General features: G+C 47.5%; 1 protein-coding gene, 1 non-coding gene and 1 pseudogene across 5 annotated transcripts; all 3 read right to left on the minus strand.

Moving 5' to 3' along the window:
- Positions 1-52,856: 52,856 nt before the first annotated feature.
- On the minus strand, positions 52,857-214,900 carry CREB1 (cAMP responsive element binding protein 1). Of its 4 annotated transcripts, XM_063932677.1 has the most exons (9): positions 214,654-214,900; positions 140,912-141,011; positions 140,402-140,523; positions 140,026-140,172; positions 138,964-139,064; positions 95,802-95,944; positions 94,573-94,755; positions 79,177-79,327; positions 52,857-54,269 (listed from the first exon to the last, which is right to left on the minus strand). In XM_063932677.1, the coding sequence occupies exons 3-9, from the start codon at positions 140,513-140,515 to the stop codon at positions 54,125-54,127; spliced, it is 984 nt and encodes a 327-aa protein (XP_063788747.1). In that variant the 5' UTR covers positions 140,516-140,523; positions 140,912-141,011; positions 214,654-214,900; the 3' UTR covers positions 52,857-54,124. The 4 variants fall into 4 exon arrangements, with proteins under 4 accessions (XP_063788747.1, XP_063788748.1, XP_063788750.1 ...); XM_063932678.1 differs by lacking the exon at positions 140,912-141,011; XM_063932680.1 differs by lacking the exon at positions 140,402-140,523.
- Positions 60,157-60,263, minus strand: LOC134946944 (U6 spliceosomal RNA). Its single transcript, XR_010182490.1, has one exon. It is a non-coding gene; the product is annotated as a U6 spliceosomal RNA (small nuclear RNA).
- LOC134946911 (U5 spliceosomal RNA) lies at positions 60,869-60,975 on the minus strand (annotated as a pseudogene).
- Positions 214,901-267,500: the final 52,600 nt, after the last annotated feature.

Raw genomic sequence — 267,500 nt, forward strand, 5'->3', positions numbered from 1 at the left:
GTTCCAGGATGAGGGATCCGCAGGCTGCAGCGGTGAATGCTCTGACTGCACCGTGGATTTGCCAGTTCGAATATCTGTTCCCTTTGATTCCTCTCATTCCCAGAGTTCTAACAAGACACAAAAGGTGGAAAACGTTAAGGCAATTTAATGGCTGGTTTTGTCTCACCGAGCCTAATATGCGGACCTCCTGACCAAGTCTCTCGAAGAGCCCCTGGCCTCTACTCTTCTCAAGGATCTTCTTAAGCAAGGGCCGTTCATCTTTCCAGACTTTGACAGCTTGGAAGTTGAGAGGGAGATTCTACCCAGAAAGGGTCTTCCCTCCAGGGTTATTTCAACTATCGTACAGGCCCGTAAGGTGGTCACGTCTAAGCATTACCATCGTATCTGGAAGAAATATATTTCTTGGTGTAAAGATATAGGTTATTCTGCTGTGGAATTTTGACTGGGCCGGTTTCTGCTTTTCTGCAAGCAGGTGTGGATTTGGGCCTACGGTTAGGCTCCATCAAGGTTCAGATATCTGCTCTCTCCATCTTCTTCCAGAAACAGCTGTCTGTACTTCCTAATCTACAGGCATTCTTGAAGGGCGTTCCTCCCCCGGTCTGTGGTATCTCATTGTGGTGCTGACCTTTCTCCAGTTGGACTGGTTTGAACCTCTTCACAGGGTGGACTTGAAATATCTAACTTGGAAGACTGCCATGGTGCTGGCATTGGCCTCTGCGAGGCGTGTGTCTGAATTGGGGCCTTAATCTGTAAGAGCCCTTACCTGATATTTCATGAGGATAGGGCAGAACTCAGGACTCGCCCACTGTTTTTGCCAAAGGTGATTTTGGCTTTTCCACATTACTCAACCGATAGTGGTCCCTGTGAAGTCGGACACACCAGTTGCTCCAAAGTCCTTGGATGTGGTTCGGGCTGTGAAGATCTACGTCAACAGGGCGGCTCGTCATAGGGAGTCTGAATCTCTTTGTCTTTTATGACGCTGCCAAGATTGGGTGTCCTGCTTTTAAGCAGGCCATTGCTCATTGGCTCAGGTTGACTATTCAACAGGCCTATTCTTCAGCAGCATTGCCGCTGCCGAGTTCTAGTCAGGCCCACGCCACTACGTCAGTGGGTTCTTCTTGGGCGGCTGCCCGTGGCGTCTCAGCCCTGCAGTTGTACCGAGCTGTTACTTGGGCGGGTTCGAACACTTGTCAAATTCTACAAGTTTGATACCTTAGCTACTGAGGACCTTCAGTTGGTCGCTCTGTTTTACAGTGGTCTCAGCACTCTCCCACCCGTTCTGGGAGCTTTGGGACTTCCCCATGGTCACTTACGTTTCGCAGTATCTCCTAGGACGTTAGAGAAAATAGAAATTTAATACCTACCAGTAATTCCTTTTCTCGTAGGCCATAGGGGATATTGGGTGCCCGCCTCAGTGCTTCATTTCCTGCTTACCTGATTGTAATTTTCTTGGTTGGGGTCTGCTGTTGCTAGCCTTAGTTTTGGGTAGTACTACTACCTTTTGTTGATGTTGTGTGTTGGCTCGTTACCTCACCGCTCTATGGGCCTAATTCTGAGTTGATCGCAGCAGCAATTTTGTTAGCAGTTGGGCAAAACCATGTGCACTGCAGGAGGGGCAGATATAACATGTGCAGAAAGAGTTAGATTTGGGTGGGGTGTATTCAAACTGAAATCTAAATTGCAGTGTAAAAATAAAGCAGCCAGTATTTACCCTGCACAGAAACAATATAACCCATCCAAATCCAACTCTCTGCAAATGTTATATCTGCCTCAGCCCCCCTCCCCATGCAGTGCACATGGTTTTGCCCAATTGCTAACAAACTTGCTGCTGCGATCAACTCAGAATTACCCCATGTTATATCCTTCTCTCAGAGTATGTCCGTCTCCTCGGGCAATTTTCCTAGACTAAGTCTGCTGGAGAGACATAGAGGTGAGGAACCAGCACACACTAATGATTTCTTAAAGTCCTAGGCACCAATGGACCCAATCTATACCCCATGATAACTGTGTTTCCAGTATCCCCTACAGACTACGAGAAAAGGAATTACCGGCAGATATTAAATTCCTATTTTAACCACTTGGTCACCTTGGGACCTCCCGGCCTCACTGTGCCTTCTGATCCTCCCCCAGTGTGTGCAGTCTGGCAGCACCAGGCCCCAACCATAACCCCGCTACTTACCTTCTGGATGTCGGCCGTTGTGTTCTGGCTATTTCTGCAGCAGGATACATTGGTTTCCACAGGAAAACACCAGCGTGTAGAGTGGATCTTGACCCAGAGGCACCAACAAGCTAATGCTTTAGGCTGTCCCAGGATGCATTGGGGCCTCCCCTATAAGCCCTGCCTCCAGGCACTGAGAGCTCAGTTTTGAGTTGGTGCCTACAGCTAAATATGGTATGGGAGCAGGGGAGGATCCAGAAAAAAATTACAGGGGGGGCACCACAAGTGGTTGTGCTATCAAGGAGGGGTGAGTGGGTGTGACCAAGTTTCAGTGTGACCAATTGTGTGAGGGTGTGTGGTCGAGTGCTCAATGTGCTCACAGCAGCACCATTCTCCCTCCACAAGTCACCCCCACTCCCCGCCCCCCCCCAGCAAAAGACCACTCACAGCAGCACCATTCTCTCTCCCCAGGTCACACCCACTCCCCCCCAGCAAAAGACCACTCACAGCAGGCAGCAGCACCACTCCTCCCCCCCCCCCCCCCCCCCGCAAAAGACCACTCACAGCAGCTCCATTCTCTCTCCCCAGGTCACACCCACTCCCCCCCAGCAAAAGACCGCCCACAGCAGGCAGCAGCACCACTCCCCCCCCCCCCCCCCCCCCGCGAAAGACCACTCACAGCAGCTCCATTCTCTCTCCCCAGGTCACCCCCACTCCCCCCCCAGCAAAAGACCACTCACAGCAGGCAGCATCTTTCTTCTCTCCCCAGGTCACCCCCCCCAAAAAAAAAAGACAGCAGGCAGCAGCATCATACTCTCCCTCCCCAGGTAAAACCCCCCCCCCCCCCCCCAGCAAAAGACCACTCACAGCAGGCAGCAGCACTATTCTACCTCCCCCAGGTCACCCCCCACGCCTCCCCAGCAAAAGAACGCTCACATACATACATACATACATACATAGTATCTAAGGTTTAAAAAAGACAATTGTCCATCGGGTTCAACCTATTTGTGGTCTCCTATGCACGATTATTTTGTAGAAAATTTGAGTGAAGTTGATGACTGCCGTTACGTTTTACCCCTCTTTTTTATAATAACCATAGTGCGTGACTATGCCCCGTAACCCTGGATATCCTTATCCATTAGGAATTTATCTAACCCATTCTTAAAGGTGTTGACTGAGTCTGCCATTACAACTCCCTCACAGCAAGCAGCAGCACCATTCTCTCCCTCCCCAGGTCACAATCCCCCCCCCCCCCCCCCCCCCCCCCCAACAAAAGACCGCTCACCAGGAGAAAGCAGGGCCAGTCAGGCAGGCGTCGTCTTCTTCTTCTTGCTCGGTGGGCGGCGCTGGCGGCTGCTGTCCCGGACCCTTGCGCTGCTGTGCACTGTTCCTGGTGCTGACCCTCAGCAGCGGCGGTGCGCTGTCCCTCATCGGTGGCGGGCGGCGGTGGTGCGCTGTCCGGGCTGGATCTAGGAAGTTCCTCCTCCTGCTCGGATCCTCTGCACTGACTGCAGGTCACATTTCTCCAGGGAGCCAATCAGGAGGAGGAACACACGTGTGGAGCAGAGCAGCAGCAGCTGACAGGGGAGGGGGACATGTCGGGTGCGTGCAGCGGCGCAGTTCAAAAACCAATACAAAAAATCAATTAAAAATTGATTTTTTGTATTGGTTTTTGAACCCCCCCCCGCCCCGCCCCCTAAATCCGCCACTGTATGGGAGTGATATTGTATTGTGTTTCATTCTCATTGCAAAGCTGATAAAGAGAAACATAGGTTAGTAAATTCATGTTTACGCTCTTTTCAGAGTGATTTATTTTATAAAAGGGTCCAGTCCTGCTGGTGTTGAAGTCCGCGGGTTTGTCCACAGTTTCCTTTACTGTGCGGGCGGGAGGTGGTGTCCCTATCCGACTGTCCCCTATCCTACCTTCCTTCCTTCCTTCCTTCCTGCGGCGCTGGTCACTCGTGTCTTCCTTCCCGGCCGGCTTCTCTCGTGTAACCGGAAGTCCTTGCTGCGTAACTCTACTGTCTGATGTAATTCCAGTCCCAGCATTCTAAAAAGTTGAAAGAAAAAAAAATAAATAGTAAAAATGTATAAAAAAATAATTTACTCACCGGTAATTCTATTTCTCGTAGTCCGTAGTGGATGCTGGGCACTCCGTAAGGACCATGGGGAATAGCGGGCTCCGAAGGAGGCTGGGCACTCTAGAAAGATTTATGACTACCTGGTGTGCACTGGCTCCTCCCACTATGACCCTCCTCCAAGCCTCCGTTAGGACACTGTGCCCGGACGAGCTGACATAATAAGGAAGGATTTAGAATCCCGGGTAAGACTCTTACCAGCCACACCAATCACACCGTACAACTCGTGATACTATATCCAGTTTGACAGTATGAAAACAACTGAGCCTCTCAACAGATGGCTCAACAATAACCCTTTAGTTAACAATAACTATTTAAAAGTATTGCAGACAATCCGCACTTGGGATGGGTGCCCAGCATCCACTACGGACTACGAGAAATAGAATTACCGGTGAGTAAATTCTTATTTTCTCTGACGTCCTAGTGGATGCTGGGAACTCCGTAAGGACCATGGGGATTATACCAAAGCTCCCAAACGGGCGGGAGAGTGCGGATGACTCTGCAGCACCGAATGAGAGAACTCCAGGTCCTCCTCAGCCAGGGTATCAAATTTGTAGAATTTTGCAAACGTGTTTGCCCCTGACCAAGTAGCTGCTCGGCAAAGTTGTAAAGCCGAGACCCCTCGGGCAGCCGCCCAAGATGAGCCCACCTTCCTTGTGGAATGGGCATTCACAGATTTTGGCTGTGGCAGGCCTGCCACAGAATGTGCAAGCTGAATTGTACTACAAATCCAGCGAGCAATAGACTGCTTAGAAGCAGGAGCACCCCAGCTTGTTGGGTGCATACAGGATAAACAGCGAGTCAGATTTTCTGACTCCAGCCGTCCTGGAAACATATATTTTCAGGGCCCTGACAACGTCTAGCAACTTGGAGTCCTCCAAATCCTTAGTAGCCGCAGGCACCACAATAGGCTGGTTCAGGTGAAACGCTGACACCACCTTAGGGAGAAATTGGGGACGAGTCCTCAATTCTGCCCTATTCATATGGAAAATCAGATAAGGGCTTTTACATGATAAAGCCGCCAATTCTGACACTCGCCTGGCTGAAGCCAAGGCCAATAACATGACCACTTTCCATGTGAGATATTTCAGATCCACGGTTTTTAGTGGCTCAAACCAATGTGATTTTAAGAAACTCAACATCACGTTGAGATCCCAAGGTGCCACAGGAGGCACAAATGGGGGCTGAATATGCAGCACTCCTTTTACAATGTCTGAACTTCAGGTACTGAAGCTAGTTCTTTTTGAAAGAAAATCGACAGAGCCGAGATCTGTACTTTAATGGAGCCTAGTTTTAGGCCCATATTCACTCCTGCTTGCAGGAAATGCAGAAATCGACCTAGTTGAAATTCCTCTGTTGGGGCCTTTTTGGCCTCGCACCATGCAACATATTTCCGCCATATGCGGTGATAATGCTTTGCCGTAACATCTTTCCTGGCTTTAATAAGCGTAGGAATGACTTCTTCCGGAATACCCTTTTCCTTTAGGATCCGGTGTTCAACCGCCATGCCGTCAAACGCAGCCGCGGTAAGTCTTGGAACAGACAGGGCCCCTGCTGTAGCAGGTCCTGTCTGAGCGGTAGAGGCCACGGGTCCTCTGAGAGCATCTCTTGAAGTTCCGGGTACCACGCTCGTCTTGGCCAATCCGGAACCACGAGAATTGTGTTTACTCCTCGCTTTCTTATTATTCTCAATACCTTTGGTATGAGAGGCAGAGGAGGGAACACATAAACCGACTGGTACACCCACGGTGTCACTAGAGCGTCCACAGCTACCGCCTGAGGGTCCCTTGACCTGGCGCAATATCTTTTTAACTTTTTGTTGAGGCGGGACGCCATCATGTCCACCTGTGGTTTTTCCCAACGGTTTACCAGCATCTGGAAGACTTCTGGATGAAGTCCCCACTCTCCCGGGTGGAGGTCGTGTCTGCTGAGGAAGTCTGCTTCCCAGTTGTCCACTCCCGGAATGAACACTGCTGACAGTGCTAGTACATGATTCTCCGCCCATCGGAGGATTCTTGTGGCTTCTGCCATCGCCATCCTGCTTCTTGTGCCGCCCTGTCGATTTACATGGGCGACTGCCGTGATGTTGTCTGACTGGATCAGCACCGGCTGTTGTAGGAGCAGGGATTTTGCTTGACTTAGGGCATTGTAGATGGCCCTTAGTTCCAGAATATTTATGTGAAGGGAAGTCTCCTGACTCGACCATAGTCCTTGGAAGTTTCTTCCCTGTGTGACTGCCCCCCAGCCTCGAAGGCTGGCATCTGTGGTCACCAGGACCCAGTCCTGTATGCCGAACCTGCGGCCCTCTAGAAGATGGGCACTCTGCAGCCACCACAGTAGAGACACCCTGGTTCTTGGAGACAGGGTTATCAAGCGATGCATCTGAAGATGCGATCCGGACCACTGGTCCAACAGGTCCCACTGAAAGATTCTGGCATGGAACCTGCCGAAGGGAATTGCTTCGTAAGAAGCCACCATCTTTCCCAGGACCCGCGTGCAGCGATGCACTGATACCTGTTTTGGTTTCAGGAGGTCTCTGACTAGAGATGACAACTCCCTGGCTTTCTCCTCCGGGAGAAACACTTTTTTCTGGACTGTATCCAGAATCATACCCAGGAACAGTAGCCGTGTCGTCGGAACCAGCTGTGACTTCGGGATATTCAGAATCCAGCCGTGCTGGTGCAGCACCTCCTGAGATAGTGCTACTCCCACCAACAACTGTTCCTTGGACCTCGCTTTTATTAGGAGATCGTCCAAGTACGGGATAATTAAAACTCCCTTTTTTCGAAGGAGTATCATCATTTCCGCCATCACCTTGGTAAATACCCTCGGTGCCGTGGAGAGTCCAAACGGCAGCGTCTGGAATTGGTAATGGCAATCCTGTACCACAAATCTGAGGTACTCCTGGTGAGGATGGTAAATGGGGACATGCAAGTAAGCATCCTTGATGTCCAGGGATACCATGTAATCCCCCTCGTCCAGGCTCGCAATAACCGCCCTGAGCGATTCCATCTTGAACTTGAATTTTTTTATGTATGTGTTCAAGGATTTCAAATTTAAAATGGGTCTCACCGAACCGTCCGGTTTCGGTACCACAAATAGTGTGGAATAGTAACCCCTTCCTTGTTGAAGTAGGGGTACCTTGATTATCACCTGCTGGGAATACAGCTTGTGAATTGCTGCTAGCACAGCCTCCCTGCCTGAGGGAGCAATCGGCAAGGCAGATTTTAGGAACCGGTGGGGTGGAGACGCCTCGAATTCCAGTTTGTACCCCTGAGATACTATTTGAAGGATCCAGGGATCCACCTGTGAGCGAGCCCACTGATCGCTGAAATTCTTGAGGCGGCCCCCAACCGTACCAGGCTCCGCCTGTGGACCCCCACAGTCATGCGGCGGACTTGGCAGAAGACAGTGGCGTGCGGTGAGGTCAGTAGCTGGTGAGGCACTGCAGTCATAATGTTCGCCGAGTCCCGCCATTGACCCATAGCGCTGCTATGCTGATGCCCGCTACCACCCCCAAGCAGTTACCAGTTTCTGTTGCTGTCCCTGATGCGGCAGCTTGTGCAGGTGAGAGATCTTTTCAGATCCCTCCCCGCTATTTCCCCGCAAGGTCCCTGTCAGTTGGGCAGACTCAGCAGGGGTCACTGTGCCTGCAGACCTGCCTATCTCACGCTGCCAAGCAGACCTAGCAGCAGCGTACTGCATTTACAGCAATTCCACTCTGCCCGCGGGACTCCCAGTGACTGTACTGATCCCCGCTGCCAGAAAGTCCTTTCATGGATCCTTGATCCTCCCCTCCATGGCACTCCCTGCTCACCTGGACCCCTGACCAGCTCTCACCTGGACACACGGCGATGATGCAGTGTAACGAGAGGATCTGAGTAGAGTGCGGGGACACTGGGGACCTATAGACAAGTAGCAAACAACTCTGTAACCCACTGTTGACAGTGCCGGCAGACACCATGTGACCTGACCCATCTGGCTGTGGGGACATTAGGAGACACACACAGAGGAAGTGGGAACACGGGGCAGTGCTGTAACTAGACCTTTTAGCACTGTGTGCAAGAAATGGCAGTGGCGCCCCCCACCTTACGTAAAAGGGGGACAGAGCGCGCCGTAGGCGCGCGCAAAAAATATAGGGGTGTGGCTTCATGGGGAAGGAATATGGCTACAAAATAATTCCAATTCATATAACGGTGCACAGTAGTCTCCATTATTCAAATTACGCTGCACAGTAGCGCCACTACACCAGGTAAAGCCCCTTTTACACATTACGGCAGACAGCGTCCCCCTTTTACACATTACGGTGGACAGCGTCCCCTTTTTACACATTACGACAGCCAGTCCCCCTTTTTACACATTATGGCAGACAGCGTCCCCTTTGTACACATTACGGTAGACCACGTCCCCTTTTTACACAGTACGGCAGCCAGCGTCCCCTTTTTACACATTACGGCAGACAGCGTCCCATTTTTTACACATTACAGCAGACTGCGTCCCCCTTTTTACACAGTACGGCAGACAGCGTCCCCTTTTTACACATTACGGCAGACAGCGTCCCATTTTTTACACATTACAGCAGACTGCGTCCCCCTTTTTACACAGTACGGCAGACAGCGTCCCCTTTTTACACATTACGGCAGACAGCGTCCCCCTTTTTACACAGTACGGCACACAGCGTCCCCCTTTTATATATATATATATATATATATATATATATATATATATATATATATATATTATACAGATGAGGTCCCTGCACTTGCCCTTTGAAATCCACGTGATAATGCTCAGGTGCCATCCGAGGAATTAATCCGATATAACAAACGAAATGGCGGCACTCCGAGACTGCTTAGTGTGAAGAAATGCTGCTTTATTAATAGAGTAGCATTTCTTTACACTCAGCAGTCTCGGAGTGCAGCCATTTCGTTTGTAATATAGCTCTGGTAAAATCCACATTGACAATATACAGTGCCAGGACACATGAGCAATTGCTTTGTATAATAATAACATGGGTTTCATAGAGTTAACTCACCAAGCCCTGACCACACTTCAGCCTGTATAGGGGGAGGGAGAAACTGAGTACAGGGAGAGCGTTTTACTTTCTGTTTCTGCTATCACTGATAGCAGAAGTCCGTGCATGCAGGGAGAGGAACTTTTCTGCCTGATGGTAATGAGAGCACAGGACTCCCCTGCATGCTGTGGCTGACAGAGACCCACTATGTGAGTATATGGCAAGGACATCACTGCTGTGGGGAGACACAGTCACTACAAAGCAAACTGCCGCCCGGCTCCCTCTCCCTTCTGCCTGCTCACTGCTCAGTTCTGACCAGCAGCAGCATGACAGCTCGCTAGGAGGGAGGGAGGGAGGAGAGAGAGAGATCTCGATCTCTACTTACCAGACCTGGCTGCTGCTGCTCCTTCTTCCCCCGTCCAGCACTGACAGTGACAGCCGGATGCAGTCACTGTCAGTGCTCTATCTCATGCCCAATCACAGGGACAGGGGCGCTGCGGCACTTACACTGGTGCCGCTTCCAGGACATTTTTCAATGGTCTTTTCGGCCACTTTTCTTGGCCCCGCCCCCTGCCCGGCCCCTGCTACCGCCGGATTACAGTGCACAGTGGGAGGCACCGTTCTCGGTGCCGCAAAAGGACATTTAAATACCCATTTAATATCTAAAAACATTAACATAATATAAAGAAGATTCTTATGACACAGATTATGTGTCACAAGTATCTTCTTTGTATTATTTTAATCAGGAATGACAGGGGAGGCACTGCCTCCCCTGACTGCACGTCCCTGGCAGAAGAAGCGGGGGAGGACTTTTGCTCCTGGGAACCTGCTGTTTGTTGCAGCCTTTTTCCCCTACCTCTGGATAGAAAAGACCCGCCTTTTCCACGCCTGTTTTTCTGGGTCCGAAAGGACTGTACCTGATAAAACGGCGCCTTCTTAGGCTGTGAGGGGACATGGGGTAAAAATGCTGACTTCCCAGACGTTGCTGTGGAAACTAGGTCCGAGAGACCATCCCCAAATAATTCCTCACCTTTATATGGCAACACTTCCATGTGCCTTTTAGAATCTGCATCTCCTGTCCACTGGCGAGTCCATAAGCCTCTCCTAGCAGAAATGGACAATGCACTAACTTTAGATGCCAGTCGGCAGATTTCCCTCTGTGCATCTCTCATATATAAGACTGAGTCTTTTATATGGTCTATGGTTAACAGGATCGTGTCTCTGTCTAATGTGTCAATATTTTCTGACAGTTTATCTGACCACGCAGCGGCAGCACTGCACATCCAAGCTGACGCAATAGCTGGCCTAAGTATAATGCCTGAGTGTGTATATACAGACTTCAGGATCGCCTCCTGCTTTCTATCAGCAGGTTCCTTGAGGGCGGCCGTATCCGGAGACGGTAGTGCCACCTTTTTAGACAAACGTGTGAGCGCTTTATCCACCCTAGGGGGTGTTTCCCAACGTAACCTATCCTCTGGCGGGAAAGGGAGCGCCATTAGTATCTTCTTAGGAATTACCAATTTTTTATCAGGGAAAGCCCACGCTTCTTCACACACTTCATTTAATTCATCTGATGGGGGAAAAACTACGGGTAGTTTTTTCTCCCCAAACATAATACCCTTTTTAGTGGTACCTGTATTTATATCAGAAATGTGTAACACCTCTTTCATTGCCTCAATCATGCAGTGAATGGCCTTAGTGGGCATCAGATTAGACTCATCGTCGTCGACACTGGTGTCAGTATCAGTGTCAACATCTGGGTCTGCGGTCTGAGGTAGCGGGCGTTTTAGAGCCCCTGATGACCTGTGCGACGCCTGGACAGGCACGAGCTGAGAAGTCGGCTGTCCCACATTTGGCATGTCGTCAAATTTCTTATGTAAGGAGTCTATACGTGCACTCATTTCTTTCCATAAGCTCAACCACTCAGGTGTCTGCCCCGCAGGGGGTGACATCCCTTCTAAAGGCATCTGCTCCGTCTCCACATCATTATCCTCATCAAACATGTCGACACAGCCGTACCGACACACCGCACACACACAAGGAATGCTCCAACAGAGGACAGGACCCACAAAAGCCCTTTGGGGGGACAGAGTGAGAGTATGCCAGCACACACCAGAGCGCTATATAATGCAGGGACTAACTGAGTTATGTCCCCTATAGCTGCTTTTTCTATATAATTTATAAAGCGCCTAAATTTAGTGCCCCCCCTCTCTTTTTTTACCCTTTTCTGTAGTGTAGACTGCAGGGGAGAGCCAGGGAGCTTCCTTCCAGCGGATCTGTGAAGGAGAAATGGCGCCAGTGTGCTGCAGGAGATAGCTCCGCCCCTTTTCCGCGGCCTATTCTCCCGCTTTTTTCTGGATTCTGGCAGGGGTATTTTCCACATATATAGCCTCTAGGGCTATATATTGTGGTATTTTTGCCAGCCAAGGTGTTATAATTGCTTCTCAGGGCGCCCCCCCCCCCCCAGCGCCCTGCACCCTCAGTGACCGGAGTGTGAAGTGTGTGTGAGGAGCAATGGTGCACAGCTGCAGTGCTGTGCGCTACCTTGGAGAAGACTGATGTCTTCTGCCGCCTATTTTCCGGACCTCTTCTTGCTTCTGGCTCTGTAAGGGGGACGGCGGCGCGGCTCCGGGACCGAACACCAAGGACTGGGCCTGCGGTCGATCCCTCTGGAGCTAATGGTGTCCAGTAGCCTAAGAAGCCCAATCCGGCTGCAAGCAGGCGAGTTCGCTTCTTCTCCCCTTAGTCCCTCGCTGCAGTGAGCCTGTTGCCAGCAGGTCTCACTGAAAATAAAAAACCTAAATCTATACTTTCTTTCTAAGGGCTCAGGAGAGCCCCTAGTGTGCATCCAACCTCGGCCGGGCACAAAATCTAACTGAGGCTTGGAGGCGGGTCATAGTGGGAGGAGCCAGTGCACACCAGGTAGTCATAAATCTTTCTAGAGTGCCCAGCCTCCTTCGGAGCCCGCTATTCCCCATGGTCCTTACGGAGTGCCCAGCATCCACTAGGACGTCAGAGAAACACCTTTAGCTCGATGTCTAGCTTGGTTCAAGGACCAGGGATCCTCAAGCAACGTTCGTGGACACACTGGCGGTTCCATGGAACTTTCGGCTGCCTTACGTGTTCCCTCCAGTGTCATTCCGGCCCAGGTTACTACGGAAGTTCAAACAAGAAAGATGAAGACTACTTCTAGTCGCTCCAGCGTGGCCTTGTAGACCATGATTCTCAGACCTGCAGGGTCTATTGACAGAGTGTCCTCTTCTGCTTCCTCACGGTCCGCACCTCCTCGTACAGGGCCCTGATCTCTACCTAGACCTGGCCAGACTGGCTTTGAAGGTGTGGCTCTTGAAGCATCACTCCTGAGGGCCAAAGGTTTCTCTGAGGCGGTTGTCCACACTACGTTGAAAGCCCGCAAACCGGCATCTGCTCGGATTTATTACAGGGTCTGAGGCGGTTGTCCACACTACGTTGAAAGCCCGCAAACCGGCATCTGCTCGGATTTATTACAGGGTCTGGAATTCTTTCTTCACCTGGCGTGCTGATAAGAATTACGTCTCCACGTTCAGAACTTCTAGAATTCTGTCTTTTCTGCAATGAGGCCTGGACTTAGGTCTCCATCTGGCCTCCTTCAAGGTTCATATCTCTACCTTGTCGGTGTGGTTTAAGAGAAAAATATACGTTATGGTAAGAACTTACCATGATAACGTGATCTCTCTTATGTCCACAGGTATCCACAGGATAACATTGGGATATTGTAGAGCGACAGCGAAAATGGCACCAACACGGTCATAAGCTTTCTGGCCTCCCAGGATGCATTGGGGCCCTCACCATATAGTCCCGCCCACTAACTCAGTCAGATCAGTTCTTTCCACAGCGATTTTAGGCAAGAACATCAGGCAGAGACCTGTTTAGGCGATAAGAACACACATGCACACCCTTCCATACAAGGAAGAGGTTTTTACTGATTGTCTAGATCACAGGTTCTCAAACTCGGTCCTCAGGACCCCACACGGTGCATGTTTTGCAGGTCTCCTCATAGAATCGCAAGTGAAATAGTTAGCTCCACCTGTGGACCTTTTAAAATGTGTCAGTGAGTAATTAATACACCTGTGCACCTGCTGGGTTACCTGCAAAACATGCACTGTGTGGGGTCCTGAGGACCGAGTTTGAGAACCACTGGTCTAGATCCTCAAATCAGATGCGTCAGGGTGGGATCCCTGTGAACATAACGTGATTTCTCTCATCAACGGTAAAGTTCTTACCATAACATCTATTTCTCTGGCTGGGTCCACAGGATTATCCACAGGATAACATTGGGATTCCCAAAGCCATTTTAGTGGTGGGGACGCTCCTGATTGCACAGGAGGACCTTTCGCCCGAAGTCTGCATCATGAGCGGCAAAAGTATCCAAGGCATAATGTCTGATGAATGTGTTTATGGAAGACCATGTGGCTGCCCTACATATCTGTTCTGCTGAAGCACCCTGTTGTGCTGCCCAAGAAGGACCTACCTTAAGTGTAGAGTGTGCAGAGACATTAGCCGGAATAGGGAGATCTGCATGAGAATAAGCTTCTGATACTACCATTCGGAGCCATCTCGCCAGCGTCTGTTAACTAGCAGGCCATCCTCTTCTATGGAATCCGTAGAGGATGAAGAAAGAATCTGTTTTCCTGATGGCACTAGTACTATCTATGTAGATTCTTAAAGCCCGGACCACTTCCAGCGACGCTTCTCCCGCAGATAGTCCCGGTACCTGAAAAGCTGGGACTACAATCTCTTCATTCAGGTGAAACTTTGATACCACCTTTGGAAGATAGCTAGATCTCGTTCTGAGAACTACTCTGTCTGGAAGAAAACTTAGGAAAGGGGACTTACACGATAATGCTCCCAAATCTGACACTCTTCTGGCTGACGCCATTGCCAGTAAAAAAATAACTAACCGTTAACCACTTAAGATCTGCTCTCACAAGTGCTCCTTTTGCCTGTTTTATCTTTCTCACTACTCTGGGTAACAGATATTGGAGGGAACAGATGCCAGCTGAAACCTCCATTCTACTGACAGTGCGTCTACCAGGACCGCTCCTGGGTCCCTTGTTCTCGATCCGTACCTCGGAACTTTGTTGTTAAGACGAGACGCCATAAGGTCCATCTCCGGTAGACCCCATCTGTTCACCAGTGTCTGAAACACTTCTGGGTGTAGTGCCCATTCGGTTTCCTGAATGATGTGCCGACTGAGAAAATCCGCTTCCCAATTTAGTACACCCGGGACAAATACTGCTGACAATGCCGGGAGATGGAGTTCTGCCCATTTTAGAATGGGAGTTACTTCCTCCATCAGACTCTTGCTGTGAGTTCCTCCTTGATGATTGAGGTATGCTACTGCCGTCGCATTGTCTGAGCGAATCTGGACTGGTCTTCCTTGTAGATTACTTGGCTCTAGTTCAGGCCAAGGACAAACGGCCCTTATCTCCAACAGATTTATCGGCAGGCGACTTTCCCTTGCGGTCAATTTTCCCTCCGAGTACTGCCCCCCAGCCTTGCAGGCTGGCATCTGTTGTCAGGACTTGCCACTCCTTTATCCAAAAGGGTCTCCCCTTGTTTAAATGGTCTGTCTGTAGCCACCACGCTAGAGACCTTTTTACATTTACTGGAATCTTTATCATCTGTTTCTTTATCGTCTGATGATTTCCGTTCCATTTTGGTCAGAATAAGTTGCTGCAACGGTCTGGAGTGGAATTGCGCATATTCCACCATGTCGAAGGTTGATACCATCAGACCCAACAGTCGCATTGCTGCATGGACTGACATTGTCTGGGCTTGCAACGCTTCCTGAGCCATGACCTGCACCTTGACTATCTTTTTCTCTGGTAAGAGAACTTTCTGTAGGTCTGAATCCAATATGGCCGCCAAATGAACCATCCGCTGTGACGGATTCAGAGACCACTTTTCCCAATTTATGAGCCACCTGTGTCTCTGTAAACAAACTATCGTGTGTTGAAGATGGCTCAACAGTAAATCTTGCGACTGTGCTAAGATTAACAGGTCGTCGAGGTATGGGAATATTCTTATCCCTTGTTTACGCAGACAAGCTGCCATAACCACCATGATCTTGGTAAACACCCTGGGTGCTGTAGCTAGCCCGAAAGGCAGAGCTTGGAACTGGAAATGTTCCTGGAGGATGGCAAACCTGAAGTAACACTGATGTGATAGTGCTATAGGCACATGTAGGTAAGCATCCCATACATCCAGAGATACCATGTAATCTCCCGGTTCCATAGCCAACATTATTTCTCCATGTGAAACTTCGGGATCCATATGTATTTGTTCAACATTTTCAGATTGAGGATTGGTCGATATGACCCATTTGGTTTCTGGATTAGAAATAGATTGGAGTAAAACCCCTGTCCCCTTTGTGATGGAGGTACTGGGACAATCACACCTGACTGCAGTAATTTTTGGACTGCTTCTTACAGGGCATTGGCCTTCGACTCTATACGAGACGGGCTGGTGCAAAAAAATCTTTGAAGAGGCTGCCTCCTGAATGGGAACCCATAACCCTGAGATACTACCTTCTGCACCCAAGCATCTGTTGTTGACTGTTGCCATATGTGTGCAAAATGAAGGAGTCGGCCCCCAACCCTGGAATCCTCCAGGCGGAGGCCCGTCTCTTCAGGCTGAAGGTTTCTGTTCAGGTTTGGAAGCTGGCTTCTTGCTAGCCCACTGCTTCCTACCACTGTATTTAAACTGGGGTTGTTTAGGCTCCTCTTTTGCTTTGCCAACAAAAAGAGCGAAATTTTAAACCCTTGGACTTAGGGTTATAGGTAGCCGGAAATCTGACCTTTTTCGATTCAGCCTCTGATTCTAGGATATCCGATAAAGGTTTTCCAAATAATATATTACCGACAAAAGGTAATGCTTCCAATTCTTTCTTGGATTCCGCATCTGCCTTCCAGGTACGTAGCCAAACTGCTCTGCGAGCAACTGCTGTCAAGGCTGAAGCTTTAGAAGCAACTGTACCTACATCAATTGCTGCTTCTTCCAAATACTGGGCAGATTGTCTTAAACGGCAAAAACGATTCTCTTGCTCCATAGTAGGAGAAGGGATGCTATTCTCTAGTTCCTCTATCCATTCGCCCATTGCCTTTGCTACCCAGGCCGAAGCCATAGTAGGTCTTACCACTGCTCATACTAGAGAAAAAATATTTTTCAAAAGGCTATCTACCCTTCTGTCTGTGACATCATTTAGTGAGGTAGATGACAGTGGTAAAGCAGATTTATACACGAGTCGCAGAACATGTGCATCTACTTTTGGAGGAACTTCCCTTTTCGAACAATCCGCAGCTGGAAATGGATAATAAGAATCCCATCTTTTAGGAATCTTAAACTTCTTACTGGGTGCCGCCCAAGACTAATCCATCATTTCCGTCAGCTCATCTGACGCTGGGAATTCAGCTTTCACTGACTTTGTTCGTTTAAATACAGGTGCTTTAGCTTTTAACACTGTCTTGGCTGGCTCTTCCAACGAGAGAACTGCCTTCACAGCATTAATAAGTTCAGCTACATCATCTGAACTAAAACTCTGCGACTGATCATCATACGGAGTCGAATCTATTGTATCATCATCCGATGTATCATCCTGTGTAGTCTGCCATATAGACGTATCTGTCTTAGTCTTACCTGTCTCTTGGTTGCTTGTAGAGGCTACTGGAACCAAGCCATAGGAAGGGAGCTGAATGTATGGGTTTATAGTGTAACCTAACCCTTGAGGTGGTGCTACTGGAGTTAACTTGTCCGCTATAGAAGATACAGTCTTTGCGAACATATTCCATGGTGGTTCTGTTGGTGGCTGAACCAACTCCTGTTTTTTAATTCGCTGAAAAGCGAAACAGTTTGCACACAAACCCTCATAAGTAACTAATTGATTCATATCATTTACCCCGGACTTACAAGATAAGCATGTTAGGGCTGTAGGAGTGCTTGAAAAATTCTCCTCATCACTTTTGCCACTCACAGACATGGTAATAATCTGTTATTGACTACACAATTTGTGACTGAAAAACACCCTATATGTCAGTATACAGAGGTGAGATCAATCTTACCACAGTGCACCTGATTTGAGGGTCAGAACAGGACTGACATTACACAGAAAAGTCAGCACACATACTAGCAGTCAGTCACATGTTAAAGCATTAGACATTGCCATATGAGAATACAACCTCCATAACAACTTATACATAAGTAGGAAAATTGTACTTCTGATTTAACTGGTTCTTTTTTTCAACATAACATGCAGAAAACACAGTAATATACAGGTCTCATATGCAATAGGTACTAAAAAATAAGATTTTACTCACCGGTAAATCTATTTCTCGTAGTCCGTAGTGGATGCTGGGACTCCGTAAGGACCATGGGGAATAGCGGCTCCGCAGGAGACTGGGCACAACTAAAGAAAGCTTTAGGACTACCTGGTGTGCACTGGCTCCTCCCACTATGACCCTCCTCCAGACCTCAGTTAGGATACTGTGCCCGGAAGAGCTGACACAATAAGGAAGGATTTTGAATCCCGGGTAAGACTCATACCAGCCACACCAATCACACCGTATAACTCGTGATACTATACCCAGTTAACAGTATGAAATATAACTGAGCCTCTCAACAGATGGCTCAACCATAACCCTTTAGTTAGGCAATAACTATAAACAAGTATTGCAGACAATCCGCACTTGGGATGGGCGCCCAGCATCCACTACGGACTACGAGAAATAGATTTACCGGTGAGTAAAATCTTATTTTCTCTGACGTCCTAAGTGGATGCTGGGACTCCGTAAGGACCATAGGGATTATACCAAAGCTCCCAAACGGGCGGGAGAGTGCGGATGACTCTGCAGCACCGAATGAGCAAACTCTAGGTCCTCCTCAGCCAGGGTATCAAACTTGTAGACTCTTGCAAAAATGTTTGAACCCGACCAAGTAACAGCTCGGCCAATTTGTAAAGCCGAGACCCCTCGGGCAGCCGCCCAAGAAGAGCCCACGTTCCCCATGGAATGGGCTTTTACAGATTTAGGGTGCGGCAGTCCAGCCGCAGAATGTGCAAGTTGAATCGTGCTACAGATCCATCGAGCAATAGTCTGCTTAGAAGCAGGAGCACCCAGCTTGTTGGGTGCATACAGGATAAATAGTGAGACAGTTTTCCTGACTCCAGCCGTCCTGGAAACATACTTTCCAGGGCCCTGACTACGTCCCGTAACTTGGAATCCTCCAAGTCCCAAGTAGCCGCAGGCACCACAATAGGTTGGTTCACATGAAAAACTGATACCACCTTAGGAAGGAATTGGGAACGAGTCCTCAATTCCGCCTTATCCATATAAAAAAATCAGATAAGGGCTTTTGCATGACCAAGCCGCAAATTCTGATACACGCCTGGCCGACGCTAAGGCCAACAGCATGACCACTTTCCACGTGAGGTATTGTAGCTCCACGGATTTATTTAAGTGGCTCAACCCAATGCGACTTCAGGAAATCCAACACCACGTTGAGATCCCACGGTGCCACTGGAGGCACAAACGGGGGCTGACTATGCAGCACTCCCTTAACAAAGTCTGAACTTCACGCAGTGAAGCCAGTTCTATTTTGGAAGAAAATCGATAGAGCCGAAATCTGGACCTTAATGGAGCTCAATTTTAGGCCCATAGTCACCCCTGACTGTAGGAAGTGCAGAAATCGACCTAGCTGAAATTCCTCCTTTGGGGGCCTTCCTGGCCTCACAGCACGCAACATATTTCCGCCATATGCGGTGATAGTGGCTTGCGTTCACTTCTTTCCTAGCTTTAAGTAGCGTAGGGATAACTTCCTCCGGAATGCCTTTTTCCTTCAGGATCCGGCGTTCAACCGCCATGCCGTCAAACACAGCCGCGGTAAGTCTTCGAACAGACAGGCCCCCTGCTGCAGCAGGTCCTGTCTGAGCGGCAGAGGCCATGGGTCCTCTGAGATCATTTCTTGGAGTTCTGGGTACCAAGCTCTTCTTGGCCAATCCGGAACAATGAGTATAGTTCTTACTCCTCTCCTTCTTATTATTCTCATTACCCTGGGTAAGAGAGGCAGAGATGGGAACACATACACCGACTGGTACACCCATGGTGTTACCAGAGCGTCCACAGCTATCGCCTGAGGGTCCCTTGACCTGGCGCAATATCTTTGTAGCTTTTTGTTGAGGCGGGACGCCATCATGTCCACCTGTGGCCTTTCCCAATGGTGTACATTCATTTGGAAGACTTCTGGGTGAAGTCCCCACTCTCCCGGGTGGAGGTCGTGTCTGCTGAGAAAGTCTGCTTCCCAGTTGTCCACTCCGGGAATGAACACTGCTGACAGTGCTAACACATGATTTTCCGCCCATCGGAGAATCCTTGTGGCTTCTGCCATCGCCATCCTGCTTCTTGTGCCGCCCTGTCGGTTTACATGAGCGACCGCCGTGATGTTGTCTGACTGGATCAGCACCGGCCGGTGTTGAAGCAGGGGTCAAGCCTGACTTAGGGCCTTGTAAATGGCCCTTAGTTCCAGAATATTTATGTGTAGGGAAGTCTCCTGACTTTTCCATAGTCCTTGGAAGTTTCTTCCCTGTGTGACTGCCCCCCAGCCTCAAAGGCTGGCATCCGTGGTCACCAGGACCCAGTCCTGTATGCCGAATCTGCGGCCCCCTAGAAGATGAGCACTCTGCAGCCACCACAACAGCGACACCCTGGCCCTTGGAGACAGGGTTATCCGCCGATGCATCTGAAGATGCGACCCGGACCACTTGTCCAACAGAACCCACTGGAAGATCCTTGCATGGGACCTGACGAATTGAATTTCTTCGTAAGAAGCTACCATCTTTCCCAGCGCTCGCGTGCATGATGCACCGACACCTGTATTTGTATTAGGAGGTCTCTGTCTAGAGACGACAACTCCTTGGATTTCTCCTCCGGGAGAAACCCTTTTTATCCTGTTCTGTGTCCAGAACCATACCCAGGAACAGTAGACGCGTCGTAGGAACCAGCTGCGACTTTGGAATATTCAGAATCCAGCCGTGCTGTTGTAGCACTTCCCGAGATAGTGCTACTCCGACGAACAACTGCTCCCTGGACCTCGCCTTTATAAGGAGATCGTCCAAGTACGGGATAATTATTTCGGCCATTACCTTGGTAAATACCCTCGGTGCCGGGGACAGACCAACGGCAACGTCTGAATTGGTAATGACAATCCTGTACCACCATTTTGAGGTACTCCTGGTGAAGAGGGTAAATAGGGACATGCAGGTAAGCATCCTTGATGTCCAGTGATACCATGAAATTCTCCAGGCTTGCAATAATCGCCCTGAGCGATTCCATTTTGAACTTGAACCTTCGTATATAAGTGTTCAAGGATTTCAAGTTTAGAATGGGTCTCACTGAACCGTCTGGTTTCGGTACCACAACATTTTGGAATAGTAACCCCGGCCTTGTTGAAGGAGGGGTACCTTGATTTCACCTGCTGGAAGTACAGCTTGTGAATTGCCGCCAGTACTACCTCCCTTTCACCGAGGGCAGCAGGCAAGGCTGATGTGAGGTAACGGCGAGGGGGAGTCGCCTCGAACTCCAGCCTGTATCCCTGTGATACTGCTTGCAGAACCTAGGGATCCACCTGTGGGCAAGCCCACTGGTCCCTAAAGTTCCCGAGACGCGCCCCCCACCGCACTTGTCTCCACCTGTGGAGCCCCAGCGTCATGCGGTGGACTCAGAGGAAGCGGGGGTAGATTTTTGATCCTGGGAACTGGCTGTCTGGTGCAGCTTTTTCCTTCTTCCCTTGTCTCTGTGCAGAAAGGAAGCGCCTTTGACCCGCTTGCTTTTCTGAAGCCGAAAGGACTGTACCTGAAAATACGGTGCTTTTTTAAGCTGTGCTGTGGATACGAGGTCCCAGAGACCCTCCCCAAACAATTCCTCACCCTTATAAGGCAGAATCTCCATGTGCCTTTTAAAGGCAGCATCACCTGTCTACTGCCGGGTCTCTAATACCCTCCTGGCAGAATGGACATTGCATTAATTCTGGATGCCAGCCGGCAAATATCCCTCTGTGCATTCTTCATATATAAGACGACGTCTTTAAAATGCTCTATGTTAGCAAAATATTTTCCTGTCTAGGGTATTAATATTATCTGACAGCAGGGACGTGCGGTGAGCTAAATATCTCAGGAGGCGCTAACTAGCACCAGAGCCCGATATACATGCAATATATGAGCCAAAGCGTACATCTGGGCATTATACACAGGTACAGCAGTATAAACTCCTGGAAATTTGGTGAGTTTTGATTAGAGATGTGCTGAAAACTTAGCCAGGTGAGGCACTGCCTCACCTGCCATAGACTTTTCACTCCAGAGTTTTGGCTATAAAAATTATTAGAATAATGCAAAGAAGATATTTCAAACATATTTTTAGTATTTATCATATACTTTATGCAGTGAAAACTCTGGCACAAACGTTCGTATGAAAGGAAAGGCTCTGCCTCACCTGCCTCACCCCACCGCACGTCACTGTCTGACAGGGTATCAGACCATGCTGCAGCAGCACTATTTATGCTGAGGCAAATGCAGGTCTCAGTATAGTACCTGAGTGTGTATATACAGACTTCAGGATAGTCTCCTGCTTTTTATCAGCAGGCTCCTTCAAAGTGGCCGTATCCCAAGACGGCAGTGCCACCTTTTTTGACAAACGTGTGAGCGCCTTATCCACCCTAGGGGATATCTCCCAACGTGACCTATCCTCTGGCGGGAAAGGGTACGCCAGCAGTAACTTTTTAGAAATTAGCATTTTCTTATCGGGGGAACCCACGCTCTTTACACACTTCATTCACTCATCTGATGGGGGAACAAAACACTGGCTGCTTTTTCTCCCCAAAAATAAAAACCCTTTTATGTGGTACTTGGGTTCATGTCAGAATGTGTAACACATTTTTTATTGCCGAGATCATGCAACGGATGTTCCTAGTGGATTGTGTATATGTCTCAACCTCGTCGACACTGGAGTCAGACTCTGTGCCGACATCTGTGTCTGCCATCTGAGGTAACGGGCGTTTTTTGCGCCCCTGATGGCCTTTGAGACGCCTGGGCAGGCACGGGCTGAGAAGCCGGCTGTCCCACAGCTGTTACGTCATCCAGCCTTTTATGTAAGGAGTTGACATTGTCGGTTAATACCTTCCACCTATCCATCCACACTGGTGTCGGCCCCACAGGGGGCGACATCCCATTTATCGTCCTCTGCTCCGCCTCCACGTAACCTTCCTCATCCAACATGTCGACACAGCCGTACCGACACACCGCACACACACAGGGAATGCTCTGACTGAGGACAGGACCCCACAAAGTCCTTTGGGGAGACAGAGAGAGAGTATGCCAGCACACACCATAGCGCTATATAATGCAGGGATTAACACTATAACTGAGTGATTTTTCCCCCAATAGCTGCTTGTATACACATATTTCGCCTAAATTTAGTGCCCCCCTCTCTTTTTAACCCTTTGAGCCTGAAAACTACAGGGGAGAGCCTGGGGAGCTGTCTTCCAGCTGCACTGTGAAGAAAAAATGGCGCCAGTGTGCTGAGGGAGATAGCCCCGCCCCTTTTTCGGCTGACTTCTCTCCCGCTTTTTTCATGGATTCTGGCAGGGGTAATTTATCACATATATAGCCCTGGGACTATATATTGTGATGATTTGCCAGCCAAGGTGTATTTTATTGCCCTCAGGGCGCCCCCCCCCAGCGCCCTGCACCCATCAGTGACCGGAGTGTGAGGTGTGCATGAGGAGCAATGGCGCACAGCTGCAGTGCTGTGCGCTACCTTGTTGAAGACAGAAGTCTTCTGCCGCCGATTTTCCGGAACACTTCTTGCTTCTGGCTCTGTAAGGGGGCCGGCGGCGCGGCTCCGGGAACGAACACCAAGGTCGGGTCCTGCGGTCGATCCCCCTGGAGCTAATGGTGTCCAGTAGCTTAAGAAGCCCAAACTACCACCAGTTAGGTAGGTTCGCTTCTTCTCCCCTTAGTCCCTCGCTGCAGTGAGTCTGTTGCCAGCAGATCTCACTGTAAAATAAAAAACCTATACTTTCTTTCTAGGAGCTCAGGAGAGCCCCTAGTGTGCATCCAGCTCAGCCGGGCACAAGATTCTAACTGAGGTCTGGAGGAGGGTCATAGTGGGAGGAGCCAGTGCACACCAGGTAGTCCTAAAGCTTTCTTTAGTTGTGCCCAGTCTCCTGCGGAGCCGCTATTCCCCATGGTCCTTACGGAGTCCCAGCATCCACTTAGGACGTCAGAGAAATTAACAATGCATAGTAGTAGAGAGAATTTTTAGTACTGTATACCCTGCCTCCGGAGAGCGGGATACAGGGAGACTCACCACACTTCCATATCCAAGCAAATACGCTCGTAAGACGCTGAGTGGATTCAGATGCTACTAGTGTACACTACCGCTCCTGATAACTGATAACGGACACGGACGCTCACCGACTTCCACGTGTATGCAGATGCTAAGGCTTGCGACTCGGTCTGGCGGGTTTTATCTCCAGTGTACACAACCGCACCGTCTAAGCTGCGACCGAGTACCCTCGTGGTAGCGTCTGAGCCGGAAGTGAGGTCATTCAGTTCATGAAACGGGAGACACGCGGGAACTGGCCATGAACTCGGAGGAGGGACGGCCAGGAGAGCGTCTGAATCCCCCCGTTGACTTAAACTCCCAGGATCGCGGCCTCTACCTAGTCCTGGCGCCTATGATCCCCGGAGCGTAGCGATGTCACACTCGAGATGTTCGGCGCATCAACACACTGTTTGTAGTCTCCACCAAATCAGTGTAGCTGTGTCCTGACCCCTCTAGTAAGAGGAGTCCATAGACTCACCGTCTCCCCATGCTCCGGCCACAGCCTGGTTACGTCTGCTGGACCTGCTAGAACATCCGACAGACGCCCGTCGAGACAGCACTGATACCCGAAGGTAAGCGTTGTTGCGACCCGGTGGGGAGTTGTTAGAGCGACTCTTTCTAGTATGCGTTTAAGACGCTGTTAAGAGAAGTCGCTAAAAAAAACAATATAGTAAGTCTATAAAAATAAAATAATAAAAGCTTGAGGCTGCTCTCACAGCAGCCCTGTGACCATGCGGCTTCCTGCCGCACCAAGCAAAAAACTGATCTGACTGAGTCAGTGGGCGGGACTATATGGTGAGGGCCCCAATGCATCCTGGGAAGCCATAAAGCTTGTGACCGTGTTGATGCCATTTTCGCTGTTGCTCGACAATATCCCAATGTTATCCTGTGGACCCAGCCAGCGTACTTAGGATTCAGCCTCCCTATGTCCCTCTTGTGGCTCCATGGGATTTGACTGTTGTAATAAAAGTTCTACAAGAGTCTCCATTTGAACCTCTTGAGTCGTCGGAACTTAAATGGCTCACGGCCAAGATCCTGTTCTTGCTGGCTCTTGCCTCTGCAAGACAGGTGTCATCCACCCTATTTGACTTTTTTACCATGACCGCGCAGTTCTACAATTTTTTTTGTAATAAACAAAATCCTTTTTGAAAAGTTAAACAGATGTTCTTGGCTTAATTCAGTCATAACGAACCCTGACAATATCGGAGTGTTGTTTTGGAAAAAAAATTAAATATCTTGAAGAAAGAAACTGCAAAGCGCTATTCAAATAGCTGTATTGCGCTCGCACTTAAGTCTGTAGATACAGGTTACTGCGCCAAAAGAATGTCAATTAGTTGTGGTAAACTGCATTCTCCGCCTTCAGCGCCGCGTGCAATGCTGTTACCGTGGGAAGCCCGAATCTCACATCACAGCACTAATTTTGGCAGGTTTGTGCGCTCACCTTAGGAGGGTGTGAGCAGAAATCCGTGGCTAATTGAATAGCTCCAGGCACTTATTCCCAGTGCTATTCAATAGCGTGTTGAATTGTTTTGCCCCGTCTTTACTGAAATTTCTATGCACTTTTTCTGTGGATTATATTTAACCAACTCCCTTCATTTATATATTGCATCCCACATATCACGGCTGCCATGGAACGGAGATGAAATCAAAATTACCACCAGATTATTTTTCCGAAAATACTCCATTGTGACCTGATATTTCCACCCGTGGGCGCCATTTGTTTGGTAGGATAAGTTAGTAAGAAACTCTAAAGGGAAGTAATATTCTGTCTAGGTGCGGGTGCTTTTCCCGTCTCTTCTCCCGTGAGGTGTTATCCCGTACGCCATGGCTGCCAGGGATCAGCAATAGGTCCATGTCTAATTACCAATCTGTGTCTGCTAATGCATACTGTATACCCAGTGGACTGTGAGGATGCATCTTATATACAGACACAACACAGCATCAAGGCCTCTACTTACACTCAGACTCCTGGACATTCACCAGTAGCCAGGTGTTAAGATGTGTACACACTGTGTGAGTATGATCTGGTGGCGCAACGTGTCCTTACATCATGTAACTGCATGCAGTCACTCATTGCATCACCCCCCACCCCACCCCACCCCCGACATGCAGCACCGCAGATGGGACGAGGCGATGAACAAGCACCGTGCAAATTCTATCAGGTGTACACAACAAACGGTGTATGATGTATTGTTCCAACTCGCGTCACAACTATGTATTGTACACTGTATCTTCTAGTGTGTACCCAGCTGAAGGGGCGTACACACTGGCCGATATATCGGCCGTTCTCTTGCACGGCCGATATATCGCGGATCCGTCGGCCAGTGTGTACGAGCGATATGTCTGTGAACTCAGTCGTTCACAGATCTATCGTGTCACCCATGGCACGTTCGTTGAGGTGTGCGTGTGTACGGACGGTCAACTGACCACCCGTTCACAAGCTGCAGCAGGCGGCGGTTACCGACAGCTGAACTAGGTGGGAGTGTGTAAATGTCCTACCAGTTCATGATGTCAGTCCCCGGCTATAGCTATATCTGCAGATATATCTTTAGGTGTGTACCCAATAGTCAGGGGCGGAACTGTGGGAGGCAGTGGAGTCGGCTGCCGCCGGGCTCCTGGCCACAAGGGGGCGCATCTCCTCCACTGTCTCCCGCAGCCTGAGAACTGCGCTGCTATTGCAGATGGAGGAGCTGTGTCAGTGACACGGAAGCTGCCTCCTGTAGAGAGAGATGGCACTGGCTGCAGCTAGGGGGAGCTCCAGAGCACAGCTCCTCCCGGGCCCTTAGTAAGCCAGCCGAGGGAAGCTCAGAACTCTCTGCTCCTCCATGCTCTGGATGATAGCCAAAGGTAGGCACTGTGTGGGGGGTGGGGGAGAGGTGTATTTGGGGGGAAGTACTGTGTTTTGTGTGTGCTTGTTTTTAAGTGAGGTGTGTGTGTTTTTAAGGAAAGTTGTACATTCAAGTAAAAGAGGCATGTGTGTGTGTGATGTGTGTGAGAGTGGCATGTGTGTGAGAGGCATGTATGTGTATGTAAGTGGGAGGCATGTGTATGTAAGTGAGAGGCATGTGTGTGTGTGTGTGTGTGTGTGTGAGAGAGGCATGTGTATGTAAGTGGGAGGCATGTGTATGTAAGTGAGAGGCATGTGTGTGTGTGTGAGAGGCATGTGTATGTAAGGGGCCCTACACACTCGGCGATGCGCCGCCGAGGTGCCCGACGGCCGACGAGCGACCCAGCGGCGGGGGGGCAGTGACGGGGGGAGTGAAGTTTCTTCACTCCCCCCGTCACCCGGCTCCGTAGACTTGCAGGCAAATATGGACGATCTCGTCCATATTGGCCGGCATGCACAGCCGACATGGCCCCAGCGATGAACGAGCGCGGGGTCGCGCATCGTTCATCGCTGGGGACTCCACACTGCACGATATGAACGTTATCTCGTTCATTAATGAACAAGATCGTTCATATCGTGCAGTGAAATCGCTATGTGTGTAGGGCCTATAAGTGAGAGGCATGTGTATGTAAGTGAGAGGCATGTGTATATGAGAGGCACGTGTATGTGAGAGGCATGTGTATGTGAGAGGTGTGTGTAAGTGAGAGGCACGTGTGTGAGAGGTGTGTGTAAGTGAGAGGTGTATGTAAGTGAGAGGCGTGTGTGTTTAAGTGAGACGTGTGTTTAAGTGAATGAGGCGTTTGTCTTTTTTTTAATATATATCTAGTGTTCACGCTAGGTGTCTGCCCCTTTTTTAGACAGCTGAATCCCGCCCTGCCCGTTTTTGTGCGCCCTGCCGCCCCGCCGTTTGCTGCCTGCCGGACCCCGCCACGTCGCCGGATCCAGCCGTGCGCCGCCGGACCCGGTACGTACATGAGAGTCCCCCTGGGCTAAATTAACCTTGTAAGTATTTTGCAGCTGTAAATATTAATCTCAGTGCTTTCTACCTGGTGCAGTGTGCCTCAGTGCTCTCTACCTGGTGCAGTGTGCCTCAGTGCTCTACCTGGTGCAGTGTGCCTCAGTGCTCCCTACCTGGTGCAGTGTGCCATTAGTGCTCCCTACCTGGTGCAGTGTGCCTGAGTGCTCCCTACCTGGTGCAGTGTGCCTGAGTGCTCCCTACCTGGTGCAGTGTGCCTGAGTGCTCCCTACCTGGTGCAGTGTGCCTCAGTGCTCCCTACCTGGTGCAGTGTGCCTCAGTGCTCCCTACCTGGTGCAGTGTGCCTCAGTGCTCCCTACCTGGTGCAGTGTGCCTGAGTGCTCCCTACCTGGTGCAGTGTGCCTGAGTGCTCCCTACCTGGTGCAGTGTGCCTGAGTGCTCCCTACCTGGTGCAGTGTGCCTCAGTGCTCTCTACCTGGTGCAGTGTGCCTCAGTGCTCTCTACCTGGTGCAGTGTGCCTCAGTGCTCTCTACCTGGTGCAGTGTGCCTCAGTGCTCTCTACCTGGTGCAGTGTGCCTCAGTGCTCTCTACCTGGTGCAGTGTGCCTCAGTGCTCTCTACCTGGTGCAGTGTGCCTCAGTGCTCTCTACCTGGTGCAGTGTGCCTCAGTGCTCTCTACCTGGTGCAGTGTGCCTCAGTGCTCTCTACCTGGTGCAATGTGCTTCAGTGCTCCCTACCTGACGCAATGTGTATAATGTGCTCTATCTGGCGCAATATGTATAATGTGCTCTATCTGGCGCAATGTGTATAATGTGCTCTATCTGGCGCAATGTGTATAATGTGCTCTATCTGGCGCAATATGTATAACGTGCTCTAGCCTCTACCTGGCGCAGTGTGTATAGGAGGTTCTAACTGGTGCAATGTGTATTAGGGGCACTACCGTGTGGTGTAATGTGAATTTACACTATTATGTGGCCACGCCCCTTCCCCACGAAACAACGCCCCTAGATTTTTGCTGCGCACCTTCGGTGCGCACTGTCCATGTTTTGCCCATAGGAATGGGAGCACCAAGCATTATAGTATGTACCTAAGTTTGCCCATTTAACTTAAAAATTTACCCTCACGAATGAAAAATGTGCCCTCCCCGTGATCAGCACCCTGCCCTAAAAAAAAAATACTACAGTGAACACTAATTATATTGGCACACCGATGCGCCAAAGCATCTCCATGGAGACCTGGTGGGTGAGGGAGCACTGTAGGTGTACTATAATGGTATGCTGGTGTCTGTTTTATTGTAATGACTGACTTGGAGTGCGTCCACTTTCTATGTGTATCTATATTACTATTGGGAAAGGTACCTGAGCACCCTTCTACTGTTCACCCTGGGTGCGGGACAGCTACATATGGTATGTGTGTGTATGTGTAGGGGGGCACCAAAATGTATCATGCCTCCGGGCGACTGGGACGAACTTACGCCACTGCCAATAGTAATTATGTAACATGACGCAGAGAGCTGGAAGTGCATACTACAAGTTACATAGTGAGATTTATGTTCCGGTTTACCCATCGGCAGCGATTTTGGGCACTGGGGCAGGATTTATGATACTGCAGCCCCTCCTATCTCTTTAGGAACAGAATTGGTTGAGAATTGATAGGCTGTAGTTAGACCGCCAGTCACAATACCTCCCCCTGCATCCCAAACACGGACAATCTCTACAGTCGGCACGCCGACTAAAAGGGACTATTGATATGTCACCAAGTGGGAACAGTACCTGCAAGGGGCTTCATTGTACTTCCCCATGGCGGTCCAGGGGCCATTACATGTAGCCCTTTTTCCCTTGGCTACGAACATCTTCGAATGATGGCAGAGGAGTGGGGTGGAGTGAGATCCGGGACACCGGCTAGGGAACAAATTCCTAATATATTTTCTTAGGTGGTAGTGTGGCGTTAGGTTGTGTCCAGGATCACAATCGTGTTGTACTTCAATCTTCACTGTACAGGAGGTGCTCAGCCATCCTGCCTCAAATAGATAATTCTGCATCTCCCATGTGGAGCATTTCCATCCATGCATTGTATAAGGAAATGAACAATTTGCAGGCTGACGCTTCATTATAATCTAATTACTCCAATGAAAATGCTGTGTGGTCATCTAGAAGATCTTTAGCCATAAGTATAATCATCTGATTTCGCCATAAACGGGAGCCCTCATTGGAGCTGCAGTTTATTTTCATTACTACGCCCATTCTGTGCATAGAAGCATTAGTGCAAAGGTTTCTGTAGAAACACACGGCACCACAAAGAGGTGTGCAGCTATAATTCCCATGTAAGAAAATACAAATCTGCAAACAAAATCTGCTATGGCTGGGGGAATTTCAGATGGTTCCAGTAATCGATTATAGATCTTTATCACCATAACAACCTAACGTGTAAACCCATATAAGGCTTTGTACACACGGCCCAATTCGCCATACAGCCCAACATTAACTATTGGATGTGGCCAGAGGACGGTCCCACTGATATATAGTCAATGTTGGGCTGCCTGCACCGTCTATTTTCTCTGACGTCCTAAGTGGATGCTGGGGACTCCGTCAGGACCATGGGGAATAGCGGCTCCGCAGGAGACAGGGCACAAAAGTAAAAGCTTTAGGATCAGGTGGTGTGCACTGGCTCCTCCCCCTATGACCCTCCTCCAAGCCTCAGTTAGGTTTTTGTGCCCGGCCGAGAAGGGTGCAATCTAGGTGGCTCTCCTAAAGAGCTGCTTAGAGTAAAAGTTTTATTAGGTTTTTTATTTTCAGTGAGTCCTGCTGGCAACAGGCTCACTGCAACGAGGGACTTAGGGGAGAAGAAGTGAACTCACCTGCGTGCAGGATGGATTGGCTTCTTAGGCTACTGGACACTAGCTCCAGAGGGACGATCACAGGTACAGCCTGGATGGGTCACCGGAGCCGCGCCGCCGACCCCCTTGCAGATGCTGAAGAGAGAAGAGGTCCAGAAATCGGCGGCTGAAGACTTCTCAGTCTTCATGAGGTAGCGCACAGCACTGCAGCTGTGCGCCATTGCTCTCAGCACACTTCACACCAACGGTCACTGAGGGTGCAGGGCGCTGGGGGGGGCGCCCTGGGCAGCAATGAAAGTACCTATACTGGCTAAAAATACATCACATATAGCCTCTGGGGCTATATGGATGTATTTAACCCCTGCCAGGTTGTCAGAAAAACGGGAAAAGAAGCCCGCCGAAAAGGGGGCGGGGCCTATTCTCCTCAGCACACAGCGCCATTTTCCCTCACAGAACTGCTGGTGGGAAGGCTCCCAGGCTCTCCCCTGCACTGCACTACAGAAACAGGGTTAAAAGAGAGGGGGGGCACTTATTTGGCGATATGATTATATATTAAGATGCTATAAGGGAAAACACTTATATAAAGGTTGTCCCTGTATAATTATAGCGTTTTGGTGTGTGCTGGCAAACTCTCCCTCTGTCTCCCCAAAGGGCTAGTGGGGTCCTGTCCTCTATCAGAGCATTCCCTGTGTGTGTGCTGTGTGTCGGTACGTGTGTGTCGACATGTATGAGGACGATGTTGGTGAGGAGGCGGAGCAATTGCCTGTAATGGTGATGTCACTCTCTAGGGAGTCGACACCGGAATGGATGGCTTATTTAGGGAATTACGTGATAATGTCAACACGCTGCAAGGTCGGTTGACGACATGAGACGGCCGGCAAACAAATTAGTACCTGTCCAGGCGTCTCAAACACCGTCAGGGGCTTTAAAACGCCCATTTACCTCAGTCGGTCGACACAGACACTGACTCCAGTGTCGACGGTGAAGAAACAAACGTATTTTCCTTTAGGGCCACACGTTACATGTTAAGGGCAATGAAGGAGGTGTTACATATTTCTGATACTACAAGTACCACAAAAAAGGGTATTATGTGGGGTGTGAAAAAACTACCTGTAGTTTTTCCTGAATCAGATAAATTAAATGAAGTGTGTGATGATGCGTGGGTTTCCCCCGATAGAAAATTATTGGCGGTATACCTTTTCCCGCCAGAAGTTAGGGCGCGTTGGGAAACACCCCTTAGGGTGGATAAGGCGCTCACACGCTTATCACAAGTGGCGTTACCGTCTCCAGATACGGCCGCCCTCAAGGAGCCAGCTGATAGGAGGCTGGAAAATATCCTAAAAAGTATATACACACATACTGGTGTTATACTGCGACCAGCGATCGCCTCAGCCTAGATGTGCAGCGCTGGGGTGGCTTGGTCGGATTCCCTGACTGAAAATATTGATACCCTTGACAGGGACAGTATTTTATTGACTATAGAGCATTTAAAGGATGCATTTCTATATATGCGAGATGCACAGAGGGATATTTGCACTCTGGCATCAAGAGTAAGTGCGATGTCCATATCTGCCAGAAGATGTTTATGGACACGACAGTGGTCAGGTGATGCAGATTCCAAACGGCACATGGAAGTATTGCCGTATAAAGGGGAGGAGTTATTTGGGGTCGGTCCATCGGACCTGGTGGCCACGGCAACAGCTGGAAAATCCACCTTTTTTACCCCAAGTCACATCTCAGCAGAAAAAGACACCGTCTTTTCAGCCTCAGTCCTTTCGTCCCCATAAGGGCAAGCGGGCAAAAGGCCAGTCATATCTGCCCATGGATAGAGGAAAGGGAAGAAGACTGCAGCAGGCAGCCCATTCCCAGGAACAGAAGCCCTCCACCGCTTCTACCAAGTCCTCAGCATGACGCTGGGGCCGTACAAGCGGACTCAGGTGCGGTGGGGGGTCGTCTCAAGAGTTTCAGCACGCAGTGGGCTCACTCGCAAGTGGACCCCTGGAGCCTACAAGTAGTATCCCAGGGGTACAGATTGGAAATTCGAGACGTCTCCCCCTCGCAGGTTCCTGAAGTCTGCTTTACCAACGTCTCCCTCCGACAGGGAGGCAGTATTGGAAACAATTCACAAGCTGTATTCCCAGCAGGTGATAATCAAAGTACCCCTCCTACAACAAGGAAAGGGGTATTATTCCACACTATATTGTGGTACTGAAGCCAGACGGCTCGGTGAGACCTATTCTAAATCTGAAATATTTGAACACTTACATACAAAGGTTCAAATCAAGATGGAGTCACTCAGAGCAGTGATAGCGAACCAGGAAGAAGGGGACTATATGGTGTCCCTGGACATCAGGGATGCTTACCTCCATGTCCCAATTTGCCCTTCTCACCAAGGGTACCTCAGGTTCGTGGTACAGAACTGTCACTATCAGTTTCAGACGCTGCCGTTTGGATTGTCCACGGCACCCCGGGTCTTTACCAAGGTAATGGCCGAAATGATGATTCTTCTTCAAAGAAAATGGACGATCTCCTGATAAGGGCAAGGTCCAGAGAACAGTTGGAGGTCGGAGTAGCACTATCTCAAGTAGTTCTACGACAGCACGGGTGGATTCTAAATATTCCAAAATCGCAGCTGTTTCCGACGACACGTCTGCTGTTCCTAGGGATGATTCTGGACACAGTCCAGAAAAGGGTGTTTCTCCCGGAGAAGAAAGCCAGGGAGTTATCCGAGCTAGTCAGGAACCTCCTAAAACCAGGAAAAGTGTCAGTGCATCATTGCACAAGGGTCCTGGGGAAAATGGTGGCTTCTTACGAAGCGATTCCATTCGGCAGATTTCACGCAAGAACTTTTCAGTGGGATCTGCTGGAAAAATGGTCCGGATCGCATCTTCAGATGCATCAGCGGATAACCCTGTCTCCAAGGACAAGGGTGTTTCTTCTGCGGTGGCTGCAGAGTGCTCATCTATTAAAGGGCCGCAGATTCGGCATTCAGGACTGGGTCCTGGTGACCACGGATGCCAGCCTGAGAGGCTGGGGAGCAGTCACACAGGGAAAAAATTTCCAGGGAGTGTGATATAGTCTGGAGACTTCTCTCCACATAAATATACTGGAGCTAAGGGCAATTTACAATGCTCTAAGCTTAGCAAGACCTCTGCTTCAAGGTCAGCCGGTATTGATCCAGTGGGACAACATCACGGCAGTCGCCCACGTAAACAGACAGGGCGGCACAAGAAGCAGGAGGGCAATGGCAGAAACTGCAAGGATTCTTCGCTGGGCGGAAAATCATGTGATAACACTGTCAGCAGTGTTCATTCCGGGAGTGGACAACTGGGAAGCAGACTTCCTCAGCAGGCACGACCTCCACCCGGGAGAGTGGGGACTTCATCGGGAAGTCTTCCACATGATTGTGAACCGTTGGGAAAGACCAAAGGTGGACATGATGGCGTCCCACCTGAACAAAAAACTGGACAGGTATTGCGCCAGGTCAAGAGACCCTCAGGCAATAGCTGTGGACGTTCTGGTAACACCGTGGGTGTACCAGTCGGTGTATGTGTTCCCTCCTCTGCTTCTCATACCCAAGGTACTGAGAATTATAAGACGTAGAGGAGTAAGAACTATACTCGTGGCTCCGGATTGGCCAAGAAGGACTTGGTACCCGGAACTTCAAGAAATGCTCACAGAGGACTCATGGCCTCTGCCGCTAAGAAGGGACTTGCTTCAGCAAGTACCATGTCTGTTCCAAGACTTACCGCGGCTGCGTTTGACGGCATGGCGGTGGAACGCCGGATCCTAAGGGAAAATAAGATTTTACTTACCGATAAATCTATTTCTCGTAGTCCGTAGTGGATGCTGGGACTCCGTCAGGACCATGGGGATTAGCGGCTCCGCAGGAGACAGGGCACAAAAATAAAAGCTTTAGGACTAGGTGGTGTGCACTGGCTCCTCCCCCTATGACCCTCCTCCAAGCCTCAGTTAGGATACTGTGCCCGGACGAGCGTACACAATAAGGAAGGATTTTGAATCCCGGGTAAGACTCATACCAGCCACACCAATCACACCGTACAACTTGTGATCTGAACCCAGTTAACAGTATGACAAACGTAGGAGCCTCTGAACAGACGGCTCACAACAATAACCCGATTTTTTTGTAACAATAACTATGTACAAGTATTGCAGACAATCCGCACTTGGGATGGGCGCCCAGCATCCACTACGGACTACGAGAAATAGATTTATCGGTAAGTAAAATCTTATTTTCTCTGACGTCCTAGTGGATGCTGGGACTCCGTCAGGACCATGGGGATTATACCAAAGCTCCCAAACGGGCGGGAGAGTGCGGATGACTCTGCAGCACCGAATGAGAGAACTCCAGGTCCTCTTTAGCCAGGGTATCAAATTTGTAGAATTTTACAAACGTGTTCTCCCCCGACCACGTAGCTGCTCGGCAGAGTTGTAATGCCGAGACCCCTCGGGCAGCCGCCCAAGATGAGCCCACCTTCCTTGTGGAATGGGCCTTGATAGATTTAGGCTGTGGCAGGCCTGCCACAGAATGTGCAAGTTGAATTGTGCTACAAATCCAACGAGCAATCGTCTGCTTAGAAGCAGGAGCACCCAGCTTGTTGGGTGCATACAGTATAAACAGCGAGTCAGATTTTCTGACTCCAGCCGTCCTTGAAATATATATTTTCAATGCCCTGACAACGTCCAGCAACTTGGAATCCTCCAAATCGCTAGTAGCCGCAGGCACCACAATAGGCTGGTTCAGGTGAAACGCTGAAACCACCTTAGGCAGAAAGTGAGGACGCGTCCGCAGTTCTGCCCTGTCCGAATGGAAAATCAGATATGGGCTTTTATACGATAAAGCCGCCAATTCTGATACTCTCCTGGCTGAAGCCAGGGCCAGTAGCATGGTTACTTTCCATGTAAGATATTTCAAATCCACCGATTTGAGTGGCTCAAACCAATGGGATTTGAGAAAATCCAAAACTACATTAAGATCCCACGGAGCCACTGGGGGCACAACCGGGGGCTGTATATGTAGTACTCCTTTTACAAAAGTCTGGACTTCAGGAACTGAAGCCAATTCTTTCTGGAAGAAAATCGACAGGGCCGAAATTTGAACCTTAATGGACCCTAATTTGAGGCCCATAGACAATCCTGTTTGCAGGAAATGTAGGAATCGACCCAGTTGAAATTCCTCCGTCGGGGCCTTCCTGGCCTCACACCACGCAACATATTTTCTCCAAATGCGGTGATAATGTTGTGCAGTCACCTCCTTCCTGGCTTTTACCAGGGTAGGGATGACCTCTTCCGGAATGCCTTTTTCCCTTAGAATTCGGCGTTCAACCGCCATGCCGTCAAACGCAGCCGCGGTAAGTCTTGGAATAGACACGGTCCCTGCTGAAGCAGGTCCCGTCTTAGAGGTAGAGGCCACGGATCTTCCGTGAGCATCTCCTGAAGTTCCGGGTACCAAGTTCTTCTTGGCCAATCCGGAGCCACGAGTATCGTTCTTACTCCCCTTTGCCGTATAATTCTCAGTACTTTTGGTATGAGAGGCAGAGGAGGAAACACATACACTGACTGGAACACCCACGGTGTTACCAGAGCGTCCACAGCTATTGCCTGAGGGTCTCTTGACCTGGCGCAATACCTGTCCAGTTTTTTGTTGAGGCGGGACGCCATCATATCCACCTTTGGTTTTTCCCAACGGTTCACAATCATGTGGAAGACTTCTGGATGAAGTCCCCACTCTCCCGGGTGTAGATCGTGTCTGCTGAGGAAGTCCGCTTCCCAGTTGTCCACTCCCGGAATGAACACTGCTGACAGTGCTATCACATGATCTTCCGCCCAGCGAAGAATCCTTGCAGCTTCTGCCATTGCCCTCCTGCTTCTTGTGCCGCCCTGTCTGTTTACGTGGGCGACTGCCGTGATGTTGTCCGACTGGATCAACACCGGCTGACCCTGAAGCAGGGGTTTTGCTAGGCTTAGAGCATTGTAAATCGCTCTTAGCTCCAGTATATTTATGTGAAGAGACATCTCCAGGCTTGACCACACTCCCTGGAAGTTTCTTCCCTGTGTGACCGCTCCCCAGCCTCTCAGACTGGCATCCGTGGTCACCAGGACCCAGTCCTGTATGCCGAATCTGCGGCCCTCTAACAGATGAGCACTCTGCAACCACCACAGAAGAGACACCCTTGTCCGTGGAGACAAAGTTATCCGCTGATGCATCTGCAGATGCGATCCGGACCATTTGTCCAGCAGATCCCACTGAAAAGTTCGTGCGTGGAATCTGCCGAATGGAATCGCTTCGTAAGAAGCCACCATTTTTCCCAGGACTCTTGTGCATTGATGCACAGACACTTTTCCTGGTTTTAGGAGGTTCCTGACAAGTTCGGATAACTCCCTGGCTTTCTCCTCCGGAAGAAACACCTTTTTCTGAACCGTGTCCAGAATCATTCTCGTCGGGGTCAATTGAGATTTTGGAAAATTCAGAATCCACCCGTGCTGTTGCAGCACTACTTGGGTTAGTGCTACTACGTCCCCCAGCTGTTCTCTGGACCTTGCCCTTATCAGGAGATCGTCCAAGTAAGGGATAATTAATACGCCTTTTCTTCGCAGAAGAAACATCATTTCGGCCATTACCTTGGTAAAGACCCGAGGTGCCGTGGACAATCCAAACGGCAGCGTCTGAAACTGATAATGACAGTTTTGCACCACGAACCTGAGGTACCCTTGATGTGAAGGGCAAATTGGGACATGCAGGTAAGCATCCTTGATGTCCAGGGACACCATAAAGTCCCCTTCTTCCAGATTCGCTATCACTGCTCCGAGTGACTCCATCTTGAACTTGAATTTTTGTATGTACAGGTTCAAAGATTTCAGATTTAGAATAGGTCTTACCGAGCCGTCCGGCTTCGGTACCACAATAGTGTGGAATAATACCCCTTTCCCTGTTGTAGGAGGGGTACCTTGACTATCACCTGCTGAGAATACAGCTTGTGAATGGCTTCCAATACCGTCGCCCTGTCTGAGGGAGACGTTGGCAGAGCAGACTTTAGGAACCGGCGAGGGGGAGACTTCTCGAAATCCAACCTGTAACCCTGAGATACTACCTGCAGGATCCAGGGGTCCACCTGTGAGTGAGCCCACTGTGCGCTGAAATTCTTGAGTCGACCCCCCACCGCCCCTGAGTCCGCTTGTAAAGCCCCAACGTCATGCTGAGGGCTTTGCAGAAGCCGGGGAGGGCTTCTGCTCCTGGGAGGGAGCTGCTTGGTGCACTCTCTTACCCTTTCCTTTGCCTCGGGGCAGATATGACTGTCCTTTTGCCCGCTTGTTCTTATAGGAACGAAAGGACTGCGGCTGAAAAGACGGTGTCTTTTTCTGTTGGGAGGGGACCTGAGGTAAAAAGGTGGATTTCCCGGCTGTTGCCGTGGCCACCAAATCCGATAGACCGACCCCAAATAATTCCTCCCCTTTATATGGCAATACTTCCATATGCCGTTTGGAATCCGCATCACCTGACCACTGTCGCGTCCATAAACTTCTTCTGGCAGATATGGACATCGCACTTACTCTCGATGCCAGAGTGCAAATATCCCTCTGAGCATCTCGCATATAAAGAAAAGCATCCTTTAATTGCTCTATAGTCAATAAAATACTGTCCCTATCCAGGGTATCAATATTTTCAGTCAGGGAATCCGACCAAACCACCCCAGCACTGCACATCCATGCAGAGGCGATGGCTGGTCGCAGTATAACACCAGTATGAGTGTATATACTTTTCAGGGTAGTTTCCAGCCTCCTATCAGCTGGATCCTTGAGGGCGGCCGTTTCAGGAGACGGTAACGCCACTTGTTTTGTTAAGCGTGTGAGTGCCTTATCCACCCTAGGGGGTGTTTCCCAGCGCGCCCTAACCTCTGGCGGGAAAGGATATAATGCCAATAACTTCTTTGAAATTAGCAGTTTTCTATCGGGGTTAACCCACGCTTCATCACACACTTCATTCAATTCCTCTGATTCAGGAAAAACTACAGGTAGTTTTTTCAGACCCCACATAATACCCCTTTTTGTGGTACTTGCAGTATCAGAGATATGCAAAGCCTCCTTCATTGCCGTGATCATATAACGTGTGGCCCTACTGGAAAATACGTTTGTTTCTTCACCGTCGACACTAGATTCGGTGTCCGTGTCTGGGTCGACCGACTGAGGTAAAGGGCGTTTTACAGCCCCTGACGGTGTCTGAGACGCCTGGACAGGTACTAACTGGTTTGCCGGCCGTCTCATGTCGTCAACTGATTTTTGTAACGTGCTGACATTATCACGTAATTCCATAAACAAAGCCATCCATTCCGGTGTCGACTCCCTAGGGGGTGACATCACCATTACCGGCAATTGCTCCGCCTCCACACCAACATCGTCCTCATACATGTCGACACACACGTACCGACACACAGCAGACACACAGGGAATGCTCTTATCGAAGACAGGACCCCACTAGCCCTTTGGGGAGACAGAGGGAGAGTTTGCCAGCACACACCCAAGCGCTATAAATATATAGGAACAACCCTACAGAAGTGTTGTTTCCTTTATAGCAGCTTAATATATCAATATCGCCAAAAAAGTGCCCCCCCTCTCTGTTTTTTTACCCTGTTTCTGTAGTGCAGTGCAGGGGAGAGTCCTGGAAGCCTTCCTCGCAGCGGAGCTGTGCAGGAAAATGGCGCTGTGTGCTGAGGAGATAGGCCCCGCCCCCTATTTCGGCGGGCTCTTCTCCCGGTGTTTGTGAGACCTGGCATGGGTTAAATACATCCATATAGCCCCAGGGGCTATATGTGATGTATTTTTAGCCAGAACAAGGTATTATCATTGCTGCCCAGGGCGCCCCCCCCCCCAGCGCCCTGCACCCTCAGTGACCGCTGGTGTGAAGTGTGCTGACAACAATGGCGCACAGCTGCAGTGCTGTGCGCTACCTCATGAAGACTGAAAAGTCTTCTGCCGCCGGTTTCTGGACCTCTTCACTTTTCGGCATCTGCAAGGGGGGTCGGCGGCGCGGCTCCGGGACCGAACTCCATGGCTGGGCCTGTGTTCGATCCCTCTGGAGCTAATGGTGTCCAGTAGCCTAAGAAGCCAATCCATCCTGCACGCAGGTGAGTTCACTTCTTCTCCCCTAAGTCCCTCGTTGCAGTGAGCCTGTTGCCAGCAGGACTCACTGAAAATAAAAAACCTAATAAATTTTTCTAAGCAGCTCTTTAGGAGAGCCACCTAGATTGCACCCTGCTCGGACGGGCACAAAAACCTAACTGAGGCTTGGAGGAGGGTCATAGGGGGAGGAGCCAGTGCACACCACCTAGTCCTAAAGCTTTTATTTTTGTGCCCTGTCTCCTGCGGAGCCGCTAATCCCCATGGTCCTGACGGAGTCCCAGCATCCACTAGGACGTCAGAGAAAAAGGCATTCCGGAAGAGGTCATTCCTACCCTGGTCAAAGCCAGGAAGGAGGTGACTGCACAACGTTTCACCACATGTGGCGAAAATATGTTGCGTGGTGTGAGGCCAGGAAGGCCCCACGAAGAAATTTCAACTCGGTCGATTCCTGCATTTCCTGCAAACAGGAGTGTCTATGGGCCTCAAATTGGGGTCCATTAAGGTTCAAATTTCGGCCCTGTCAATTTTCTTCCAGAAAAAATTGGCTTCAGTTCCTGAAGTCCAGAAGTTTGTCAAGGGAGTACTGCATATACAACCCCCTTTTGTGCCTCCAGTGGCACTGTGGGATCTCAACGTAGTTCTGGGATTCCTCAAATCACATTGGTTTAAACCGCTCAAATCTGTGGATTTGAAATATCTCACATGGAAAGTGACCATGCTGTTGGCCCTGGCCTCGGCCAGGCGAGTGTCAGAATTGGCGGCTTTGTCTCACAAAGCCCATATCTGATTGTCCATTCGGACAGGGCAGAGCTGCGGACTCGTCCCCAGTTTCTCCCTAAGGTGGTGTCAGCGTTTCACCTGCACCAGCTTATTGTGGTACCTGCGGCTACTAGGGACTTGGAGGACTCCAAGTTGCTAGATGTTGTCAGGGCCCTGAAAATATAGGTTCCAGAACGGCTGGAGTCAGGAAAACTGACTTGCTGTTATCCTGTAGGCACCCAAAAAACTGGGTGCTCTTGCTTCTAAGCAGACGATTGCTAGTTGGATGTGTAGTACAATTCAGCTTGCACATTCTGTGGCAGGCCTGCCACAGCCAAAATATGTAAATGCCCATTCCACAAGGAAGGTGGGCTCATCTTGGGCGGCTGCCCGAGGGGTCTCGGCTTTACAACTTTGCCGAGCTGCTACTTGGTCAGGGGCACACCCTGGCTGAGGAGGACCTGGAGTTCTCTCATTCGGTGCTGCAGAGTCATCCGCACTCTCCCGCCCGTTTGGGAGCTTTGGTATAATCCCCATGGTCCTGACGGAGTCCCCAGCATCCACTTAGGACGTCAGAGAAAATAAGAATTTACTTACCGATAATTCTATTTCTCGTAGTCCGTAGTGGATGCTGGGCGCCCATCCCAAGTGCGGATTGTCTGCAATACTTGTACATAGTTATTGTTACAAAAATCGGGTTATTATTGTTGTGAGCCATCTTTTCAGAGGCTCCGCTGTTATCATGCTGTTAACTGGGTTCAGATCACAGGTTGTACAGTGTGATTGGTGTGGCTGGTATGAGTCTTACCCGGGATTCAAAATCCTTCCTTATTGTGTACGCTCGTCCGGGCACAGTATCCTAACTGAGGCTTGGAGGAGGGTCATAGGGGGAGGAGCCAGTGCACACCACCTGATCCTAAAGCTTTTACTTTTGTGCCCTGTCTCCTGCGGAGCCGCTATTCCCCATGGTCCTGATGGAGTCCCCAGCATCCACTACGGACTACGAGAAATAGAATTATCGGTAAGTAAATTCTTATTTTTTCTTGCGATGCCGATCTCGCATCGGCATCGCAAGGACTATACACACGGTGCGATATGCACTAGATTTTCTTATGCTTTTGACTATACAGTGGGGCAAAAAAGTATTTGGACAGCCACTGATTGTGCAAGTTGACCCACTTATAAAGATGAGAGAGGTGTGTAATTTCCATCATAGACTTCACCTGTGGGAGACAGAATCTGGAAATCACATTGTATGATTGTTACACTATTTATTTGTTTATTCTTGTGGAAAATAAATATTTGGACAATCAAAAAGTAGAACTCAATACTTTGTAATATAACCTCGGTTGGCAATTACAGAGGTCAAACGTTTCCTGTAGTTCTTGACCAGGTTTGCACACACTGTAGCAGGTATTTTGGCCTACTCTTCCATGCAGATCTTCTCTAGATCTGTCATGTTTTGGGGCTGTCGCCGGACAACACAGACTTTCAACTCCCTTCACAGATGAGATCTGGAGACTGGCTAGGCCACTCCAGGACCTTGAAATGTTTCTTACGGAGCCACTCCTTAGTTGCCCGGGCGGTGTGTTTGGGGTCATTGTCATGCTGGAAGACCCAGCCACGTTCCATCTTCAATGCTCTTACTGAGGGAAGGAGGTTTTTGCCCAAAATCTCACGATACATGGTCCCATTCATCCTCTCCTTAATACAGATCAGTCGTCCTGTCCCCTTTGTAGAAAAGCAGCCCCAAAGCATGATGTTTCCACCCCCATGCATCACAGTAGGTATGGTGTTCTTGGGATGCCATTCATCATTCTTCTCCCTCCAAACACGGCAAATGGAGTTTATACCAAAAAGTTCGATTTTGCTCTTATCTGACCACATTACATTCTCCCAATCCTCCTCTGGATCATCCAGATGGTCACTGGCAAACTTTAGACGGGCCTGGACATGTGCTGGCTTAAACAGGGGGACCTTTCGGGCGCTGCCGGATTTCAATACATTACGACGTAGTGCGTTACTAATGGTAACCTTTGTGACTGTAGTCCCAGCTCTCGAGGTCATTGACCAGGTCTCCCCGGGTAGTTCTGGGCTGATTTCTCACCGTTCTCAAGATCATTGATACCCCACGAGGTGAGATCTTGCATGGAGCCTCAGGTCGAGGGAGATTGTCAGTGATCTTGTATTTCTTCCATTTTTTTATAATTGCGCCAACAGTTGATCTCTTCTCACCAAGCTGCTTGTCTATTGTCGAGTAGCTCATCCCAGCCTTGTGCAGCTTTACAATTTTGTCCCTGGTGTCCTTAGACAGCTCTCTGGTCTTGGCCATGGTGGAGAGGTAGCAGTCTGACTGTATGAGTGTGTGGACAGGTGTCTTTTATACAGATAACCAGTTCAAACAGGTGCCATTAATACAGGTAACGAGTGGAGGATAGAAGAGCTTCTTAAAGAAGAAGTAACAGGTCTGTGAGAGACAGAAATCTTGCTGCTTGGTAGGTGTCCAAATATTTATATTCCACAAGAACATACAAGTAAATGGTTTAAAAATCATACAATGTGATTTCCTGTTTTTTTTTTCAGATTCTGTCTCTCACAGTTGAAGTGTATCTATGATGGAAATTACAGACATCTCTTATCTTTTTAAGTGGGTCAACTTGCACAATCGGTGGCTGTCCAAATACTTTTTTGCCCCACTGTAGTCAAAATCGAAAGAAATATTGCACAGTGTGTACACACCTTTAGTTTGAGAGTCCATACTTTAGTGTTTGATGACAATTAATAAAACCTCACGTAGATTTCTGGATCATTCTTCTCAGCTTGCTGCCCAGACAACGGAACACTTAGGAAACGGTTGGTTTGGTGGTTGTGGCTGGTCTCATCATCCTCTCCCAATGCGTTCACCCCTTTGCTGCTCAGGCACCAGCCTTCATCTGAAGTGGCGCATGATAAGATCTGGTTCCCGGCGGCTCATTTACACAAGTGGTTAACGAGTCTAACGCTACAGCAAACACTTTTTCCGCCCTTTCTTCCCCACCCCCAGGAGAAAAATCTTTATACTGAATGTATGGAAAACATTATTGAAACAACAGAGTATTTATATAAAAAAAAGCACTGTACAATGATTATGCAACTATGAACAAAATTAAAGATTTTGTTTCATCCAAAAAGAGAATTTGGGGAGTAAGCAAATAAGACCCTGTCACACACGCTGATGGTTTAAGTTTATACAAAAAGTGGAAAATAAGTGTACCGTCGGCTGGTACTACATATATATATATTTACAGCTTTATACAACACAGTAAGCGCAGTTACACGTATCTAAACAATCACCCAATTTACACAAAGTGTCGCCTCTTCCAGTTTAAAAAACAGCAAATTGAAATGCAAAAGAAAACAGTTTATATACAGTAGAAACCTCAGTCTGAATAGCTTATATACAAAACTCATGGCACATCTATAAAATACTATTATTTTGTATATAATACTTTTTTTCTTCTTCTAAATATTCGTCATAAAAAGGTCATTATGTTCTGTCCATGCTACACCGGTATCTACACCCATTTATGAGAACACTGTGTCCCCTTTATCATACTGAAAACCACTAATATGGTCAATAATAAGCAATTTACACATGATACATATCCCTGGTGTGCCGAGTTACATATTACATATCCGTGTCAGAAGTGCAGCGGTGTAATGTGTCAAGAGCAACTCTGTATCCGCTGAAGGGAGAGAGAAAGATTTAGAGAGAACGATCGGGCATACAGGAGTTTGGGACAACATTCTCATTAAAGCCGCATCAATTCCATACGGTATAATTCACCACATGTATAGGCCTAAGCTATATATATGTAATGAATAGGTGACTGATGCATTGCAGTGCATAATAACGGCTGGTTCACCTCATGGTGTCCATGTTTATAACCCCTGGCGCAGCCTCTATTACTAGAGATTAGAAATGGCAGTATTCACTTAATTACCAGTTGCTGTAATGCAGGTTGGGCGTTTGCAGTCACACAATTACTTCATACAAGAACATTCTCTTAGGGTTTGTCCGGTTCATATCACACATCCATATTGTGACCCTATACTGACACACTGTGTGCTGTAAATACACAATGTAGCGCTTGTGGTACACAAACACAGGGCATTCAGACTGCACACTGGCAGCACATAACAGCCCCATCAGGACCTCCGTATATTGGTGAAACACCATTTAATACAATTACTGTAATTAGTCGTCTACTAGATAAATCCACACAGACTACGTACAAAATTTCCTGCCAAAATGCAGTTTCCAAAATCAAAACATACAATGAATGTAATACTCCGTAATGCTTTAGATGCAGGATATGAGCAATGTTATAACATAGATTTCAGCTGTCAGAACAGATTTTCCCTATCAGGTATCAGTGTCATTAGCTGCCTTGTTGCATTTATGTTACATAATAATGTATAACACAAGCGCCATGGGGAGGGGTTAGTTATTTTCTTCTAGAATACATGAAAACAATGAACTATGTTGGTAAATAAGCCCCACGCGGACTCTATACCCCGGCGGAGAGGTTGGCAGGAGGACAGTATGGTATACAGCAATACGCTACCTTCCATCTCTCTCACGCCAGGCATGACCTACAGGAGGCTGCTGTAGAAGACACTGCTTTACTACACAAACTGTACGGTACTCCGCCAAGCGTTTCTCTCCATTCATCAAGCCTTCGTATTGGGCTTATGGGTAAGGGGCAACGCCGCCTTTGTATTATGCCATGCATATTGAACAATCCAGTTCCCCATCCAGGCAAACATTGGAGGGAACCATTTTTTTATATTAATTGAGAAATAAAAATACATTATTCTTTTTTTTTTTCTCTAACTATATTCACCTTTTTAATGAATAAAGCCCCTTAATCCTCCCAGCACCAGGTAAGGGTTCGCTGAACTTTGCACATCTGCGATCAGAGGAATTAGAAAACCTGCACCCAGGAAGGCTACGTGCACGGTGTTACATTTGCCTATCCTGTTTTTGCCAGGGATGTAAAGGCAAAGTGTTCCTTCTAGTCACCAACTGATAGGTTCCATAAAGCTGTGTCCAGTCCAGTGAGAGGATTCACAACCGCAGCTAAAAGCGCAGAAGCAGCGCAGCAAACTCAGCTGCTGCAAGTGTGACGGGAACACTACTCTGCAGCCGCACCAGCAGGAGAGGACACAATGATCACAATAAAGAGAATGTTCATTAAACACATTAATCTGTTTCAGATAATCCGTCCCCTCGCATCGGCCAATCCAAAGTGTAGCAAGAATGGCTAAAGAGAGGACATCCCATCGCCTCTAGCCTGCAAGCTGCCATGGCGTCACATAAGAAAGCGTCTACCAAACGCTACAGTATTAATAACAACTTCTGGGGCCTGAGTTGCACAGTGCAGAAGTCAGGAACAGCGCAGGGTGGTGTGTGTTTTTGGACAGTAACGTCAATGATTTTCTATTACATCTAGAACAGGCATGTCCAAACTGCGGCCCTCCAGCGGTTGAGAAACTACACATCCCAGCATGCCCTGACACAGCTTTAGCATTCTCTAACAGCAAAACTGTCAGGGCATGCCGGGATGTGTAGTTTCACAACAGCTGGAGGGCCGCAGTTTGGACATGCCTGATCTAGAAATTATTAAAATCATCTGCCAGAAGTGTGTGCACTTTCACAGCAGTGTCGTAAATGTCACAATGACAACGTCACGGACTGTGCTGCCGTATAGCTGATAACGAATGTGGGGTAGTTAGCTGCTATTGGGATATTGAGGGATCCTTCCTTCCCTCTGTACAACAGTCTAAGGGGCAGATGTACTAAAGCGTTGGAGAATGATAAAGTGGAGATAAACTATCAACCAATCAGCTCCCGACATTTTTTTCAAACATACCCTGTAATATGGCAGTTAGGAGCTGATTGGCTGGAATGATGAGGCCTATTTGTAAACAAGTGATAAAAAAAGTTACGTATGATAAGTGGTGCTCCAGCCAATCAGCTCCCAACTTTCATTTTTGAAACTCATGTCAGGAGCTGATTGGCTGGAGCACCATTTACCATACGCAATGAGTGATCACTTTCTCTCTCTCCACTATCACTCGCTAAGTGATAGTGGATCTCCCCCTAAATAAAACAAAACACTAGTATTGGATTTATATTGATATATTTATATTTTATCAATTTTATTGGTTGCGCGTGAGGGATTGTTTTTCTGGTTTTAGTTGTACATTTTTGGGAAAATGCCAGGTGGGATCTTACAATAATACTATTACAATGCTATGTACTGTAAATACAAAATATTGTGTGCGCTGCCCTAAAACGGTTCCGAAAACTTGTGACGCGGCCCCTCAACGGATCATAGAGCCCACCACCGATATAGGGCTTACAACCACGGCACACCGTGATCACCAGATGGAAACGGGCTACAAGAGGGGAAATTAGGATCTCTTGCACCTTGTTCATGGGGGGCACCGGCCATACAGCACAAATACAATCGCTGACCCAAATTTCCTTTCCAGTCTCCTAGAATTGTCATATACAATGAATCTCAATATAATTATTACCAGGTCTATGAAAACCACAGCAGATCATCTAACCGCTGCATACTCGTTACTAAATGCAACTTGTTCAAATTAATTCCTCGATTTGATTTTTATACAATTAACCGACAACAATGGAACGAGTTTTTCTGTAACATCTACATACAACAGCGAGGAAATAACACCACAATTGTATGCGCCTCTTCCAGTACAATCACAACCGTAAAACCAGTTCTAAACTAAGACCCCCATTCTGAGTTGTTCGCTCGCTAGCTGCTTTTAGCAGCATTGCACACGCTAGGCCGCCGCCCTCTGGGAGTGTATCTTAGCATAGCAGAATTGCTAATAAATAATTCTTTGCAGTTTCTGAGTAGCTCCAGACCTACTCCTAGACTGTGATCAGCTCAGTCCGTTTAGTTCCTGGTTTGACGTCACAAACACGCCCTGCGTTCGGCCAGCCACTCCCCCGTTTCTCCAGACACTCCTGCGTTTTTCCCTGACGCCTGCATTTTTTTGCAAACGCCGGGAAAACGCTCAGTTACCACCCAGAAACGCCCCTTTCCTGTCAATCACTTACCGAACAGCAGTGCGACTGAAATGCGCCGCAGGATTCACAGCAAATCTACTAAGTTTTTAGTTAAATAACTAAGCGCATGCGCCCTGCGTGCCTTGCGCATGCGTAGTTTGCAACAAATTGCAGCATAGCAAAAATAGTCAACGAGCGAACAACTCGGAATGACCCCCTATGTTCTATTAAATATGGAGTAAATGAAGCCTTTTGTGTACATGACTAAGGAATAGGAGGCAGGTTAGACTAGATTATTCCGTAGAAGTCATCAGAGGGATATACAGGAGAATTCTGAGTCAGCTGTGTAACATAAGGAGAAGGCTCTGATAGACATTCGTCAGATAGCATCTGATTGACCCTGTTACACCAATTTGGTGTATGACTATTTAATAAACAAGGGCCGGAGCATCCTGGGAGCTGTAAAAGCTTTAACCGTTTGGTGCCCAGTCTTATCCAACCACCTACAACCCCAAGGTATTCCCTGTGGAGCCCTATGGACCCTGACGAACAAAATTAATTTATAACGAGAACTCATTAAGAGAATAAAAATGCAATCATATTGCTGACAGAGGGATAGGACAATATGGCAGAGTGGGGCCTCTTGTGGTTCATTGCCAGCCGTCCAGCGTTCCGCTGCTTCACACGGTGATATAGTGATAGATCTCTCTCTCTCTATATCAGGCACTCCACAAATTGCACAACACAGTGCTTTTCTTGGTGCCCTCCTAGGTCAATGAAGGCCAAATATACTGTATGCAAAGCCACAGGCGGCACTCACTGGTCTTCTGATAAGAAATCACAGCACACACACAGCTTGCTCAATGTTTCAGTCAAACTTTTTTTTTACTAATATATATATATATATACACACATATACATATACACACACACACACACCATTGAACATAAGGAGAAAAGGAGTTAAGAAAGTTCCAATGACTTGATAACTATATAAAATAGGCTTACTCGCACTCAATCTCTACTAACACTTTTTGAGTGTGCCCTGAAAACAGCATTACAGACAGGCCGGTTTATGGCCTTGTTCCCGCAATTACGCGCTAATACTTGAATGTAACATGTACACTTTCAAAATGCAACACAATACAAGTACAATAATTTGTATTGGCAAACGTGGAATGCATCTAAAGTACACGCAAGTTTCATGCCTTTTACACGCGCGAGCGGACAATAAGGCTGCAAAGCACAGATCACAATCGCTGGCGACGATGGTGCTAGCACAATGTGCAGCATACTAAAGGAATATGACCAAGACAGTATATCCAGAGGGTGTATGACCTCTTGGGAGCCGGCACACTAGATGAGGTTCTGTGATAAGTACAAAGATATCATAAGAAGAATCTCTCAGTGACTCACATATAGGTTATTGTGACAATACACAGAGATAAATATGTCAACTAGCCTTCAACCTAGAGGAAAAATTGGTCTGGTGTGACCAGGAAGACCCGCCTCGCATATATATATATATACATACATACACACACACACACACACATATATACATGACACACATACACATATACATATATATGCATGTATGTATGTATGTATCTATCTATCTATCTATCTATCTATCTCTTACAGAGATATTCTTATTACGATAGCTTTGTCTCATTACTTCTCAAAGAACCTTCTCTAATGTGGCAGCACCAAAGAGGTCATATCATACATTTACTGTTTCTAGTGCAGTAATTCCTCCGTTATATACATCTGTGCGCCCGAGTGTCGCCGCTGTAATTGTTATGACTAAAGCAATGCTCAGAGGAGCATAACACAACAAGGCATCGGTTTAGGGTGTGATCGGGTATTCCCGAACATGCAGCTCAGCCCTACATTAAAGGGTTGAGCTGCATGTCCGCTCAAGATTGGTAAACACTGAACGACGTGAGGAAGCGCGCATCATTCATCAATATCACCCCCATACGCACTGGACGATTTCAGGCTAAAAACAAATAACTTCATAAAATGTCGTTATGGTTTATTTTTTAGGCAGAAATCACCTAGTGGGTAACCACCTAAAGTCCAGGATAACAGGACATGATCAGGTAGATGTACAGCCCAATATTATAAAAGGGTTTACTCTCTTCTGGATCAAACTCAACCACTGTTTGCTTAAAGACGGCATGTCCATGGGATTTACAATTCAAATCAGCTATATACAACAGCTAGGTGGGGTGTAGTACGGCTGACCGCCGGTCAGCTTACAGACGCCGGGATCCTGGCGGGGAGGGGCGGAGTGCAGCAAGCCCCTTGCAGGCTCGCCACGCTGCGGGCTCGGTGGCGACCTGCGGTCGCCACAGGTTCTATTCCCACTCTATGGGTGTCGTGGACACCCACGAGTGGAAATAGTCCCTGTTGGTCGGCATGCCGACCATCGGGACAGTGACCCGTCAGGCTGGTGGAGGAGGTCATGTGACTGTCGGTCAGCTGACCGGCGGTCACATGAATACCACCCGCCAGGTGTACATATACAGGTTGAGTATCCCATATCCAAATATTCCGAAATACGGAATATTCCGAAATACAGACTTTTTTGAGTGAGAGGGAGATAGTGAAACCTTTGTTTTCTGATGGCTCAATGTACACAAACTTTGTTTAATGCACAAAGTTATAAAAAATATTGGCTAAAATGACCTTCAGGCTGTGTGTATAAGGTGTATATGTAACATAAATGCATTCTGTGCTTAGATTTAGGTCCCATCACCATGATATCTCATTATGGTATCTAATTATTCCAAAATACGGAAAAATCCCATATCCAAAATACCTCTGGTCCCAAGCATTTTGGATAAGGGAGACTCAACCTGTATATTATTACATGTCACCTAGAAGATAAAACTACCATGGTGCACAAATTAAAAGGAACGTGAAGAGGGCACAAACAATATATCCTATGACTACTGAAGTGACGACAGGATTAGAATAAAATCACATTGCTAGTTTCACATTATAGCAACAGAATTTTCAGGTCATCACAATAGAAAACGGTTTCTTCAATAGCACAGTTTTATGGACACGTGAAATTAATATTGAAGAATATAGGTGGTCATTCAGAGTTGATCGCTAGCTGCTTTCGTTCGCTGTGCAGCGATGAGGCAAAAAATCGGCACTTCTGCGCATGCGGCGCAATGTGCACGCGCAAAGTAATTTTACAACTATGTAATTTCACACAAGGTCTAGCACCACTTTTCAGTCGCACTGCTGGCCGCAGAGTGATTGACATGAAGTGGGCATTTCTGGGTGTCAACTGACCGTTTTCAGGGAGTGTGCGGAAAAACGCAGCCGTGCCAGGGCGAGCGCAGGGCGTGTTTGTTACGTCAAAACAGGAACTGAATAGTCTGAAGTGATCGCAAGCGCTGAGTAGGTTTTGAGCTACTCTAAAAATACACAAAAAAAATTATGCCGCCGCTCTGCAAGCCTTTCGTTCGCACTTCTGCTAAGCTAAAATACACTCCCAGTGGGAGGCGGTATAGCGTTTGCACGGCTACTAAAAAATGCTAGCGAGCGAACAACTCGGAATGACCACCATGGTTCATTGGACAGGACAAGCAGGTACATTACTAGCACTTAGAAACCAGATTTAGCCAAGTCAGACTGGAGCTACATTACATACACACTACAAGGCTGCAACACAATGATGCAAATATGACAATGGCACAACCTATACTAACGCTAAGGATTGTAATTGCCATAAACCTTTTGCTCTCATTTCTGAATGTGACCCCAAGTAAATAATTTGCATTGACAGCGCGAGTTGCCCATTGCTTTTGTCTTTGATACTTGCTGTGGCAATTTCAGATTGCAACGCTAAAGGTGTCTTCTTGCAAATGCATGCTACTATTCTCCAACACTGATAGGCTAATAACCTATCGCAGGGAATGAACACGCTTTCACTTCCCACTGACAGAGGACGTTACAAATACAAAGATAAATAAAGGCTTCTTCAATGTAACATTCCAGGCCTACCCGTTCACAAGTCAATCACACTCCATTATAAGGCAGATGTATTACCAACTTACGGTTTAAAGAACAACCACACGCAAACGCAATAGAAGTCACCGTCAGCATGTAATATATATATTCAAGTCAAAGCATTATTCAGCAGAATATTTTATTTTAAATGAATGGTGTGTTTATACCCAACGTTCACTCCTGACACAGGATGCCACGTTAGGCGTTCTGCAGAGGAGTCAGACAGACACTGAGGTTGTATAACCAGACCTGACTGCAGCCCCAGTCTCCAGTCCTGTGCATTAGGACACTGTTCTATAGACTATGGGAGAAGCAGGTCTGCAACAGCGGCAGTACTTTTCCATTAGAGCATCAGTGAAATGTCAGGATAACACTGATTTATTTGATCTTCATGGTGGTGGTTTATTGATCTATTAAATTTAATTAGTAAAAAAAAAACAACCCACAACACACCTTAACCTGAATAACAAAACCTCTGTACCCCGTCCTACATCAGCCCATGGCATTATTCTCCGGGAATCAACACCCTAACGCCCCCCGACTTGATGCAGTAAAAGTGTACAGACAGTGCCAACTGTGGTTTCTCCCCAGAGAACGGTCTGGCATCACCAATATCCACACAGGGTCCCAGACACTGCAAATCAGCAGTTGTAGTAATTAAATGAGGGAGCAGTTTTCAGAATATTTAAAGTGTTTTTAACATGACAATTCAACAGGGCTATTTCTGAATAGAAAAGCACGGGTATGTGTGACAACATTAATTACTGCTGATCTTTCTGGCTATAAAAGGCAATGGCCACATTTTTGATGTACATGTTACCAGGAGAAATGAAACACAAAAACTGGATGAAATGTAAAGGGCCCCTTAGGGGATAGATTCATTCATGTCTTTCTATGATTTGTTAGTCTGGAAAACCAAGTTGCATTCATTACATCACACTTCTTACAACATTCTATTCCAGTCCAGCTGCACAGCATTCTCAGAGGCCATAACGTAACAGAACTAATAGCGACGGATGACCTTTGTACCCCGAACCGTTGCTAAATTTTCCAGGATACCCCGACAGCTGCTGGTCTATTTCATCGCAGCTCCCAGCGCGGTAGGTTGCCGATACCAGTCTTCTAATCAGTTTGTCAATGACAGAAATTGGCAGAGGAAATTGCGTCGTTTTCTCGTTCCATGCAATAGGGGACAGTCTCTAGGATCTGCCTGAGAATGTAACAAAACAAATCTCCAATATACTCTGATTACAAATGTAGGATTTTACAGAAATTAAATTCAGTTATATATACTTATATATATGAAAAAGTTAAAATAAAATAAAAATAAAAAGTTATATACAATCGCTAATAGCACATGAGCACAAAGACCTACACACACACACAAAGTAAAAAAATGTTCTGATGCAAATAATACATCATAGTTTTAAAATACAAAATGTATTTCAAATAGTACATGATAACTCTACTCAACATAAAATATTTTACAAGACCAACAAATCCCAAACACAAAGTAAGCTTCTGTTAAAGGTCGCTGTGAGCAGAGGATATAGAAAACCAATGGCCACACAAAATAAACATTGCAACAAGGCCGTTACAACCATTGTAAAATGGGGAAAATTTGCGGTGCAATTTTTACTTTTGTTTTTCTCTCCATCCTTTCCAAATTGGGGCCAGGCAGTGAAGACAGAAAATAAACTTTTTTTTTCTTCCATAAATATACACGTGGAGTCAAACATTCCACAATAGGTTGCTGGTGATAGGGATTTGAGTTTAAAGAGATACAGTACAAATAGAATTGAACTCAGTTTTTTTAAAATTGCCCAGAGTTTCATTGTTCCATGGGTGCTCAGACAATGGGTTTCTCTCTAGATACCTGGGTATGTATGTTACAAATTAATATTTTGCAAGATTTGATGCTGCAATGAGGAGTGCTTCATTTACTTTCTTCCGTCCTTTAAAACTTTATCAACTGTACCTTGGTGTGCTTAGAAAGGTCCACCCTTCCATTAATGCACAACGGCTCCACGTAGTAACTTGTCAGTTGACCGCGAGTGGCAGCTGGCTTTGCACAACAGTCCGAAAAGAATAAAAAAAACAATATTGACAACGTCTGACTGCTCCAAAAGGGAATAACCATGGTGTTCCTCCAAATGCCGGTACTTCTAACACACTGGAATCAACAACTTATCAAGCTTCCTATTTTCCATATCATTTGAATGAATTATGCGTGGGGCGGACGTCGAAGGGTACAGGTGTTAGGTGGAGCAGGGCAGAGACCCCAAAACTACAGTATAAATTGTACTAAGAGCCACATCAGTGAAAGAGAAGCCTGAACGCATTGTATATACACAAGCTCTCCCTTCACCAATAGTGCGAAGCGAACATAGGAAGGACAAAGCAGAAGAGCCAAGTAACAAAACGTACGATTAAAAAAAGAACATAAAATAAGTTTGTCGTCTTCTTGATCTTGAAAGATGTAATTTACTCACTTGGGAACGGAGGAAGGAGCTGGGAGCATTCACAGCTTAATGCAGAAGCACGGATGAATGAAATCCTTTAGTCGCTGTCAGGCAGTTTTGCATAAAGGGGTAATATAGAAACAAAATGAAAATAAAAAAGTTCATCTGGTTATGGGCCAACCAGTCTCTCCTCTATAGGCGTTCATAACCCTAAATGTATCAGCCCCTCAGTCAGATTTGTGGCAATAAAGGTCTTTAAGTGCTTTCAGTTCTTCAATCAGTGTCTTGTTTTGATTTTCCAGGACCGCTACTCTGTTCTCTAGACACTTTACATACTCTTTCTTTTTCCGGCGGCATTCCCGAGCGGCTTCCCTGTAGGGACAGAGGCAGATTCAGATTATGCGGCAAGTTGGTGAATACATCTCACTACAAACAAGTGCTGGACATAGTGCTAGCCAAACAGAGCGGCTTGCCAGATGTAAAGTTCTAACGCTAACTTGGATCCACTAAATTCTTCATGTGACCGGTTTATGCCCATCTATATCATTAAGGGGTCTTGTCTACAATAATTTTGTTGTACTTTTTTTCCTCAGCAGAGATTATAATTGGAAATAAGAGTCATAAAAACAATGAAACCACTTATTTAAAAATGAAGTGTAAGATCCATGATTATCTCTTATACAGCAACATGTACTATGAATATATAAAACCTAAATATACAATAATATTATATATGGTTATCAGAGTCGTGCAGGAACCGGATGTCAGCAATGATCGTTTTGCCCATTTATACTCCTCCTAGGAGTCTCACAGCCAATCAGAGCATGTTTTGGGGACCCTAGGAACATTTTTGCACAGATAAAATAACACTTTTAGATTTTATATATGATAGAAAGAAACCCAATGTATCAGAATCCATCTAATAGTTTCAGCTTTTAAAAACTAAGTGTTATGAAAGTTCCAAGACTTGAAGACAACTCCCCAACTTACAACCAGGGTAAGAGGTACAGTCCGTATCTGGTGTATCATTTAGCTTAGCCAGCACTATAACCGTGGCGCCCTACAGACCACCATCACAGTAAGTCTGAAATACCCAGCAATACATATAACAGACACAGACATCTCTCTCTACTGCTGGATTGCAGAGTCCCTACCAGCGAACCATGACTGGCCAATAGGAAAGGCCTTCATCTGAGGTCAGAAGGAAGTGGATAATAAACCAAGCTAACAGAGGCTCTGGGAAGCGACACGTGACCTAAAGCGCGCTAGGTCTACAGTAGTAGCACAATTTTTTAGTTCGCCCAAAAAAGTGGAAAATAAGATTTTACTCACCGGTAAATCTATTTCTCGTAGTCCGTAGTGGATGCTGGGAACTCCGAAAGGACCATGGGGAATAGCGGGCTCCGAAGGAGGCTGGGCACTCTAGAAAGATTTATGACTACCTGGTGTGCACTGGCCCCTCCCACTATGACCCTCCTCCAAGCCTCAGTTAGGACACTGTGCCCGGACGAGCTGACATAATAAGGAAGGATTTTGAATCCCGGGTAAGACTCATACCAGCCACACCAATCACACCGTACAACTCGTGATACTATATCCAGTTTGACAGTATGAAAACAACTGAGCCTCTCAACAGATGGCTCAACCATAACCCTTTAGTTAGCAATAACTATTTACAAGTATTGCAGACAATCCGCACTTGGGATGGGCGCCCAGCATCCACTACGGACTACGAGAAATAGATTTACCGGTGAGTAAAATCTTATTTTCTCTGACGTCCTAGTGGATGCTGGGAACTCCGAAAGGACCATGGGGATTATACCAAAGCTCCCAAACGGGCGGGAGAGTGCGGATGACTCTGCAGCACCGAATGAGAGAACTCAAGGTCCTCCTCAGCCAGGGTATCAAATTTGTAGAATTTTGCAAACGTGTTTGCCCCTGACCAAGTAACAGCTCGGCAAAGTTGTAAAGCCGAGACCCCTCGGGCAGCCGCCCAAGATGAGCCCACCTTCCCTGTGGAATGGGCTTTCACTGATTTAGGATGCGGCAGTCCAGCCGCAGAATGCGCCTGCTGAATCGTGTCACAGATCCAGCGAGCGATAGTCTGCTTAGAAGCAGGAGCACCCAGTCTGTTGGGTGCATACAGGATAAATAGCGAGTCAATTTTCCTGACTCTAGCCGTCCTGGAAACATAATTTTTCAATGCCCTGACTACGTCCAGTAACTTGGAATCCTCCAAGTCCCTAGTAGCCGCAGGCACCACAATAGGTTGGTTCAAGTGAAAAGCGGATACCACCTTAGGGAGAAACTGGGGACGAGTCCTCAATTCTGCCCTATCCATATGGAAAATTAGATAATATGACAAAGCCGCCAATTCTGATACACGCCTGGCCGAAACCAAGGCCAATAACATGACCACTTTCAACGTGAGATATTTTAGAGCCACGGTTTTTAGTGGTTCAAACCAATGTGATTTTAAGAAACTCAACACCACGTTGAGATCCCAAGGTGCCACTGGAGGCACAACCGGGGGCTGAATATGCAGCACTCCTTTTACAATGTCTGAACTTCAGGTACTGAAGCTAATTCTTTCTGGAAGAAAATCGACAGAGCCGAGATCTGTATCTTAATGGAGCCTAATTTTAGGCCCATAGACACTCCTGCTTGTAGGAAATGTAGAAATCAACCTAGTTGAAATTCCTCTGTTGGGGCCTTTTTTGGCCTCACACCAAGCAACATATTTCCGCCATATGCGGTGATAATGTTTTGCAGTTACATCTTTCCTGGCTTGAATCAGCGTAGGAATGACTTCCTCCGGAATGCCCTTTTCCTTTAGGATCCGGCGTTCAACCGCCATGCCATCAAAACGTAGCCGCGGTAAGTCTTGGAACAGACAGGGCCCCTGCTGCAGCAGGTCCTGTCCGAGCGGCAGAGGCCATGGGTCCTCTGATATAATTTCTTGAAGTTCTGGGTACCAGGCTCTTCTTGGCCAATCCGGAACCACGAGTATCGTTCTTACTCCTCGCCTTCTTATTATTCTCAGTACCTTTGGTATGAGAGGCAGAGGGGGGAACACATAACCGACTGGTACACCCACGGTGTTACCAGAGCGTCCACAGCTATCGCCTGAAGGTCCCTTGACCTGGCGCAATATCTTTTATAGCTTTTTGTTGAGGCGGGACGCCTTCATGTCCACCTGTGGCCTTTCCCAATGGTGTACAATCGTTTGGAAGACTTCTGGATGAAGTCCCCACTCTCTCGGGTGGAAGTCGTGTCTGCTGAGAAGATCTGCTTCCCAGTTGTCCACTCCGGGAATGAACACTGCTGACAGTGCTAACACATGAATTTCCGCCCATCGGAGAATCCTTGTGGCTTCTGCCATCGCCATCCTGCTTCTTGTGCCGCCCTGTTGGTTTACATGGGCGACTGCCGTGATGTTGTCTGATTGGATCAGGACCGGCTGGTTTTAAAGCAGAGGCCTTGCCTGACTCAGGGCATTGTAAATGGCCCTCAGTTCCAGAATATTTATGTAGGGAAGTCACCTGACTTGACCAAAGTCCCTGGAAGTTTCTTCCCTGTGTGACTGCCCCCCAGCCCCAAAGGCTGGCATCCATGGTCACTAGGACCTAGTCCTGTATGTCGAACCTGCGGCCCTCTTGAAGATGGGCACTCTGCAGCCACTACAGTAGAGATACCCTGGTCCTTGGAGACAGGGTTATCAGCCGATGCATCTGAAGATGCGACCCGGACCACTTGTCTAACAGGTCCCCCTGAAAAGTTCTTGCATGGAACCTGCCGAATGGGATTGCTTCGTAGGAAGCTATCATTTTTCCCAGGACTCGCGTGCAATGATGCACCGATAACTGTTTTGGCTTCAGGAGGTCTCTGACTAGAGATGACAGCTCCTTGGCTTTCTCCTCCGGGAGAAACACTTATTTCTGGTCTGTGTCCAGAATTCGAAGGAGTATCATCATTCCGGCCATTACCTTGGTAACACCCTCGGTGCCATGTACAGTCCAAACGGCAGAGTCTGGACTTGGTAATGGTAATCCTGTACCACAAATCTGAGGTACTCCTGGCGAGGATAGTAAATGGGGACATGCAGCACAGCCTCCCTGCCTGAGGGAGTTGTCGGCAAGGCATATTTGAGGAAACGGCGGGGGGAAGACATCTCGAATTCTAGCTTGTACCCCTGAAATACTACTTGAATGAAACAGGGATCCACCTGTGAGCGAGCCCACTGATCGCTGAAATTTTTGAGACGGCCCCCCACCGTACCTGGCTATACCTGTGGAGCCCCCGCGTCATGCTGTGGACTCAGAGGAAGCGAGAGAAGAATTATGATTCTGGGAACAGGCTGACTGGTGCAGCTTTTTCCCTCTTCCCTTGTCTCTGTACAGAAAGGAAGCGGCTTTGACCCGCTTGCTTTTCTGAAGCCGAAAGGACTGTACCTGATAATACAGTGCTTTCTTAGTCTGTGAGGAAAACTGAGGTAAAAATATTTCTTCCCAGCTGTTGCTGCGGATACGAGGTCCCAGAGACCATCCCCAAGTAATTCCTCACCCTTATAAGGCAGAATCTCTATGCGCCTTTTAAAGTCAGCATCACCTGTCCAGTGACAGGTCTCTAATACCATCCTGACAGAATGGACATTACATTCATTTTGGATGCCAGCCGGCAAAATAATAGGATTTTGGTACTTACCAGGTAAATCCTTTTCTTTGAATCCATAGGGGGCACTGGAGTACTCTTGGGATATGGACGGGCGTAGCCGATCAAAGGCACTGAATATTCAAATTTAGGACTCTCCCCCCCCTCCATATCCCCAAGTACCTCAGTGTACTTTGCCAGTGTTTTTTACTGAGCGAACAGGATATAGAGAGGTTGACAATGGAGAATTCCTATAACATAACGGACAACCACAAAGTTGATCCGTAACCTTATTGTCAACTAAACAGTTGACACCTTAACCGATAGAACTTTATAATTTGAGCCAATTGGTGAAAATGTGTTACCATAAGCTCCTTTGAGCTTAATACCATCCAAGCTAAATTTGTTCACTAAGCTCCCTTGAGCTTAAAACAACCCAGGTAAAACTGCTCTGGGCGGGCGTCCAGTGCCCCCTATGGATTCAAAGAAAAGGATTTACCTGGTAAGTACCAAAATCCTATTTTCTTTATCATCCACTAGGGGTCACTGGAGTACTCTTGGGACGTACCAAAGCTTCCCTCGTGGGCGGGAGAGCTGTTTGATACTTGTAACAGTAGGCAGGCCAAAGCTAAATGCTGATGGCGCCACCATTAATAACGTATAACCGTGCACAAACGTGGTGCACTGAAGGCTATGTAGCCGCGTCGTAGCCGCTGCACGACCCGTTGGGTCTGACATTCCCACAGAACCTGTGGGATGAACTATTACTGACGTAGGCGATTGTAACTTAGCCTTAAAGTAAGTCTGATTTGTAGTCATTATTATCCAACTGGATAATGTCTGCTGAGAAACTGGCTAACCCCAGTTTGCAGTATCATATAGAACAAACAACGTATTCATATCACGTACTGTAGACGTTCGGTACATATATAAACGCGTAACGCGTGTACCACATTCAGAATTCAAGAATGTGCTGTCCACACAGGAAGCACTATTGGTATATTGATGTGAAGAATACGAAAGCGGATTTCGTCCGAAGATCTGCTTTGTCATGAGAAACTCAAATACGGTGGCTTGGAATACAAGGCACCCAAATATGAAAACAAAACCCTTGTCGAAGCACCATTGCCGAAGGCAAGGCTAGAAGAAAAATGTTTTCCAAAGTGAGAAACTTAATTCTCATTTGTTGTAAAGGTTCAAAAAATATGAAACTTAATTCCCCTTTGTTGAAAGGGTTCCAAAATATGAAAACTGTAATAAATCTGAACCCAACCTCAAATTGCCTGGCGCTGTAGGTAGGATAAATAGAGTCTGAACTTTGGTGACACCTTGTAGAAAGATGTTTACAGACGCAAATAGAGGCAAACGTCTTTGAAAATACGTTTACCACCCAGATACCTGCACTGTTAGTGCAGATGAACGCAGTTTTCCATCCCATCCCGTTTAACAGAATACGGGTACTTGAAGTATGATGTTGGAAACTTCCGAGGTTTACAACCTATGTAAGCACACGAAATGTTTTAATAATGAGCTGCCTTAAGCGGCTTACTATTTCGTTACATGGTTGGTATAACCGATACTGTAATGCTCTATTTTTTTTTAAGAGGGCGGTCTTATGGAACGTTTCACGAATTTGCGTGTCATCCTAGCGCAGGGGCCATGCTAATCTTCTCTGTATCGTTCCAATTTTAGTATATGTGCTGCCGAAGCTAGCACTGAACCCTCACCCCGTCAACCGCAGCTGCGGTACATAGATAATAGGTACATAGGTAACTATGGGTAAAAGAACGTTCCCTGATGTAACAGGTTGGACGTATTATGAGCGGGCCAAGATCGTGTGCAAGTATTCATTGAAAATTCGAGAAGCAAACTTCTCTGAAACCCATGAGATACCACCAGTATGACTGTGACGAACTGTCTTCTGATCCGTTTTGGCAACGAAGAAAGAAGCGGAAATTGGTGAAGCCAGATACACGATGCTGAATGACCCCATGAATGTGATGTACACATACTGAGCTTTTGTAATTGTGGCGAGATGCCCTCATGTATACTTGAGGGTAACCCCCTTCTGTGGACTTACATCTTAAACACCTGTGTATTTAATGTCCAGTTTTTAAGATCCAAACCCTGACGGGTGAGATCGTCTGTCTAACAGATGTCCACTCACGGATTGATGTTGACATTTCCCCATAATGGCGTTCTGAGCCATTGAAGATTTGAGTTACCTACCGCCTTGCCTTGCGGCTTATCGGTTCTCACTGGTTGTTCAGTATGCAACTGCCGTTGCTTTGTTTGACTGCTTAAGGGCAGCGTGAGCCAGGCATTAAAAACAAAATTAAATTACCTGAAACTCACGGTTGTTACTCTCCACGGAAATCTTTAGTAAAAAGTGAAAGATTTATTCGTGCTGAAGAGAAAACCAGAGTCTATCGTTGGTCAGACTGAAAGCGAATTATTTATTGCATTGTAAAATGTTCTAGGACATTTATCTATTGCATTGTAAAATGACCAGAGTTCTAGTACATTTATCGACAGCAATCTGTCGTGTTTAGAACCTTTGCGTTGATTTTAACTACAAATCCTGACTCTCTGTGACTGTCGTCTAGAGTATACGCACCCTTGTTCCTCTGTGGGACACGCGAGTGAAAGGTGGCGAACTAAATAGAAAACACATTTTTTTCTTAATAAGTAAATACACCAATGTACCGCTAGTGTGCGTGTACTTTTGTTCTTGCTGGTGTAGTAGGTAAAAGTCGTTGATTTACCGTATTTATAATCTTACCTAGGAATTTACATCGTTTAGACAGACTTAGATGTGATTGTTTTCAAACTTAATCTGCTACTGTAGTATACCTTAGTAGCGCAAGTTAGAGAAACTTTGTTAATACATAGTGAGATGAGCTATCATTCCAACATCACTGTAGCAAATACCGGAAGCGATAAGCAACGGTAGAAAAGAAATGCTAATGGTTGCTTGCAACCGCTAGAACCTGTGATGAAGAAACCGGACTGGGTAACTACGCATTGTGAAGATCAAATGCAATCATACAATTTTGTGGCTTCAATAAGCAAAAACTAACTGCAGAAAATCCATTTTCTAACTGTAATAAATGACTTGCTGCTTGATATTGAAACGGAGGTGTTTGATTTTGCTCAAACAGAGGGGAATAAGCGTACTATTGACTGGTTTATAAACCAGCAAAGACTAAATGACAACCTGCCAAACCGTTCCACAGAGGCAGTTTTGTCTTTAAGCTGTAAACAGCTGAGACCTATATAAGTTAAAGTCATGAAACCTCGCAAATGTAACATGTAAAAACGCGCTTCCACAATTGTAAAAGAGGTCATCAAACCACTGGCTTGCTGACTGTAACGTCCTGTCGTTACAAGGCGTGACTGTTTTTGTATAAAGGGATAAAACGCCGTAACAAATATACTGTATGCGGTAATGGCTGAATATCATAAAGGAATAAAAATTGCCGTTACAAGTATATCAAATTTAGGAGCAAACAAGCTCTGGCCTTGTTGCGCTTAACTAGCGACAATGAAAATAACCGGCGTTATCAGAAGCTTTCCAGCTATACTCTGCTGCTTCTTTTAACAGTGATCGTCATGGTTTCATACATAGATTCTAGCGACCCAAATGTATCCTGGGTTTTTATAATGTTTGACAGAAACTCATCAACCCATGACGGATCGCGTCCTTTTGGCAACCAATATGTATGGTTATCCAAACCCCCGCACTATCTGAGTGCTGGACTACTGTACCGTTCTCACTCGTATTTATCGGTGTGAGATTGACATAGAATCGTGCATTAAATTATAAGACCAGTGAAATAAACACTTTGGTACCCAAAAGAAAATTAGCCCTTTGGAAAGACTGTCTTTTGTTAGAGCTGGCGGAGTAATTCCGAGACTCCGATTACTGCTCTTTTAATTTGAATTGCCAATTTTATAAAAGTATTTTTAGTCTGCACTATAGCCTTACTTGCTATGTAGACAGACACCATAATAGGCAACAGACAGACACTTGCACGACTTAATGAAATTATTATATGGCATATATATATATATATATATATATATATATATATATATATATGTTATTGCTGAACTGCATATTTATATGTATGGTTATTTCTCTGTACGGAAATCCCTAGGAAACTAAAGTATTCTTTATGTGAAAAACAGTTCATATTGCATATGAAACCCGAACCAAATTTCTACTAACACCCCTGCGCCTTCTGGTGGCTTAGAGATGTAGGGCAGGAATGTTCTGGAATTATCTTGAACTAAAAATTCCCACCAACACCCCTGCGCCTCCTTGTGGAGTAAAGGTGTATTGCCGGAATGTTCAGGAATTATAAACTGGAAAAACAGCAATAATTAAAATGGCCGTTTTGCTTTCACTGAAATTCACAGTACAGGCAATTTATAGCCTTAATAGCCTTTTATACAGTTAATATATATAGCGTATATGTTCTTACAGATCTATTATACAGTAAACACATACACTTAGTTAACCTCCAGTTACTATAAATCCAGGCTGCAGTGAATGTATTATATTGCAGCCTTAACAGAAACTCTTAGGTTATGATACTCTTAGGTTATGATACTCTTAGGTTATGATACCCTTAGGTTATGATACTCTTAGGTTATGATACTCTTAGGTTATGATACTCTTAGGTTATGATACTCTTAGGTTATGATACTCTTAGGTTATGATACTCTTAGGTTATGATACTCTTAGGTTATGATACTCTTAGGTTATGATACCCTTAGGTTATGATACTCTTAGGTTATGATACTCTTAGGTTATGATACTCTTAGGTTATGATACTCTTAGGTTATGATACTCTTAGGTTATGATACTCTTAGGTTATGATACTCTTAGGTTATGATACTCTTAGGTTATGATACTCTTAGGTTATGATACTCTTAGGTTATGATACTCTTAGGTTATGATACTCTTAGGTTATGATACTCTTAGGTTATGATACTCTTAGGTTATGATACTCTTAGGTTATGATACTCTTAGGTTATGATACTCTTAGGTTATGATACTCTTAGGTTATGATACTCTTAGGTTATGATACTCTTAGGTTATGATACTCTTAGGTTATGATACTCTTAGGTTATGATACTCTTAGGTTATGATACTCTTAGGTTATGATACTCTTAGGTTATGATACTCTTAGGTTATGATACTCTTAGGTTATGATACTCTTAGGTTATGATACCCTTAGGTTATGATACTCTTAGGTTATGATACTCTTAGGTTATGATACCCTTAGGTTATGATACTCTTAGGTTATGATACCCTTAGGTTATGATACTCTTAGGTTATGATACTCTTAGGTTATGATACTCTTAGGTTATGATACCCTTAGGTTATGATACTCTTAGGTTATGATACTCTTAGGTTATGATACTCTTAGGTTATGATACTCTTAGGTTATGATACTCTTAGGTTATGATACTCTTAGGTTATGATACTCTTAGGTTATGATACTCTTAGGTTATGATACTCTTAGGTTATGATACTCTTAGGTTATGATACTCTTAGGTTATGATACTCTTAGGTTATGATACTCTTAGGTTATGATACTCTTAGGTTATGATACTCTTAGGTTATGATAGGCCATTAACTGCTTAACAAACTTTTGTTAACCCCTGCAGCCTTTTATATCTGCTGCTATGGCCATACACTCCCCCCTCACCCCCCCTTGCAGCTGTGCTGCTTGTAAGGTAACTTCCCATGTTACCTGCAGCGGTGCCGGGAGAGCAGGAGAACGCAGAGTATAGCTGCGGCGACTACAGACATCAGTGACCGGATATGGCGTCGTTGGCTGTCTGCCGAGTAGCTGGCTCGGGCGGCGCTGTGTACAGCGGTGGCCGGGTACCAGCGTTGTGAGAACGGCCGGCGTCTGATTGACGTGCGGCCGCTCTGAGCTGTGCTCCGGAGTAGCTGGCTCGGCCGGCGCTGTGTACAGCGGTGGCCGGGTACCAGAGTTGGGAGAGCGGCCGGCGTCTGTGTTTGACGTGCGGCCGCTCTGAGCTGTGGTTCCGTCTTAGCGATGGGAGAGCGGCCGCCGTGTGTCTCGGAGCTTACTTACTGTATAAGTGCTGGGAGAGCGGCCGGCGTCTGATTGACGTGCGGCCGCTTTGAGCAGTGCTCCGTAGTTCTGCCAAGTAGCTGGCTCGGGCGGCGCTGTGTACAGCGATGGCCGGGTTGGGAGAGCGGCCGGCGTCTGATTGACGTGCGGCCGCTCTGAGCAGTGCTCCGGAGTTCTCTCGGGCGGCCTGATCTGTATTAGTGCTGGGAGAGCGGCCGGCGTCTGTGATTGACGTGCGGCCGCTCTGCTGCTAGGTAGTGCGGCGGCTGGAGCGGGTGCAGGGAGATATTCAGCGGTATGCTGTAATAGCTGTGGTCAACATAAAATAAACACTTTCCCCACACTGCAGGGCGGCAGCGTGAGCTGACCGCCCTGACCCACCATTGTGCTGCAAGCTCCGTCCAGCTTGTGACCACTTCTCATGCTGGCTGTGACGGGCTTCTCAGTCATCTTGGCTGTGACGGAGCTTCTTTTTGTAAGCTCCGTCCAGTTGTTTTCCGTGCAGCTTGCAGTAACCAGCTGCCTGTGGCTGTGAGGGTGCTCTTTGTGAGGACCGACACGCCATGCGCTGCCTTATAGCGCCTGTGGCTGTGAGGGTGCTCTTTGTGAGGACCGACACGCCATACGCTGCCTTGCAGCGGCACCATCCCGGCCCCAAGTTTTTCCAGAAACTGGGACGGAAAGTGTAAAAATTAAAAATAAAAATCTTCTGAAAAGTGGCCATTGCCACAAGCCGATGATCATGCTGTGAGCACCGAAAAAACACTGGCAAAGTACACTGAGGTACTTGGGGATATGGAGGGGGGGGAGAGTCCTAAATTTGAATATTCAGTGCCTTTGATCGGCTACGCCCGTCCATATCCCAAGAGTACTCCAGTGACCCCTAGTGGATGATAAAGAAATCCCTCTGTGCATCCCTCATACATAAGACGACGTCTTTAATATGTTGTCATGTTAGCAAACTAGTATGTTTGACAGGGTCACCGACCACGCTGCAGCAGCACGCTCTGCAGGTTTCAGTCTAGTACCTGAGTGTGTAAATACAGACTTCAGGATAGCCTCCTGCTTTTTATCAACAGGTACCTTCAAAGTGGCCGTTCCTAAAACGGCAGTGCCACCTATTTTGACAACCGTGTGAGCGCCTTGTCCACCCTAGGGGAGATCTCCCAGCGTAACTTATCCTCTGGCGGGAAAAGGTACGCCATCAGTAACTTTTTACAAATTACCAGTTTCTTATCAGGGGGAACCCACGCTTTTCACACACTTCATTCATTCAACTGATGGGGGAACAAAACACTGCCTGCTTTTTCTCCCCAAACATAAAAACCCATTTTTAGAGGTTAATGTCAGAAATGTGTAACACATTTTTTATTGCCGGGATCAAGTCACGGATGTTCCTAGTGGATTGTGTATATGTCTCAACCTTGTCGACACTGGAGGCAGACTCCGTGTCGACATCTGTGTCTGCCATCTGAATGAGCGGGCGTTTTTGAGCCCCTGATGGCCTTTGAGACGCCTGGGCAGGCGCGGGCTGAGAAGCCGGCTGTCCCACAGCTGTTACGTCATCCACCCTTTTATGTAAGGAGTTGACACTGTCGGTTAATACCTTTCACCTAACCATCCACTCTGGTGTCGGCCCCACAGGGGGCGACATCACATTTATCGGCATCCGCTCCGTCACTATATAAGCCTCCTCCTCAAACATGTCGACACAGCCGTACCGACACACCGCACACACACAGGGAATGCTCTGACTGAGGACAGGACCCCATAAAGCCCTTTGGGGAGACAGAGAGAGAGTATGCCAGCACACACCAGAGCGCTATATAATGTGGGGATTAACACTATAACTGAGTGAATTTTCCCCCATAGCTGCTTGCATATACAATATTGCGCCTAAATTTAGTGCCCCCCCTCTCTTTTTAACCCTTTAAGCCTGAAAACTACAGGGGAGAGCCTGGGGAGCTTTCTTCCAGCTGCACTGTGAAGAGAAAATGGCGCCAGTGTGTCTGAGGGAGATAGCTCCGCCCCTTTTCCGCGGCCTATTCTCCCGCTTTTTTCTGGATTCTGGCAGGGGTATTTACCACATATATAGCCTCTGGGGCTATATATTGTGGTATTTTTGCCAGCCAAGGTGTTTTTATTGCTGCTCAGGGCGCCCCCCCCAAGCGCCCTGCACCCTCAGTGACCAGAGTGTGAAGTGTGTATGAGGAGCAATGGCGCACAGCTGCAGTGCTGTGCGCTACCTTGGTGAAGACTGATGTCTTCTGCCGCCGCTTTTCCGGACCTCTTCTTGCTTCTGGCTCTGTAAGGGGGACGGCGGCGCGGCTCCGGGACCGAACACCAAGGACTGGGCCTGCGGTCGATCCCTCTGGAGCTAATGGTGTCCAGTAGCCTAAGAAGCCCAATCCGGCTGCAAGCAGGCGAGTTCGCTTCTTCTCCCCTTAGTCCCTCGCTGCAGTGAGCCTGTTGCCAGCAGGTCTCACTGTAAAATAAAAAACCTAAATCTATACTTTCTTTCTAAGGGCTCAGGAGAGCCCCTAGTGTGCATCCAACCTCGGCCGGGCACAAGATCTAACTGAGGCTTGGAGGAGGGTCATAGTGGGAGGGGCCAGTGCACACCAGGTAGTCATAAATCTTTCTAGAGTGCCCAGCCTCCTTCGGAGCCCGCTATTCCCCATGGTCCTTTCGGAGTTCCCAGCATCCACTAGGACGTCAGAGAAATAGGAATTTTATACCTACCGGTAACTCCTTTTCTTCTAGTCCGTAGTGGATACTGGGGAATACTAGATTACCATGGGGTATAAATTGTGTCCACTGGAGCTTGGCACTTTAAGAAATCATTAGTGTGTGCTGGCTCCTCCCCTCTATGTCCCTCCTAGCAGACTCAGGGGCAGATGTATTAAGCCTGGAGAAGTGATAAAGCAGTGATAAGTGCACGGTGATAACAGCAGCCAATCAGCTCCTAACTGACAATTTACATAGTGGACCCGATTGGCTGGTGTGTTATCACCTTGCACTTATTACTGCTTAATCACTTCTCCAGGCTTAATACATCTGTCCCTCAGTCTAAGAATCTGGGCCTGAGGAGACGGACATACTTGGAGAGAGATATAAACACAAAGCTGTGAGGTAACGAACCAACACACAATAACAATAAGTATAGCAGAGCTACCCATAAAAGAGGAAAGCAACGCCAACTATAGAAGGATAGCAACGCTAACCAAACATGTAACAGGGAAAGCAACAGCAAACCCATCCAATAACACTTACAACGAGATAAGCAGGAAACGAAGCACTGAGGCGGGCGCCCAGCATCCACTACGGACTACGAGAAAAGGAATTACCGTTAAGTATTAAATTCCAATTTTCTCTAACGTCCTAGTGGATACTGGGAAATAGTAGATTACCATGGGGACGTCCGAAAGCGACCAGAACGGGTGGGAGTGCGCGGAGACCCCTGCAAAACCGCCTGACCAAACTGAAGAAGGTCATCCTTGGCCAAGGTGTCAAGCCTGTAGAATTTAACAAAGGTGTTCACACCAGACCAAGTAGCAGCTCGGCACAACTGTAAGGCCGAGACCCCCAGGGCAGCCGCTTAGGAAGAACCCACCGACCTCGTGGAGTGGGCCTGAACAGAACTTTGCAGTGGCAGAGCCGCCGAAGTATAGGCTTGTTGGATAGTCAATCTGAGCCAACGAGCAATGGACTGCTTGGAGGCAGGACGACCAATTTTACTAGCATCATAAAAGATGAAAAGCAAGTCAGACTTCCTGTGTCAGTCCTTTTGATGTAAATCCTCAAAGCCTTCACAACGTCGAGAGACTTTGGAGAAACAGAAGTGTCTGATAACGCAGGAACCACAATAGGTTGATTTACATGAAAGGCAGACACCACTTTTGGCAAAAACTGTGGACGAGCTCCGAGCTCCGCTCTATCCTCATGAAACACCAAGTATGGGCTCTTACAGGACAAGGCCCCCAATTCTGACACTCGCCAAGCCGAAGCCAAGGCCAGTAACATAACAATCTTCCACGTTAGGTACCGTATATACTCGAGTATAAGTCGACCCGTATATAAGCCGAGGCACCTAATTTTACCCCAAAAACCTGGGAAAACACTCGAGTATAAGCCTAGGGTGGGAAATGCAGCTCTAGCCGTACACAGCCCTCAGTGCCAGATATGCCCTCATACTGCCAGATATGCCCCCACAGTGCCAGATATGCCACCACAGTGCCAGATATGCCCCCACAGTGCCAGATATGCCCCCACAGTGCCAGATGTGCCAGATATGCCCCACAGTGCCTGATATGCCCCACAGTGCCAGATGTGCCTGATATGCCCCACAGTGCCAGATATGCCCCACAGTGCCAGATGTGCCTGATATGCCCCACAGTGCCTGATGTGCCCCACAGTGCCAGATGTGCCAGATATGCCCCACAGTGCCTGATATGCCCCACAGTGCCAGATGTGCCTGATATGCCCCACAGTGCCAGATGTGCCTGATATGCCCCACAGTGCCAGATATGCCAGATATGCCCCACAGTGCCTGATATGCCCCACAGTGCCTGATGTGCCCCACAGTGCCAGATGTGCCAGATATGCCCCACAGTGCCTGATATGCCCCACAGTGCCAGATGTGCCTGATATGCCCCACAGTGCCAGATGTGCCTGATATGCCCCACAGTGCCAGATATGCCAGATATGCCCCACAGTGCCTGATATGCCCCACAGTGCCTGATATGCCCCACAGTGCCAGATGTGCCCCACAGTGCCCGATATGCCCCACAGTGCCAGATGTGCCTGATATGCCCCACAGTGCCTGATATGCCCCACAGTGCCAGATGTGCCTGATATGCCCCACAGTGCCTGATATGCCCCACAGTGCCAGATGTGCCCCACAGTGCCAGATATGCCCCACAGTGCCAGATGTGCCTGATATGCCCCACAGTGCCAGATGTGCCCCACAGTGCCTGATATGCCCCACAGTGCCTGATGTGCCCCACAGTGCCAGATGTGCCCCACAGTGCCAGATGTGCCTGATATGCCCCACAGTGCCCGATATGCCCCACAGTGCCAGATGTGCCTGATATGCCCCACAGTGCCAGATGTGCCCCACAGTGCCAGATGTGCCTGATATGCCCCACAGTGCCCGATATGCCCCACAGTGCCAGATGTGCCTGATATGCCCCACAGTGCCTGATATGCCCCACAGTGCCTGATATGCCCCACAGTGCCTGATGTGCCTGATATGCCCCACAGTGCCTGATATCCCCACAGTGCCAGATGTGCCCCACAGTGCCAGATATGCCCCACAGTGCCAGATGTGCCTGATATGCCCCACAGTGCCTGATATGCCCCACAGTGCCTGATGTGCCTGATATGCCCCACAGTGCCTGATATGCCCCACAGTGCCTGATATGCCCCACAGTGCCAGATGTGCCAGATGTGCCCCACAGTGCCTGATATGCCCCACAGTACCTGATATAACCCACAGTGCCAGATACTTACCCTCCGTCGCTCCCACGCTGTCTTCTGAATGAGGGACACGGAGAGCGCAGCGCGCGGCTCTCCTGTGTCCCTCCTGCATCTCGGGCGGCAGCGGCGTGTGTTAAAGGAAGTGCCGGTTCGTGCACTTCCTTTAACACTCAGACGCCGCTGCTGCTGGAGATGCAGGAGGGACACAGGAGAGCCGCGCGCTGCGCTCTCTGTGTCCCTCAACGCGGACTCGATTATAAGCCGAGGTGGCTTTTTCAGCACAAAAAAACGTGCTGAAAAAGTCGACTTATAATCGAGTATATACGGTATTTTAAGTCAACCCTATGTAAGGGTTCAAACCAATCCGACTACAGAAAGGTCAATACCACATTGGAGGTCCCACGTAGCAGTGGGAGGAACAAAGGGTGATTGAATGTGCAACAACCCCTTTAGAAAGGTCTGTACTTCAGGAAGTACCGCCAGTTGTTTCTGGAAGAAAATAGAGAGCCGAAATCTGAACCTTGATGGAGCCTAACTGTAGGCCCTTATCCACTCCTGCTTGCAGGAAAAGAAGAAATCGGCCCAGACGAAATTCCACAGGAGAACACTTGGCACTCACACCAAGAAGCATATTTCTTCCAAATACGGTGGTAATGTTTGAAGATATCCACCTTACAGGCCTGAACCATAGTGGAAACCACCTTGGATGGAAGACTCTTCCTGTTTAAAATCTCCCTCTCAACTTGCAGGCCGTCAAACGTAGCTGCAGCAAGTCTGGATAGACAAACGGTCCTTGTTGAAGAAGGTCCTTGAGAAGCAGCAGAGGCCAGGGTTACTCCAACGACAGGAGGTCGGCATACCAGGCCCGTTGAGGCCAATCTGGGGCAATGAGAATTGCTTGAACTCTTTCCTTTTTGAGAACTCTTGGGATTAGAGGAATTGGAGGAAACAGGTAAACAAACTTGTAAGCCCATGGCGTCGTCAGAGCGTCTACTGCAACCACCAGCGGGTCCCTCGTTCTGGAGCAGCAACGACGGAGCTTCTGGTTGAGACGAGAAGCCACCAGGTCTATCTGTGGACAACCCCACCGGTGAACAAGTTGTTGAAACACCTGAGGGTGGAGGCCCCATTCCCCCAGATGGAGGTCGTGCCTGGTTATGAAGTCCGCTTCCCAGCTGTCCACTCTCGGAATGTAAATGGCTGAGATGGCCCTTGCGTTGGCTTCCACCCAGAGTAGTATTCTTGACACCTCTCACATTGCGGCCCTGCTTCTTGTTCCTCAGTCAGTGGCGTTGTCCGACTGCACCTGGATGGCCTGGTTCCGAAGGAGAAATCAGGCCTGTATTAGAGCATTGTAAATTGCCATGAGTTCCAGGATGTTGATTGGAAGAGCCGATTCCTGAAACGATCATGTCCCCTGGAACTGCGCTCCTTGAGCTACAGCCCCCCAACCCCGGAGGCTGGCATCTGGTGTCAACAGCGACAATGACTGGGTGTTGAAACTCCGACCCTCCACCAGATGGGGGACTTGTAGCCACCATAGCAGGGATATCCAAGCTTTCGGTGACAGGGTTATATGCTGATGCATGTGCAGGTGAGATCCCAACCATTTTTCCAACAAATGCAGTTGAAACGGTCGCGAATGGAACCTGCCGTACTGTATCGCCTCGTAGGAGGCCATCTTGCCCAGCAAGCGAATGCAAAGATGAATCGAGACCACGTGAGGTTTAAGCGACGACCGGACCATAGACTGAATAGTCAAAGCCTTGTCCATGGGAAGGTAAACCTTCTGAGACACCGTATCCAGGATCATCCCCAGGAACTGAATTCTCTGAGATGGTTCCAAGTGAAATTTTTGGAAATTGAGTATCCATCCGTGATCCGTAAGCAAACGAGTAGTCAAGTCGAAACTGTGCAGTAGCTGTTCCAAGGACACCGCCTTTATCAGGAGATCGTCAAGGTACGGAATTATTTGGAAACTCCTCATGCGCAGTTGTAGCATCATTTCCACCATGACCTTTGTGAATACCCTTGGGGCTGTGGAGAGACCAAAGGGTAAGGCCTGAAACTGGAAATGTTGGTCCAGAATTGCAAACCTGAGGAACGCTTGGTGAGGGGGCCAAAATAAGATTTTAAACCTACCGGTAAATCTTTTTCTCCTAGTCCGTAGAGGATGCTGTAAGGACCATGGGGATTATACCAAAGCTCCAGACCGGGTGGGAGAGCGCGGATGACTCTGCAGCACCGACTGAGCAAATATGAGGTCCTCCTCAGCCAAGGTATCAAACTTGTAGAATTTAGCAAAAGTGTTTGAACCCGACCAAGTAGCCGCTCGCCAAAGTTGCAATGCCGAGACACCTCGGGCAGCCGCCAAAGAAGAGCCCACCTTCCTAGTGGAATAAGCCTTTACCAAATTTGGTACCGGCAATCCAGCCGTAGAATGAGCCTGCTGAATCGTCTTACAGATCCAGCGGGCAATAGTCTGCTTAGAAGCAGGAGCGCCAACCTTGTTGGCTGCATACAGGACAAACAGTGCCTCTGTTTTCCTAACCCGAGCCGTCCTGGCTACATAAACTTTTAAGGCCCAGACTACATCAAGAGACTTGGAAACCTCCAAGACACCGTAGCCACAGGCACCACAATAGGTTGGTTCATATGAAACGATGAAACCACCTTAGGCAGAAATTTAGGAGGAGTCCTCAACTCTGCTCTATCCACATGGAAAATCAGATAGGGGTTTTTGTGAGACAAAGCCGCCAATTCGGACACCCGCCTCGCAGATGCCAAGGCTAACAACATGACCACTTTCCAAGAGAGAAATTTTAACTCAACTGTTTGAAGAGGTTCAAACCAGTGTGACTTAAGGAACTGTAACACCACTGTGACCGGAGAGACTAACCAGCCACACGTGTAATGGCAGCCGCGGCACTGAAGGGGTTAACCCCTAGTGCCCAGCGCCATTAGGAGGACAATGGGCTCTTGGCGCCACTTTTAAACTGTGCACTGGCGCTAGTCGCCATCTTTAAATGTATTGTGGGTGCTAGGCACCGGGTATTTAAAATATGTTTAATAAGGTGTCATATGTTCTATCGCTGCGCAGTGCGCAGTTGGAGAATGATGAACTGATGTACAGGGCACTTATGAGGAAAGTACAAGGTATTTTGTTTCTAAAAGACCTTGACAATTGTTGTTCAGCAACTTGTACATAGCCAGTCATATGTTAATTGTCCTAGCTAAAGCAGGGTGTCGATTAGCAGGCCTTTTGGTCGGCAAATGTTTTCTTTCAGGTACAAATGAAGGTTTGGAAAGAAGACTGTGCCTTCAGCATCTCCTGTGGTGTGATGACTCAAAACTGGTTTTGCATGGAGACACAAGGGGCTGCTAAATCAGATTGTGTTATATGAATGCAAACTAGTGGCTTTCGTTTACCAACAGTTTGATGTAAGATTTCTTAGGCTGCATTATGTGTGATGCAGATTATGTTTAATTTACAGTATAAGAACGTTGTCTATGTGTGAGAGGGTGAATGCAATTGAAATGCAAGTTACATTTACATTTGTGAAAGAGACAGGAACATGATAATCAGATTGTGTTTGGGAAAGCCACTGGTTTGGTTATATATGAAGAGGAGCAGGAATGTGCTTTATCTAATTCTTAACTTTTGAAATGTAACTTGTATTTATTTATATTTTCTGCGATAACCTGATTGGTTGGAGAAGACAGGGAGGGTTACCCCCCTGTGGTACTGTGTGTAGAACTGAGATAAAAAGAGGATGACTGTGAGCCTCCAAGTATTGTATTGTACCATCTTTATTCTGCCGAAACATCTGATTGTATGCTGTTGCCCCTAGCAATAGGGAGGAGCCTTTTTAAAGGTTATTATTGAGCAAATAAACACCATTGCCTCAAGAAGATTGCTTCATCTTGTGACCTACAGGGTTATGCCAAACCTAGCCCCGTCCTCCGGCTGTCCAGGGAAGCACCTAATGTCTCCAAGTTCCGCCTTCCGCCAGCTACCGGTAGAGGCCTAGCAAGTGGCTAGTGGGGATTCGTCAACACCACACAGGTGTGGTAAGGCAGTGCGTCGGCACATACAGAGCAGAACCGTGGTTCCAAACGCCACGGCAGGTTAGGAGTTTGGTGGTGGTAGCATAAACCCGCTCACAGCGCAGTGGGTGGAGTCAGTAACAGGCGGTTACTGACGGTAAGCGGGAATCCCCTATGTGGTCAGGCCTCGTGTGACTTGACCTTCCATTCTGTGCGCAGCCGATGGGACGCGAAAGTGGCGAGTGCTTTCGTACGGGACCGTCCTGTCACAACCACGTTAAGGTCCCATGGTGCCACTGGGGGCACAAAAGGAGGCTGGATGTGCAGCACTCCCTTGACAAAAGTCTGGACTTCTGGGAGAGAAGCCAATTCCTTCTGAAAGAATATTGACAGGGCCGAAATCTGCATCTTAATGGAGCCTAACTTTAGGCCCATATCCACTCCTGTCTGCAGAAAGTGGAGAAAACGGCCCAGGTGGAAATCTTCCGTAGGAGCATTCTTGGATTCACACCAAGATACATATTTCCTCCAGATACGGTGATAATGCTTCGCCGTCACCTCCTTCCTAGCTTTTATCAGAGTAGGGATGACTTGCCCCGGAATACCTTTCCTAGCTAGGATTTGGCGTTCAACTGCCATGCCGTCAAACGTAACCGCGGTAAGTCTTGGAACACGCAGGGCCCCTGCTGCAACAGGTCCTAACTAGGAGGAAGAGGCCACGAATCTTCTGTGAGCATTTCCTGAAGATCTGAATACCAGGCCCTCCGAGACCAATCCGGAACAATGAGTATTATCTGGACTCTTTTTCGTCTTATGATTCTCAGTATTTTTGAGATGAGTGGAAGAGGAGGGAATACATAGACCGACGGAAACACCCGGGGTGTCACCAGGGCGTCTACCGCTACAGCCTGAAGGTCCCTTGACCTGGAACAATACCTCCGAAGTTTCTTGTTGAGGCGCAACGCCATCATGTCTATTTGAGGAAGCCCCCAACGACTTGTTATCTCTGCAAAAACTTATTGATGAAGAACCCACTCTCCTGGATGGAGATCGTGTCTGCTGAGGAAGTCTGCTTCCCAGTTGTCCACTCCAGGAATGAAGACTGCTGACAGCGCGATTACGTGATTTTCCGCCCAGCAAAGAATCCTGGTGGCTTCCACCATTGCCACTCTGCTCCTTGTCCCGCCTTGGCGGTTTACATGAGCCACTGCTGTAACGTTGTCCGATTGAATCAGAACAGGTAGGCCGCGAAGAAGAGTCTCCGCTTGTCGTAGGCCGTTGTATATGGCCCTTAATTCCAGCACGTTGATGTGTAGACAAGCCTCCTGGCTTGACCACAGTCCCTGAAAATGTCTTTCTTGTGTGACTGCTCCCCATCCTCAGAGGCTCGCGTCCGTGGTTACCAGAACCCAGTCTTGAATGCCGAACCTGCGACCCTCTAGAAGGTGAGCACTCTGCAGCCACCACAGGAGAGACACCCTGGCCCTGGGGTACAGGCTTATTTTCTGATGTATTTGTAGATGGGACCCCGACCACTTGTCCAGAAGGTCCCACTGAAATGTCCTCGCATGGAACCTGCCGAAGGGGATGGCCTCGTAGGCCGCCACCATCTTTCCCAGTACTCGAGTGCATTGATGAACTGACACTCTTTTTGGTTTTAACAGGTCTCTGACCATGCTCTGGAGTTCCTGGGCCTTTTCCGTTGGGAGAAAAACCCTCTTCTTTTCCGTGTCCAGAATCATGCCTAAAAATTATAGCCGAGTCGTTGGAATCAACTGCGACTTTGGCAGATTTAGGATCCAGCCGTGTTGCTGCAGCACTCTCAGGGAGAGTGACACGCTTTTCAGCAACTGATCACTCGATCTCGCTTTTATCAGGAGATCGTCCAAGTATGGGATAATTGTGACTCCTTGTCTGCATAGGAGCACCATAATTTCCGCCATTACCTTGGTGAAAATCCTCGGGGCCGTGGACAGCCCAAACGGCAACGTGTGAAACTGGTAATGACAGTCCTGTACAGCGAATCTCAGGTACGCCTGATGAGGAGGATAAATGGGGACATGAAGGTATGCATCCTTTATGTCTAGTGATACCATAAAATCCCCCCCTTCCAGGCTGGAGATCACTGCCCGGAGAGATTCCTTCTTGAATTCGAACCTTTTTAGATACAGGTTTAGGGATTTTAGATTCAGAATGGGTCTAACCGAGCCATCCGGTTTCGGGACCAAAAATAGAATACTACCCTTTCCCCTGTTGTATTAGGGGAACCTTGATAATCACCTGCTGTCGACGCAGCTTTTGTATTGCAGCTAAAACTATTTCCCTCTCTGGGGGAGAAGCTGGCAAAGCCGACTTGGAAAATCGGCGAGGAGGCACTTCTTCGAATTCCAGTTTGTAGCCTTGGGATACAATTTCTATCGCCCAAGGATCCAAATCTGACAGAACCCAGACCTGGCTGAAGAGTCGAAGACGCGCTCCCACCGGCACGGACTCCCGCAGTGGAGCCCCAGCGTCATGCGGTGGATTTTGTAGAAGCCGGGGAGGACTTCTGTTCCTGGGAACCAGCCGTAGTAGGCATTCTTTTCCCTCTACCCTTACCTCTGGCGAGTAAGGAAGAGCCCCAACCTCTTCTGGACTTATGCGACCGAAAGGACTGCATCTGATATTGAGGTGTTTTCTTTTGCTGTGGGGGAACATAAGGCAAAAAAGAAGACTTACCCGCGGTAGCTGTGGAAACCAGGTCCGCGAGGCCCTCCCCAAATAAAACCTCACCCTTGTAAGGCAAAGTTTCCATATGTCTCTTTGAATCGGCATCACCCGTCCATTGGCGGGTCCACAAGGCTCGCCTAGCAGAAATTGCCATGGCATTGGCTCTTGAACCCAACAGACCAACGTCTCTCGCAGCGTCTCTCATATATAACGCTGCGTCTTTAATATGACCCAAGGTCAATAAAATGCTATCCTTATCTAGGGTGTCAATGTCAGATGACAAGTTATCTGCACATGCTGCTATTGCGTTACATACCCATGCCGACGCTATTGCCGGTCTGAGCAAGGCACCCGTATGTGTATAAATTTATTTTAAGGTAGTCTCCTGTCTGCGATCAGCAGGATCCTTGAGGGCTGCCGTGTCTGGAGACGGTAGCGCCACCTTTTTGGACAAGCGCGTCATAGCCTTGTACACCCTGGGCGAGGATTCCCACCGTAACCTGTCCTGTGCGGGGAAAGGATACGCCATAAGAATTCTCTTGGGAATCTGCAGTTTCTTGTCCGTAGTTTCCCAAGCCTTTTCAAATAAAGCGCTCAGCTCATGAGATGGGGGAAAGGTTACCTCAGGTTTCTTCTCCTTAAACATGCATACCCTCGAGTCAGGGACAGAGGGGTCATCTGTGATATGCAAAACATCTTTTATTGCAATAATCATATAATGAATACTTTTGGCCACCCTTGGGTGTAACCTCGCATCATCGTAGTCGACGCTGAAGTAAGAATCCGTGTCGGTATCAGTGTCTGCTACCTGGGACAGGGGACGTTTATGAGAGCCCGAAGGGCCTTGTGACACAGTCAAAGCCATGGATTGACTCCCTGCTTTTTCTCTGGACTCTGCTTTGTCCAATCTTTTATGTAATAAAGACACATTTGCATTTAAAACATTCCACATATCCAACCAATCAGGTGTCAGCGTCGCCGACGGAGACACCACAATCATCTTCTCCACCTCCTCCTTAGACGAGCCTTCCGCTTCAGACATGTCGACACACACGTACTGACATCCCCACACACACTGGGATATACAATTATGGGGACAGCCCCCCAATAAGGCCCTTTGGAGAGACAGAGAGAGAGTATGCTAGCACACACCCAGCGCCACTAGACACTGGAATAAAATCCCAGACTGTACAGCGCTCTTTTATAGAATAAATAATACACTCACTGCGCCAATTAAATGCGCCCCCCCCCCCCCCCTCTTTTTTGCCCTCTGTACTTGCTCAGCAGGGGAGAGTCCGGGGAGCAGCTTCTCTGCAGCTTGCTGTGGAGAAAAATGGCGCTGGTCAGTGCTGGAGGATCAAGCTCCGCCCCCTCAACGGCGGGCTTTGGTCCCGCTCAAATTCTTTATACTGGCGGGGGGTTTTCAATATACTGCCTCCGCAGTATCTAATATATTAGCCAGTGTCCCTTGAGGTTAATATTGCTGCCCAGGGCGCCCCCCCTGCGCCCTGCACCCGTACAGTGCCTTCTGTGTGTGTATGTGTGGGAGCAATGACGCGCAGCGTTACCGCTGCGCGGTACCTCAGTGAAGATCTGAAGTCTTCTGCCGCCTGTGAAGTCTTCTTTCTTCTTATACTCACCCGGCTTCTATCTTCCGGCTCTGTGAGGAGGACGGCGGCGCGGCTTCGGGACGAACAGCGAGGACGACACCTGTGTTCCGACCCTCTGGAGCTAATGGTGTCCAGTAGCCTAAGAAGTAGAGCCTATCAGTTAAGTAGGTCTGCTTCTCTCCCCTCAGTCCCACGATGCAGGGAGCCTGTTGCCAGCAGTGCTCCCTGAAAATAAAAAAACCTAACAAAAGTCTTTTCAGAGAAACTCAGTAGAGCTCCCCTGCAGTGCACCCAGTCTCCTCTGGGCACAGGATCTAACTAAGGTCTGGAGGAGGGGCATAGAGGGAGGAGCCAGTGCACACCCATCTAAAGTCTTTAAAGTGCCCATGTCTCCTGCACAGCCCGTCTATACCCCATGGTCCTTACGGAGTCACCAGCATCCTCTAGGACGTAAGAGAAATGACAAATATAATGAATTCTGTAATTGAAAGAAATCTGATTTGGAACAAAAGCCTAAAAAGCCCAATCTTACATTCTGCAAGAACGAACATTCGTTACACTCTACAAATTTAACAGGCTTTTAAATTAGGAAAACCAGAGTTACAATGTATACATAACCACGGCTGCAGGCACTTTCCATAAGGAAATGACAGTAAAGAGACATCATACCTGTTCTTCATGAGTCTGACTTCTCTCTTCCGTGCGGCCTCCTCAGCTGGCTGGGCAGGTAATGCCGGAGACGAGGCCATGACCACTCCTGGTGCAATCGTGCTGGTTGGCGCTGTACGGATCTGATACGTTTGTACGTCTCCTGAGGCAGCTGACAAGGATCCAGAAAGTGTCATTTATTAACAATGCTGTTTCATGTGCATGAGAACTGCAAGGGACAATGCAGAACACTAAACTGGAGAACTGTCCAGTAAACAAATAGAAACCTTTATGGAATCAAATAGGAAAATGAAGCATCTGCGCGCGCATTACTTTGGTCGGGTTTAGCTGCTTTACACGGCTAAACCCAACCTCACTGGGCGCGATAAAAACAAACAATTGAATATCATCCCCTGAACTCCCGTCACTTTAGTCGGGAGATCGGGTGCAATATAACAACTGAATTTCGCCCCATGTCAAAGTTCTGTCTGATGTGCACCAATGGGAGGTACGACCAGGACCTCAACTCTTTAGTTTGTCTTCTTGGACCCTATGTTATCACTCTGAAGTTTTCATTTAAATCCATCCAGTGGAAGGCCCAGAACAGGTCACTAGGTCAAAGTTGTGCCTGGTGAACACTAAGCGAGATCCAACGAGGACCCCTAACCCTCTAAACCTGGCTAGGATCCAACTGGACCACCTCGCATTGGTTTCATCCTAATCGGTGCAGAGATGTCCGAATGCACAACCAGACCAATGAGTTTTATACAGAAGATATACAGAAATGTTGTTCTGGAAAATCAGATTCAAGAACTTCATGGCTTCAGGTTGTAAGTGGCAACATATGGCACTGCGCAGCGCGAGGCACGGCCCTGGGACTGGCATTGCGCGGCACGGCCCTGGGACTGGCATTGCGCGGCACGGCCCTGGGACTGGCATTGCGCGGCGCGCGGCACGGCCCTGGGACTGGCATTGCGCAGCGCGAGGCACGGCCCTGGGACTGGCATTGCGCAGCGCGAGGCACGGCCCTGGGACTGGCATTGCGCAGCGCGAGGCACGGCCCTGGGACTGGCATTGCGCAGCGCGAGTTGTTGGCTGACGCGCACACGCATTGCGGTGCATACTCAGTTTATTGCTGATCGCCCGCTCAGCGATCAGGTCTGAATCACCCCCCACTGTCCATCTATCTTAGTCCCTTCTTCATGCACCTCTGCCAGGTCACGATTTGCAGGAAAGTTGCCCTCACCATTAGTTGCACGAATTGGAATTTTCAAATGAACCTTGCATTTCTCTGGTGAGTTCATTGCCACCATGTGTGCAAAATTTGATTTTACAAACATAAATATAATTGAAATGTCCCCAGAGAGTTCACTTTTAATTGCGTGTGCTGCAAGGTACCAAAACTGTTCCCAAAATCCTCTCTGAGGACCCCACAGAAGACCCCAGACACTACTTTGTGCCAGCTATTGCAGAGCAAAGTCGGGAGGGCACTGGCCCAAATGTCTTGGAGGCTACCTACAACTACGTACATATGTAAATGCTTTTTGGCTCTTTGAAGTAAGAACTATGGGGGTCATTCCGAGTTGTTCGCTAGCTGCTTTCGTTCACTGTGCAGCGATGAGGCTAAAAAAACGGCACTGCGGCGCAATGCGCATGCGCGACATACTATTACAACGACCAATGTAGTTTCACACAAGGTCTAGTGATGCTTTTCAGTCGCACTGCTGGCCGCAGAGTGATTGACATGAAGTGGGCGTTTCTGGGTGTCAACTGACTGTTTTCAGGGAGTGTTCAAAAAAACGCAGGCGTGCCAGGAAAAACGCAGGCGTGGCTGGGCGAACGCAGGGCGGGTGTGAGACGTCAAAACAGGAACTGAACAGTCTGACGTGATCGCAAGCGCTGGGTAAGTATTGAGCTACTCTAAAACTGCACGGCAATCAGTAGGGGAGAGTGCAGGGAGGCAGAACGATTCAGTCCCTCTGACAGCAGCAGCGGAGGGAAGTTTCCCCTCCCTGCCGCTGCCGACACGGTTTATCTGACTGGTCGCATCCTGTGCTCCCAGGTCAGATAAAGCACTTGCTGGTGTGGTCGCATCTGATGCCACATTGCCAGGCAAACGGTTAACTATGTTACTATGGATGGAAATGTGCCACTCTCACTCCTGCAATGCAGACTGTGCACAGACCAGGGTCCTAAAAATAAGATTTTACTTACCGGTAAATCTATTTCTCGTAGTCCGTAGTGGATGCTGGGGACTCTGTAAGGACCATGGGAATAGACGGGCTCCGCAGGAGACATGGGCACTTTAAGAAAGAATTTAGATTCTGGTGTGCTCTGGCTCCTCCCTCTATGCCCCTCCTCCAGACCTCAGTTAGAGAAACTGTGCCCGGAAGAGCTGACAGTACCAGGAAAGGATTTTGGTAATCCAGGGCAAGATTCATACCAGCCACACCAATCACACCGTATAACTTTTGATAAACTTACCCAGTTAACAGTATGAACAACAACAGAGCATCAGTTCAACCCTGATGCAACAATAACATAACCCTTATTGCAGCAATAACTATATACAAGTATTGCAGAAGAAGTCCGCACTTGGGACGGGCGCCCAGCATCCACTACGGACTACGAGAAATAGATTTACCGGTAAGTAAAATCTTATTTTCTCTAACGTCCTAGTGGATGCTGGGGACTCCGTAAGGACCATGGGGATTATACCAAAGCTCCCAAACGGGCGGGAGAGTGCGGATGACTCTGCAGCACCGATTGAGCAAACTCAAGGTCCTCCTCAGCCAGGGTATCAAACTTGTAGAACTTTGCAAAAGTGTTTGAACCTGACAAAGCAGCCGCCCGGCACAGCTGTAATGCCGAGACCCATCGGGTAGCCGCCCAAGAAGAGCCCACCTTCCTAGTGGAATGGGCCTTAACCGATTTTGGCAGCGGCAATCCAGCCGCAGAATGAGCCTGCTTAATCGTGTTACAGATCCAGCGAGCAATAGTTTGCTTTGAAGCAGGAGCACCCAGCTTGTTGGCAGCATACAGGATAAACAAAGAGTCTGTTTTCCTGACTCTAGCCGTTCTGGCTACATAAACCTTCAAAGCCCTGACCACATCAAGCAACTCGGAATCCTCCAAGTCAGTAGTAGCCACAGGCACCACAATAGGTTGGTTTATATGAAAAGATGAAACCACTTTTGGCAGGAATTGTGGACGGGTACGCAACTCTGCTCTATCCGCATGGAAAACCAGATAGGGGCTTTTATGTGACAAAGCCGCCAACTCTGACTCACGCCTAGCCGAAGCCAAGGCTAGTAGCATGACCACCTTCCACGTGAGATATTTCAATTCCACCGTTTTGAGTGGTTCAAACCAGTGGGATTTCAGGAAACTCAACACCACGTTAAGATCCCAAGGTGCCACTGGGGGCACAAATGGGGGCTGAATATGCAGCACTCCCTTCACAAACGTCTGAACTTCAGGTAGAGAAGCCAGCTCTTTTTGAAAGAAAATGGATAGGCCGAAATCTGGACCTTAATGGAACCCAATTTTAGGCCCAAAGTCACTCCTGACTGTAAGAAGTGAAGAAAACGGCCCAGCTGGAATTCCTCCGTAGGGGCATTCCTGGCCTCACACCAAGCAACATATTTTCGCCATATACGATGATAATGTTGAGCTGTCACGTCCTTCCTAGCCTTTATCAGCGTAGGAATGACTTCATCCGGAATGCCTTTTTCCGCTAGGATCCGGCGTTCAACCGCCATGTCGTCAAACGCAGCCGCGGTAAGTCTTGGAACAGACAGGGCCCTTGTTGCAACAAGTCCCGTCTTAGAGGAAGAGGCCACGGGTCCTCTGAGCATTTCTTGCAGATCTGGATACCAAGTCCTTCTTGGCCAATCCGGAACAATGAGTATTGTTCTCACTCCTCTTTTTCTTATGATTCTCAACACCTTGGGTATGAGAGGAAGAGGAGGAAATACATAGACCGACTGGAACACCAACGGTGTCACCAAGGCGTCTACAGCTATCACCTGAGGGTCTCTTGACCTGGCGCAATACCTCTGTAGTTTCTTGTTGAGGCGGGATGCCATCATGTCCACCTGTGGCAGTTCCCACCGACTTGCAATCAGTGCGAAGACTTCTAGATGAAGTCCCCACTCCCCCGGGTGGAGGTCGTGCCTGCTGAGGAAGTCTGCTTCCCAGTTGTCTACCCCCGGGATGAACACTGCTGACAGTGCGCTTACATGATTCTCCGCCCAGCGAAGAATTCTGGTGGCTTCCGCCATCGCCACCCTGCTCCTTGTGCCGCCCTGTCGGTTTACATGAGCCACAGCGGTGATGTTGTCTGACTGAATCAGAACCTGTTGACCGCGAAGCAGGGTCTCTGCTTGACGTAGGGGGTTGTAAATGGCCCTTAGTTCTAGGATGTTGATGTGAAGGCAAGTCTCCTGACTTGACCACAGACCTTGGAAATTTCTTCCCTGTGTGACTGCTCCCCACCCCCGGAGGCTTGCATCCGTGGTCACCAGCACCCAGTCCTGAATGCCCAATCTGCGGCCCTCGAGAAGGTGAGCACTCTGCAGCCACCACAGGAGAGACACCCTGGCCCTGGGGGATAGGGTGATTAACCGATGCATCTGAAGATGTGATCCGGACTATTTGTCCAGTAAGTCCCATTGAAAGGTCCTCGCATGGAACCTGCCGAAGGGAATGGCCTCGTATGATGCCACCATCCTTTCCCAGGTCTCTAGTGCAGTGATGCACTGACCCCTGTTTTGGTTTTAATAGGTCCCTGACCAGTGTCATGAGTTCCTGAACTTTCTCTATCGGGAGATAAACCCTTTTCTGGTCGGTGTCCAGAATCATGCCCAGGAAAGGCAGACGAGTCGTAGGAACCAACTGCGACTTTGGAATATTTAGAATCCAGCAGTGTTGCAGTAACACTTCCAGAGAACGTGCTACACTGATCAGCAACTGCTCTCGACCTCGCTTTTATGAGGAGATCGTCCAAGTATGGGATAATTGTGAACCCTTGCTTCCGCAGGAGTACCATCATTTCCGCCATTACCTTGGTAAATATTCTCGGAGCCGTGGAGAGACCAAACGGCAACGTCTGAAATTGGTAATGACAATCCTGTACCACAAATCTGAGGTACGCCTGATGAGGTGGATAAACGGGGACATGAAGGTATGCATCCTTTATGTCCAGAGACACCATAAAATCTCCCCCTTCCAGGCTTGCAATGACCGCTCTCAGCGATTCCATCTTGAACCAGAACCTTTTTAGGTACATGTTCAGGGATTTTAAATTCAATATGGGTCTGACCGAACCGTCCGGTTTCGGTACTACAAACATGGTCGAATAACCACCCTTTCCTTGTTGAAGGAGGGGAACCTTGACCACCACCTGTTGAAGATACAATTTGTGAATTGCAGTTAACACTATTTCCCTCTCTAAGGGGGAAGCTGGCAGGGCCGATTTGAGGTATCGGTGAGGGGGCATCTCCTCGAATTCCAGCTTGTATCCCTGAGACACAATATCTATTGCACAGGGATCCAACTGGGAGTGAACCCACTTGTGGCTGAAATTTCGGAGACGCGCCCCCACCGGGCCTAGCTCCGCCTGTGGAGCCCCAGCGCCATGCGGTGGATTTATTGGAAGCCGGGAAGGACTTCTGTTCCTGGGAACTAGCTGTGTTTGCAGCTTCTTTCCTCTGCCCCTGGCAAGAAAGGACGCACCTCGGACTTTCTTGTTTTTCTGTGATCGAAAGGACTGCATTTGGTAATACGGTGCTTTCTTAGGCTGTGAGGAAACATATGGCAAAAAATTCGACTTTCCAGCCGTAGCTGTGGAGACCAGGTCCCAGAGACCCTCCCCAAACAATTCCTCACCCTTGTAAGGTAAAACCTCCATGTGCCTTTTTGAGTCGGCAACACCTGTCCATTGCCGAGTCCACAGGACCCTTCTGGCAGAAATCGACATAGCATTTATTCTAGAACCTAGGAGGCTAATGTCTCTTTGAGCATCTCTCACATAAAGGACAGCGTCTTTAATATGCCCCAGGGTCATCATCAATATAGTATCCTTGTCTAAGGTATCAAGTTCCTCAGATAAGGTATCCGTCCATGCTGCTACAGCACTACACACCCAGGCCGACGCGATTGCCGGCCTCAGTAAGGTACCTGAATGTGTATAAATGGACTTCAGGGTACCCTCCTGTTTTCTATCCGCAGCATCTTTGAGGGTAGCCGTATCCTGTGACGGCAGGGCTACCTTCTTGGATAAGCGTGTCAAAGCTTTGTCCACCCTAGGGGAGGATTCCCAGTGTAACCTGTCAGTTGGCGGGAAAGGATACGCCATAAGAATCCTTTTGGAAATCTGCAGTTTTTTATCTGGAGATTCCCAAGCCTTTTCACATAACTCATTGAGCTCGTGTGAGGGGGGAAAAGTCACCTGCGGCTTCTTTTCCCCATACATATGAACCCTCCTGTCAGGGACTGGGGTTTCCTCTGTGATGTGCAACACATCCTTAATAGCTATAATCATATAACGGATGGATTTAGCCAATCTTGGCTGTAACTTTGCATCATCGTAATTGACACTGGAGTCAGAATCCATGTCGGTATCCATGTCAATAATTTGGGATAGTGGGCGCTTCTGAGACCCTGTCGGCCTCTGCGACATAGGATCAGGCATGGGTTGGGACCCTGACTGTCCTGAGGCTTCAGCTTTTTCTAACCTTTTATGTAAGGAATTAACATTATCATTTAAAACTTTCCACATATCCATCCAATCAGGTGTCGGTGCCGTCGGCAGAGACACACCATTCATTTGCTCCCGCTCTGCTTCCACATAGCCTTCCTCATCAGACATGTCGACACAAGCGTACAGACACACCACACACACAGGGAATGCCCTTTTTGAAGACAGTTCCCCCACAAGGCCCTTTGGTGAGACAGAGAGAGAGTATTCCAGCACAGACCCCAGCGCTATATAACCCAGGAATAACACAGTAACTTAATGTTAACCCAGTAAGCTGCTGTATATTGTGTTTTTAGCGCCTAATTATGTGTACCCCCCCCCCCCCCCCCTCTCCTTTTACCCTTTTCTACCGTGAACTGCAGGGGAGAGCCTGGGGAGCTTCTTCTCGGCGGAGCTGTGGAGAAAAAAATGGCGCTGGTGAGTGCTGAGGGAGAAGCCCCGCCCCCTCGACGGCGGGCTTCTGTCCCGCTAAAATACATATCTTTTTGGCGGGGGCTCATACATATATACAGTGCCCAACTGTATATATGAGTACTTTTGCCAACAGAGGTACATATGCTGCCCAGGGCGCCCCCCCCTGTGCCCTGCACCCTTACAGAGACCGGAGTATGTGAGGTGTGTTTGGAGCAATGGCGCACAGCTGCAGTGCTGTGCGTTACCTCATGTGAAGAACGGAGTCTTCTGCCGCCGATTTCGAAGTCTTCTTGCTTCTCATACTCACCCGGCTTCTGTCTTCCGGCTCTGCGAGGGGGGCGGCGGCGCGGCTCTGGGATCGGATGACGAGGGTGAGATCCTGTGTACAATCCCTCTGGAGCTAATGGTGTCCAGTAGCCTCAGAAGCAGGACCTAGCTTCAAAGAGTAGGGCTGCTTCTCTCACCTCTGTCCCACGATGCAGGGAGTCTGTTGCCAGCAGAGCTCCCTGAAAATAAAAAACCTAACAAAATACTTTCTTACAGCAAGCTCAGGAGAGTTCACTGAACAGCACCAAGCTCGTCCGGGCACAGATTCAAACTGAGGTCTGGAGGAGGGACATAGAGGGAGGAGCCAGAGCACACCAGAATCTAAATTCTTTCTTAAAGTGCCCATGTCTCCTGCGGAGTCCGTCTATTCCCATGGTCCTTACGGAGTCCCCAGCATCCACAAGGACGTTAGAGAAAAACAACTTTGCTGCCGCTCTGCGATCCTTTCGTTTGCACTTCTGCCAAGCTAAAATACACTCCCAGTGAGTGGGCGGCGGCATAGCGTTTGCACGGCTGCTAAAAACTGCTAGCGAGTGATCAACTCGGAATGACCATCTATATCACTGTATTTAAGTCAAGCAACCAAAATTAAAGGGTAAAAACACACTAAAGGCTGATCCAACTTTGATGTAATGTCCTTAAAACAAGTCAAAATGAGGCTCAGTAGTGTGTGTGGCCTCCACGTGCCTGTATGACCTCCCTACAACCCACACAAGTAGCTCAGGTAGTGCAGCTCATCCAGGATGGCACATCAATGCGAGCTGTGGCAAGAAGGTTTGCTGTATCTGTCAGCGTAATGTCCAGAACATGGAGGCGCTACCAGGAGACAGGCCAGTACATCAGGAGACGTTGAGGAGGCCGTAGGAGGGCAACAACCCAGCAGCAGGACCGCTACCTCTGCCTTTGTGCAAGGAGGAGCACTGCCAGAGCCCTGCAAAATGACCCCTAGTAAGCCACAAATGTGCACGTGTCTACTCAAACGATCAGAAACAGACTCCATGAGGGTGTATGAGGGCCCGACGTCCACAGGTGGGGGTTGTGCTTATAGCCCAACACCGTGCAGGACGTTTGGCATTTGCCAGAGAACACCAAGATTGGCAAATTCGCCACTGGCGCCATGTTCTCCTCACAGATGAAAGCAGGTTCTCACTGAGCACGTGACAGACGTGACAGAGTCTGGAGATGCCAAGGAGAATGTTCTGCTGCCTGCAACATCCTCCAGCATGACCGGTTTGGCAGTGGGTCAGTAATGGTGTGGGGTGGCATTTCTTTGGGGGGCCGCACAGCCCTCCATGTGCTTGCCAGAGGTAGCCTGACTGCCATTAGGTACCGAGATGAGATCCTCAGACCCCTTGTGAGACCATATGCTGGTGCGGTTGGCCCTGGGTTCCTCCTAATGCAAGACAATGCTAGACCTCATGTGGCTGGAGTGTGTCAGAAGTTCCTGCAAGACGAAGGCATTGATGCTATGGACTGGCCCGCCCGTTCCCCAGACCTGAATCCAATTGAGCACATCTGGGACATCGTGTCTCGCTCCATCCACCACTGCCACGTTGCACCACAGACTGTCCAGGAGTTGGCGGATGCTTTAGTCCAGGTCTGGGAGGAGATCCCTCAGGAGACCATCAACCACCTCATCAGGAGCATGCCCAGGCGTTGTAGGGAGGTCATACAGGCACGTGGAGGCCACACACACTACTGAGCCTCATTTTCACTTGTTTTAAGGACATTACATCAAAGTTGGATCAGCCTGTAGTGTGTTTTTCCACTTTAATTTTGAGTGTGACTCCAAATCCAGACCTCCATGGGTTAATAAATTTGATTTCCATTGATCATTTTTGTGTGATTTTGTTGTCAGCACATTCAACTATGTAAAGAACAAAGTATTTAATAAGAATATTTCATTCATTCAGATCTAGGATGTGTTATTTTAGTGTTCCCTTTATTTTTTTGAGCAGTGTATTTTGTTGGCCATTATAAGCAACGTTTGTAATAACCCCTCAGTGCACAGACAACAATCGCCAGACCTGCTACAGAAAGACAGTTTAATAATGGAAAATAAATCGCTTTTCCTCTTCTTGGGGTGAGGGATGAGGAAAATAAGATTTTACTTACCGATAAATCTATTTCTCGGAGTCCGTAGTGGATGCTGGGGTTCCTGAAAGGACCATGGGGAATAGCGGCTCCGCAGGAGACAGGGCACAAAAAGTAAAGCTTTTTCCGATCAGGTGGTGTGCACTGGCTCCTCCCCCTATGACCCTCCTCCAGACTCCAGTTAGGTACTGTGCCCGGACGAGCGTACACAATAAGGGAGGATTTTGAATCCCGGGTAAGACTCATACCAGCCACACCAATCACACCGTACAACTTGTGATCTAAACCCAGTTAACAGTATGATAACAGCGGAGCCTCTGAAAGATGGCTTCCTACAACAATAACCCGAATAAGTTAACAATAACTATGTACAATTTATGCAGATAATCCGCACTTGGGATGGGCGCCCAGCATCCACTACGGACTCCGAGAAATAGATTTATCGGTAAGTAAAATCTTATTTTCTCTATCGTCCTAGTGGATGCTGGGGTTCCTGAAAGGACCATGGGGATTATACCAAAGCTCCCAAACGGGCGGGAGAGTGCGGATGACTCTGCAGCACCGAATGAGAGAACTCCAGGTCCTCCTTAGCCAGAGTATCAAATTTGTAAAATTTTACAAACGTGTTCTCCCCTGACCACGTAGCTGCTCGGCAAAGTTGTAATGCCGAGACCCCTCGGGCAGCCGCCCAAGATGAGCCCACCTTCCTTGTGGAGTGGGCCTTTACAGATTTAGGCTGTGGCAGGCCTGCCACAGAATGTGCCAGTTGGATTGTGCTACAGATCCAACGAGCAATCGTCTGCTTAGACGCAGGAGCACCCATCTTGTTGGGTGCATACAATATAAACAACGAGTCAGATTTTCTGACTCCAGCTGTTCTTGCAATATATATTTTTAATGCTCTGACAACGTCCAGTAACTTGGAGTCCTCCAAGTCACTTGTAGCCGCAGGCACTACAATAGGCTGGTTCAGATGAAATGCTGACACCACCTTAGGGAGAAAATGCGGACGAGTCCGCAGTTCTGCCCTGTCCGAATGGAAAATCAGATATGGGCTTTTGTAAGATAAAGCTGCCAATTCTGACACTCTCCTGGCAGAAGCCAGGGCTAGAAGCATGGTCACTTTCCAAGTGAGATATTTCAAATCCACCTTATTTAGTGGTTCAAACCAATGAGATTTTAGAAAATCCAAAACTACATTGAGATCCCACGGTGCCACTGGAGGCACCACAGGAGGCACCACAGGAGGCTGTATATGCAGCACTCCCTTCACAAAGGTCTGGACTTCAGGGACTGAAGCCAATTCTTTTTGAAAGAAAATCGACAGGGCCGAAATTTGAACCTTAATAGATCCCAATTTGAGACCCATAGACAATCCTGATTGCAGGAAATGTAGGAATCGACCCAGTTGAAATTCCTCCGTCGGAGCACTCCGATCTTCGCACCACGCAACATATTTTCGCCAAATTCGGTGATAATGTTGCACGGTTACTTCTTTCCTTGCTTTAATCAAAGTAGGAATGACTTCTTCCGGCATGCCTTTTTCCATTAGGATCCGGCGTTCAACCGCCATGCCGTCAAACGCAGCCGCGGTAAGTCTTGAAACAGACAGGGACCCTGCTGAAGCAAGTCCCTCCTTAGAGGTAGAGGCCACGGATCTTCCGTGATCATCTCTTGAAGTTCCGGGTACCAAGTCCTTCTTGGCCAATCCGGAACCACTAGTATCGTTCTTACGCCTCTTTGCCGTATAATTCTCAATACTTTTGGTATGAGAGGCAGAGGAGGAAACACATACACCGACTGGTACACCCAAGGCGTTACCAGCGCGTCCACAGCTATTGCCTGCGGATCTCTTGACCTGGCGCAATACCTGTCCAGTTTTTTGTTGAGGCGAGACGCCATCATGTCCACCATTGGTCTTTCCCAACGGGTTACCAGCATGTGGAAGACTTCTGGATGAAGTCCCCACTCTCCCGGGTGAAGATCGTGTCTGCTGAGGAAGTCTGCTTCCCAGTTGTCCACTCCCGGGATGAACACTGCTGATAGCGCTATCACATGATTCTCTGCCCAGCGAAGAATCCTTGCAGCTTCTGCCATTGCACTCCTGCTTCTTGTGCCGCCCTGTCTGTTCACATGGGCGACTGCCGTGATGTTGTCCGACTGGATCAACACCGGTTTTCCCTGAAGCAGAGGTTCTGCCTGGCTTAGAGCATTGTATATTGCTCTTAGTTCCAGAATGTTTATGTGAAGAGACGTTTCCAGGCTCGTCCATACTCCCTGGAAGTTTCTTCCTTGTGTGACTGCTCCCCAGCCTCTCAGGCTGGCGTCCGTGGTCACCAGGATCCAATCCTGTATGCCGAATCTGCGGCCCTCCAATAGATGAGGACTCTGCAACCACCACAGAAGAGACACCCTTGTCCTTGGAGACAGGGTTATCCGTAGGTGCATCTGAAGATGCGACCCTGACCATTTGTCCAACAGATCCCTTTGGAAAATTCTTGCGTGGAATCTGCCGAATGGAATTGCTTCGTAAGAAGCTACCATTTTTCCCAGGACTCTTGTGCATTGATGTACAGACACCTTTCCTGGTTTTAGGAGGTTCCTGACAAGCTCGGATAACTCCTTGGCTTTTTCCTCCGGGAGAAAAACCTTTTTCTGAACAGTGTCCAGAATCATCCCTAGGAACAGCAGACGAGTTGTCGGCATTAACTGGGATTTTGGAATATTCAGAATCCACCCGTGCTGTTTTAGCACTTCTTGAGACAGTGCTAATCCCATCTCTAGCTGTTCTCTGGACCTCGCCCTTATTAGGAGATCGTCCAAGTATGGGATAATTAATACGCCTTTTCTTCGAAGAAGAATCATCATCTCGGCCATTACCTTTGTAAAGATCCGAGGTGCCGTGGACAATCCGAACGGCAGCGTCTGAAACTGATAGTGACAGTTTTGTACAACGAACCTGAGGTACCCCTGGTGTGAGGGGTAAATTGGAACGTGGAGATACGCATCCTTGATGTCCAAGGATACCATAAAGTCCCCCTCTTCCAGGTTCGCTATCACTGCTCTGAGTGACTCCATTTTGAACTTGAACTTCTTTATGTACAGGTTCAAGGACTTCAGATTTAGAATAGGCCTTACCGAGCCATCCGGCTTCGGTACCACAAAAAGAGTGGAATAATACCCCTTCCCTTGTTGTAGAAGAGGTACCTTGACTATCACCTGCTGAGAGTACAGCTTGTGAATGGCTTCCAAAACCGTCTCCCTTTCGGAGGGGGACGTTGGTAAAGCAGACTTCAGGAAACGGCGAGGTGGATCCGTCTCTAATTCCAACCTGTACCCTTGAGATATTATCTGCAGGATCCAGGGATCTACCTGCGAGTGAGCCCACTGCGCGCTGTAATTTTTGAGACGACCGCCCACCATCCCCGAGTCCGCTTGAGGAGCCCCAGCGTCATGCTGAGGCTTTTGTAGAAGCCGGGGAGGGCTTCTGTTCCTGGGAAGGAGCTGCGTGTTGCTGTCTCTTCCCTCGACCTTTGCCTCGTGGCAGATATGAATAGCCCTTTGCTCTCTTATTTTTAAAGGAACGAAAGGGCTGCGGTTGAAAAGTCGGTGCCTTTTTCTGTGGGGGAGTGACTTGAGGTAGAAAGGTGGATTTCCCGGCTGTAGCCGTGGCCACCAAATCTGATAGACCGACTCCAAATAACTCCTCCCCTTTATACGGCAAAACTTCCATATGCCGTTTTGAATCCGCATCACCTGACCACTGTCGCGTCCATAAAGCTCTTCTGGCCGAAATGGACATAGCACTTACCCGTGATGCCAGTGTGCAGATATCCCTCTGTGCATCACGCATATAAAGAAATGCATCCTTTATTTGTTCTAACGACAGTAAAATATTGTCCCTGTCCAGGGTATCAATATTTTCAATCAGGGACTCTGACCAAACTACCCCAGCACTGCCCATCCAGGCAGTCGCTACAGCTGGTCGTAGTATAACACCTGCATGTGTGTATATACTTTTTTGGATATTTTCCATCCTCCTATCTGATGGATCTTTAAGTGCGGCCGTCTCAGGAGAGGGTAACGCCACTTGTTTAGATAAGCGTGTTAGCGCCTTGTCCACCCTAGGAGGTGTTTCCCAGCGCTCCCTAACCTCTGGCGGGAAAGGGTATAATGCCAATAATTTCTTTGAAATTATCAGTTTTTTATCAGGGGCAACCCACGCTTCATTACACACGTCATTTAATTCTTCTGATTCAGGAAAAACTATAGGTAGTTTTTTCATACCCCACATAATACCCTGTTTAGTGGTACCTGTAGTATCAGCTAAATGTAACGCCTCCTTCATTGCCAAAATCATATAACGTGTGGCCCTACTGGAAAATACGGTTGATTCGTCACCGTCACCACTGGAGTCATCGCCTGTGTCTGGGTCTGTGTCGACCGACTGAGGCAAAGGGCGTTTCACAGCCCCTGACGGTGTTTGAGTCGCCTGGACAGGCACTAATTGATTGTCCGGCCGCCTCATGTCGTCAAACGACTGCTTTAGCGTGTTGACACTATCCCGTAGTTCCATAAATAAAGGCATCCATTCCGGTGTCGACTCCCTAGGGGGTGACATCCTCATATTTGGCAATTGCTCCGCCTCCACACCAATATCGTCCTCATACATGTCGACACACACGTACCGACACACAGCAGACACACAGGGAATGCTCCTAACGAAGACAGGACCCACTAGCCCTTTGGGGAGACAGAGGGAGAGTTTGCCAGCACACACCAAAAGCGCTATATATATATCAGGGATAGCCTTATAATAAGTGCTCCCTTATAGCTGCTTTGTTATATCAAATTATCGCCATAAATGTGCCCCCCCCTCTCTGTTTTACCCTGTTTCTGTAGTGCAGTGCAGGGGAGAGACTTGGGAGCCGTCCTGACCAGCGGAACTGTGAGAGGAAATGGCGCCGTGTGCTGAGGAGATAGGCCCCGCCCCTTTTCTGGCGGGCTCGTCTCCCGCTATTTAGAGAAATTAGGCAGGGGTTAAATATCTCCATATAGCCTCTAGGGCTATATGTGAGGTATTTTTAGCCTTTATAGGTAATCATTTTGCCTCCCAGGGCGCCCCCCTCCCAGCGCCCTGCACCCTCAGTGACTGCCGTGTGAAGTGTGCTGAGAGGAAAATGGCGCACAGCTGCAGTGCTGTGCGCTACCTTTTGAAGACTGCAGGAGTCTTCAGCCGCCGATTCTGGACCTCTTCTGTCTTCAGCATCTGCAAGGGGGCCGGCGGCGTGGCTCCGGTGACCATCCAGGCTGTACCCGTGATCGTCCCTCTGGAGCTTGATGTCCAGTAGCCAAGAAGCCAATCCATCCTGCACGCAGGTGAGTTGACTCCTTCTCCCCTCAGTCCCTCGCTGCAGTGATCCTGTTGCCAGCAGGAATCACTGTAAAATAAAAAACCTAGCTAAACTTTTTCTAAGCAGCTCTTTAGGAGAGCCACCTAGATTGCACCCTTCTCGGCCGGGCACAAAAATCTAACTGGAGTCTGGAGGAGGGTCATAGGGGGAGGAGCCAGTGCACACCACCTGATCGGAAAAAGCTTTACTTTTTGTGCCCTGTCTCCTGCGGAGCCGCTATTCCCCATGGTCCTTTCAGGAACCCCAGCATCCACTAGGACGATAGAGAAATGAGGCCTAGTTACAGCTATGAAGCCTGTCCATGCACTTACTGAACTTCATTTTAACAATATGGTATCTATAGCAGATGTACATGCCTCAAACACCGTCATAATATAATATAGTGCTGTTATTTATTAGTAATCTCACCTTGTACAACCACCTGGTTGCTTGGAACAAGTATCTGCTGCCCGTCCGTCGTTTGTGCATACTGTAAGATTGTTGTTCCAGGCTGAGACGTGGCTGTGTTGGCCATGGTTAATGTCTGTAGCCCTTGGACCCCGTCTGTACCATTATTAGCAAGCTGTATCGCTCCTCCCTGAGTAATGGCAACTAAAATAAGAAACATAACAGGTTACACGGTGTACAATATACGGGGGTTCACTACGATATGCCGGCGGTCGGGCTCCCGGCAACCAGCATACCGGCGCCGGGAGCCCGACCACCGGCTTACCGACAGTGTGGCAAGCGCAAATGAGCCCCTTGCGGGCTCGCTGCGCTCGCCACGCTACAGGCACGGTGGCGCGCTACGCTATTTTATTCTCCCTCCAGGGGGGTCGTGGACCCCCACGATGGAGAATAAGTGTCGGTATGCCGGCTGTCGGGATCCCGGCGCCGGTATACTGTGCGCCGGGATCCCGTCAGTCGGCATACTGAAGACCACCCCTATACGGACCACAAATAACCCTCAAATCACTACAGGTGCAAAGGCTCAAAGTGACATCAGACAGTAAAGTCAGTGGTCTCCATTCACTTCAAAGCTTTATGTATCAAATGCAATTTCAATGCCAAGGCCCATCCACCCACAGGTGGTAATGCCGATCTGGCAGGACCCTGCCAGGCACAGATCTTTAACGGAAAAACCTTTGGCTTGGAGTGAACAAAATCGTCCCTCCGTTTCCCTTGTTAATGGCTCCGGTGTATGAATAAGTGTTTGCATTCCTGCTACAGATGTGTCCAAATATATCTAGCCTCAATATGCCATGCCCCATGAGATGCCCTGCGTGAGTGAGCTGGCAGTTCATATGCCACTCTGCTAATGTTGGGTGTCTTTTTTTGCATCGCTACGTACTGTATCTGCATGCGACATGCTACGTTACAGGCTTTTCCAGGTCTCTCTCTTGCTCCCCTCTTTCCCCGACACTCATTCTTGGTTCCCTTATTGGAATGAGGGATGATCTGGCTGCCCTAGCTACAACACTGGCGGTCAGTGGAGAAACCTGAGACAATATAAGTGACACAGTAGTGGCAGCGGCAGGGCGTGGCATACATTTTATTGGTGGGGGCAGACAAAACTTGGTTGCCCCTGGCACCCACTCACTTTAGTCTGCCCTGAATAAAGGTAACAAATACATGTAAAATGTAGGATGACTACATACTGTACTGGCCACTGCTGGTTTGGTAGATGGGCGTGGGTACGGTCACGGTGGTGATGGCGGGGGCAGAGGTCTCCTCTTCAGACTTTTCTTCCTCAATTCTCGGTACTCCCGGGGCATCCGAAGATAGGTCATTTAAGATTTTTCTGTAAAACACAAATTCAATTACAATAAAAAGTCTGCTTTCCCAAAAACTGGCAGCTCCCAGCGGTACAGAACAGAACTCCGCACACGGCAATAATCCTTTAATACACATCTGACCCGCCATTTCTGCAGTAAGTAAATATCGTCAATGTATCTTGTGTCGTTTTCTCAAATTAGAAGCATTTAATAAAAACACATTACTTTAAGATAATGTAATCGCAAAACTAACCCGTGTAACTGCGTGTAGTGAAGATGGTCAGACCGCTTTCTGTGTCACCTGTCTGGCTACAGTCTGGTAGGGACGCACATCGGCAGCCTGCCAATAAGTGCTGGCCGGGCTTCCAACATCTAACGCAACGTCAGTGATATAATAACCCTGGGCAGCCCAGAGCTTCTGGCATGCACACATGAGCTGCCCCGCAGGTACCACTTCCAGGGGTTCATAGCTGAATACGAGCAGCCAGACATTTTTATTAACTGGAGACTCTAGATGTCACCTGCTGTGAGCTGGACACACACGCTTCTTGTCACAACTGAGGGCCTGAGCTGACGGGAGGCAGCCTCAGTTGTAGGGGCTGAGATGTACCGGAACCTGGGAGGTTGTATCAGACCCCTGGACATGTAAGTAACATGAATAATAACTGCCCGAAGGCGTGACCACGACAACTTGGATAAAAGTCAATGATGTTTATTATGACAACTCCGCAACACAGCAGCAGTAAAAGAAAACGTAAAAGTCAGCAAATAATAAATACAGTTCCTGGGTACTACAGGATGGCAGGAGCCACAGGGCACTGGTAGTGTGAAATAGTTCTTATGATCTTCTAGATGGAAAGTCCTTACCAGGCCCGACTGTAGCAATGGAGATAACCCAGGATTGTGCCAGCTGGTGTTCCAGGAAAAGCTGGGTTGCTGAAGATAAAACAGCTGCTGTGGATACTGGCTGGAACCAGACTGTTGTTAGTACGGAGTGGATACTGGCTGGAACCAGTTAAATAATAAATGAACTTGGGAGCGATGAAATATGAACTGAAATGTAGAACTTGAGAGCGGAGAAATAATAATACCGGTGGAGAGTGGTAAAGTGTAGAAAGGACACCGGCCCTTTAAGGGAAGCTGTACTCTGCTGGAAGCTGAGCTGGAAGCAGGTAATGCTGTAGCTGGAAACAGATGAATCCACAATGGGTTGGAGAGTCAGGCTACACCGCAGGTGGAATGCTGGTGCGGGTCTCTATGGTGGAAGTCTTGAGACAGGAGCTGGAACCTGGAAGACAATCACAGGAGAGAGACAAACAGGAACTAGGTTTGACAACCAAAGCACTGACGCCTTCCTTGCTCAGGCACAGTGTATTTATACCTGCAGCAAGGAAGGGATTGGCTAGGCAATTATGCAGATTATCAATACTGAGAACAGATTGGTGGAAATGATCAGCTGACAGAATCCAAGATGGCTGCGCCCATGCAGACACTTGGAGGGAAGTTTGGTTTGTAATCCATGTGGTAATTAAAACAGTAATGGCGGCGCCGGCCACAGGAGGCGCCAGGCTGACAGATGCACATCCAACCACGCGGACACAGCGGAGGCCGCGGCTGACGTAATCGCCACTCAGACACTCTGCATGCAGAAGTTCAGGGACGGCGGCGGAGGCCGCGGGAGACGCCATGCCAGGTGTAATATGGCGTTTACTGTGACAGCGTCCCAGAGTGACAGGAGAGGATACAGGAATGTACACATCAGGATAACAGATGGGATCCGGTCCTGGAGCGCTGAGCCAGCCTTAGGAGGCATCTGATGGGTAAGAAATGGCGTCCAGATACCCGGATCGTGACAGCACCCCCCCCTTTAGGAGTGGCCCCAGGACACTTCTTTGGCTTTTGAGGAAACTTGGAATGGAATCTCCGGACCAAGGCAGGAGCATGGACATCAGAAGTATTGGTCCATGAACGTTCCTCAGGACCATAATCCTTCCAGTCAATAAGATATTGTAGTTGACCGTAACGGTGACGTGAGTCCAGGATCTTGGCCACTTCATACTCAACGCCTCGTTGAGTTTGGACTTTCGGAGTTGGAGGAAGTGAGGAATGAAACCGATTCAATATCAGCGGTTTCAACAGGGAAACATGGAATGTCCTGGGTATTTTTAAGAAGGGAGGCAACTGGAGTCTGTAAGCAACAGGATTGATGACTTGTTCAATCTTGAAAGGACCGATATAGCGAGGTGCAAACTTCATACTGGGAACTCTTAACCTCAAATTCTTCGTGGATAACCATACCCGATCACCCACCTTAAGGGCAGGAACTGCTCGACGCTTCTTATCCGCAAACTTCTTGTACCTGAACGATGCCTTGAGCAGAGCTGATCGTACGCTCTTCCAGATATTGGCAAACTGATGCAAGGTGATATCCACTGCGGGAACAGAAGTTGCTGGAAGCGGTTGGAACTCAGGGACTTTAGGGTGGAATCCAAAGTTAGTGAAGAATGGTGTTGAAGCAGATGAAGAATGATACTGGTTGTTATGACAGAACTCGGCCCAGGGAAGTAATTGAACCCAGTCATCTTGAGAGGAGGACACATAGATGCGGAGGAAGGCCTCCAAGTCCTGATTCACCCTCTCGGTTTGACCATTGGTCTGAGGATGGTAAGCCGTGGAAAACTTTAGCTTGACTTGGAGGACTTGACATAAACTTCGCCAGAATTTGGCTGTGAATTGAACTCCTCGATCTGAGATAATTTCTTCAGGAAGACCGTGGAGTCGGAAGATCTCTTGTATGAATACTTGAGCCAACTTGGAAGCTGACGGAAGACCGGTGAGAGGAATGAAGTGTGCCATCTTGGTGAACCGGTCAACTACCACCCAGATGGTATTGAACTTGTTGCACATGGGTAAGTCTGTAATGAAATCCATCGACAAGTGGGTCCATGGTCGACGGGGAACGGATAGTGGAACCAGTTGCCCCGCAGGCGACTGGCGGGATACTTTATGTTGGGCACACTTTGGGCAAGATGCAATAAACTCCAAGACGTCCTTTTTCAGAGTTGGCCACCAATAGGACCTAGAGATAAACTCCAGGGTTTTTTGGATACCTGTATGTCCGGCAAAACGGGAAGCATGGGCCCAATGCATGAGCTTCTTCCTTAGCATCGGCTTCACAAAACTTTTCCCTGATGGGGGCGTAGAGTCCATCCCTACCGTGGAGAATGCCAACGGATTTATAATAGGATGCTTGTCTGAAGACTCTGACTCATTTTCTTGCTCCCATGAGCGGGAAAGGGCATCGGCCTTGCGATTCTGAGAGCCCGGACAGAACTGGAGTTTAAAGTCGAACCTGGAAAAGAAAAGTGCCCATCTGGCCTGACGAGGGTTGAGACATTGTGCGCCCTTCAGGTATAAAAGGTTCTTGTGGTCTGTAAGTATGGTGATTGAATGAGAAGCTCCCTCCAACAGATACCTCCACTCTTCTAGAGCGAGCTTGATGGCTAGCAACTCCTGGTCGCCAATGGCATAGTTGCGCTCAGCTGGGGAGAACTTCCGGGAGAAGAAACTGCAAGGGTGTAAATGGCCATCTTTAGCCCTCTGAGATAACACCGCTCCTACTCCAACGGAGGAGGCATCCACCTCTAAGATGAAAGGAGAGTCGATGTCAGGCTGTTTCAGAACAGGCGCAGAGATGAACCTTTGTTTTAAAAGATGAAATGCTTGCATGGCTTCTTCAGACCACTTGGACGGGTTAGCACCCTTCTTAGTGAAAGCAGTAATAGGCGCCACAATGGTGGAAAAGTCTCGTATAAACTTTCGGTAATAGTTGGCGAACCCTAAGAACCTCTGGACCCCTTTGAGGGTTAAGGGTACCGGCCAATTTTGGATTGCTTGTAGTTTCTCAGGATCCATCTCTAGTCCGGAACCGGACACAATGTACCCTAGAAACGGAATGGACTTGACTTCAAAGACGCATTTTTCTAATTTGCAATAGAGATGATTGACACGGAGACGGGACAGAACATCTTTAACCCAAAAACGATGTTCCTCTAAATCGTTGGCAAAAATAAGGATATCGTCTAGATAGACCACGACATGACGGTATAGAATGTCTCTGAAGATCTCATTGACAAAATGCTGGAAGACAGCTGGAGCATTGCTCAATCCGAAGGGCATGACGAGGTACTCATAATGTCCGTCACGGGTGTTAAAGGCGGTCTTCCACTCGTCACCCTCACGGATCCGGATGAGATTGTATGCACCTCGCAAGTCCAGCTTTGTAAAGATGGTAGCTCCGCTAACTCTGTCAAAGAGCTCAGTAATCAGGGGTAAAGGATAACGGTTCTTGATGGTAATGTCGTTCAAACCTCTATAGTCGATGCACGGCCGCAGACCACCATCTTTCTTTTTTACAAAAAAGAAGCCTGCGCCGGCTGGAGAAGAAGAAGGTCGAATGAACCCCTTTGCTAGGTTCTCTTTAATATATTCCTCCATAGAATGCGTCTCAGGCAGAGACAACGGATAAGTTCGGCCTCGAGGTGGAACCTTCCCTGGAACGAGATCAATCGGACAGTCCCATTCTCTATGAGGAGGAAGGATATCAGCAGAAGCTTTACTGAACACATCCGTGAAATCTTGATATGGAGGAGGTGGAACATCAGACGACCTGGGGGAGGAAGAACAGACAGGCAATACTTTAAACAAACATGTCTCAGCACAGGAGGAACCCCATGCCAGGATTTGCGTAGTCGTCCAATCAATTGTAGGATTGTGAAGACGGAGCCATGGAAGGCCCAGGACCACAGGATGTGTGGCTCTTGGAATCACTAAAAAAGAAATAAGTTCGGAATGAAGAACTCCCACTCTCAGACGAACTGGTAGAGTCCTTAAAGAAATAACTGCATCAAAAATTTTGCTGCCATCCACGGCAGTTAAAGAAATGGACGAAGGAAGTCTCTCGGTGGGTAGGGACCACCGTTTAACATAGGCTTCGGTAATAAAGTTCCCAGCTGCTCCGGAATCAAGGAGGGCAATGACGTTCCGATAACGTTGAGCAACTTGAAGCGAGACTGGGAGATTACAATCTTGAGGAGATGGAGAGGAGATCATTACTCCTAGCCGGCCCTCTCCTTGGCGAGCTAGGATTTGGAGTTTCCCGGACGTTTGGGACAGGCATTAATGGTGTGAGACGGAGCTGCACAATAGAGACAGAGAAACTCGGAGAGACGTCTTCGGCGCTCAGCAGGAGTTAAACGGGAACGGCCAAGTTGCATGGGCTCATTTTTAGATGGTGACAGTTGACGAGGAGGAGGAGCAGAAGATTTTGGAGCAGATGATCTTCCACGCTCAGTTGCTCTCTCTCTGAAACGTAAATCAATTTTCGTGCAGAGTGAGATTAGCTCATCTAACTTAGAAGGTAAGTCTCTGGTAGCTAACTCATCTTTAATACGCTCAGATAAGCCATGCCAGAATGCAGCATACAGGGCCTCGTCGTTCCATGCCAGTTCGGATGCCAGGATCTGGAACTGTATCAGATATTGTCCTACAGTACGTGACCCCTGGCGTAAACGGAGAATCTCGGATGAAGCTGAGGTTACCCGGCCTGGCTCGTCGAAGATGCGCCTGAATGTTGACACGAAGGCAGTGTAGGAAGATAGCAGGGTGTCGGACCTCTCCCATAACGGTGATGCCCAATCAAGGGCTGAGCCACTGAGAAGAGAAATAATGTAGGCAATTTTTGTACGGTCACTGGGAAAATTGCCAGGTTGTAGCTCAAACTGAATCTCACACTGGTTGAGAAATCCCCTGCAGAATCTTGGAGATCCGTCAAATTTTGCTGGCGTTGGAAGATGAAGACGTGGAGCAGAAATGGGTAAGGTGGGTGGGGTTATAGCTGGAGTCACTGTGGTTGACGCACCAGATGCGCCTGATCCACGGAGAGTTGTCTGAATCCCATCCAGCCGAGTAGAGAGATCCTGGAGACAGCGGATGATGTGGCCCTGTGCAGCCTCCTGATGTTCTAGTCGGGCTGCCAGTTCTTGCATCGGCCTGGCCGCTTGATCCTGGTCTCCGGCTGGATTCATTAGGTCAGTGCTTACTGTCACAACTGAGGGCCTGAGCTGACGGGAGGCAGCCTCAGTTGTAGGGGCTGAGATGTACCGGAACCTGGGAGGTTGTATCAGACCCCTGGACATGTAAGTAACATGAATAATAACTGCCCGACAACTTGGATAAAAGTCAATGATGTTTATTATGACAACTCCGCAACACAGCAGCAGTAAAAGAAAACGTAAAAGTCAGCAAAGAATAAATACAGTTCCTGGGTACTACAGGATGGCAGGAGCCACAGGGCACTGGTAGTGTGAAATAGTTCTTATGATCTTCTAGATGGAAAGTCCTTACCAGGCCCGACTGTAGCAATGGAGATAACCCAGGATTGTGCCAGCTGGTGTTCCAGGAAAAGCTGGGTTGCTGAAGATAAAACAGCTGCTGTGGATACTGGCTGGAACCAGACTGTTGTTAGTACGGAGTGGATACTGGCTGGAACCAGTTAAATAATAAATGAACTTGGGAGCGATGAAATATGAACTGAAATGTAGAACTTGAGAGCGGAGAAATAATAATACCGGTGGAGAGTGGTAAAGTGTAGAAAGGACACCGGCCCTTTAAGGGAAGCTGTACTCTGCTGGAAGCTGAGCTGGAAGCAGGTAATGCTGTAGCTGGAAACAGATGAATCCACAATGGGTTGGAGAGTCAGGCTACACCGCAGGTGGAATGCTGGTGCGGGTCTCTATGGTGGAAGTCTTGAGACAGGAGCTGGAACCTGGAAGACAATCACAGGAGAGAGACAAACAGGAACTAGGTTTGACAACCAAAGCACTGACGCCTTCCTTGCTCAGGCACAGTGTATTTATACCTGCAGCAAGGAAGGGATTGGCTAGGCAATTATGCAGATTATCAATACTGAGAACAGATTGGTGGAAATGATCAGCTGACAGAATCCAAGATGGCTGCGCCCATGCAGACACTTGGAGGGAAGTTTGGTTTGTAATCCATGTGGTAATGAAAACAGTAATGGCGGCGCCGGCCACAGGAGGCGCCAGGCTGACAGATGCACATCCAACCACGCGGACACAGCGGAGGCCGCGGCTGACGTAATCGCCACTCTGCATGCAGAAGTTCAGGGACGGCGGCGGAGGCCGCGGGAGACGCCATGCCAGGTGTAATATGGCGTTTACTGTGACAGCGTCCCAGAGTGACAGGAGAGGATACAGGAATGTACACATCAGGATAACAGATGGAATCCGGTCCTGGAGCGCTGAGCCAGCCTTAGGAGGCATCTGATGGGTAAGAAATGGCGTCCAGATACCCGGATCGTGACACTTCTGAAGAAGCTGAGAGAGATTCCTCAAGGAAACGAGCTAAGCAACTTTATCTGGAACAATCAGCACCTGCCCATACCAGGATGACAGGACTAGACGGCTATCTGATCGGGTGGAGACACCTACAGCTACTGGAATGGCGAGGACGCCTTGCTAAGGACTGTATGGACCTCTCACTAGAGGCTGGTAATACGCAATCTCTAATGAGGATGAATAATAATGCACCACGTACAGGTTGAGTCTCCCTTATCCAAAATGCTTGGGACCAGAAGTATTTTGGATATGGGATTTTTCCGTATTTTGGAATAATTGCATACCATAATCGGATATCATGGTGATGGGACCTAAATCTAAGCACAGAATTCATTTATGTTTCATATACACCTTATACACACAGCCTAAAGGTCATTTAATACAATATTTTTAATAATTGTGTATTAAACAAAGTTTGTGTACATTGAGCCATCAAAAAACAAAGGTTTCACTATCTCACTCTCACTCAAAAAAGTCCGTATTTCGGAATATTCCGTATTTCGGAATATTTGGATATGGGATACTCAACCTGTACATACAGGATTATATTGTGGGGGACAGTAACTTTTTCTATTTGGGGACTATCCATATTTTCCACTAGATGGCGGCGTAAGCAGATATTCTTATTAAATTGAAACCTATGTCACTATTCTGTGTTTCACTGTTTTTAATATGCCTCTTATGAATGGAATTGTTTTTAATATCAAGCCACACATCTCAAATCTATTTTTATAGAATTATTATATTATTCACCTGTAGCGCTGTTTTTGCTCTATTTCTATATACACTTTGCGCTATTTCACCCTCCCAATACACAATGCACAGGTGTAAACAGGCAGCACCACGGGACATCACACCTGCTGTAGATTTGAGGCAGATAGATGAACATGAGCGAGGTAGAGCACTCAGGGGCGATTCAATTGTTTTGCATTTGACTCGCCTAAAAGCACCGGGATTATCTCCATAAAGTGGATAAACCGGTCTAAAGAAACGGTTTACAGGCGTCTAAGTGGAGCAACAATTGATTTGCTCCTCCTAGTGGTTGCCGCAGGGGAAACCAATTGAATCGCCCTCTCAATGTAATGTGAACGGAGATTGCCAACTGTGGCTGTATGCCTTTGACAAGAAAAACCACATAACACAACATGAAGTGCACAATTACTGTAAGATCAGGTTGCCACTGCACACACTCTGATTGGCCCGTTCAAGGGAAAACGCAGGTTTTGGAAGGGAGAGTTTCCATATATGTGTATGGGGACAGGGCAGAGGCAGAACAATTAAAGGAATTGCGTCATATTTTCTTTCAATGGTATACTGAAAGAAAACAAGGGTAATACTGATGTTTTTAACATTAGTTATAAAAATAAGAATTTACTTACCGATAATTCTATTTCTCGTAGTCCGTAGTGGATGCTGGGAACTCCGTAAGGACCATGGGGATTAGCGGCTCCGCAGGAGACTGGGCACAAAAGTAAAAGCTTTAGGACTACCTGGTGTGCGCTGGCTCCTCCCCCTATGACCCTCCTCCAAGCCTCAGTTAGGATACTGTGCCCGGACGAGCGTACACAATAAGGAAGGATTTTGAATCCCGGGTAAGACTCATACCAGCCACACCAATCACACCGTACAACCTGTGATCTGAACCCAGTTAACAGCATGATAACAGAGGAGCCTCTGAAAAGATGGCTCACAACAATAATAACCCGATTTTTGTAACAAAAACTATGTACAAGTATTGCAGACAATCCGCACTTGGGATGGGCGCCCAGCATCCACTACGGACTACGAGAAATAGAATTATCGGTAAGTAAATTCTTATTTTCTCTGACGTCCTAGTGGATGCTGGGAACTCCGTAAGGACCATGGGGATTATACCAAAGCTCCCAAACGGGCGGGAGAGTGCGGATGACTCTGCAGCACCGAATGAGAGAACTCCAGGTCCTCCTCAGCCAGGGTATCAAATTTGTAGAATTTAGCAAACGTGTTTGCCCCTGACCAAGTAGCTGCTCGGCAAAGTTGTAACGCCGAGACCCCTCGGGCAGCCGCCCAAGATGAGCCCACCTTCCTTGTGGAATGGGCTTTTACAGATTTTGGCTGTGGTAGGCCTGCCACAGAATGTGCAAGCTGAATTGTACTACAAATCCAACGAGCAATAGTCTGCTTGGAAGCAGGAGCACCCAGCTTGTTGGGTGCATACAGGATAAACAGCGAGTCAGATTTCCTGACTCCAGCCGTCCTGGAAACATATATTTGCAAGGCCCTGACTACGTCCAACAACTTGGAGTCCTCCAAGTCACTAGTAGCCGCAGGTACCACAATAGGTTGGTTCAGATGAAACACTGAAACCACCTTAGGGAGAAAATGAGGACGAGTCCTCAATTCCGCCCTATCTGAATGGAAGATCAGATAAGGGCTTTTACAGGATAAAGCCCGCCAATTCTGACACGTGCCTGGCCGAGGCCAGGGCCAACAGCATGACCACTTTCCATGTGAGATATTTTAACTCCACAGATTCAAGTGGTTCAAACCAATGTGACTTTAGGAACCCCAAAACTACATTGAGATCCCAAGGTGCCACTGGAGGCACAAAAGGAGGCTGTATATGCAGTACCCCTTTTACAGACGTCTGAACTTCAGGGACTGAAGCTAGTTCTTTCTGGAAGAAAATTGACAGGGCCGAAATTTGAACCTTAATGGACCCCAATTTTAGGCCCATAGACACCCCTGTTTGCAGGAAATTCAGGAATCGACCTAGTTGAAATTCCTCCATCGGGGCCTTACTGGCCTCGCACCACGCAACATATTTTCGCCAAATGCGGTGATAATGCTTTGCGGTTACATCCTTCCTGGCTTGACCAGGGTAGGGATGACTTCATCCGGAATGCCTTTTTCCTTCAGGATCCGGCGTTCAACCGCCCTGCCGTCAAGCGCAGCCGCGGTAAGTCTTGGAATAGACAGGGTCCTTGCTGGAGCAGGTCCCTTCTTAGAGGTAGAGGCCACGGGTCCTCCGTGAGCATCTCTTGAAGTTCCGGGTACCAAGTCCTTCTTGGCCAATCCGGAGCCACGAGTATAGTTCTTACTCCCCTCCGTCTTATAATTCTCAGTACTTTTGGTATGAGAGGAAGAGGAGGGAACACATACACTGACTGGTACACCCACGGTGTTACCAGAGCATCCACAGCTATTGCCTGAGGGTCCCTTGACCTGGCGCAATACCTGTCCAATTTTTTGTTTAGGCGGGACGCCATCATGTCCACCTTTGGTTTTTCCCAATGGTTTACAATCATGTGGAAGGCTTCTGGGTGAAGTCCCCACTCTCCCGGGTGGAGGTCGTGCCTGCTGAGGAAGTCTGCTTCCCAGTTGTCCACTCCCGGAATGAACACTGCTGACAGTGTTATCACATGATTTTCCGCCCAGCGAAAAATCCTTGCAGCTTCTGCCATTGCCTTCCTGCTTCTTGTGCCGCCCTGTCTGTTTACGTGGGCGACTGCCGTGATGTTGTCCGACTGGATCAGCACCGGCTGACCTTGAAGCAGAGGTCTTGCTTGGCTTAGGGCATTGTAAATGGCCCTTAACTCCAAGATATTTATGTGAAGTGATGTCTCCAGGCTTGACCACAAGCCCTGGAAATTTCTTCCCTGTGTGACTGCTCCCCAGCCTCGCAGGCTGGCATCCGTGGTCACCAGGACCCAGTCCTGAATGCCGAATCTGCGGCCCTCGAGAAGATGAGCACTCTGCAACCACCACAGGAGGGACACCCTTGTCTTTGGTGACAGGGTTATCCGCTGATGCATCTGAAGATGCGATCCGGACCATTTGTCCAGCAGGTCCCACTGGAAAGTTCTTGCGTGGAATCTGCCGAATGGAATTGCTTCGTAGGAAGCCACCATTTTTCCCAGGACCCTTGTGCACTGATGCACTGACACTTGGCCTGGTTTTAGGAGGTTTCTGACTAGTTCGGATAACTCCCTGGCTTTCTCCTCCGGGAGAAAACACCTTTTTCTGGACTGTGTCCAGGATCATCCCTAGGAATAGAAGGCGTGTCGACGTGATCAGCTGCGATTTTGGAATATTGAGAATCCAACCATGCTGCCGCAGCACTATCTGAGATAGTGCTATCCCGACTTCCAACTGTTCCCTGGATCTTGCCCTTATCAGGAGATCGTCCAAGTAAGGGATAACTAAAACTCCCTTCTTTCGAAGGAGTATCATCATTTCGGCCATTACCTTGGTAAAGGCCCGGGGTGCCGTGGACAATCCAAACGGCAGCGTCTGAAACTGAGAGTGACAGTTCTGTACCACAAACCTGAGGTACCCTTGGAGAAGGGTAAATTGGGACATGTAGGTAAGCATCTTTGATGTCCAGAGAGACCATCTAGTCCCCTTCTTCCAGGTTTGCAATCACTGCTCTGAGTGACTCCATCTTGAATTTGAATCTTTGTATGTAAGTGTTCAAGGATTTTAGATTTAAAATTGGTCTCACCGAGCTGTCCGGCTTCGGTACCACAAATAGTGTGGAATAGTACCCCTTTCCCTGTTGCAGGAGGGGTACCTTGATTATCACCTGCTGGGAATACAGCCTGTGAATGGCTTGCAATACTGTCTCCCTGTCTGAGGGAGACGTCGGTAAAGCAGACTTTATGAAACGGCGAGGGGGAGACGTCTCGAATTTCTTGAGACGGGCGCCCACCGTGCCTGAGACCGCTTGTAAAGCCCCAGCGTCATGCTAAGGACTTTGCGGAGGCGGGAGAGGGCTTCTGTTCCTGGGAACTGGCTGTTTGCTGCAGCCTTTTTCCTCTCCCTCTGCCACGGGGCAGAAATGAGGAGCCTTTTGCCCGCTTGCCCTTATGGGGCCGAAAGGACTGCGCCTGATAATACAGCGTCTTCTTAGGTTGAGAAGCTACCTGGGGTAAAAATGAGGATTTTCCAGCCGTTGCCGTGGCCACCAGGTCTGTCAGACCTACCCCAAATAACTCCTCCCTTTTATAAGGCGATACTTCCATATGCCTTTTGGAATCAGCATCACCTGACCACTGTCTTGTCCATAACCCTCTTCAGGCAGAAATGGACAGCGCACTTACTCTTGATGCCAGTCGGCAAATATCCCTCTGTGCATCACGCATATATAGAAATGCATCTTTTAAATGCTCTATAGTTAGTAATATACTGTCCCTATCTAGGGTATCAATATTGTCAGTCAGGGAATCCGACCAAGCCACCCCAGCACTGCACATCCAGGCTGAGGCGATTGCTGGTCGCAGTATCACACCCGTGTGAGTGCATATACATTTTTGGATATTTTACTGCTTTCTGTCAGCAGGTTCCTTAAGGGCGGCCGTATCCGGGGACGGTAGTGCCACCTGTTTAGACAAGCGTGTGAGCGCTTTATTCACCCTAAGGGGTGTTTCCCAACGTGCCCTATCCTCTGGCGGGAAGGGGTATGATGCTAATAACTTTTCAGGAATTAACAGTTTTTATCGGGGGAAACCCACGCATCATCACACACTTCATTTAATTCCTCAGATGCAGGAAAAACTACAGGCAGTTTTTTCTCACCCAACATAATACCCTTTTTAGTGGTACTGGAATTATCAGAAATGTGTAAAAACATTTTCCATAACCTCAATCATGTAACGTGTGGCCCTACTGGAAGTCACATTCGTCTCTTAATTGTCGACACTGGAGTCAGTATCCGTGTCGGCGTCTGTATCTGCCATCTGCGGTAACGGGCATTTTAGAGCCCCAGATGGCTTTTGAGACACCTGGACAGGCACAGGCTGAGTCGCCGGCTGTCTCATGTCATCAATCTTTTGTAAAGAGCTGACACTGTCACATAATTCCTTCCATAAGCTCATCCACTCAGGTGTCGACTCCCTAGGGGGTGACATCTCTGTTACAGGCAATTGCTCCGCCTCCACCTCATTTTTCTCCTCATACATGTCGACACAACGTACCGACACACAGCACACACACAGGGAATGCTCTGATAGAGGACAGGACCCCTCTAGCCCTTTGGGGAGACAGAGGGAGAGTATGCCAGCACACACCAGAGCGCTATATATATATATATATATAGGGATAACCTTATATAAGTGTTTTTCCCCTTATAGCTGCTGTATTGTTATACTGCGCCTAATTAGTGCCCCCCTCTCTTTTTTAACCCCTTTCTGTAGTGTAGTAACTGCAGGGGAGAGCCAGGGAGCTTCCCTCCAACGGAGCTGTGAGAGAAAATGGCGCCAGTGTGCTGAGGAGATAGGCTCCGCCCCTTCTCGGCTGCCTTTTCTCCCGTTTTTCAGTGGAATCTGGCAGGGGTTAAAATACACCCATATAGCCCTGGGGGTTATATGTGGTGTATTTATGCCAGCCAAGGTGTTTTACATTGCTGCTCAGGGCGCCCCCCCCCCCTAGCTCCCTGCACCCTCAGTGACCGGAGTGTGAAGTGTGCCTGAGTAACAATGGCGCACAGCTGCAGTGCTGTGCGCTACCTTGTTGAAGACTGAGGTCTTCTGCCGCCGATTTTTCCGGACCTTTTCTTGCTTCTGGCTCTGTAAGGGGGCCGGCGGCGCGGCTCCGGGACCGAGCTCCGAGGCTGGGCCTGTGTTCGGTCCCTCTGGAGCTAATGGTGTCCAGTAGCCTAAGAAGCCCAATCCACTCTGCACGCAGGTGAGTTCGCTTCTTCTCCCCTTAGTCCCTCGATGCAGTGAGCCTGTTGCCAGCAGGTCTCACTGAAAATAAAAAACCTAAAACTAAACTTTTCACTAAGAAGCTCATGAGAGCCCCTAGTGTGCACCCTTCTCGGCCGGGCACAAAAATCTAACTGAGGCTTGGAGGAGGGTCATAGGGGGAGGAGCCAGTGCACACCAGGTAGTCCTAAAGCTTTTACTTTTGTGCCCAGTCTCCTGCGGAGCCGCTAATCCCCATGGTCCTTACGGAGTTCCCAGCATCCACTAGGACGTCAGAGAAATACTGTGTAGTCCTAACCACTGGTTCAGGAACACTCACTGTTTCTAATCTAATGTGAAATATTTTGAGCTGTTTGGAGTAAATCAGCTGTGTCACACTCCAAAAAAGGGATTTGAACACCAAACCTCCTATACCATATTCATACACTTAATTTGTGAGCTATCAGTAAGTCTGATTTGTGTGCACCTTGTCAATAACTTTTAGCTAATGTCCCAATGTATTTAAAATGAACATTGCTCAGTATGCCATATAAAGGAACTTGAACTCACAATCTCAGAGATAACATTCAGACACTTTGCAAGAGATTTGCGCCAGTGCAGCAAGCCGAGTAAATGTAATAATAGGAAGCTTGTTGTAATGGTCTGTTTACACCATTGCAGCTAAAACAATCTATGTATTGTACAGCCACATCTACACCACGTAGATCTGCTTAAACTATTTAAACTATTAAACTTAAATCTATTTAAACTAACAATTACAAGTAACTTCGTAATACTTTGAATTACTGGGCTTCCTATGCAGGATCAAATAGCTCCAGGTGTCAGACTGCTGTGTATGAGGGTGTAAGTTCAAGTCCCCTGCAGGTAAAAAGAAATCAAGTGATTTGCTAGAAGTGCAAGTTGCACACATCGGTAACCAAGCTGTTACATTCTATAAAATACTTAATATAACACATCAAACACAGATCATAAACTGAACATATGCAAGAATAAAACATCTACAGAAAATAGCTTTCTAACATAACAGTCAGGACCAGTTACTCCACACATGTATGGGAAATTCAGACAAGAGAAATAGAAAGTAACATTCTCTGCAGTTGGCAAGATTTAATTCCAGAATACATGTACTAAGCGTTCCTGTGTCATCTTCTGGCTTAAAGGTTAAATAGTAAGCAGCGGTCTGAGCAAAGGAACTGCGTGCTGCAATGCGGTGACAGGGTTTGTGTGTTTTCATGTATATGTATTAAGCTCCAGCATACATCAGGTCTCTGCTATGCAGGGCAATGTCTGGAAAGCACAGTGACAATACTAAACTGTGCAGGGCAATTCATTCAGACAAGGATGTTGAGAACGACTTACTTAAATTAGGCATTTGGGCAAACAAATGGAGAATACAGGAAAATGTCAAGTTATGCACTTTGGTACTAAAAATAAACATGCAGCCTATAAATTAATTGGGGAAATGTAGGGGAAACAGTAATAGAAAAGGTTTTGGGGGTGCTCATTGATAGTAGAATTAGCAGAAGTACACAATGACAAAGTGTAGCAACGAAGGCAAATAAGGTGTTAGCACGCATAAAACGGGGAACTGAGACAAGCGATGAGCGTGTAATCCTGCCACTGTACAAATCCTCGGTACGGCCGTATCTTGAATATTGTGTACAGTTCTGGGCGCCACACTATAAAAAACAGATATCTTGAAAAGGGTTCAGAGGCGAGCCACAAAATTGATTATGGGGTTAGAGGCACTGGATTATGAGGAAAGGCTTACTAGGTTTGATATGTTTACACTAGAAAAGAGGTGTCTAAAGGTGCATACACACGGTGCGATGCTGACTTATGTGCGATTTTGACTTTGCGATATTGTCTATGGCCGATTTTGGCTATACTTTGTACTAGATAGTAAAAATGTACTTGCCTGCACAGTCTATTTTTTCTTGCAATACCGACCCCGCGGGACTGTGCTTCGGTATTGCAAGCTGTGTATACACGGCGCGATTTGCACTAACTTTCCTTGCGATTCTAACTATATAGTCAAAGACGCAAGGATATATCACACCGTGTGTACACACCTTAAGGAGACATTATTAATATTTATAAATATATAAACGGACAACACATGTAGCTATCAGGCGAATTGTTTATTGGAAAATCTCTGCACAGGAGACACGGGCATCCTCTGAGGTAAGAGAGAAAATCTCATTCCCAATGTAGGAAAGGGTTCTTTACAGTAATGGCAGTAAGGGATATGGAATTCTCTGCCTGAGAAGGTAGTAATGGTGGATTCAGTCAATATGTTTAAAATAAGAATTTACTTACCGATAATTCTATTTCTCGTAGTCCGTAGTGGATGCTGGGGACTCCGTCAGGACCATGGGGATTAGCGGCTCCGCAGGAGACAGGGCACAAAAGTAAAAGCTTTTAGGATCAGGTGGTGTGCACTGGCTCCTCCCCCTATGACCCTCCTCCAAGCCTCAGTTAGGATACTGTGCCCGGACGAGCGTACACAATAAGGAAGGATTTTGAATCCCGGGTAAGACTCATACCAGCCACACCAATCACACTGTACAACCTGTGATCTGAACCCAGTTAACAGCATGATAACAGCGGAGCCTCTGAAAAGATGGCTCACAACAATAATAACCCGATTTTTGTAACAATAACTATGTACAAGTATTGCAGACAATCCGCACTTGGGATGGGCGCCCAGCATCCACTACGGACTACGAGAAATAGAATTATCGGTAAGTAAATTCTTATTTTCTCTGACGTCCTAAGTGGATGCTGGGGACTCCGTCAGGACCATGGGGATTATACCAAAGCTCCCAAACGGGCGGGAGAGTGCGGATGACTCTGCAGCACCGAACGAGAGAACTCCAGGTCCTCCTCAGCCAGGGTATCAAATTTGTAGAATTTTGCAAACGTGTTTGCCCCTGACCAAGTAGCAGCTCGGCAAAGTTGTAAAGCCGAGACCCCTCGGGCAGCCGCCCAAGATGAGCCCACCTTCCTTGTGGATTGGGCATTTACAGATTTTGGCTGTGGCAGGCCTGCCACAGAATGTGCGAGCTGAATTGTACAACAAATTCAACGAGCAATCGTCTGCTTAGAAGCAGGAGCACCCAGCTTGTTGGGTGCATAAAGTATAAACAGCGAGTCAGACTTTCTGACTCCAGCCGTCCTGGAACATAGATTTTCAGGGCCCTGACAACGTCTAGCAACTTGGAGTCCTCCAAGTCCCTAGTATCCGCAGGTACCACAATAGGTTGGTTCAGGTGAAACGCTGACACCACCTTAGGAAGAAACTGGGGACGAGTCCGCAGTTCTGCCCTGTCTGAATGGAAAATCAGATATGGGCTTTTGTAAGACAAAGCCACCAATTCTGACACTCGCCTGGCCGAGGCCAGGGCCAACCGCATGGTCACTTTCCATGTGAGATATTTAAAATCCACAGATTTGAGCGGTTCAAACCAATGTGATTTGAGGAATCCCAACACTACGTTGAGATCCCACGGTGCCACTGGAGGCACAAAAGGGGCTGTATATGCAATACTCCCTTAACAAACGTCTGGACTTCAGGAACTGAAGCCAATTCTTTCTGGAAGAAAATCGACAGGGCCGAAATCTGAACCTTAATGGACCCCAATTTGAGGCCCATAGACACTCCTGTCTTCAGGAAATGCAGGAATCGACCGAGTTAAAATTCCTCCGTGGGGGCCCTCCTGGCCTCACACCACGCAACAATTTTTCGCCAAATACGGTGATAATGTTGTGCGGTCCCCTCCTTCCTGGCTTTGATCAGGATAGGAATGACTTCCTCCGGAATGCCTTTTTCCTTCAGGATCCGGCGTTCAACCGCCATGCCGTCAAACGCAGCCGCGGTAAGTCTTGGAACAGACAGGGTCCCTGCTGAAGCAGGTCCCTTCTTAGCGGCAGAGACCATGAGTCCTCTGTGAGCATCTCTTGAAGTTCCGGGTACCAAGTCCTTCTTGGCCAATCCAGAGCCACGAGTATAGTTCTTACTCCTCTCCGTCTTATAATTCTCAGTACCTTGTGTATGAGAGGCAGAGGAGGGAACACATACACTGACTGGTACACCCACGGTGTTACCAGAGCGTCCACAGCTATTGCCTGAGGGTCTCTTGACCTGGCGCAATACCTGTCCAGTTTTTTTTGTTCAGGCGGGACGCCATCATGTCCACCTTTGGTCTTTCCCAATGGTTCACAATCATGTGGAAGACTTCCCGATGAAGTCCCCACTCTCCCGGGCGTCGGAATGAACACTGCCGACAGTGCTATCACCTGATTTTCCGCCCAGCGAAGAATCCTTGCAGTTTCTGCTATTGCCCTTCTGCTTCTTGTGCCGCCCTGTCTGTTTACGTGGGCGACTGCCGTGATGTTGTCCCACTGGATCAATACCGGCTGACCTTGAAGCAGAGGTCTTGCTAAGCTTAGAGCATTGTAACTTGCCCTTAGCTCCAGTATATTTATGTGGAGATAATTCTCCAGACTTGATCACACTCCCTGGAAATTTTTTCCCTGTGTGACTGCTCCCCAGCCTCTCAGGCTGGCATCCCTGGTCACCAGGACCCTTCCTGAATGCCGAATCTGCGGCCCATTAGTAGATGAGTACTTTGCAGCCACCGCAGAAGAAACACCCTTGTCCTTGGAGACAGGGTTATCCGCTGATGCATCTGAAGATGCGATCCGGACCATTTTTCCAGCAGATCCCACTGAAAAGTTCTTGCGTGAAAACTGCCGAATGGAATCGCTTCGTAAGAAGCCACCATTTTACCCAGGACCCTTGTGCAATGATGCACTGACACTTTTCCTGGTTTTAGGAGGTTCCTGACTAGCTCGGATAACTCCCTGGCTTTCTTCTCCGGGAGAAACACCCTTTTCTGGACTGTGTCCAGAATTATCCCTAGGAACAGCCGATGTGTCGTCGGAAACAACTGCGGTTTTGGAATATTTAGAATCCACCCGTGCTGTCGTAGAACTACTTGAGATAGTGCTACTCCGACCTCCAACTGTTCTCTGGACCTTGCTCTTATCAGGAGGTCGTCCATTTTCTTTGAAGAAGAATCATCATTTCGGCCATTACCTTGGTAAAGACCCGGGGTGCCGTGGACAATCCAAACGGCAGCGTCTGAAACTGATAGTGACAGTTCTGTACCACGAACCTGAGGTAACCTTGGTGAGAAGGGCAAATTGGGACATGGAGGTAAGTATCCCTGATGTCCCGGGACACCCTATAGTCCCCTTCTTCCTGGTTCGCTATCACTGCTCTGAGTGACTCCATCTTGATTTGAACCTTTGTAAGTGTTCAAATATTTCAGATTTAGAATAGGTCTCACCGAGCCTTCTGGCTTCAGTACCACAACATAGTGTGGAATAATATCCCTTTCCTTGTTGTAGGAGGGGTACTTTGATTATCACCTGCTGGGAATACAGCTTGTGAATTGTTTCCAATACTGCCTCCCTGTCGGAGGGAGACGTTGGTAAAGCAGACTTCAGGAACCTGCGAGGGGAAAACGTCTCGACTTTCCAATCTGTACCCCTGGGATACTACTTGTAAGATCCAGGGGTCCTGTACGGCCCCAGCGTCATGCTGAGAAACTTGGCAGAAGCGGTGGAGGGCTTCTGTTCCTGGGAATGGGCTGCCTGCTGCAGTCTTCTTCCCTTTCCTCTATCCCTGGGCAGATATGACTCTTATGGGGACGAAAGGACTGAGGCTGAAAAGACGGTGTCTTTTTCTGCAGAGATGTGACTTAGGGTAAAAAACGGTGGATTTTCCAGCAGTTGCCGTGGCCACCAGGTCCGATGGACCGACCCCAAATAACTCCTCCCCTTTATACGGCAATACTTCTTTGTGCCGTTTGGAATCTGCATCACCTGACCACTGTCGTGTCCATAAACATCTTCTGGCAGATATGGACATCGCACTTACTCTTGATGCCAGAGTGCAAATATCCCTCTGTGCATCTCGCATATATAGAAATGCATCCTTTAAATGCTCTATAGTCAATAAAATACTGTCCCTGTCAAGGGTATCAATATTTTTAGTCAGGGAATCCGACCAAGCCACCCCAGCTCTGCACATCCAGGCTGAGGCGATCGCTGGTCGCAGTATAACACCAGTATGTGTGTATATACTTCTTAGGATATTTTCCTTGAGGACGGCCCTATCTGGAGACGGTACCGCCACTTGTTTTGATAAGCGTGTGAGCGCCTTATCCACCCTAAGGGGTGTTTCCCAACGCGCCCTAACTTCTGGCGGGAAAGGGTATACCGCCAATAATTTTCTATCGGGGGAAACCCACGCATCATCACACACTTCATTTAATTTATCTGATTCAGGAAAAACTACAGGTAGTTTTTTCACACCCCACATAATACCCTTTTTTGTGGTACTTGTAGTATCAGAAATATGTAACACCTCCTTCATTGCCCTTAACAAGTAACGTGTGGCCCTAAAGGAAAATACATTTGTTTCTTCACCGTCGACACTGGAGTCAGTGTCCGTGTCTGTGTCGACCGACTGAGGTAAATGGGCGTTTTAAAGCCCCTGACGGTGTTTGAGACGCCTGGACAGGTACTAATTTGTTTGCCGGCCGTCTCATGTCGTCAACCGACCTTGCAGCGTGTTGACATTATCACGTAATTCCCTAAATAAGCCATCCATTCCGGTGTCGACTCCCTAGAGAGTGACATCACCATTACAGGCAATTGCTCCGCCTCCTCACCAACATCGTCCTCATACATGTCGACACACACGTACCGACACACAGCACACACACAGGGAATGCTCTGATAGAGGACAGGACCCCACTAGCCCTTTGGGGAGACAGAGGGAGAGTTTGCCAGCACACACCAAAAACGCTATAATTATAAAGGGACAACCTTTATACAAGTGTTTTTCCCTTATAGCATTTTAATATATATAGTCATATCGCCAAATAAGTGCCCCCCCTCTCTGTTTTAACCCTGTTTCTGTAGTGCAGTGCAGGGGAGAGCCTGGGAGCCTTCCCACCAGCATTTCTGTGAGGGAAAATGGCGCTGTGTGCTGAGGAGAATAGGCCCCGCCCCCTTTTCGGCGGGCTTCTTCTCCCGTTTTTCTGAGACCTGGCAGGGGTTAAATACATCCATATAGCCCCCAGGGGCTATATGTGATGTATTTTTAGCCAGAATAAGGTACTATCATTGCTGCCCAGGGCGCCCCCCCCCAGCGCCCTGCACCCTCAGTGACCGCTGCTATGAAGTGTGCTGACAACAATGGTGCACAGCTGCAGTGCTGTGCGCTACCTTATGAAGACTGAAAAGTCTTCTGCCGCCGGTTTCTGGACCTCTTCATTTTTCGGCATCTGCAAGGGGGTCGGCGGCGCGGCTCCGGGACGAACCCCAGGGTGAGACCTGTGTTCCGACTCCCTCTGGAGCTAATGGTGTCCAGTAGCCTAAGAAGCCAATCCATCCTGCACGCAGGTGAGTTCACTTCTCTCCCCTAAGTCCCTCGATGCAGTGAGCCTGTTGCCAGCAGGACTCACTGAAAATAAAAAACCTTTACTCTAAGCAGCTCTTTAGGAGAGCCACCTAGATTGCACCCTTCTCGGCCGGGCACAAAAATCTAACTGAGGCTTGGAGGAGGGTCATAGGGGGAGGAGCCAGTGCACACCACCTGATCCTAAAAGCTTTTACTTTTGTGCCCTGTCTCCTGCGGAGCCGCTAATCCCCATGGTCCTGACGGAGTCCCCAGCATCCACTTAGGACGTCAGAGAAAAATGGATTAGATAAATTCCTAACTGAAAGAAATATCCAAGGACATATCCTTTAAAATGAATGTATTTTAGAAACAGCACAAATTATAGTGTTAGGTAGACTTAAAACATAACTTCATCCGGGTCATTATAGTTGCATACAGAATAGTGTAAAAGATTTAAATTACAGGTTGAACTAATTTGTCTTTTCACAACCTCATTAACCGCTTAACTGACGATTTTATCCCCCAAAAAACGCTCCGAAACGGTCAGGGTTTTTTTTTATTTTATGAGTGAATTAGGTGAAGGACATGAATTTTACCCTATCCAAAATGATTTTAGTTAAAAAAAAAAAATATATTTTTTTAATCCCCCCCCCCCCCAACATCGATGGGGGACAGCGCAACCATCAGAACATTGCAGCTTTCATTTTGAAAGCCTGGACAGCCTCCAGGTACACAGAGGGGGGAGTTAATTTACACTCCCCAGCGGCTGCTATTGTCTGGGGGGGGGGGGGGGGGGGGGGGGGGGGATAGGACAGACGGTGGATCCTGCGGCGCTGACCAATCAGCAGCACGGCAATCAGTAGGGGAGAGTGCAGGGAGGCAGAACGATCCGGTCCCTCTGACAGCAGCAGCGGAGGGAAGTTTCCCCTCCCTGCCGCTGCTGACACTCTCTATCTGACTGGTCGCATCCTGTGCTCCCAGGTCAGATAAAGCACTTGCTGGTGTGGTGGCATCTGATGCCACATTGCCAGGCAAACAGTTAACTATGTTACTATGGATGGAAATGTGCCACTCTCACTCCTGCAATGCAGACTGTGCACAGACCAGGGTCCTAAAATGACCACAATTCTATCACCTACATGGAGTACCGCTGTGTAGTCCTATGGCCACTTTGTACTTGGATTAAAAACATTTTATGGGTTATCCCACACTGTCCCCGATTCCGGTTTGTACGCAATGCCGATATTTACGAAGCGAGTTATTATAGGAAGACTACGCATGAGCCACGGTTGCACTGCACCAGGGTCAAGGTACCTTTACGATGGCACGTGCAGTGAGGCTGTATTCTCAGAGTGACGGACAGTCAGAGACCCTTTGAGGGAGGTAACGGGGAGGGGTGGGAAAAACACAGGAGTGTCATGACTGTTTTCAGGATACGCCTTTACCTACATCTGCGATCCCACATGCAGAAACCATGGCGCCAGCATCCCATGTCTCACGCCCATTCTTTGCGAGCACAGACTCACTTAGGGGGTCGATGTTTCTCAGATCTGCATCGATGTTGCAAATGTGTACAAAGTTTTGTGATGGCTCCAGGAGGGAGGGGCGTTTCTATTCATGTTTGGGTGGCTGCTTCACTTGCATAGTTACTCTTATCCGTAGGCTGGAAAATGGCAGCTTTAGCGCACAAATAGGAACGAGGCCCACTGTCTATAAGTCAGGCCTGAACAAGCTATGGATCTCCAGGTGTTGGGAAACTACAAGTCTCAGCACATTCCGACACCTATCAGCTGATGGGGCACACCAAAGATTATAGTAGAGACAGAAGCTTGTCCAGGCTTGCTATACGCAGCTTCATCAGGAAAAACAAGTGACAAGTTCCCGGAAATATTCAACTGACCAATCATGTTCGCCATGCAATCAAAACCGAAACCGTGGGGTTGTCTTTAATTTCATGTAACTCTAAAATATTCTTTCATTCACAATGGCAGTCCTATAACAAAACATTTCAACTCAGCTGCAGCACACTGTCAAAGTCAGAAAAATATCTCTACACACACTGCCATATTTGCACCTCATACTGGTCCGTGCTGCGCATGCGTACGCTCTCCCGTACGTGCGCATACTCACAGTCGCGGGCACCCGCAGGCGCATGGTATGCGTATTTATGGTAGAGTTTATGCGATCGTAGCGTGCGACTCAATCATTACATATTTTCACTATATAATGTATTTTGTAGATCATGGTCCCTTTGATAGATTCTGAAAGTTTGGTTAATATAGAATGTTCATGAACAGAGAAATCCCTCTTTGTTTGATACGAAGGGTCAGACAGGAGTAATACAGTGGTGTTTAGTATCCATCGGAAGAATATTTAATTAGAAATATTCCGGTGTTGGTTTGAAGCAGATCAATCGCTCGTGCGAATAGTTATGGACATAAGAAGTTTATGAACATTTACTTTATTTGCACTTTATTACCCATGCGGCGGGAAACCCAGTTTCCCTCCCACCTGAGCAGTTGGAAATAGTCACAGCCCACCTGTATGAATCAACCTATGACCTTTTGTTATAATGCGAAGCCGAATTCCTGTGTCCAATGAACAATGAGATTGTAGGGACCATTGAATTGTATTGTGTGTGGGGCATAAATAGGCAGGCCGACCATATCCAGTTCACTCTCTTCAACGGTTCTCATTGCTGATAATCGGGAGCTGGATATCGAGGCGCATGCGATCGTTTCCCCTTGTGCGTAAGTGTTTTTCCGCAATCATATTGATCTTCTTGTTATTCCGAGCCAATCTCTCTAAATCTCTCTCTCTCTCTCCTTCTCTTTCTCTCTCATTTTCCCTTAAATTGTATTATATTGTATTTCCTGTGTAGTTATCTGGTTAGGTAGTCTATGTTATATTGTAGTGTATGACTTGTATTGTGTTTAACTCTTTTGCAAGTATAGCATTCATAATATATATTTTAGGCGTTGGACCCTGAGCACGGTATCTGTGTGTTTCTTATAGTATTAAGTATTCTCAGAGCGTCGGTGACGCTCAAACAGCTTTTAAAGGTAATAAGGTTATACTGTGTTGCATTTACTCTCTAACATTACACTAAGGTTTTACTGCACAATACACTGTTTATGGTTTAGATACAAAGGATTAATATAGTGAGCGTCAGCTCCGCTGGTGATCTCCTCGTGGTCCCGAGCGTTCGCTACGTTATAGCGAATCATTACTTTAGTTAACAGCCAATAACGTGCTTGCCTGTGATCTCTTGGCCGTGAGTAAACGTGACGCTTGAGCGTCTCGATCACGGCAAAGCGATTGTTACGCAACTAGCGTACCCTTACGGTACTTCATACGTAAATAGCGTACAGTGTTCTTAGACCTCATAAAGGGTATTATATACGATAAATAATAAGAATTTACTTACCGATAATTCTATTTCTCGGAGTCCGTAGTGGATGCTGGGGTTCCTGAAAGGACCATGGGGGATAGCGGCTCCGCAGGAGACAGGGCACAAAAAGTAAAGCTTTAGGATCAGGTGGTGTGCACTGGCTCCTCCCCCTATGACCCTCCTCCAAGCCTCAGTTAGGTACTGTGCCCGGACGAGCGTACACAATAAGGAAGGATTTATGAATCCCGGGTAAGACTCATACCAGCCACACCAATCACACTGTACAACCTGTGATCTGAACCCAGTTAACAGTATGATAACAGCGGAGCCTCTGAAAGGATGGCTCACAACAATAATAACCCGATTTTTGTAACTATGTACAAGTAATGCAGATAATCCGCACTTGGGATGGGCGCCCAGCATCCACTACGGACTCCGAGAAATAGAATTATCGGTAAGTAAATTCTTATTTTCTCTATTGTCCTAGTGGATGCTGGGGTTCCTGAAAGGACCATGGGGATTATACCAAAGCTCCCAAACGGGCGGGAGAGTGCGGATGACTCTGCAGCACCGAATGAGAGAACTCCAGGTCCTCCTTAGCCAGGGTATCAAATTTGTAGGATTTTACAAACGTGTTTGCCCCTGACTAAATAGCCGCTCGGCAAAGTTGTAAAGCCGAGACCCCTCGGGCAGCCGCCCAAGATGAGCCCACCTTCCTTGTGGAATGGGCATTTACATATTTTGGCTGTGGCAGGCCTGCCACAGAATGTGCAAGCTGAATTGTATTACACATCCAACTAGCAAAAGTCTGCTTAAAAGCAAGAGCACCCAGTTTGTTGGGTGCATACAGGATAACAGCAAGTCAGTTTTCCTGACTCCAGCCGTCCTGGAACCTATATTTTCAGGGCTCTGACCACATCTAGCAACTTGGAGTCCTCCAAGTCCCTAGTAGGCGCAAGACACCACAATAAGCTGGTTCAGGTGAAACACTGACACCACCTTAGGGAGAGAACTGGGGATGAGTCCGCAGCTCTGCCCTGTCCGAATGGACAAACAGATATGGGCTTTTTTGAGAAAAAAAAACCACCAATTTGACACTCGCCTGGTCCAGGCCAGGTCCAAGAGCATGTTCACTTTTCATGTGAGATGCTTCAAATCCACAGATTTGACTGGTTTTAAACCAATGTGTTTTGAGGAATCCCAGAACTACGTTGAGATCCCACAGTGCCACTGGAGGCACAAAAGGGGGTTGTATATGCAATACTCCCTTGACAAACTTCTGGACTTCAGGAACTGAAGCCAATTCTTTCTGGAAGAAAAATCGACAGGGCCGAAATTTGAACCTTAATGGACCCCAATTTGAGGCCCATAGACACTCCTGTTTGCAAGAAATGCAGGAATCGACCGAGTTGAAATTTCTTCGTGGGGCCTTCCTGGCCTCACACCACGCAACATATTTTCGCCACATGTGGTGATAATGTTGTGCGGTCACCTCCTTTCTGGCTTTGACCAGGGTAGGAATGACCTCTTCCTGAATGCCTTTTCCCTTAGGATCCGGCGTTCCACCGCCATGCCGTCAAACGCAGCTGCGGTAAGTCTTGGAACAGACATGGTACTTGCTGAAACAAGTCCCTTCTTAGCGGCAGAGGCCATAAGTCCTCTGCGAGCATCTCTTGAAGTTCCGGGTACCAAGTCCTTCTTGGCCAATCAGGAGCCATGAGTATAGTTCTTACTCCTCTACGTCTTATAATTCTCAGTACCTTAGGTATGAAAAGCAGAGGATGGAACACATACACCGACTGGTACACCCACGGTGTTACCAGAACGTCCACAGCTATTGCCTGAGGGTCTCTTAACCTGGCGCAATACCTGTCCCGTTTTTTGTTCAGACGGGACGCCATCATGTCCACCTTTGGTAATTCCCAACAGTTTACAATTATGTGGAAAACTTCCCCATGAAGTTCCCACTCTGCCGGGTGGAGGTCGTGCCTACTGAGGAAGTCTGCTTCCCAGTTTCCATTCCCGGAATGAAACACTGCTGACAGTGCTATCACATGATTTTCCGCCCAGCGAAAAGTCCTTGCAGTTTTTGCCACTGCCCTCCTGCTTCTTGTGCCGCCCTGTTTATTTACGTGGGCGACTGCCGTGATGTTTTATCCCACTGGATCAATACCGGCTGACCTTGAAGCAGAGGTCTTGCTAAGCTTAGAGCATTATAAATTTACCCTTAGCTATATTTATGTGGAGAAAAATCTCCAGACTTGATCACACTCCCTGGAAATTTTTTCCTTGTGTGACTGCTCCCCAGCCTCTCGGGCTGGCCTCCGTGGTCACCAACATCCAAAACTGAATGCCGAATCTGCGGCCCTCTAGAAGATGAGCACTCTGTAACCACCACAGGAGAGACACCCTTGTCCTTGGATATAGGGTTATCCGCTGATGCATCTGAAGATGCGATCCGGACCATTTGTCCAGCAGATCCCACTGAAAAGTTCTTGCATGAAATCTGCCGACTGGAATTGCTTCGAAGGAAGTCACCATTTTTTTTACCATGGCCCTTGTGCAATGATGCACTGATTTTAGGAGGTTCCTGACTAGCTCGGATAACTCCCTGGCTTTCTCTTCCGTGAGAAACACCTTTTTCTGGACTGTGTCCAGAATCATCCCTAAGCACAGGAGACTTGTTGTCGGGATCAGCTGCGATTTTGGAATATTTAGAATCCACCCCTGCTGTTGTAACAGTATCCGAGATAGTGCTACTCCGACCTCCAACTGTTCCCTGGACTTTGCCCTTATCAGGAGATCGTCCAAGTAAGGGATAATTAAGACGCCTTTTCTTCGAAGAAGAACCATCATTTCGGCCATTACCTTGGTAAAGACCCGGGGTGCCGTAGACAATCCAAACGGCAGCGTCTGAAACTGATAGTGACAGTTCTGTACCACGAACCTGAGGTACCCTTAGTGATAAGGGCAAATTTGGGACATGGAGGTAAGCATCCCTGATGTCTCGGGACACCAGATAGTCCCCTTCTTCCCGGTTCGTTATCACTGCTCTGAGTGACTCCATCTTGATTTGAACCTTTGTAAGTGTTCAAATTTTTTTAGATTTAGAATAGGTCTCACCTAGCCTTCTGGCTTCAGTACCACAATATAGTGTGGAATAATACCCCTTTTCTTGTTGTAGGAGGGGTAATTTAATTATCACCTGCTGGGAATACAGCTCGTGAATTTTTTCCCATACTGCCTCCTTGTCGGAGGGAGACCTTGGTAAAGCAGACTTCAGGAGCCTGCGCGGTGGAAACGTCTCGACATTCCAATCTGTACCCCTGGGATACTACTTGTAGGATCCAGGGGTCCTGTATGGTCTCAGCGTCATGCTGAGAGCTTGGCAGAAGCGGTGGAAGGCTTCTGTTCCTGGGAATGGGCTGCCTGCTGCAGTCTTCTTCCCTTTCCTCTATCCCTGGGCAGATATGACTCTTATAGGGACGAAAGGACTGAAGCTGAAAAGACGGTGTCTTTTTCTGCAGAGATGTGACTTAGGGTAAAAACGGTGGATTTTCCAGCAGTTGCCGTGGCCACCAGGTCCGATGGACCGACCCCAAATAACTCCTCTTCCTTTATACGGCAATACACCTTTGTGCCGTTTGGAATCTGCATCACCTGACCACTGTCGTGTCCATAAACATCTTCTGGCAGATATGGACATCGCACTTACTCTTGATGCCAGAGTGCAAATATCCCTCTGTGCATCTCGCATATATAGAAATACATCCTTTAAATGCTCTATAGTCAATAAAATACTGTCCCTGTCAAGGGTATCAATATTTTTAGTCAGGGAATCCGACCAAGCCACCCCAGCTCTGCACATCCAGGCTGAGGCGATCGCTGGTCGCAGTATAACACCAGTATGTGTGTATATACTTTTTATGATATTTTTCCAGCCTCCTCTATAGACGGTACCGCCACTTGTTCTGATAAGCGTGTGAGCGCCTTATCCACCCTAAGGGGTGTTTCCCAAAGCGCCCTAACTTCTGGCGGGAAAGGGTATACCGCCCATATTTTCTATCGGGGGGAACCCACGCATCATCACACACTTCATTTAATTTATCTGATTCAGGAAAAACTACGGTAGTTTTTTCACATCCCACATAATACCCTCTTTTGTGGTACTTGTAGTATCAGAAATATGTAACACCTCCTTCATTGCCCTTAACGTGTGGCCCTAATAAGGAATACGTTTGTTTATTCACCGTCGACACTGGATTCAGTGTCCCTGTCTGTGTCTGTGTCGACCGACTAAAGTAAACGGGCGTTTTAAAACCCCTGACGGTGTTTTTGAGACGTCTGGACCGGTACTAATTGTTTGTCGGCCGTCTCATGTCGTCAACCGACCTTGGCGCGTGTTGACATTATCACGTAATTCCCTAAATAAGCCATCCATTCCGGTGTCGACTCCCTAGAGAGTGACATCACCATTACAGGCAATTGCTCCGCCTCCTCACCAACATCGTCCTCATACATGTCGACACACACGTACCGACACACAGCACACACACAGGGAATGCTCTGATAGAGGACAGGACCTACTAGCCCTTTGGAGAGACAGAGGGAGAGTTTGCCAGCACACACCAAAAACGCTATAATTATATAGGGACAACCTTATATAAGTGTTTTCCCTTATAGCATCTTTTTTATATATTTCTAACGCCAAATTAGTGCCCCCCCTCTCTGTTTTAACCCTGTTTCTGTAGTGCAGTGCAGGGGAGAGCCTGGGAGCCTTCCCTCCAGCCTTTCTGTGAGGGAAAATGGCGCTGTGTGCTGAGGAGATAGGCCCCGCCCCTTTTTCGGCGGCCTCGTCTCCCGCTCTTAACGGATTCTGGCAGGGGTTAAATATCTCCATATAGCCCCCGGAGGCTATATGTGAGGTATTTTTAGCCAAAAAAGGTTTTCATTTGCCTCCCAGGGCGCCCCCCTCCCAGCGCCCTGCACCCTCAGTGACTGCCGTGTGAAGTGTGCTGAGAGGAAAATGGCGCACAGCTGCAGTGCTGTGCGCTACCTTAAGAAGACTGAGGAGTCTTCTGCCGCCGATTCTGGACCTCTTCTCGTTTCAGCATCTGCAAGGGGGCCGGCGGCGAGGCTCCGGTGACCATCCAGGCTGTACCTGTGATCGTCCCTCTGGAGCTAATGTCCAGTAGCCAAGAAGCCAATCCATCCTGCACGCAGGTGAGTTCACTTCTTCTCCCCTAAGTCCCTCGTTGCAGTGATCCTGTTGCCAGCAGGACTCACTGTAAAATAAAAAACCTAAGCTAAACTTTTCTAAGCAGCTCTTTAGGAGAGCCACCTAGATTGCACCCTTCTCGGCCAAGCACAAAAATCTAACTGAGGCTTGGAGGAGGGTCATAGGGGGAGGAGCCAGTGCACACCACCTGATCCTAAAGCTTTACTTTTTGTGCCCTGTCTCCTGCGGAGCCGCTATCCCCCATGGTCCTTTCAGGAACCCCAGCATCCACTAGGACGATAGAGAAATTTAGCTTTATCAATTGGCGGCTCGCCCTGTCCTTCACATATCTGCACTAGGTAATTTCAGCAGACATTATCCAGCAGCAAAGGGCGGGAGATCATATTCCTCGTAGTGCTGTTTGGATAAGCGTCTGCTTCTCTTAGTAAAGGGTGCTGAAGGAATCCGGGACCGGAGGTAAGAACAAAACAATAGTGTCTTTTTAAAACTGTTTATTTTTCTGTCTTGCGTACACACGCACGCACACATATATATCTGCATTTCCTTTTCATTGGTGTATTTTCATATGTCACTCTCCTGTTTGCCAGTTCTATAGTTGATAAACGTATGAATTGTGTCACGGTGGATCTTTGCTTTGCGTACACGTGTCTCTAACAAAAGACTGAGACTTGCGTACGCAATCCAAGGGCCGACGCACGCAGCGTATATTACGCAACGGAGCGTACGGGTACGCCCACGTAACTCAAATCACAAGTTTTTTTTTTCTCTCCTCTCAACGCGATAAGTAGCGCCACGCGGTAAATAACGCCAGGCGATAAATCGCGCAAATTTTTTTTTTTAATTCCAAATTTAAATTAATAGATCCTTCTCCTAATTTGTAACATATCTGGTCTAAAGAGAAATTTCTGCGCAGAAATAGAAATAGAAACAAAAGTGTACATGTGGTGAGTGAGTGTGTTGTATACAATTTTACAGGTTGAACCACAAGAAAAGTCGAGTACTCGTGAGGTACATGCGTGTAAGTGACGTACATGGTGGCTAGGGAGGCATCCCTGGTTAAATATACAATTTGAGCATTAGAGTGTAGCAGACCAGGAGGTCATACTGTAACAGACCAGGAGGTCATAGCAGACCAACAGGTTCAGGTACAGCAGACAAGGAAGTCCGCTATACAGTCCACAGGCACAACACCAAGAAAGGGTTGGTGCAACACCCATATAGGCCATATAAGCTCTGGCTGAAGGAATTCGCAGCCGAAATTTTCGATTCCACTGGTCGCTCAGTACATAAGATTAGTTGCTTGTGTACTAAACGATTGTACCGCACGTAATTGTGTGCATTAGTAAACCTGACCGGTACTATTTGTGTACGAAGGTCATAAACGCTATTTGTACATTCTAACGTGATTTGTGTAACTTTTTTTATTTTAAGGGAAGTTCGCTGCTCACTCAGGAACTATCCAGCAACCAATAGTTACTGGAAAGAGTAAGTGTTCTTCGGAGCACCCTCACAGGTTCCAGTAAATAGAGGTTCAGGTCGCAGGGGCCCTAGGTCGAGTACGCCAGCACCATATCGGTGTGATCAGGTCGTATTGGTCGGCGTGGGCGAGTGAGTGGGGTACTCGGTAAACCGCCACCGTCAGCCTATTTTGGACATTTGGTTTGCGTAAGGGTTGGTTAAATAAAGCAACACCTTCGAACTATGGGGGCCACTTGTTCAGGTAGGGGGCGATCAACCTCGGTTCGGGTTGATTCAGTGAACCGACCAATTGGGTCGGCAAGGTATGTAATGTGTGAGAAATACGGAAGTCACACAGAAGCTTTATGTGATGAATGGGAGAGAATGACAGTACATGACGGGGAGAAATTCCCAAGAGTAGGTAGCTTCAGCACAGAGGTGTTAACGAATTTAAGGAGAAGGATATGTCTCATTAAATCAACAAAGAGACGAATCAAACATTACGATTATTTGCAGTTGTGGCAGCAGGAAGGTGACATACAGAGAGGATTGGCTCAGGCGGCGGGATCTGGCTCAATCAGAAAACTGATAGCCACGGCCCCACCGCCACCATACATATCAGGAGAGAAATTGGTTGCGGAGAATGACGCACTACGGTGTAACACACAAACACTTAGCAACTGTATAAATGTTAAAGATAATGTTAACCAATTAACCAATGCAAGTATTAACCCGTGCAAGTTGTACCCTGTTTTGAACTTTCCTCAGGAGTGTGATCAAGAAGACGAATCGGCAACAATTTCAGCGCTCTCTCTAGCAGCCACCACAGCAGAGACCACAGTAGGCACAGCTCCACCCACGAGATTAGTAACAAAGGCCCCTAGCGGAGGGATAGGTGAGGTCGTGTCTACAGGTTGCCTTATTGACAGATGGGAAGGACCATACCAGGTCTTATTGACTAGCACTACAGCATTGAAGGTTGCTGAGAGAGAGACTTGGGTTCATTCATCCCACTGCAAGAAGGTTGCTGATCCAGAGAAGTCCCGTGATAAGGAACAGACGGTAGAGGTTGTATCACTGGAGTGTCTGTTTCAGGAGGACTGAGGCGGCACCTGAGCCGTGAAAATCTCAAGACCAAGAGCTGTTGTCGACTCCCCACTCCCTTTTATTGTTTTTCTCCACTTCCCATCCCCTCTCCCTAAAATTTCTTTTCCCCCCTTCTCATTCTTCTCCGTTTCCTCCTATAAGATGGACTTGCCCCAAGAGACTGTGATCCGGATTTTCCTGTTAACCATGATGTTGACCAGAGCAGTCTGTTCCGGCGAGAGTACCATGGAGGTCGAGAGAGGTTCTGGAATGGGTTCTGATGATAAAGATGGAGGCGTAGTTTTCCGAGAACAACATAATCAACAAGCAAAGGCGAGTATCAGAAAACGATCCGATAGCATTGACCATAGAAGGAATTGTGAAGGATTGTTAGCTGAAGAAAACTGTATCTGTAGGCTCTGTAACAATGTCATTGAGGATGGGTGCATTAAGAAATGCCAATCCAGTTTTAATATCCATATGGACCGGCATCCATTGAGTGACTATCACTCCTTAGTGGGTAATGTGTTAAACAAAACAGATTGTTGGGTATGCTCTCAAGTACCTCAGGGTCATAGCAAATCAGGGCTAGTACCATTTCCTTTAACGATAGAGGAGGTACTTGAGTTAAATGGTGTGAGACCGGTGGACCGGAGGTTTAATATCTCCAGCCCTCCTAGTTTGAAGCTCCACCAATACCATGTGGATAGGTCCCTATTATGTTTCAACATCTCCAATCCCCGAAAGCCGGGAAATTGGGAAGTGTCATGGAGTAACCACACCATGACCTTTACGCATAGAGCAGATAGAATGCCTACAGATACAGAGCTTGTACGCCACATAGCCAGTAGAGGAAAATCTTTCCGGTATAGGTATACCTTAGGAAATAGGATTACTAAAGTTGGAGAGGTATCACCAGGATACTGTGCACATATCGTACAACCTGATACGTGTACTAAGCAGATGGAAGAATTAGGGTTAGGAGATTTCACATGGAAGGTGTGTAATATGGTTATGTCCTACTCCGTCCCATATGTTCTCCCCGATGATGCATATTTCATATGCGGGAGAAAGGCGTACAAGTGGCTTGCCCCAAACTCTGAAGGATTGTGTTATATTGGAAAAGTACTGCCTGAAGTAATGACTGTATCACATGACAAAATGAAAGACATACACCGTGGTGCCCAAGCTCCTTATACTCACACCCATTACGAGCACGTTGTTAAAAGGCACCTGATAGAGAAGACAGAGCATCCGGCCTCTGATCTGATAAGTGAATCCACCGGGATTCAATTCTTAATCGTGTTAGATTTCACCCGCACCGCTAGAGGAGTGCTGAATTATAAATACATATCGGCGCTCGCAAATTTGTTAGATAATATCACTGAAATGTATGATGACACGTTTAGGTATACTGGAAGAGAACTTCAGGCTTACAAAACAGAACTGGTACAGCATAGAATGGTTCTCAATTACCTCACAGCAGTGACAGGCGGATATTGTGTCACACTGGCAACACAATACGGCGTGAAATGTTGCACATATATTACGAATAGCACCGAGGATCCGGTCGAGGTCATAGACCAAAAGATGGACGATATTCTCCAATTGAAGTGGGAATTTCGCAGGAGACACAATCTCACTCTTGCTGCTGTAGGTAATGAGCTGACTGGTTGGGTGTCATGGTTGAACCCGCGAAATTGGTTTTCTGGCTTAGGAGACTGGGCTCAAGGAGTCATAATGGATGTTGGGAAGTTTCTCCTATGTATCTTAGGTGTTGTCATATCGATTGGATTGATATTTAGATGCGGTCAGGCTTTAATGAAGTGCAATCATCGTACTAGGGTAATGAGTTTAAGGAGTGAGGAAACTGTAATTAACCTGGACTTGATTTATGACCCAAATGTAGAAACAATGATGTGATGAAAATGCGATTTCTACGGTCCGTTTCTTTCACCTGTTTTTCTCCAAGATAAAAAGACCCCCTTGGACGAGGAAGTTGACAAGACACTATACAGACAACAGATTGACCAAAGAAGAAGTTTTGACCACTTTAGATACGGACATTTGATGAACTTTGCCATGGATCCCCAGTTTCCCTAGAATTCTTAAACTCACGCTAGCCCAACATTTTTGTAAATCTATTGGCATTGACAAAGCTTTTTGCTCGCACCTAATGGGCAAAACAGCGCAAAGAAGACGACTTTCAACTGATACCGAACAAAACTTCAACCGACAGATGTACATTAACCTGACATAGAATACCACCGCATTTTACCGTAATTATGTCTTTTCTTCATTTCTACAACCCTCAGGTAATGACACACATAGTCGATAGGGAATACAGGCACAGATATCAGCAATCACATATCTCCCCCATTCATGTATCATCAACTAAAATGTGCTCCCCCATTTTGTTGCAACCAAAAGCCGAAAAGAGCTTGGTAAAGTTTGACAGCCCATCCACAAACCCTTAATACGGGATAAGAAGGAATTCAAATGTATACTTCGCAATACCTCGAAGCTTGATTTACAACACGTACGGCACGATGATACATGACCCCTCAAACATGGATTCATACACACATGCTTCTGCTATCTCACTAGGTCATACCCTCTTCCCACCTACTCCTCTCTCCTCCCTTACCCAACCATGGAAATGAATTAACCCCTGACATATAGTTTTCTCCTTTTGAAATGTTTTAGAAGGTGGCAGTTATTATTGACTGCCAAAGGGTGGACTGTCAAAGTCAGAAAAATATCTCTACACACACTGCCATATTTGCACCTCATACTGGTCCGTGCTGCGCATGCGTACGCTCTCCCGTACGTGCGCATACTCACAGTCGCGGGCACCCGCAGGCGCATGGTATGCGTATTTACGGTAGAGTTTATGCGATCGTAGCGTGCGACTCAATCATTACATATTTTCACTATATAATGTATTTTGTAGATCATGGTCCCTTTGATAGATTCTGAAAGTTTGGTTAATATAGAATGTTCATGAACAGAGAAATCCCTCTTTGTTTGATACGAAGGGTCAGACAGGAGTAATACAGTGGTGTTTAGTATCCATCGGAAGAATATTTAATTAGAAATATTCCGGTGTTGGTTTGAAGCAGATCAATCGCTCGTGCGAATAGTTATGGACATAAGAAGTTTATGAACATTTACTTTATTTGCACTTTATTACCCATGCGGCGGGAAACCCAGTTTCCCTCCCACCTGAGCAGTTGGAAATAGTCACAGCCCACCTGTATGAATCAACCTATGACCTTTTGTTATAATGCGAAGCCGAATTCCTGTGTCCAATGAACAATGAGATTGTAGGGACCATTGAATTGTATTGTGTGTGGGGCATAAATAGGCAGGCCGACCATATCCAGTTCACTCTCTTCAACGGTTCTCATTGCTGATAATCGGGAGCTGGATATCGAGGCGCATGCGATCGTTTCCCCTTGTGCGTAAGTGTTTCTCCGCAACTATATTGATCTTCTTGTTATTGTGGGCCAATCTCTCTCAATCTCTCTCTCTCTCTCTCTCCTTCTCTTTCTCACTCATTTTTCCCTTAAATTGTATTGTATTGTATTTCTTGTGTAGTTATCTGGTTAGGTAGTCTATGTTATATTGTAGTGTATGACTTGTATTGTGTTTAACTCTTTTGCAAGTATAGCATTCATAATATATATTTTAGGCGTTGGACCCTGAGCACGGTATCTGTGTGTTTCTTATAGTATTAAGTATTCTCAGAGCGTCGGTGACGCTCAAACAGCTTTTAAGGTAATAAGGTTATACTGTGTTGCATTTACTCTCTAACATTACACTAAGGTTTTACTGCACAATACACTGTTTATGGTTTAGATACAAAGGTTTAATATAGTGAGCGTCAGCTCCGCTGGTGATCTCCTCGTGGTCCCGAGCGTTCGCTACGTTATAGCGAATCATTACTTTAGTTAACAGCCAATAACGTGCTTGCCTGTGATCTCTTGGCCGTGAGTAAACGTGACGCTTGAGCGTCTCGATCACGGCAAAGCGATTGTTACGCAACTAGCGTACCCTTACGGTACTTCATACGTAAATAGCGTACAGTGTTCTAAGACCTCATAAAGGGTATTATATACGATAAATATTTAGCTTTATCAACACATACAGTATGATACTGCGGAACCCTATAAATACAAGTTACTTAAAATAATGTTAAAACAAAAACCATAATAAAAACGCAGCCAGAAAAAGTAGATAAACTACCCAATCCTGATGTCACTTAAAGAAACTTCCTTACTGTTGGCTTAAGGCAGTGACGGGGAACCACTGGAACACCAGCTGTTGTTGAACTACACATCCCAGCATGCCCTGCTACAGTTTTAGCATGGTCAAATAGCAAAACTGTAGCAGGGCATGCTGGGATGTGTAGTTCAACAGCTGGAGTGCCAGAAGATCCTCCTCACTGGCTTAAGGTGATAGATTAGGAGGAGCGTCTCCTGGCGGGGAGTCATACTGAAAGTATCCAGTTCATTGGATGAAGAGAAAATAAAACAATCTTGGATTTACCAGGCCCAGGAGTATGTTCTTACTTCAATCTAGTATACAGTCAAGTAGTTGCATGCACACATCTGCCTTAAAGATAGTATCTCAACATATAGTAATATGCAATGTTTTTGTTCAGACATATTTCTGAAACGCTGAGCATACAGTATTGTAAGAGCTCCAAAAATCACAGTTTCAATAATATGGACATAAGTTAAAAAATAAGATTTTACTCACCGGTAAATCTATTTCTCGTAGTCCGTAGTGGATGCTGGGTACTCCGTAAGGACCATGGGGAATAGACGGGCTCCGCAGGAGACTGGGCACTCTAAAGAAAAGATTAGGTACTATATCTGGTGTGCACTGGCTCCTCCCTCTATGCCCCTCCTCCAGACCTCAGTTAGGGAAACTGTGCCCGGAAGAGCTGACAATACTAGGAAAGGATTTGGAATCCAGGGTAAGACTCATACCAGCCACACCAATCACACCGTACAACTTGTGATAATTATACCCAGTTAACAGAATGAACAACAACTGAGCCTCATTAAACTGATGGCTCAGAACAAAAAAAACCTATAGTTAAGCAATAACTATACACAAGTATTGCAGAATTCCGCACTTGGGACGGGCTCCCAGTATCCACTACGGACTACGAGAAATAGATTTACCGGTGAGTAAAATCTTATTTTCTCTGACGTCCTAGTGGATGCTGGGTACTCCGTAAGGACCATGGGGATTATACCAAAGCTCCCAAACGGGCGGGAGAGTGCGGATGACTGCAGCACCGAATGAGCAAACTCAAGGTCCTCCTCAGCCAGGGTATCAAACTTGTAGAATTTTGCAAATGTGTTTGACCCCGACCAGGTAGCAGCTCGGCAAAGTTGTAAAGCCGAGACCCCTCGGGCAGCCGCCCAAGAAGAGCCCACCTTCCTCGTGGAATGGGCTTTGACTGATTTAGGATGCGGCAGTCCAGCCGCAGAATGTGCAAGTTGAATCGTGCAACAGATCCAGCGAGCAATAGTCTGCTTTGAAGCAGGAGCACCCAGCTTGTTGGGTGCATGCAGGATAAACAGCGAGTCAGTTTTTCTGACTCTAGCCGTCCTGGAAACATAGATTTTCAGGGCCCGGACTACATCCAGCAACTTGGAAGCCTCCAAGTCCCGAGTAGCTGCAGGCACCACAATAGGTTGGTTCAAATGGAAAGCAGATACCACTTAGGGAGAAATTGGGGATGAGTCCTCAATTCTGCCCTGTCCATATGGAAGATCAGATAAGGGCTTTTGCATGACAAAGCCGCCAATTCTGACACACGCCTAGCCGAAGCCAAGGCCAAAAGCATGACTACTTTCCACGTGAGATATTTCAACTCCACGGTCTGAAGTGGCTCAAACCAATGTGATTTTAGGAAATCCAACACAACGTTGAGATCCCAAGGTGCCACTGGGGGCACAAAAGGGGGCTGAATATGCAGCACTCCCTTAACAAACGTCTGAACTTCAGGCAGTGAAGCCAGTTCTTTTTGAAAGAAAATAGACAGGGCCGAAATCTGGACTTTAATGGATCCCAATTTTAGGCCCATAGTCACTCCTGACTGTAGGAAGTGCAGAAAACGACCCAGCTGAAATTCTTCTGTTGGGGCCTTCATAGCCTCACACCAAGCAACATATTTTCGCCATATGCGGTGATGTTTTGCTGTCACATCCTTCCTAGCTTTTATCAGCGTAGGAATGACTTCAACCGGAATGCCCTTTTCCATCAGGATCCGGCGTTCAACCGCCATGCCGTCAAACGCAGCCGCGGTAAGTCTTGGAACAGACAGGGCCCCTGCTGTAGCAGGTCCTGTCTGAGAGGCAGAGGCCAAGGGTCCTCTGAGATCATTTCTTGTAGTTCCGGGTACCAAGTCCTTCTTGGCCAATCCGGAACGATGAGTATAGTTCTTACTCCTCTCTTTCTTATTATCCTCAGTACCTTTGGTATGAGAGGAAGAGGAGGGAACACATAAACCGACTGGTACACCCACGGTGTCACTAGAGCGTCCACAGCTATCGCCTGAGGGTCCCTTGACCTGGCGCAATATCTTTTTAGCTTTCTGTTGAGGCGGGACGCCATCATGTCCACCTGTGGCCTTTCCCAACGATTTACAATCAGCTGGAAGACTTCTGGATGAAGTCCCCACTCTCCCGGGTGGAGGTCGTGCCTGCTGAGGAAGTCTGCTTCCCAGTTGTCCACTCCCGGAATGAACACTGCTGACAGTGCTATCACGTGATTTTCCGCCCATCGGAGAATACTTGTGGCTTCTGCCATCGCCATCCTGCTTCTTGTGCCGCCCTGTCGGTTTACATGGGCGACCGCCGTGATGTTGTCTGACTGAATCAGCACCGGCTGGTTTTAAAGCAGGGGTTTTGCCTGACTTAGGGCATTGTAAATGGCCCTTAGTTCCAGAATGTTTATGTGTAGGGAAGCTTCCTGACTCGACCATTGTCCTTGGAAGTTTCTTCCCTGAGTGACTGCCCCCCAACCTCGGAGGCTTGCATCCGTGGTCACCAGAACCCAGTCCTGTATGCCGAATCTGCGGCCCTCGAGTAGATGAGCACTCTGCAGCCACCACAGCAGAGACACCCTGGCCCTCGGGGACAGGGTGATCAGCCAATGCATCTGAAGATGCGATCCGGACCACTTGTCTAACAGATCCCACTGAAAGATCCGTGCATGGAACCTGCCGAATGGAATTGCCTCGTAAGAAGCTACCATCTTTCCCAGGACTCGCGTGCAGTGATGCACCGACACCTGTTTTGGTTTTAGGAGGTCTCTGACTAGAGATGACAACTCCTTGGCCTTCTCCTCCGGGAGAAACACCTTCTTCTGTTCTGTGTCCAGAATCATACCCAGGAACAGCAGACGCGTCGTAGGAACCAGCTGCGACTTTGGGATATTCAGAATCCAGCCGTGCTGTTGTAGCACTTCCTGAGATAGTGCTACTCCGACCAACAACTGCTCCATGGACCTCGCCTTTATAAGGAGATCGTCCAAGTACGGGATAATTATTACTCCCTTCTTTCGATGGAGTATCATCATTTCAGCCATTACCTTGGTAAATACCCTCGGTGCCGTGGACAGACCAAACGGCAACGTCTGGAATTGGTAATGGCAGTCCTGTACCACAAAACGGAGGTACTACTGGTGAGGTGGGTAAATGGGGACATGTAGGTAAGCATCCTTGATGTCCAGTGATACCATATAATCCCCCTCTTCCAGGCTTGCAATAACCGCCCTGAGCGATTCCATTTTGAACTTGAACTGTCTTATATAAGTGTTCAAGGATTTCAAATTTAGAATGGGTCTCACCGAACCGTCTGGTTTCGGTACCACAAACAATGTGGAATAGTAACCCCGTCCCTGTTGAAGGAGGGGAACTTTGATTATCACCTGCTGGAGGTACAGCTTGTGAATTGCCGCCAGTACTACCTCCCTGTCCTGGGGAGTAGCTGGCAAGGCTGATTTGAGGTAACGGCGAGGGGGAGACGTCTCGAATTCCAGCTTGTATCCCTGAGATACCACTTGTAGAACCCAGAGATCCACCTGTGAGCAAACCCACTGGTCGCTGAAGTTCTGGAGACGGGCCCCCACCGCACCTGGCTCCACCTGTGGAGCCCCAGCGTCATGCGGTGGATTTAGTGGAAGCAGGGGAGGATTTTTGTTCCTGGGAACTGGCTGTCTGATGCAGCTTCTTTCCTCTTCCCCTGCCTCTGGGCAGAAAGGATGCGCCTCTGACACGCTTGCCTTTCTGAGGCCGAAAGTACTGTACTTGATAATACGGTGCTTTCTTAGGCTGTGAGGGAACGTGAGGTAAAAAAGTCGACTTCCCAGCTGTCGCTGTGGATACAAGGTCCGAAAGACCGTCCCCAAACAATTCCTCACCCTTATAAGGCAAAACCTCCATGTGCCTTTTAGAGTCGGCATCACCTGTCCACTGCCGAGTCCATAATACTCTCCTGGCAGAAATGGACATCGCATTTATTCTGGATGCCAGTCGGCATATGTCCCTCTGTGCATCCCTCATATATAGGACTACATCCTTAATATGCTCTATATTTAGCAAAATAGTATCCCTGTCGAGGGTATCAATGTTGTCTGACAGGGTATCAGACCATACAGCTGCAGCACTACACATCCATGCCGAAGCAATTGCAGGTCTCAGTATAGTACCCGAGTGTGTATATACAGACTTCAGGATAGCCTCCTGCTTTCTATCTGCAGGCTCCTTTAAGGCGGCCGTATCCTGAGAGGGCAGTGCCACCTTTTTAGATGAACGTGTGAGCGCCTTGTCCACCCTAGGGGATGTTTCCCAACGTAACCTATCTGTTGGCGGGAAAGGATACGCCGCCAGTAACCTCTTAGAAATCACCAGTTTCTTATCAGGGGAACACCACGCCTCTTCACACAGTTCATTCAACTCGTCAGATGGGGGAAAAGTCACTGGCTGCTTTTTCTCCCCAAACATAATACCCTTTTTTGTGGTAACCGGGTTTATGTCAGCAATGTGTAAAACATCTTTCATAGCCGTAATCATACATCGGATGGCCCTTGTGGACTGTACATTTATCTCCTCCTCGTCGACACTGGAGTCAGACTCCATGTCGACATCTGTGTCTGCCATCTGAGTCAGCGGGCGTTTTTGAGCCCCTGATGGCCTCTGAGACGCCTGGGCAGGTGCGGACTGAGCTGCCGACTGTCCCATGGCTGTCACGTCGTCAAACCTTTTATGTAAGGAGTTGACACTGTCGGTTAAAACCTTCCACATATCCATCCACTCCGGTGTCGGGGCGACATCACACTTATCGGCTCCTGCTCCGCCTCCACGTAACCCTCCTCCTCAAACATGTCGACACAGCCGTACCGACACACCGCACACACACAGGGAATGCTCTGAGGACAGGACCCCACAAAGTCCTTTGGGGAGACAGAGAGAGAGTATGCCAGCACACACCACAGCGCTATATAATCAGGGATGTACACTAACACAAAGTGATTTTTCCCTATAGCTGCTTTACATATACAATTTGCGCCTAAATTTAGTGCCCCCCCTCTCTTTTTTACCCTTTGAGCCTGGAAACTGCAGGGGAGAGCCTGGGGAGGACCCCCCCCCCCCCCCAGCGCCCTGCACCCATCAGTGACCGGAGTGTGTGGTGTGCATAGGGAGCAATGGCGCACAGCTGCAGTGCTGTGCGCTACCTTAATGAAGACCGAAGTCTTCAGCCGCCGATTTTCAGGATGTTCTTCTTGCTTCTGGCTCTGCAAGGGGGTTGGCGGCGCGGCTCCGGGACCGGACGATCGTGGACGGGCCCAGTGTTCGATCCCTCTGGAGCGAATGGTGTCCAGTAGCCTTGGAAGCCCAAGCTAGCTGCAAGCAGGTAGGTTCGCTTCTCTCCCCTCAGTCCCTCGTAGCAGTGAGTCTGTTGCCAGCAGATCTCACTGAAAATAAAAAACCTAACAAATACTTTCTTTACTAGAAGCTCAGGAGAGCCCCTAGTGTGCAACCAGCTCGGGCCGGGCACAGAGTCTAACTGAGGTCTGGAGGAGGGGCATAGAGGGAGGAGCCAGTGCACACCAGATATAGTACCTAATCTTTTCTTTAGAGTGCCCAGTCTCCTGCGGAGCCCGTCTATTTCCCATGGTCCTTACGGAGTACCCAGCATCCACTAGGATGTCAGAGAAATGAGGATTTAGGCTTAAAGAGATTCTGGCACCCTGGGAATTAGTGCTTACCTGTACGAGGGCCGTCGCGACAAGATTTCCCTGCGTTTCTGTGAGTCTGTAACACTGTCCACTGATTCTTGTGAATCTTCGCTCTCTGCAATGGTGGAAATCTGATTAAAAAAAAAAAAAAAAAAGCAGCAGATTAAAATTTTGGAGAATGATCGATGCTTCTATATGCAGCCATCCACGACATAAGTACATACAAAAGGAGTTGCAAAGTTCACAAGAACAGAAAGGATGGACTTAGCTTTTAAAAGGTGGCAATTGCCTTTCAGAGACCAGAAATCAAATATGTTTTCATGGGATACAGTCATTAGGTCAACATACATTAGGTCGACAGTCATTAGGTCAATCACTATTGGTCGACATGCGTTTTTCACTTTTTTATACTTTACGATCCACGTGGACTACCATTGGGAATAGTAACCTAAAGCATGGTGAGTGAAGCAAACCACACGAGGGGACACGATGCACTAAGTGGGGTTCCCCGTCACTTTACGAAGAAAACGACACCAAAAAAAGTTTAAAAAACTCGGGTCGACTTTTTCCCATGTCGACCAATAGTGGTCGACCTAATGACCCATACCGGTTTTCATCAGGTCAACTGTGTCAGTTATCTTTACAAAGGGAAGTCTTGCATCCTGCTTTCAGTATTGTACCATTGTCGCTAGTGGGATATAGTAGTGTGTGATGAATAAACGTATTGCACAAAAAAAGAAGAAAAGGAAATGCACAAACTTTTCACCATTGTGCATCACTGTACAACACAAGCAATTTTATATTACAAACTATTGTGAGGACAACACTCATTACTTAAATGAGTGTGTGTGTGACACACACACACACACACATCATCGAATACATTATTTTAGATGATTGCTAGAAAATGTAGCACTCACATTAAGTCCAATATTTACCCTGACCGAGACCATTTGTTTAATAGGTGTTCATTGTATTCTGAAATCAAACTGTGTAGTCAGCGTGCCAGGAAATCAGCAGCTTTCCACTAAATGAGAATATTCCGCCCTACGCTGATCAAGACACAGAAGAAAGATGAAATAAATGACTCACTTGCACGGTCTGCACTTGTGGGGACTGTATGACAGATGGCTGTGCAGCTTGGATAACCCCATGTACTTGAACGGTCTGTCCATTGGGAAGCTGGACTAAGGTCACCGTGGGGGCCGAGGAGGTGGCGTGTGCAGCTGCCATGGATACCTTATAATAGAGAGTGAAATTATGTGATTTTAGGTAATGTCATCACAGAGAGCACCACCCAACACACAAAAGTTATACTGTAAATATAATAAATTGATGGTGCTGTTCATTAATGAATGAACGTTAACAGAAAATGAATGCGTCGGCAGGACTGAAATGAACAATTTATTCCAAGAAGAAATTCAGCGGTTGATGTAAACTGTGAGCAGACTCGTCTGACACTCAATACCTGTGCTAACGTTGTGATCTGCGGCTGGGTCTGCATGGTCATCTGTTGGACTTCTGTCTCCGTGACAGCCGCGTCGCCGCTCTGCTGCGTCTCTGCGCCAGATTCCATGGTCATTTAGTTACCTAAAAATAAATCCCCTTTATTCTTCAAAAGTTGATGAACATTACTATGTCATCACTATTAGGAGAATACAGATTATATCAACCCTGGACAAATTCCTCTAAGAGTCAGAGCTCAGAAAACTCTTAGGAAAAATCTGCAGTGCACAAGCATCGTGCTAACCGCTAAGACTCCCCATTAGGTAGAATATATTACACGTGAGATATACACACCCCAGCATCACACCCGCACTGTGATTACAGTACACAAGCAAGGCTCCCCCCCATCCCCGCTCCCCCTCCTTCACTCATGCAGATTAGCACAGGTCCCCAACTCAGCATGGGAGCCAAGACCCTCCTTCTCCCAATACAGACCCCTTTTCTCTCCTCCTTATAGCAGCAAGTATCTAACCTTACAGGAGGGCAGCCATGATTGTCCTCATCCCCCGGAACAGTGGTTTTCAAATCCAGTCCTCAAATACCCCTAACAGGTCACATTTCTGGATTTCTGTCTGTGGAAACAAGCAAGATAATTACGGTCTCAACAAAATATGTCAACTCACCTGTGCATTATTAAAGAAATCCAAAATATGACCTGACAGGTGTTCTTGAGGGCTCGAGTTGAAATCATTACCCCCAGAGTATAGCGTGCTCTTCATACACTAATATTGCGTGTGTGTGTGTGTGTGTGTGTGTGTGTGTGTGTGTGTGTGTGTGTGTGTGTGTATGTATGTATGTATGTATGTGTATGAATGTATATTCATGGACAGTGTCCAAATACATTTAATAATGTTAATAATGCTAGGCATACACAGAGATAGAATGTCTGGCAGAGACTTTGGGGGGAATTCAATTGCAATAGCCACTACTAGCTAGGATGGCGGTGGTTATGAAAAGGTACTCTGTGCAAAGGGAATCTAGACATGCAGTGAGGTAGCATATAGTTTGCCTCCATGGAGAGGACCTTTCTCTGCGGCGCTATGGGAGAGACGTCATGACTTCTCTCCCATAGATCAGAGTAGCGGCGCCGGCGGCGGAGTGCAGTGGTCGGGAAGCGGGAACGGGGCTTGTAAGTATTTTTTAACCAGGGGCACAGCTATTGGTGGGCACACTAAGGGGGGCACAACAGCTGCAGGGGGCACAGCTCTACAGGGTGCACAACTGACCACGCCCCTTTCCTAGGAAGCCATGCCCCCAATTTTTGTACGCGCGCCTAGGACGTGCCCTAAACCTGCTTCACTGTTGTGGAGAGAGGGGGGGGGGGGGGGCACCAAAGGAAACTTTCGCCCTGGGCGCCACAAGGTAAAGAACCGGCCCTGGCTAAAATGATAACACGCCACTACAGGAATGAAGCCTTTACTGTGCCTATGTGTCTAATCACCTCTCTAATCTCTAGCATTCACTTATATAGTGTCTAGTAACCACAACGTTCTTACATCAACACGTCCCCATATACAGTACTGAAGTCACAGCCTCCCCACTCCAGTAAAGGATTCCTCCCTTAGTGAATACCTAGACCCTGCAGGAAGACAGCAGTATTACACTACATCCACAGTCTGAGCAAGGTCTATTGCAGAGCTATGAATCCACGGATAACTTCAACCACAAAAGCCAGCGTGCAAACTGCGCTCACTTCTAGCAACCCGGAAAGTCTCCCTCCATCTGCTATATGTTCAGAACACCATTACTGATTATAATAGTGAGAATATCCCATGTAGTGGCTGCATTATTCTTACAGTGCACAACACAGACACTTACTGAAGCCACACAACTTCATAGATCTCAATATAGTGAATAGTCAGAATGTAGAAGGAATTGTGAAGACTTATAAGGGACATGACAAGAGGACATTTTGCTCATCACACATCTTGGCCTGGCTGACTAGATAACTGCCTCTTCTAGCCGTCCTATACCGCCATACTCCGCCGCATGGTCACAGCAATACATACACGAGTTTCCGGTCACACTAGTGCAGAAAGATTGTAAAGCACATGGTACACGACCATACACACCCAGATTACCTATCGCCATTCAGTCTGACATGTGGGAATTTGTCGTATCAGCGTTTGCGTGCGTGCAATTTCCTAGCTTTCACCAAGGCTCTCAGAAGGGTCTGTGAAATCTGTTCCAATCAAACCATTTTGAAGCAATACAGGTTAGTACATAACGTGGGATAGAACACCAAAAGGGCATCACAAAGTTATTAATGATTGCCTTTATCTAGAAAACAGACGGAGAAGAAACTATTTAATAGATATCTGGAAATCTACAATCCTACTAGCTGTGGCAATACACTGTCCTCATACACCAATAGGTTTAGAGCCATATGGCGTGAGATGCCTGGGGGGCGATTCAATTGTATTCTAGCACCCAACAATTGAATCCCCCCCCCCCCCCGCCATGACTCCTGTATTGTGTACTCTCATCAATTTAGCGATTTTATTTTGCTCAATCTTGCGTCTTAGTTCACACACAGTGTACTGGGTTTTGTGTTTTAGTTCCCACAGTGTACTAGGTTTTGTGTTTTAGATCACACACAGTGTACTAGGTTTTGTGTTTTAGATCACACACAGTGTACTAGGTTTTGTGTTTTAGTTCACACAGTGTACTAGGTTTTGTGTTTTAGATCACACACAGTGTACTAGGTTTTGTGTTTTAGTTCACACACAGTGTACTAGGTTTTGTGTTTTAGATCACACACAGTGTACTAGGTTTTGTGTTTTAGATCACACACAGTGTACTAGGTTTTGTGTTTTAGATCACACACACAGTGTACTAGGTTTTGTGTTTTAGATCACACACAGTGTACTAGGTTTTGTGTTTTAGATCACACACACAGTGTACTAGGTTTTGTGTTTTAGATCACACACACAGTGTACTAGGTTTTGTGTTTTAGATCACACACACAGTGTACTAGGTTTTGTGTTTTAGATCACACACACAGTGTACTAGGTTTCTGTTTTAGTTCACACACAGTGTACTAGGTTTTGTGTTTTAGATCACACACAGTGTACTAGGTTTTGTGTTTTAGATCTGTTATAAAGGAATTGGTATAAAATGGCAGATTAAGCATAATTATGCAGGCGAGGGTCACTCATATGGATCTGCCCTTTGTACTTTTTCCTTCATTGTGCTCTTTCCTCAATTTTGCGTCTGTTTGCAAATAGTATGCTAGGTACTTAGTATTAGTGTTTTGGTGCGGCGCTAAGTATCAAAGTCCGTGCATGATAGAGAGCAATTTGAGAATAGAACGGCAAAACCCATAAAGTCCTGCTTTGGGCATCCCAACTTCCGTTCGGATGCCTAAAGCGCCTTGATTCCTATTGGAGAAAGAGCGCTATATAAATAAAATTATTAATATCATCATCATCACCACTTTGCCGACATTTCTTCTCGCACCTCGGAAAGCTGGAAGAAATGTCATCCCCGCAGCTACTGGGCATCTAAACGGTGCAACAATTGAATTGCTCCATTTCGCACCCCCTAGTGGCAGCTACGGGGTAAAGCAATCCAATTCCCTCCATACATATTGTTACCTACCTAATGATGCAGGATATACTGTATCATTAGGTCGTTGAAGGATTGCAGTGTGTGTATGCACTAGAACGTTTGGTCTGGAGTACAATGGAAATTGGGACGATCATGGCATCATTTCAACATCTAAGTTATGTTAAGAAAACCAAAGTCATTTGTATTTGTTCAAAGGGAAATTCGTGTGATATTCTTATTTTCTTTAAAATTTACAAATTTTACAATATTTTTATAGGGACAAAAATAAGATTTTGAACCTACCGGTAAATCTTTTTCTCCTAATCCGTAGAGGATGCTGGGGACTCCGTAAGGACCATGGGGTATAGACGGGCTCCGCAGGAGACATGGGCACTACAAAAAAAACTTTTAGTATGGGTGTGCACTGGCTCATCCCTCTATGCCCCTCCTCCAGACCTCAGTTAGAGAACTGTGCCCAGAGGAGACTGACAGTACGAGGAAAGGATTTTGTTAATCTAAGGGCAAGATTCATACCAGCCCACACCAATCATACCATATAACCTGGAATATACGCAACCAGTTAACAGTATGAACAAAAAACAGTATCAGTCAAAGACCGATTCCAACTGTAACATAACCCTTATGTAAGCAACAACTATATACAAGTCTTGCAGATTTAGTCCGCACTGGGACGGGCGCCCAGCATCCTCTACGGACTAGGAGAAAAAGATTTACCGGTAGGTTCAAAATCTTATTTTCTCTTACGTCCTAGAGGATGCTGGGGACTCTGTAAGGACCATGGGGATTATACCAAAGCTCCCAAACGAGCGGGAGAGTGCGGATGACTCTGCAGCACCGATTGAGCAAACGATGTCCTCATCAGCCAGGGTATCAAACTTGTAGAATTATGCAAAAGTGTTTGAAACCGACCAAGTAGCTGCTTGGCAAAGCTGTAATGTCGAGACGCCTCGGGCAGCCTCCCAAGAAGAGCCCACCTTCCTAGTGGAATGGGCCTTTACCGAATTCGGTAACGGCAATCCAGCCGTATTAATGAACCTGCTGAATCGAGTTACAGATCCAGCGAGCAATAGTCCACTTAGAAGCAGGAGCGCCAACTTTGTTGGCCGCATACAGGATAAACAGAACCTCTGTTTTCCTAACCCTAGCCGTCCTGGCTACAGAAATTTTTTTAAGGCCCTGACTACATCCAGGTACTTGGAGTCCTCCAAGTCCCCCGTAGCCACAGGCACCCCAATAGGTTGGTTCATGTGAAAAGACGAAACCACCTTCGGTAGAAATTGAGGACGAGTCCTCCATTCCGCTCTATCCACCTGGAAAATCAGATAGGGGCACTCCCCTTACAAAAGTTTGGACTTCCAGGAGAGAAGCCAATTCCTTCTGGAAGAATATAGACAGGGCCGAAATCTGTACCTCAATGGAGCCTAACTTTAGGCCCATATCCACTCCTATCTGTTGAAAGTGGAGAAAATGGCCCAAGTGGAAACCTTCCGTAGGAGCATTCTTGGCTTCACACCAAGATACAAACTTTCTCCAGATATGGTGATAAAGTTTCACCGTCACTTCCTTCCTAGCCTTTATCAGAGTAGGGATGACTTCTTCCGGAATACCTTTCTCCGCTAGGATTCTGTGTTCAACCGCCATGCCGTCAAACGTAACCGCGGTAGGTCTTGGTACACGCAGGGCCCCTGCTGTCACAGGTCCTCTCCGAGAGGAAGAGGCCACGGATCTTCTGTGGGCATCCCCTTTATATCTGAATACCAGGCCCTTCGAGGCCAATCTGGAACAATGAGTATTGTCAGTACTCGTTTCAGTCTAATGATTCCCAATATTTTTTAGATGAAAGGAAGAGGAGGAAACACATAGACCGACTGAAACACCCATGGTGTTACCAGGGCGTCCACTGCCACTGCCTGAAGGTCCCTTGACCTGGCGCAATACCTCCAAAGCTTCTTGTTGAGGCGTGATGCCATCATGTCTATTTGAGGAAGCTCCCAACGACTTGTTATCTCTGCAAAAACTTCTTGATGAAGTCCCCACTCTCCTGGATGGAGATCGTGTCTGCAGAGGAAGACTGCTTCCCAGTTGTCCACTCCCGGAATGAATATCGCTGACAGATCGCTTACGTGATTTTCTGCCCACCGCAGAATCCTGGTGGCTTCCGCCATTGCCACTCTGCTCTTTGTACCGCCTTGGCGGTTTACATGAGCCACAGCTGTGATGTTGTCTGATTGAATCAGAACCGGTAGTTCGCGATGAAGATTCTCCGCTTGTCGTAGGCCTTTGTAACCGGCCCTTAATTCCAGTATGTATGTGTGTAGGCTAGCCTCCTGGCTTGACCACCGTCCCTGAAAATACCTACCTTGTGCGACTGCTCCCCATCCTCGGAGGCTCGCATCCGTGGTCATCAGGACCCAGTCCTGAATGCCGAACCTGCGACCTTCTAGAAGATGAGCACTCTGCAGTCGCCACAGAAGAGACACCCTGGCCCTGGGGGACAGGGTCATCTTCTGATGTATTGGAAGGTGAGACCCGGATCACTTGTTCAGAAGGTCCCACTGAAAAGTCCTCGCCTGAAACCTGCCGAAGGGGATGGCCTCGTAGGTTGCCACCATTTTCTCCAGTACTCGAGTGCATTGATGGACTGACACTCTTTTTTTATTTTTACAGGTCTCTGACCCTGTTCTGGAGTTCCTGGGCTTTTTCCATTGGGAGAAAAACCCTCTCCTGTTCTGTGTCCAGAATCATGCCTAAGAAAGACAGCCGAGTTGTTGAAACCAACTGTGACTTTGGTAGATTTAGAATCCAGCCATGTTGCTGCAGCACTCTCAGGGAGAGTGACACGCTTTTCTGCAACTGTTCCTTTGATCTCGCTTTTATCAGGAGATCGTCCAAGTACGGGATAATTGTGACTCCTTGCCTGCGCCGGAGAACCAACACTTCCGCCATTACCTTGGTGAAAACCCTTGGGGCCGTGGAAAGCCCAAACGGCAACATCTGAAATTGGAAATGACAGGCCTGTACAGCGAATCTCAGGTACGCTTGATGAGGAGGATAAAAGGGGACATGAAGGTATGCATCCTTTATGTCTAGTGACACCATAAAATCCCCCCCTTCCAGGCTGTAGATCACTGCCTTGATCGATTCCATCTTGAACTTGAACCCTTTTAAGTACAGGTTCAGGGATTTTAAGTTGAGAATGGGTCTGACTGAGCCATCCGCCTTCGGTTGCCCCAAATACGGTTGAATAGTACCCTTTTCCCTGCTGCATTAAGGGAACCCTGATAAACACTTGCTGAAGAATTGCAGCCCACACTATCTCCCTCTCTGGGGGATACTTTGGTAAAGCAGATTTGAAGAATCGGCGGGGAGGCCAGTCTTTGAATTCCAGCTTGTAACCATGGGACACAATTTCCATCGCCCAAGGACCCACATCCGACTGAACCCAGACGTGGCTGAAGAGTCTAAGACGTGCCCCCACCGGAGCGGACCCCCTCAGTGGAGCCCCAGCGTCATGCGGTGGATTTAGTAGAAGCCGGGGAGGATTTCTGTTCCTGGGAACTGGCCGTAGCAGGCATTCTTTTTCTCTCTACCCTTACCTCTGGCAAGGAAGGAAGAGCCGCGACCTCTTCTGGACTTATGCGACCGAGAGGACTGCATCTGATACTGTGGCGTTTTCTTTTGCTGTGGTGGAACATAAGGCAAAAAAGGTAGATTTACCCACGATAGCTGTTGAAACCAGGTCCGCGAGACCTTCCCCAATTAAAAGCTCACCCTTGTAAGGCAAAATTTCCATATGCCTCCTTGAGTCGGCATCACCCGTCCATTGGCGGGTCCACAGCATATATAAGACTGCGTCTTTGATGTGACCTAAGGTCAATTAAATGGTATCCCTATCTAGGGTATCAATATCAGCTGACAAGGTATCTGTCCAAGCTGCTACCGAGCTACAAACCCAAGCCGATGCTATTGCCGGTCCGAGCAAAGCCCCCGTATGTGTATAAATTGATTTTAAGGTAGTTTTCTGCCTGCGATCCGCAGGACCTTTTGGTGTCACCGTGTCCGGGGACGGTAGGGCCACCTTTTTGGACAAGCTTGTTAAGGCCTTGTCGACCGTGGGTGATGATTCCCACCGTAGCCTGTCCTTTGAGGGGAAAGGATACGCCATAATAATTCTTTTGGGAAACTGCAGTTTTTGGTCTGGAGTTTCCCCAGCTTTTTCAAATAATATGGGGGAAACGTTACCTCAGGTTTCTTTACCTTAAACCTGTGTACCCTCGTGTCAGGGACAGAGGAGTCATCTGTGATATGCAAAACATCTTTTATTGCAATAATCAAACAATGAATACTTTTTGCCACCCTTGGGTGTAACCTTGCATAATCATAGTCGACACTGGAGTCAGAATCCGTGTCGGTATCAGTGTCTACTATTTGGGACAGGGGACGTTTTTTAAACCCTGAAGGGCCCTGTGACACAGTCACATCCTTGGACTCTGCTTTGTCCAATCTCTTATGTAATGAATTTACATTTGCATTTAAAAACATTCCACATGTCCAATCAATCAGGTGTCGGCGTTGCCAACGGAGACACCACAAGCATCCGCTCTACCTCCTCCTTAGATGAGCCTTCCGCTTCAGACATGCCGACACACACGTACCGACACAACCCCACACACACAGGGATATTATTATGGAGACCGCTCCCCAATAAGGCCCTTTGGAGAGACAGAGAGAGAGTATGCCAGCACACACCCAGCGCCACTGACACCGGAAATAGACTTCCCAGATAAAACAGCGCTTTATATAAATATATATACATAATCACATTATATACACTCACTGCTGCTAATAAATGCCCCCCCCCCCCCCCTCTCTGTTTTGCCCTGTGTCTTCAGCAGGGGAAAGTTCGGGGAGCCAGCTCCATGCTGTGGAGAAAATGGCGCTTTCCGTGCTGAGGGACCAAGCTCCGCTCCCTCACCGGCGGGCTTCAGTCCCGCTCATTTTTACAATACTGGCGGGGGTTATGATATATAGTGCCTCTGTAGCCTATATATGCATGTCTGCCAGCCCTAGAGGTTTATTGCTGCCCAGGGCGCCCCCCCCTGCGCCCTGCACCCATCAGTGCCTTGTGTGTTGTGTGTGGGAGCAATGGCGCGCAGTGTTACCGCTGCGCGCTTACCTCAGTGAAGATCTGAAGTCTTCTGCCCCCTTGAAGTCTTCTTTTCTTCTTATACTCACCCGGCTTCTATCTTCCGGCTCTGCGAGGAGGACGGCAGCGCGGCTCTGGGACGAACTGCGGGGTGAGACCTGCGTTCCGACTCCCTCTGGAGCTAATGGTGTCCAGTAGCCTAAGAAGCAGAGCCTATCACTTAAGTAGGTATGCTTCTCTCTCCTCAGTCCCACGATGCAGGGAGCAGTGCTCCCTGAAAATAAAAAACCTAACAAAATTCTTTTTCAGAGAAACTCAGGAGAGCTCCCCTGTAATGCACCCTATCTCCTCTGGGCACAGGATCTAACTGAGGTCTGGAGGAGGGGCATAGAGGGAGGAGCCAGTGCACACCCATACTAAAAGTTCTTTGTAGTGCCCATGTCTCCTGCGGAGCCTGTCTATACCCCATGGTCCTTACGGAGTCCCCAGCATCCTCTAGGACGTAAGAGAAAAAACAAGTAAAAATAAAAAATAAGAATTTACTCACCGGTAATTCTATTTCTCATAGTCCGTAGTGGATGCTGGGGACTCCGTAAGGACCATGGGGATTAGCGGCTCCGCAGGAGACTGGGCACAACTATAAAGAAAGCTTTTAGACTACTGGTGTGCACTGGCTCCTCCCACTAAGACCCTCCTCCAGACCTCAGTTAGGATACTGTGCCCGGAAGAGCTGACACAATTAGGAAGGATTTTGAATCCCGGGTAAGACTCATACCAGCCACACCGTATAACTCGTGATACAATACCCAGTTAACAGCATGATAACAACTGAGCCTCTCAACAGATAGCTCAACAATAACCCTTTAGTTAAGCAATAACTATATACAAGTATTGCAGACAATCCGCACTTGGGATGGGCGCCCAGCATCCACTACGGACTATGAGAAATAGAATTACCGGTGAGTAAATTCTTATTTTCTCTAACGTCCTAAGTGGATGCTGGGGACTCCGTAAGGACCATGGGGATTATACCAAAGCTCCCAAACGGGCGGGAGAGTGCGGATGACACTGCAGCACCGAATGAGAGAACTCAAGGTCCTCCTCAGCCAGGGTATCAAATTTGTAGAATTTTGCAAACGTGTTTGCCCCTGACCAAGTTGCAGCTCGGCAAAGTTGAAGAGCCGAGACCCCTCGGGCAGCCGCCCAAGAAGAGCCCACTTTCCTCGTGGAATGGGCTTTTACTGATTTAGGATGCGGCAGTCCAGCCGCAGAATGTGCAAGCTGAATCGTACTACAGATCCAGCGAGCAATAGTCTGCTTTGAAGCAGGTGCACCCAACTTGTTGGGCGCATACAGGATAAAGAGCGAGTCAGTCTTTCTGACTCCAGCTGTCCTGGAAACATAAATTTTCAGGGCCCTGACTACATCCAACAACTTGGAAGCCTCCAAGTCATTTGTAGCCGCAGGCACCACGATAGGTTGGTTCAGATGAAAAGCTGATACCACTTTGGGGAGAAACTGGGGACGAGTCCTCAATTCTGCCCTATCCATATGGAATATCAGATAAGGGCTTTTACATGACAAAGCCGCCAATTCTGAAACACGCCTGGCCGAAGCCAAAGCCAATAACATGACCACTTTCCACGTGAGATATTTCAAATCCACGGTTTTCAGTGGCTCAAACCAATGTGACTTTAGGAAATCCAACACCACGTTGAGATCCCAAGGTGCCACTGGAGGCACAAAAGGGGGCTGAATATGTAGCACTCCCTTAACAAAAGTCTGAACTTCAGGTAGTGTAGCCAATTCTCTCTGGAAGAAAATCGATAGAGCAGAAATCTGGACCTTAATGGAACCCAATTTTAGGCCCATAGTCACCCCTGACTGTAGAAAGTGCAGGAACCGGCCCAGCTGAAATTCTTCCGTTGGGGCCTTCCTGGCCTCACACCACGCAACATATTTTCGCCATATGCGGTGATAATGGTTTGCGGTTACTTCTTTCCTAGCTTTAATCAGAGTAGGAATGACTTCCTCCGGAATGCCCTTTTCCTTCAGGATCCGGTGTTCAACCGCCATGCCGTCAAACGCAGCCGCGGTAAGTCTTGGAACAGACAGGGCCCCTGCTGCAGCAGGTCTTGTCTGAGCGGTAAAGGCCATGGGTCCTCTGACATCATTTCTTGAAGTTCCGGATACCACGCTCTTCTTGGCCAATCCGGAACAATGAGTATAGTTCTTACTCCTCTTCTCCTTATTATCCTCAGTACCTTTGGTATGAGAGGAAGAGGAGGGAACACATAAACCGATCGGTACACCCACGGTGTTACCAGAGCGTCCACAGCTATCGCCTGCGGGTCTCTCGACCTGGCGCAATATTTTTCTAGCTTTTTGTTTAGGCGGGACGCCATCATGTCCACCTGTGGTTTTTCCCACTGGTTTACAATCATTTGAAAAACTTCTGGATGAAGTCCCCACTCTCCCGGGTGGAGGTCGTGACTGCTGAGGAAGTCTGCTTCCCAGTTGTCCACTCCCGGAATGAACACTGCTGACAGTGCTAACACGTGATTTTCCGCCCATCGGAGAATCCTTGTGGCTTCTGCCATCGCCGTCCTGCTTCTCGTGCCGCCCTGTCGATTTACATGGGCGACCGCCGTGATGTTGTCTGACTGGATCAGTACCGGCTGGTTTTGAAGCAGGGGTTTTGCCTGACTTAGGGCATTGTAAATGGCCCTTAGTTCCAGAATATTTATGTGCAGGGAAGTCTCCTGACTTGACCATAGTCCTTGGAAGCTTCTTCCCTGTGTGACTGCTCCCCAGCCTCGAAGGCTGGCATCCGTGGTCACCAGGACCCAGTCCTGTATGCCGAATCTGCGGTCCTCCTGTAGATGAGCACTCTGCAGCCACCACAGCAGAGACACCCTTGTCCTTGGAGACAGGGTTATCAGACGATGCATCTGAAGATGCGATCCGGACCACTTGTCCAACAGGTCCCACTGAAAGGTTCTTGCATGAAACCTGCCGAATGGAATCGCTTCGTAGGAAGCTACCATTTTTCACAGGATCCGCGTGCAATGATGCACCGACACCTGTTTTGGTTTTAGGAGGCCTCTGACTAGAGATGACAGCTCCTTGGCCTTCTCCTCCGGGAGAAACACTTTTCTCTGTTCTGTGTCCAGAACCATCCCTAGGAACAGCAGGCGTGTCGTAGGGACCAGCTGTGACTTTAGAATGTTTAGAATCCAGCCGTGCTGTTGTAGCAATTCCCGAGATAGTGCTACCCCTACCAACAACTGCTCTCTGGACCTCGCCTTTATCAGGAGATCGTCCAAGTACGGGATAATTAAAACTCCCTTCCTTCGAAGGAGTATCATCATTTCCGCCATTACCTTGGTAAAGACCCTCGGAGCCGTGGAGAGACCGAACGGCAACGTCTGGAATTGGTAATGACAATCTTGTACCACAAACCTGAGGTACTCCTGGTGAGGATGGTAAATGGGGACATGTAGGTAAGCATCCTTGATGTCCAGCGATACCATGTAATCTCCCTCGTGCAGGCTTGCAATAACCGCCCTGAGCGATTCCATCTTGAACTTGAATTTTTTTATATATGTGTTCAAGGATTTCAAATTTAAAATGGGTCTCACCGAACCGTCCGGTTTCGGTACCACAAACATTGTGGAATAGTAACCCCTTCCTTGTTGAAGTAGGGGCACCTTTACTATCACTTGTTGTGAATACAGCTTTTGAATTGCCTGTAACACTGCCTCCCTGCCTGAGGGAGTGGTTGGCAAGGCAGATTTGAGGAAACGGCGGGGGGGAGACGTCTCGAATTCCAGTTTGTACCCCTGAGATACTACTTGAAGGATCCAGGGATCCACCCGTGAGCGAGCCCACTGATTGCTGAAATTTTTGAGACGGGCCCCCACCGTACCTGGCTCCGCCTGTGGAGCCCCAGCGTCATGCTGTGGACTTAGAGGAAGCGGGGGAGGACTTTTGCTCCTGGGAACTTGCTGTATGCTGCAGCTTTTTTTCCCCTACCTCTGCCTCTGGGCAAAAAGGACGCGCCTTTAACCCGCTTGCCCCTATTGGGCTGAAAGGACTGTACCTGATAATACGGTGCTTTCTTTGGTTGTGAGGGAACATGGGGTAAAAATGTAGATTTCCCAGCTGTTGCTGTGGAAACGAGGTCCGAGAGACCATCCCCGAACAATTCCTCACCCTTATAAGGCAGAACTTCCATATGTCGTTTGGAATCTGCATCACCTGTCCACTGCCGAGTCCATAACCCTCTCCTGGCAGAAATGGACATTGCACTAATTTTGGATGCCAGCCGGCAAATATCCCTCTGTGCATCCCTCATGCATAAAAGTGCGTCTTTTATATGCTCTACGTTTAGCAATATAGTGTCCCTGTCTAGGGTATCTATATTATCTGACAGGGAATCTGACCACGCAGCAGCAGCACTGCACATCCAGGCTGAAGCTATAGCCGGTCTCAGTATAACACCTGGGTGTGTATATATAGATTTCAGGATAGCCTCCTGCTTTCTATCAGCAGATTCCTTCAGGGCGGCCGTATCCGGAGACGGTAGTGCCACCTTTTTTGACAAGCGTGTGAGCGCTTTATCCACCCTAGGGGATGTTTCCCAGTGTGACCTATCCTCTGGCGGGAAAGGGTACGCCATTAGTAACCTCTTAGAAATTACCAGCTTTTTATCAGGGGAAGCCCACGCTTCTTCACACACTTCATTTAACTCTTCAGATGGAGGAAATGCTACTGGTAGTTTTTTCTTTCCAAACATTATACCCTTTTTTGTGGTACCGGGGGTAACATCAGAAATGTGCAACACATTTTTCATTGCCTCAATCATGTAACGTGTGGCCCTACTGGAAGTTACATTAGTCTCATAGTCGTCGACACTGGAGTCAGTATCCGTGTCGACATCTGTGTCAACCATCTGAGGTAGCGGGCGTTTTAGAGCCCCTGATGGTTTTTGAGACGCCTGGGCAGACACAGGCTGAGAAGCCGGCTGTCCCACATTTGGTATGTCGTCAAACCTTTTATGTAAGGAGTCGACACTATCACGTAATTCCTTCCACAGCACCATCCACTCACTCAGGTGTCGACCCCGCAGGGGGTGACATCACATTTACAGGCATCTGCTCCGCCTCCACATAAGTCTCATCAAACATGTCGACACAGCCGTACCGACACACCGCAAACCCACAGGGAATGCTCTGACAGAGGACAGGACCCCACAAAGCCCTTTGGAGAGACAGAGAGAGAGTATGCCAGCACACACCAGAGCGCTATATAACACTGGGATCCCACTATCAATGAGTGTTTTCCTTATAGCTGCTTTTTATATATATATATATTACATATATATCTTATCTATACTGCGCCTAAATTTAGTGCCCCCCCTCTCTTTTTTACCCTTCTGTCGTATTCAGACTGCAGGGGAGAGCCAGGGAGCTTCCTTCCAGCGGAACTGTGAGGGAAAAATGGCGCCAGTGTGCTGAGGGAGAAGCCCCGCCCCCTTTTCGTCGGACTTTCTCACGCTTTTTCTGTAATACTGGCAGGGGTAATTTTACATCTATATAGCCTCTAGGGCTATATATGATGTATATTTGCAAGCCAAGGTGTTATTTATTGCCCTCAGGGCGCCCCCCCCCCCCCCCCCCCCCCAGCGCCCTGCATCCATCAGTGACCGAAGTGTGAGGTGTACATGAGGAGCAATGGCGCACAGCTGCAGTGCTGTGCGCTACCTTGGTGAAGACCGAAGTCTTCTGCCGCCGCTTTTCCGGACCTTCTTCGTGCTTCTGGCTCTGTAAGGGGGACGGCGGCGCGGCTCCGGGAACGAACACCAAGGTCGGGTCCTGCGGTCGATCCCTCTGGAGCTAATGGTGTCCAGTAGCCTAAGAAGCCCAAACTACCACCTGTTAGGTAGGTTCGCTTCTTCTCCCCTTAGTCCCTCGCTGCAGTGAGTCTGTTGCCAGCAGATCTCACTGAAAATAAAAAAACCTAAATATACTTTCTTTCTAGGTGCTCAGGAGAGCCCCTAGTGTGCATCCAGCTCAGCCGGGCACAAGAATCTAACGAAGGTCTGGAGGAGGGTCTTAGTGGGAGGAGCCAGTGCACACCAGTAGTCTAAAAGCTTTCTTTATAGTTGTGCCCAGTTTCCTGCGGAGCCGCTAATCCCCATGGTCCTTACGGAGTCCCCAGCATCCACTTAGGACGTTAGAGAAATGACAAATTGCGAGATGAGTTGTCAGATAGGCACTGGGAACGGTTTAGAACTCTTTGGGGACTCAATTGTTTTTAACTGTATTTAAGTAATGGGCGCCTGACCATCAATATTCAATTGTTCTGCAGATGCCCATTACTTATCGTGCTTGTTGTACCCAAATGCACAGGATATAGATAAATAAATCGGCTAAACCTGTGCATAGTATTGGGTGCGCTGACAATATAGCAGGTACTCAAAAACCTGAGTTCTTGCGGAAATGTGCTTGCCACCTCAGGAGGGTATGAACAGAAACAATGAGCGCCAGTGGTATTCGCGCCCACTAACACAAACAACTAAATAGGTCCCGTCACTTTAAACAGAAGCTGCGGTCGCCAAAAACAACTGAATTGCCCCTTTATCTTTCAAAAGGGACCAATTCAATTTTTTTTCTTTGCGCGGCCGCCACTAGAAGGCACCCAACAGCAGCAATTCAATTGTTCTGCCGTTCAGACACCCAGCCGCTGCGGAGCTCACAGACTCCTGAGGTGCGAGAACAAATGTGTTGAAACACGGCAGGGAGTTTATAATAAGAATTTACTTACCGATAATTCTATTTCTCGTAGTCCGTAGTGGATGCTGGGAACTCCGTAAGGACCATGGGGAATAGCGGCTCCGCAGGAGTCTGGGCACATCTAAAGAAAGCTTTAGGATCACCTGGTGTGCACTGGCTCCTCCCCCTATGACCCTCCTCCAAGCCTCAGTTAGGATACTGTGCCCGGATGAGCGTACACAATAAGGAAGGATTTTGAATCCCGGGTAAGACTCATACCAGCCACACCAATCACACTGTACAACTTGTGATCTGAACCCAGTTAACAGCATGATAATAGAGGAGCCTCTAGAAAAGATGGCTCACTACAGCAATAACCCGAATTTTTTGGTAACAATAATTATGTACCAGTATTGCAGACTTGGGATGGGCGCCCAGCATCCACTACGGACTACGAGAAATAGAATTATCGGTAAGTAAATTCTTATTTTCTCTGACGTCCTAGTGGATGCTGGGAACTCCGTAAGGACCATGGGGATTATACCAAAGCTCCCAAACGGGCGGGAGAGTGCGGATGACTCTGCAGCACCCAATGAGAGAAATCCCGGTCCTCCTCAGCCAGGGTATCAAATTTGTAGAATTTTACAAACGTATTTGCTCCTGACCAAGTAACTGCTCGGCAAAGTTGTAAAGCCGAGACCCCTCGGGCAGCTGCCCAAGATGAGCCCACCTTCCTTGTGGAGTGGGCATTTACAGATTTTTTTGGCTGTGGCAGGCCTGCCACAGAATGTGCAAGCTGAATTGTGCTACAAATCCAACGAGCAATAGTCTGCTTAGAAGCAGGAGCACCCAGCTAGTTGGGTGCATACAGGATAAACAGCGAGTCAGATTTCCAGACTCCAGCCGTCCTGGAAACATATATTTTCCGGGTCCTGACTAGAGATGAGCGGGTTCGGTTTCTCTGAATCCGAACCCGCCAGAACTTCATGTTTTTTTTCACGGGTCCGAGCGACTCGGATCTTCCCGCCTTGCTCGGTTAACGCGAGCGCGCCCGAACGTCATCATGACGCTGTCGGATTCTCGCGAGACTCGGATTCTATATAAGGAGCCGCGCGTCGCCGCCATTTTCACACGTGCATTGAGATTGATAGGGAGAGGACGTGGCTGGCGTCCTCTCCGTTTAGAATAGATTAGAGAGACACTTGATTTACTAATTTTGGGGAGCATTAGGAGTACTCAGTACAGTGCAGAGTTTTGCTGATAGTGACCACCAGTTTTATTTATAATCCGTTCTCTGCCTGAAAAAAGCGATACACAGCACACAGTGACTCAGTCACATACCATATCTGTGTGCACTGCTCAGGCTCAGGCCAGTGTGCTGCATCATCTATTATCTATATATAATATTATATATATCTGTCTGACTGCTCAGCTCACACAGCTTATAATTGTGGGGGAGACTGGAGAGCACTACTGCAGTGCCAGTTATAGGTTATAGCAGGAGCCAGGAGTACATAATATATTATATAGTGAGTGACCACCAGACACACAGTGCAGTTTATTTAATATATCCGTTCTCTGCCTGAAAAAAGCGATACACACAGTGACTCAGTCAGTCACATACCATATCTGTGTGCACTGCTCAGGCTCAGGCCAGTGTGCTGCATCATCTATATATATTATATATCTGTCTGACTGCTCAGCTCACACAGCTTATAATTGTGGGGGAGACTGGGGAGCACTACTGCAGTGCCAGTTATAGGTTATAGCAGGAGCCAGGAGTACATAATATTATATTAAAATTAAACAGTGCACACTTTTGCTGCAGGAGTGCCACTGCCAGTGTGACTAGTGACCAGTGACCTGACCACCAGTATATATAATATTAGTAGTATACTATCTCTTTATCAACCAGTCTATATTAGCAGCAGACACAGTACAGTGCGGTAGTTCACGGCTGTGGCTACCTCTGTGTCGGCACTCGGCAGCCCGTCCATAATTGTATATACCACCTAACCGTGGTTTTTTTTTCTTTCTTTATACATACATACTAGTTACGAGTATACTATCTCTTTATCAACCAGTCTATATTAGCAGCAGACACAGTACAGTGCGGTAGTTCACGGCTGTGGCTACCTCTGTGTCGGCACTCGGCAGCCCGTCCATAATTGTATATACCACCTAACCGTGGTTTTTTTTTCTTTCTTTATACATACATACTAGTTACGAGTATACTATCTCTTTATCAACCAGTCTATATATTAGCAGCAGACACAGTACAGTGCGGTAGTTCACGGCTGTGGCTACCTCTGTGTCGGCACTCGGCAGCCCATCCATAATTGTATATACCACCTAACCGTGGTTTTTTTTTCTTTCTTTATACATACATACTAGTTACGAGTATACTATCTCTTTATCAACCAGTCTATATATTAGCAGCAGACACAGTACAGTGCGGTAGTTCACGGCTGTGGCTACCTCTGTGTCGGCACTCGGCAGCCCGTCCATAATTGTATATACCACCTAACCGTGGTTTTTTTTTCTTTCTTTATACATACATACTAGTTACGAGTATACTATCTCTTTATCAACCAGTCTATATATTAGCAGCAGACACAGTACAGTGCGGTAGTTCACGGCTGTGGCTACCTCTGTGTCGGCACTCGGCAGCCCGTCCATAATTGTATATACCACCTAACCGTGGTTTTTTTTTCTTTCTTTATACATACATACTAGTTACGAGTATACTATCTCTTTATCAACCAGTCTATATATTAGCAGCAGACACAGTACAGTGCGGTAGTTCACGGCTGTGGCTACCTCTGTGTCGGCACTCGGCAGCCCGTCCATAATTGTATATACCACCTAACCGTGGTTTTTTTTTCTTTCTTTATACATACATACTAGTTACGAGTATACTATCTCTTTATCAACCAGTCTATATATTAGCAGCAGACACAGTACAGTGCGGTAGTTCACGGCTGTGGCTACCTCTGTGTCGGCACTCGGCAGCCCGTCCATAATTGTATATACCACCTAACCGTGGTTTTTTTTTCTTTCTTTATACATACATACTAGTTACGAGTATACTATCTCTTTATCAACCAGTCTATATATTAGCAGCAGACACAGTACAGTGCGGTAGTTCACGGCTGTGGCTACCTCTGTGTCGGCACTCGGCAGCCCGTCCATAATTGTATATACCACCTAACCGTGGTTTTTTTTTCTTTCTTTATACATACATACTAGTTACGAGTATACTATCTCTTTATCAACCAGTCTATATTAGCAGCAGACACAGTACAGTGCGGTAGTTCACGGCTGTGGCTACCTCTGTGTCGGCACTCGGCAGCCCGTCCATAATTGTATATACCACCTAACCGTGGTTTTTTTTTCTTTCTTTATACATACATACTAGTTACGAGTATACTATCTCTTTATCAACCAGTCTATATTAGCAGCAGACACAGTACAGTGCGGTAGTTCACGGCTGTGGCTACCTCTGTGTCGGCACTCGGCAGCCCGTCCATAATTGTATACTAGTATCCAATCCATCCATCTCCATTGTTTACCTGAGGTGCCTTTTAGTTGTGCCTATTAAAATATGGAGAACAAAAATGTTGAGGTTCCAAAATTAGGGAAAGATCAAGATCCACTTCCACCTCGTGCTGAAGCTGCTGCCACTAGTCATGGCCGAGACGATGAAATGCCAGCAACGTCGTCTGCCAAGGCCGATGCCCAATGTCATAGTACAGAGCATGTCAAATCCAAAACACCAAATATCAGTAAAAAAAGGACTCCAAAACCTAAAATAAAATTGTCGGAGGAGAAGCGTAAACTTGCCAATATGCCATTTACCACACGGAGTGGCAAGGAACGGCTGAGGCCCTGGCCTATGTTCATGGCTAGTGGTTCAGCTTCACATGAGGATGGAAGCACTCAGCCTCTCGCTAGAAAAATGAAAAGACTCAAGCTGGCAAAAGCAGCACAGCAAAGAACTGTGCATTCTTCGAAATCCCAAATCCACAAGGAGAGTCCAATTGTGTCGGTTGCGATGCCTGACCTTCCCAACACTGGACGTGAAGAGCATGCGCCTTCCACCATTTGCACGCCCCCTGCAAGTGCTGGAAGGAGCACCCGCAGTCCAGTTCCTGATAGTCAGATTGAAGATGTCAGTGTTGAAGTACACCAGGATGAGGAGGATATGGGTGTTGCTGGCGCTGGGGAGGAAATTGACAAGGAGGATTCTGATGGTGAGGTGGTTTGTTTAAGTCAGGCACCCGGGGAGACACCTGTTGTCCGTGGGAGGAATATGGCCGTTGACATGCCAGGAGAAAATACCAAAAAAATCAGCTCTTCGGTGTGGAGGTATTTCACCAGAAATGCGGACAACAGGTGTCAAGCCGTGTGTTCCCTTTGTCAAGCTGTAATAAGTAGGGGTAAGGACGTTAACCACCTCGGAACATCCTCCCTTATACGTCACCTGCAGCGCATTCATAATAAGTCAGTGACAAGTTCAAAAACTTTGGGTGACAGCGGAAGCAGTCCACTGACCAGTAAATCCCTTCCTCTTGTAACCAAGCTCACGCAAACCACCCCACCAACTCCCTCAGTGTCAATTTCCTCCTTCCCCAGGAATGCCAATAGTCCTGCAGGCCATGTCACTGGCAATTCTGACGAGTCCTCTCCTGCCTGGGATTCCTCCGATGCATCCTTGCGTGTAACGCCTACTGCTGCTGGCGCTGCTGTTGTTGCCGCTGGGAGTCGATGGTCATCCCAGAGGGGAAGTCGTAAGCCCACTTGTACTACTTCCAGTAAGCAATTGACTGTTCAACAGTCCTTTGCGAGGAAGATGAAATATCACAGCAGTCATCCTACTGCAAAGCGGATAACTGAGTCCTTGACAACTATGTTGGTGTTAGACGTGCGTCCGGTATCCGCCGTTAGTTCACAGGGAACTAGACAATTTATTGAGGCAGTGTGCCCCCGTTACCAAATACCATCTAGGTTCCACTTCTCTAGGCAGGCGATACCGAGAATGTACACGGACGTCAGAAAAAGACTCACCAGTGTCCTAAAAAATGCAGTTGTACCCAATGTCCACTTAACCACGGACATGTGGATAAGTGGAGCAGGGCAGGGTCAGGACTATATGACTGTGACAGCCCACTGGGTAGATGTATGGACTCCCGCCGCAAGAACAGCAGCGGCGGCACCAGTAGCAGCATCTCGCAAACGCCAACTCTTTCCTAGGCAGGCTACGCTTTGTATCACCGCTTTCCAGAATACGCACACAGCTGAAAACCTCTTACGGCAACTGAGGAAGATCATCGCGGAATGGCTTACCCCAATTGGACTCTCCTGTGGATTTGTGGCATCGGACAACGCCAGCAATATTGTGTGTGCATTAAATATGGGCAAATTCCAGCACGTCCCATGTTTTGCACATACCTTGAATTTGGTGGTGCAGAATTTTTTAAAAAACGACAGGGGCGTGCAAGAGATGCTGTCGGTGGCCAGAAAAATTGCGGGACACTTTCGGCGTACAGGCACCACGTACAGAAGACTGGAGCACCACCAAAAACTACTGAACCTGCCCTGCCATCATCTGAAGCAAGAAGTGGTAACGAGGTGGAATTCAACCCTCTATATGCTTCAGAGGTTGGAAGAGCAGCAAAAGGCCATTCAAGCCTATACAATTGAGCACGATATAGTAGGTGGAATGCACCTGTCTCAAGTGCAGTGGAGAATGATTTCAACGTTGTGCAAGGTTCTGATGCCCTTTGAACTTGCCACACGTGAAGTCAGTTCAGACACTGCCAGCCTGAGTCAGGTCATTCCCCTCATCAGGCTTTTGCAGAAGAAGCTGGAGGCATTGAAGAAGGAGCTAAAAGGGAGCGATTCCGCTAGGCATGTGGGACTTGTGGATGCAGCCCTTAATTCGCTTAACAAGGATTCACGGGTGGTCAATCTGTTGAAATCAGAGCACTACATTTTGGCCACCGTGCTCGATCCTAGATTTAAAGCATACCTTGGATCTCTCTTTCCGGCAGACACAGGTCTGCTGGGGTTGAAAGACCTGCTGGTGACAAAATTGTCAAGTCAAGCGGAACGCGACCTGTCAACATCTCCTCCTTCACATTCTCCCGCAACTGGGGGTGCGAGGAAAAGGCTCAGAATTCCGAGCCCACCCGCTGGCGGTGATGCAGGGCAGTCTGGAGCGACTGCTGATGCTGACATCTGGTCCGGACTGAAGGACCTGACAACGATTACGGACATGTCGTCTACTGTCACTGCATATGATTCTCTCAACATTGATAGAATGGTGGAGGATTATATGAGTGACCGCATCCAAGTAGGCACGTCACACAGTCCGTACTTATACTGGCAGGAAAAAGAGGCAATTTGGAGGCCCTTGCACAAACTGGCTTTATTCTACCTAAGTTGCCCTCCCACAAGTGTGTACTCCGAAAGAGTGTTTAGTGCCGCCGCTCACCTTGTCAGCAATCGGCATACGAGGTTACATCCAGAAAATGTGGAGAAGATGATGTTCATTAAAATGAATTATAATCAATTCCTCCGCGGAGACATTGACCAGCAGCAATTGCCTCCACAAAGTACACAGGGAGCTGAGATGGTGGATTCCAGTGGGGACGAATTGATAATCTGTGAGGAGGGGGATGTACACGGTGATATATCGGAGGGTGAAGATGAGGTGGACATCTTGCCTCTGTAGAGCCAGTTTGTGCAAGGAGAGATTAATTGCTTCTTTTTTGGGGGGGGTCCAAACCAACCCGTCATATCAGTCACAGTCGTGTGGCAGACCCTGTCACTGAAATGATGGGTTGGTTAAAGTGTGCATGTCCTGTTTTGTTTATACAACATAAGGGTGGGTGGGAGGGCCCAAGGACAATTCCATCTTGCACCTCTTTTTTCTTTTCTTTTTCTTTGCATCATGTGCTGATTGGGGAGGGTTTTTTGGAAGGGACATCCTGCGTGACACTGCAGTGCCACTCCTAGATGGGCCCGGTGTTTGTGTCGGCCACTAGGGTCGCTAATCTTACTCACACAGTCAGCTACCTCATTGCGCCTCTTTTTTTCTTTGCGTCATGTGCTGTTTGGGGAGGGTTTTTTGGAAGGGACATCCTGCGTGACACTGCAGTGCCACTCCTAGATGGGCCCGGTGTTTGTGTCGGCCACTAGGGTCGCTAATCTTACTCACACAGCTACCTCATTGCGCCTCTTTTTTTCTTTGCGTCATGTGCTGTTTGGGGAGGGTTTTTTTGGAAGGGACATCCTGCGTGACACTGCAGTGCCACTCCTAGATGGGCCCGGTGTTTGTGTCGGCCACTAGGGTCGCTTATCTTACTCACACAGCGACCTCGGTGCAAATTTTAGGACTAAAAATAATATTGTGAGGTGTGAGGTATTCAGAATAGACTGAAAATGAGTGTAAATTATGGTTTTTGAGGTTAATAATACTTTGGGATCAAAATGACCCCCAAATTCTATGATTTAAGCTGTTTTTTAGTGTTTTTTGAAAAAAACACCCGAATCCAAAACACACCCGAATCCGACAAAAAAAATTCGGTGAGGTTTTGCCAAAACGCGTTCGAACCCAAAACACGGCCGCGGAACCGAACCCAAAACCAAAACACAAAACCCGAAAAATTTCAGGCGCTCATCTCTAGTCCTGACAACGTCTAGCAACTTGGAGTCCTCCAAGTCCCTAGTAGCCGCAGGCACCACAATAGGTTTGGTTCAGGTGAACGCTGAAACCACCTTAGGGAGAAACTGAGGACGAGTCCTCAATTCCGCCCTGTCCGAATGGAAAATCAGATAAGGGCTTTTACAGGATAAAGCCACCAATTCTGACACGCGCCTGGCCCAGGCCAGAGCCAACAGCATGACCACTTTTTCTGTGAGATATTTTAACTCCACAGATTTAAGTGGGTCAAACCAATGTGACTTTTGGAACCCAAAAACCACCTTGAGATCCCAAAGTGCCACTGAAGGCACAAAAGGAGGCTGTATATGCAGTACCCCTTTAACAAACGTCTGAACTTCAGGGACTGAAGCTAGTTCTTTTTTGGAAGAAAATCGACAGAGCCGAAATTTGAACCTTAATGGACCCCAATTTCAGGCCCATAGATACTCCTGTTTGCAGGAAATGTAGGAATCGACCCAGTTGAATTTCCTCCGTCGAGCCTTACTGACCTCGCACCACGCAACATATTTTCGCCAAATGCGGTGATAATGTTTTGCGGTTACATCCTTCCCGGCCTTGATCAGGATAGGGATGACTTCATCCGGAATGCCTTTTTCCTTCAGGATCCGGCGTTCAACCGCCATGCCGTCAACGCAGCCGCGGCAAGTCTTGGAACAGACAAGGTCCCCGCTGAAGCAGGTCCCTTCTTAGAGGTAGAGGCCACGGATCCTCCGTGAGCATCTCTTGAAGTTCCGGTTACCAAGTCCTTCTTGGCCAATCCGGAGCCACTAATATAGTGCTTACTCCTCTCCATCTTATCAATCTCAGTACCTTGGGTATGAGAGGCAGAGGAGGGAACCCATACACTGATTGGTACACCCACGGTGTTACCAGAGCATCTACAGCTATTGCCTGAGGGTCCCTTGACCTGGCGCAATACCTGTCGAGTTTTTCCCAACGGTTTATAATCATGTGGAAGACTTCTGGGTGAAGTCCCTACTCTCCCGGGTGGAGGTCGTGCTGAGGAAATCTGCTTCCCAGTTGTCCACTCCCGGAATGAAAACTGCTGACAGTGCTATCACATGGTTTTTCGCCCAGCGAAGAATCCTTGCAGCTTCTGCCATTGCCCTCCTGCTTCTTGTGGCACCCTGTCTGTTTACGTGGGTGACTGCCGTAATGTTGTCCAACTGGATCAACACCGGCTGACCTTGAAGCAGAGGTCTTGCTAAGCTTAGAGCATTGTAAATGGCCCTTAGCTTCAGGATATTTATGTGAAGTGATGTCTCCAGGCTTGACCATAAGCCCTGGATATTCCTTCCCTGTGTGACTGCTCCCCAGCCTCGCAGGCTGGCATCCGTGGTCACCAGGACCCAGTCCTGAATGCCGAATCTGCGGCCCTCTAGAAGATGAGCACTCTGCAACCACCACAGGAGGGATACCCTTGTCCCTGGTGACAGGGTTATCCGCTGATGCATCTGAAGATGCGACCCGGACCATTTGTCCAGTAGGTTCCACTGGAAAGTCTTGCGTGGAATCTGCCGAATGGGATTGCTTCGTAGGAAGCCACCATTTTTACCCAGAACCCTTGTGCATTGATGCACTGAGACTTGGTTCGGTTTTAGGAGGTTCCTGACTAGCTCGGATAACTCCCTGGCTTTCTCCTCCGGGAGAAACACCTTCTTTCTGGACTGTGTCCTGGATCATCCCTAGGAAACAGAAGACTAGTCGTCGGAACCAGCTGCGAATTTGGAATATTGAGAATCCAATCGTGCTGCCGCAACACTACCTGAGATAGTGCTACACCGATCTCCAACTGTTCCCTGGATCTTACCCTTATCAGGGAATCGTCCAAGTAAAGGATAATTAAAATTCCCTTCCTTCGAAGGAATATCATCATTTCGGTCATTACTTCAGTAAAGACCCGGGGTGCCGTGGACCATCCCTACGGCAGCGTCTGAACTGATAGTGACAGTTCTGTACCATAACCTGAGATACCCTTGGTGAGAAGGGTAAATTTTGACATGAAGGTAAGCATCCTTGATGTCCCGAGACATCATGTAGTCCCCTTCTTCCAGGTTTGCAATCACTGCTCTGAGTGACTCAATTTTGAATTTGAACCTCTGTATGTAAGTGTTCAAAGATTTTAGATTTTAAAATCGGTCTCACCGAGCCGTCTGGCTTCGGTACCACAATAGTGTGGAATAATACCCCGTTCCCTGTTGCAGGAGGGGTACCTTAATTATCACCTGCTGGGAATACAGCTTGTGAATGGCTTCCAAAACTGCCTCCCTGTCAGCGGGAGACGTCGGTAAAACAGACTTTTGGAAACGGCGAGGGGAATACGTCTCGAATTCCAATTTGTACACCTGAAAATATTACCTGAAGGATCCAGGGGTCTACTTGCGAGTGAGCCCACTGCGCACTGAAATTCATTGAGAACGGGCCCCCACCGTGCCTGAACTTGTAAAGCCCTAGTGTCATACTGAGGGCTTGGCAGAGGCAGAAAAGGGTTTCTGTTCCTGGGAACTGGCTGATCTCTGCAGCCATTTTCCTCTCCCTCTGTCACGTGCAGAAAAGAGGAACCCTTTTGTCCGCTTGCCAACCAGGACTGCGCCTGATAATACGGCGTCTTATTTTGAGAGGCGACCAGGGGTACATCCCCTTTTTTTAAGGCAATACTTCCAAATGCCGTTTGGAATCCGCATCACCTGACCACTTTACTGGTAGAATTGGACAACGCACTTATACTTGATGCCAGTCGGCAAATATTCCGCTGTGCATCATGCATATACAGAAATGCATCTTTTAATTGCTCTATAGGCAATAATATACTGTCCTTATCTAGGATATCAATATTTCCAGTATGTGTGTAAATACCTTTTAGGATACCCTCCTGCTTTCTATCAGCAGGATCCTTAAGGGCGGCCATCTCAGGAGAGGATAGAGCCCTTGTTCTTACAAGCGTGTGAGCGCCTTATCCCCCCTAGGGGGTGTTTCCCAACGCACCCTAACCTCTGGCGGGAAAAGGTATACTGCCAATAACTTTTTAGAAATTATCAATTGTTATCGGGGGGAAACCCACGCATCATCACACACCTCATTTTATTTCTCAGATTCAGGAAAACTACAGGAAGTTTTTCCTCACCAAACATAATACCCCTTTTTTGGTGGTATTCATATTATCAGAAAAGTGTAAACATTTTCCATTGCCTCAATCATGCAATGTGTGGCCCTATTGGAAATCACGGTTGTCTCTTCACCGTCGACACAGGAGTCAGTATCCGTGTCGGCGTCTGTATCTGAGGTAACGGGCGCTTTAGAGTAGAGATGAGCGGGTTCGGTTTCTCTGAAACCGAACCCGCACGAACTTCATGTTTTTTTTCACGGGTCCGAGCAGACTCGGATCCTCCCGCCTTGCTCGGTTAACCCGAGCGCGCCCGAACGTCATCATGACGCTGTCGGATTCTCGCGAGACTCGGATTCTATATAAGGAGCCGCGCGTCGCCGCCATTTTCACACGTGCATTGAGATTGATAGGGAGAGGACGTGGCTGGCGTCCTCTCCATTAGAAATTAGATTAGAAGAGAGAGAGAGATTGTGCAGAGTCAGACAGAGTTTACCACAGTGACCAGTGCAGTTGTTGTTAGTTAACTTTTATTTATTTTAATATAATATATCCGTTCTCTGCTATATCCGTTCTCTGCCTGAAAAAAAACGATACACAGCAGCAGCCAGTCACACAGTGTGACTCAGTCTGTGTGCACTCAGCTCAGCCCAGTGTGCTGCACATCAATGTATAAAAGGCAAAGCTTATAATAATTGTGGGGGAGACTGGGGAGCACTGCAGGTTGTTATAGCAGGAGCCCCCAGGAGTACATAATATTATATTAATTTAAAATTAAACAGTGCACACTTTTGCTGCAGGAGTGCCACTGCCAGTGTGACTAGTGGTGACCAGTGCCTGACCACCAGTATAGTAGTATATTGTTGTATGTATTGTATACTATCTCTTTATCAACCAGTCTATATTAGCAGCAGACACAGTACAGTGCGGTAGTTCACGGCTGTGGCTACCTCTGTGTCGGCAGTCGGAACTCGGCAGGCAGTCCGTCCATCCATAATTGTATTACAATATATACCACCTAACCGTGGTATTTTTTTTTCTTTCTTTATACCGTCGTCATAGTGTCATACTAGTTGTTACGAGTATACTACTATCTCTTTATCAACCAGTGTACAGTGCGGTAGTTCACGGCTGTGGCTACCTCTGTGTCGGCAGTCGGCAGGCAGTCCGTCCATCCATAATTGTATTATTATTATAATATATACCACCTAACCGTGGTTTTTTTTTCATTCTTTATACCGTCGTCATAGTGTCATACTAGTTGTTACGAGTATACTACTATCTCTTTATCAACCAGTGTACAGTGCGGTAGTTCACGGCTGTGGCTACCTCTGTGTCGGCAGTCGGCAGGCAGTCCGTCCATCCATAATTGTATTATTATTATAATATATACCACCTAACCGTGGTTTTTTTTTCATTCTTTATACCGTCGTCATAGTGTCATACTAGTTGTTACGAGTATACTACTATCTCTTTATCAACCAGTGTACAGTGCGGTAGTTCACGGCTGTGGCTACCTCTGTGTCGGCAGTCGGCAGGCAGTCCGTCCATCCATAATTGTATTATTATTATAATATATACCACCTAACCGTGGTTTTTTTTTCATTCTTTATACCGTCGTCATAGTGTCATACTAGTTGTTACGAGTATACTACTATCTCTTTATCAACCAGTGTACAGTGCGGTAGTTCACGGCTGTGGCTACCTCTGTGTCGGCAGTCGGCAGGCAGTCCGTCCATCCATAATTGTATTATTATTATAATATATACCACCTAACCGTGGTTTTTTTTTTCATTCTTTATACCGTCGTCATAGTGTCATACTAGTTGTTACGAGTATACTACTATCTCTTTATCAACCAGTGTACAGTGCGGTAGTTCACGGCTGTGGCTACCTCTGTGTCGGCAGTCGGCAGGCAGTCCGTCCATCCATAATTGTATTATTATTATAATATATACCACCTAACCGTGGTTTTTTTTTCATTCTTTATACCGTCGTCATAGTGTCATACTAGTTGTTACGAGTATACTACTATCTCTTTATCAACCAGTGTACAGTGCGGTAGTTCACGGCTGTGGCTACCTCTGTGTCGGCAGTCGGCAGGCAGTCCGTCCATCCATAATTGTATTATTATTATTATAATATATACCACCTAACCGTGGTTTTTTTATACCACCTAACCGTGGCAGTCCGTCCATAATTGTATACTAGTATCCAATCCATCCATCTCCATTGTTTACCTGAGGTGCCTTTTAGTTCTGCCTATAAAATATGGAGAACAAAAAAGTTGAGGTTCCAAAATTAGGGAAAGATCAAGATCCACTTCCACCTCGTGCTGAAGCTGCTGCCACTAGTCATGGCCGAGACGATGAAATGCCAGCAACGTCGTCTGCCAAGGCCGATGCCCAATGTCATAGTACAGAGCATGTCAAATCCAAAACACCAAATATCAGAAAAAAAAGGACTCCAAAACCTAAACTAAAATTGTCGGAGGAGAAGCGTAAACTTGCCAATATGCCATTTACCACACGGAGTGGCAAGGAACGGCTGAGGCCCTGGCCTATGTTCATGGCTAGTGGTTCAGCTTCACATGAGGATGGAAGCACTCAGCCTCTCGCTAGAAAAATGAAACGACTCAAGCTGGCAAAAGCACAGCAAAGAACTGTGCGTTCTTCGAAATCCCAAATCCACAAGGAGAGTCCAATTGTGTCGGTTGCGATGCCTGACCTTCCCAACACTGGATGTGAAGAGCATGCGCCTTCCACCATTTGCACGCCCCCTGCAAGTGCTGGAAGGAGCACCCGCAGTCCAGTTCCTGATAGTGAGATTGAAGATGTCAGTGTTGAAGTCCACCAGGATGAGGAGGATATGGGTGTTGCTGGCGCTGGGGAGGAAATTGACAAGGAGGATTCTGATGGTGAGGTGGTTTGTTTAAGTCAGGCACCCGGGGAGACACCTGTTGTCCGTGGGACGAATATGGCCGTTGACATGCCAGGTGAAAATACCAAAAAAATCAGCTCTTCGGTGTGGAGGTATTTCACCAGAAATGCGGACAACAGGTGTCAAGCAGTGTGTTCCCTTTGTCAAGCTGTAATAAGTAGGGGTAAGGACGTTAACCACCTCGGAACATCCTCCCTTATACGTCACCTGCAGCGCATTCATAATAAGTCAGTGACAAGTTCAAAAACTTTGGGTGACAGCGGAAGCACTCCACTGACCAGTAAATCCCTTCCTCTTGTAACCAAGCTCACGCAAACCACCCCACCAACTCCCTCAGTGTCAATTTCCTCCTTCCCCAGGAATGCCAATAGTCCTGCAGGCCATGTCACTGGCAATTCTGACGATTCCTCTCCTGCCTGGGATTCCTCCGATGCATCCTTGCGTGTAACGCCTACTGCTGCTGGCGCTGCTGTTGTTGCTGCTGGGAGTCGATGGTCATCCCAGAGAGGAAGTCGTAAGACCACTTTTACTACTTCCACCAAGCAATTGACTGTCCAACAGTCATTTGCGAGGAAGATTAAATATCACAGCAGTCATCCTACTGCAAAGCGGATAACTGAGGCCTTGACATCCTGGGTGGTGAGAAACGTGGTTCCGGTATCCATCATTACTGCAGAGCCAACTAAAGACTTGTTGGAGGTACTGTGTCCCCGGTACCAAATACCATCTAGGTTCCATTTCTCTAGGGTTGCGATACCGAAAATGTACACAGACCTCAGAAAAAGAGTCACCAGTGTCCTAAAAAATGCAGCTGTACCCAATGTCCACTTAACCACGGACATGTGGACAAGTGGAGCAGGGCAGGGTCAGGACTATATGACTGTGACAGCCCACTGGGTAGATGTATGGACTCCCGCCGCAAGAACAGCAGCGGCGGCACCAGTAGCAGCATCTCGCAAACGCCAACTCGTTCCTAGGCAGGCTACGCTTTGTATCACCGGTTTCCAGAATACGCACACAGCTGAAAACCTCTTACGGCAACTGAGGAAGATCATCGCGGAATGGCTTACCCCAATTGGACTCTCCTGTGGATTTGTGGCATCGGACAACGCCAGCAATATTGTGCGTGCATTACATCTGGGCAAATTCCAGCACGTCCCATGTTTTGCACATACCTTGAATTTGGTGGTGCAGAATTTTTTAAAAAACGACAGGGGCGTGCAAGAGATGCTGTCGGTGGCCAGAAAAATTGCGGGACACTTTCGGCGTACAGGCAGCACGTACAGAAGACTGGAGCACCACCAAAAACGCCTGAACCTGCCCTGCCATCATCTGAAGCAGGAGGTGGTAACGAGGTGGAATTCAACCCTCTATATGCTTCAGAGGTTGGAGGAGCAGCAAAAGGCCATTCAAGCCTATACAACTGACCACGATATAGGAGGTGGAATGCACCTGTCTCAAGCGCAGTGGAGAATGATTTCAACGTTGTGCAAGGTTCTGCAACCTTTTGAACTTGCCACACGTGAAGTCAGTTCAGACACTGCCAGCCTGAGTCAGGTCATTCCCCTCATCAGGCTTTTGCAGAAGAAGCTGGAGACATTGAAGGAGGAGCTAAGACAGAGCGATTCCGCTAGGCATGTGGGACTTGTGGATGGAGCCCTTAATTCGCTTAACAAGGATTCACGGGTGGTCAATCTGTTGAAATCAGAGCACTACATTTTGGCCACCGTGCTCGATCCTAGATTTAAAACCTACCTTGGATCTCTCTTTCCGGCGCACACAAGTCTGCTGGGTTTCAAAGACCTGCTGGTGAGAAAATTGTCAAGTCAAGCGGAACGCGACCTGTCAACATCTCCTCCTTCACATTCTCCCGCAACTGGGGGTGCGAGGAAAAGGCTCAGAATTCCGAGCCCACCCGCTGGCGGTGATGCAGGGCAGTCTGGAGCGACTGCTGATGCTGACATCTGGTCCGGACTGAAGGACCTGACAACCATTACGGACATGTCGTCTACTGTCACTGCATATGATTCTATCACCATTGATAGAATGGTGGAGGATTATATGAGTGACCGCATCCAAGTAGGCACGTCACACAGTCCGTACTTATACTGGCAGGAAAAAGAGGCAATTTGGAGGCCCTTGCACAAACTGGCTTTATTCTACCTAAGTTGCCCTCCCACAAGTGTGTACTCCGAAAGAGTGTTTAGTGCCGCCGCTCACCTTGTCAGCAATCGGCGTACGAGGTTACATCCAGAAAATGTGGAGAAGATGATGTTCATTAAAATGAATTATAATCAATTCCTCCGCGGAGACATTGACCAGCAGCAATTGCCTCCACAAAGTACACAGGGAGCTGACATGGTGGATTCCAGTGGGGACGAATTGATAATCTGTGAGGAGGGGGATGTACACGGTGATATATCGGAGGATGATGATGAGGTGGACATCTTGCCTCTGTAGAGCCAGTTTGTGCAAGGAGAGATTAATTGCTTCTTTTTTGGTGGGGGTCCAAACCAACCCGTCATTTCAGTCACAGTCGTGTGGCAGACCCTGTCACTGAAATGATGGGTTGGTTAAAGTGTGCATGTCCTGTTTTGTTTATACAACATAAGGGTGGGTGGGAAGGGCCCAAGGACAATTCCATCTTGCACCTCTTTTTTCTTTTATTTTTCTTTGCGTCATGTGCTGTTTGGGGAGGGTTTTTTGGAAGGGACATCCTGCGTGACACTGCAGTGCCACTCCTAGATGGGCCCGGTGTTTGTGTCGGCCACTAGGGTCGCTTATCTTTCTCACACAGCTACCTCATTGCGCCTCTTTTTTTCTTTGCGTCATGTGCTGTTTGGGGAGGGTTTTTTGGAAGGGACATCCTGCGTGACACTGCAGTGCCACTCCTAGATGGGCCCGGTGTTTGTGTCGGCCACTAGGGTCGCTTATCTTTCTCACACAGTCAGCTACCTCATTGCGCCTCTTTTTTTATTTGCGTCATGTGCTGTTTGGGGAGGGTTTTTTGGAAGGGACATCCTGCGTGACACTGCAGTGCCACTCCTAGATGGGCCCGGTGTTTGTGTCGGCCACTAGGGTCGCTAATCTTACTCACACAGTCAGCTACCTCATTGCGCCTCTTTTTTTCTTTGCGTCATGTGCTGTTTGGGGAGGGTTTTTTGGAAGGGACATCCTGCGTGACACTGCAGTGCCACTCCTAGATGGGCCCGGTGTTTGTGTCGGCCACTAGGGTCGCTAATCTTACTCACACAGCTACCTCATTGCGCCTCTTTTTTTCTTTGCGTCATGTGCTGTTTGGGGAGGGTTTTTTGGAAGGGACATCCTGCGTGACACTGCAGTGCCACTCCTAGATGGGCCCGGTGTTTGTGTCGGCCACTAGGGTCGCTTATCTTACTCACACAGCGACCTCGGTGCAAATTTTAGGACTAAAAATAATATTGTGAGGTGTGATGTGTTCAGAATAGGCTGAAAAGGAGTGTAAATTATGTTTTTTGAGGTTAATAATACTTTGGGATCAAAATTACCCCCAAATTCTATGATTTAAGCTGTTTTTTAGGGTTTTTTGAAAAAAACACCCGAATCCAAAACACACCCGAATCCGACAAAAAAATTCGGTGAGGTTTTGCCAAAACGCGGTCGAACCCAAAACACGGCCGCGGAACCGAACCCAAAACCAAAACACAAAACCCGAAAAATTTCCGGCGCTCATCTCTACTTTAGAGCCCCTGTATGAGACGTCTGGACATGCACAAGCTGAGTAGCCGGCTGTCTCATGTCAACCACTGTCTTTAATACAAAGCTGACACTGTCACGCAATTTCAACAGTACATCCACTCAGGTGTCGACCCCCTAGGGGGTGACAACACTATTACAGACACTCTACTCCGTCTCCACATCATTTTTCTCCTCATACATGTCGACACAAACGTACCGACACACAGCACACACACAGGGAATGCTCCGATAGAGGACAGGACCCCACTAGCCCTTTGGGGAGACAGAGGGAGAGTTTGCCAGCACACACCAGAGCGCTATATATATACAGGGATAACCTTATATAAGTGTTTTTCCCTTTATAGCTGCTGTATTGTTTTATACTGCGCCTAATTTGTGCCCCCCTCTCTTTTTTAACCCCTTTCTGTAGTGTAGTGACTGCAGGGGAGAGCCAGGGAGCTTCCCTCCAACTGAGCTGTGAGGGAAAATGGCGCCAGTGTGCTGAGGAGATAGGCTCCGCCCCTTTCTCGGCGTCCTTATCATCCGTTTTTCTGTATGTTTTGGCAGGGGTTAAATGCATCCATATAGCCCAGGAGTTATATGTGATGCATTTATTTTAGCCATATAAGGTTTTTATCGATTTATTGCGTCTCAGGGCGCTGCCCCCCCAGCGCCCTGCACCCTCAGTGACCGGAGTGTGAAGTGTGCTGAGAGCAATGGCGCACAGCTGCGGTGCTGTGCGCTACCTTATCTGAAGACAGGATCGTCTTCTGCCGCCGATTTTCCGGACCTCTTCGCTCTTCTGGCTCTGTAAGGGGGCCGGCGGCGCGGCTCCGGGACCCATCCAGGCTGAACCTGTGATCGTCCCTCTGGAGCTAATGTCCAGTAGCCAAGAAGCCCAATCCACTCTGCACGCAGGTGAGTTCGCTTCTTCTCCCCTTAGTCCCTCGATGCAGTGAGCCTGTTGCCAGCAGGTCTCACTGAAAATAATAAACCTAACTAAAACTTTCACAAAGAGCTCAGGAGAGCCCCTAGTGTGCACCCTTCTCGTTCGGGCACAGAGATCTAACTGAGGCTTGGAGGAGGGTCATAGGGGGAGGAGCCAGTGCACACCAGGTGATCCTAAAGCTTTCTTTAGATGTGCCAGGACTCCTGCGGAGCCGCTATTCCCCATGGTCCTTACGGAGTTCCCAGCATCCACTAGGACGTCAGAGAAATGGGTTTAGCCGTTTTAGACTGTTTGGCCGTGACATGTGCGATATCTATGGGCACCCAAACAAAATTGAATTGTTTATACAGGATTTTTAGACGCCCAAAACAATTAGCAAAAGACGCAACGTTAGGGCGCCCAAAGCACAGAGCTTTCACACATTTCTTTTCGCCACATCAGGAGGCTGCAACTAATGTGTCCGTCCGTCCTGCCGGCACTAGCCCCTGAATGGAGCAACAATTGAATTGCTCAGTTGGGCGCCATTCTGTGGCAGCTATGGGGGAAATAACTGAATCGCCCCCATAGTTACAAAAAATAAGAATTTACTTACCGATAATTCTATTTCTCGGAGTCCGTAGTGGATGCTGGGGTTCCTGAAAGGACCATGGGGAATAGCGGCTCCGCAGGAGACAGGGCACAAAAAAGTAAAGCTTTACTAGGTCAGGTGGTGTGCACTGGCTCCTCCCCCTATGACCCTCCTCCAGACTCCAGTTAGGTACTGTGCCCGGACGAGCATACACAATAAGGGAGGCATTTTGAATCCCGGGTAAGACTCATACCAGCCACACCAATCACACCGTACAACTTGTGATCTAAACCCAGTTAACAGTATGACAACAGAAAGGGCCTCTTAAAGATGGCTCCTTAACAATAACCCGAATTAGTTAACAATAACTATGTACAAGTATTGCAGATAATCCGCACTTGGGATGGGCGCCCAGCATCCACTACGGACTCCGAGAAATAGAATTATCGGTAAGTAAATTCTTATTTTCTCTATCGTCCTAAGTGGATGCTGGGGTTCCTGAAAGGACCATGGGGATTATACCAAAGCTCCCAAACGGGCGGGAGAGTGCGGATGACTCTGCAGCACCGAATGAGAGAACTCCAGGTCCTCCTTTGCCAGGGTATCAAATTTGTAAAATTTTACAAACGTGTTCTCCCCCGACCACGTAGCTGCTCGGCAGAGTTGTAATGCCGAGACCCCTCGGGCAGCCGCCCAAGATGAGCCCACCTTCCTTGTGGAGTGGGCTTTTACAGTTTTAGGCTGTGGCAGGCCTGCCACAGAATGTGCAAGTTGAATTGTGTTACAAATCCAACGAGCAATCGACTGCTTAGAAGCAGGTGCGCCCAACTTGTTGGGTGCATACAATATAAACAGCGAGTCAGATTTTCTGACTCCAGCCGTCCTTGCAATGTATATTTTTAAGGCTCTGACAACGTCCAACAACTTGGAGTCCTCCAAGTCGCTAGTGGCCGCAGGCACCACAATAGGTTGGTTCAGATGAAATGCTGATACCACTTTAGGGAGAAAATGCGGACGAGTCCGCAGTTCTGCCCTATCCGAATGGAAGATTAGATAAGGACTTTTATAAGATAAAGCCGCCAATTCAGATACTCTCCTGGCAGAGGCCAGGGCTAGTAACATAGTCACTTTCAATGTGAGATATTTCAAATCCACCTTTTTCAATGGTTCAAACCAATGGGATTTGAGGAAATCTAAAACTACATTTAGATCCCACGGTGCCACCGGAGGCACCACAGGAGGCTGTATATGCAGTACTCCCTTGACAAAAGTCTGGACCTCAGGGACAGAGGCCAATTCTTTTTGGAAGAATATTGACAGGGCCGAAATTTGAACCTTAATGGATCCCAATTTGAGACCCATAGATAATCCTGATTGCAGGAAATGTAGGAAACGACCCAGTTGGAATTCCTCCGTCGGAACCCTCCGATCCTCGCACCACGCTACATATTTTCGCCAAATGCGGTGATAATGTTTCACGGTGACTTCCTTCCGTGCCTTAATCAAGGTAGGAATGACTTCTTCTGGAATGCCTTTCCCTTTTAGGATCTGGCGTTCAACCGCCATGCCGTCAAACGCAGCCGCGGTAAGTCTTGAAAAAGACAGGGACCCTGCTGTAGCAGGTCCCTTCTCAGAGGTAGAGGCCACGGTTCGTCCGTGAGCATCTCTTGAAGTTCCGGATACCAAGTCCTTCTCGGCCAATCCGGAACCACTAGTATTGTTCTTACTCTTCTTTGCCGTATGATCTTCAATACCTTTGGTATGAGCGGCAGAGGAGGAAACACATACACTGACTGGTACACCCAAGGAGTTACCAGTGCGTCCACAGCTATTGCCTGTGGATCTCTTGACCTGGCGCAATATTTGTCCAGTTTCTTGTTGAGGCGAGACGCCATCATGTCTACAATTGGTCTTTCCCAACGGTCTATTAACATGTTGAAGACTTCTGGATGTAGACCCCACTCTCCCGGATGAAGATCGTGTCTGCTGAGGAAGTCTGCTTCCCAGTTGTCCACGCCCGGGATGAACACTGCTGACAGTGCTATCACGTGATTCTCCGCCCAGCGAAGAATCTTGGCAGCTTCTGCCATTGCACTCCTGCTTCTTGTGCCGCCCTGCCTGTTTACATGGGCGACCGCCGTGATGTTGTCCGACTGAATCAACACCGGCTTTCCTTGCAGGAGAAGTTCCGCCTGGCTTAGAGCATTGTAGATTGCTCTTAGTTCCAGAATGTTTATGTGAAGAGACTTTTCCAGACTCGTCCATACTCCCTGGAAGTTTCTTCCTTGTGTGACTGCTCCCCAGCCTCTCAGGCTGGCGTCCGTGGTCACCAGGATCCAATCCTGAATGCCGAATCTGCGGCCTTCTAATAGGTGAGCCTTCTGCAACCACCACAGAAGTGACACCCTTGTCTTTGGTGACAGGGTTATTCGCAGGTGCATCTGCAGATGCGACCCTGACCATTTGTCCAACAGATCCCTTTGGAATATTCTTGCATGGAATCTGCCGAATGGAATTGCTTCGTAAGAAGCCACCATTTTTCCCAGGACTCTTGTGCATTGATGTACTGGCACTTTTCCTGGTTTTAGGAGGTTCCTGACCAGATCGGATAACTCCTTGGCTTTTTCCTCTGGAAGGAAAACCTTTTTCTGAACCGTGTCCAGAATCATTCCTAGGAACAGCAGACAAGTTGTCGGGATTAAATGGGATTTTGGAATATTCAGAATCCACCCGTGTTGTCTTAGCACCTCTTGAGATAGTGCTAAAGCTGTCTCCAGCTGTTCTCTGGACCTTGCCCTTATTAGGAGATCGTCCAAGTATGGGATAACTAATACGCCTTTTCTTCGAAGAAGAATCATCATCTCGGCCATTACCTTGGTAAAGACCCGAGGCGCCGTGGACAATCCGAACGGCAGCGTCTGAAACTGATAGTGACAGTTTTGAACAATGAACCTGAGGTACCCCTGGTGTGCGGGGTAAATCGGAACGTGTAGATACGCATCCTTGATGTCCAAGGATACCATAAAGTCCCCTTCTTCCAGGTTCGCTATCACTGCTCTGAGTGACTCCATCTTGAACTTGAACTTTTTTATGTAGAGGTTCAAGGACTTCAGATTTAGAATAGGCCTTACCGAGCCATCCGGCTTCGGTACCACAAATAGAGTGGAATAATACCCCTTTCCTTGTTGTAATAGGGGTACTTTGACTATCACCTGCTGAGCGTACAGCTTGTGAATGGCTTCCAACACCCTCTCCCTTTCGGAAGAGACGGTTGGTAAGGCAGACTTCAGGAAACGATGAGGAGGATCCGTCTCTAATTCCAACCTGTACCCCTGAGATATTATCTGCAGGATCCAGGGGTCTACCTGCGAGTGAGCCCACTGCGCGCTGTAATTTTTGAGACGGCCCCCCACTGTCCCCGAGTCCGCTTGAGAGGCCCCAGCGTCATGCTGAGGTTTTTGCAGGAGCCGGGGAGGGCTTCTGTTCCTGGGAAGGAGCTGCCTGTTGGTGTCTCTTCCCTCTTCCTCTGCCTCGTGGCAGGTACGACAAGCCCTTTGCTCTCTTATTTTTGTAGGAGCGAAAAGGCTGCGGTTGAAAGGTCGGTGCCTTTCTCTGTTGGGGAGTGACTTGAGGTAAAAAAGTGGATTTCCCGGCAGTAGCCGTGGCCACCAAGTCTGATAGACCAACTCCAAATAACTCCTCCCCTTTATACGGCAAAACCTCCATGTGACGTTTTGAATCCGCATCGCCTGTCCACTGTCGTGTCCATAAGGCTCTTCTGGCTGAAATGGACATAGCACTCACCCGAGATGCCAGTGTGCAAATATCCCTCTGTGCATCACGCATATAGATAAATGCATCCTTTATTTGTTCTAACGACAGTAAAACATTGTCCCTATCTAGGGTATCAATATTTTCAATCAGGGATTCTGACCAAACTACTCCAGCACTGCACATCCAGGCAGTTGCTATAGCTGGTCGTAGTATAACACCTGCATGTGTGTATATATTCTTTTGAATAACTTCCATCTTTCTATCTGATGGATCCTTAAGTGCGGCCGTCTCAGGAGAGGGTAACGCCACTTGTTTGGATAAGCGTGTGAGCGCCTTGTCCACCTTAGGGGGTGTTTCCCAGCGCGCCCTAACCTCTGGCGGGAAAGGGTATAATGCCAATAACTTTTTTGAAATTATCAACTTTTTATCAGGAGCAACCCACGCTTCATCACACACGTCATTTAATTCTTCTGATTCAGGAAAAACTGTTTGTAGTTTTTTCACACCATACATAATACCCTGTTTTACGGTATCTGTAGTATCAGCTAAATGTAACGTCTCCTTCATTGCCAAAATCATATAACGTGTGGCCCTACTGGAAAATACGTTTGAATTTCTACCGTCGTCACTGGAATCAGTGCCCGTGTCTGGGTCTGTGTCGACCGACTGAGGCAAAGGGCGTTTTACAGCCCCTGACGGTGTTTGAGGCGCCTGGACAGGCATTAATTGATTGTCCGGCCGCCTCATGTCCTCAACTGACTGTTTAAGGGAAGATAAACCATCACGTAATTCCACAAATAAAGGCATCCATTCTGGTGTCGACCCCCTGGGGGGTGACATCTGCATATTTGGCAATTGCTCCGCCTCCACACCAATATCGTCCTCATACATGTCGACACCACGTACCGACACACACCGCAAACTCACAGGGAATGCTCTAATGAAGACAGGACCCACTAGCCCTTTTGGGGAGACAGAGGGAGAGTCTGCCAGCACACACCACAAAGCGCTATATATACAAGGGATATCCTTATATTAAGTGCTCCCTTATAGCTGCTTTAATATATATATATATATAGCCATTAATGTGCCCCCCCTCTCTGTTTTACCCTGTTTCTGTAGTGCAGTGCAGGGGAGAGACCTGGGAGCCGTTCTGACCAGCGGAGCTGTGACAGAAAATGGCGCCGTGTGCTGAGGAGATAGGCCCCGCCCCTTTTTCGGCGGGTTCTTCTCCCGCTATTTTTCCAGTCAGGCAGGGGTTAAATATCTCCATATAGCCCCTATGGGCTATATGTGAGGTATTTTTAGCCTTGTATAAGGTTTATATTTGCCTCTCAGAGCGCCCCCCCCCAGCGCTCTGCACCCTCAGTGACTGCCCAGTGAAGTGTGCTGAGAGGAAAATGGCGCACAGCTGCAGTGCTGTGCGCTACCTTATGAAGACTGAGGAGTCTTCAGCCGCCGGTTTCCGGACCTCTTCACGCTTCAGCATCTGCAAGGGGGTCGGCGGCGCGGCTCCGGGACCGGACTCCACGGCTGGGCCTGTGTTCGATCCCTCTGGAGCTAATGGTGTCCAGTAGCCAAGCAGCAAATCCACTCTGCATGCAGGTGAGTTTACTACTTTCCCCCTAAGTCCCACGTTGCAGTGATCCTGTTGCCAGCAGGACTCACTGTAAAGAAAAAAACCTAAACTAAACTTTCTCTAAGCAGCTCTTTAGGAGAGCCACCTAGATTGCACCCTTCTCGTTCGGGCACAAAATCTAACTGGAGTCTGGAGGAGGGTCATAGGGGGAGGAGCCAGTGCACACCACCTGACCTAGTAAAGCTTTACTTTTTTGTGCCCTGTCTCCTGCGGAGCCGCTATTCCCCATGGTCCTTTCAGGAACCCCAGCATCCACTTAGGACGATAGAGAAATATCCAATCTGCGCATATGATATTCTAATAAGTACCACCTTGCCTAACGTGAATAATCAATACCTAAGGAATGCGAGAATGTGTAATATGTACATGTAGGATATTGTACAGTATGAATCCCTAGTAACACAGAAACTAAAAGGGTGACTGTTCTGTGTATTCTCTTTATTGACTGGTGATCATAATTAAACCAAAAAAATACTCCCTCCACCCCAATATTTATGTAAATGAAGGGAAGAGGCTCTTTAAAAAAAAAAACCCTACTCACATTTTTAAAACACGAGGGAACACCCACTTTTTAAACAGTAGGTTCTCCTTTCTCGGTTACTGTAAGACTCCCTTGCTATTTCCCACTACTGCGCCACTTTCCAGAACTACTGCGCAATCTGGTCGCAGGTAATAAAGACTAATGCATAGAAACAACAAATAAACATAAAGATGACTGCAGAGAAAGTTAGGGGCCCATACATTAAGGGAGTACTGCCCGTTCTCCTATTGCCTTGGTTGGGGGATTGGGGAAATTCAACATGGCGGATTAGATTACCAATTCAGATTGGATCAGGGAAATCGGGACGTAGATGTTTGGTCTGCATTACAGAAAACAGAATGAAATGAGCCCACAGTGAGAAAATAAATTCAGCACAGAGAGGAAAATCTCTCAATATTACATGCTAGGTCAGAGGTTCCCAAACGCGGTCCTCAAGGCACCCCAACGGTCCTGGTTTTAAATGTATCCATGCTTGGCCACAGGTGACTTAATTAGCACCTAAGTCAAATTGATTTAACCATCTGTGCTGAGCCAAGGATATACCTAAATCCTGGACTGTTGGGGTGCCTTGAGGACCGCGTTTGGGAACCTCTGTGCTAGGTGATTCATCGAGCCCTACGGGCGTTCTTCACACCGTCGTAAGGGGCTACGCCCCCTTAACCCTCGTGGTGCTCTCTTGGTTGGTGGAGGGGCTTGTGAGGCACAGCAGGTGTTGAGTGGACAGGTGCACTGTTGCGGCGTGGGGTGGGGTAGGGGGTATGGAGGAGCTGTGGATGTGGCGGGATGCACTAACCTGTTGTGCTGTGGAAATACCCCGTTCTGCGTCCCCTACTAACCGGCTCTGTCCCTCGTTCCCAGTCCCTGTAGTTTTCTCATCTCCCATTGCACCTCCTCCACGCCGCGGCCACTCTGACCTGTGCATGGTCTCTTGCGCATGACCCCGCCTCCCTCCTTCTGTCGTCCCACAGTACAGTGTGCGCATGACGTAAGACTGTATGATATGCGCAAGAGACAACGCAGAGATGAAAGTGTCCGCAGTGGTGAGGAGGCGGAACGGGACATCTAAACTACAGGGACTGTCAGCGAAGGGCTGCGCCGGCCAGTGAGAGACACTATAGGTTGGTAGTGTCACTGGGCACCTTGTTTCTCAGTCTGCTGCTGGCACAGGGAATGGTGTAATGCCCTGCAGATGCTGTGACTGTATGGCTCTATCTCCGCCCATTGCTGTGACTCCACCCAGCGTTAGCCACACAGTCATAGAGTGACAGATCTGGGCTAATACATAGGAGATAACTAGGTTTAGTTTTTGTGTGTGGAGAAACTGTTCAATGAAACGGTATGTGGCAAGATTCTTCGGCTTACTATTAATAGGGGTAAATTAAAATCAATGGGATGGGCGAGAGTCAATTTCTTTTTCTTGCCGGCAGCCACTAGATGGCGCCCAAAGGAGCTATTCAATTGTAGCACCGTTCGGGGCGCGATGGCTGCCGGCGTCTGCATTTCAGCTCGCACTCGCGTTCAGCTGAAAGCCTTACTTTACGTGGACGTCTGCTCACACAGAGTGGGAGGACAGCCTAGGGATGGGGGCTCAAAACAACTGAATCATCCCCTATTAGCAAATTAAAACGGAAAGTTCAGGAAAAAGTACTTAGAACAGGATCCGTAACATCTCAGTCACACCAAGAATCGTGCACCATATGGCAAAAAAATAAAAGATGCAAGAGAACACGTATGTAGCAAAATCACACTTGCCAAATACTGTAAAGACGCTCACATTCAGACACGGTTAGGTGTTACTTGTATCTCTCCGACGCGGGCAATACAGATAAACCAAGAGAGAGAATACCTGTTCTATTTAAAGGTATATTCAATTCAAGCCAGCTTTTCGGACGGTTGGAAAAATGGCCCTTTACGACAGTTTTAGGTCAAATTAGTATTCGATCCATTTAATGAAAGTGCAGTTTATTTGACTGTCGAAAAGACCGGCACTTGTCGGGAAACACGCGGCTGTCTGACAGTTTGCCGCTGAAGTAGATTCGACTTTCCGGACAGCATTGAATAGTGACGTGTTGGAGAGGATCAGACATCAATTGAATATACCCCTTAGCCACACACACGGGCGGCCAAATTAGAGACACTGCACTTGGCTGTTTGCATCAATCATAAAGAGATCCATATTTCTATATTTCAGTCTCTTTGGGGGGAATTCAGTTGTTATTGCGGCCCAATCTCCCATCTAATTGATGCTTCTTATCTGTTGGGTTTGTCAGCGTAAAGCAGCTAAACCTGACTGAATAGGTGTGTTCGTGAAAAGTGTCGTTTGGGCGATCAGGTTACTTTGCGCACATTTCAGCTCGCCACCGCTGAAATGCCGGCAACAACAACTGAATTCCCCCCTTAATGTCAGTAGACGACAGACCGCGCACACTCACTAACAGACACACAAAAGCTGCTGTCTCCACTATAACCGATAACGGATCGTTTTCATAGCGTCATTTCCACATGTATTACAACAGATCAAGACCCACGTTTTATTTGCAAAAACGCATTCAAAAAAATCAGTAGGAACCTGTGTGATTACAATGACAGGAGCGACGCCTGACAAGGTTCATTAAAGGTGCTTAAAAGGATTAAGTTCTCACATAGATTAGGAGGAATCTCCCATGAGCACATTAGGTGAATGTGCAGACAGCGGCCGGTTATACAGTGCGCACAACTATAGTAATATAAGAAATCCACATAAAGTAACATAATGTCACGTCATACAGATAGACTGAGTATTCCCTACTATGCAATACACTCACTTATTACACCCATTATCCAACCAAATGCTCGCTGCACAGAGACACTAAGCATAGACCGGACACCAGGCCACAGGCAGATCATACAGACTATAGGAGGGTGCAATAGAGAAATGATAAACAGAATCTGATTGGTTGCTATGGGTAACATCACCATTTCTCATTTTTAGCTCTAGTAAATTTACCCATAAGAAACGATGACCAGTGTTGACCAGCTGGGATTTCAGGCGTGTATGGATACGTAGGTTACCCTGCTTTCAGAGGGAGGTGAGTGACATAATGACTACTATCATGGCGTCGGAGCCTGGACACCTCAGGGCAGCCATGTGTATAATCTATTTTATACTCACCGCCCACTGAATGCAGGATAATATCCTGTAGAGGGAATTCATTTAGCTGCGGTATGTTTTCCTGCGGGGGGGGGGGGGGGGGGGGCTTTTTCGCAATTTGTGGTCTGATTATTTTTTTTCCAGGCAATTAAATTAATGCTTTATGTGGCAAAATGTGCCCATTTTTGTGCAAAAAACCAACAGGATAAGTACCCGGATCCAAAAAATGGCACATATCGGGGATTTTATGTCTCCTGCAGATGACAAAAAAAAAAATCCCCAATAACTCCTGCTATCGGCATCAACTGAATTACCCCCGGGGATCAATAAGTAGCAGTAATTTACCGCAGCTAATTGAATTTCCCCCAACAGATGTGTTCAGTTGTGTTGTTGCTGTGGTGTGTATGCGTTGCAACACGTGTCTCACGGGATTCTGGTTGCCTACACATTGTGACAACAGAACTGGACACATTATGTAAAGTGTGCAGTTGTTCACATCACAGGCAAACATCATGTAAGCTGTAAAACTAATGTCTGACTCCCATTGTAAATCAGCATCCTCTCCTTTTCCCGACTCAAACAACCCCAGATATCAGACTTTGTTATATGCCTTCAGAATCAAGAAGGTTCATTATAGCTTCTCCCAGTACCGTGGAACCGTTATTTGTAAATGAATACTACAATATAGGGCAGGTGTATAAGTTACTGTAAGGTATAGGCTCTATATTACAGATGCGGTCTCATCCATCTAACCTCAATACACCATGCAGCGTGATATGCCGGGTCACGTGAAAGTGTCGGACATCTCTTCTTGCAGAAAATGAGTCTTAAGGCCCGTACACACTGGTCGATGTATCGGCCGTTCTCTTGAACGGCCGATACATCGCGGGACCGTCGGCCAGTGTGTACGGGCGATACGTCTGTGAACTCCGTCGTTCACAGACGTATTGCGTCGGCCGCGCAGCACAGCCGACAGCCAATATATCTAACGATACATTGGCGCGTCGCTGTGTGTGTACGGGGCGGTCGTCCGACCACCCATACACATGCTGCGGCAGCCGGCGGTGATTGACAGGTGAACTGGGCGGGCGCTCGTTCATGACTTCAGTCCCCCGACGGATCGGGCTGTGTGTATGCACAGCACACTGCCCGATCTGTACATAGATATATCTGCAGATCAATTGATCTGCAGATATATCTAATAGTGTGTACCCACCTTTAGTCGTAACGTGAAGGAGGAGTCTGCACCTAGTAATATGTTATGCAACACTTGTATATCTGTGCGTGACTGAGTCTGCATACGGAGCACAACGGAACATGGGGGGAGAGATACAATTTTTTGAAGTTTCAGTTTTGGGCGCTTAAAAATCCCATCTAAATAGGACCATTTAGACGCCCAAACAACAGTCACTAATTCAGTTGTGTGTGGGCGCCCACGCACGTAGCGAACGGGGTGGCTTCCCGACCCGGCAATATGCCGTCACAGGTTTTCTTCCGGGGGCGGGGCCAGAGGCCTGCATAGGGGGCTGGGGCAGCGACGGTCCAGGAGATAACATCTCCAGCGCCGCCTCTCCTTGGGGTCGATTCTATTCGGCAACTTAAGAATAGCGCCGGGAATTAGCTCCCGACGCTATTCAATTCAGCTCCAGTTAAGTCGGCGATGCCCCGTTCTCGCCGACTTAACAGGTAGTTTTGTCGGGAGAACGGGCATTCTCCGACTTAATTACCCGCGGCGATGCTGATTCCCGACAGAATCAGCCTCGCGCCGGCCGCGAGGCAGCACTTTTGTCGGGTTTCGTCTCTCATCCCCCGGGGATGAGAGAAGAATTCCCGACAATTGCGGGTCACTAGCAGCTGAATTGAATAGCGTCGGGAGCTAATTCCCGGCGCTATTCTTAAGTTGCCGAATAGAATCGACCCCCTTATGCTGTGAGCGGGTCCCGCGTCGCATCGACCTGGGTAACCCGTTCACACTGCGCCTAACCAGGTAATTATCCTTCTTTATTCCTGGGTTGAAATTCCAGGTCGGGCGACCCGTGAATTCAGCAGTGACCCGTTCACACTGCACCGCAACCTGTGTCGACCTGGTGAAATACTGTGTCGATGCCGGTTTTATGGTGCAGTGTGAACGGGGTATAAGTGTCATTGTGTCAGTCTTGTACTCAGCGGCCAGTCCAGCATTTGCTACTTTGACCGGGTACACACCGATCTCAGCACGATATGCAGTTTCCGGACAAATCAGAACGACATATCGGCCAGATTGTATATTGTGTACATCCAATTGCACCCTTATTTGGGTCCAAATGAAAGTTGTAACCACAGGAGACTGAACCAAATAATAAGAATTTACTTACCGATAATTCTATTTCTCGTAGTCCGTAGTGGATGCTGGGGACTCCGTCAGGACCATGGGGAATAGCGGCTCCGCAGGAGACAGGGCACAAAAGTAAAAGCTTTAGGATCAGGTGGTGTGCACTGGCTCCTCCCCCTATGACCCTCCTCCAAGCCTTAGTTAGGATACTGTGCCCGGACGAGCGTACACAATAAGGAAGGATTTTGAATCCCGGGTAAGACTCATACCAGCCACACCAATCACACTGTACAACCTGTGATCTGAACCCAGTTAACAGCATGATAACAGCGGAGCCTCTGAAAAGATGGCTCACAACAATAATAACCCGATTTTTGTAACAATAACTATGTACAAGTATTGCAGACAATCCGCACTTGGGATGGGCGCCCAGCATCCACTACGGACTACGAGAAATAGAATTATCGGTAAGTAAATTCTTATTTTCTCTGACGTCCTAAGTGGATGCTGGGGACTCCGTCAGGACCATGGGGATTATACCAAAGCTCCCAAACGGGCGGGAGAGTGCGGATGACTCTGCAGCACCGAATGAGAGAACTCCAGGTCCTCCTCAGCCAGGGTGTGCCCCTGACCAAGTAGCAGCTCGGCAAAGTTGTAAAGCCGAGACCCCTCGGGCAGCCGCCCAAGATGAGCCCACCTTACTTGTGGAATGGGCATTTACATATTTTGGCTGTGGCAGGCCTGCCACAGAATGTGCAAGCTGAATTGTACTACACATCCAACTAGCAATCGTCTGCTTAGAAGCAAGAGCACCCAGTTTTTTGGGTGCCTACAGGATAACAGCAAGTCAGTTTTCCTGACTCCAGCCGTCCTGGAACCTATATTTTCAGGGCCCTGACAACATCCAGCAACTTGGAGTCCTCCAAGTCCCTAGTAGCCGCAGGTACCACAATAAGCTGGTGCAGGTGAAACGCTGACACCACCTTAGGGAGAAACTGGGGACGAGTCCGCAGCTCTGCCCTGTCCGAATGGACAATCAGATATGGGCTTTGTGAGACAAAGCCGCCAATTCTGACACTCGTCTGGCCGAGGCCAGGGCCAACAGTATGGTCACTTTCCATGTGAGATATTTCAAATCCACAGATTTGAGCGGTTTAAACCAATGTGATTTGAGGAATCCCAGAACTACGTTGAGATCCCACAGTGTCACTGGAGGCACAAAAGGGGGTTGTATATGCAGTACTCCCTTGACAAACGGACTTCAGGAACTGAAGCCAATCTTTTCTGGAAGAAAATTGACAGGGCCGAAATTTGAACCCTAATGGACCCCAATTTGAGGCCCATAGACACTCCTGTTTGCAGGAAATGCAGGAATCGACCGAGTTGAATTTTCTTCGTGGGGCCTTCCTGGCCTCACACCACGCAACATATTTTCGCCACATGTGGTGATAATGTTGTGCGGTCACCTCCTTCCTGGCTTTGACCAGGGTAGGAATGACCTCTTCCGGAATGCCTTTTTCCCTTAGGATCCGGCGTTCCACCGCCATGCCGTCAAACGCAGCCGCGGTAAGTCTTGGAACAGACATGGTACTTGCTGAAGCAAGTCCCTTCTTAGCGGCAGAGGCCATGAGTCCTCTGTGAGCATTTCTTGAAGTTCCGGGTACCAAGTCCTTCTTGGCCAATCCGGAGCCACGAGTATAGTTCTTACTCCTCTACGTCTTATAATTCTCAGTACCTTGGGTATGAGAAGCAGATGAGGGAACACATACACCGACTGGTACACCCACGGTGTTACCAGAACGTCCACAGCTATTGCCTGAGGGTCTCTTGACCTGGCGCAATACCTGTCCAGTTTTTTGTTCAGGCGGGACGCCATCATGTCCACCTTTGGTCTTTCCCAACGGTTCACAATCATGTGGAAGACTTCCCGATGAAGTCCCCACTCTCCCGGGTAGAGGTCGTGCCTGCTGAGGAAGTCTGCTTCCCAGTTTTCCACTCCCGGAATGAACACTGCTGACAGTGTTATCACATGATTTTCCGCCCAGCGAAGAATCCTTGCAGTTTCTGCCATTGCCCTCCTGCTTCTTGTGCCGCCCTGTCTGTTTACGTGGGCGACTGCCGTGATGTTGTCCCACTGGATCAATACCGGCTGACCTTGAAGCAGAGGTCTTGCTAAGCTTAGAGCATTGTAAATTGCCCTTAGCTCCAGTATATTTATGTGGAGAGAAGTCTCCAGACTATATCACACTCCCTGGAAATTTTTTCCCTGTGTGACTGCTCCCCAGCCTCTCAGGCTGGCATCCGTGGTCACCAGGACCCAGTCCTGAATGCCGAATCTGCGGCCCTTTAATAGATGAGCACTCTGCAGCCACCGCAGAAGAAACACCCTTGTCCTTGGAGACAGGGTTATCCGCTGATGCATCTGAAAATGCGATCCGGACCATTTTTCCAGCAGATCCCACTGAAAAGTTCTTGCGTGAAATCTGCCGAATGGAATCGCTTCGTAAGAAGCTACCATTTTTCCCAGGACCCTTGTGCAATGATGCACCGACACTTTTCCTGGTTTTAGGAGGTTCCTGACAAGCTCGGATAACTCCCTGGCTTTCTTCTCCGGGAGAAACACCCTTTTCTGGACTGTGTCCAGAATCATCCCTAGGAACAGCAGACGTGTCGTCGGAAACAGCTGCGATTTTGGAATATTTAGAATCCACCCGTGCTGTCGTAGAACTACTTGAGATAGTGCTACTCCGACCTCCAACTGTCCTCTGGACCTTGCCCTTATCAGGAGATCGTCCATTTTCTTTGAAGAAGAATCATCATTTCGGTCATTACCTTGGTAAAGACCCGGGGTGCCGTGGACAATCCAAACGGCAGCATCTGAAACTGATGGTGACAGTTTTGTACCACGAACCTGAGGTACCCTTGGTGAGAAGGGCAAATTGGGACATGGAGGTAAGCATCCCTGATGTCCAGGGACACCATATAGTCCCCTTCTTCCTGGTTCGCTATCACTGCTCTGAGTGACTCCATCTTGATTTGAACCTTTGTATGTAAGTGTTCAAATATTTCAGATTTAGAATAGGTCTCACCGAGCCGTCTGGCTTCAGTACCACCATATAGTGTGGAATAATACCCCTTTCCTTGTTGTAGGAGGGGTACTTTGATTATCACCTGCTGGGAATACAGCTTGTGAATTGTTTCCAATACTGCCTCCCTGTCGGAGGGAGACGTTGGTAAAGCAGACTTCAGGAACCTGCGAGGGGGAGACGTCTCGAATTTCCAATCTGTACCCCTGGGATACTACTTGTAGGCTCCAGGGGTCCACTTGCGAGTGAGCCCACTGCGTGCTGAAACTCTTGAGACGACCCCCCACCGCACCTGAGTCCGCTTGTACGGCCCCAGCGTCATGCTGAGGACTTGGTAGAAACGGTGGAGGGCTTCTGTTCCTGGGAATGGGCTGCCTGCTGCAGTCTTCTTCCCTTTCCTCTATCCCTGGGCAGATATGACTGGCCTTTTGCCCGCTTGCCCTTATGGGGACGAAAGGACTGAGGCTGAAAAGACGGTGTCTTTTTCTGCTGAGATGTGACTTGGGGTAAAAAAGGTGGATTTTCCAGCTGTTGCCGTGGCCACCAGGTCCGATGGACCGACCCCAAATAACTCCTCCCCTTTATACGGCAATACTTCCATGTGCCGTTTGGAATCTGCATCACCTGACCACTGTCGTGTCCATAAACATCTTCTGGCAGATATGGACATCGCACTTACTCTTGATGCCAGAGCGCAAATATCCCTCTGTGCATCTCGCATATATAGAAATGCATCCTTTAAATGCTCTATAGTCAATAAAATACTGTCCCTGTCAAGGGTATCAATATTTTCAGTCAGAGAATCCGACTAAGCCACCCCAGCGCTGCACATCCAGGCTGAGGCGATCGCTGGTCGCAGTATAACACCAGTATGTGTGTATATACTTTTTAGGATATTTTCCAGCCTCCTATCAGCTGGCTCCTTGAGGGCGGCCGTATCTGGAGACGGTAACGCCACTTGTGATAAGCGTGTGAGCGCCTTCATTTAATTTATCCGATTCAGGAAAAAATAAGAATTTACTTACCGATAATTCTATTTCTCGGAGTCCGTAGTGGATGCTGGGGTTCCTGAAAGGACCATGGGGAATAGCGGCTCCGCAGGAGACAGGGCACAAAAGTAAAGCTTTTACAGGTCAGGTGGTGTGTACTGGCTCCTCCCCCTATGACCCTCCTCCAGACTCCAGTTAGGTACTGTGCCCGGACGAGCGTACACAATAAGGGAGGATTTTTGAATCCCGGGTAAGACTCATACCAGCCACACCAATCACACCGTACAACTTGTGATCTAAACCCAGTTAACAGTATGATAACAGAGGAGCCTCTGAAAGATGGCTTCCTAAACAATAACCCGAATTAGTTAACAATAACTATGTACAAGTATTGCAGATAATCCGCACTTGGGATGGGCGCCCAGCATCCACTACGGACTCCGAGAAATAGAATTATCGGTAAGTAAATTCTTATTTTCTCTATCGTCCTAAGTGGATGCTGGGGTTCCTGAAAGGACCATGGGGATTATACCAAAGCTCCCAAACGGGCGGGAGAGTGCGGATGACTCTGCAGCACCGAATGAGAGAACTCCAGGTCCTCCTTTGCCAGGGTATCAAATTTGTAAAATTTTACAAACGTGTTCTCCCCTGACCACGTAGCTGCTCGGCAGAGTTGTAATGCCGAGACCCCTCGGGCAGCCGCCCAAGATGAGCCCACCTTCCTTGTGGAATGGGCCTTAACAGATTTAGGCTGTGGCAGGCCTGCCACAGAATGTACAAGTTGAATTTTGTTCCAAATCCAACGAGCAATCGACTGCTTAGAAGCAGGTGCACCCAACTTGTTGGGTGCATATAGTATAAACAGCGAGTCAGATTTTCTGACTCCAGCCGTCCTTTAAATGTATATTTTTAAGGCTCTGACAACGTTCAACAACTTGGAGTCCTTCAAGTCGTCTGTAGCCGCAGGCACTACAATAGGCTGGTTCAGGTGAAACGCTGATACCACCTTAGGGAGAAGATGCGGACGCGTCCGCAGCTCTGCCCTATGTCGAATGGAAAATTAAATAAAGGCTTTTATAAGATAAAGCCGCCAGTTCAGATACTCTCCCGGCCGAAGCCAGGGTCAGTAACATAGTCACTTTCCATGTGAGATATTTTAAATCCACATTCTTTAGTGGTTCAAACCAATTGGATTTGAGGAAATCTAAAACTACATTTAGATCCCACGGTGCCACCTTAGGCACCACAGGAGGCTGTATATGCAGTACTCCTTTGATAAAAATCTGGACCTCAGGGACTGAGGCCAATTCTTTTTGGAAGAATATTGATAGGGCCGAAATTTGAACCTTAATAGATCCCAATTTGAGACCCATAGACAATCCTGATTGCAGGAAATGTAGGAAACGACCCAGTTGAAATTCCTCCATCGGAGCACTCCGCTGGTCGCACCACTCAACATATTTTCGCCAATTACGGTGATAATGCTTCGCGGTGACTTCCTTCCTTGCCTTTATCAAGGTAGGAATGACTTCTTCTGGAATGCCTTTTCCTTTTAGGATCTGGCATTCAAACGCCATGCCGTCAAACGCAGCCGCGGTAAGTCTTGAAAAAGACAGGGACCCTGCTGCAGCAGGTCCCTTCTCAGAGGTAGAGGCCACGGATCGTCCGTGACCATCTCTTGAAGTTCCGGGTACCAAGTCCTTCTTGGCCAAACCGGAGCCCCTAGTCTTACTCCTCTTTGCCGTATAATCCTCAATACCTTTGGTATGAGAGGCAGAAGAGGAAACACATATACCGACTGGTACACCCAAGGCGTTACCAGCGCGTCCACAGCTATTGCCTGCGGATCTCTTGACCTGGCGCAATACCTGTCCAGTGTTTTGTTGAGGCGAGACGCCATCATGTCCACCATTGGTTTTACCCAACGGTTTAATAGCATGTGGAAAACTTCTGGATGAAGTCCCCACTCTCCCGGGTGAAGGTCGTGTCTGCTGAGGAAGTCTGCTTCCCAGTTGTCCACGCCCGGGATGAATACTGCTGACAGTGCTATTACGTGATTCTCCGCCCAGCGAAGGATCCTGGCAGCTTCTGCCATTGCCCTCCTGCTTCTTGTGCCGCCCTGTCTGTTTACATGGGCGACTGTCGTGATGTTGTCCGACTGGATCAACACCGGTCTTCCTTGAAGCAGAGGTTCCGCCTGGCTTAGAGCATTGTAGATTGCTCTTAGTTCCAGAATGCTTATGTGAAGAGACTTTTTCAGGCTCGACCACACTCCCTGGAAATTTCTTCCCTGTGTGACTGCTCCCCAGCCTCTCAGGCTGGCATCCGTGGTCACCAGGATCCAATCCTGTATGCCGAATCTGCGGCCCTCCAATAGATGAGCCTCCTGCAACCACCACAGAAGGGATACCCTTGTCCTCGGCGACAGGGTTATCCGCAGGTGCATCTGAAGATGCGACCCTGACCATTTGTCCAACAGATCCCTTTGCATGGAATCTGCCGAAAGGGATTGCTTCGTAAGAAGCTACCATTTTTTCCCAGGACTCTTGTGCATTGATGTACAGACACCTTTCCTGGTTTTAGGAGGTTCCTGACCAGGTCAGATAACTCCTTGGCTTTTTCCTCGGGAAGAAAAACCTTTTTCTGAACTGTGTCCAGAATCATCCCCAGGAACAGCAGACGAGTTGTCGGCATTAATTGGGATTTTGGAATATTCAGAATCCATCCGTGCTGCTTTAGCACCTCTTGAGATAGTGCTAAACCCATCTCTAGCTGTTCTCTGGACCTTGCCCTTATTAGGAGATCGTCCAAGTATGGGATAATTAATACGCCTTTTCTTCGAAGAAGAAATATTATCTCGGCCATTACCTTTGTAAAGACCCGAGGTGCCGTGGACAAACCAAACGGCAGCGTCTGAAACTGATAGTGACAGTTTTGTACAACGAACCTGAGTTACCCCTGGTGTGAGGGGTAAATTGGAACGTGGAGATACGCATCCTTGATGTCCAAGGATACCATAAAGTCCCCTTCTTCCAGGTTCGCTATCACTGCTCTGAGTGACTCCATCTTGAACTTGAACTTCTTTATGTACAGGTTCAAGGACTTCAGATTTAGAATAGGCCTTACCGAACCATCCGGCTTCGGTACCACAAATAGAGTGGAATAATACCCCTTCCCTTGTTGTAGAAGAGGTACCTTGACTATCACCTGCTGCGAATACAGCTTGTGAATGGCTTCCAAAACCGTCTCCCTTTCGGAGGGGGACGTTGGTAAAGCAGACTTCAGGAAACGGCGAGGTGGCTCTGTCTCTAATTCCAACCCGTACCCCTGAGATATTATCTGCAGGATCCAGGGATTTACCTGCGAGTGAGCCCACTGCGCGCTGTAATTCTTGAGACGACCGCCTACCGCCCCCGAGTCCGCTTGCGAAGCCCCAGCGTCATGCCGAGGCTTTTGTAGAAGCCGGGGAGGGCTTCTGTTCCTGGGAAGGAGCTGCCTGTTGCTGTCTCTTCCCTCGTCCTCTGCCTCGTGGCAGATATGAATAGCCCTTTGCTCTCTTATTTTTGAAGGAACGAAAGGGCTGCTGTTGAAAAGTCGGTGCCTTTTTCTGTTGGGGAGTGACTTGAGGTAGAAAGGTGGATTTCCCGGCCGTAGCCGTGGCCACCAAATCCGATAGACCGACCCCAAATAACCCCTCTACGCATCGCCTGTCCACTGTCGTGTCCATAAAGCTCTTCTGGCCGAAATGGACATAGCACTTACCCGTGATGCCAGTGTGCAGATATCTCTCTGTGCATCACGCATATAAAGAAATGCATCCTTTATTTGTTCTAACGACAGTAAAATATTGTCCCTGTCCAGGGTATCAATATTTTCGATCAGGGACTCTGACCAAACTACCCCAGCACTGCACATCCAGGCAGTCGCAATAGCTGGTCGTAGTATAACACCTGCATGTGTGTATATACCTTTTTTGGATATTTTCCATCCTCCTATCTGATGGATCTTTAAGTGCGGCCGTCTCAGGAGAGGGTAACGCCACTTGTTTTGATAAGCGTGTTAGCGCTTTGTCCACCCTAGGAGGTGTTTCCCAGCGCTCCCTAACCTCTGGCGGGAAAGGGTATAAAGCCAATAACTTCTTGGAAATTAGCAGTTTTTTTTTTTTTTTTTTTATCGGGGGCACCCCACGCTTCATCACACACGTCATTTAATTCTTCTGATTCGGGAAAAACTACTGGTAGTTTTTTCACACCCCACATAATACCCTGTTTAGTGGTACCTGTAGTATCAGCTAAATGTAACATCTCCTTTATTGCCAAAATCATATAGCGTGTGGCCCTTCTGGAAAATACGGTTGATTCGTCACCTTCACCACCGGGGTCAGTGCCTGTGTCTGGGTCTGTGTCGACCGACTGAGGCAAAGGGCGTTTTACAGCCCCTGACGGTGTTTGAGGCGCCTGGACAGGCACTAATTGAGTGTCCGGCCGCCTCATGTCGGCAAACGACTGCTTAAGCGAGTTGACGCTATCCCGTAATTCCACAAATAAGGCATCCATTCTGGTGTCGACCCCCTAGGAGGTGACATCCTCATATTTGGCAATTGCTCCGCCTCCACACCAATAACGTCCTCATACATGTCGACACACACGTACCGACACACAGCAGACACACAGGGAATGCTCTATACGAAGACAGGACCCACTAGCCCTTTGGGGAGACAGAGGGAGAGTCTGCCAGCACACACCAAAAAGCGCTATATATGACAGGGATAGCCTTATGATTAAGTGCTCCCTTATAGCTGCTTTTATATTAATATATATAGCCATTTATTATGCCCCCCCTCTCTGTTATACCCTGTTTCTGTAGTGCAGTGCAGGGGAGAGACCTGGGAGCCTTCCTGACCAGCGGAGCTGTGACAGAAAATGGCGCCGTGTGCTGAGGAGATAGGCCCCGCCCCTTTTTCGGCGGGCTCGTCTCCCGCTATTTAGTACATTTAGGCAGGGGTAAATATCTCCATAGCGCCTCTGGGGCTATATGTGAGGTATTTTTAGCCTTTTTAAAGGTTTTCATTTGCCTCCCAGGGCGCCCCCCCCCCCAGCGCCCTGCACCCTCAGTGACTGCCGTGTGAAGTGTGCTGAGAGGAAAATGGCGCACAGCTGCAGTGCTGTGCGCTACCTTTAGAAGACTGCAGGAGTCTTCAGCCGCCGATTCTGGACCTCTTCTTGCTTCAGCATCTGCGAGGGGGCCGGCGGCGCGGCTCCGGTGACCATCCAGGCTGTACCTGTGATCGTCCCTCTGGAGCTTCATGTCCAGTAGCCAAGAAGCCAATCCATCCTGCACGCAGGTGAGTTCACTTCTTCTCCCCTCTGTCCCTCGTTGCAGTGATCCTGTTGCCAGCAGGAATCACTGTAAAATAAAAAACCTAAGCTAAACTTTCTCTAAGCAGCTCTTTAGGAGAGCCACCTAGAATTGCACCCTTCTCGGCCGGGCACAAAAATCTAACTGGAGTCTGGAGGAGGGTCATAGGGGGAGGAGCCAGTACACACCACCTGACCTGTAAAAGCTTTACTTTTGTGCCCTGTCTCCTGCGGAGCCGCTATTCCCCATGGTCCTTTCAGGAACCCCAGCATCCACTTAGGACGATAGAGAAACTACAGGTAGTTTTTTTCACACCCCACATAATACCCTTTTTTGTGGTACTTGTAGTATCAGAAATATGTAACACCTCCTTCATTGCCCTTAACATGTAACGTGTGGCCCTAAAGGAAAATACGTTTGTTTCTTCACCGTCGACACTGGAGTCAGTGTCCGTGTCTGTGTCGACCGACTGAGGTAAATGGGCGTTTTATAGCCCCTGACGGTGTTTGAGACGCCTGGACAGGTACTAATTTGTTTGCCGGCCGTCTCATGTCGTCAACCGACCTTGCAGCGTGTTGACATTATCACGTAATTCCCTAAATAAGCCATCCATTCCGGTGTCGACTCCCTAGAGAGTGACATCACCATTACAGGCAATTGCTCCGCCTCCTCACCAACATCGTCCTCATACATGTCGACACACGTACCGACACACAGCACACACACAGGGAATGCTCTGATAGAGGACAGGACCCCACTAGCCCTTTGGGGAGACAGAGGGAGAGTTTGCCAGCACACACCAAAACGCTATAATTATACAGGGACAACCTTTATATAAGTGTTTTCCCTTATAGCATCTTAATATATAATCATATCGCCAAATAAGTGCCCCCCCTCTCTGTTTTAACCCTGTTTCTGTAGTGCAGTGCAGGGGAGAGCCTGGGAGCCTTTCCTCCAGCAGTTCTGTGAGGGAAAATGGCGCTGTGTGCTGAGGAGAATAGGCCCCGCCCCCTTTTCGGCGGGCTTCTTCTCCCGTTTTTCTGACAACCTGGCAGGGGTTAAATACATCCATATAGCCCCAGAGGCTATATGTGATGTATTTTTAGCCAGTATAGGTACTTTCATTGCTGCCCAGGGCGCCCCCCCCAGCGCCCTGCACCCTCAGTGACCGTTGGTGTGAAGTGTGCTGAGAGCAATGGCGCACAGCTGCAGTGCTGTGCGCTACCTCATGAAGACTGAGAAGTCTTCAGCCGCCGATTTCTGGACCTCTTCTCTCTTCAGCATCTGCAAGGGGGTCGGCGGCGCGGCTCCGGTGACCCATCCAGGCTGTACCTGTGATCGTCCCTCTGGAGCTAGTGTCCAGTAGCCTAAGAAGCCAATCCATCCTGCACGCAGGTGAGTTCACTTCTTCTCCCCTAAGTCCCTCGTTGCAGTGAGCCTGTTGCCAGCAGGACTCACTGAAAATAAAAAACCTAATAAAACTTTTACTCTAAGCAGCTCTTTAGGAGAGCCACCTAGATTGCACCCTTCTCAGCCGGGCACAAAAACCTAACTGAGGCTTGGAGGAGGGTCATAGGGGGAGGAGCCAGTGCACACCACCTGATCCTAAAGCTTTTACTTTTGTGCCCTGTCTCCTGCGGAGCCGCTATTCCCCATGGTCCTGACGGAGTCCCCAGCATCCACTTAGGACGTCAGAGAAAACAGATTATTTGCAGTACTGCGCTTTACCATAGTCTGTAAACTAATGTCATGTAATTGGATTATAAAAGTCGACGCTTTTATATTACCGACTTTTACACTAATGCAGTATGTTGTTGCCAGCTCTTTATATAAGGACTTGTATTTTCGCCGAGCGGCCCTTTAAATGAGAACCTGAGCGGTCCTCCCATGACGAATCCTAAGTAGCAGAAGCAATGTTCTATTCATTTTACCCAGGCAAGCAACCATAAGACTGCCCCAATACGGCTCTTCCACTGCAAGCTGAGCCCCAGAAAGATCTACAGAATAAAGCTGTAGAGCGCTGTTACATACATAAGTGACCTCTGCTATATAGAAAGAAGGCCCGCACACTGAGAAAAGTGAAGGCAAAATACATCAATATACAACAGCTGCCATAATAACATTTTCTATTAAGGTGGTTATACACAATTACTGTTGCACAATACCAAAAATGTATCATCACTTAAAATGACACTTTCAGGGTCACAGCAATTGTAAATTTACCCTACGGCCGATGTCATAGGGGTCCACTCAATTCAGCGCAGATTGAACAGCGCCAGGAGGGAGCACCCGGAGCTATTCAATTCAGCGCAATGCTGTCACCGACTAGAGTATTTATTTGCGCACCCACTCGGGGGTGCGAGGAGATATCTAACAAAACTAAGTATGCGATGCTGTTTTGTGACCTGGTGCCGGGCAAACAGCATCGCAGCAAGGCAGTTTAGTCGCAGAATGCCCGTTCTCGCAACTAAATACCCTGTTTAGTCCCTAAGTTCGGGCATTCTCTGACCTAGCATCACACTGAATTGAATAGCTCTGGGAGCTCCCTCCCGGCACTATTCAATCAGAGTTTAATTGAATTGATCCCATAGAATGTAGTGAGGAGAATGCCCACCGTACCTACCGCCAGCCCCCAGTTACTGTGCACTAGATCCTCAACATTCCCCCATAGCCCGTTCCAAAAAACATATTTGTTTGGTAAGGGTCTTTGAAATATGCTATAATAGAGGGGTAGCAAATCCTTTCGGTGGTGCAACACATCTGCCCACACAATTATCATATAATACTATTATTAATATCATTACTAAAATGCTTTCTTATAACCATAAATAGATACGTCTACAACCTACAGTGAATTACTTGCTTCATAACAAAAACATTGCATTTATTAAAATAACTGATGCAGCACTGAGGGGCAGATTTATTAAGCTTGGCGAAGTGATAAAGTGGAAGGTGATAAAGAACCAGCCAATCAGATCTTAACTGCCATGTCGCAGGCTGGGTTTGAAAAATGGCAGTTAGGATTTGATTGGCTGGTGCTTTATCACCTTCCACCGAGCTTAATAAATCTGCCCCCCAGTGTGAAACATAGCTACAAGTCACATCATGATGATAAAAAGGAAATACATAACACAACAATTGTTTTATTTATACACACGGTACGTTGCACAATTACATTTTTTGCCCTAATTCACATTATGTTTCTCGTTCCAGTTCGCACGGAACCTGTTAGTGCCATTCAATGAGATTAGTTTCTTAGACATGCCCAATACTTAGCCAACCAGAATTCAGCAAGTCAGTCACTGGCATAGCGCACACACACAGTGATATGCTATACAGTAGCTGGGGCAAATCTACAAACGCAATCATTAAACTCATCTCTATATCAGCGCTTACCCTACTGCCACACATCTGCCCCACCAAACTCACACTTCCTTCCAGCTGGGCCCTCCACCAATCAGAATGGTAGCTCACGAGTGGCGCCCTAATAACACTTTGTTTTCATTTCTGCAAACTCCAGTATGTCCCCGTTCTATGTAACTCCGTTCCCTACTGTCTGGCACTACAGTACAAATAAACAATTCTAATAATCATCCTTCATCTGATGAGCCAGATGCTCCATTGACCTTATCTGCATCGTGACTGTTCAGAAGAACGAGATATTAGGAAACATTAACCCTATTTTTTCTGCAACCTAACAATGCAATGAATGGTACGGATGGTGTAGTGGTTAGTATTACTGCCTTGCAGCACTGAGGTCATGGGTTCCATTCCCACCATGGCACTGTGTGGAGTTTGTATATTCTCCCCGTACTTGCGTGGGTTTCCTCCGGGTACTCTGGTTTCCTCCCACAATCCAAAAATATACTGGTAGGTTAATTGGCTCCTAACAAAAAGTAACCCTAGTGTGAATGTGTTGTGTGTACATGTGATAGGGAATACAGATTGTAAGCTCCACTGCGGCAAGGACTGATGTGAATGAGCAAATACTCTCTGTACAGCGCTGCGGAATGTGTGCGCGCTATATAAATAACTGGTAATAAATAAATGTGTTAACCTGCTCGTGAACAGCCACAGTATATCTTAGAAATTGCTCTCATGAACCCTACGTATATTTGCTGCCTCCAACAATGAGAACCCAGAAGAGGAACGGCGCAGCTTAACTGCCACCCCTTTCATCAGCAGCAATTGGGGGGAAATTCAATTAAAATGTGATGGGGTGAAAAGTGCAGCTCTGGAATGGCAACATGGCTTTATCCGCTTTATAACGCAGGAACGCAGCGTGCTAAAGTGCTTCCACACTCAGCCGCAGGGGTACCCAGTAGCCGTGTCAGGTAGGCTCTAATGCGTGGATCTCATCTGCTGCATTCATATCCATCAGATTTGTTCTCCATTACATTTTTGGGTTTTGTAATAAATTAACCTATGGGAAGAACTGCAGGGGGAAACCATCAGCTAATGTTTGCATACAAGATACTTATTTTAATGTGCTACCAAAATAATCCCTCTGTGTTCTAAAATTGAAACATATGCCTATTTTTTAATTATTCAATATAAAAAATTGGTCTTGATGTGAAGTGGTAAGGAACATGCATCGCACTGTATTTACCATACATCTTTAGATATTTGGGAGGCAATTTGATTTTCTTTTTTTGGGTGCCCAAAGTATTGTGCGTCTGTCATAGCAATTCAATTGGTGCTCCGATTGGACACCCATCGCTTCTGACACGCCAAAAAGCACCACGTTTAGCCATGCAAAGTGGCTAAACCCAACTAAAGTCCCGGCTGCGGCACAAAAACAGACACTTTTCATCTCGCAGTCTCAAGTGGCAGCAAGATGAAATTAGTCCCTCCACGGCTATTCACGTCTGAACATAGCAACAATTGCATTGCTCTGTCGGACGCTATCTAGTGGCAGCTTTGGGGGAAAACAACTGAATTCCCCTTTTTCAATATCATCTACCAAAAGGAGAAAGCGTGCAACTTGACATACTTAGGTATGCAACACAATTGTTAAGGTGTGTATACACGGTGAGATTTTTGCTTGCGATTTTGACTATATAGTCAAGATCGCTAGGAAAGTTAGTGCAGATCGCAAGGTGAAAGTTACCTTGCAATCCCAATGCGCACCCCGCGAGGTCAGTATCGCAAGCCTAGATAGTCAAAATTGACTTCCCTGCACAGTCTATCTAGTATAAAAGTATAACAAAATTAACAGTTAGCCAAAATCGCACATAGCCAGTATCGCTAGCAGTCATCTAGGCTTGCGATACAGACCACAGTGCCTATAGCATCGTGAGAATCGGGCATATCTGAAATCTCACCGTGTGTACACACCTTTACACTTTGCATACTCAAATACCGCAGCCTTATAACCCAGCAAACACAAATCTCCGGGTCACGGCGAGGGAATCTACCACACAAGCAGCGCTGCCAGGCCCTGAATGTCGCCGTTCCCTGTGAAGCGGACATATCTTCCCACAATTTCAAAGACACTAGTAATATCTGTACACTTCAGCATGTTTTGAATAAAGAATTTTAAATGATCATGTGATAAATGGACTTATAATATAGTTGCACTGTTCTAATGTCCAGAAAGAAAAGTTTGTAGGTAAGCAACACGAACAGACAGTCTTATACCTCAAGATACAGTAACGCACGTCTGCAAAGATCAGGGCTCTGGGGATCACCGTGCCCGTGTAACATTTCTGATTTTATTTCCTATTACAGGATTATTGAGTTATACCCCTTTCAGACCACCAGCAATAACCCGGGTTATTACACATGAGCACAATCTGGAAGGCGGAGGTTGAAACAATCCGGTCGAGTGACCCAGTATTATAACTTGGGTAGTGAGAATGGGGTCAACGGAGCTCGCGGTGCGGTGTGAACGGGTAAGCCGGGTCAATGCAACCCAGGCTGATTCTGGACGCGCAGAAGGCGACGTCACCTACACATCAATAAGTTGGGCCGGGCCGCTTGTCTGAAAGGGGTCTCGCCGAGTCGCACCCGGGAAGCCTAGGAGTTTTTTTGTCACACAACAACGGAACATTGCAGATAAAGTATATCTGCAAGAATAAATGCATTCAGATCCAGGCTTTCTGAACAGTGAGGGAAGGGGGGGGGGGGGGGGGGGAATTAGGGCCCACACAAACTACTTAGACTAATACCCCTTTTCACACCGCCAATGCCAGATCCAGTGCCGTTTATAGCAGCGGGTGAGCCGCGCAACCGCACAGGGCACCCGTCGCGGCACTTTGTGTGTCCTTATCTCCTCTCCTCCCTCTTCCCGAGCACTCCTGCTCGGGGGGCGGAGTTTCGCGAAATGACGCGTTTGCGTCGTGACGTCACGACGCAAACGCGTCATTCCGCGGAACCCCTCCTCCCGAGCAGGAGCGCTCGGCAAGAGGGAGGAGAGGAGATAACCCTGGAAGGAGGAGGCGGCCGGCGCGAGGGACGTGAGGCGGCCGGACCCGAAGAGTGGGAAGATGTAAGTAGTATCTCTCTCTCTCCCCCTTCCTTCCCCCCCCCCCCCACTTGACACCTGCCTGCCGCACTGTGTAAAATGGGGATATCTGCCTGCCGCACTTTGTAAAATGGGGATATCTGCCTGCCATACTGTGTAAAATGGGGCTACCTGCCTGCCGCACTGTGTAAAATGGGGATATCTGCCTGCCATACTGTGTAAAATGGGGATACCTGCCTGCCGCACTTTGTAAAATGGGGGCACCTGCCTGCGTACTGTGTAAAATGGGGATATCTGCCTGCCGTACTGTGTAAAATGGGGATATCTGCCTGCCGTACTGTGTAAAATGGGGATACCTGCCTGCGTACTGTGTAAAATGGGGATATCTGCCTGCCATACTGTGTAAAATGGGGATACCTGCCTGCCGCACTTTGTAAAATGGGGGCACCTGCCTGCGTACTGTGTAAAATGGGGATATCTGCCTGCCGTACTGTGTAAAATGGGGATACCTGCCTGCCGCACTTTGTAAAATGGGGGCACCTGCCTGCGTACTGTGTAAAATGGGGATATCTGCCTGCCGTACTGTGTAAAATGGGGGCACCTGCCTGCGTACTGTGTAAAATGGGGGCACCTGACTGCGTACTGTGTAAAATGGGGACACCTGCCTGCCGCGCTGTGTAAAATGGGGGCACCTGCCTGCGTACTGTGTAAAATGGGGGCACCTGACTGCGTACTGTGTAAAATGGGGATACCTGCCTGCCGCACTTTGTAAAATGGGGGCACCTGCCTGCGTACTGTGTAAAATGGGGATATCTGCCTGCCGTACTGTGTAAAATGGGGATACCTGCCTGCCGTGCTGTGTAAAATGGGGGCACCTGACTGCGTACTGTGTAAAATGGGGATACCTGCCTGCCGCACTTTGTAAAATGGGGGCACCTGCCTGCGTACTGTGTAAAATGGGGATATCTGCCTGCCGTACTGTGTAAAATGGGGATATCTGCCTGCCGTACTGTGTAAAATGGGGATACCTGCCTGCGTACTGTGTAAAATGGGGATATCTGCCTGCCATACTGTGTAAAATGGGGATACCTGCCTGCCGCACTTTGTAAAATGGGGGCACCTGCCTGCGTACTGTGTAAAATGGGGATATCTGCCTGCCGTACTGTGTAAAATGGGGATACCTGCCTGCCGCACTTTGTAAAATGGGGGCACCTGCCTGCGTACTGTGTAAAATGGGGATATCTGCCTGCCGTACTGTGTAAAATGGGGGCACCTGACTGCGTACTGTGTAAAATGGGGACACCTGCCTGCCGCGCTGTGTAAAATGGGGACACCTGCCTGCCGCGCTGTGTAAAATGGGGGCACCTGCCTGCGTACTGTGTAAAATGGGGGCACCTGACTGCGTACTGTGTAAAATGGGGATACCTGCCTGCCGCACTTTGTAAAATGGGGGCACCTGCCTGCGTACTGTGTAAAATGGGGATATCTGCCTGCCGTACTGTGTAAAATGGGGATACCTGCCTGCCGTGCTGTGTAAAATGGGGGCACCTGACTGCGTACTGTGTAAAATGGGGATACCTGCCTGCCGCACTTTGTAAAATGGGGGCACCTGCCTGCGTACTGTGTAAAATGGGGACACCTGCCTGCCGCGCTGTGTAAAATGGGGATATCTGCCTGCCGCGCTGTGTAAAATGGGGACACCTGCCTGCCGCGCTGTGTAAAATGGGGACACCTGCCTGCCGCGCTGTGTAAAATGGGGACACCTGCCTGCCGCGCTGTGTAAAATGGGGACACCTGCCTGCCGCGCTGTGTAAAATGGGGACACCTGCCTGCCGCGCTGTGTAAAATGGGGACATTTTTTATTTTAATTTTTTCCCCCCTGTGGTGGGCGTGATGACATCAGACGAGGTCACGCCTACTTTAATGAGACCACGCCCATTTTAATCAGGCCACACACCCTTGTCGGCGCGCATGCTTTTTCTTTTTATACCTATGTGGGGGGGGGACGCAATTTTTTTTTATAGCAATGTGGGGAGGGGGGGGGGCGCATTTTGAAATCTCGCACTGGGAGCCAAATTGTCTTGAAACGGCCCTGGCCGGATCCCACCCGGGAATTGGAAATGGGCCCTTCCCGGGTGGGATCCGGCATTGGACGCTGCTGCTGGCTTCCCCGACCCGGCAATATGCCGGGCGGATTGCCATAGCAGCAGGGGGCGGAGCCGGCAGCGGGTGCCGAGGCAGAGCTGGGAGATTAGGTCATCTCCACGCCGCCTCTCCCTGTTGTAGTGAATGGGTCCCATCGACCCGGGAGCCCGTTTACGCTGCCATTGACCCGGTATTCAACCCGTGAATAACACTGCTTCATTCCTGGGTTGAATTGCTGGGTCAGGTGACCTGGGATTTCAGCTATGGTGCTTTCACACCGCACGCTGACCCCGTGTCGAACCAGCAATATGCCGGGTCGATACCGGGTTCTTTGTGCGGTGAGAAAGGGGTCACTTCTCAGTCCACAAACATAAGTAGTGTTCACGCTAGGCAGTTTTAGCAGGGCGTCAATTTTTTGGCATGCGCTAGTGCCCCTCTAGAACCGGCGCCCTGGCCGGCCCGGATTCTAGAGTGAACACTACATAAGCCCGTGCACACTTGTCAATATTGTAATATTCTCCAAACTGGGCACAAGAGAGTGTAAAGTGCAGACATTGGGCCGAGTCCTGTGATTCTGCACATCTATAGGAGCAGACTACTGAATAGGATCTAGGTTATTACAATAAGTGAAACCAGTTCATGTGTGCTCAATGAGTATGGATCACCTAAGACAATTTGGGGCAGATGTATTAACCTGGAGAAGGCATAAGGAAGTGATAAACCAGTGATATGTGCAAGGTGATAAACGCAGCAGCCAATCAGATCCTAACTGTTAATTTACATATTGGAGCCGATTGGCTGGTGCCTTTATCACCTTGCACATATCACTGGTTTATCACTTCCTTATGCCTTCTCCAGGTTAATACATCTGCCCCACTGAGTGCGTGGTAAGGTTACTGGAGAATCTTGCTGCTAATAGAATGGGGCCTCCCCATACTCTCTGCTCATACTAGAGACCGCCTGCAATTCACAAGGAGTGGTGGGATACAGCCCAATTCAACCGCACAAGACCAAGCTTTTCAGGCCACAAACGTAGTCAGACCAGGACCACTGTCATAGTGTCATTTTTATTGTTGTTTGAGTCCATTTTCCTTCTGTCCATTTGAAAAAGGAGCAAATGTTTCCATTTAGATTTTGAACAATTTTTTAGGCTTTGACCTACAAGCTGCAGTTTAGGGAAAATTTAGCTTTCAAACGGTGATAAAACCATTAAAGTAAAAAGTCTTCTGTTTACCAAATACAAATAAAGAAAATCAGCTAAAAGGTGGAGATGGAGATCCCTTCACTTTGCTGATATGCCTCCGGTTTAGGAGTTCAGCCTTTTTAGGTGGCTAAAGCCTGCCGGATTGGGTGCGACAATGAGTGATGTGCATGGGCACCCCAACACACCTGAATTGTGACAGTTGTTTGGGCATCTGAAAGGTGAATACACACTGAGCGATTTTCCCTGTGCCAGCGATGTTCACAGAGGGGGGGGGTGAATCACTTAGGAGACTGTGGAAAGTGCTTCACTCGGTTGTAAAAAAACAGCCTGAAGAACGGCGACGGCTAGCGATGATGCGGGAGCGCGCATCTTCAGCGCTCACCGCTAGCCCATACACACAGGACGAGTTTCAGCTCAAAATACCAAAAGTGAGCTACTTTGAGCTCAAAATCACCCAGTGTGTATGGGCCTTAAGTCCAGTTTAGACAGATTTTGATGCCCAAAGCAATTGAATGGGTGGAATCTCTGCTGTCATTCTAGAGCATTAAGGCCCATACACACTGGGTGATTCGGAGCTGAGAGCAGGTCACGTTTGGTGTGTTGAGCTGCTTTCAGCTCAAAGCCGCCCAGTGTTGGACAAGCAATGAGCGCTGATGTGCGCTCTCGCTTCATCGCTGGCGGCCGCCGTTCATCTGCTGGTATCACCAGTAGATGAAAGGTGGGGTGAGCAGCTTTCCATAGCGTCCTGCTATGGATAGCCGCTCACCCCCGCTAACATCGCTGGGCAGGGGGAGAGAAGCGCTCAGCGTGTATGCACGTTTAGAGACAGTGCTGCTGCGTATAACATCCGACCAGCGATCATAGCTTTATCGACAATAACCCGACACTTTAATACACTCATCGTGGCTTCACCAAGGTGTGCACGTGCGGCCAAGCCACGATGAGCGTGGCTACTGTATATCTATTTATTAGTGTTGGCTGGTTAAAACGAAATGTTTATAAAAAATAAATTAAAAAAACACTATGGTTTTATCATTAAGAAAGCGTATTACATTAGAAACTAGTGTTTTTATTCACAACGTTAATGCCAGTGGCATGCCGAGAGAGAGAGAGAGAGAGAGAGAGAGAGAGAGAGAGAGAGAGAGAGAGAGAGAGAGAGTGTGTGTGTGTGTTTTTTTTCTCTGAAAAGTGCTTTTGCATTTTACTATTAAGATTTATTTAAATTATAATAAGTAACAAGTAGGACTAATGCTTAACTACTAGCGTTTCTACAATGGGTGCAGTGTGTGCGGTGCACACGGGCCCCTTAGTCTAGAGGGGGCCCCCACTGCGCATGCTGAACCCATTTTTAAAATACTCACCCCTCCGGAGTCCAGCGCCGGCATCCTCAGCGCTGTTAAAACACTGTGAAATTGGCTCAGCGGCCATTTTCACAGAGTTCTGTGCATGCGCAGTAGAGAAATCTCCGAGAAAATGGCCACCGCACCAATTTCCCAGAGATATGCGCATGCGCAGTAGAGTCTGAGCCCTCTAGAGCTCAGACTCTCTGCACTGCCGTCAGAGAGGGGGCTGAACACGGGCCTCCTCCTCTCTTAAAGCGCACCTGTGCTCAACATTAACTTGTTGTTATTTTGAATTTCATCTACCGCGGAGTGTACTTTAGGGGGAATTCAATTGTTTTTCCCTATGGCTGCCACTAGGGGGTGCAAAACGGAGCAATTCAATTGTTGCTCCATTTAGATGCCCAGCAGCCGCGGGGATGACATTTCTTCTAGCTGCTTCCGGAGGTGCGAGAAGAAATGAGCACTAAGGGGGTCATTCCAAGATGTTCGCTCGCTGTTTTTAGCAGCCGTGCAAACACTATGCCGCCGCCCACTGGGAGTGTATTTTAGCTTAGCAGAAGCGCGAATGAAAGGATCGCAGAGCAGCTACAAAATAATTTTGCGCAGTTTCAGAGTAGCTCAAAACCTACTTGGCGCTTGCGAAGACTTCAGACTGTTCAGTTCCTGTTTTGACGTCACAAACACGCCCTGCGTTCGCCCAGCCACGCCTGCATTTTTCCTGGCACGCCTGCGTTTTTTCGAACACTCCCTGAAAACGTTGACACCCAGAAACGGCCCCTTCATGTCAATCACTCTGCGGCCAGTACTGCGACTGAAAAGCGTCGCTAGACCTTGTATGAAACTACATTGGCCGTTGTGAAAGTACGTTGCGCGTGCGCTGCATGCGCAGAAGTGCCGTTTTTTTGGCATCATCGCTGCGCAGCAAACATTTTCATCTAGCAATCAACTCGGAATGACCCCCTAAGTGAGAACGCAAGTTTGGAAGCCAAAGCAGGACTTTAGACGGGTTTAGCAGCTTTACGTGGCGGGACATGTGCAATGTGAATGTGCGCCCAGTCCCATTTAGATGGGATTTTTAGACACCCAAAATTCACTTGTTTTGCGTACCCAATTTCCCATCTAATGAGACGGGAGATCACGGGGCGCAATTCAAATTTTTTTTTCCACACTGTTTGACCCTATTAGAGTCGGTTTTAGCTGCTTGACCAAAGTGCTGGGAGTGATCGCGAAAAAAGTGGTTTGCTCGCCCATATCGATCACTTTTCATGCACATCAGCTCACCACCCCCGAGGGGTGCGAGCTGAATTGCAGACGCCAGCAGCCATTGCGCCCGAACGGAGCTACGATTGAATAGCTCCATTTGAAGGCCATCTAGTGGCTGCCGGCGGGATAACATTTGAATTCCAGCCAGAGAATGTTCTCAATTGTTATTGTGCGGGACAGTTTGCATTTTATCTTCAAATGTTTATAAGTTATATTTTTGCCTATACATTTACAAATAAATAATCTACAGGTATAGTGCAGACCGCACATTCGTATTGGGGCAAGTAGACTATACCGTGTATATAAAGCCAAATATTTGTTGTAGTAATACACCTTTGCAAGACTAGCAAGCACTGACTGCACATACAGAAGAGATTATAGTACAGGGCTACTCAACATGCAGCCCTCCAGCTACTGGCGGACCACACATCTCAGAATGCCCTGCCACCATTTTGCCATTAGGGCATGCTGGGATGTTTAGTGCCACAGCAGCTGGAGCATCGAATGAATACCTTTGCTATAGGCCAAGCACATTATCCACATAACGGCCTTTTATTTTAATAACTGTTTATACCCATATCGCTCAAAAGCACTGTCCTTGCTCTATAGGCAACCTATAGGGGGTAGGAAGGGGGGGGGGTATATATTATTAAAAGTTACACATGAAAATGTGGTATCATTTATATTTAATTAGAATAAAGAAAACTTAAATCCTAATTATAACCCAAACTTCAAAAAAAAAAAAAATAGTTTGGGGTGCTCGATCAGGCAGGATACTTCTATTGAGGGGATCCTGTTCTGTAATGTCAAAATCACCCCTGAAGCTATGGATAATAGACAAAAAGGAAAGTCGGTCCCCAGTTGAAGTTGGCTCGACATGGAGGGGCCTGTGGGACTACAGGAAAACATTTTGTATTTTCCCCTCACTCCTTGGACTTGAAGGTATGTGTGTGGGAAGGGGGGGGGGATCAATTGTTTTATGCAGCTTGTTAAGGCCAGACAGACAGACGGGGTGTACCAGAAAAGTGCCCTGCAACAGCATTTGCACCCGAACAGAGCAATTTAAGGGCTAAATTCAATTAACCGCAGGATAGTCAGTCGGGGCTACATAATTACAGCGCAAGAGAAGCTTGCACAGTGCACTTCACGCAGATATCTGTTCAAACCTCCGGTAGCCTTGAACAAAAATCCGAGGCGAGTGCCCGTATTGTGGGCGGACGCTGCAAACGCATTACCACATAGTTCTGGGTACTTTTCCCGAAATCTAAGGGTTACCACACATTAGTGGAAAAATGACTGCCTAAAGAAAAGGGGCTGTAATTGAATAGTCTCAGCTAAAATATATGGGAGTGTTCATAACGATGACAATCAGGCTTGCAGGGATGCATTTCTTCCATTAACCTCACATAGAGGGATGTCCCAGGAAGTCTCTGCTTTCTGAGCGGTCATATCCCATTGGAATAAGATGTTGGAGGGACGTCTGCTGTCTAACCGGGAGTGGATCAATAGATCTACACTAAAAGGAAAAGTCTGCAATCATTAGGATAACATGGCCAAAAGGTTAACATAGGTAGACTGTGGAAAAGATCAACGGCGTCAGAAGGCCGACATGCAAATGGTCAACATAAAAGGACGATGCAATTTATTTTTTGTATTTTTGAGAGTTGACCCTTTCCTGCTACAAAACACCCCCATTCGTGTGCAGCCTGGCTCGGCACGCTTCAGACAAGGTGCTGCGCTCCACAATTGGCAAAAGTTACCATTCCCAGTCGTAGTCCACGTGGATCGTAAAAGTATGAAAAAGTTGAAAAACACCCAAAAAAACTTGTGCTGCCCATTGTCACATCAACCATCTGAACCTGTTGATCTTTTGTACTGTCTACCTTTTATATGTCATCCTTTTCACCATGTCGACCTATACTCTGGAGAGCAGAAAAATGTCAGGCTACCAATGAAGAGGATGTTACCTGGAGGGAAATGTGAGTGTCAGGGACAGGTAGCCTTCTGAAGATTGGGATAGTTAAACATTATTTATTGGACAAATCACAATGGGAGGCAATCACGAGACCGCCTGTCGGGATCCCAGCGGTCACAATGCCAACGCCGGAATCAAGGCAGGATGTAAAATGCCGCCACCGGAATACCAGCGCCACAGGCTTTACTCCCTCTGTGGTTGTCCACGAGACACATAGGAGTCAATTCTATTCAGCGACAGTTGAATAGCGCCAGGAGTTGACTCCCAGCACTATTCAATACAGCGCCAAGTGACACCAATTGTCGGGAATTTTTCTCTCACCCCCGGGGGATGAGAGATGAAATCCGACAAAAGTGCTGCCGCGAAACTGATTGTCGGGAATCAGCATCGCAGCAGGGAGTTAAGTCGGAGAATGCCCAGTCTCCCGACAATTCAACATGTTAAGTCCGCGAGAACGGGCATTCGCCGACTTAACTTGAGCTGAATTGAATAGCTACGGGAGCTAACTCCCGGCGATACTCAACTGTCGCTGAATAGAATTGACCCCATAGAGGGAGAAAATTACCTGTTACGAGTGCAGTGAGCCAGCGTGCCCGCAGCATGGCGAGCGCAGCAAGCCCGCAAGGGGCTTTCTAGCACTCGCCCCACTGCCGGTAAAATTATGTATTCTATCACAACAGGGAGAAGAATAATAACTACATTCCTGTTGGTTTATTTAGTGTAGGCCTATGTGATCACTTAAGTGTTTTTCTTCCTCAGTGTCAAGGTGTGAACACACTAGACAAAATTGGCAACATCGCTCATTTTTACCCTCCTGAGCGATGCTGTTGACAATATGGTCCAGGGTGGACGCTGCAAGCGATGAACAATGCGCGCTCCCGCTGGTTGTTATCGTATCCCTCTGTCACCCGTGCATGCAGTTCAATTTGAACGTATCGTCCAAAGCTGCATGTACGGGCCGACCGCGGTGCGCCGTCACTGAACGATATCACTTGCGCTGACATTCAGGGCGTACGCACCACATCATCCACCCGGCAGGGAAAACACTAGGTGATATCGCTCGTAGAGCAGATCGCAGAGTGTGTATGTACCTTCAAAGAGGAGAAATCAATTCTGCAGGAACAGCCAAAATGCTCAGCTGTGCATGTATTGGCCAAAAATCATATACACCTCTCCCCTCCGAGCTCAATATGGAGCGAGGGAAAGCTTATGATGCTGGCAGGACGCAATGTTCCGAAATGGCACGATGTGTCAATATCAGGAGCTGACCCCCCCCCCCCCGAGACACTTTGGCGCAATTCCAAAATGATACGGTGAAAAGCAATGAGTTGTATTTTGTGCTAAATAATAAAAGTAGACATGGTTGCGTTAGGAATTTTAAGGGTGAATTTAATTGGCAGGAAACTCAGCTGCGCACACAGCGCCAGTTACAGTAGCGCTGTCGTCACACCTCTATCACTGGTAGATGCAATGCGCCAAAATGGTGCACTACGTTGATGCGATCAATTGTATTCCTCCCTTATACCGCAAGCTCCAGTGGGGCAGAAATCGATGTGCCTGATTATATACTCTGTATAGTACTGTGTAACAATAATATGACTGGCACGGACAAACAAAAAATAAATTGTAATATCGATTTGATACTGTATATATTGTAGCTGTGTTACACCGATCTATTTGATGTGCAACATTTGTACATGTGTGCAATGTAGTCTGAACTGACGTAAGTAGGACTCACACCCTTCAATTTTATTTGAACACAGTACGGGATACTTCTCTGTCTTTAAAAGTACAGAACACACAAGTATGTACAGATGTACCCTGATACACCAAGCCTCAATACACCATGGGGCGCAATATTCCTGGAGCAAGTGAGCCGCCATGACTTGCGCAGCTTAGCTAGTGCAGGGAATCCATCATCCAAAAAATGCTCTTATCTGCAATACCATGCACCAGTAAACCACGCAGATTCATTTGATATGCAACACTTGGGGGTCAATTCAATTCGGCAACTTATGAATAGCGCCGGGAATTAGCTCCCGACGCTATTCAATTCAGCCGCTAGTTACCCGCAATTATCGGGAATTCTTCTCTCATCCCCGGGGGATGAGAGAAGAAACCCGACAAAAGTGCTGCCTCGCGGCCGGCGCGAGGCTGATTCTGTCGGGAATCAGCCTCGCGCCGGGGAGTTAAGTCGGAGAATGCCCGTTCTCCCGACAATTCAACCTGTTTAGTCGGCGAGAACGGGACATCGCCGACTTAACTGGAGCTGAATTGAATAGCGTTGGGAGCTAATTCCCGGCGCTATTCATAAGTTGCCGAATTGAATTGACCCCTTGGTGTAGTATGGTATGCCAGGTCTCGAGGTCCCGGAATCCCGACCATCGGCATACCGACAGTGTGGCGAGCGCGAATAAGCCCCTTGCGGGCTCACTGCACTCACCACAATATCTATTCTCCCTCCAGGGGGGTCGTGGAACCCCAAGAGGGAGAAACGGGGTCGGTATGCCGGCTGTCGGGATTCCGGTGCCGGTAAACTGTGCACCGGGACCCCGACAGCCAGCAAACTGAAGACCACCCATATATCAGTGTGCAACTGTCTGTATATAAAGCACAAGAGAACTTAGCAGGGAAAGAGCTGCGGCATTGTAGCACTTTCTATACAGATTCAGACTCTGTTGCACACAGATGTGTGTCACGCATTGCAACCTACACGCGTTTTCAGGCAAAAAATGATGGCAGGCCTTATCAGAGTTGCGCGGTATCAGGAATAGTGGATGAGGTCACATCTGTATGTTTATACAATAACTTTTAAAAAAAATGCATTTTACTCTCTGAAATTCTATAAAGGTAATTGTAAACACATTATGACAATTTTTTTTTTCTAGAAAAAAAAAAATTGCCTATATATTACAGCACACAAGCCTCCAGCGAAGAGCGCACAATTGCACCTTTCTTCTAAGACCCCAAACCCCACCTCCGTACGACTGTGCAATAACGCGCAGTGCCTGCATGTAGAACTACAGCTTTAAGAAGGAGGGGGAAACGGAAAAAAATTAAAAAAATTGCAGCTTGTGGCTTATTTAGAATTTTTGGAACAGCCCTGAGCGGTGCAGGCGTACCAGGGGAAAGTCATAGCCTTAATCTACACACATCCATCTCCCGCCTAAAAGGAAGTAACACACAGATACAGAAATAAAACCAAAACATTGTTGTTTTGAACTTTATTGCAGGTTATGAAGAAATAAAAATTATATATATATATGAACACTGAGTGGCAATAAGCTTATGTGTGATCAGTATATGCTGTAAGCCCCCCAACATCCCCCTGCAGCAGGGTACATGTGTCCTCACGTCTGGTAATCAGAGACGTCTGGTCAACAGAGGGTTAACAATCCGAGAACAGTAACTGTGCAATGCTATAGAGGGCCCTAAGGAGCCCTGACACGGGGGTTCCCCTAACTGTACATTGGGTGCAGCTCATAAAGCCACGCTGGGAGTCACTGAAACCCCCCTTTAGGCCAAAAGTGATTATTAACGGAGGGGCAATACTAGTCACACAAACCCCAAGACATGACGTAATGTGTGCAAAATTCAGATTATACCGGACCAATTAGAACGGATTATTTTGTGCGTTTGCTTTAACGTTCAACCACACAGCACGACACAACATAACCCTGAATACACGACTGTATACCGCAGGCTACGTACATCCCTACATTACTGCACCACGACTTACTACCAGCAGGACGGTGCTGGAGATCTATGTGGCGGCATATTTACCCCACAACCAGTATAATATATAATATATATGTACATACCAGTCTGGGCACAGCCGCCACGCATAACACAATATAAATCACTGCCCCATACACAACACACCGCTGCCAGTCACATCACCAGGGGCAGGATGGGGGCAAATCCCAATCCGACACCCTCAGGTGACAGGAGGGAGAACTGCAAAGAGCAGCAAGCGGGCACAACCCTCACCCTGGTCCCAAGAGCTGACACTCCACAGCCTCCATTCACACACATATATACCTGCAGAGAGCTCTATCCACACGGGCCCCTCAGGGCAGCACACAGGGGGCCTGCACTATATAATGCCCGGGGGAGCACAGGGACAGAGATGAGGGGAAATACAAATATAGGATTTAAAATAACATTTTTTTATATAGGATGCTGGGGGGGATATTGTATCGCGACAGAGGCTGCTGTGTGTCGCGACAGATGCGGTGACCCCCCGAGCTCAGGCCGCCCGCTCCCCGCCGCCATTATCCTTTGTCTGGCCGGCTCTCCCCCTCCTCCCCCGGGGTCCCGGTTCTGGCAGGCAGCGGCGCCCGGGTGGCGGGAGAGCGGTGAGGCGGGAGCGCCGGCTGTGTGTGTGTGTGTGAGAGCCGGTGCGGCTGTGAGGAGAGCCCGGTGCTGCAGCTGCGGCCTGCTCCCAGGCATGGACTCCATGCCTCTCCCTCCTCCTCCTCCTTCCTCTTACCGGGTTACACTGCCTCTCCTCCTCCGTCACTGCTTTCGTTCGCGGCTGCTGGGATCTCGCTGGGCTTTTTTTATTCTCTTCCCCACCACGTAACACACCGCGTCAGACTACACCTCCGCCGCGTCACTGTGCTGCCCGAGCCGACTCACACACCGCGCCTCCTCCTCCGCCGCCGCGTCACTCTGCTGCTGCTGCTGCCCGCGCTGCCTCTCTCTGCTGCTGCTGCTGGGCGGGGCCTGAGGAGGACATCGCGCTCACTCTGGGGAGAGAGGGAGGGGGGCGGGAGCTGCTCTGACAGGACAGGCGCCAGCGCGGCCAGCCAACCGGCGCGCAGGAGAGGGTGGAGGGGCGGGGCCAAGAGGGACGGCGGCGGCGCGCCTGCGCGGCGACTGGTGGTGGGGCCGGGTCACGGAAATGCCCGAACGTTCCCGAGTGCTGCCGCCGGCTCCGAGACATAGAGAGGACAGTCACACACAGCCACAGGCACTGGCTGTGCAGAGGGTCACAGGAGGGGATCACTCCCCGGGTCTCATCACCATGCTGCTCACTGTCACCTCCTGTATCCTCACATCACCACAATAAAATACAATCACTGCTATCTAATAACTTCCAATTCTTCTTTCTCTAACGTCCTAGTGGATGCTGGGGACTCCGTAAGGACCATGGGGAATAGATAGGCTCCGCAGGAGACTGGGCACTCTAAAGAAAGATTTAGTACTACCTGGTGTGCACTGGCTCCTCCCTCTATGCCCCTCCTCCAGACCTCAGTTAGAATCTGTGCCCGGAAGGAGCTGGGTGCATTTTAGTGAGCTCTCCTGAGCTTGCTAGAAAAGAAAGTATTTTAGTTAGGTTTTTTATTTTCAGAGAGCTTCTGCTGGCAACAGACTCTCTGCTACGAGGGACTGAGGGGAGAGAAGCAAACCTACTAACTGCGGCTAGGTTGCGCTTCTTAGGCTACTGGACACCATTAGCTCCAGAGGGGTCGAACACAGGACCTGACCTTGTCGTCCGTTCCCGAAGCCGCGCCGCCGTCCCCCTCGCAGAGCCAGAAGTCAGAAGCAAGAAGACATCGAAATCGGCGGCAGAAGACTCCTGTCTTCACATGAGGTAGCGCACAGCACTACAGCTGTGCGCCATTGCGCCCACACTACCCACACACTCCGGTCACTGTAGGGTGCAGGGCGCAGGGGGGGACGCCCTGGGCAGCAATTCGGATACCTCTTGGCAAAATGACACATATATACAGCTGGGCACTGTATATATGTACGAGCCCCCGTCATTTTATTACACAGACCCGGGACAGAAGCCCGCCGCTGAGGGGGCGGGGCCTTCTTCCTCAGCACTAACCAGCGCCATTTTCTCTTCACAGCTCCGCTGAGAGAAAGCTCCCCAGGCTCTCCCCTGCAGTATCAAGGTAGAAAAAGGGTAAAAAGAGAGGGGGGGCACATAAATTTAGGCGCAAAGTTATTATAAACAGCAGCTGCTGGGAAAACACTAAGTTACTGTGTAATCCCTGGGTTATATAGCGCTGGGGTGTGTGCTGGCATACTCTCTCTCTTGTCTCCCCAAAAGGCCTTGTGGGGTCCTGTCCTCAATTAGAGCATTCCCTGTGTGTGTGCGGTGTGTCGATACATGTGTGTCGACATGTTTGACGAGGATGGTTACGTGGAGGCAGAACAAGTGCAAGTGACTGGTGTCGCCGCCGCCGACGGCGCCGACACCTGATTGGATGGATATGTGGAAGGTGTTAAATGATAATGTAAGCTCCTTGCATAAAAGGTTGGATAATCAGTCAGGGTCTCAACCCGTGTCTGATTCTGCAGCTCAGAGGCCGTCAGGGTCTCAAAAGCGCCCACAATCCCAGTTGGTTGACACAGATGTCGACACGGATTCTGACTCCAGTGTCGATGACGATGAGGCAAAGTTGCAGCCTAAAATGACTAAAGCCATCCGATACATGATTATAGCTATGAAGGATGTATTGCACATATCGGAGGAAAACCCTGTCCCTGACAAGAGGGTTTATATGTATGGGGAGAAAAAGCAAGAGGTGACTTTTCCCCCTTCACATGAGTTAAATTAATTATGTGATAAAGCATGGGATTCTCCCGATAAGAAAGTGCTGATTTCCAAAAGGTTACTTATGGCGTACCCTTTCCCGCCAACGGACAGGATGCGCTGGGAATCCTCCCCTAGGGTAGATAAAGCTCTGACACGCTTATCTAAAAAGGTGGCCCTGCCGTCACAGGATACGGCCGCCCTAAAGGATCCTGCAGATAGGAAGCAGGAAAGTATCCTGAAGTCTGTTTATGCACACTCAGGTACTATACTGAGGCCGGCTATTGCGTCGGCCTGGATGTGTAGTGCTGTAGCAGCATGGACAGATAATCTGTCTGAGGAAATGGATATCTTAGACAAGGATACCATTGTACTGACCCTGGGGCATATAAAAGACGCTGTCCTATATATGAGGGATGCCCAGAGGGACATTTGCCTACTGGGCTCTAGAATAAATGCAATGTCAATTTCTGCCAGAAGGGTCCTGTGGACTCGGCAATGGACAGGTGATGCCGACTCCAAAAAGCACATGGAGGTGTTACCTTACAAGGGTGAGGAATTGTTTGGGGACGGTCTCTCGGACCTGGTTTCCACAGCTACGGCTGGGAAGTCAAACTTTTTGCCATATATTCCCTCGCAGCCTAAGAAAGCACCGTATTACCAAATGCAGTCCTTTCGATCACAGAGAAGCAAGAAGGTCAGAGGTGCGTCCTTTCTTGCCAGAGGCAGGGGTAGAGGAAAGAAGCTGCACAATACAGCTAGTTCCCAGGAACAGAAGTCCTCCCCGGCTTCCACTAAATCCACCGCATGACGCTGGGGCTCCACAGGAGCCAGGAGCGGCGGGGGCACGTCTCCGAAATTTCAGCCACCAGTGGGTTCGCTCACAGGTGGATCCCTGGGCTATACAGATTGTGTCTCAGGGATACAAGCTGGAATTCGAAGTGATGCCCCCTCACCGTTACCTCAAATCGGCCCTGCCAGCTTCCCCCATAGAGAGGGAAGTAGTGTTAGCGGCAATTCACAAGTTATATCTCCAGCAGGTGGTGGTAAAGGTTCCCCTCCTTCAACAAGGAAGAGGATACTATTCCACAATGTTTGTGGTACCGAAACCGGATGGTTCGGTCAGACCCATATTGAATTTAAAATCCCTGAACATTTATCTGAAAAGATTCAAGTTCAAAATGGAATCGCTCAGAGCGGTCATTGCAAGCCTGGAAGAGGGGGATTTTATGGTGTCTCTGGACATCAAGGATGCGTACTTGCATGTCCCCATTTATCCACCTCATCAGGAGTACCTCAGGTTTGTGGTACAGGACTGTCATTACCAATTCCAGACGTTGCCGTTTGGCCTGTCCACGGCATCGAGAATATTTACCAAGGTGATGGCGGAAATGATGGTGCTCCTTCGGAAGCAAGGGGTTACGATTATCCCATACTTGGACGATCTCCTCATAAAGGCGAGGTCCAGGGAGCGGTTGCTGATCAGTGTAGCACTCACTCAGGAAGTGTTGCAACAGCACGGCTGGATTCTGAATATTCCAAAGTCGCAGCTGATTCCTACGGCGCGTCTGCCCTTCCTGGGCATGATTCTGGACACAAACCAGAAAAGGGTATTTCTCCCGGAGGAGAAGGCTCAGGAGCTCGTGACGCTGGTCAGAGGCCTCCTAAAACCAAAACAGGTATCGGTGCATCACTGCACGCGTGTCCTGGGAAAGATGGTGGCGTCATACGAAGCCATTCCCTTCGGCAGGTTCCATGCGAGGCTCTTTCAGTGGGATCTGTTGGACAAGTGGTCCGGATCACATCTTCAGATGCATCGGCTGATCACCCTGTCCCCCAGGGCCAGGGTGTCTCTTCTGTGGTGGCTGCAAAGTGCTCACCTCCTCGAGGGACGCACGTTCGGCATACAGGACTGGGTCCTGGTGACCACGGATGCAAGCCTCCGAGGATGGGGGGCAGTCACTCAAGGCAGAAACTTCCAGGGGCTGTGGTCAAGTCAGGAGACTTGTCTGCACATCAGCATCCTGGAACTAAGGGCCGTATACAACGCCCTGAGTCAAGCGGAGCCTCTGCTTCAAAACCAACCAGTGCTGATTCAGTCAGACAACATCACGGCAGTGGCCCATGTAAACCGCCAGGGCGGCACAAGAAGCAGGGTGGCAATGGCAGAAGCCACCAGGATTCTTCGTTGGGCGGAGAATCACGTACTAGCACTGTCAGCAGTGTTCATTCCGGGAGTGGACAACTGGGAAGCAGACTTCCTCAGCAGGCACGACCTCCACCCGGGAGAGTGGGGACTTCACCAAGAAGTCTTCACGCAGATTGCAAATCGATGGGAACTGCCACAGGTGGACATGATGGCGTCCCGTCTCAACAAAAAGCTAAAAAGATATTGCGCCAGGTCAAGGGACCCTCAGGCGATAGCAGTGGACGCACTAGTAACACCGTGGGTGTTCCAGCCGGTCTATGTGTTTCCTCCTCTTCCTCTGATACCAAAGGTGCTGAGAATTGTAAGAAAAAGAGGAGTGAGAACAATACTCATTGTTCCGGATTGGCCAAGAAGGACTTAGTACCCGGAATTGCAAGAAATGCTCACAGAGGACCCGTGGCCTCTGCCTCTCAGACAGGACCTGTTACAACAAGGGCCCTGTCAGTTCCAAGACTTACCGCGGCTGCGTTTGACGGCATGGCGGTTGAACGCCGGATCCTAGCGGAAAAAGGCATTCCGGATGAAGTTATTCCTACGCTGATAAAGGCTAGGAAGGATGTGACAGCAAAGCATTATCACCGTATATGGCGAAAATATGTTGCTTGGTGTGAGGCCAGGTAGGCCCCTACAGAGGAATTCCAGCTGGGTCGATTCCTGCACTTCCTACAGTCAGGAGTGACTATGGGCCTAAAATTAGGGTCCATAAAGGTCCAGATTTCGGCCCTATCCATTTTCTTCCAAAAAGAACTGGCTTCACTGCCTGAGGTTCAGACGTTTGTAAAGGGAGTGCTGCATATTCAGCCCCCTTTTGTGCCACCAGTGGCACCTTGGGATCTTAACGTGGTGTTGAGTTTCCTGAAATCCCACTGGTGTGAGACACTTAAGACCGAGGAGCTAAAGTATCTCACGTGGAAAGTGGTCATGCTGTTGGCCTTAGCTTCGGCTAGGCGTGTGTCAGAATTGGCGGCTTTGTCATGTAAAAGCCCCTATCTGGTTTTCCATATGGATAGGGCAGAATTGCGGACTCGTCCGCAATTTCTGCCAAAGGTGGTGTCATCCTTTCACTTGAACCAACCTATTGTGGTGCCTGCGGCTACTGGTGACTTGGAGGATTCCAAGTTGCTGGACGTAGTCCAGGCTTTGAAGATTTATGTGACCAGAACGGCTGGAGTCAGGAAGACTGACTCACTGTTTGTCCTGTATGCATTCAACAAGCTGGGTGCTCCTGCTTCAAAGCAAACTATTGCTCGCTGGATCTGTGGCACGATTCAGCAGGCTCATTCTGCGGCTGGGTTGCCGCATCCAAAATCAGTGAAAGCCCATTCCACGAGAAAGGTGGGCTCATCTTGGGCGGCTGCCCGAGGGGTCTCGGCATTACAGCTTTGCCGAGCTGCTACTTGGTCGGGTTCAAACACATTTGCAAAATTCTACAAGTTTGATACCCTGGCTGAGGAGGACCTTGTGTTTGCCCATTCGGTGCTGCAGAGTCATCCGCACTCTCCCGCCCGTTTGGGAGCTTTGGTATAATCCCCATGGTCCTTACGGAGTCCCCAGCATCCACTAGGACGTTAGAGAAAATAAGATTTTACTCACCGGTAAATCTATTTCTCGTAGTCTGTAGTGGATGCTGGGCGCCCGTCCCAAGTGCGGACTTTCTGCAATACGTGTATATAGTTATTGCTTACTAAAGGGTTATGGCCCTCATTCCGAGTTGTTCGCTCGGTATTTTTCATCGCATCGCAGTGAAAATCTGCTTAGTACGCATGCGCAATGTTCGCACTGCGACTGCGCCAAGTAACTTTACTATGAAGAAAGTATTTTTACTCACGGCTTTTTCTTCGCTCCGGCGATCGTAATGTGATTGACAGGAAATGGGTGTTACTGGGCGGAAACACGGCGTTTCAGGGGCGTGTGGCTGAAAACGCTACCGTTTCCGGAAAAAACGCAGGAGTGGCCGCAGAAACGGTGGGAGTGCCTGGGCGAACGCTGGGTGTGTTTGTGACGTCAACCAGGAACGACAAGCACTGAACTGATCGCACAGGCAGAGTAAGTCTGGAGCTACTCTGAAACTGCTAAGTAGTTAGTAATCGCAATATTGCGAATACATCGGTCGCAATTTTAAGAAGCTAAGATTCACTCCCAGTAGGCGGCGGCTTAGCGTGTGTAACTCTGCTAAATTCGCCTTGCGACCGATCAACTCGGAATGAAGGCCTATGTTATGTGGCATCAGTTGAGTGATGCTTGTTTGTTGTTCATACTGTTAACTGGGTAAGTTTATCACGAGTTATACGGTGTGATTGGTGTGGCTGGTATGAGTCTTACCCTGGATTCCAAAATCCTTTCCTTGTAATGTCAGCTCTTCCGGGCACAGTTTCCTTAACTGAGGTCTGGAGGAAGGGCATAGAGGGAGGAGCCAGTGCACACCAGGTAGTACTAAATCTTTCTTTAGAGTGCCCAGTCTCCTGCGGAGCCCGTCTATTCCCCATGGTCCTTACGGAGTCCCCAGCATCCACTACGGACTACGAGAAATAGATTTACCGGTGAGTAAAATCTTATTTTTATGTTACACAGAGAGAGAGAGAGAGTGTGTGTGTGTGTGTGTGTCTCTCTGTGTTTCTGCTGCGGGGTACACTGGGCTCCACAAGGAAATACATCATGGGTGTAGAGTAGGATCTTGATTCGAGGCACCAACAGGCCCAAATGTTTAGACTGTTCCCAAGATGCACAGCGCCGCCTCCTCTATAACCCCGCCTCCATGCCAGTGAGCTCAGTTTGTAGTTGGTGCCGCAGATAGCAGGTCACTTTGCAGGGGGGCTGCCTCAGGCAGCCTAATTCTTAGCTTTAGCTTCAACAGAAAGAAGAGGACTATACCAGGGCTGCAGCAGCTCCATCACCCCCAGCGGATGCTGTATACTCCTGCGCCGCAGTTGCCGGGTCACTACAGTGGAGGCGCCGGCTTTTCTTCCTCTGTCCTCTGTGAGTCACACACGCCGTCGTCTCCCGGAACGCGGGGTCGCTGTCAAGGGGGAGGTAAGGGGCTTCTGTGCCCACAATTTACGTCGTGATCCCACGCTGGCGTGGACACAGATTACTGGGCTGCTGTTACACTAGCCACCAGGGTGTTTTTACAGGAGCACAGGTCAGGTGGGACTTTTGTACCATTACCCCCCGCTTCTTATCACTGCCCGCACGCCCGGTGGGGATGCCAGCAGGGGGAGCAGGCCGGACCTGAGGCTCCTACCCCCGGCCCAAGGCGCCATTTCTGTAATGTTCCCGCCCTGGAGATGTCCCCTTCTCCTTCACTCCCGGTCAGCTGTCATTTCAGCTTGAGCCATGCTGTTCCTGGGATTGCTGGGGCAAATCCTCCTCTGTGGAACCGCCTGATTGCCAGCGCTGTGCTTCCTACAGGACACTTGAGTATTCTACCTGTCACTGGTACAGTGTTAGTTAAGAAAGAGTGCATACATTCAGGGTTGTGTGGTACAAACACCCTGTGATATACATCCAGTGTTTACTGTGCATTGTTATATCTATTGTTATCATATATAGCTATACTGAGGATTACTTTGTATTGCTAGTCCAGTGCAGTTTATGGTGCATAATTTCTGCATGGTACGCTTGTGACTATATACGTGTGTGTGCATGTAGCTGCTGCGTGGTTGCCTTACTGCAGGGTATTTCACTCAGCGTGCTATTCCTATATTAAAACAACCCAACCTTCCTGGTGATTAATCAGATGAAGTGCCGCAATATTCAGGGGTAATTGGTTAAGCCCCTTATAATAAAATCCAAAAAGAAGAGAAATATGTTTTTTTACAAAAACATGAGAATGCGCTACCTCAATCTGATATGATTTTTAATAATTATATAAAATAATATACATCACATTGATACCGGCCAGTATCTTAAATCTAAAAAACAACAATTGCTGTACACAAATGCAATTCGGAATATATATTCACTTATTAAAAATAAGAATTTACTCACCGGTAATTCTATTTCTCGTAGTCCGTAGTGGATGCTGGGTACTCCGTAAGGACCAGGGGGTACAGACGGGCTCCGCAGGAGACTGGGCACTCTTAAAAGAAAGATTAGGTACTATGGCCCTCATTCCGAGTTGTTCGCTCTGTAAAAATCTTCGCATCGCAGCGATTTTCCGCTTAATGCGCATGCGCAATGTCCGCAGTGCGACTGCGCCAAGTAAATTTGCTATGCAGTTAGGAATTTTACTCACGGCTTTTTCATCGTTCTGGCGATCGTAATGTGATTGACAGGAAATGGGTGTTACTGGGCGGAAACAGGCCGTTTTATGGGCGTGTGGGAAAAAACGCTACCGTTTCCGGAAAAAACGCAGGAGTGGCTGGAAAAACGGGGGAGTGTCTGGGCGAACGCTGGGTGTGTTTGTGACGTCAAACCAGGAACGACAAGCACTGAAATGATCGCAGATGCCGAGTAAGTCTGGAGCTACTCAGAAACTGCTACGAGGTGTGTAATCGCAATATTGCGAATACATCGTTCGCAATTTTAAGATGCTAAGATTCACTCCCAGTAGGCGGCGGCTTAGCATGAGCAAATCTGCTAAAATTCACTTGCGAGAGAACAACTCGGAATGATGGCCTATATCTGGTGTGCACTGGCTCCTCCCTCTATGCCCCTCCTCCAGACCTCAGTTAGGGAAACTGTGCCCGGAAGAGCTGACATTACTAGGAAAGGATTTGGAATCCAGGGTAAGACTCATACCAGCCACACCAATCACACCGTACAACTCGTGATAACTATACCCAGTTAACAGTATGAACAATAACTGAGCCTCTCTCAACAGATGGCTCATACAATAACCCTTTAGTTAAGCAATAACTATATACATGTATTGCAGAGAGTCCGCACTTGGGACGGGCTCCCAGCATCCACTACGGACTACGAGAAATAGAATTACCGGTGAGTAAATTCTTATTTTCTCTGACGTCCTAGTGGATGCTGGGTACTCCGTAAGGACCATGAGGATTATACCAAAGCTCCCAAACGGGCGGGAGAGTGCGGATGACTCTGCAGCACCGAATGAGCAAACTCAAGGTCCTCCTCAGCCAGGGTATCAAACTTGTAGAATTTTGCAAAAGTGTTTGAACCCGACCAAGTAGCAGCTCGGCAAAGTTGTAAAGCCGAGACCCCTCGGGCCGCCGCCCAAGAAGAGCCCACCTTTCTCGTGGAATGGGCTTTTACTGATTTAGGATGCGGCAGTCCAGCCGCAGAATGTGCAAGCTGAATCGTGCTACAGATCCAGCGAGCAATAGTCTGCTTTGAAGCAGGAGCACCCAGCTTGTTGGGTGCATGCAGGATAAATAGCGAGTCAGTTTTTCTGACTCTAGCCGTCCTAAAAAAACATAAAGTTTCAGGGCCCGGACTACGTCCAGCAACTTGGAATCCTCCAAGTCCCTAGTAGCCGCAGGCACCACAATAGGTTGGTTCAAATGAAACGATGATACCACCTTAGGGAGAAATTGGGGACGAGTCCTCCATTCTGCCCTTTCCATATGGAAGATCAGATATGGGCTTTTACATGACAAAGCCGCCAATTCTGACACACGCCCAGTCCAAGCCAAGGCCAAAAGCATGACCACTTTCCACGTGAGATATTTTAGCTCCACGGTCTTAAGTGGCTCAAACCAGTGGGATTTTAGGAATCCAACACACGTTAAGATCCCAAGGTGCCACTGGAGGCACAAAAGGGGCTGAATATGCAGCACCCCTGTAACAACGTCCGAACTTCAGGCAGTGTAGCCAGTTCTTTTTGAGAGAAAAAGGGATAGGGCCGAAATCTTGGCCTTTATGGATCCTAATTTTAGGCCCATAGTCACTCCTGACTGTAGGAAGTGCAGGAATCCACCCCCCTGGAATTCCTCTGTAGGGCCTTCCCGGCCACACACCAAGCAACCTATTTTCGCCATATACAGTGAAAAAGTCTTGCTGTCACGTCTTTCCTAGCCTTTATCAGCGTAGGAATAACTGCATCCGGAATGCCCTTTTCCGCTAGGATCCGGCGTTCAACCGCCATGCCGTCCAACGCAGCAGCGGTAAGTCTTGGATCAGACAGGGTCCCTGTTGCAACATGTCCTGACTGAGAGGCAGAGGCCATGGGTCCTCTGAGAGCATTTCTTGCAGTTCCGGGTACCGAGTCCTTCTTGGCCAATCCGGAGCAAAGAATATTGTTCACACTCCTCCGTTTATTACAATTCTCAGCCCTTGGGTCTGAGAGGAAGAGGAGGGAATATATAGACCGACTGGAACACCCACGGTGTTACTAGTGCGACCACAGCTATCGCCTGAGAGTCCCTTGACCCAGCGTAAAACCTTTTTTATCTTTTTATTGAGGTGGGACGCCATGTAGTCCACCTGAGGCAGTTTCCATCAATTTGCAAAACTGCGTGAAGACTTCCTGATGAAGTCACCACTTTCCCGGGTGGAGGTCGTGTCCACTCCCGGAATGAACACTGCTGACAGTGCGCTTACTTGATTCTCCGCCCAGCGAAGAATTCTGGTGGCTTCTACCCTCGCCACCCTGCTCCTTGTGCCACCCTGGCGGTTTACATGAGCCCCTGCGGTCTGACTGGATCAGAACCGGTTGGTCGCGAAGCAGGAACTCCGCTTGACTTAGGGCGTTGTATATGGCCCTTAGTTCCGGGATATTGATGTGAAGTCAAGTCTGTTGGCTTGACCACAAACCTTGGAATTTTCTTCCCTGTGTAACTGCCCCCCACCCTCGGAGGCTTGCATCCGTGGTCACCAGGACCCAGTCCTGAATGCCGAATCTGCGACCCTCGAGAAGGTGAGCACTCCGCAGCCACCACAGGAGAGACACCCTCGCCCTGGGGGATAGGGTGATTAACCGATGCATCTGAAGATGTGATCCGGACCACTTGTCCAGTAAGTTCCATTGTCCTTGCATGGAACCAGCCGAAGGGGATGGCCTCGTATGATGCCATCATCCTTCCCAGGACTCGAGTGCAGTGAAGCACTGACACCTGTTTTGGTTTTCAATGGATTCCTGACCAGTGTCATGAGCTCCTGAGCTCTCTCTATCGGGAGATAAACCCTCTTCTGGTCTGTGTCTAGGATCATGCCTAGGCGAGGCAGATGAGCTGTAGGAACCAACTGCGACTTCGGAATATATAGAATCCAGTCGTGTTGCCGTTTCACTTCCAGAGAAGGTGATACGCTGTCAGTAGTAGATAAAGACAACCTTTCTGTCAAACTGACAGGTGGTAACACCCCCTTGCTCCTAGGCTCCACCCCCTTTAATATTAAATGATAGTGTTTTATATCGCTTTAATATAAAATGTTATATTAAATTTTATATAAATTTATAGTGTTCAATATTAAACCGTATTAAAAATTGTCGCGTAACACCAGTCGCAGAGTGTCACGCAACACCAGTCGCAGAATGTCACGCAACGCAGCGCGTCAAATCAAGCGGATGAAAGATGCATATTACACAGTGTTAAAACCAGGTAGTTTTAGCGGCATTGATAAATATTATGGGTCGGTTAAAAATAAATTTAAAAGATCCGACGTAAGAAAGTGGTTACAAGAACAAGACGCCTACACGCTGCACAAGCCAGCAAGAAAAAACTATAAAAGGAACATGATTTGTGTATCGGGTATAAACCAACAGTGGCAATGCGATTTGGTCTCGCTGATAGATTTGTCAAAATACAACGATGGCGTTAAATACATATTAACAATCATCGATATATTCAGTAAGAGGGTTTGGGGTGAAAGTCTGACCGCTAAGAACGCAGCAACGGTCGCTAATGCTTTTGAAAAAATATTCCAGCGCGGTGATGTGCCGATGAAGCTACAAACCGATAATGGTGTCAAAGTCAGAAAAATGTCTTAGTGCACACTGCCATATTTGCACCGCACACTGGTCCGTGCTGCGCATGCGTACGCTCTCCCGTGGAAGCGCATACCCGCAATAGCGTGCACTCGCACGCGCAGTATGCGCATTTACGGTAGAGTTTATGTGATCGTAGCGTGCGACTCATTCGTTACAAAAGTTCACAATTAATGTAGTTTATAGATCATGTTCCCCTCAATAGTTTCTGTAAGTTTGGTTTAGATAGAATGTCCCTGAGCGGAGGAATCCCTCTTTGTATTGCACGAAGGGTCTAACAGGAGTCATACAGCAGTGTTTGGTACCCATCGGAAGAGTATTTAATTAGCAATATTCCGGTGTTGGTTTGGAGCGTATTAATCGCTCGTGCGAATAGTTATGGACATAAGAAGTTTATGTCCATTTCTATGATTTGCACATACTCAGGTATGCGGCGGGAAACCCAGTTCCCCACCCACCTGAGCTGTTGGAAATCAGCACAGCCCACCTGTATGAATCAACCTATGACCTTTGGTTACAGTACAGGGCCGAATTCCTGTGTCCAATAAACTGTAGGATTGTAGGGACTAGGAGATTGCATTGTGTGTGGGGCATAAATAGGCAGACCGACCACATCCAGCTCTCACTCTCTCATCAACGGTTATCTGCTGATAATCGGGAGCTGGATATCGAGGCGCTGGCGATCATACCCTTTGTGCGTAAGTTCTCTCCATAATCATTGTCTTTCTGCGAGCCAATCTCTCTCTCTCTCTCTCTATCTCTCTCTCTCCTCTTTTTCTCTTAAATACCTTATAGTATTATAGTATTGTATCGTATTGCATTTAGGTCAGTGTAGTATTGTCTTTTTGTATTTATTGTTTAGTTCTGTGGTTAGGAAGTCTCTGTTATATTGTAGTGTATCATATGTACTGTTATCCCCTTTTACAAGTATATTAGACATAATACAGTTAATAGGCCTTGGAAACCTAAACCAGTATCTGTGTATTTCCTATAGTGATAAGTGTTCATTTGAGCGTCGGTGACGCTCATGCAGCTTTGTAGATAGTCAGGTTCCACAAGGTTGCATTTACACCCTGTACTCACATTAAGGTATTCTGTGTGTTTCATCGGTATAAGGTTTAATATCAAGGTATAGTGTTGTGAGCGTCTGCACCGCTGGTGACCTCCTCGTGGTCTCTAGCGTATGCTACGTTACAGCGAATCTTTCCCCTAGACATAACCAATAACGTGTCCTGTGATCACTGGGCCGTGAGCGAACGTGACGCTTGAGCGTCTCGCCTACGGCTGAGCGATCGTTACGCAAATAGCGTATCATTACGGTATTTCTTAAGTAAGCAGCGTACAGTGTTCTTAGCTTCATAAGGGTTGTTTATACGACAAAGGAATTTAGCATTGTCAATTGCGGGCTCGTCCGGTCCTTTTCACATCTGCACTAGGTAGATCAGCAGACGTTATCCCCCAGCAAAAGGGTGGGAGGTTGTCTCGCAGTTGCTGACGGGATAAGCGTCTGCTTCGCTTAGGTAAAGAGTGCTGAAGGAATCCGGTAACCGGAAGTAAGAACAAAACGCTTGTGTCTTTTAAAACTGTTTATTTTTCTTTTGTCTTGCGTACGCACGCATATATCTGCATTTCTATTTCATTTTTTCGTATATCACTATTCCTGTTTGCCAAATTTTATAGTTGATAGAAAGGGCTAAAAGGAGATTTGCTGTTATTTAATAGTAGAGGTAATAGTTAAAGTATAGAACAAACACACGGTTTGTCTGAGATACAAGGCAGTCAGTGTGGATTGCGGTAGATGATCAGGGATCATTTACATTGATAAAAGTATATATATTGTGTTACGGTGGATCCTTTGCATTGCGTACACGTGTCGCTAACAAAGACTAGCGTACGCAATCCAAAAGGCAGACGCACGCAGCGTTCATTACGCAACGTAGCGTCTGGTTACGCCCACGTAGCCCAAGTCACGAAAAGTTGAATTAGCGCAAAGCGATAATTAGCGCAAAGCGATAATTAGCGCAAAAGCGATAAGTAACGCACAGCGGTAGATAACGCGAAGCGGTAAATAACGCAAATCTATTTTTGGAAAATCTGAAATTTAGTTTAACAGATCCTGCTCCTAATTGGTAACACTCTTGGCCTGAAGACAATTTCTGCGCAGAAATAGATATAGAAACAAAGTGTACATGTGTTGAGTGAGTGTGTTTTGTATACAAAAGTTTATATAACTTTAAGGTGGAACCAAAAGGAAAGTCGGGTACTCGTTAAGGAACATACGTGTAAGTGACATATACGGTGGCCAGGGAGGCATCTCTGGTTAAATAATATTTGAGCATTAGAGTATAGCGGACCATAAGGTAACAAGACCAGGAGGTCATAAGGAACAAGACCAGGAGGTCGTAAGGTAAAAGGTCCGCTATAAAAGTCCAGTGGCACAACGCCTGGGGTGTTGGTGCAGAACCCATATAGGCCATACAAGCTCTGGTTGAAGGAATCGCAGCCGGAAACATCGATTCCATTGATCTTTCAGTACATGACAAGTAGTGCTCGTATACTGAACGATTGGACCGCACGTTATTGTGTGCAGTAGTTAGTAATCTGACCTAATACCATTAGAGTAAAGTGGTCACAAACGCTATCTGTACATTCTGACGTGATTTGTGTAATTTTTTATTTTTGGAAGGGAAGTTCGCTGGTCACTCAGGAACTATCTAACAACCCCAACTTTACTGGAAAGAGTAAGTGTCCTGCGGGTAACCCTCATATGTTCCAGTAAACTAAAGGTTCACAGGGGCCCTGGGTTGGGTACCACAGCTCTGGTTTACAGTGATTGCGGCATAGGCCAACGTGGGCGAGAAGTAAGTGGGGTACTTGATAAACCACCACCGCCGGCCTGCCCAAGGACATCTTGGTTTGTTTGTAAGGGTGCGCTGAAAGCCTTGATATTCAAGGAGGAATAAGCAACGCCTGCAGATTATGGGGGCCATTTGTTCAGGTAGGGGGCGATCAACCCAGGTTCAGGTTGATTCAGAGAACCGATCCATCGGGTCGGCACGATATGTGATGTGTAAGAAATATGGAAATCACGCTGAAGTTTTTTGTGATGAATGGGAGAGAATGACTGTACAAGACAGGGACAAGTTCCCAAGAATAGGTAGCTTCAGTCCAGAGGTGTTACAAAATTTAAGGAGGAGGATAAGTCTCGTTGAACTAACGAAGAGACAAAATAAACATTATGAATATTTACAGTTATGGCAACAGGAAAGTGAATTACAAAGAGAGTCTATTGACTTTTCTGACTCTTATCTTGAGAGGAGAGACATGGCATCGGGAGAGGAGTTGATTGCGGAGAGAAAAGCACAAGGGTGGAACAATAAAAACGCTCTTAGCAACTGTAATATAGATTATAAGAATAAGTGTAATAAATGTAACAATGATTATTGTAATACTGTTGAATGTACAACTATTAACCTGTGCCAGTTGCACCCCATGTCAAACCTCCCTCAGGAATACAAACAAGACAGTGAGCCCAGAACGATGTCAGCACCTCTTCCAACAACCATCACAGAAGCCATCCAGGTGGACACGACCAAATGGGTAAAGGCAATAATCGAACCCCCTAACGGAGGGTCAGGTGAGGTCGTGTCCACAGGTACGTACAATGTTTCATATCACGCACAAACAGATGTACCCCATATTGTAAGGCCAACACAAGATGATGGAACTGAGCTCAATCTGGCCAGGGTGATCTCAGTCCCCAATGGGAAGACTGACGATCAGGGAATCATTCCCGTCAAGGACAGTGCAATGCGCTGTCTCTTGTCCCGGACCGAATTGAGATCAATTGTGTCTGAATTTCCTGATCCTAGGAAAAATCTAGCCAAATGTCAAAGGTTTATAAAAGAATTAGGAAACGCCACAGAACCCACCAACAAAGAGTGGCGGACAGTGCTGAGGGCATGTTTGCCCTCCAGGGTTGACCCTGAAAAGTTCATTGCTGATTGTAAATTAAACACAGAGGTACCTTGTACGGAGGAACACAATCAGGAATGTATTAGGCAGATTAACCGACAGTTAGGAATATATTTCCCAGCTGCTGTCAAGTGGAATGAAATTTTCTCCATAAGACAAAACGAAAGGGAAAATGTTTCTAATTATTTCAATCGAGCACTGCAAATAATGGCTGGAAACACTGGGATCACGGACATCAAGACAAATGCACAACATAGAAGAATAGCGGTTAAGGTATTAATGAATGGTTTAAAAGATGAATTAAAAACAAGGGTACAGACCACCAACCCAAACTGGAGAGATATCTCGGTGACTGCACTAAGAGAGGCCGTCATCAATCAGGATCAGAATATCACCAGATACAGAGAGTCACAAAGAGATAAGTTAATGGCAGCAAATATACAGGCCCAAACCACAAGACCACCCCAACAAAAGCCCCACACCCCTGCGAGAAACCCAGATATGGTAGTCTGTTACCATTGTCATAAAAAGGGACACATTGCAAGAGATTGTAGATCAAGAGAAAGACAACGACATAATCATGGTATCCCAGGAACCAGGGAAGTACAGGGGAAACGATTGATGATGATGAGCATCCGAGCGTTTGAGGAGGCATCAAATCAACCAAAACCTCAGGTCATTGACACGTGGAGGGAGCCAAGGATTTGTTACCATTGTAGGAGAGAAGGGCATTATGCCAGCAACTGTAATAACACACATAAAGTTAGACCCCCTAGACCAAGAAATGAGCAAAATTACAATACACACCATTATAATCAAGGATCACATAGGCAGGAAAGGTGATTATTAGGAATGGAGGCAAGCCTGAAGTAACGGTTAATGAAGTGGGAGGTCATTCACTAAAGACACAGGAATGACCAGGTTAAACGTTGTAAATGTATTTGTGAAAAATGTTTTTCTCTTTTCTCACTCTCTATCCCCATCTCTGACGATTATTGGTAAGAATTCAAACATTGCATATTCGCTTGGTCCTTGCAGAAGTCTACCAAACCCCAGCATGACCTATCCACCACAATGTATTCTGGCCAGATACAGACAGTGGAATAATGCAAGTGCTGGTGGGGAGGGACTGCTCAAGGAGACCATTAGACACGTAGATACGACAGCCTAATAAGTCTGACAATGTTTTTCTAATACTAACAATGTTTTCTTACAATGTTTAAAAATGCTTTGTTTCTCTTTTCTTATTGATGGTTATTGTCGAGTTATGTGATGTATATATGCACATGAATTGTTCTCTATCTCTTTTGTTTTTTTTATTTTCTCTCTCTTCTCACTCATGTTTCCATGATTTAAAGATGCTATGTCACCCCTCAGTTGGACCAATGATAATGCCAGATTTTTGCTCCTTACAGAAAGATCGTCGGTTAGGAAGGAATATTGCGTCACCAGAATGATCGTTTTTGAAGACTGAGAGACAGCACCTTTTGAGAGGACAGCAGAACAAGAAGAACAACAAAACGAGAGAACTTATTATCGTAACGAGTTCTCTCCCCCTCAAACTGATTATCTTATACCCCCTTTACAAATTTCTTCTTTTCTCCTCCTGTAAGATGGACTTGCCCCAAGAGACTGTGATATGGATTTTTCCGTTGACCATGATGTTGACCAGAGCAGTCTGTTTCGGTGAGAGTACCAGTGAGGTCGAGAAAGGATCCAGAAAGGTCCTGATGACTGAGACGGAGGTGTAAATTTCCAATAGCAACCCAATCACCAAGCAAAGGCGAGTACCGGGCACGATCTAACAACCATGTTATTTGTAAACAACTGTGAAGGAATGTTAGTTCAAAAAGAAAGTTGTATCTGTAGGCTCTGTAACAAAGTAATGCCAATCCAGTTTTAATATCCATATGGACCGGCATCCATTGAGTGACTATCACTCTCTAGTGGGTAACGTGTTGAACCAAACAGATTGTTGGGTATGCTCTCAAGTACCTCAGGGTCACAGTAAATCAGGGCTAGTACCATTTCCTTTAACGTTAGGGGAGGTACTTGAGCTAAGTGGTGGGAGACCGGTGGACCGGAGGTTTAACATCTCCAGCCCTCCTAGTTTGAAGCTCCACCAATACCATGTGGATAGGTCCCTCATATGTTTTAACATCTCCAATCCCAGAAAACCGGGAAATTGGGAAGTGTCATGGAGCAACCTTACCATGACCTTTTCACACAGAGCAGATAGAATGCCTACAGATACAGAGCTCGTACGCCACATAGCCAGTAGAGGAAAATCTTTCCGGTATCGATATACCTTAGGAAATAGGATTACTAAAGTTGGAGAGGTATCACCAGGATACTGTGCACATATCATACAAACCGATACGTGCATTAGGCAGATGGAAGAATTAGGGTCAGGAGATTTCACCTGGAAGGTTTGTAACATGGTCATGTCCTTCTCCGTCCCATATGTTCTCCCCGATGATGCATATTTCATACGCGGGAGAAAGGCGTACAAGTGGCTTGCCCCAAACTCTGAAGGATTGTGTTATATTGGAAAAGTATTGCCTGAAGTGATGACTTTTACACATGACAAAATGAAGGACATACACCGTGGTGCCCAAGCTCCTTACACTCACACTCACTACGAGCACCTTGTTAAAAGACACCTGTCAGAAAGGTTAGAGCATCCGGCCTCTGATCTTATCCATGAATCCACCGGGATTCAGGTTCTGGTAGCGTTAGATTTCACTCGTACCGCTCGAGGAGTGATGAATTATAAATACATTTCCGCACTCGCCAATTTGTTAGATAATATCACTGAAATGTATGATGACACGTTTAGATACACTGGAAGGGAACTCCAAGCTTATAAAACAGAACTAGTTCAGCATAGGATGGTTCTTAATTATCTTACAGCAGTAACAGGCGGATATTGTGTTACATTGGCAACACAGTACGGCATAAAGTGTTGCACGTATATCACAAATAGCACCGAGGATCCGGTAGAGGTCATAGACCAAAAGATGGACGATATTCTGCAATTAAAGTGGGAATTTCGTCGAAAACACAATCTCACCCTTGCTGCTGTAGGTAATGAGCTGACTGGTTGGGTGTCATGGTTGAACCCGCGAAATTGGTTCTCCGGTTTAGGAGACTGGGCTCAAGGAGTCATAATGGATGTTGGAAAGTTTCTCCTATGTATTTTGGGTGTCGTTATATCTATTGGATTGATATTTAGATGCGGGCAGGCTTTGATGAGGTGCAAGCAAAGTACGAAAGTGATGAGCTTAAGGAGTGAGGAAACTGTAATTAACCTGGATTTGATTTATGACCCAATGCTAGAAACCATGACGTAATGATGTAATGAGTATACGGTCCGTCTTTCACCCATTTCTATGTTTTCCTCCGAGGTACAAAGACCCACGTAGACGAAGGATTTGATGAGCCAAGGGGCCGACAACGGAAAGATGGAAAGAAGAAGAGCAGTCGACCTGATATACAAGATTTTGATGGACAATGCCATGGGTACCCCAGTTTCCCTAGGAACTTTAAAATCACGATAGCCCAACATTTTTTGTAAATCCATGGACGTTGTTTGCTTTACTCACGATTTATGAGCAAAAGCACAAAGAAGAAGACTCCAATCAACCGACACCAATCAAGACCCCAATCGACGAACGTACATTAACCTGACATAGAATATCATTGCATTTTTCGTAAGTGTTCTTTATCTTCATCTCTGCAACCCTCAGGTAATGACACACATAGACGATAGGGAATTCAGGCACAGATATCAGCAACCACATACCTCCCCCATTCATGTATCATCAACTAAAATGTGCATCCCCATTTTGTTACAACTACAGCCGAAATGAGCTCGGTAAAGTTTGACAGCCCATCCACAGACCTGTACCACAGGATAAGAAGGAATTCAAATGTATACTTCGCAATACCTCGAAGCTTGATCTACCACACGTACGGCACGATGATACATGACCCTCCAAACATGGACTCATACACACATGCTCCTGCTTTCTCACTAGGTCATACCCTCTTCACACCTTCTCCTCTCTCCTCCCCTACCCAACCATGGAAATCAATTAACCCCTGACTTACATTTTTCTCCTTAAATGTTTTGTGGCAGTTATTATTGACTGCCAAAGGGTGGACTGTCAAAGTCAGAAAAATGTCTTAGTGCACACTGCCATATTTGCACCGCACACTGGTCCGTGCTGCGCATGCGTACGCTCTCCCGTGGAAGCGCATACCCGCAATAGCGTGCACTCGCACGCGCAGTATGCGCATTTACGGTAGAGTTTATGTGATCGTAGCGTGCGACTCATTCGTTACAAAAGTTCACAATTAATGTAGTTTATAGATCATGTTCCCCTCAATAGTTTCTGTAAGTTTGGTTTAGATAGAATGTCCCTGAGCGGAGGAATCCCTCTTTGTATTGCACGAAGGGTCTAACAGGAGTCATACAGCAGTGTTTGGTACCCATCGGAAGAGTATTTAATTAGCAATATTCCGGTGTTGGTTTGGAGCGTATTAATCGCTCGTGCGAATAGTTATGGACATAAGAAGTTTATGTCCATTTCTATGATTTGCACATACTCAGGTATGCGGCGGGAAACCCAGTTCCCCACCCACCTGAGCTGTTGGAAATCAGCACAGCCCACCTGTATGAATCAACCTATGACCTTTGGTTACAGTACAGGGCCGAATTCCTGTGTCCAATAAACTGTAGGATTGTAGGGACTAGGAGATTGCATTGTGTGTGGGGCATAAATAGGCAGACCGACCACATCCAGCTCTCACTCTCTCATCAACGGTTATCTGCTGATAATCGGGAGCTGGATATCGAGGCGCTGGCGATCATACCCTTTGTGCGTAAGTTCTCTCCATAATCATTGTCTTTCTGCGAGCCAATCTCTCTCTCTCTCTCTCTATCTCTCTCTCTCCTCTTTTTCTCTTAAATACCTTATAGTATTATAGTATTGTATCGTATTGCATTTAGGTCAGTGTAGTATTGTCTTTTTGTATTTATTGTTTAGTTCTGTGGTTAGGAAGTCTCTGTTATATTGTAGTGTATCATATGTACTGTTATCCCCTTTTACAAGTATATTAGACATAATACAGTTAATAGGCCTTGGAAACCTAAACCAGTATCTGTGTATTTCCTATAGTGATAAGTGTTCATTTGAGCGTCGGTGACGCTCATGCAGCTTTGTAGATAGTCAGGTTCCACAAGGTTGCATTTACACCCTGTACTCACATTAAGGTATTCTGTGTGTTTCATCGGTATAAGGTTTAATATCAAGGTATAGTGTTGTGAGCGTCTGCACCGCTGGTGACCTCCTCGTGGTCTCTAGCGTATGCTACGTTACAGCGAATCTTTCCCCTAGACATAACCAATAACGTGTCCTGTGATCACTGGGCCGTGAGCGAACGTGACGCTTGAGCGTCTCGCCTACGGCTGAGCGATCGTTACGCAAATAGCGTATCATTACGGTATTTCTTAAGTAAGCAGCGTACAGTGTTCTTAGCTTCATAAGGGTTGTTTATACGACAAAGGAATTTAGCATTGTCAATGGTAAAGAGTTTCTAAACAGAAACCTAAAAAAGGTGTTAGAAAAATACGGTATAATTCATTTCACGACCAATAACGATGTGAAAGCGGCTGTTATAGAGCGCTTCAATAGGACTTTAAAAACACGCATGTGGCGCTATTTCACGGCAAAGAATACCTACAGATATATAGACGTTTTACAAGACTTCATACGCAGCTATAATAACACATACCATAGAACGATTAAGTGCGCTCCAAACGATGTGAATGACTCTAACGCATTGAGTGTTTTCAAAACGACCTACGGTGATTACTTTAGAAGTAAGAAAGCCCCCGTTTGTTTAGGAATCGGTGACCACGTCCGTATTTCTACATATAAGGACATATTTCAGAAAGGTTACGAACAGAGCTTTTCTGAGGAGATTTTTGTTGTACATAGTGTGAACACTAAAGGGCTTAAACCGCTTTATAAGTTGGCAGATCTGTACGGTGAAGTTATAACAGGTAGTTTTTACCCCGAAGAGCTTCAAAGCATACCAAAAAACTATAACAGAGTTTACAAAGTGGAAAAGATTTTAAAAAATAAGACGGTCAGAGGCCGTAAATACGCGTCAAGTGGCGCGGGTACCCCGCAAAATTTAACAGTTGGGTCGCAGCATCGGTGATAAAAGACATATAAAGATCATCAGTATCTAAACAAGACGAGCGATGGATGACAAGGCGTTCTACATAACCTTACCCAGCAACGCATCGGCTGTTACCTTCCCGCAAAATAAGATTTCTAACTATACGACAAAGTTGGCTAAACCGATAGACTTAAATGGCGAATGGGAAGTGGCACTTACTGAGATACAATACCCGCATACGTGGAATACATTGGATTTACAAGATTGTAGACTGCAATTATCATGGGATGGAACGGCGGACCAGCCGGTGGCGAGAGTCGCGAGTTTGTGCATTAAACCCGGTTTTTATGAAACAATCGAGGCGTTACTGAACGTAATCAACGCTGAAATTGTACAACTGAAACTGGACGTTGGATTAAGACTAACGTATGATCCATTTGCACGCGTTGTAAAATGCGACAGTAAACTGTTGTATCAAATCCACGCCGGTTCTAAGCTGACATGGATACTGGGTTTACAGCCTAAAACTAATATTTCTAAACCATGCGCCGACATCAAAGGCGGCCAATATACGATGTACGTGTACACAGACATTATCGAACACCAATGGGTCGGGGATAGTTATGTGCCGCTACTTCGCACTGTTGAAATGAAGGGTTATAACAATGAGGTTGTCACAATACAATACGAGAAACCCGATTACGTACCATTGTGCAAAACACATTTTGACACGATAGCCATAGAGATAAAGAACGACCAAAACGAGAACATGGCATTTAAGTTTGGGAAAGCGATCGTGAAGCTACACTTCAGACGCCGCAAAACTGAATTTTATTAACTAAGCAGAATGGTCGCTGTTAAAAATTATGGCGATCCGGGCCTCTATGCGCAATATTATAAATCTCAAGCCGGTAATGGATTACCAGGTTTTCACGGCAGCGCATACATGTACGGCTGCGGTTTAGGCGGTATTTTTCGAAGTCTTTTCAGAAAAGCTGTTCCTCTTTTCCGGAGAGGTTTAGAGTTGGCTAAACCGCATATGAAGACAGCTGTTCGTAATATAGCGAAAGATGTTATCGGGCAAGCCACAACGGCCGTGGTGAATAAGATACACGAGGCGAACCAAGCAAAGCAAGACGGTTCAGGACTAATATATACAAGAAAAGGCGTGTCTAAAAGAAAACGGAAGCGTATGATAACGCTTCCGCCTTGGGACATACCCTTTTTAAATAAAAAACAGAGACGACGCAACTCAAAGAAGAAGAGAAAGCCGAAGAGCGCCGTTGGTGATATTTTTTAAACATGTCTTTCATACACCACGAATCCGTTGAATGTGCAAAAACAGAGCTGGATCTTTTTGACGTGCCCCCGACACAAACTAGCATAGAGAAAAGTCTATACGTCGAAGTTCAACCTTTAGCGGCGTTATCCGACACAGCTCCGCTTGAATTTTATATAGCAGCCAGCGGTGAACACTACTACGATCTGAACAACACGCTGTTGTACGTGACATGCAAGATCGTACGAACCGATAACACGCCGATACCGCAAGATGCGCGGGTCGCACTTATTAATTACCCAATAGCGACTTTATTCAACCAAGTGCATGTAACTTTGGGCGACAGGCTCATATCACAATCCAACAATCTTTACGCATACCGCGCGTACATTGAGACTATATTGAATTACAGCTCGGATGCATTGTCAACAAAACACACAACAGGATTATTTTACAAAGATGCGGATGGTGAATTTAACAACACGGCGCTGGACGGGCCGAATACGGGTTTCAAAAAACGAGCAGGAGCAACAGCGCAGAGTCGCACTGTTGAACTGCTAGGCCCGCTTCACTGCGACCTTTTCCATCAACATAAACTAATTTTAAACGCCGTTGATCTGAAGATTAAACTAACCAGAAACAAAGACGCATTCTGCTTAATGTCGTCTGAGGCGGATGCCTTTAAAATACAGATCACAGCTGCATCCCTGTTCGTGAAAAGTGTTCAGGTCTCACCGGCCGTGCGGATTGGGCACGCGCAGGCCCTGTTAAACGGTAACGCGAAATACGCGATTGACCGCGTTGGGATGAAAATCTACAGCGTACCAACAGGCAGTATTTAATCTAGAAAATTTATTTTTAGGACAAGTGCCGAAAACAGTTATAGCCGGTTTTGTGGATAACGAATCATTTTCAGGAATCCATAACCGGAACCCCCTTTGCTTTGAACATAAAAATGTAAGTTTTGCGTCTTTATCTGGATGGAACGCCGCACCCCGCCAAGCCATTTCAACCCGACTTTGAAAGCGGTAATGCTGTAAGAGAGTATATGTCACTCATACAGATCACAAATAAGCAGAAATCTGACAATGGTATACTGATTGACCGCGAAGAGTACCTCAGGGGCTACACACTATTTGCTTTTGACCTTTCACCAGAACAGGAGTGTGGAGAACACCTTTCCCTGATAAGAACAGGCAATCTACGTGCCGAATTCCGCTTTGCAGAAGCGTTGGACCGGACAGTCAATGTGATAATATATGCTCTATTTGATAACATCATCGAGATTAATCAAAGGCGCGATGTGCTGTACGATTATCTATAAATGAAATAAACTAACACTACGCTGCTGAAAAAATTAACACATTACAGATAAACTGTATTCTGTACGCCGTGCAAAGCACAAGGCATATTTTTAAAGGAACGTATCCGTGCGATATGTTACCGGTCAGTAAACTGTCGCAATATCCCTGCGCGTTTGTAATCAATACGCATAGCAGCGGGCTGCCGGGTGAGCACTGGTTGGCCGCTTATTTTAACGAACAGCGTGAATGTTACTTTTTTGATTCTTACGGGTTAGCCCCTGACAGCCCCCTATTCCCAAAAGCAATAATACATTTTTTAAACTTGAATTCAAAAAGTGTTTATCACCAAAATAAGCAGTTGCAAAATTTTAACAGCACCGTTTGCGGTCAATATTGCATATACTTTATATTTTACATGTGTAAAAAATACAAATATGTGGATGTACTGGCCCGTTTTAGTGATGACACAAAACGTAATGATTGTTTTGTTTCAAATTTTGTAAGACGACTCCCAAGAAGCCATTGTCTGAGTCATTATGCATATAGATATATACAGAATTGTGTAACTTGTAACCAACGCTGTGCGTGAAGCGTTTTATGTACAACGCGTCATAACTATGGCACGTTGTACATAAAACGTTTCACGCACAACGTTGTGTGTGAAGCGTGTTACGCACAACGTTGTATTGTTTGTGTAACTTGTAATCAACATTCTGTTTGATACGTTTTATGTACAACGCATCATATCTATGTTTTTCTAATAAACAACGTTGTTTATTAAACTTTATATCGCGTGCTTGAAATTTCTTCCGTTTACAGCAATAGAAACAAAGAACAAAACGTTGTTTTATAAAGCATAAACATATTTTATTGATATATATATATATATATATATATATATAACACGGTAAAGAAGCATTTAAAACATTACATAAAATATTATTGACATAAGTTAAACATTGTGGCGCAAAATACCAACACAAAATACAGTGTATAAAAATATTATAAATTAGTTATATGTTATAGTTTCAGCCACTGTGAATCCTGAAATAGATTTACGGATCTTTTCCTAGGCAGTAAGTAACCGTGCGGTGTTGTTAAACCTGGGGGACTTAAAACATTTATTCGACCTTTGTTAAGGGTTTGTAACGACATGGGCGATGTCACAGCGCCATCAGAGTCATCCTGCTTCTCAGCTTTTAAGCGTTCTAAACACATTCTATTTGCCGCATTGGCTATGACGGTTGAGGGAATATTCAATTCAGACATTGCCCGCATAAATTCAGGCCACCCGTTCGGTATATTACGGATCGACACACCGTTACTTTGCGTGATGCTTCTTATTAAATCTAACATGTTGGAACCAGGCACAGTGACGCCTTTGTACAGAAACTCCCCTTTACTGTTCCAGTCTGTGATGTGTTTAGAGCGTGTCATTTTACTCAATAGTATTTCACAGTTTTTCTTATACCGGTCATTAACACCGCTCAAAAGCTCATGATAAACAGCATCGGGTGCAATAGGCTGTGTCGTATTATTTGATTCATCGACAGATTTTGCAACGGGTGATAAAAGAGCTAAAGTTGACATTTCACTATCAGCCTGTTTACTGAACACCAGGTATCTCTGCAACAACATTGTATATCGCTTTGCTTTTTCATATTCTGATAAATCATTATTCTGTAGTATTTTCACGATCTCTACATCTAGACCATGCGTTGCTGTTTTACGTATGTCGTCGCTGTTCGGTTTATTATGTAAACGGTCTATCTGATTCTGAGGTACCAGATACATTTTCTCAGCGTACTCCATCAGCGATTAGACAATAGTCCTGTAATTAGCGGTATAACAAAACCAAGCAGCGAACCGATAAAACCACCCGACTGTTTAACCAACCTCTTCTTTTTTCCAATGGCACATTTCTTATTACAAAGTGATTTTATAAGCGCTCGCTTCTTTTTAAGGTAGTTCAACTGTCGTTGAGACAGCGGTATTTTACCTTTAAGCGTGTTGAGCGCTATCTCACAAATAGCCGTGACTAAATCGTTTGAAGCGTTGGATAAAATAGCATTTCTTTGGATTGGTGTTGCTTTAATTAACGTTTTTAAAAGCACCCAATTACGTCTTATCCGCCCCGACATGTTCACCGTTGTTAGAATGACAACAAATGACTAAAGGTTGTACGGTTATAGCTTTATAGAACCACGCTTCTTAATGACAAAAGCGACAGGTGTGTCTGGTGGGAATAAGCCGCTTCGTAAACGATAATCGTCAAGAGCGTTGTTTCTTAAATCAACCAGTAAATAACCATAAGGGGCAGCCGTCGCGGATTCATAGGATTCGAGAAAAAAACGATGTTTCGATGGGTACATTTGTCTAGCCAGAATGCCCACCTGCATTTTATTCCTGGGGTTTTTGAACAGGACCATATATTTTGTGTTTAAATGTATAGTTCTGCTCTTTTTACCTTGACAAAATATGTTTTGGACAAGGTACAGGATACTGAGATTACGATGGTGTACATACTTTGTGAAAGCTTTCTCAACCTCAGAATTATTACTTGCCGCGTCCATCAAATCATCAATCACTGTTAAATTAATCTTATCAGGGGGAAAAAGTTGATCATCGCTAAAAGACTCTGGTAAGCCCTCTATAAAACGCGTACACGGGTAATCACACAGAAGTTGGTCGTATATAGGTTGCCAACAGGTGTAAAACCAAACAACATTATCAGGTACATGAGTCATATGTGTTGCAGCGTGTTGCAACAGCGTTTTCACAAAATAACTTTTACCCGAATTGGACGGACCCGCTAAAATACATGAGAAAGGGTGCTGAAATCTGGTGTCCATCTTAATAGCCGAACGGCAGTGTTGTGAAGTTGTCCGTAAGAGACCGTTTAGTATAAACACACCTTTGCGTCTTCTGCAAAGTACGCGTCTCTATCTGCCAGCACTTTTTCACACGTACTATACCGGGTTGACGGATCACAACCTTTTTCTGGTCATCGCCTTCGGGATTTAAAGGATAATCTAAGACCAGTTCTTTCAGGCTGTCAAAGTTAACGTGCTGCGCATTATCAACATTGAGCGTTATACCTTTAACTTTTAAACAGGTCTTTCCGTTGTTTAGTCGATAGCCGTATGACTTGGGACCGGCTGAGACAAATTCTGTTATATGGGTGCCTGTGGGTAGTTCGCTGGTCAACTCGCCTAAATAATCACCCAATGGCGGGCACCAGTCACCGGGTCTACTGACAAAAATTACAGAATCTGTGTCGTGATAAAGACATCTATCTTGTAATCTATACAGTAGTTTGTACAGTTCAATACGTGCATAAGCCGTTGTAAAGATGGCTATAGTTACATTTGAAATTGCGCCCCTGGTGTAATGATCTTTGGCATACTTCCAATTTACCATAACTGTATCATCGTCAACAAAGTCCAAAGCGGACACGTCATAGTACGGTAAGAACGCGTATTCAAAAAGTTTGTCGGGATCGGTCACTAGACACGTATTGGGCATGTTGCTACGTTGACCAAATTTACCCCATAAGGAATTTAAAAACAATTTTGAAATTTGTCTTTTAGCGGGATTGATTTCTATGTGATCGGGTTGTAAAGACACGCCTTCATTTTTTTGATAGGCATCTATATACTCTTGGCGTTTCTCGGCGTCTGTACACCATTCGGGATAACCAGAGGCCTCTTGTTTATCCCTGAGGTGCGTTTTAATGTAGCCTGAAAACAATTTGTCAGAGCTCTCATCAAAATGCCACACCTCATAGATTTTACACACCATGTACCCCATTTCTACAGCCAAGTTTAGTTCCACGGTACACCATGTACCGATGAGTGCACGTTTTTCTGAATCATGAACGCACGGCTCAGTCTGGCCAGACTCAGCGCATGTGCGACATAATGGAAACATTAACTTGCCACCCATTTTAACCGGCAGAACCGGAAAGAATAGGCCACGAGGCGGGTAAACTTTAACCCTGGCAAAACCGAAATACTTTGTGACATCACCAAAGTCCTTATAAATAATGCGTGGGTGCTGTATAGGATACGTTTTGGTTTTGTTAACATATGGGTACAGGCTGGTGAAATCAAAATAGTGAATTTTTCCATCACAGCCTGTTTTGTGATACAGCTTTATGGCGTTTGTGCGCCCGCCATAAAGAGCATCACGCGGCTCCAAGGGTTCGGGTAATTCTTTACCCTTCAGAAAAGCCTGTAGATCCGCATCAGAATCTAGCATAGACTTCCATTCACAACCCCAGATTTCACGTATCTGAAATCCACAACGTTTAAGGTAGTGCAACTTTACCTGCGTCTTGTGGTGTAATTGACCGTAGGTCGTTTTAGTCAGTTTGTTTTTATCATCGGCGTTGTAACAAGCACCACAGCCGTGATAAAAACAACCTTGGAATTCAAATGCAGTGGGTGTTCCGTTAATCACGGCGTAACCATCCAGGCTGTATTTACCAACTTTCTTCTCGCCCCCTTGTAAAGCGTGTCTTATACTCACACCTTCTTTGTGCTCTATGTACATTAACCACTGTATGGCTGGCGGTGAGTAACGCTTCTGAGTCTTGTGATAGTTATCACCCGGTACAAGGGCCAGTGTCTTTTCCTGTAAAAATTTACAACGGTACATGGCCATGCATACGGAAGCCAACGTGACTAATTGAAAAGCTTCGATGTGACGTTTAACCACAACCTTTTTTTTTTTTCTTTGTTATTAGAAATTCCTGTTCTGTCATGGCTATAACAGCCGATCTGAAAGCATCACAAGCTTTTTGTAATATTTTCACATCTTCTTTACAATAGCGTACGAGTTCTTTTTGAAAGTTAAACGGTTTGTGTACATGCTGTTTATACCAGGCTGTAAACTCAGATAATTCATCAGGCATCATGTATTGTGGACCAAAATACTCTATTGACGGCATAGCGCCTATGTAATTTTGGTTATCAGCTGTGTTAAAAAAATGTGGGAAATAACCTTTGGTACCGTCAAACCCCATCGCCTTTGGTAACTTGCTAAGCCGCATGGGTAAAAAATTTAAAGAGTCGATAAATCTTATCTTCAAATCTTTTACCATGATGCACATTATGTTGCCGCCTCTAGATAATAATTCCATCTTTAATTTCTCCTTAATCAGCTGGCGCAGCACAAAATACGCATCATAGCGACCTGCATTATGGGCTATGAATGTGTAATGCTCAAATTTTGGTTTCATGAACGTCTTTACAAAGTCTTCGATACACGCAACACCCTTAAACTCCCAGTCTTTCTCCCCTGTTAATGTTAAAGCGTAACAGTAGTTTGGTATGTGCACACCCGTCTCCTGCATACACTCAAAATCATAAAAGATGTATTTCTTTGTGGGGTCTTCCGGCTTGATGGTTTGTATATAGCACAAATGGTTCGAAAACCCATCAACGAACACCTTACAAATGGGACACTTTAGGCCTCGGCAGTTATGATCTGTTCGCCTGTAGAGACAACACTTGTCACAATATACATGTTCAAGACAGGATATTTTGTGATCAAGAGCTAAAGCTTTGTGTAGCTCTAAACACTCGTTTGATCGACAAAATACCCTACACACCGAACACCTTAACGCAGTCACACCGTCGTCAATACAATCCGGCCTGTGACAAGCCTTACAAAAGAAAAGACAATCGTGATTAACTCTATGATGGTAAGCGCTATGACAACGAATGCAATAATACCGGGCACCAAGAAACGCTTTGATATCGAGTATCCCATAAAAGTGACAATCGTGATATAGCACAAACAGCGTGTCTTTGTAACGGCTGTCCGTACAGTAGTATTTCCAATCCCCTTGACTGTAATAGAGGAGATTGATCGAAACATTTAAATAATTTTCAAAAATTGCAACATCGCTAAAGCTGACCGCTTTATCAAGCGGCAGATTCAAAGCTTTATGTAGTTGGATCGCTCTCTCCTGTATTACATGATCATTGGCATTGTTACCTTTATCCAGAAGTTTACAGACGCTAGCGGCCAAACACAGGTTATTACCTATGCGTCTGAAGTCATAGAGATATCTCTTTCTTTTATTTATTATTAAACTTTGGGGCAAGTGGTGTAAACTTCTACCAGTCAAACCAGATCCTGACCTGTTCATAAAAATACTGATCACAAATCTTAAGCCTGTGGATAATAAGAATTCAGTGTTACTTTGAAGCGTGTTTGTAATCTGGTTAAAAAAACTGGCAGCGTCTAATGTTTCTTGCGGCTTACGATGCGAATAGATGGCGTTGTGTAACCCACCCCCCTCCAATCTAAGCTGAATGCGGTCGGCAGGATCCACGCCCGCAAGGACACCATCGAGCATGGCCTGTATAGCAGTATGAATGGCTCGAACCCCCTCTACAAATGATGTAACCCTGTCCAAATTAACAAACCGATAGTGATTGTGGTACTCAACGGCTCTGAAATACGGTCGTTGTCATTCATAACAGTTAATTGCCTCCAAGTATACATGTTGCCGACCTTCGTCATTACCGGGTGACTCAACACTGCCTGCATCATCATATATGGGGCTTGCAATGCGCTCAATATTGTCAGTCTGTGATTCGTCATTCGGTAATGCTTGGGGTGGCGATTGATCTAAATCTACATACATCGCACTCTGCTTCCCGCCTACCACATGTACCCTGTGCCGCTTGCGCTTTCTCAATCTGGTTAATGTTGTTACAGCCTGTTTCACCTTTGCACGTCGGAATAACTGTGAGATCTTGTATGTTAAACAAGGTTTAATTCGTGGTTTTTTTTTACAGGCATTTAAATTTAAAACACGTTTCAAACCATTGCCTAACATGCCTAGTCACGGCTCAGTTTCATTTATTTCTGCAAAATGATGTATGTTGGCTTTAATAAATTCAGTTGTCTTAACTGACCGATCTATGTATTTTGACATGACATTCATATACGTCTCAACAACTTCTTTAACAATGTCTTGTTTACATTTACTACCGTGGCTCACACCTTTAATGTGTTTTAACAAATATCCGGCTTTTACGCCCATGTTCTCAACATCTTCCCGTATCTTACCCAACAACGCGTAAAATTGTATTTCAGCGTCTTGGCCTAATTGTTCTGAATTTTGACATTCATCAACTATGTCGGGCGCTATCCCTCGCGCCGGTGCACAAGCATCAGCCGATGCGTGTACCATGGCTGTCGTTGTAAAAATATTGGGCATTGATGTTACACAATCAACCGTTGTAGTATTACCAGGTATTCCTGCAACGGCTGATAATACTTCATCAGAACTATTCTGCGGTTCTTGTGTTGTTGACTCTACACAGTTTGTAATAAGCTCTTGCCCATTTATGTCATCAATATCTGATATCACAGGATTATCAGCTATGTGTCCTGTTTCTGTTTCAGAGCAATCCTGTGTATCGGGAATAGTGATGACATCGGATTGCGACAATTGCTTAACATTACTTCTTGAGTCAACATTTGATAACAAACCAATGCCTGCTATGTGCCTTGTTTCTGTTTCAGAACAAACCTGTGTATCTGGAATTGTGATTACAGCTGATTGCGGCAATTGCTTAACATTACTTCTTGAGAGACGCGATGCCCTCTTAACCTTTACAGTCTTTGTATTACCAGCGACATCCCGGTCTGCAGTGTTAAACGCTGTGTGTTTTGATGTTACAGCAACATCGTTACTTACGCTTGATACAGTTTGTAACGCGATCCTTCTCCGTTGCGGCTTATCATTTTCGGAATAGGACAATTTTCTTTTAAGATCTGTAAATGCTGAATTATGACTTCTCTCATTCGTTCTTGGTCGAACCGGCCTTCGTTTGTTCGGGTTGATACAACCGTTATGCACCACCATAACCGATGACCTAGCAACATCCTTTAGGCTGTTATGTACAATTGACGGCGTTACGAATTGATGGTTCTCCGTTTCAGCGGCGGCTGTGCGTTTTGATGTTTTCCTGCTTGTACTAGGTCTGTGTATTTGCGCGACGGTATCACGGCCTGTTGGTATCGTAGGATCATATCGCCTTGCTACAGCATCATCTGTAATACATATATTATAAAATAAATATAAACGCCGATGCACGTAAATCAGCATTTAAATCACAGCGTAACAATATACCATATAACAGTGTTTGATTACACACCTGCTGTTGCGAAATGATGGTTCTCCGTTTCAGCGGCGGTTGTGCGTTTTGATGTTTTCCCGCTTGTACTAGGTCTGTGTATTTGCGCGACGGTATCACGGCCTGTTGGTATCGTAGGATCATATCGCCTTGCTACCGCATCATCTGTAATACATATATTATAAAATAAATATAAACGCCGATGCACGTAAATCAGTATTTAAATCACAGCATAACAATATAACATATAACAGTGTTTGATTACACACCTGCTTTATATTCGAATGTTTTAGCCCGACCCCCTGTCGCGTGGGGGGAAAACGGTCGCTCATCAACAACATTGCTGGTCTGTATAGCGGCGTTGTGACAATATTCAGGTTTGTTCAATATGTCCCGTAGAATACCGTCAGCCGTCGCATCATCCATTTTTGTGGAATCTTTAGCCGGTGAAAAAATGAAAAAATAAATATTACATACGGTATAAAATTAGAATAACATGAAAAAGAGATGTATTATTAAGAATATAAAGTGTGTACAGTTGACAACAAATCAGCACAACTGTACAAGGCTTATTTTTAATTCTTTAGCCGTGGAAAAATAAATAAATAAATAAATAAAAATAATAATAAAAAATAAATAAATAAAAAATAAATAAAAATATCATGTTACTCACAGGCTGGAGCCAATTCCAAAATATTAGTAAAATCGGGTATAATGCTGAAATCTAAACCAAATGGGCTATCTTCAACCGAATCGAAATTCTCTGTACTTGTGATTACTGTCATTAAATTGGGAGAAATAAAAATGAGAAAATAATAATTATTTAATTACTTATCAATGTATCCAGACTGTTGTATGTTCATACTATTTAAACTTTTAAAAATAAGTAAAAATGAACAAATTGTAGACCTTGACTATAATTTCATACTTATTAAACTTTAAATATAAATAAAATCGTGTCAATGGTATTTATAGACATAGCTTACCATGGGTCGTTTGATAACTTGGCAAATCATCATCATCGGATCCGGATGTACACATGACATCATATTTGTTGTTGATGTTCTGCATTGTCTGTCTCTGAACCAATAATGAAAATGAGATACGATTAATATCTGTCAAACGATTTACATGAAATACAGTGTCGGTGCATTCCCAAAATGAACCACTAGATGGCACTATTACCACATATTTAAATAACCTTCAGGCAGTCACATTAATTAAAAACAAAAGAAATGCCTGGTGCTCGACACATATTTAAACAACCTTCAGGCAGTCATATTAATTAAAAACCAAAATAAATGACTGTTGCTCGTGTGATCAACTAGCCTGCGCGTTTTATCATACACAAAATTAATGAATTTAATCAATACTAACCGGCTCCCAATGGTACTTACTAACAATACTAAGCGGCTCCCAATGGTACTTACTAAATACCAATTGTAGATTAAAGTGCAAAAATGGAATATGAAATGTTAGGAAGCGCTTCCTAACATTTTATACAACTTGTTTGCACTTTACTCACATTAATTCACAGCTATATTTGTAAAATAAAAATGTCGGTGCATTCCCAAAATGAACCACTAGATGGCGCTATTACCACATATTTAAACAACCTTCAGTGAGTGACAATTATACTTATTTCACAGCCATATTTGAAAAATAAAAAAATATAACATGCTAGATCCATAATGATAATAATAATAAATAATAATTATAATAATAATAATAACACTTACCATAATGTATTCACGTGTGTATAGTGATGCAAGTTCGTTTGAAATTCCTTCTCAGCGCTCTGTCCCACTTCAGTGCTGTGTCCTATTCTTATAGCCATGGCTGTGAGCCATATGGCCCCCACCAACCTGTGGTATGCCGTCCCACATTTCCAAGATGCTGGGGCGGGGTTTTTAAACATATAATCTTTGGTTTATACATTAGTAAATGTAATCATGCTTTTCAGTTACAATAAAGATATAATCTGTTAGCGGTACCTTACATGTCATACTCAGCGCTTCAAAAACATACCAAATACTTATATATACATATATATATACAGAAATAACAATTCCTGAGTGCTCTAAAGTTCTTGTATAGATTGAATGGCGGTCCTTCCAAATTTAGAATAAAATTATTTAATAACAAAAATAATTCCTAAAAACCCCATAAAATTATTTAATAACAAAATTAATTCATAAAAAGCATTATACAGAAGTACTTATGAACTAATGTACATGAAAATAAATTATTTTATGATTCCATAAATACCCACTGGCTTACTGATTTGTAGCTAAAATTACTTTCAGGCTGTGTGTATAATGTGTACATGTAACATAAATGCAATAACAAAATCATAAAAAGCCCATAAAATTATTTAATAACAAAATTAATTCATAAAAAGCATTATACAGAAGTTCTTATGAACTAATGTACATGAATACAAATTATTTTATGATTCCATAAATATCCATGTGTGTATAATGTGTACATGTAACATAAATGCATTCTGTGCTTAGATTTAGGACTCATCACCATGATATCTCATTATGATATCTAATTAATCCAAAATACGGAAAAATCCGATTTGAGTCAACACATAAACCTGTAGGTGGCGCTAATGTTCTTCTACAGAGATAACAAGCTGCTTTAATAAACAGGTGTCATCATTACAAGCTTTGTATTCTGTAGTACTAAGACTTTTGAATTTGTTTTGTCATGGTAGTCCGTAGATCTGTGGATTTTTAAAATGTGCTGTCATCATTTATCACTCATGGCCATTAAAATCAATAAGTTTTTAAATTAGTGCCATGTGTGATGCTTCCGTACATCTAAGAAAATGGACATGGTCAGATTGTAGTCCGTAGATCTGTGGATTTTTAAAATGTGCTGTCATCATTTATCACTCATGGCCATTAAAATCAATATGTTTTTAAATTAGTGCCATGTGTGATGCTTCCGTACATCTAAGAAAATGGACATGGTCATTAGTCATTATGCCTTTTAAAACTGCACCATGTCTACCAATCGTGATGTTTAAATTGTTGGAATGTGTGAACTATAACAAAGTAATGCTTGAAAGTGTACAGACTAGTCAAAATAGTGAATTTTTTCATCACAAGCTGGTTTGTGATCTTTATTGCGCATTCTGCGCCTGGTGTTGCGTGACACTCTGCGACTGGTATTACGCGACAATTTTTAATACGGTTTAATATCGAACACTATAAATTTATATAAAATTTATTATAAAATTTTATATTAAAGCGATATAAAACACTATCATTTAATATTAAGGGGGTGGAGCCTAGGAGCAAGGGGGTTTTACCACCTGTCAGTTTGACAGAAAGGTTGTCTTTATCTACTGCTGTCCAGCAACTGCTCTCTTGATCTCGCTTTTATGAGGAGATCATCCAAGTATGTGATAATAGTGACACCTTGCTTCCGCAGGAGCACCATCATATCCGCCATTACCTTGGTGAAAATAAGAATTTACTTACCGATAATTCTATTTCTCATAGTCCGTAGTGGATGCTGGGGACTCCGAAAGGACCATGGGGAAGAGCGGCTCCGCAGGAGACTGGGCACAAAAGTAAAAGCTTTAGGACTACCTGGTGTGCACTGGCTCCTCCCCCTATGACCCTCCTCCAAGCCTCAGTTAGGATACTGTGCCCGGACGAGCGTACACAATAAGGAAGGATTTTGAATCCCGGGTAAGACTCATACCAGCCACACCAATCACACCGTACAACTTGTGATCCGAACCCAGTTAACAGCATGATAACAGAGGAGCCTCTGAAAAGATGGCTCACAACAATAATAACCCGATTTTTGTAACAATAACTATGTACAAGTATTGCAGACAATCCGCACTTGGGATGGGCGCCCAGCATCCACTACGGACTATGAGAAATAGAATTATCGGTAAGTAAATTCTTATTTTCTCTGACGTCCTAGTGGATGCTGGGGACTCCGAAAGGACCATGGGGATTATACCAAAGCTCCCAAACGGGCGGGAGAGTGCGGATGACTCTGCAGCACCGAATGAGAGAACTCCAGGTCCTCCTCAGCCAGGGTATCAAATTTGTAGAATTTAGCAAACGTGTTTGCCCCTGACCAAGTAGCTGCTCGGCAAAGTTGTAAAGCCGAGACCCCTCGGGCAGCCGCCCAAGATGAGCCCACTTTCCTTGTGGAATGGGCTTTTACAGATTTTGGCTGTGGCAGGCCTGCCACAGAATGTGCAAGCTGAATTGTACTACAAATCCAACGAGCAATAGTCTGCTTAGAAGCAGGAGCACCCAGCTTGTTGGGTGCATACAGGATAAACAGCGAGTCAGATTTTCTGACTCCAGCCGTCCTGGAAACATATATTTTCAGGGCCCTGACTACGTCCAGTAACTTGGAATCCTCCAAGTCCCTAGTAGCCGCAGGCACCACAATAGGCTGGTTTAAGTGAAATGCTGAAACCACCTTAGGGAGAAATTGAGGACGAGTCCTCAATTCTGCCCTGTCCGTATGAAAAATTAGGTAAGGGCTTTTATAGGATAAAGCCGCCAATTCTGAAACACGCCTGGCTGAAGCCAGGGCTAACAGCATTACCACTTTCCATGTGAGATATTTTAAGTCCACAGTGGTGAGTGGTTCAAACCAATGTGATTTTAGGAACCCCAAAACTACATTGAGATCCCAAGGTGCCACTGGAGGCACAAAAGGAGGCTGTATATGCAGTACTCCCTTGACAAACGTCTGAACTTCAGGAACTGAAGCTAGTTCTTTTTGGAAGAATATTGACAGGGCCGAAATTTGAACCTTAATGGACCCTAATTTTAGGCCCATAGACAGTCCTGTTTGCAGGAAATGCAGGAAACGACCCAGTTGAAATTCCTCTGTAGGGGCCTTCCTGGCCTCACACCACGCAACATATTTACGCCAAATACGGTGATAATGTTGCACAGTTACATCCTTCCTGGCTTTGATCAGGGTAGGGATGACTTCATCCGGAATGCCTTTTTCCTTCAGGATCCGGCGTTCAACCGCCATGCCGTCAAACGCAGCCGCGGTAAGTCTTGGAACAGACATGGTCCCTGCTGGAGCAGGTCCTTTCTTAGAGGTAGAGGCCACGGGTCTTCCGTAAGCATCTCTTGAAGTTCCGGGTACCAAGTCCTTCTTGGCCAATCCGGAGCTACGAGTATAGTCCTTACTCCTCTCCTTCTTATGATTCTCAGTACCTTGGGTATGAGAGGCAAAGGAGGGAACACATACACTGACTGGTACACCCACAGTGTTACCAGAGCGTCCACAGCTATTGCCTGAGGGTCCCTTGACCTGGCGCAATATCTGTCCAGTTTTTTGTTGAGGCGGGACGCCATCATGTCCACCTTTGGTTTTTCCCAACGGTTCACAATCATGTGGAAGACTTCTGGGTGAAGTCCCCACTCCCCCGGGTGGAGGTCGTGTCTGCTGAGGAAGTCTGCTTCCCAGTTGTCCACTCCCGGAATGAACACTGCTGACAGTGCTATCACATGATTTTCCGCCCAGCGAAGAATCCTTGCAACTTCCGTCATTGCCCTCCTGCTTCTTGTGCCGCCCTGTCTGTTTACGTGGGCGACTGCCGTGATGTTGTCCGACTGGATCAACACTGGCTGACCCTGAAGCAGAGGCCTTGCCTGACTTAGAGCATTGTAAATGGCCCTTAGTTCCAGGATATTTATGTGAAGTGACGTTTCCATGCTTGACCACAAGCCCTGGAAATTTCTTCTCTGTGTGACTGCTCCCCAGCCTCTCAGGCTGGCATCCGTGGTCACCATGACCCAGTCCTGAATGCCGAATCTGCGGCCCTCTAGAACAGGCCCGGCCAACCTGTGGCTCTCCAGATGTTGTGAAACTACACATCCCAGCATGCCTTGCCACAGTTTTAGCATTCCCTAATAGCAAAACTGTGGCAAAGCATGATGGCACTTGTAGTTTTACAACAGCTGGAGAGCCACAGGTTGGCCAGGCCTGCTCTAGAAGATGAGCACTCTGTAACCACCACAGGAGAGACACCCTTGTCCTTGGAGACAGGGTTATCCGCTGATGCATTTGAAGATGCGATCCGGACCATTTGTCCAGCAGATCCCACTGAAAAGTTCTTGCGTGGAATCTGCCGAATGGAATCGCTTCGTAAGAAGCCACCATTTTTCCCAGGACCCTTGTGCATTGATGCACTGACACTTGGCCTGGTTTTAGGAGGTTCCTGACTAGGTCGGATAACTCCCTGGCTTTCTCCTCCGAGAGAAACACCTTTTTCTGTACTGTGTCCAGAATCATCCCTAGGAACAGCAGACGTGTCGTCGGAATCAGCTGCGATTTTGGAATATTGAGAATCCATCCGTGCTGTCGTAGTACTACTTGAGATAGTGCTACTCCGACCTCTAACTGTTCTCTGGACCTTGCCCTTATCAGGAGATCGTCCAAGTAAGGGATAATTAAGACGCCTTTTCTTCGAAGAAGAATCATCATTTCGGCCATTACCTTGGTAAAGACCCGGGGTGCCGTGGACAATCCAAACGGCAGCGTCTGAAACTGATAGTGACAGTTCTGTACCACAAACCTGAGGTACCCTTGGTGAGAAGGGCAAATTGGGACATGGAGGTAAGCATCCTTGATGTCCAGAAACACCATATAGTCCCCTTCTTCCAGGTTCGCTATCACTGCTCTGAGTGATTCCATCTTGAATTTGAACCTTTGTATGTAAGTGTTCAAGGATTTCAGATTTAAAATAGGTCTCACCGAGCCGTCCGGCTTCGGTACCACAAACAGCGTGGAATAATACCCCTTTCCCTGTTGTAGGAGGGGTACCTTGATTATCACCTGCTGGGAATACAGCTTGTGAATGGCTTCCAATACCGCCTCCCTGTCGGGGGGAGACGTTGGTAAAGCAGACTTCAGGAACCGGCGAGGGGGAGACGTCTCGAATTCCAATTTGTACCCCTGAGATACTACCTGCAGGATCCAGGGGTCCACTTGCGAGTGAGCCCACTGCGCGCTGAAATTCTTGAGACGGGCCCCCACCGTGCCTGAGTCCGCTTGTAAGGCCCCAGCGTCATGCTGAGGACTTGGCAGAAGCGGGGGAGGGCTTCTGTTCGTGGGAAGAGGCTGTCTGCTGCAGTCTTTTTCCCCTTCCTCTGCCCCGGGGCAGATATGAGTGGCTTTTTGCCCGCTTGCCCTTATGGGGACGAAAGGACTGAGCCTGAAAAGACGGTGTCTTTTTCTGCTGAGAGGTGACCTGGGGTAAAAAGGTGGATTTCCCAGCCGTTGCCGTGGCCACCAGGTCCGATAGACCGACCCCAAATAACTCCTCCCCTTTATACGGCAATACTTCCATATGCCGTTTGGAATCCGCATCACCTGACCACTGTCGCGTCCATAACCCTATTCTGGCAGAAATGGACAGCGCACTTACTCTTGATGCCAGAGTGCAAATATCCCTCTGTGCATCTCGCATATATAGAAATGCATCCTTTAAATGCTCTATAGTCAATAATATATTGTCCCTGTCCAGGGTATCAATATTTTCAGTCAGGGAATCCGACCAAGCCACCCCAGCACTGCACATCCAGGCTGAGGCGATTGCTGGTCGCAGTATAATACCAGTATGTGTGTATATACTTTTTAGGATATTTTCCAGCTTCCTATCAGCTGGTTCCTTGAGGGCGGCCGTATCAGGAGACGGTAACGCCACTTGTTTTGATAAGCGTGTGAGCGCCTTATCTACCCTAGGGGGTGTTTCCCAACGCGCCCTAACCTCTGGCGGGAAAGGGTATAATGCCAATAATTTTTTAGAAATTAGCAGTTTTTTATCGGGGGAAACCCACGCTTCATCACACACCTCATTTAATTCATCTGATTCAGGAAAAACTACGGGTAGTTTTTTCATACCCCACATAATACCCTTTTTTGTGGTACTTGTAGTATCAGAAATGTTCAAAACCTCCTTCATTGCCGTGATCATGTAACGTGTGGCCCTACTGGAAAATACGTTTGTTTCCTCACCGTCGACACTGGAGTCAGTGTCTGTGTCGACCATCTGAGGTAACGGGCGCTTTAGAGCCCCTGACGGTGTTTGAGACGCCTGTACAGGTATTAACTGATTTGCCGGCTGTCTCATGTCGTCAACAGTCTTTTGTAAAGTGCTGACACTATCACGTAATTCCTTCCATAAGACCATCCAGTCAGGTGTCGACTCCCTAGGGGGTGACATCACTAATACAGGCAATTGCTCCGCCTCCACACCATTTTCCTCCTCATACATGTCGACACAACGTACCGACACACAGCACACACACAGGGAATGCTGATAGAGGACAGGACCCCACTAGCCCTTTGGGGAGACAGAGGGAGAGTTTGCCAGCACACACCAGAGCGCTATATATATACAGAGATAACCTTATATAAGTGTTTCTCCCTGATATAGCTGCTGTATATATTTATCTGCCAAATTAGTGCCCCCCCTCTCTTGTTTTACCCTGTTTCTGTAGTGCAGGACTGCAGGGGAGAGTCAGGGAGCTTCCCTCCAACGGAGCTGTGAGGAAAAAATGGCGCCAGTGTGCTGAGGAGATAGGCTCCGCCCCCTTCTCGGCGGCCTTTCTCCCGCTTTTTTATGGAAAAATTGGCAGGGGTTAAATGCATCCATATAGCCCAGGAGCTATATGTGATGTATTTTTTGCCATATAAGGTGTTTTTTATTGCGTCTCAGGGCGCCCCCCCCCAGCGCCCTGCACCCTCAGTGACCGGAGTGTGAAGTGTGCTGAGAGCAATGGCGCACAGCTGCGGTGCTGTGCGCTACCTTATTGAAAACAGGACGTCTTCTGCCGCCGATTTTCCGGACCTCTTCAGTCTTCTGGCTCTGTAAGGGGGCCGGCGGCGCGGCTCTGGGACCCATCCATGGCTGGGCCTGTGATCGTCCCTCTGGAGCTAATGTCCAGTAGCCTAAGAAGCCCAATCCACTCTGCACGCAGGTGAGTTCGCTTCTTCTCCCCTTAGTCCCTCGGTGCAGTGAGCCTGTTGCCAGCAGGTCTCACTGAAAATAAAAAACCTACTTTAAACTTTTACTCTAAGCAGCTCAGGAGAGCCCCTTAGTATGCACCCTTCTCGTTCGGGCACAACAATCTAACTGAGGCTTGGAGGAGGGTCATAGGGGGAGGAGCCAGTGCACACCAGGTAGTCCTAAAGCTTTTACTTTTGTGCCCAGTCTCCTGCGGAGCCGCTATTCCCCATGGTCCTTTCGGAGTCCCCAGCATCCACTAGGACGTCAGAGAAATTGGTAATGACAATCCCGTACCGCAATTCTGAGGTACGCCTGATGAGGTGGATAAATGGGGACACGAAGGTATGCATCCCTTATGTCCCGATTCATTTCAGGCTTGCAATGACCGCTCTTAGCGATTCCATCTTGAACCTGAACCTTTTCAGGTATATGTTCAGGGATTTTAATTCAATATGGGTCTAACCGAACCGTCTGGTTTCGGGATTATAACATGGTCGAATAATAACACCCTCTTGTTGAAGGAGGGGACCCTTGACCACCACCTGTTGAAGATACAATTTACGAATTGCAGTTAACACTGGCTCCCTCTCTTGGGTGGAAGCCCGCCGGGTCCTCGGTGAGAGGGCATCTTCTCACAGTCCAGCCTGTATCCCTGCGATACAATTTCTATTGCCCAGGGATCTAACAGGGAGTGAACTCACTTGTGGCTGAACTTACGAAGGCGTGTCCCCACCGGGCCTAGCTCCGCCTGTGGAGCCCCAGCGACATGCGGTGGATTTTTGTAGAGGCCGGGGAGGACTTCTGTTCCTGGGGACTAGCTGTGTTGTACAGCTTCTTTCCTCTGCCCCCGGCTCTGACAAGAAAGGACGCACCTCAGACTTTCTTGTTTATTTATTCGAAAAGCTGCATTTAATAATGTCGTGCTTTCCTAGGCTGTGCAGGAATATAAGGCTAAATATCAGAATTACCAGCTATAGCTGTGGAGACCAGGCCCGAGAACCTTTCTCCACACAATCCTCAGCCTTCCATATGCCTCTTAAGTCGGCATCATCTGTCTAATGTATATTCTACAGGACACGTCAAGCAGAAATCGACATAGCTTTTGTCTCTAGGACCCAGTATACTCATGTCCCTTTGGGCATGCTTTATAATTATATATCTATCACTTAAGACAGCATCTTAAAATATTTATATGCATACTAGGGTCTCAATCTCTGCTGATAAAGTACCTGTCCACGCTGCCACAGCGCTATAAACCCATGCCGACACAATCGCCGGTCTGGGTAGTATACTAGAATGTGCACACTATCTGCAGGATCCCTGAGAATAGCTAGTGCAAACAGGACACCCAAGGGGAAGATTCTCAACACATCCTGGCCTTAGTGGGGAAAGGATACAGCCTGAGAATTCTCTTGTGGGAAGCTGCCGTCTCTTGTCTGGAGATTCCCGCTCTTTTTCCTCATGAGAGGAGGGAAATTTACCTCAGCATTCTTCCCCTTAACATGTGTACTCTCGTGTCAGGGACAGATGAGTCATCAGTGATATGCAAATCATCTTTTATTCCAATAATCATATATTGAATATCTTTTAGCCCTCTTGGCTGTAACTTTGCATTATCGTAGTCGACAGTGGAGTTAAACTCTGTGTCGATACTTTGTTATTTTGGATAGTGAACATAGAGAGACTCTGAAGGACTCTGTGACATAGGGACAGACCAGGGTAGATTTCCTTTCTGTTCCCTAACCTTTTGTGCAATAATTTACCTCAGCACTTACACATATCCAAACAGGTGTCGGCGTTGTTGACGGAGACACCCTCCCACACACTTATCCGCTCTATCACCTCCTTAGAGGAGCCTTTTACCTCAGACAAGTCGACACACGTGTACCGACACACCACACACACAGGGGATGCTCTATTTGAAGACAGTTCCCCCACCAGGCCCTTTGGAGAGACAGAGAGAGAGTATGCCAGCACACACCACAGCGCTATATAATACAGGGATGTACACTATACTGAGTGATTTTTCCCCTATAGCAGCTTATATACACAGTTTTGCGCCTAAATTTATGTGCCCCCCCTCTCTTTTTTACCCTTTGTGTACCAGGATACTGCAGGGGAGAGCCTGGGGAGCTTCCTTCCAGCTGAGCTGTGAAGAGAAAATGGCGCCGGTGTGCTGAGGAAGAAGGCCCGGCCCCCTCAGCGACGGGCTTCTGTCCTTTTATGTACTTTAATGGTGGGGGTTAATGCACATATACAGTTTATCAGACTGTATTATGTGCTTTTCGCCAAGTAAGGTAATTTAATTGCTGCCCAGGGCGCCCCCCCCCAGCGCCCTGCACCCATCAGTGACCGGAGTGTGTGGTGTGCTAAGGGAGCAATGGCGCACAGCTGCAGTGCTGTGCGCTTCCTTAATGAAGACCGGAGTCTTCAGCCGCCGATTTTCAACTTCTCTTCGTTCTTCTGGCTCTGCAAGGGGGACGGCGGCGCGGCTCCGGGACCGGACGACCGAGGACTGGGCCTGTGTTCGATCCCTCTGGAGCTAATCGTGTCCAGTAGCCTTAGAAGCCCAAGCTAGCTGCAAGCAGGTAGGTTCGCTTCTCTCCCCTCAGTCCCACGTAGCAGTGAGTCTGTTGCCAGCAGATCTCACTGAAAATAAAAAACCTAACAAATACTTTCTTTTCTAGGAAGCTCAGGAGAGCCCCTAGGGTGCATCCAGCTCTGGCCGGGCACAGATACTAACTGAGGTCTGGAGGAGGGGCATAGAGGGAGGAGCCAGTGCACACCAGATATAGTACCTAATCTTTCTTTTAAGAGTGCCCAGTCTCCTGCGGAGCCTGTCTGTACCCCCTGGTCCTTACGGAGTACCCAGCATCCACTAGGACGTCAGAGAATTGTATTCTTTCAGGAATAAAACCCCTTTAAATGACCAATGTTAAGGCAGTCCGTGTATTTCTATATTTCATTAAGCAATTAAGGCATTCCTATGCACATATGGAAGTCCGTGCTCTTTCACACCTGTGAGTTTCCATTCACATATAATGATGTTTATGCAGCCTTATAACTCTTATGCAAAACTCGATCTTTGTTTCACTGCACCATATAATTTGTTGTTATAGCTACCTTGTAGCAATGTCTCTATGCCTGTTTTTTCTCTGGGCAATCCTCCGTTCCCCACATCCAACCACGCGGACACAGCGGAGGCCGCGGCTGACGTAATCGCCACTCAGACACTCTGCATGCAGAAGTTCAGGGACGGCGGCGGAGGCCGCGGGAGACGCCATGCCAGGTGTAATATGGCGTTTACTGTGACAGCGTCCCAGAGTGACAGGAGAGGATACAGGAATGTACACATCAGGATAACAGATGGGATCCGGTCCTGGAGCGCTGAGCCAGCCTTAGGAGGCATCTGATGGGTAAGAAATGGCGTCCAGATACCCGGATCGTGACAGCACCCCCCCCTTTAGGAGTGGCCCCAGGACACTTCTTTGGCTTTTGAGGAAACTTGGAATGGAATCTCCGGACCAAGGCAGGAGCATGGACATCAGAAGCATTGGTCCATGAACGTTCCTCAGGACCATAACCCTTCCAGTCAATAAGATATTGTAGTTGACCGTAACGGTGACGTGAGTCCAGGATCTTGGCCACTTTATACTCAACGCCTCGTTGAGTTTGGACTTTCGGAGTTGGAGGAAGTGAGGAATGAAACCGATTCAAGATCAGCGGTTTCAACAGGGAAACATGGAATGTCCTGGGTATTTTTAAGAAGGGAGGCAACTGGAGTCTGTAAGCAACAGGATTGATGACTTGTTCAATCTTGAAAGGACCGATATAGCGAGGTGCAAACTTCATACTGGGAACTCTTAACCTCAAATTCTTCGTGGATAACCATACCCGATCACCCACCTTGAGAGCAGGAACTGCTCGACGCTTCTTATCCGCAAACTTCTTGTACCTGAACGATGCCTTGAGCAGAGCTGATCGTACGCTCTTCCAGATATTGGCAAACTGATGCAAGGTGATATCCACTGCGGGAACAGAAGTTGCTGGAAGCGGTTGGAACTCAGGGACTTTAGGGTGGAATCCAAAGTTAGTGAAGAATGGTGTTGAAGCAGATGAAGAATGATACTGGTTGTTATGACAGAACTCGGCCCAGGGAAGTAATTGAACCCAGTCATCTTGAGAGGAGGACACATAGATGCGGAGGAAGGCCTCCAAGTCCTGATTCACCCTCTCGGTTTGACCATTGGTCTGAGGATGGTAAGCCGTGGAAAACTTTAGCTTGACTTGGAGGACTTGACATAAACTTCGCCAGAATTTGGCTGTGAATTGAACTCCTCGATCTGAGATAATTTCTTCAGGAAGACCGTGGAGTCGGAAGATCTCTTGTATGAATACTTGAGCCAACTTGGAAGCTGACGGAAGACCGGTGAGAGGAATGAAGTGTGCCATCTTGGTGAACCGGTCAACTACCACCCAGATGGTATTGAACTTGTTGCACATGGGTAAGTCTGTAATGAAATCCATCGACAAGTGGGTCCATGGTCGACGGGGAACGGATAGTGGAACCAGTTGCCCCGCAGGCGACTGGCGGGATACTTTATGTTGGGCACACTTTGGGCAAGATGCAATAAACTCCAAGACGTCCTTTTTCAGAGTTGGCCACCAATAGGACCTAGAGATAAACTCCAGGGTTTTTTGGATACCTGTATGTCCGGCAAAACGGGAAGCATGGGCCCAATGCATGAGCTTCTTCCTTAGCATCGGCTTCACAAAACTTTTCCCTGATGGGGGCGTAGAGTCCATCCCTACCGTGGAGAATGCCAACGGATTTATAATAGGATGCTTGTCTGAAGACTCTGACTCATTTTCTTGCTCCCATGAGCGGGAAAGGGCATCGGCCTTGCGATTCTGAGAGCCCGGACAGAACTGGAGTTTAAAGTCGAACCTGGAAAAGAAAAGTGCCCATCTGGCCTGACGAGGGTTGAGACATTGTGCGCCCTTCAGGTATAAAAGGTTCTTGTGGTCTGTAAGTATGGTGATTGAATGAGAAGCTCCCTCCAACAGATACCTCCACTCTTCTAGAGCGAGCTTGATGGCTAGCAACTCCTGGTCGCCAATGGCATAGTTGCGCTCAGCTGGGGAGAACTTCCGGGAGAAGAAACTGCAAGGGTGTAAATGGCCATCTTTAGCCCTCTGAGATAACACCGCTCCTACTCCAACGGAGGAGGCATCCACCTCTAAGATGAAAGGAGAGTCGATGTCAGGCTGTTTCAGAACAGGCGCAGAGATGAACCTTTGTTTTAAAAGATGAAATGCTTGCACGGCTTCTTCAGACCACTTGGACGGGTTAGCACCCTTCTTAGTGAAAGCAGTAATAGGCGCCACAATGGTGGAAAAGTCTCGTATAAACTTTCGGTAATAGTTGGCGAACCCTAAGAACCTCTGGACCCCTTTGAGGGTTAAGGGTACCGGCCAATTTTGGATTGCTTGTAGTTTCTCAGGATCCATCTCTAGTCCGGAACCGGACACAATGTACCCTAGAAACGGAATGGACTTGACTTCAAAGACGCATTTTTCTAATTTGCAATAGAGATGATTGACACGGAGACGGGACAGAACCTCTTTAACCCAAAAACGATGTTCCTCTAAATCGTTGGCAAAAATGAGGATATCGTCTAGATAGACCACGACATGACGGTATAGAATGTCTCTGAAGATCTCATTGACAAAATGCTGGAAGACAGCTGGAGCATTGCTCAATCCGAAGGGCATGACGAGGTACTCATAATGTCCGTCACGGGTGTTAAAGGCGGTCTTCCACTCGTCACCCTCACGGATCCGGATGAGATTGTATGCACCTCGCAAGTCCAGCTTTGTAAAGATGGTAGCTCCGCTAACTCTGTCAAAGAGCTCAGTAATCAGGGGTAAAGGATAACGGTTCTTGATGGTAATGTCGTTCAAACCTCTGTAGTCGATGCACGGCCGCAGACCACCATCTTTCTTTTTTACAAAAAAGAAGCCTGCGCCGGCTGGAGAAGAAGAAGGTCGAATGAACCCCTTTGCTAGGTTCTCTTTAATATATTCCTCCATAGAATGCGTCTCAGGCAGAGACAACGGATAAGTTCGGCCTCGAGGTGGAACCTTCCCTGGAACGAGATCAATCGGACAGTCCCATTCTCTATGAGGAGGAAGGATATCAGCAGAAGCTTTACTGAACACATCCGTGAAATCTTGATATGGAGGAGGTGGAACATCAGACGACCTGGGGGAGGAAGAACAGACAGGCAATACTTTAAACAAACATGTCTCAGCACAGGAGGAACCCCATGCCAGGATTTGCGTAGTCGTCCAATCAATTGTAGGATTGTGAAGACGGAGCCATGGAAGGCCCAGGACCACAGGATGTGTGGCTCTTGGAATCACTAAAAAAGAAATAAGTTCGGAATGAAGAACTCCCACTCTCAGACGAACTGGTAGAGTCCTTAAAGAAATAACTGCATCAAAAATTTTGCTGCCATCCACTGCAGTTAAAGAAATGGACGAAGGAAGTCTCTCGGTGGGTAGGGACCACCGTTTAACATAGGCTTCGGTAATAAAGTTCCCAGCTGCTCCGGAATCAAGGAGGGCAATGACGTTCCGATAACGTTGAGCAACTTGAAGCGAGACTGGGAGATTACAATCTTGAGGAGATGGAGAGGAGATCATTACTCCTAGCCGGCCCTCTCCTTGGCGAGCTAGGATTTGGAGTTTCCCGGACGTTTGGGACAGGCATTAATGGTGTGAGACGGAGCTGCACAATAGAGACAGAGAAACTCGGAGAGACGTCTTCGGCGCTCAGCAGGAGTTAAACGGGAACGGCCAAGTTGCATGGGCTCATCTTTAGATGGTGACAGTTGACGAGGAGGAGGAGCAGAAGATTTTGGAGCAGATGATCTTCCACGCTCAGTTGCTCTCTCTCTGAAACGTAAATCCACTTTCGTGCAGAGTGAGATTAGCTCATCTAACTTAGAAGGTAAGTCTCTGGTAGCTAACTCATCTTTAATACGCTCAGATAAGCCATGCCAGAATGCAGCATACAGGGCCTCGTCGTTCCATGCCAGTTCGGATGCCAGGATCTGGAACTGTATCAGATATTGTCCTACAGTACGTGACCCCTGGCGTAAACGGAGAATCTCGGATGAAGCTGAGGTTACCCGGCCTGGCTCGTCGAAGATGCGCCTGAATGTTGACACGAAGGCAGTGTAGGAAGATAGCAGGGTGTCGGACCTCTCCCATAACGGTGATGCCCAATCAAGGGCTGAGCCACTGAGAAGAGAAATAATGTAGGCAATTTTTGTACGGTCACTGGGAAAATTGCCAAGTTGTAGCTCAAACTGAATCTCACACTGGTTGAGAAATCCCCTGCAGAATCTTGGAGATCCGTCAAATTTTGCTGGCGTTGGAAGATGAAGACGTGGAGCAGAAATGGGTAAGGTGGGTGGGGTTGTAGCTGGAGTCACTGTGGTTGACGCACCAGACGCGCCTGATCCACGGAGAGTTGTCTGAATCCCATCCAGCCGAGTAGAGAGATCCTGGAGACAGCGGATGATGTGGCCCTGTGCAGCCTCCTGATGTTCTAGTCGGGCTGCCAGTTCTTGCATCGGCCTGGCCGCTTGATCCTGGTCTCCGGCTGGATTCATTAGGTCAGTGCTTACTGTCACAACTGAGGGCCTGAGCTGACGGGAGGCAGCCTCAGTTGTAGGGGCTGAGATGTACCGGAACCTGGGAGGTTGTATCAGACCCCTGGACATGTAAGTAACATGAATAATAACTGCCCGAAGGCGTGACCACGACAACTTGGATAAAAGTCAATGATGTTTATTATGACAACTCCGCAACTCAGCAGCAGTAAAAGAAAACGTAAAAGTCAGCAAAGAATAAATACAGTTCCTGGGTACTACAGGATGGCAGGAGCCACAGGGCACTGGTAGTGTGAGATAGTTCTTATGATCTTCTAGATGGAAAGTCCTTACCAGGCCCGACTGTAGCAATGGAGATAACCCAGGATTGTGCCAGCTGGTGTTCCAGGAAAAGCTGGGTTGCTGAAGATAAAACAGCTGCTGTGGATACTGGCTGGAACCAGACTGTTGTTAGCACGGAGTGGATACTGGCTGGAACCAGTTAAATAATAAATGAACTTGGGAGCGAAGAAATATGAACTGAAATGTAGAACTTGAGAGCGGAGAAATAATAATACCGGTGGAGAGTGGTAAAGTGTAGAAAGGACACCGGCCCTTTAAGGGAAGCTGTACTCTGCTGGAAGCTGAGCTGGAAGCAGGTAATGTTGTAGCTGGAAACAGATGAATCCACAATGTATTGGAGAGGCAGGCTACACCGCAGGTGGAATGCTGGTGTGGGTCTCTATGGTGGAAGTCTTGAGACAGGAGCTGGAACCTGGAAGACAATCACAGGAGAGAGACAAACAGGAACTAGGTTTGACAACCAAAGCACTGACGCCTTCCTTGCTCAGGCACAGTGTATTTATACCTGCAGCAAGGAAGGGATTGGCTAGGCAATTATGCAGATTATCAATACTGAGAACAGATTGGTGGAAATGATCAGCTGACAGAATCCAAGATGGCTGCGCCCATGCAGACACTTGGAGGGAAGTTTGGTTTGTAATCCATGTGGTAATGAAAACAGTAATGGCGGCGCCGGCCACCGGAGACAGGAGGCGCCAGGCTGACAGATGCACATCCAACCACGCGGACACAGCGGAGGCCGCGGCTGACGTAATCGCCACTCAGACACTCTGCATGCAGAAGTTCAGGGACGGCGGCGGAGGCCGCGGGAGACGCCATGCCAGGTGTAATATGGCGTTTACTGTGACAGCGTCCCAGAGTGACAGGAGAGGATACAGGAATGTACACATCAGGATAACAGATGGGATCCGGTCCTGGAGCGCTGAGCCAGCCTTAGGAGGCATCTGATGGGTAAGAAATGGCGTCCAGATACCCGGATCGTGACACTATACCTGTGGGGGCCAAGTGTTTCAGGTTTTTTCTGATAATATAGGTTTGTGTCACAGATATGCTACTGGGGTATTTTTTACTTGTGAATTATAGTCACCATATGTTCTATTCCTATTGAACCCTCGGTCTGTGCCAGCTTTGGCTGTTTCTCTGAGAGTTCTTATTAGGTATAGTGCTGCTACAAATTTATAAATATCTTTTTGTACCGGGTTGCCCATTACTGTGCGCATTGTTATGTCTGCTACACGTGGCAACGACGTTGGGGCCTCTCCCACACTGCGTGGTAGTGAGGCCACTGACGGCATGGAGGATAATTTAGCAGCTGAGAGTTCAGGTTCAGGGGTTTCCTTGCCCCCCAGTGGGTCAGTAGCGCTCGGGGCATCCCAAGATCCACCTTGGGCTACATTTTCCACATTGTTAAACACGCTTGTGACTAAATTGACGCCCCCTGTGGGACCACCTGTGCCGCTATCACAGATTATGGTCCCCGCTGTGAACCCGCCATGGGCGGATCAGCTTTCCACTCAGTTACAGCATTTGAACTGATCCATGTCCAAATCTAAGGGTCACTCTCGCCCGCATAAGACTAAGTCGTCTTCTAAAAGGACCATTATCTCCTCCCGATCCGCGGCCTTAACTGACACATCCTCTGAGGAGGACGGTGCTTATACTGACCCCTCGGACACTGACGCTGATGTTTCAGATGGGGAGGGGAAATTGTCCATGGATGTCCCGGATTTGATTGAGGCGATACGGCTCATTCTTCAGGTGGCTGATGACTCTGAGCCTGAGACGGTCTCCAAGAAACCTGATAGGTTTAAGCGTAAGAGGGTGGTTAAGCAGGTTCTACCCTACTCTAAGCACCTGATTGACATACGTCAGGAAACCTGGGAAAATTCGGGGACAAAGTTTACACCGAATAAGAGACTGTTGGCTCGCTATCCTCTCTCTGCGGAGGTGTGTAAAAATTGGGAAACCCCTCCGTCTGTAGATTCTCATGTGGCGTGTATGGTTGTTTCCTCTGCCCTGCCCATAACTACCATCACCTCTCTGAAGTAACCGATGGATCGTCGGGTGGAGGGCTGTTTAAAAGCGATTTATACCCTGTCTGGGGCTGTTCACAGGCCAACTATTGCAGCGACTTGGACTGCTGAAGCTGTTGAAGCATGGGCTCAGGAACTTGAGGCGGAGCTGCCTTCTGATGTTTCTGAGCATGCTCGACAATGTCTCTCGTATATTGCCACGGCTTCTCTGTACCTTAAGGAGGCGGCCTCCAATGCCGGGGTGCTCGCTGCCAAGGCTGCTACTGCATCCGTTTTGGCCAGACGTATCCTTTGGTTGAGATCCTGGTCGGTGGATTTGGATTCCAGAAAAACCCTGGAGGTTCTTCCTTTCAAGGGAGACATTCTCTTTGGAGAAAATCTAGATAAGATTGTGGCTGACCTGGCTACTGCTAAAACAGCCTGCCTGCCTAGTACGGCTCCTTCCGCACAGAAGGCTTAAAGTACTTTCCCTCGGCCCTTTCGTACTCCAGGTAAAGCAAAAGGTCAGGCGTACCCAAAGCAAGCCCATGCTTCCAGACCTGCCAAGCCCAGACCGAAGCGTGCCTGGGCCGCCCGTTAGCCAGCTTCAAAAACTGATAAGCCTGCCGCATGACAGGGCGGTCCTCCCCCTGGGGGATCCCAGGGTGGGGGGCCGACTTCTACGTTTTACCCAGGAATGGTTGAAGACCACTTCAGATACC

Source organism: Pseudophryne corroboree, chromosome 7 (assembly GCF_028390025.1).
Source record: "Pseudophryne corroboree isolate aPseCor3 chromosome 7, aPseCor3.hap2, whole genome shotgun sequence".
In the NCBI taxonomy this organism is placed as follows: Eukaryota; Metazoa; Chordata; class Amphibia; order Anura; family Myobatrachidae; genus Pseudophryne; species Pseudophryne corroboree.

Excerpts from the sequence above, each read along its gene's own strand:
- CREB1 (XM_063932678.1), bottom strand. The coding sequence starts at position 140,515 with ATGACCATGGAATCTGGCGCAGAGACGCAGCAGAGCGGCGACGCGGCT. Across the intron at positions 95,945-138,963 it reads TCGCGACGGCCCTCGTACAG|AAAAATCTTAAATGACCTAT; the intron begins GTAAGCACTAAT and ends TGTGTTTTACAG. Across the intron at positions 54,270-79,176 it reads GTCAGACTCATGAAGAACAG|GGAAGCCGCTCGGGAATGCC; the intron begins GTATGATGTCTC and ends CTGTCCCTACAG.